The sequence below is a fragment of the Trachurus trachurus genome (assembly GCF_905171665.1).
Source record: "Trachurus trachurus genome assembly, chromosome: 11".
NCBI classification, from domain to species: Eukaryota; Metazoa; Chordata; class Actinopteri; order Carangiformes; family Carangidae; genus Trachurus; species Trachurus trachurus.
The window spans coordinates 24,597,277-24,885,634 of record NC_139904.1 but is presented as its reverse complement, the minus strand read 5'-3'; the positions used below and the strand labels follow the sequence as shown (position 1 = coordinate 24,885,634).

Genomic DNA, 288,358 nt, shown 5'->3' with positions numbered 1-288,358 from the left:
TGTGTGTGTGTGTGTGTGTGTGTGTGTGTAGACTGGCAACAAGGCCAAAGGACACTGAGCAATGCTGACACGCCAACCCCAGGCCCCCATGTTTTCCCACAATCCCTCTCTTCCGTTAGCAGCTACCCATGATGGCTGCTGGGTGGGCAAAGAGTCAGAGGGAGAAACCTTAGCCTTCATCAAACATGCGCTAATCAGCCACACAGACACAAACAAATTCACTGTTAATATGGATCAGCACAAAGAGCGAGGGCCTAATGGTTGTCTGGAAAAACCAAAAATCAGCCAAAGTCTGAGCTTCAGACTACTGGGATTTATAATGAAAGTGTTGCCACTGCTCTCGTGTGGTAACAAGAGGCCGTCCCGTCTTTCCAAAAAGGTCCCCCAATCCCAACAGAGTAGTCACGTTCACTTTTCTAAACTTAACCAAACTTTGACCACGGTGTTGTGAGATCATAAGACTTATTTATGTTTTCATCAGTGAACTGGAATGGTTTAACCTTAATCTAGTTTTAGCTTTCTGCTACTATCTTTTGTGTTCGGGTCAGTTTTGACCCTTTTAAATCAGCTGCAAAATACACTAAAAACATTTTTTTTTCACCCAGTTTGACTTTCTTCTCTTGGTTACATTGTTAGGCTTCCTTATCCATAAAAATATTGGTTCTAATATTTTTGGGTGTGGAACTCTGGGCCTTTTTTTGTCAGTTTACCCCTTGGCTTCAATTTAACCTTCCTCTTGTCAGCTTTCTGCTACCATCTCTTGTGTTAGGGTTGAATTTGACCTGAGTCTTAAATCAGCTGTAAAACACACTAAAAACAATTATTTTTCATTCCATTTGTTTCTCATTTCTTCATTACGTTGTTAGGCTTCCTCATCCATGAAAAGGTTGGTTTTGCACTTATGATTTCAGTTTCTTATCGTTATAACGGGGTTAAAACCAACCCTAACACCACAAATGCACAAAAGCATTTTAGAATTTTGTGAAAAAAAAGTTTTGTTTTATTTTATTTGAATAGAGGTTCCTGACAAAGCCAAAAAGTCTTGACGCATGAATTTATGTGGTACTTTTATGCATTTAAAACCTGAAAATGGGTCACTGGTGACCCGAACACAACAGGAAGGTTAAGAAAGAACTGAAAAATGAAGCTCAGTGTGAGCTTTCTTTCCTCCAGTTCCACTTGCAGTTCTCTTTCTTTCTTTTTCCCCCAAACTTCTTGTTGACTTCAGGTGTTCAACATGTAAATCAGATTTTACCACAATCTCAACCGGCCAATCACGTTGTCCCCGTCATACTTCAAAATCTCTTCTCCTCTCTCCTGCTGTCAGCTGTCATTTCAGTGTATTTTGCTCTGACCCTCTTCCACCTCTTTCACCTCCGGTCTTCATGTCCAGTGCAAATCGCTGCAACCCCCTCCACTCCATCATCCTCCAGCCTTCATATCCTGTCAGGCCAAACTCACCATCACTCCTCATCATGTCCAGATCTCCAGCTTCTCCTCCTCTTATCTCCAGGACCACCACCAGTGTCTCGACCCCACGGGTTTCCAGTACTTCACCCTGGCCTCACCCCCTTTTTTTCACACATGATGGAGACTAATCGCCAAAGAGTCCCACATCTCTTTTCCTCCATTATATTACAAGTTTATTCATTAACACGAATGAAGTCCTGATTGAAATCCTGTTGTCCTGCTGGTGTGAGGTGAGGAAACGCTTACATGTGTCATTCAGGAGATGATGGAAAAGCAACGTCTTTTGTCATTTAAAGTGGAGGATAAAAGGCACTAAAAACTGGATAAGGCCTCAAGTCTGCTTTGATTCAGGGACACCCCACAGGACAGACAGGAGGGAATGTGGCTCAGGAGACGAAAAGGAAGACCCGTGTGATGATGGATCACATTTCCCTCTCTCCTCCACCTCTCATCTTCTGCCTTCTGCTGTCCCCTTTCCTTTCATCTTTAAAGTGCAGAGCCCAGGTGCAGAAAAAATGCGTTTAACTATGTGTCTATGCGTATGTGTGTGTATGTGTGTGTGTGTGAGAGCGAGAGAGGGAGAGACACCCACAGAGAGGCAGAGAGGTGAATGAAAACATTCCTCACCTGTCGGCAGAGGAGCACGGTTCAGCTGACAGCTTATAAAGTGTGACCGCGGATCAGTTTGTTGCTCTTTGGGGTAATGGTTCCGAACCGTGAGCCATAAAACTGAGAAAGGGAGGCTCTCTGGGAACGAGGGAGATTGACGGAGAACAGACGAGGGAGAGGATGGTTACAGAGATAGAAGAACAGATAAAGGAAGATTGTTTATCTTCCAGTTCCAATTATTGAAAAACCACAGTTGCATCACCCAGTTTTATGTGTTACACTTCATTATCTTTAGCACCTCGGCACCTCAGAATCCATTTGTTTCAAAATCCATCTGCAATATCCTTGAGAAACCTCACATGATTCAACAGCAACACTCATTGTTTATTAGTCTGAACATGACAGCAAAGCAAATATTTAACCCCTGACTCAGTAAGAGCTGCTTTTACCGTATAACAATGACGTTTTGTTGACTGGAAGCAGCATGCGTCATGGCAGCGGATTCTCAAATCAATGTGTGTTTATACACTTGAACCACAATAATAAGAGTCGGTTGTATTTGCTGCTGCCACAGCGACATTTCACATGATGCGTGCCTTTGTAGTGGCGCAGAAAATCAACTTAAAGGTTATATATTGTCACAAATTGAAAATAATAAAACTCCCCTTCCCTCCTCTCTCTCCAGGGGTTCAGCGGGCAGACAGGGTCCCTGGCTGCCATGGGACTCGAAGGCCAATTAGTGCAGAATCTGAGCGTAGTAACGAGCCTGGGGGGAATAAAGGGAGTTTGATTACAACACCTAAACCTTCCTGTCGCCCCCAGCCAGTACCCCAAATGTCTCACTGACAGCCAAGTCACAGCTGGGGACACCGGCGTAAAATACAACAGCCCACACAGCCGTCTCTGTTCAGTACAATTTGTGAATTAGGAGTTAGTGATGTAAAAACAAAGGAGTGTAGTAGCTTTTTCAAGCATTGTTTGCATTTATTACAGTAGTATGAGCAAAAAAACAAAAAGTTGAATTTATCTTTCAGAACAAGAGGCTTATTGAGGGAGCTACAGACAGAAAGTGGAAGAGAGGGAAATATACAAAGCATAAGTGCATAGTTTTTCCTACATGCCTGTTCGTGCTCGGGCCTTCATTTGGAATGCATGGCGTAAAAACCATAATAAACGGTGGGATTGAATCATTCAACAGCGCTGATTTGCTTGGCCAAACGCAAGCTTGGGGTTTATTTGTCTGTGTTGTAGTGAATCAGAGCCGGAGAGGGCTGGATTCAGTCATCCCTGTTACAGAGACAGAATTCAAACAAACGCAGGGCTTCCATTATTTGGAGATCTTTGTAAACAACACTGTAAAAATTGAGTGGATTGGCACCCTATCTGTGTGGGCTACATGGTTTCTTTTTTACCAACATGACATGTTTTATGAGGTCTGGGTTTGATTGAGTAAAACTCCCTGATCAGACCATATAGAGATATAAACTAGCACTTCTTGTCAAGTGTAGTTTTGGACATCAAGGCTATAAAAGTAGGGCGTCCCATGCAGCTTCTCAAAGTTTATCCACTTATAGATCACACACACACCATGTGGATTTGTTCCCTGGACTTGGCCCAAACTCCTGCAAAATCCAGGAAAAGATCAATCGTATCACCGGAGAATGCCGTGCCCTCCAAACGACTCGACCTGACCACCTCAGATGTCATCATGTTCCACTGTAACCCCGATGCGATAACCGGCACCAAAGGATTCTGTTGATGCCAATATTATCCTCAATGTCAGCTCGGATCTGCCGTCAGCCCGCTCCTAATGCACAGTGACAGGAGCCCCACTGTGAGGACCCCACTCTGTCTTCTGATCGGGCAGCCAGATGGACAGCTCAGCAGCAGGAGAGGACCTGATATCGGTGTCAGCAATCAGATCTCACCCTCTGAGAGCTTGTTTGTGTGTTTGTCCATGTGTGTGTGTGTGTGTGTGTGTCTGTGTGGGAGAGAGAGAGAGAGAGTGCACAGTGCCAAGTGATTGTTTGGAGCATATGTGCTGACGGCGGCCAGAGTGTGTGTTGAAATGAAGATTAATGAATGAGAGACCTGAATGCGTGTGTGTGAGTGTGTGTGTGTGTGAGAACAAGACTGAAGGGTCAGCAGACGTGTGTCACAGAGTGCACAAACTTGAGCTTGTGTATGCCCACAGTGTGCATGTGTGTGCAAGATTGTAAATGTGTGCGTGTATGTGTGTGTGAGATTATACTTTATCTTTAAGGTTTTCACCACCTCTTGTCTCACAGCTGTGAGGTGCAGAGTGACATGAGAGAAACTCACAAAGCTTCACTATAACCACACAATTCAACAAGTCCAAAGTGTCTACTTTTCTTCTGGGTGTGGTTTGTGTGTGTTTGTCTGTTTTGTCTGTGACACAGAGAGAAGAAAAAGGGAGATGATTGTTTGCATGTGTGCGTTTGTAACAATTTTGACATCAGATTCACTGACTGACAAATGGCAAGTCCTGCCTGCTCCGCATCTATCAATGAGCAAAGTGAAAAAATATATGGTACCCCACTGCTCTCATGCTTAAAAATATGGCTGGATCTGCAACTGTGATTTACACATTGCAAAGAATGAATCAACTCCCGCATCAAAAGAAAATTGCATCTAAACTGGTTTCATACAATATCGTTGGCAGATGTCGCTCTAAACAAACAGTAAATCAGAATAATGCTGAATAACCCCCGAGGGAAGCAAGCTGCTTGCAAAGCCAAAGCCCATAAACTGTAAGTGGGTAGTAAAACTTTATCTCTCCCTCAAATGTGTTGTGGGTATGGACGAGTTTGTAGTTTCTATCACTTTATAAGGAATAATAACAAATAAAACCCATGACGTTTTTGGATGTGATATCTCAAGGCTTCGAGCATTTTCATGACTTTTGACCTTTGAACAACAACTAACGCTGCTGTTTGCCTTTCTTGTAGAGATATGGACTACTGACACTGTTATTTACTGCAGCTACTGTATTGTGCTTGCACATTCACCACAGCCCGTGACTCGCTGGGGCTGTATTCAACATGCATGCACAACAACTAACAATCACCGCCCCAAAGGTTTTCATGCATTCCTATTTAAGTGTCAAGGGAGGGAACTACAAAAGGACCTCTCAGTGGCTTAGCTGGATTTTAGAAGGATTTTCACTTGTATGGATAAAACAGCTGGAACACTGAAGCTAATTTGATTAGTAAAGGCAATTCATCTCAGTGAATGAGGCACTGATTATAACATTTTGCACATAAAAAATTGAGACTATATCTGGTGATATTTTGAATGAGGTTCCAGTCACTGGAGCCATGACCTATCTTGTTTTCACTTTCTTAAAAAAACAACTAAAAAAACAACAACTGCTGCATCAATTTCAGTTTCCTGCACACAAAAAAAGTTCAACCAGTAGTTATTTTGCTTTGTCTAGATGTTTTGTAGAATACTCAGACATCACATTACTAAAGTTGATGCAGCAGAACTACGATTATTGGACCTCGTGAAATAACTAGTCACACAAACAGATTCAGCTTTTAGCCTACCAGTGAGAGAATTTAATCGATGGGGGGGCATCTCAGTTGTTTGGCTTTAAAGGGATAGGTCAACATTTTGACAAATTGACCCATTGCCATAATCCCTATAGTTTTAGGAGTAGGTTCGTTACCTTTAATTGTCGGTGCAAGCTATTTTTAGAACCACAGAGCCAAGAGGTGAGCTGCTCAGAGCTACACTACGGAGGCTAATGGGATTTCTTTTCCCTCATCAAACTCATCAATTACACAATCCAACAACTCCAAAATGCTCTTGTGGACAACTTGTGACCTGCACATTCACCACGCTATGAGATAATAATGGGACATTACGAGACAGAGTTGTTTTCGAGGCAAATGCGGAGACTGCTTGCCGACACATTGCCCCTGACGGGAACGTGCATCAGCGGTTTTGCATGAATTTACCTCGAAAAGCGCAGGAATGTCGCCAACGTCACCAAATACAAAAAGAACAAATGCTGAAAAATACTGTGAGGTGTTAGAGGAGCCGAACGGCTTAATCAGCATTGTATCATCTCCTCTTGTAGTGGCTTGGGTGAAACGGATATATACAGACACGTAGAAGTTACGCACCTTAGCTTTAAAGTCCTCACCATACCTCACTGACAAAAGTAAGACAATTATGTTATGCTAATTAGGGCCTGAGCGGTGACTGCAAGTCAGATGTTGTGCTCTGCATGTCTGTAGGTCAAAGGGCGTAGCCGCTACACGCCGCCATATTGGAACCATCGCCATGCATATTCAAGCAGCTCTCTCTCCCACATACTTCATCCAAACTTCTAATTTTATGTACATGATCAGAGCCACACCCTCAACGCCTTCATATGCTTAAAGGCAATCTTGGACATGCTGCCCCCACAGGAAGTGCCATCATCGACATTTCCTCGTAACTTCACATTTGTGATGACGGTCCACCGCTGAATGAACTAGCCCACGTTTGATTACGCTCCTACCGCCCCCTGGTGGATGAACCATCAACTTCTCATAACTCCTTCATGCATTGTCCGATTTGCTATAAACTTTGTATGTGATGATCTCGCCTGCCCACATCTGGTTAATTCCCCCTGGTGGATGAACGAAATATTGCATTTTTTGGTTCCTACAAGGTTGTTTCTCCTTCTCGCTTCGCTCCACAGCACCCGCGTGTCTCTGGCCCCCGCAGTGGCATGGGGGAGCGAGGGCCCGATCATTGCTGCTTGCAGCTTTAATATTGACTAATGTAGCTTTGAGTCGTTAAACTTCTAGCAGAGATGAAAGTGAGATAGGAGGACTCCCTTCAATTTTATTTTTTTATTTTTACATTGTCATACTGCTGGATTTTAAGCCCTAACTTACACTGACTCAAATCACATCATCCACAAAAATTACTTAAGGAAAGTTCACCGGGACACGCTGTAATACAAAATTTGTAGTCATGCTACAGCTGTCCTTTGATTACATTCATGAGTACTGTACATTTCTGGTGAATATGAAATTTAAATGGTTGTGTTGACAGTTACATGCCATAAATGAAATACTGCTGGGTGTCTTTTTGGTGATGTGCCTGTTGTGTGCTTAATATGCACTTCAACAGATTAATATCACAGCCTGTACAAGACAGTTTGTCTCAAAATGACAAAAGACAGCAAACCAAGACAACAGTTAAAACAAATGGGCAACACCAGAGACATAAATAGTAAGACTTCAACACTCACAGCAAGACACTGTCGAAAGACTTTAGAGGGTTGGAGCCATACAACATAATTATGAAGTACAGATGTATTAGTCAAATTTCGACACCTCCCTCCCCTCCCTGGCTGTGAGAGCTCTGTGTTTGCTCTCTCGTCAGCCGCTGCATTGATAGATGTGACGGGTTGAAGCAGGGAGAGAGGGAATCTACTCTTTTCAGAGTCAGATGGCTCTATTGAGAAGCAGCAAGGGAATGCCAAACCCCCACCACCACCACTCCCACTACCACCCAGCCCCTTATCCTATCCTGCCTTTCTGCCAGTCCAGTCAAGCGGAAGAAATCGGAAGTCCACTCAGAGACAGAGGAGCCTAGTTTAGATGCTGCTCCTCTTTTTACTTTGGAAGCTGTCAACACTTCAGGCCTCAGGTTGAGCCACAAAACGTGTAAAAATAAATCACTTTCAACACGATCGGGCGGATCTGGCGGTCAGTGTTTTTCGTCACTCACGTGGTTTAACGTGATATCTTCTTTCTTCTGTCGCCTGAGAGATAATCTATTTGTTGCTTTCATTTTTCCTTCTCTCCTTTTTTCGTCACTTTGCATCTTTATTCATCTGTCTGCCCTCCCTTCTGTCTGTCAATCCATCCATTTGTCCAGCAGCATCTGTCATTTCTCCTGTCACTTAAATCATCCATCCATGATTAGATCATCCATCTTTCAAGCTACACACTCATCTACTTTTCTGCACATCCCTTATTCATTCATCTGTCCATCCTGTCTTTTGTGCACGGGTGACGTTGTTGTGGCTGCCGCTGTGATCTCGACTTCTCCTCCGCTGAGTTATGGTGACAGATTTTGAAGTAGAAAATAGCTCGGCCGACAAGACGCTCGCTCGCGCGCTTCGGTGTAAGGCCAAACACACCTGTGGGCCTCACAACACACAAACACACAAAGAAACATGCTGTTTCCCATGACCTCCTGTTCCTGTTTTCACCTCACATGCCAGGTGAGCTACTGCAGTCACACACATATGCACAGTGGAGAGTTTCAGTAAACAGGTTGTGTAATTTCTGTGAAATGAATGGCAGGCCGGGTGAGCTAAATGAATAGAGAGGATGAATTTGCTATGTGTGTGTGAGAGAGTTTGTGTGCGCGAGTGTATACATTGGTTTGACAGGGGGTTAGAAGCCATGGGGCCTCTCTCGGTCTCTCTCTTTAGCAAGTGAGTGAAATACAGGCCTGGTTGTCAAGGTGACAGGCCCTGACAGCATACTCCAACTAAACCGTCAACGGCCTTTCATCGAGGAAATAGAACACACACACAAAACTCTCACACACACACACACACACAAAACACACAGATCCTTCTTTTTCCTGCCCACTCCCTCCACACTGCGTTGCCCTTCCCTGAATCCTCATTCTGTGATTTCCTGCAGATTTCTTTTGCCCAAACTCTCTTGCTTCTCGACTCCGACTCTCGTGTCTGCATATCTTCCAACTGCATGTTGATACTTGGAAGCAGCTCTTTGCCGCTCACAGATCAACTTCCCTCATGCTCAGGCAAGTTTACAACACTAACAGCACTTGAGGTGTATTTGGATTTGCCTGTGCAACGCAACCGGGTGGTGCAGTTTTTTACCATCCGTCCAGGTGACGGCCAGGTGTTGACAGATGAGAAAGCTAAGCGAGAGATCATACAGGAAAAGGGAGGCAAAGAGATGAGAGGTGGGATGGAGGGAAGAGGAATATGAGGAGTGTCAGAGGATCATTTATTATTCTCATGTTTTGTCGTTCATTCATTCATTTCTATGTTTCCATCCCAGTCCTCTCTCGGCTCATTGGTCCGTCACTCTCCTTGTCTCGGCGCTCTTTATCTTTGCTTTCTTTATCTCTGGTTTCTTTGGTTTGTGTGTTTGTTTGACAGCTAAGAGGTCTGCCACCATGCTGTACCTGTCAAAGCCTGTCACAAACCTCTTTCTGCCCTTTGGGTATACACACACACTCTCACTCTCTCTCTCTCTCTCTGTCTCTCTGTCTCACACACACACACACACACACACACAGATCGGAGATAGAGAGAAAGACATAGAGATAGAAGAAGATATTATTTTTCTAAATTAATGCACATATTTACAAGGTAAACAGCTGCCAAATCATTTAATCAGATCGTTTTTTTCCTCATGAGAGTGAGTATTGTTGAGACAGTAGGCAGTTGTTGATCGTCCACAGAGCAGCCTTGTTGCTTTCAGTACATACAAACATACAAAAAAAAAATCCTGCAGATTTAGTCTGGTTAACCTGCGGATTGGATACGATCCCACAACTGTCACCACAGTGACCAAACACAGCTGCTTGTTGCATCCAGTTCTCCTTCCATGCTTCCCCCACTGACCACCAATGAGGAGTTTATTGTAGGTGGATTTGTTCTGGTTACGCTGGAAAAGTTCTCTGGATGTTTCTACGTTGACTCATCTTCACTTTCACAGGCAGAAATGAAATTCCAGACACTCTGGCAGGAAAGACGCGCACAGTGACTGATAGGAATCACCTGCACACAATCTGAAACACAGAGGTGTGTTCATGGAAAGGACACGATTAGTCAGTTCATTACAACATTACAAGAGTAAATGATTGGAGCAAATTGAATTATAGGGAGTGGGTTCTCTGCGTTTGCCAGCTGACATCAACCCTTTGACCCTGCTGCAGCATAGTTCTGGCTCGTTTTAAAAGTTAGTGCTGGGAGTTATTAAGAGTTTGTTGTTTTTCCACGGCTTCCGTCATCAAATGTCCCCCTGGTGATGTTTTTCATTGAAAAAGAAGTGAAGTGAAATGAAACACTCAACCCTTCTTTCCTCTGTTCCCTTCATCATCACAACATCCTTCACCGAGAGTGATGTGATGCAGATGCTTGATCAGATCTGATGCAGGCACATTAAAATACCAGGAACAGACCTCTGTCTTGCAGAATAATACATCACCATACCATAGGCATAAACAACAGCTGATCTGCTATAACTCAGTTTCATTTCAAAACACAAAAAAATATATTTCCAAGTGCTTGTATTTGTTAGTTCACAGCTTCTGTGTCAACGTATAACCTCAAAGTACTTAAAAGGCCACCTTCAACCCGGGGGTGAGCTGCGTCGGCCTTTGGGAATCGGCTGACTGAAAGACTCCTTCATTAATCTGAGGCCTTTGACAACTGTCTGTCAGCAGCTGAGGGGGATTTCCACACTTTCAGTCACTGGTTGTCTTTGAGAACAAAACCATTCATTAGCACAAAGCATAAATTTTGACGTGGGATCTCTCATCAGTGGCTGCCTTGACGTCCAGTGTCTCCGAGTCAGTTCAGGTGTTTCCCTGTCTACTTTTGAGCTCATAAATTACAGACAGACACTCACACCTCCAGGTAGACAATCATTGCTAACTCACTTTAAACTCAGGCCAAAGAACATCGCTAAGCTGTCTGTGCAAACACAGAATGTAAACAGTCAGTGACAGAAAATTGTGGATACACAAAAGCTTTGAGCCCGACAGCGCTGACACTTCAATAAAAGAATCCGTGGAGAGCAAACGCTGACATGTGGTCATTATATCAGGTACAGTTTAACGACAGCTGCTGACGACAGTGGAGTCTAACCTTTGAGTTTACCTTTGGCTACATTGTTGTGTTTTTCACATGGTTGTGTTGTTGCCGCTAGCTAGGCACTAACCTTGTCTGTGCAGGGCAAATAGCTTACAGATGGTTTAACAGAGCCATTAGCCAGCTGCTAGGTTTGTCTCTATAAAAACCATTAAACATAGTCATTTTGTCCATTTGTGAATCTAATTTTTGATTAGAGCTTTGGAGCAATAATGTGATTAACATGAACCAGATGAGCCGACGACAGTAATCAGCTGGATGATGACATGAGAAACATGAATAACTCTTACTCCTCAGAATGCAGCCAACCCACAGAGTAACTTCTAACTCAGTTCAGTTCACAAACAGTGACTTACTGTGTGAACAAACTGTGTTGTGATGTTAAACTACAGGGTTAAAGCTCAGCATCCATGTCAGGACTATAAAACTTGCACAGTGGTTTTCTTTGAAAGAGATTTGATGAGTGATAAATAGGCTGCAAAATGTTGGAGTTGGAAATCCCCTGGGTTTGATGCTAAAGGATGAACATTATGTGTGATCATGGATTGCGTGATTGCATGTTTGTAATGTCTATGTGTGGCATGTAGACCTACTGTGGTTGCGTGCTCATGTGACTTAGTGGGGGATTGCTGCAACGCTCCAGTTGCACATCCCAAACTTAGATGCTTGAGATGCTCTCGCTCTCTGGATGCCTTACTGTCATGCTATGACATGACGAGGCTTTACCGTGAGAATTTTCGCCAAGCTTCTCAAGTATAGTCTCGTCATCAGTGGATAAATCTACTACTCTATACGTCTGAGTTCAAATGATGCCACATAATGTTTTCGCTAAGCGTTATACACAAAATGGAACAAAAGTCAAAGGCTTCTGCTCTCAGCGTCTCTTTATTTTTCTCTCACGCCTCTTTGTTTCATTTTCCATTGCATGATGAATGGCCGCTGTTATGTTGCAGCGAGCGTGCATCTGTGCTTGTGTGCTGTATGTATGGATGTTTGCATGCGTCCACAATCCCTTTCTGCCATCCTGTCCCCCGCTGTCGTAACAGTTGCTCTCCTTTCACCATTGTTGCTCAGAAAAACACCACACGTGTTCTCATTCCCAATATAGGAGGCTCACGCAGCCTGATTCAATCACCACCTCCATTGTGCTGGCGCATGTTGTGAAGTTGCTCATCTTCATTCATAATTTCATACCCCTGATTCAAATATTATGCTGATTTCAGACTACCTCATTGCTGTATTTTTTTTTCTCTCTAGGGGCTCTGGAGATGCAGGGGGTCCTCTCTCCCACTCACTCTCACCAGGAGCAGATGGCCCTGGCTGGGCTGGACTGCGTGAATGAGCCCCTATTGTCTCTGGATGTAGCGTAGCCTAGCCCAGATGGCTTTTGTACCTTTTGTGTCTATGCTGACTTTCTGTAGAGTGAGACAGTGTGTGCTGTCTGCTTCAGTGGGTGGTAGCCCTCTGCTCGCTTTCATTAGCCTCTCTCTCTCCGTCTCTTTGTCTCTGGCTCTCTTGTTTCTCAACACGTCAATTCAGTTCACTTCAAATAAGCTTTATCGACACAACAGTGAAGAGGCACTGGCCAAGCAAAATAAACATTTCCATGTTACAAGTAGAGCCCAACTTGAGAAACTGAAGAGGACACCCGAGCGTTACACCCACATATAACAACTGAACATCTTATTCCAAAACCAAGAGCATTCAGATGCTGGTACAACAGTCGGCACTGGATTTTGGCAGCAGAGATGACCTTCCATTCATCCATGAGTATTACACAAAAACCTGGGCAATACGACCTGTGCTGAGCTCCAGTTCATTTTAGAAGTTGTGTATGTGGTATTATTGTATATTTTTTCTTTATTATTTACTATTTTAGCACTCTGTGCAGACCATTGAAGTATATAACATAATCATTGCATATTGTGCTGGAGCATTGTTATTTCTCTTACTGGGACTAAATACCACATTCAAACAGGAAAAGTGCCCCTAAGTTTGTTGACACAGGTCTCCACACCTTTGACTATATGTACATGTACATGTATTTTTCTAATTCTTATTAGAGATTTTCATGTATTTTCTGTCACATTTGAATCATTTGTTTGGTAAAATGCAGATGCTGTTTTTTAATTGTAAAAATGTTCAGTCAATACCTTGGTCATGGCTCTTTATTAACCATGAAGGAATTATTCTATTAATTTGTTAAAATACAAAAAAATAATGTTGCAAGCAAGTAAGTGCCTTAAGTTAGGGTTAATTTACCGTATCTTATACATTTAAAGCAGAGAAACAAAGCCATGTAGTCATCATTAAGTTAAATAAAAATGTTATTACTGTTGATGAAGTGAATGTGTTGGGTCATCTGCATGATTCAATTTGCCTTCACATTGTTCAACCTGGATGTGAAACGTACTGTACGTGTCCAGACCCATGTGATGTCTGGTCCCATAACTTAACAAGCATTAGCAAATGCTGAAAGCATCCTACTTGTGTGTGTGTGTGTGTTCATGCACAAACATGTTGTTTTGTTTAAGCCGTTTTGTGGTGTTTTGTATTTGTGGTGGTGATTGCTGAGTTTGCCGTTTAAAGCTACGCTATTTCCCCATGTTCTGGCTCAGTGTCAAAAACCACACGCACACACACACACAGACAAAGACCGACACATGGAAGGAGACCCCACTGTATCTCTTGCTAGCTGGTATGTGCGTGTGCATGAGTGCGTGCATGTGTGTGTGCGTGTGTGTGCGTGCTCTCTCTTGTGTCATCTTCACCAAACCGCAAAAACTCACATCAGTGCACCACCTCGCTGCTCCTCTCATTTCCATGCAACAGCTAATTTACTGCTCAAATCAAGTCAGATGTCTAATGAATCTACATGTCAGTGCTAACAGAGACCGTGATGACCCCTCACTCTGTAATACACAAACATACTCTCTCATCATCTCGTCATAGGCAGGCATCATGTGTTTCCTCATGCCCTCGGGGCCCACACCACAACACAATGCCAGGCTTCAGAGCGTTGGCTAAATCCCCGGCAGAGACAGTCAGGCTGTCTGCCTGCCTGGCAGACTGGCACTTCTGCCGACTGTATTTACAGCAACCTCTGGAAGAAAAGGATCTGATTACCACAAGGAATATATACAAGACATCAATCAGCAGGCAGACAGGGAGGGAGAGAGACAACAAGAAGCAAACACACAGAGACAGACAGACAGAGAGAGAGAGAGAGGGAGGAAAGGAGTATAGTTCACTGTTGTGTTTTTATTGGTGCTTTTAAACCTTCACACAACACATACAAACACACACACACACACATCTGGGCACAGACACACACACTCACAGTCACTCAGACACAGAGTTTTTCTGGCAGAGGATGTGGGTCCAGAGAGCTGTGTGGTGTTTCACTTTCAATCTGCACTCAGATCAGATCAAATACACAACTCTGCAACTAAAGATGATGTCACTATCCCACAGCTGTCCCTACCACTCAGTGCTACATTACGCTGTGTATGTGTACGTGTGTGTGTGTATGTGAAAACCTCCACTGAGGTCAAATTGGGCTCTCTCTCTCTCTCTCTCTCTCTCTCTCTCTCTCTCTCTCTCTCTCTCTCTCTCTCTCTCTCTCTCTCTCCCTCTCTTCTTTCAAAACTCTGGGGATCCACCAGTCCGTGCTGAAAGCTATGGTCCAGATCAAGTTCCCCCTGTGTGTACGTGACACACACACACACACACACACACACACACACACACACACACACACACACACACACACACACACATACACACATACTGTATACTCCAATTCTTGCTGCCGGGAATGGCATGAGAAGAGAGTGGGAAAGGGAGGGGAAATGGGGGAGAAGTGGGGGATGCTTTTACAGCAGAACCATCACAAACCATCAGAGGATAAGAGTATTTTATTCACACATAACTGTACACTGAGCATGTGCGTATGTGGAAATAGAAACCCAATATAGACAGTGTCGTAGCTGAGTGCTGTTTTCAAGTGCTTGAGTCATTCATTCAGTTTTGTCAAACTTAATACTTCCTCTCTACTGTTTCAAAGCCATTTACTTGTTCCCCCCTTTAAAAGAGGATGAACAAGATGGATTACATGATGATAAATGAATCGCTATTAAAATTAAGGCGAGACACCCCAGGTGAATAGGGTAAAAAATTTAACTAACAGCTATTGCCATGAAACTTTCTATGTTTATTACTTAGATTGAGACAATTATTTTTTGTATTACATGTTTTCTTAAATATTATGCTTACATATGGAAATTAGACATTATATAATTAAATATGCGTGAATTTGTGTACATTTCCAGACCCGAAATCTGAAGATTGGATAAAGCTACTTTCAAAATTCTTGTTTTATTTTGTTGACATATTAAAGTCAAAAGTTTTTACAGAGGGGATTTTGGATATCTCTTTTTATCACTTTGTAAATGAGAAAATACTGTCACCAGCCCTAAAAAAATCAAATTTCGCCCTGTTTTTAGGTATAAATTGTTGTATAAATGAGGCTGTGAATGATATATCAACAATCCCCTCTGTAAAAACCTTCAGAATATAGGCAGGAATACAACTGGAAGGTTTGGTGTCTATAAGTGCTGCTGAACTGGAGATTTCGGGTCCAGAGTATAAGAAAAAGCTCATTTTGAGAAAACGGCCTTTAAAGATTCTATTGCAAAAATTCCACAAATTGGCTCTATGCACAGCTCTACTTCCTGAACTTAAGGCAGCTCCTTTGTTTCCTGTATTACATTATTGGACAAACTGATGAATCCAGGTGTGTCTGACCAATGTGACTACTCAGACACACCTGGATTAATCAGTTTGTCAAAAGAGCTGCCTTGAATTTAGAAAGCAGTGGAGCTGTGCATAGAGCCCATTGTTACTGGAAACAAGAGTGTTTGGCCACTGTGAATTTTAAGGTGTGTGGGCCAGTAGGTCAGAGAAAGAAAAAAAAAAAAAACACTTTAGGTGTAGCCTAGTTGGGCTCATCTGTAATATGACAATCAATGTTTTCAGTTTCTCTCTGTCTGGCTAAAAATCATCTCTGGCCCATGTCAGTGTCACATCCGTTTCACCTCTGTCACTGAGAAGTAAACTACTGCACAACACGTGATTCTGAGGATCGATGTTCATTTTAAGCCCTGTACCAACGCAATTGGGACATATTAAATCTCCGATTAGTTCATTCAGACGTCTGATGTGTAAAAAAAAAAAAAAAAAAAAAAAAGGCCACCGCTGTGTAGCCTATCGCGCTGTCTCCGACGGCAAACACTCGTTTTTTTACGGGTGACAGCTTCCGCGATGACGCACTTTGTAAAGGGATCTTATGGCTCGGTGAGTTTCTGTGCTGTGTCTTTTGTTGTCTAACAAGTGAGAGTTGCTGTTGTATTTTATGTGAGGATTTAAATCGATTTCCTTTCCCCGTTTTTAAAAGTCCCTCCGCTGTTCAGAGCGCGTCACGTGATGCTTCTAAACAAATCACGCTGTCGGAAAACGACACCAGCCAATGAGACCCTCCCTCGTACTTTTACGATTCGTCGCTGGTATAAAGGAAATGACCATTTTTGGAACCGACACATTAGTGCATGAGAGAGAGAGGGAGAGATAGAGAGAGATAGAGAGAGAGCTTCACAGCGATACCTGATATGACAGGAGTCTGAACAGACGCGGCTCGCTCCGCGATAGAACGCTCAGTTCTGGTGAATTTAGGAGAAATCTACAGGCGACACCAGTCAAAGTGAAGTAAAATAAACACCCATAATGTGTATTTTAGACTATTTTTTTTGTATTAGTCTGAAAGAAGACATGTTATGGAAGCAAAATAGCCCAAAATCTCAAAATTGATAAGTGCATGAAAAAACGATGTTTTTGCCTGCCGTGTCTCGCCTTAAAACACATTTTACTTTTCAAACTTATATAGACCTAGGCTACAGTATGAAAACAGTTATGAAAATTAAGTTGATAAAAAATAGATCAGAAACAGATTTAGTCCTCAGGTTTCTGTGGATATGCCTCATCTTTTGTTTATTATAGAGAATGTAAATCCAAATTTCATTGGTTATGAAATCCATTTCTCTCTCATATCCTTTACTTACAACCATTGTGATGATTAATAGAGTAAACGCCCTCGATAATCATTCCCATTGTTGGAAAGGTTATTGGGCAGGACGTTTACCTTTAAAACTCTGTTACCAGTAAAAAAGAATTGAGCCTGTGTGTTGTAGTGTGGGGATGCTCCATACAATAGAGGTAATCTGGCACCATCATTGATTTGATGTATCCTATAATATTATGTCCTTTTAAAAGCTCGCTGGTCATCTGTAAATGTTGGATAAACCAAGATGTTACTTTAGATATCACAGAATGTGAAATTCACTTTTCTTTGTAACTTTTAAGAAGAGTTTATGAAATGATTTCCCTGCAGGACTCAGCCCTCATTATTGTTATTTTATACAAAAACATTTTCAAAGCGAGTGTAATTTTAGAAAAACTTTTCTAACAGGGTAGGAAGGAGATCACATTCACCCGCACAACAGCACAACAGCGCATTTAATATAACGTAACGACTTTACGCTCTTAATTTATGGAGGTTAACGCATCAGAGGTTGAAAGCTTCCTGGAAGTGAAACATGAGTGTTCGTGCTGTAACTGTGCACAGCTGAGTGCATGCACTCCAATATTTTTATTTAAGCCATTTTTTTCCCAGCTGAGGACTTTTAGATGTTGTTATATCCACTTTGATTTAATTAAGGCTTTTGTGCGTTTCTCCCATCACTGTGGACAAATAGCAGACATGTGCTGACACACACTCAAGCAGCATTACAACAAATACTGTTTTGAATTTGGCTTTACGTAACATTTCAATAGTTTCATTTTTCCGCAGATAATATTTTTTTATAGATTTGTTTCCACAGTATTTCTGTAATAAAAAGATTCTTTACAGTGACAAAGCACAGACACACTGAGAGGTGATCAAAATAAACAATTAATCATCAAGAGGGGAAATATTCCTTTGAATCAAATTGTGGTATTGCTTCATTTTTCTCTTGTTGCTGTTTTTCTAAGCATGCTGCTTCCTAAAGCAATAAATAAATCAGAGCAACACATACTTCCTCTCATGTCTCATGTAGTCAATTAGTGATAATATTGAACAGTTGTATTTGCAGCATTATGGTTAGAATCAGGATAACAATTCCTGAATAAAAACTTGAATCAGACTTTTTTTTCCACATTACCAGTTACAAGTGGTTTGGGCAAAAGTTGAAACATGTGCTTTGGAGTAAAACAAATCAGATTTTTTTTGTGTGTGTTCAAAAATGCAGCAGGGCCCATGCAGTCCCTCTTCCCTCTCACTTTGCTTTAGGCGCTGTGCAGGGTTCAGCTGCCTGGCAGGGAGGGGTGGGAGGTCACGGTGCAGCTCCCCGTGTGGGTGTCTCGGTTGACTTTTGACCTCCTCTGACCTGCTGAACAGCAGCCAAAATGGTCACCTAACTGGGAGCAGAGAGAAACCCCAAAGGTCAGGAGAAATGGGGAGAAAGGACGTCTTCTACTGCCTCTTTCACTATACTTCTTTTCCTTTTTCTCTATCTGGCTTTATCCTCCCATAACTGTAACTCAAGAAAAAATATTGACAAACTCCAAACCTTTCATTTAGCAAAAAGAGTGAAGTAAATGGTGCTTATTTTCTTTCTGACTCAAGTGTCTTTGGGATTTATGCACCAGGCTTTTTAAGAGGTTTCCAAGGCCCAGGGATCATGAAACTCACTCAACAGATAAATGACCATGTAAACATTCAAATCAAGTGGAAAGGAAAACAACAAATCTGACAGGGACTTGGTTTGTTTTTACCCAAACAGCAGGGATTTCTAAATCTTGCACATTCATGTTTTACTATCAGATAAATGTGTCATAGTTTCTTGAATATTTTGTTACTTTCTGTTTTCCAGAAACTCAGCCCTCTATTTCTTCATCAGGATATTTTTACTTCTTGCTGTCTTTTATTGCTGAACCTCAATCTCTCATCTTCTCCATCTTCCATGCGCTGTTTATCTCTTTACACTTGAATGGACCCTTAGTGCTTATGTTTGGGAAAAGGAATATATCTTTTAACAAAAGATAAAACATATGTTATGGCATATTTCTCAACCTACCCACCACTTCTTCTCCTAGGGCCCCTCTTCATCCCTCCATCCTTCCCATCCTCCACCCCCTCTCTCTCATCAAGGGTCATTTGCTCAGTTTCCTGACTGCCTCTCCTGGCTTTTCCTCTGCACCTCTGATTGGAGAATTTCTACTAGAATTTGATTGGTCAGGACGTTGGCGCCTCCCCTTGCTAACAGCCATGAAAACACCTCCCCTTTTTTTTGGAGCCACTCCTTCTTTCTTGGAGGGAGGCCTCCTCCTCTGACTCTCCTCCTCCTTTTAGTTGCTCCTCCTCCTCTACAAACAGAGGAGAAGTGTGTTAGGGTGCCACCTGGTGGAATACACCTCTGCTACTCTGTAATGCTGTTAAACCTTCACTTCTCCACCTAATACAGTACAAAATAAATCACCTCCACCATATGGATCCTCAACAAAAGTGTTAGATAGATAGATAAATGAAGTGTACAAAGAAGGATTGCTAAACTGAGAGAAGGGAGCTGATAAAGAAATGAACAACCAGCTCCTGCAAACAAATCTGTAAACTCTGGATTTCATAATTCAAGCCTAGAGTGTCCTCTAGTGGTTTCACAATGAAACTACTGAATAGTCACTGAGAATCATAAGAAAAATATGAAACAAAAATCACAAAGGAAAAAATACATTTCATTATTTTAAGGATTTACTATATCTGGCAGGATATATCTGGTATCAATTTAAAGCTGGAAATGGAAAAGCTGTTGGAGAGATAATACTGTTAATACTACTGAGTATGACTAAAGGTGATAAAGATGATTGAATTCTCATTTTATTCCTTATTATATCCCGTATGGCAAATGTAGGCAAAATATGCACTTTTAATAATGCAGTAAGATGCAAAACATAAAGAATCAAAATCAGAAATCATATTGTTAAGTTAGTTGGACACAAGCAGACTAAACGTATGTGAGTATAATATTATTCCAGCTATTTGAAGACATAAAAATGCCCTAGATTGACAATGGATCCTGTTCATTCTTATTTTTTTGTATGTTCATTATCAGATTCAATGTGAAGACCAAAAGCAATAATGTATTTATCTCACCAGCCTGTGCTTCCAGCGCATTACAGTATATAACTTATCCCCCTGAGCCATAGAGCTCCATGTTTGCCCAAAAACCACTGCGCATGTATAGGTGAATATGAGCATTACAGTTTATTTTTGAAGCAATATCACATGTGTATCAATCCACTTCTGAAATAGTGCAAGCAAATGTAACATCAGTAACATTATCATGTATTTAATGACAGTGTCCAGCTGCTACAGGGAAAGACACACCCAGTGATAAAGGCAAAAATATATCAATATACTGGGTTTTTCCAACACATTTTCAAAGATTTATGTCGTCAGTGGTAACATATAATTGGGATTGAATGAGAAACAGACTTACAGCTCATCGGTGTTGGTCTTTTCTCAAGACTTGTTGGCAATGACCAGACCAGGCTGAAAATATAGAATATAAAATATATAGAATATATATCCTTTAAGTAATACCATGTCCCATCTTGTATTTCTGCAGGTTTACTGCCTGTCATGAGATGGAAACTAAACAAGATAATTTATTGTCTTTTGCAGTGTGAGAGGGGCTGTCAGATTCTCCTTACAGCTCCAAAAATGGTCAGGCCTCTGAATGTTTAAGGTTAAATACTTCAGCATAAAACTCCTGCTGTCTCTCTGTGGAAAGACATAAAAGTAGCACTCTCCCCCTGGGCGCCTGTGTCCGTCTCCCGGACTTTCCATTCTGAGACTTTGTATTGGACGTGGTCATATGAGAGACGCAGATCCATCATCATTCGCTGCAGTCACAACACAACGCAGAGTTACAGCAGCCACACATACAGTGCTGTAGTATGAGCCTGTGTGTCTGTCTGCCCGGCGTGAGAGCGTCTTCCCATATATCATAATGCAGTGATCCCACAGAAATGGATTTGATCATTGATAAAACTATAACCCGTCACAGGGGCTTGATGAATGTGTCTCCTCGCTGAGTGTACGGGCATGTAAAGTGTTGTGATGATGACCCGGCTGATGTCTAAGTGAGGGGGAAGATAAAACTGGACATAAATCAGCTCAACAGGGGGATAACAGCACATTCCCACAAATCATCCTGGGAATCTGAGGGTGTCCCGGTCCTGGAGTGGAATTCTGGGAAAGCTGCCAGATCCCATGCAGACACAGAGAGACAGGCGAGGATCAGCGGTGTCATTGTGGACTGCTTCCCTCTGCTTCCTGTTGCTGTCCCTTTTGTTTCTCTCGTTTGGATCTGTCTGTATTTAGTTTTGCCTCCGTCAGTTTTCCTTCTTGATTAGTCTGGAGTCCACAAAAACTAATTTATTAGACAAACAGATGAATATATGAGGAAATTCAACATGTCCACATGCCTCATACAGAATATACAAGTGTATGTATGACACATGGTGCAAGGTTAGCTAAGTAAAAAAGAAACATTATTTATCGACAGTTGAGGTGTATTAAATCAAAAACTGTGCAGGACTGTATTTCAGTCGAGAGGACACCGTTTGTTTTAAAGTAAGTGGACTACATGGAGAGGCAGAGAGGAGGGGAGGGGGAAGAGGAGGCCAAAAGCAGCAAAATGGAAAGATGAAAGGCCGCCGGGGTGGCGAGGGATGCACATTAAAAACATTAAAAAAAGAGAATTACATCTGTGGAGAACAAGGTCTTTGAGGGAGCGCTCCGAGGGGCTCGGTGAAAGAACAAAGGAAGAGCTTGAAGTATAGGGAAGCCCTGAGCGGATAAGACTCTGGATAAGTGTCGGAGACAGGATCGTAAATCCTGAACCCCATAGTCTGCAAGCTGGGGCCAGGGTCAGAGAGGAAGAGCACAAAGAGAACGGCTTAAGAGAGGTGGGAGGTGATAATATAGAAAGATAGACTGAAACTATAGCCATAAAAAAACATCTTAAGGTTGATACTCGATGACTAAAACCAGATGCAATTCAGATACTTCACCGCTGGGATGCTTTCAGCCACTCTGTTAAATGCTCCCTGTGCGCCGATGTGGTGCTGAATATGGCAACATGGCAAATGGCAACAATGTCAGGGTCATGACGCATGGATCAAATTAAGGGCTGTCATTATCACCCTGTGTCTCACTCCAGACATTCCTCACATGCTGTCCTCCTTGTCATGCAAATGCAGCTCCAGTGAGTCATGTGTGCATCTAAAGACACTACCCACACCTTTAAAACAGGAATAATGGGTGACGTCGCCCACTCCTGAGAATACTTGCCAAAGCTGAATTGTCCAGTGGTTGCTAGATGCCTAAGTCAATTAATAAATACTAATACTAATAATACACTAAAACAACACCAAAAAACACACAACTGCTGGACAGATTATGAATAAAGATGAGAAGTGCCTGATGCTCCACAACATAAGAGACAAGATAACCACATACTTCAGGAGCTTTGCCAGGCCTGAGAAAATAATCCTAATGATCACATCAGTTATGTCGGTCTGGGCTTGGAGAAAAATACTAACAATAAATCCTGCACAACAAACTACAGACTGAAATTGATTGATGGACGAGGGCATTTAGACATGGAGGGCCTAATGAGAAGATGCTGTAAAGCTGCATTATTGGAAGTGCAGTGATTTTGGAGATTGATGATAATTACAGACGGTGTCAGGATACCTTGACCTCTGCTGTACCAATCTGTCCACCTTTTTCAGTAAAAGTTAAATACATACATAGACAGCTAAAAAATAGTCCTCAACAAATTCACCATTTAATCCCGTGTAAATGGTATAATGCCCAGCTGCTTTTCTAAAAATAAGAAAAAGGGAAAAAAAAGGTTACAATATTATCTATCTTCTTTTGCTTCGCTTTCTTTTCTCACCTCTTTACATTTATTTGTTTAGTGTTGTTATCATTACTAGCTACTACTATTATTGTTACTGTCATCATCTCCCCCCTATATCTTTATTTTATTTTCCTTTTTTTTATTTTCATTTTAATTCTAATTTTGTTATTTCTCTACCTTGCACAAGGTATGTGATTATTATTTCTTCACTGTGTTTCAATTATTTGTTAGGTCAAGGTGAGGTCATGTTATAAGCCTTTCGGATTTCAGACCTCACCTGCACATTTTTTCTTGTATCTTTCTCATTAGTAAGAGATATAAGAAAATGTTATGTTCTATTTTATATGTGCAAATAAATAAAGTCTAAAAAAAAAAAAAAAAAAGTCTGGTCCTTACTCATCCTGATTCTTGTCTGGTCAAAGCAGGCGGCAGGTTTCACCCACAGAAATGATCTTCATTAATGGTTTACATGAAAAGACAAGAAATTTCACAGTGTGTAATCAGGGTCAGTGTACAAAAACATCCTACATTTCCCATAATGCACAGGTCAAACATTTTGATTTTTTCTTTAGTACAGGTCGATGATGAAATGATCCCTCACTTAAGATGTGAATTGTGTTGCTCTTGTAACTATATTATTATAATTGATTAAGGCTGCAGTAAGCAGAGAAAAATATTCTTTGCATTCAGGTTTTCTATGACCTGCTCTCATGTGTCTGCTCTAATTAGCCTAATGCAGCCCAATTACGACACACATACCTTTTCAAGTCTATTCTTCAGAGCTGATTACTGAATCAGGAATTTATAAATTTGAGGCTTATGTGTATGTATGTATGTTTGTGTGTATGTGTGTGTGTGTGGGGGGGGGGGGGGCTGTATTACATGACACAGGTGACGTATGTTTCCGGGGGTCTTTAATAGCAGGAGATAGTGTGGTTAGGTAAGTCAGTGATGTGTCCTGGTGCTGTCTGGGGAGATGTCGCCTGCTGTGAACATGTCCACCACGATGTTCCTGTCAGTGCTCCTGATGCTGGGAGGTCTCGGCGGGGCAGCGGCGTCTGACCTTCCAGTCCATGGGAAATTAATCCACAGTGATAAGACGATGCTGAGCAGCGAAGATGGAAGACACACTTTGAGGAAGCAGCCACATCATCATGTAAGACGCATTCATTCATGATTCATGTATTAGTTGACTCTTCTCAAAAGAAGGTATCTGGAGTTTTTCTTGGTCTCGTATGTTGATGAGTTGAATATTGTAAGTTTGAGGTTATTGTTCAGTACTTGAAGATCTTTTCACCTTTTTTAATTCTATGGAATAAAACAATTGGTAATTAATGTTTCATCTATCTATCCTACTTTTCTCATGTTTTGGACTGTAGAGACAGTATCGACAGAATTGACTTAAGTGGGTAAAAACTGTATTATGGAAATTAAAAAATTGTGTTCAAATACAGAAATCCCTATTTGTTTTAAATACTGTTATTACAAACATAACAATGGAACTCATCTGGTAGAAAATAACACATTCATCCAGGTTTATCTTATATGATTGTAGAGGAACAGTGAATAGAACATTACTTTTTATTTTATTTTATATTCTTCTTTTTACAATAGTTATTATCATACCTACAATATTTTTTGTTTGATTTGAGAACATAATTATTGCTATATTTTTTAAGAAATGTTATTAATAGACTGGTCTGTTGCCTTTTTCAGTTTAACAGTGACATCCGCAGGAGTTTGGATCATGAGAGCCTCAATGTCCACGTGAAACCGACCACCAGCAGAATCAGCCTCCCTACCATCATCAAGCTCTACCCGCCCACGGTCAAACCTGTGAACATGCACGCCAACATGCCTATGCGCTTCGGAAGAGAGATGGATCCCGGTGATGACAGGGCACCAAGCTCAAACCCCAACATGCCTCAGAGGTTTGGACGGTCTTGGGAGCTGATAAAAACGTGTGCCAAATGTCCTGATACAAGAGGAGGACCAGACCCAGCACTGCGTGACAGATCAGGGAGACACAGTCCTTTGTGGACCCTCCTTAGGACTTTGGCCAATGGGCAGTTATTGCACTGGTAGGCAGATCCTGTTTTAATTAAAGTTCAAGTCTAGTTAGAATCTTCATTTTCCATCCGTACAGTCTCATAAAAATCCCATAATACATACATAATACAGGAAAAAGATCTTGACATGCATTATGTAATCCAAATGTTTAACTTATTATATATACTTGGTCTACTCTATACTTGTTATTTCTAGATCAGTTTAACATCCATAAAGTTTTCTCATGTAGAACATGTGTTCTCTTCCCACAGGTTTGAAATTTCCAGACTTATAACCAGCTCAGAAGAAGTGAAGATGGAAGAAAAAACCTTTAAAGGATGAAAGGGGCTGTACAGGCCTACAATAAACATATAGTGTTTTTACAGTAAAGACAAAACATGCAATTGTATTCAAGTGTTGGAAAATACATCTTGAAAATAAAAGTTTCAGTTACTGGGTTGTCTTTGTTTTGCACTTTCATGTTTGTTCTGCTAAATTATATTATTGTATTATGAAATCATGTTTCTTCTCAAACCTGGACCTCAGCTCCTTATATACTAATGGAGAGTCTCCATGACTTCAAATAAAGGGAAACTGTTATTGTTTTTCTGCAAAGTCTTTTTATTTCTATAAATCTACTTGTTGGAGTTTTTACTGATGGGGTTAATTTTGGCCACTTCCTTAACCATCTATCAAAGTGTTAGCCTAGAAATCTAGACGCACCCTAGCGGCAGCAAATATATCTGCTCCGCAGGTCATTTTATTGATATAGTCTGGCTTGTCAGGCTATCAAAGTGTAGGTGTGCATGTTGAAATCAAGTGAAACACTATAAACAGCAGCTGCTTATGCTGCTGTGACCAGTGATCTGCAAGTATTTTTTACACTATTCCTATTAAAGGAAAGTATCCTAACAAGACCGTACCACGATAATAAAAAATATTAATTAATATAAAGGAAATATGCTCAATACGCCCTCGAAAGTAACTAAATATCACTACAGAAAAAGGCATACCACACCTACAGTATCATAAGTGGATACAGATAGAGGATTGAAGAGGGCTCATTCAGTACAATAACATGCCACTAGAGGGTGGTAACACATCAAGTAAAAAATATTTACTGACCCCTGCCTCTTTTCTCTCTGTCAGAGACACAGGCACTGTACTTTTCTCTTTGTGATGTTTCTGTCCAGTGAGTTCAATGATCTGTCACAAGGTGCTGGACAACATGTAGGAAGAAGAACAGAGGTGCTTGTTATTTAACACATAGATTATCCACAAAGAGGCATCAGTCATCAGCCATTTATTTCGATGTAGGCCTACTACTCCCCATATTTCATTAGCTAATGCATTTTGTTTTAGAGGTATATTTGCTTTTTGGGGTTAATTAATGTACTTTGTACTTCTTCATATATCTGCTTTAGGTGTTAAACGTGTCATAGTGGCATTTACACACCTAAGTGTCTCAGGTAAGGTACAGTAGAGAGCAGCATTAGGGATGAGTCTCAGATGTCTTCAACCCTGAGGATAAACTTGTTCTGCAGCTACAATAATAAACACCTACACGCAGGTATAAGCACCTTGTTAGAATTAAGCCTTAAAACCTACAATGACTCATGGTGCTTTTATCTCAGAGGTACGGCTGGTTATTCACATGCATTTTGGAAATGGGTGTGACCCACACGCAGTTGCTGTGTCGTCCTCATTGAGTTTCGCAGTAGCTACGAGGTTATCACGCCTTACTTTACCCGATCCTACAGCTCTGCCCCGGAATTTAGCGTTTCTTGTTTTGAGGTTCAAATCCGGTGTCATCCCAGGAACAAGTTTACAACCAGAGACGCAGAAGAGGAGCGATAACGAAACTCAAAGGCTTGATCTGAAAAGGTGAAACAGCTCAAGACGACTCCAGGTACGGTGACTTATAACTTTGGTTACATTGCGGGTGTTGTGTTGTGTTTTCACCGTCTTTATCAGACGAAAACACTCCGTCTCGATCCTGATGTAACCTCTGTCTATGTAGAATCGTATTACTGATGTGATTTCTACCAGATGTTTTCTCTGGTAATAATAATGAGGTCACTTTTAACAGCGATTTATACTTCATACAGATTTTTTTGGGGGAAACAAGCAAACAAAAACAGCAGTAACTTTGTGCTCCGTGTTTCAGTGACACCACAAAAACTTTCTAATCTTTTGAAAGCTGTTGTGATTTCCTTGTTCTCACCCCAGCTGGATAACAAATGTCCCATAACTTATGAAACAGCAATCCGGAAGTTTGAGGGCAAAGTTGTGAATTGCCCATAATGCCCCAAGCTACATTGTGTCTAACATGTTTCATTGGTATTTTTCCACTCATTGGTATTTTTCCACTCACTTGCAACTTGTTACAGTATTGTTGTTGTGCACTGCTATATGACTGAGAGTATCTCATCCTGTTTCACCACCAGCTGCTGGTCATGGGCGACCTCAAGAAAGGGAAGAAGTCGTTTGTACAGAAATGTTCCCAGTGTCACACAGTGGACGAGGGGGGCCGCCACAAGGTGGGACCCAACCTGTGGGGTCTCTTTGGGAGGAAGACGGGACAGGCGAGCGGCTACAGCTACACACAGGCCAACATCGATAAAGGTATGAATCACTGTTGTGATCATCTCAGAGAAGTTGTCTGACTGCCTCCTTGGTTGATACATGGTAAAAGGAACCAAAGAGAACACCGGTGCAGCAAGAATGTGGTTTCTCTCTTGTCCCTTGGTAGACAGATATGAGAACAAGTCGGTTTGCTTCTCCTCACAACTGACAGGAGTCAGAGCTGTCCAGCTGTTACCTGAAACTGTAGATCACCATCTGCTCATTCAGACAGTACCTGTATCATTGCACCAAATGGTGTTGGAGTTGTCATGTATACAAACACAGCCTGCAGTGCAAAAGTTTTAACAACTGTCTTCATATGACATTGATCTGCAAGTCTCAACACGTACATGCAATAATATGGTTCAGTGTTTGGTATGCATGGTGTGCTCTGTAAAGTCCAAAGAATTGCAAAACTCAAGTTAAGATTCTGACTGACTCATTGACTGGCCCAGCTGCTCTGAATAAGTTGCAGTGGGTATTGGCACTTCATGAGAAGCCATTTTATGTCTTGGCAGTTTTGCTGCACACAATGTTCTTTAGTTTGGAAGCAGGAATATTATACCATTATGGGATATCCCAATTCATTTTTAGTGTTTCCATTGGTTTTAAGGTAGTGTTTCTTCTTCAAGTATGTGTAATAAATGAGCAGTGCTGCAAAACAGCTCGGTTATTGTATTCACTATAGGCCTACACTGACAGGACTACTTTGGCTGACTTAATTAAAATACATTTGCTGAAGATTTTGAAATTATGCTGATGAAAAAACATAAATAAAATGCTGCAAGTGACAAAATATTTCTGGAGGAAGCCAAACAACGCTGCAGAAAATGACCGCATACACAACACGATGCTAGTTCTCCCAGCCTTACAGCAGGCCTCATTTCCTGTTCAAAACATAGCAACAAACAGAGCTCTGACTACTAGAGAGACAGAAACCGCTCAGACAGTTGTAGACCTTAGACCAGACCTGGATACATAAATGTAGAAACTGCGTTTGGTTATTAGATTGTACATCAACATTGACACCATACTGGGTCAAGCAAGACAGACCTGCAAACAAACAGTAATGCAGGAGCAGCAGTTTTTGGATACAAAGCACTATGACATAAAAATGTTTTATATTCAAGTCTTTTTGATCTAAAAATGGGAAAGTAAAACTTTTTTGTCTCCAGTTACTTATAAATGTGGTGGTTGAGGTGATCAGTAATCATTACAATCCATAAGGAGGAATGTGCATCAGGTCCACATGAACTGAGTTACATAGCCAGCCTACAGAAGAGCAGGTCTGAACAGGTTCAGTTCAGTTCAGTTCATCTGACTCTCAGTTTTGCTCTAACATGAGGCAATAAAACCTAATTACAGTCAGAAGTGTGAGAATGCAGGTATGACAAATACATACACAATGTTAATGGGAACACTAGAAGACTTAACAAGTTTTAATGTGTTATTCTTTTTTCTTTTTCTTTTTTTTTTTAGGTATCATATGGGATGAGGAGACTCTGAATGTTTACCTGCAAAACCCAAAGAAATACATTCCTGGTACCAAGATGATCTTCAGTGGTATCAGAAAGAAAAAGGAAAGACTGGACATTATAGCTTATTTAAAAGATGCCACCTCCTAATACAATTACTAGACAGAAGCCACATACAGCAGTGGACAGAGGCAATATGGTGCTTTTTACATAAAATGACAAAGTGTTATCTTTGTTTTAATTTCAAGTTCATAATTTACAATATTTATATGACTCCATTTTGATACATTACAACAGTGCTGCCACACTATGTGTAGGAGACTGTTTTTAGTTATTACCCCTGCAGCTTAACGATTCTTCAGGCGCTTTTCATTCAGAGCCTTTTGTTTTCTATTTAAAGTTCTTCACTGCAACTGGTTTTTAAGTTTAGTCTTCTATTTCTTTATCTTTTCTTTTTAAATATCTATCCTGTTTACATGTAGTTTTCTACTGTGGTAAAACTGACTTAAATAAAAGTGTTTGTATTAAACTTACTTCATTGTCCCTTCTTTTTAAGTCACTGTTGGAAAGTTGCAATGAATGTTTTCTGTACCCACACACACATTTAGTTTTGACATTAAAATGAAAATCAGTTTTAGTTGTATTTATTTAGTTTTTAGTCAAATAACCATGCTTGAATTGGGTCTGTTGTTGGGTTAGTTGTTTCAGGTACTTTAAAAACACTTGGCTACTTATGTAGGGTGGGTCAAAAGTATTTTGAGTTTTGCAACAGGCGAGCTGGCCTACTCACTTACTCACTTTTCCTGCTTAGCCACTGACAAATCATGCATTACGAGATCTGCACCACACAAGGTGAGCAATATTTAAAGACAAATGAAAGTTATAAATTAATTAATGTTGATTTGAAAGAAATAATGCTTACATTGTGCTAATTTCCAAAATGAAAACACACACATATAAAACATTTTGATGTTAGATGAAAAGAAAACTGTTAACATCATTCTTAACACAGTATGAAAATTAAGTATGGAAAAACAAGAGTAGCCTTACATGTAGCTGCTCAATTGACCATCTTAAATCTAAAAGTATGTCTAGTAAATGAACATGTCACTACCAATGGCTGTTACGTAAGTTTGGTGATTAAACGGACATTTCCTGTTCAAAAAAAAATCTGTTGTGAAAAATTACCTGCTAAATTTGGCAAATACAAATCTTATGTCTGTAAAGGGCTTCTTCACAGCTTCTTCTTCTTTGTAGGGTTACTAACGGTTGGCAAGCAACGTTTAGGTGCATTCTTCCCCCTTCTGGACAGGAGTGTGCATCAGAAACACATAACATTGAGTTGTTTCTCATCTGCAAGTTTATTTATGTCATATTTATGTCATAAAAAAACACTTCTTGTTATGCTATCTAAAAACCTAAAAATGGCTCTAAACCCGACATCCCCAGAGCTTTTCTGTAGTATGTCTTTTACATTTAAGGTAATTCTAGTATTATACTGTACTTTCTAGTGCCCTAATGAGTTCTTGTCTTTCTTGACAGTAGTTTGGACATTTTTAAATTACCCTACATGCTTCACTGTTTCCTGAGCTGCTATAATTACATGTCCCTGTGGCATGTTTGTTTATTATTTTCAATGTGCAATTTAGGCCTCTATGGCCAAACCTGATCCTGGACATGATGTCCTCCTCTACTCGGGTTTTCCTTTCTCATTTCTCCCACTTGTCTCTGAATACTGTAATAATATCTGTCTTTGTTTCCTCTATCCCACATTTCCCGCCATTTCTTTTGACACTTAATGATCCTCTTTATTTCACCTTATTTTATATTCATACAGTTCATTCCCCTCCACCCCAATATGTGCAGGCACCCACAATAATTTGATATCCACCTCAGCTTCTGTGTATTGTGTTAGCAATGTCTAATTCTATATCCTGCCATGTTTCTGACTTCATGTTATGAATACTTGTTGCCCTGCTGGAATCAGAGCATATTACAACCCTCTTTGGTTACCGTGTTAATCCAGTTCAGAGCAGAACGGCTAATAATTCACCTGTATTGATGCAGTATTATCTGGAATGACAAAAGCTATTCCAGCTCTGCCACTCTCTGACTCATGCATCTGTGTCTCCATGTGGTCTGAATCATTTATATGTATTTACCAACATAATTCTCTTCCCCTTCCCTTACTCAATAGATTAAAATCACCTGAACAGGTGTCTATTTCTCCCCTGGAGTTAATGGTGAGTGCAGCGGATTAAATAGCCCAGTTTAAAGCAATTTGACATACACATGATCTGTTTTACCATAAAACAATGAATTTTAAATGCATCAAAACATAATCCTAGTCACAATACATGTGTGAAAATTTAACTGCTAAATTTCGGCTATCACCATTACAAAGGAACTTGTGGAATAGGCCTACATGTTAGCGTTAGCTTAGCTCAGCAGTGCCACCAATATGAATCATGATGTTATTGCTACCATTAGTTTGGCCATAAGGCTAGAAATGGCTAACCTTTGGACATAAGGTTAGCGTGAGCATAATTTATGAATATTGTAAGGCTAGATTTAGCTACTAGGCCTACTAGATAAATATTAAATGTTAGTAGGCTACCACTAATGATAAATGTTAGTAGTAGTCCTATAACTTTTGGACTACATGCCAATAGCTTTAAGTAGCTTTAATCAATCAGCAATGTTGCAGCTTTTGATTGGATTACATCTATCAGTAGTTTGTTCAGTAACAGTTTTCCTTGTTTTAAGACATGATCAGGAATTGCATGACCTTTAGTGCCATGCAACTGAAAACTGGGAGGCTAACAGTATTTTATGGCATAGCAAGGTGAGCTCTTCTCATGGTAATATAGGCTATGTGTTATCTATTTTAAAGATTAAAAGACGTACCCCCCCTCCCCCCATAATGTCCAATTTTTTAACCCAGTATTTAATGTAAATGTTAACCTGTACAATGTTCGTATAAAGTTGCTGGCTTACTGTTATAGCTTTAGAGGTCACACCTTGACCTTGGCTTGAGTTTGACTTGACTTTTAATGTTCACTTAATAATGTGTCTTAATGAGCTTTCTTGATGTAGATATCTTTTAACATTTATTGTCTTTGACTTAACTATACAGTATTACGACAAGACACTAATGAGAATCAGCATCGAGATCATGATTATTTAATATAGTTGTAAAGAATAAGGGTATAAAAATGGAGTGTAATTAATAAATCAGAGTTTTATTGGAACACTTATTCAGCGAAACAGAAAGTGACCCTGTCAGGGATGTAGCGAATCCATCAATTATTACATTAATATAATTATTACCAAACAAAAATATATAATGTTTTCATAGAAAGCTCTTACTGTAAGTGGCAGGGAAGTTATGTAAGACTATGGAATACTTATCTAAATTGTGAACTACGCTATCCAGCAGGGGGCGCCGTTTCACTGGTTTAGAGATCATCGGCATCACACAGAAAACGTGCCAAGCGAGTGAAAGCATGCAGACCTGTGCCACAAGCTTCCCAGTCATTCAACCTGCTGGTCTGAAGCCGACACATGAGGTAGTGTGTCCCTGATCCTGAGCTGCTGCTGCTGCTGCTGCTGCCACCGCTGTCTTTGCTCCAGTCGGAATTCATTTGGCGCCCGAGGAAGAAGGTCCTCCCTCCACCCAACTGTTGTGTTATTGACAGAGGGAAAGGAGCGGATCGATAAGTGGATCAGATTTATTAGTGGTCCGGATTGGCTACAGCCTTTACAGTATATGGCCACAATACGCCTAATGTCAGAGGAGACACGGTCCGTGCGACGGCACACCGCGCGCTGCATTTAGGTGAGAGAAGCGCCAGACCCAGACTGCGCGTCTGCAAGTGCAGCACAATTTCAAGTAAAAGGTAAGGGGGGTCTTGTGCGTTATGCCATGGGTGTGCATGACATTGCTTTAATAAATTAGGATATTGAGACAACACGTAGATTAATCCGAACCAGAGTAAATTAAAAGGGGTGTGAGCCATACATCGATGCAGCATCCTCTCTGCAAAACATGTGCCTCAGCACGGGACTGTCATTTCTAAGGGTTTTCAATATCTACCTACATTCATCAGATTACCTGTAAGAAATGCTCTAAAAAATGTTTGTGTGACTATGTGATTGATGATTGTTATCGGTGCTTGTTATTCTGGCACAGGGCTGAGGGAGGCTGCTGCACAGCTGGAATTACAGCGGTGGCTGCATCTGCTGCAGTGTGGAGCTGCAACAAGTTTATTATGCCGCGAGGAGAGGGAGGGAAGAGAGGAAGAGAGAGAGAGAGAGAGAGAGAGAGAGAGAGGCTTAAGAGGACTAAAGTGAACGAGTGATGAAATAGTGACACCCTCAAGACAGATTAAGGAAAAGAAAGTGGCAGCTGCCAGTAACTGCATTAAGCTCAGACAGTATAAATAGTGTGTGTGACAGCTTGTGTTGTGTGTTTTAGGGGGAGAACAGCAGCAGAATGGAGTTGGTCAAAATTGCAGTGTCCTTCCAGATTCTCCTTTGTCCTGCATGGACCGCATCCCATCACACCTACAGGGACAGCATCCTCTCATCCCAGGCAGGTAAGGTATCCACCTGTGTGACTGACAGATGCAACCATCACTGCTGTGATTCACTGTAACAAGCTGCCGGTGGTTCACACTGCTCTGTTTTTATCCTCTCAGCCCTCAGGTTGTTGGATGAGCCGTTGAGATTTGACCCCTGTTGCCTCATGTCTCCGCCTCCGCCGCCGCTCTTCCCTCCACCTCCTCAGCTGTGGAAGCGAGGCATCCCTGTAAGGTCTTCACAAAACGCACTTGCATAAACCCTCATTCACATACATTCATATAGCTGCTGACTGAAAACCCCACTTTTCTTGGGTTTTGTTTGAAGGATGGTATCAGCTTGTTAGAGGCGAGTGTAACTGGAGGGGAGGAGCAGCAAAGAGAAAAAAAACCTACAACGCCAGCGGGGTGTTCACCTGGACCACCAGGACCTCCAGGACCCCAGGGCCCTGAGGTAAAGCCATGCTGCAAAACAAAATACATCACACTTTTGTAACCCTGCATTAGTAGCTGCACGGCTTTAAAAGCTTGAAAGCATCTGTCACACAGCGTAATCAGCCTGTTGCAGCCATTTTAAGGCAGCGGGGGGGAATATTGTTCAACAAGCAATGACCTTTTTAGTATTGATTTTTTTTCTCCCACATGTACTGCTCTCTATATGGGATATGTGAGCTGTGTATAAATTTGATGTCATTTTTCAGGGTCATGGTGGATTACCTGGCATAAGAGGACCAAAAGGGGAGAAGGTGCGTGTCTAATGTATTTTGCTGTAGAGGTATTTGTGCGTGTGCCCTTGTTCCTCTCTAATGAGAATCTACCCTAATGAGCGCTCCATCTTGTCTCCCCTCATTTGTCCTCTTCCAGGGAGAAATTGGACGACCAGGGTCAAAGGTGAGCCACTCCTCCTCCTCCTCCTCCTCTCCTGCATATCTTGTTCTCTCCCGCTCATCTCTCTCTCTCTGGTCCATCTCACGTGTCCTTGGAATAATGCAATCTGGATTTCTCCCTCTATCTGTCTCTCCGTCGTCCACTCAATGCGTCCCCAATCTCTGTGATGTGATTTGTCTATTGATGTGCTCAGAACGTCCTCTGCAGCTGCTAAATGGGTTGTGCTACATTAGTCTCAGTGGCCACCGTAACCGTGGAGCAAAGCTCGGTCGCATATCCCTCTGGATGTCTTCCTGTCCATTCTCCTGCTCCTCACCTCTCCGTCATTCCTCCTCCTTTTTTTTCTTCTACTCTGCTCCTTCTTCTTCTCCTTCCTCCTCTCTCTCCTCCTCTCCTTGGCCTGGCTCCATTTAGCCCTCGTACTGGACTCCAGTCCTGCTGATCCAGCCTCTCCAGCACTGCACTTCTGCACTTTAATCTCCCTAAGTGCTTTTGCTCTCCATGATAAATCACTCCACACAGCAGCAGGTCTCACAGTGTCTCTACAGGCTGCTGTTTTAATGACAGTCAGCTAAATGAGAGCGCGCTGCTAGCATGGCAGCTGCTCTGGGATACTGGCCCAGGTGTCACAGAGATGTGAGACTGTTGTGTAATATATTTGGCTCTCCCGCATGCAGCGAATCTAATAGAGCGTGCTCAATTAAGGTTTTATTCCTGTCCACTTACTAGCAAATCTCAGTGGCACTGTTAAAGCTTCAAGGCTAACTTTTGTCCTCAGTCATTAGAAAATCACAGGGATTTTGTTTTTCTTTGATTTGTTTCTGACACTTTCGAAATCTGGTTTGTCCTCATTAAAACCAACCATCAAGAGGAGCATACATTTACATACGAGAGAAGGCACCTGGCTACCTACAGACTCTCCATTAAATCAACCTGTTAATGCCACTAGAGCAGCAGCTTCTGTGCACTAATACTGTCACTGGTGCCGGTTTATTTCTGTAGGGTCGCACAGGAGCTCCAGGCCTGCCAGGGAAACAAGGGCTGCCAGGATGGCCTGGTCCAGAGGGAGAGAAGGTACGTCTCCTCTCAGCAATACTGTAATACGTTTTTGTGCGAAGAGACTTGTTACTAGCGCTAAATGTATTGAGGTGTATGACCTGTCATAAATCAAGTAAAAGGCATCGACAGCAATTGTTTTCAATTAGGGTGCAAAAGGGGATCCAGGACTCATGGGATTACCGGGACTGAGGGGACCACCAGGGACGAAGGTTAGTCACATCTTGGCACACAATCATGCTGGACCCATGTTGATTTCCTTCTGTCGAAACTAATGTTACATTCCTCATCCATCTATCCAGGGTTTACCTGGTTACAAAGGAGAAAAGGTAAGTTCTGAACATGTAATATATTGTTGTACTATCTAATGTACTTGTTACTGTTAACCTATCACACATTGCTATTGCCTTTTCTTTTCTGAAAGGGGACTCATGGAGACCCAGGGTCAGCAGGACCAAAAGGCGATAAGGTTTGAGAGAAATGTTTCTTTTCTGCTCCTCATCATTTGATTAGGCTGTGGAATCCTCTACAATAGCCTCTTGAAGTATTGATTGGACTCCAGAGTGGTTCATGAGACACTGTCTTTTTGGTCTTTACATTTCAAGCTGATTTAATAAACTGCCTGTCTCAGAGCCAGATTAAATGGACATTAACCACTCTGTGAATGCCTGCTCTGCGAAGGGAAAGATTTCTATCATGTCAACCTCCCATTTTGTCTCTATGTAGGGCTCCATTGGTTTGCCCGGGATGCTTGGCCAGAAGGTAAAAATAATTCAGCAATGACTAATTGATTGATTGATCAATTCGATCTGTTATTTCCATATGTTGCATTATGTACAGCACTTTGTTTCAGCTGTGGTTGTTTTAAAGGGCTTTATAAATAAAGTTGAGTTGAGTTGAGTTGAGTTGATCATCCTTAATTTCACTCCTCTCCCCAGGGTGAGCAAGGACCAAAGGGAGAGCCGGGAGTCTCAGGGAAGAGAGGACCAACTGGGCGGCCTGGGAAAAGAGGCAAACAGGTGAGGGAAAGTGAGGTAATACAGAAGTGTGCAAGCTGCCAGGCTAACTCTAACTTACAGGACATGAATGTGTGTTGGCATCAGATTTTTCACACATTTCAAACAGACCTTGATAGCACTGGCACATGCTTCTCCTCATTTTATAAATTTAGAACTAAAGCAGAAGAGCAATAACTGGAGCTGAGCGCTACGACCTCTCTCAGGCTAATTCTGTCACCGATGCAAGGCAACTTCACTTCTAGCTCTAAGTTTAGATTTCTGCAGGGGTTGTGGGGTCTTTGATGTCTCAGATCCTCTCAGTCTACACATTTATATATGAACACACACACACACACACACATACTGTATGTGCATGCACATACACACAATTTTCCCAAATTACCACAGCTATGCACAAGTGGCAGTAGCATGTAGGTCACCTTCAGTGACAGTGTGTGTGTGTGTGTGTGTGTGTGTGTGTGTGTGTGTGTGTGTGTGTGTGTGTGTGTGTGTGTGTGTGTGTGTGTGTGTGTGTGTGTGAGACAGTGTGTGCTTGTGTGTATTCTCTAATACAGTAATGTGTCCTGGTTTCCACAGGGCATGAAGGGCCAGACTGGAAGCTCAGGAGTCACGGGCCCCCCAGGTCCCGCAGGTCCAAATGGTCAGCCTGGCCCACCTGGTCCACCTGCTTCAGGTAACTCATGCACATCAAACAGACTCTAATGCACAATTAGCCTCAATTTACTATTTAAAGGGACATTGTGTAACTTCTCCTGTTATCTATCCACGAAAATCGTTTATTTCGTTCAAAAGTATGTTTTTCATTAATCAGTAATCCCCCCCATCAACAAACTGAAGTGTTCCTTTCAGCTCTGAATGAGCCGTTCATATCATTCATATCTACATGGAGCGGGTAAGCTCGGTGCTGGCTGCCATGTCGTGTCGCCATGTTTTTACGTTCTGTGGCAGCGTGACGGTAGGAAACCACGGAAACTCAGCGGAGACACCGGAGCTGTCGGCTCAGGTCGAGGTGGCGTCTGTGAAAAGTCACCGCGGTAACGCAGTGAGGAGGAATGGAGCGTTACACTGATGCTGCATTCACCTGCAGTCGGGCAGACGGCCGTCGGTAACAAACCAGATGTCATTTAGTCACAGAAGTCGAGAGAAAGCCGGTAAAACGTGGGTCAGGTAAACAATACGGCATCGCTATGACAACATATTGTCACGTGTATTGTTTTGCCTCGTGCTGACGGACCACTTGTTTACATAGAGGCTTGTTTATGCCGTTATGTGCAGCGGCTGTCGTCCGTCTGCCGTCTGCCAAATTTCACGTGAATGCAGCATTAAAAATATGATTGAGTTGCTTGTGATATACAACCGCAACGCTAGATGGGAGTAATTCCTACACAATGTACCTTTAATATTACATGTGTTTGTTACCCATCCTTCTTATCATACACGTTTTTTCTTGCAGGTCTCTATTTAGTGGGGGAAAAGGGAGAGAAGGGTCTCCCAGGTCCACCAGGTCAGTGTGACTGTGACACCACGGTTGGAACTAATAATGCTCCTTTTGGAAGCTACACACAACGAGGCAGTCCCAATAAAGTCCCAGCAGTAAGACGATACAATCCTCCTCCATTCAAGCTCAGTGTGTGTCATCATTCAATTCTTCACAAACTCATCAACCACCACTGTTTGCTTGTAGATATTTGTGGTCAACAGTGAGGAGGAGATGGGCCGTCTTCATATGGACAACGCACTAGCATTCAGGAAGGATCAGAGGATGCTGTACTTTAAAGATAAAGATGGATGGAAGCCCATACAGGTAACCCCATGTAGAGTGCTATGCAATTGCAAAATTGTGCTGTAACATATTCAATCCACTGGTGATGGAAGCTTGTACCATGTCATATGTATGCATGAAGGCTAAAACTACTACATTTGATCATGAAAGTTTATTTTTGACCTTAAAACATTTTAAAATAGTCATATGCGGTCATGACATGACAACAGAGTAAGTTCATCATTAGGTGAAAGCTCAAGCAAACGAAATGTAAAGTCAGTGCCTGTTTTCTCCTCTCTAGCCCTTCCAGCCTTTCCAGTCAACAGAGAAAGTACCTGACAGAGCTGGTGTGTGTGGCGACGGGAAGGTGCAGCCCCAACACGGAGAGGAGTGTGACGACGGGAACCAGATTGTCACAGATGCCTGCCTCAGTGAGCTACACATAAACACATGTCCCTCGTTGTAAAGATAAAGACAGATTGTTAGAGAATGGTCTATGGACAGAGATTGTATTGATGTGTCAGCTTAAAAAATCTAACTACAACATGGGCTGGGATTTTTTTGCTGAAAACAACACAGCTGCTCATGAGATACTCTGCGGAGTCTACAGACTCTGAAACCGCATGGTAGAGGATAAAAGCCGTAAGCACGGTGAAACCTTTGCTTGATCTTTCATTAATCTCACCCTCTCTCCTGACATCCTCTCACTACTGTCTTCTTGGCTGTTCAATTTAATTAGCAGGAAAAATGCTGTATTGGCATCACTGAAACACACGGGACTGCCAAAGCAATTAGAAATGTCTTCCCTCTCCCTTGCTCTCCCTTACGTCTGCCACGGCGCTCTCCTCATCTCTTTCCCCTCCGTCATTTCAGACTGTAAGTGGGCCTACTGTGGAGATGGCTACCGACATGAAGGCATGGAGGAGTGCGATGGAAAGGACTTCGGTTATCAGACCTGCAAATCCTACCTTCCTGGGTATGCTCAGTCACAGCTGCCAGAGTGGACACATGAACATACACTAAGTGTCCATTTACTTTGGTACACCACAAATATAAAGAGTCAAGCACCGTTGAGTGTATCTAAAAACATACATACATAGTGTTTGTATATCCTGTAAAAAAAAAATGGCATCTCACTACTTTACAGCTATATTGTCTCTTGGCAAACATCTGTAACTTCCTGTAACTTGAATTAAACAGCCTAGATATAAAGTTTATGGGCTTTAGAGGAGCTGCGAGGAAGCATTAGATGCTGCTGCACAGAGCTGAGCTAGCTTTTTTTTAACAAAACGCTGTTAACTCCAGCTATGCATTTATTGTACAGCCATGAAATTCACACCAAATCTTTTTATCTAACTAAGACCTTCTTCCTTCAGGGTCCTTGGCAAATGTATTTCTTAAATGTTGAGCTAATAACTTATTGTAGAAACTGTGAGGTGTACTACAAATTCTCGGTCCATCAAAGTTTGAATATGCATTACACTGCACGCGATCATTACACATGTTAAAAACATTTCTCCATGTCTTCTGCAGATCCTTTGGGCAGCTGCGATGCACTGACTCTTGCCTCATTGATTCGACTGGCTGCAAGTACTTCACTTGAACTGAGAAGTTCCAAAATGGCAACTTTGCAATTTCTCTTTCTGAATACGGGGATTACACTTCAGATTTCTATCTAAGTCTCACCCCCAAAAAATAACTGAGACTGAGAGAGGACTTATGGGAAGCTCTTGTGCTTGCTCTGAGCCATGAACAGTTTTGGGAGCCAGCTTTGAAGCGACGGCCCCCTCCCCCCTGGAGGTTTAACTTTTGTTGGCCCCAGAGAGCAGCTCCTTGCTACTGTCACACCATTGGCTGCAGCACTGTTATGAACACTGATGGTGGGAAACAATTAATAAATCATTTAATGATTGTAACAAATGATATAGTTACGATGTGTATGACTTGCTGACTGTTAATGCAGAAATAAGCTGTGTTCTGAACTTCTTTTGTAGTGAGAGAAAAAAGAGAGCCAAAGGAGGCAATAATAATATTGATACAATATGTACTGTAGTATGCAAATCAGGGGTGTGTAAATGTATTTATTTTTGTGCACTGTATTAGAAAACATATATTTATGTAGTGCAGTGCTGTGATATTGCATGTAAATGTGTTTTCGGTGCACAGAAGACTGCTTTAACCGGTGCTGTAGATCTACTAACTGAAGTGTGGACCTCTAGGAAATGATGGTCCAAATAATCCGACAGGAAGAAAATGAATGTCATACCGCAACAACAGCAAAAAAAGAAAAAGAAAATAGTTAAGTAGGCTAGTACTTTTTGATTATTCCAGCAGCATGAAGAAACTGCTCTGTTACATCAATGACTCTAAGATGAATTCAGGATAATGTAATTACTTGATAATCTGCCTGCATGACTGTAATTTTCCTAAATCACTGTACACTAATAAAGATCAGGCCTACACTTCCATAGCTCTCATTCAGCTCTATGCTGGTAACACAACAGGGGACTGCGAGTGGGAGTGGCTGGGGGCGGGGTTTACGAGGAAGAGCAGCCAATCAGAGGAAAACGTCCTGCAGCAACTTGCATGATGAAACGTCACTGCCACGTAGAGGACCAGCTGCCTACATCGTCTCTAGTTTTGCACTTTAGGAAACAAACTTTTAAGTATACCGTGTGTTTGTGTAGTGTGGCGGCATGCTGCTGCTGACCGTGCTGAGCTGGCTCTGCTCCGGCCTGCAGCTGGCCTCTGTCAGCGGGGGGAAGCTGCCGGACCCTGAGGTGACAATAGAAATTATGTACAGACCTTTTATCTGCCACCGCAAGTCAAAGTATGGAGACATCCTGCTGGTGCATCATGACGGCTACTTTGAGAACGGCACCATGTTTCACTCGAGGTATGTTTCACATGAGGACTAATATTTTTCTTTTTAATGGTAGGCTACTACTTCCCTACGCCTGTAACTGTTGCTACGTAAGCAAATAAAGCACGTAGGCTACATCGATTTCATATCAATGCGCGTGTAATTAATCTCCTTGGCAACGCTGCTATGACCATGTGATACAAATAACAAATTAATTGGGCTTTATGCACAGCTCCACTACTTCCTGAACTTAAACAAGCTCCTTTATTTTCTGTCTTAAATTATTGGACAAACTGATTAGTGACTCTGACCTCAGTAGTCACAACAATGGTCAGTCACACCTGGATTAATCAGTTTGTCCAATAATTTAAGACAGGAAATGTGCATAAAGCCTATTTCAATAGTAGCTAAGTGTCCTCCCCGTTTTATTTGCTGATATTCTGGGATGCATCATGTCTCAAACTTCCTGTACCATCCCACCAGTCGAAACCAGGGTGACAAGCAGGCCATGTGGTTCACACTGGGCATCAGAGAGGCAATCAAAGGCTGGGATAAAGGCATGCAGGACATGTGTGCTGGAGAGAAGAGGAAACTGGTCGTACCACCAGCCCTGGCCTACGGAAAGGAAGGGAAAGGTACTAGCGTTGTGTTCATGAATGCATGCAGGCTGGACTGCATGCTGTTATACTGTCTACTCTTAGAAATGTTCATGGTTGTGATGTGAAGATAATGTGCATGTGGTACCTATGTAAAACTGTCTTGTTCTGGATGGCTTTTTAGGACACCCACACTGAATGAAGGTTTCATTCAGTAATGTTAGTGCACATGTCACAAATGGAGCATGTGTACTGTAGTAGCTATGCCTTGTCCTGGTAAGCACACACAACACTAACCAATAACACCCATCTCTTCTGCAATCTCTGATTAAATGAATTATAACATAACTATAACTAACTAATTATAACATGACTAACAACACAGCTCAAGCTTGCTTCATATGATAAAGATCATACCAGCTAGTTCTGCAGTATTTAATGCTGTATCTAGTCTCAGCTTTGGTTTGACAACTTGTCCTGTGGTCTTATCCTCAAACAGGGAAGATCCCACCCGAAAGCACATTGACCTTTATAGTTGAGGTGCTGGAGATCAGAAATGGACCAAGATCACACGAGTCCTTCCAGGAGATGGACCTCAATGATGACTGGAGACTCTCCAAACAGGAGGTACAGACAAGAATTGCATTGCTGTGGCTGTGACTTGAAGTAAATGAATTAGCCATCAGCTCCAAGAAGCTGCAACTCCCCTAACTCCTACAGACACAGTCACATCATGACCCTTCAGATTTATCCAGAGCTAGAAATAAATCAGTCACTGTCCACCAACTAGAAAATCTAGACAACTGCCTGGATCCAGATTATTCTCTGGATCTACAACAAATCAGTCATAAATCTCAATGTTGATATTGTTGTTGTTTTACCTCAATATGTGTATATTATTTCCTGATAAATTTGACAAGTACATCCAACAATGTCCCATGTCACATTGTTAAAGAGGGAAATAAAACATAGATCCACACCAAACGGTAATGACCTCTTCCCTTCCTCTTGCTGCCAGGTCAAAATATACCTCAGGAAGGAGTTTGAGCGCCATGGCTACCCTCCCAACGACACGCTACATGAGAACATGGTGGAGGACATCTTTGCCAAAGAGGATGAGAACAAAGATGGCTTCATATCCTCCAGAGAGTTCACTTACAGGCATGATGAACTTTAAAGTCTCTCCCAGTCTCAAGGCTCACTGACTCATGGTCCATGATAGAAACATGTGCAGAGTTTAGTGCAAAGATTCTCTCAGGTTACCTTTGTGTACAGCTGTGGGTGATGGTTTTTGAGCCAGTGAGTTTGTTAATTTGTTACTTTCAGTGATATTTCTCCTTAGCAAATCTGTGCTATCCTGTGTGTTGACTTGCCTAAGTGGCAAACAATCAAATTAGCTCTTTTGCAACCACTGTCATCTTGATTTCTCTAACTTAAAAGCCTCTAGAACCAAAAAGAAAATGGTTCTTTTAGATTATTTCCAGATTTATGCAGTTAAATGTTTACAGGTTCACTTTGAAAGTAAGAGTATTTTATGGCTGTTTTATCACATTGAGTGTGTTTGTGTTTTGTTTTTTTCCTTTTGATGTACAAGTGGATTTTCTCATGACAGATATTATGACACAGCAGGACAAGCAGGTGCAGGTAATAATGTCGAGGCTCCATTCTGTTCAGTTGCTCCCAGTCATTCATGATGCACAATACTAAGGCTGTGGCACTGGTACACCTAATTAGAAGTCCAGCCATTATTAATGTCATATGAGGCACCTGTGAAGCCTAACTAACCGTGAGAAAGGTTTGTTGCCACATGCATATACACTATAGTCAATACTGAAAGGATTTAGTTCTGTTCCACTACATCAAGGTGTATGTACAATTTTTTTTTCCTGATTTTCAAAGTTGCAAAATGTATACATTTATACATTTACATTTGTTTTATTCATAATTATTCATTCATGATTAAAAAAAAAGGTCATGTGACTGTACACTTTTCCACTGTGCTAGATGTCTTGTAATTTTGTGTGCAAACGTCCTCACAGAGCTGATACTATCTAAAGACCCACTGAACTCATACATGTGCATATACTGCCACACGTGTTTACCATCAGTCTAAATATGAAAGGTAAATGAAATGTCTAGCACAGAAAATTTGAAATGAATACAAACATGGGCTGACTGAAGCCCAACTGAGCTCAACAGGTGCCATAACTTTAGAGACAAGCAGCGCGTGATGGAGTCAGCCCACCAACTCAAAAAAAAAAAAAAAAAATGGCAGATTTGTTTATCAGTTTCTGTTGTTAAATAAATGTGACTGTCAATGTTCTTTCATTATTAAAATGCAGTGGTTTATTTGTCAGTCACATCTTGCAATACATTACACATTGAACCAGCAGGTGGCACAGTCTTCACAGGTGTTAGCATCAGTTACTACAGAGGCAGACAGGAAACAGTACACCTCACTCATTATCTATTCATGATGGGTGTAACTTAAAACAGATGCATTTCCATTCTCCTCTCATTCTAAGTGGTTTTCACATCACATATCATTTTACAATCTTATAGATTCATTTGGTATTTAGAAAATAATCCCATAAACATAAGAGAGAACCACTATACTGTATGCACAATTTATGACCATAAGTTTGCATACGCTGCTGTGCAAGTGAATGGTGAAAAGTGTTCACTTGTGGTCCTGTACTCACAGAGTTCAACATTGAAATGATGCTGACTTGTTGGCTCTACAGGAGGAGAACAGTTACTGCTGCAGAGAGTATCATCTTGATAGGACATGTAGTGCCCGTATACAAGTGCTTGAGGAACATCTCTTCTTTGAGGTTTTTGGTAGACGACCATTCATATTCATGAGCTGTACTATCTTAAAACTATATGTTTAATAAGGTTTGTGGGTTCAATTCCAACTTTAAAAAGTGCCATTGTATATACCATGATGACATAAAAACTCTCAACACATAAAATATGAAATTTCTGTCCTGAATGTAGACAATGAAATGTTTAAGTTGTTAAAATCTGTGTCACGAGCTATGTCAAATATAGCTATGGGAAGACACTGTCCTTTGTGTGTGTGTGTGTCTGTAGCTTATGAGTATGAGTAGGGGGAGCCATCCTCCTCCTCACACACATTCAAAACATTCCACACTGGAAAAGGTCAGAGGTCACATTGTCAGTGTAAGGCGGGAGCCTGTTTGACACTCACATATACACATGCTAATACAGTGGACACAAACAAAACACACAAATGAGTTCATGGCAGTAATGTGATTGTCATGAGCTGCCACAGGAAAGAGGTGGAACAGAGTCTTTTTGCTGTTTGTCCGGGATGAAGAGTGGGTGAGGCCTTGACTCATCTGAGGTGTGTCCTCATCCCAGGTGGTTTGGGGTTCACTGGGAGAAGAGGAAAGATGATGTTAATAAAAGACACTTTTCAATATGTGAAACAGATGTTATTGGCACTGTTGAGAAAAAACAAATACTGCTGCTACCTCTGTTTTCTTTACTGGGGTATATCCGAGGAAAAGGTTTGAATTCGTCAGGAGGAGGTAAATCTTCCACAGGGTGAAACTGGAACTTGGATTCAAAATCATCTGTGTGAGAACACAGGGAGATAGTTAGATAATAAGTTTATGCAAGATACATTTATCTCGCAAACTTCTTTTAAAATGTTGAGTCTCACCCAGGCTGTGCAGGTGTCCATTCCTGAGACTGGATGGGGGCAGAGGAGGGGGAGGAGGAGGAGGAGGAATGCGGGTGGACAACTCGGTGGTGGGAGAGCGTGCCGGAGGAGCTGGGGGAGGAGCCAGCCGACCCACAGCTGTCACCAGCAGTGAGGAGAGGAGACATTAACAAAGGGAGTGACAACATAAAGAGTAGGACCAAATCTGATGCGCCCGTCTCTAATGTCAACTAAGACAGCAAGGACACTGTGGTTTTACTCAGAGAAACGGCCTTGAATTTTTTAAATACTGCTAAAAAAACCAAGTTAGTTTCACAACACATTCTGTGTTTGATTTAATGACTACCTGCAGCAGCTGCTTCAGCTTCAAACCTGTACTTGTGACAGTTTCAGACCAAGACCAAACAACCAGAAAGCAACAATTACTCAAACTATTTTTACTCTGTCCCATAAACATTTGTTGTAAAGTCACATCTGTGAGTGTGTTTCACATCATCATCATTATGCTTGTTTCTTTCACATCTTGTTGCAAAAGAAGTTTCTTTCCATGTTTGTATGTAAAGGACCGGTTAGCATTAGATGTTATGTACCAGTCTTTCCATCAATAATGTAAAGTACAAGAGGTTATAATATGCCCTCTGAGCAGCACTACTGGATGCTACAGTGACTCAGTATTGGAAAGTGATGTAGTGGAGTTACAGTCGGTGGTTGGCATGCCAACTTCAGTTGAAAAAAAAGAAAAGAGGCCCCCCCAAAACAAGGGATTTTTTTGTCACTGCATAAGACACCTCAAGTAAAGTATCATGTGAACTTGCAGCATTTGATCATGACTTATAAGTAATCTATTAATGTCTCAGCATGAGTCAAAACTATAAATTAGACAAAATCACATTTAACCAATGGATGTCATTTTTGTCTTTTTGCAAAAAAGGTTAATGGAAAGAAAAAGAGAAGTGGTCATGTACCTGCACTTCTCGGCACAGCCGGTGGCCGTCGGGTGGGGGCATTGCAGGGGTAAGACGGTGGCAGAGAGCGCATGGCTGGGGAGGGCACTGGGGCCATCTTGGGCGGAGGTGGAGGGAGGGTGGATGGGCAGGTGGGTGTGAAGGAAGCCGGGAGAGGAGGGGGAGGAGGTGGGGGAGGAGGTCCCAGGGGGCTGTCCCGCAAGATGGGGAACCTAGATGGCTCGGAGTGGAGCGGAGAGGGAGGCGGGGGGTAGAAGCAACCTGAGGAGCGGTCCCCTGGGACAGCAGAGGGAGCTTGGAAAGGTGGGGGAGGAGGCGGAGGAGCCGTCGGAGTCGTGGGCTGGGACACGGCGGGGTGGTGGTGGGAGTGCTGGATGGGCAGCCAGGTGGGCTTGGTGACCTGGGAAGGAGGTGGAGGTGGAGGGCAGGAGGGGAGAGGCGGAGGCCTGTTGGCCGGACGGTCTTGAAAGGCTTGAGGTGGGGGAGGCGGTGGAGGAGCAGAGGGATGGGCGGGAGGAGGTGGGGGAGGCGGAGGAGGAGCAGAGGGATGGGCGGGAGGAGGTGGGGGAGGCGGAGGAGGAGCAGAGGGATGGGCGGGAGGAGTTGGGGGAGGAGAGGCAGCGGGGAAAGAAGGTGGGTGCCTGCTGCCGTGAGAAGGAGAGGGAGGAGCAGAGGACGAAGGAGCAAGTGTCCGATGGATGGAGTTTCGGAGCTCCACCGTCCTGTGAGGCTCGGGGACGCCGGCCGTGTCTGGCGACGAGGGTGCGTTCCACAGCGGCTTCAGGGACACAGATGAGCTCGAACGAGACACTGTAACACACAAATGGTCAAAATGATCAGAGAGAGTTACTGAAAATTAGGGATGGGTACCGAATTCTGTACTTTTATTGGTGCCGACCAAATTCCCACTAAAGTAGCTACCGGTACTGTACCAGTTCAAATGTGAAAGTTACCCATCCCTACTGAAAATACATCTAGATCTTGTGAGAAGAAGTCACTTTACACCAACCTGGGGTCTTGCCTGCCATGTCTCTTTGTCCTATGGGCCTTAGAGTTGGAAACCCTCCAGCAAATAGCCCCCCCAAAGAGGGTCCCATGGGGGCAGTGCCTGCTGATGAACCCTGAGAAGCACCAACACTGCTGGATACATCTCCAGCACTGGTCTTTGGTTCTGGGAAACAGAAACAAACATACAAATCCATTACAGGTGAGTATTAATAATAAGGACAATATGACAAAACTCAACAAAAATAATGGAAAGTATTAATGGAATATTTTTGTGTGTGTGCTCTAGCGTGAGAAATTTGTTAATTGTGTTTCTCATTCAGGAAAGTAAACAACATTAAGATGATCACAGTAATGGGCGAGGCAGGAACATGAGTAAAATTTGGACCACCCATATCGCCTGATCTCCCAGAGGGCCGACAGAGTCTGTTTCTATTGGCATGGCTCCATACGCTTAATGTAACTCACACTGTTACTGTACCTGCTGCTGTTTTCTGAACCAACAGGTGCCACTGATCCACCATCCATGCCTTCAGCTGCTGAAGTTCAAATAATCCACCGCTAAACTAAATGGACATATCCATAAAAGTGTCCTAAACAATGCTGCTTGAGGAATGTGCAATCATTTTTATATGATCGTATCGTATCGTATTGCATCGTATCGTATTGTATCGTATCGTATCGTATCGTATCGTATTGTATCGTATTGTATCGTATTGTATCGTATCGTATCGTATCGTATCGTATCGTATCGTATCGTATCGTATCGTATCGTATCGTATCGTATCGCCCATTAGGCCTACATCAGCTATCCGTTGCACTATGGAATAGAGTTGAGGAGTTGTGGCCATTTACCATAGTAAATGTATATAATGTAAATGCTTCTGACTAACTGTTCAATCTTAAACCGTACCATGTTAAGCTTATGATATACTGAACACAATGCATGTCTTGTCTATTGTGTTTGCCACTGTATATAGTCGTTTCCTACTTGTCTGCATCCTTATCTGCTCTAGTGCATTCTTTCCTGAAGTGAGCACTGGACTGTGTGTGTGTTCCCTTACAGTCCTGAGAGACACATGTTCCCACTGAACCGAAAACTATCCCCTCACTGTCATTATTAAACCTCATGTGTTTCCACTGTGAGAGTGGATGAGTCAGTGATACTGGCAGCATGTGAGCACCATTAAGTGTCTGAAAACACAGATTGACTGTGTCTGTGTTTGTGCTGGTAGGACAGTCCGGTTGTTTTTCTTACTATCGACAGCGGGGGCACTGCGGTCGTTGACCTGTGTGACTTTCCTGAGCCTGGCTCCTTTCTGGATGTCGGCCAACAGGGCATTCCTTCCACCTCCTCCTCCACCAGACTGGAGCTTAGGAGGCTCAGCCGGACACTGTCACACAAGGGGGGGGGGGGGGGGGAACCAACACTTTTATATAACTCTGTGGAGTGTTTTTACAATAGAATATAAGGTATTTATTATAACTTAACAGTCCAGCAGAGCACAGTCACCCCCCAAAAAAGTATTATTTGGTCAATAGGGAATTCTGATAATAATCGTTTCATTGTTTTTTAAAGACAAAATGAAACAGATTTGCTGACTCTTCTCAATAGATGGTCACTGTAACTTGAATGTCTTATGTTTTTTTAATTGTTTATGTATTTAAAAAAATACATAAACAAAGAAAAAAGATTATCTTTTTTTACATAATGAAGCAATGCAGTGTATCATCAGCTCCACAGCTTCACCTAAAGAGTTCGAACAAATAGAAAAAAGCAACAAGGTGCGTTGAAAACATGAAGCAACACAGGTGGAGGACGACATTGAAAGTGAAGAAAGGAGCAGAGAAACAGGAGGGAAGAGGAGGTAATCTTGAGTTATTGTCTCTCTTGTACACTCCACTGGAGCTTCAGACTATTGTTTCATTTAGAAGCTGCTGGACTGTGTGTGTGCACTGTGGGCCTGTTAGCAGGCAGCAGGAGCTCATTTAACCTGAACCTACTGGGGAAACATAACACTCTTCTGCTACTGAGAGTCTGCTGTCTGTCCTGCTCTGTGTGTGTGTGTGTGTGTGTGTGTGTGTGTGTGTGTGTGTATGCGCGCACACTACCTCAATCAATAATGCAAATAGCCCCCTGCAGGTGTTTGGTTGATGCTTAGTGAGAAGGACTCGAGTGACTGTTTACAACTGCATGGGAGAGAGTTAGAGGAAGACAAACATTCGGTCTTACCTGCGGCAGGGGAGCACAGGGAGGCGGTGGAGGTGGGGGGGCCGCTGGGGGAGGTGGAGGTGGAGGAGGGGGGGGCGGCATGCCTGGGCCTCAGATACCTGCAGAAGACAAATCAGACGATATAACTGGCAACAATGGTCGCCATCCTATTAACGCGCAGCAGCGACTGGAGCGGCCTCTGGGATGTTTTGTTTCTTCATGTCAGAGGCTGCTACTGTGCAGAGAGGGGCACACTCGCTGACCTCCTACCCTCTTCTCTGAACAGGAAGAGCTTTCACCACTATACAGCACAAAACAGGAAGCAGCAAAGGGCTCCATCCTTTCCAGAGAAATCTGACACATCCCCCTGTCCCTGTCCTCCTCCTCTTCCCACAATGCTCTGTGGCAAGACTTTGGAGAAGAACAATGGTTCTTGTTGTGCGAAAAGTAGTAGACCCCTCTAGATGACCAAAGACCTTCACTGCCGCATGTGAGTGGAAAACACATAAAGGAAAGGCCACAGGAATATACAACATTGTTCTTTACTGTTACACCGAAGGTGTAACTATGAACAGGATGCGCTCTGGTTTAGTAATCAAAGTGGGAAGCACCAGTGTCCGACTTTCCAGGATTATGTCAACACATTTCAATCTCCACACGTTGTTGGCAACTGGGCTAGTAAATGATCCTCAGTGACAGTCAGTGAGACCTCCACCCAGCCTCTAGACTTCATAAATTCCCAACTATCCTTGGCTGAAAGACAGAAAACAGCTCGAGGTCTGTGCACATTCAGCTCTGAGGAATTTGCACATGATCTTCATTAGAAATTGAATAAAACACAGAGCAGAACCTGTTTTTGTTGAATCTCTAAGTGTCCACTCCCTTGCCTTAATATGTTTGTGTAAAGCTCATGCATTATGCTTCCCGCTATGCAACTGCAACTGCTAGCCTATTTCTGTCTTCATATCTGTGTCAAGCAGCCTCTGTGAGTGTGATACTGCCAGTGTGGATGGTTAAAGGGGGAAAAGCTGGACACTGGTTATAAGCTCCTGTACAACAGGTGGAAACAGTGGAAACGCACCTCTCTCTCACCAGTTGTTGTTTTTATTGACCTGTTAAACGTCTTGTTCATCCTGTGGCAGTGAAGCTTCTAAGTGACATAGACAGGCAGCTGGACCTGCAGCTGTTGCAGCCATAACAAGGGATTCGGACACTTTTTGTGCTTTCATGAGGACACAGACCTCCACGGTTTCCACAGTGTGAATCAGCAGAAAGGTTGTAACAGTGTAGAAAGGTTGGACCCTGGTCAGAACCTTTCTACACTGTTACAACCATGTTTCAGAGGTCTTCAACAGAAATGAAAACATTCCTTGTATTTGGGGACTAACAGACTCCTGAAGATCATTTATATTTTCATATATAAATCAGAAGAAAAACATACATTATCAATTAAAAATCCATTTGAGTTCATTATTAATATATTTGTTTGATCTTATAACATTTCTTAATTTCTTGCCTTCATTACAATCTCAATTTGTAGCAGTGCAGAAAAAAGTCACACACAAAAAACAGGTAGCCTACAAAGTGTGGATTTACTATTATTAGTGTGTAATTTGTTTTTTGTTTGTTTACAATACAGCAGTGGGATCTGAAGTTTCTTTTCTTTGCCAAACTTGTGGTCCTATTGTAGGCTATCACTAATGTAAACAAAGAGCTTCATCTGCTAATAGCGGTTCCCTTAAAAAAAAACTGTATCTGTTATTGAACCTTCTGTATTTTATAAGAAGAAAGAAGAAAAGCGACCTGTCAGGTATATAATCATTGTCCAGTGTGTCTTACCTTCAGAAAACAAAGTATGGAGTGATCCACCTGTTTGCAGGGAAGCCTCAGTGAGATCCTGCCCTCATGGTGCGCTCCTTATAGCGGGTCAGTGCGAAAGTTTCCAGGATATTTTTAGTCAGTAAATGAGGACACCGCTTCTCCAGCGTTTGAGCTGCCAGTGACAAAACCTTGCGGAGCTCCTGTCAACATATCAAAAAGCTGCTGTTAAGTGTCCACATAAGCAGACGCCTGAAAACATGCAGCTGTGGTTCGGCACAATGGTCCCTTTATGGGTCTGGCTGTTTACGGTTTATTCCTCCTGTGAGCGCACTGCAGGAGGCGCACGCAGCGCGAGGCCACACCTAACCGCTCCACAGGCCGCTCAGCGCGGGCCAATGGAGAGAGGGAGGAGGGCGAGACGCTTTGGCTTGGCTCAGTGTCATCAACCCCAGCTCGTACTGAAGCTGCCAAGAAACTTACCCTCACCTTGAATTACACCTGTAGATGAAAGTGAACATGCCGCATGACTGAGTGAGAGCTGGTGCTGACCTAGAGAGGAAATGTGCAGCAACATTTTACTGGATGTCCTTTCTCTTCTCAACTCGGTGTGTGGTTTTAGTTCAATTCAACTTTTTTTTTTTTTTTTTTAGGTGTGTGTGTGGGGAGGGGGGGTTCTGGCACATTTCTGCCCCCATCTGTTGAGAACATGGCATTACAGGTCGCCCTTTCAATTTCAAGAAAACCAGTATATGTTTCACCCAGGAGCTGCTTTGATGCGTTCAATCTTACAACAACAATGTGGTTTCATAGTTATTGGGTGTACATCAGTCACAAGCCTCTTGTGTTAACACACATGGTGCACACACACACACACACACACACACACCTCAAAAGGCAACAATGATAAAGGAATGCAGTGACACAGGCATGCTCCTCCCTTCTTAGTGACAGTACAAAATAATTTATGACATGTACAGTACTGCTAATGCTGAATGTAAATTACACTAATTTCTTGTAATTGTCTAATGTAATATTTGACCCAACATATTTGACCCACTTACTCTCCTCATCTCTTCCAGATGAGTGATCACAGCTGAAGTGATACGACTCCTGAGAATATTGTGTCGTGCACTTTTGGATATAAATGTTGTTTTTATGTGACTTCTTGTAATCCTCTAACAAGGGAAATCAGGTCAATGAAAACGCACGTATGCACATTGATAGAATGGATTGTAGCAGTTTTCATTTTTATTTCAGAGGTGATCCAAAATACAGTCGCCCTGTAAAGCAAACTACATCAGAGGTTGGATCATACTTTCTTAGCTACATGGCTATGTCTCCTTCAAATTTATTTCTTCTTGTTAGAAAACATGCTGGATTTCTTCCTTCATTTGACCTTTTATGCATTTTGCTGGCAAGTGTCATGTGTCTGACTAAAAGCTGCTCACAAGCATTTCTTAATTTCTTTCAGTAGCTGATTTTTTCACACTTAATAAAACCATTTACACCTTAATAAAAAAAAACATCCTTCTAACCCTTTAGAATCAATGTATTTGTAAAATAAGCTTTATACTTATCCTTCATTCTTAAACATATATTATTCTTATTATAGAAACAATGTAAACATCTCATAAACAGTATTTTCTCAAAGCATTTCAAACTTTGAGTATTGCTAGAAAATGACATTTGCTGGTTGTGTTTTCATACAGGCTGTAGGTTGTTCTATGAGTTGCCCAACAATGACGGCAGTGGACATGACTAAAACAGGGACACTGTGGGACTGGAGCTATGTCGGGCTTTTAAGTGCTCGCTGTATTGCTGCTGTATCCCCTCACTTAGGCTCTGATTATGTGATATTGTTCATGAAATGGTTCAAAAACCATAACAAACAAATACAATCCCTCACGTCACTTCGTGTTGTTTCTGTGGCTCTGACATAAGTCCATCATCTCATTTTCAACATTTCTTCTACCACATAATCTGCAGTATTGGGCTAAAAGTTGACTGCTCCTTGTCATTTCTATCATCCCCATCACAACCGATACACAGTAAACCTTATGGAAGGCCTCAGGAGCTTCAAGCATCTTCATGTACTTAAATCCCTCTCCTCCTTGTCAAGCATCTTTGCGAAGCAGTCTTTTTGGAGCTCTCGCGTTTTTTCCTTCTGGTCACCGTCTGTCCTCTCTCCCTGACGCAACGTTCTCTGTCTCTTTCGCCTCTATAGGAAGCGTTGAACGAACCCTCCTTTTCTCCTTAAACCGACCGGAGCGGGACACCTTCATATTCCTGCGACACGTCTGCTCGTTGAAGACCGACTCCAGATGGGAGTCATCGAAGGTCTCGTCGCTGAAGAGGCTGGTGTTCTTGCTGGGCTCCTGAGGCTGGTCGCTGGTGGTCTTGGAGGCAGCTGCAGCGGGCTCTTTCTGCTTCTCTGTACGTGGTGCAAAGGGGTCAAAGTCTGGGCCAATGTTGTGTGGCGAACCTGGATCTTTAGGCCCAGTCTTCTTCTTTGGCAGGAATGCCTTCCACCATGGCGTCCTCTCTGTCATCTTTGACTGGAGGAAGGAAACTGGGACAGGGAACAGAAAACGTAAGTATCCAGGTGTCCTCCTGTAACTTGACTAATGACATTTCTTTTATGCCATTGTTTTGCTTGGTGGAGTGGATATTCCTGATTTACCTCTTCTCTCATTTCCCTCTTGTTTTACATAAAAAAAATAATCCCTTTTAAATTAACAGTGTGGTTATAGCATTGCATAAATGAGCGTAAGGCCTATTTATATTTTCTTTTCTTTTTTAAATGTCATAGCATTCATAGCACTAGCCTAAATCCTCATAAATCTACCTGACAGATGCTCAGATGCTCTGTCAGGCACTGAACATGTTTTGGTAATAAAATATCCTGCTGTAATTGCACCTCACCTCTGGTAATTTAGCACTGGTGAGCCAACTAAACCTATGAATAACCAGTGTAACCATGTTCACCTTTTCTGTAAAACTGGTTTGGTTTAATGAGTCGTGAGAACACATGAGCAAAGCCAGGCCGTGATTCACAGATGAACAATGAGAAAAAAGGAAAAGGAAGAGAGGAAAAGAAGCACTCAAGAACTCTTACCTGAGCTGCAGCAGCTACAATGTGGGCACTGGGGTCACTCAAGACGCAAAACGTCACTCTGTTGTTTTTGTCACACGCACACAATGTACAGAAACATAAACCCACAGGACAGTTCCGTGTCGTCTTCTCCTTCTACAGTGGTGGAGCTCTCACAGCAGCCGTGACAGTCCCTCAAAGGGTCGCACTAGTATCCATTTCACGCATGACCCAGGTGTCCTGACTCTCCCGTCACACGACTCTGACAAACGCTTCCTTTTCCTAATTTAAAAAACTCAAATATCCCTCGACTTCTTCAGCAATTCTCCACGAAAGCACAGATGGATTTGACACATTTATAAGGAGCAGGCTTTCGACTACTGCTCGAGCAGGTTTCCGCCTCCGAAACTCTCACCTAGAAGCACCTGTACTCACTCCTGATTGGATGGAACACTCAGAGTCGGTCACGTGAGCGACGCTCAGGTGAATTCACTGCAGGGGTGGGCGGGGCTTGCGGTTGCCGTGACAACAAACCCCATGGGAGCCTGCTCCTCTCCTGTAGCCTGACAGATTAAGACAAAAACAGAGGCCTTTGTATCAGACGAACCCAACCCAGACTCAGGAGCCAGGTGATGTGCTCGAGACGGGAAACAATGGCGCGTCACACAAAGAGAGGAATGGGGTAGAGAGAAGTTTATTCAGCCACGTTGATGGTATTAATAGCCAGAAAGACCCAAAACAGGTTGTAGTATTGAGCAGCATGCAGTCGGACGACATGGTTTTGTTTAAAATTACCTATCAGGTGTTGAGGGCACGCGACAGGATAGTCAGCGCTCTCCTAAAATGACGTCACTGCACTAAAACGTGCAATTGTTACTGTTTTTATAAGTGAGGGGGAAGCAGCTTGGCCTGGCGCCTTTGTCCTGGGGTACTTACAGGTGAACCTCCGGATGTTTTGCCCCAGTGCTCTAATTTCATGTCTGGCTCTAGAGTCCGTTTTTGAAGGTTTCACATAATTCTCATGCCCAGTCTGTGAATTTCTGAATGTAAATGATTACACATGAGCAGGACACATTATCCATGTCCCATCTCACCTGAGGTGACACATCATCATGAGCAACACAGTATAGTGACATACTATATGCATTCAGACAGATGCCACCGGTGAATTTTTTTTTTATAAAAATGCAACAGGTTGAATGTCATCCTTTGATCCTTATCAGATAAAAAATGATATCTAAACATTGACTGGGGTTGTAGCCTAGACAGTATCATGCTACACGTGCATGGTTAAAATCCATTCTAAGATCCATCACACCTTGAATTACACTTTATCGTTCAACTTCCTTCTGTGTGAAAGGCCAAGTTTCAGTGTGCCATTCGCTGCCTGCAGCAGAGGGAATCACATCTTCTAGATGTGACGTTATACTATGAAGAAACTCAGTTTCTGTCGGTGTGACTCTGGAATCCCTGGCATAATAGTTTCTGTGTGGGTTGGTGCCAAGAGGGAAGACCCGGTCTGGGCTGTGCAGCAGATACAGTCACAGATAGAGATTGAAACAGAGAGAGGAGGGAGGAATCAGGGAATGCCTTTAGTTTCCCTCCACTGAGGTTTAGTGAAAGTTGTTGTGGCAACATGAATGTTTGCTATTTCTCTCTCTCTCTCTCTCCTTCAGTCGGGTGGCCTGAATACCTGGGGGACTCCGGCCATCTTTTCTCCCAGTCGAAACTCAGTCACTCACTGCACTATGCAAACTCAAAGGAGCACACATCAGCAGATTAAAATAAATTAAAAAATAAATTAATTAAAGAATGAATTCACTACAACAGCTACAGTACAACAAATGGACAGCACAAGGATATTCTGGTTAGTAGCCTACTGTTACCCGGGCCTGTGGCCTTTCTGGGTGGAGTCTGCATGTTCTCCCTGTGCCGGTGTGGGTTTTCTCCGGGTTCTCCGGCTTCCTCCCACAGTCCAAACACATGCACAGTAGGGTGACTGGTGACTCTAAATTGAATGACTCATCTCTATATGTCATCCCAGTAATAGACTTGTGACCTGTCCAGGGTGTACCCCACCCTAGCCCCATGTCAGGTGGGAGTGGCCCCACTGCCCTACAACCATGCATTGATAAGCGGTATAGACGATGGATGGAACTACACAACAAAGAATAAAGGTTAAAAAAAACAAAAACAAATTTTAAATACAGACGTCAGATACAGCTATGACAGCGTGTGCTGAAATGACTGTACAATGATGGTAATATAATACACTGTACATTAGTGCAAGTGGGTGGAGCTGGACATGTTTCAGATGATTGTATACACAATTACTCAGATGAACATCCTGGGGTCACAACTAACCCATGTTTTCATTATTCATTAATCTGTTGCTTATTTCTCAGATTGGTAAACCATTACAATGTTAGAAAACTGCACATGCACAAGCTGCTTATATTCTGCCATGTGTCTAATACCTAACCGCAACCCTCATGGTTACAGCCATTTGTGGTCTAAACAACATCATAATCACATGATGTCATCTTGCAATATCACCTCTCATGTTCACTTTGCCTCTCTAATTCTCTTTCCAGTATCTCAACATCTACTTCCCGCTCAATAAAAGCACAGGTAGTCTCACTGAAAGTTGATCCTTAACTTCCTTAACCACATCAGATAATGAAAAACATTCAAAAGAATCTGAGCGTTTGCCCATTGAGACAGGGAAGTATGAGGGGAATGTGTGTAAGAAACTTCACAACACAGCCAAGAGATACTGAAACAGTGACATGGATTACATAAAGTAATTCCTCCACCTGAATCTGTTTCAGTCTGGGAAATGGTTGACTTTCTACCATTTCTTCTCCATGACAACCACATGCAGGGTCGAGGAAGCAGCATGATCAAGGATGGAGAACTTTATTCAAATTAATTCAAATCACATAAACAGTGAATGCATTCAGTAAAAATGCCCCTTTAACGTGAAGTTGATGATCCGTATCAACTATCAAATCTCTAAAAATTGTGATTTAGCAAGGTCAAAGGTGACACACTCAACACTCAGAAGTGACTCATTCAACCATGTATAAATGTTTGTATGTACTCAGATGCACATGGTTGAAAACATGCACATCCGTGTACGCATCTCTCCCTTTGTGATGAGGGAAATGTGTTTGCTTTGTGCATGTGCCGCGTGCGTACGAGTCCACCAGAGTCATTGTTTTTTTGTCATTGTACAGTATTGAACAACAGGTTAAACCAAGGTGTGTGAGCCCTGGGAAAGAGCGCAGAAAGGCAGCCAGTTGGACTGGTGGAGTCAGCTGAAGAAAGAATGAAAAAAAGCAAGCAAGTGGCTAATGTATCCAAAACTGGTAATGACACAAACGCATAGCTGGTTAACTAGACCTCTCAGACAACACAAACCATTAGCTGCTCTCTGCACTGGATACTTCACAGCTCAACAAATGTGTAGGTTGCTGCTCATGACATACAGTACAGGTTGTAAATAGTAGTGGGCTACAAACTTGATAGATACATAATTGCTTTGTCCAAAGCGTTGGGTGGAGCAGGCTGACTTGATCACATTGTTGAGCAGGTTGCTATTACTATGAGTAAAGCAGCTACAGACGCTACAGATGAAACACTCAGGAATGTAGAAAGGAATCTAACACTTACTGGTTATTTTCTTTGTATTTATTGTTTTTACTTGGCTGCTATTCTTATGGCAGACAGGCAAACACAACAACTCATAGCTATTAAAAAAAAATTTCAGCAATGCACGAACAGGTTTAGATACTGTACTTCTGAGGATTTCCATTGATAATAACCCCTAATCAAAAACTTGCCCCCTATAGAGAAGATTTAAAGGCCTTATAGCTACCTAACTTTGCCTTTACTATTTCCCACGGAGTTGCAGGAGTGAAGAAAAGAAAATACCACAATGTGTATATCTTACTCAGCCCTGAGCCCTTTCTGGGGACTTTTTGATAGATGACCCTAAACCTATGGACAGTAACTCTACACTACAACATTTTGCACAATAACTTATTTAGTAGTATTTGTATATATCTTTATTCTATTCTTTTATATAGTATATGTGTATTTATCGTATACAGTATGCATATTTCCTTTTTGTTATAGTATGCGTATCTTTTGCACTAGAATATTTTAATTAATTCTATTTTATTTTATTTTATTCAAATTTTTAATTCTCTAAATTCTTATTCTATTCTATTTTTTGGTACTTTTATGTTTGCACCTGACACCAAGACAAGTTCCTCGTGCTGTGCAATAAAACAGTTCTGTTTCTGATTCTGATTCTGAGTGATCACATTACGACTCAATATTGTGTTGTGCACTTTTGGATATAAATTTTGTTTTTATGTGACTTCTTGTAACAAAGGAAATCATCAATGAAAACGCACATATGCACACTGATAGAATTGATTGTAGCAGTTTTCAGATTTATTTCACAATACAGTCGCCTTGTCAAGCAAACTACATCAGAGGTTGGATACTTTCTTAGCTACATGGCTATTACTTGGCTGCTATTCTTATGGCAGACAGGCAAACACAACAACTCACAGCTATTAAAAACATTTCAGCAATGCAAGAACAGGTTTAGATACTGTACTTATGAGGATTTCCATTGATAATAACCCCTAGATAGATAGAGAAAGTTTAAAGGCCTTATAGCTAACTAACGTTGCCTTTACTACTATTTCCCACTGAGTTGCAGGAGTAAAGAAAAGAAAATGCCACAATGACGTGTATATTTTACTCAGCCCTGAGCTTTTTCTGGGGACTTCTATTTTTTTTTTTTTATAATTTTGACCCCTGAAAACCACAACTTCTGCCAAAAGTCCCCATAACTACCGGTAGTCCCTACACCTTACCAACTGTGATCAGCAACATGACATGCTGAACAACTCCAAGATGTAAGTGAAGCTATAAAGTTGTAAGAGAATATAGTAGCCTATATAATATAGTTGATCATGTGGAGGGAAGACGCTTCAAATCATTCAAAAATATTCCCAGATCTTGATATTTAATCAGAGGCTTTTATTGGTGGCGATAATAAGTTAAATCATCAATCTGTGAAAAAAAATCAGTGTCTATCTATGTTTTCTTCCACTTGGTCAAATTACGAAGCCAAAAGAACAACTTGTTCTCCTTACTCATCTTTTTTTCATGTTCTGTTGCTCCAGTCTCTGAGTAATTATCTCTGTATCTATCTGATCACTGCAGTGGTGACCTCCTTCTTGGCATTAACTCGCTCCTCCAGCAGAAGCAGTGTCTTTTTTTGGCTCTGTTTCTTCAGTTTCAGTTTTGAAGTTATACAGAGTCTCTTGTCCAGGCTTAGCTTGGCCCAAAGAGCTCACAGTAGGCTTGAGAGCGTTTATGACCTCTGTGGCTTTGAGGCTGCAGACCAGAGATACATTTCTGACATCCTCCATCAGCCCCCCTCTAGACAGCCAGGTGTTGGGCAAAACCTCACACAGCATCTCAGCTCTGAGTGGCTGGCTCAGCTCCCAGCTCAGTTGGATTTCTCCCTTCTGGTCATCAAGACGTTTAGTGTTTTGGACGTAGACTCCATTTTTCTTTGGCTGCCTTTTCAGCAACAAGTACACAAGCTCTGCCATCTCCTTTGAATGAACAGAAGGTATTATCTCAGCCTTTAAATTGCTCCTATAGGACACAGTTAATGGTGGATTTTTCTACCACATCTCTTCCTGTCTTCTTACATTCAGAGTCACCAATTTCACCCTAGCGGTGAATACAAACCGAGACTTCAGTCCATCTACGGCATATTTAAATATTTCCTTCTTGACTGGGTCAGGGGAAACTGAGAAAACCACAGGTTCTCCTCATAACTGGGTGTCTGGGTGGCAGTGGATTATGCTGCAGACTCATTTGCTGTGAAACCTGCACCATCAGCAAAATCCAAAACCCTATATTTGAATCTGTTGTTACTCCTTGATTAATAGCGCCTGACCACATTCACTTAATATTAATTAAGAGGCAAAATTCAGCTTGGCTGGAAAATAAAACATTATTTATGGAAATTGATTTAGGAATCATTTAAAGTATAAAGACTGCAGATAGATTCATCACTGTTATGTTGTTTTTGGAACTAATATAAATATTAATTTGAATAAATCAAACAAAATGGGCTACAGACTCAAATTGTAGATGATTGCCAATGTGAATAAGAGTTGATTCAGACATAGAGAGCATGTATTGAGTCATCACACATAAGAATGTCGAAGACTCTCCCTTAAAGGAAGAAATGTTGACGGCTCTGTAGTGTTACTGTGTGTGGAATCAGCTCTCTCCCTCTCTTGGCCACTTTGCTGCCTGGCATCCTGTGACTTTGTACTTAAAAGTCAAGGATCCAGAAACAAAAGATCTGAAGCACGATATGCAGCTAGAAAAAAAAGAAAAAAGTGTGTCCAAGTTAGTAGCCCAACGCTTATGAACTGAAAAGTCACTGTCTGTAGATGTCATTCAACTAATTTAGGCATTATTTTTTACATTATTTTCAACACAAATTATGAAATAATTTTCAATTTTTGTATTTTTGTGTGTTAAACCTGAAACAACATCTTCCACTGATTTTTTTCTTGTGGCATCTTTTCAAAGAGGAGTAATGCATGTCTATACTGTTTCCTTGTCTTCTAATCCTGATGTAATTTTATTTATTTTTTTGTTTATTTATTTACTTAGCCTATTTTTATTTGTAGGCCTATAATATATTGAGTGTTATTTTTCCCTGTTAAGATTTATGTGACATCATATGGAGCACCTGCGATGTTCTCTACATTTGATTGTTCAAAAAGTTCATTGAGAAAAAAAGGGAAAAGAACAGAAATGTGTTGTTTGACTGTGGTCAAATCCTCCAGAGGAGACATGGATCTAATAGGCTACATCTAGTCCAGTAATTTTACAGTAATACATACAGAGGAGGAGGCATAGATCTAATAGGCTATAATAGCCTACTGTACATCCATGAGAGGAGGCATGGATCATACATCCAGAGTGGAGGGGGCGCTGCTGCAACACACTGGTGTAAACCGTCCGAAGATGACGTCAGGCTGCCAACACCAAAGAAGAAGCAACGTAAGCCGTGTCATGTAACCACAACATCACCAAGGTGAACCCGAAGATACCGGAGGAAACACTATGAGCGACATCTGACAGAAACAACTTCTTTCCCTCTTCTATCGGTAAGAACAGGAGCTCTTTGTTTCCGGTCGTTAAACGTGTCTGTTGAATAGAAACCATCGACACTGAGCAGCTAACAGCCGAGCTAACAGGCAGCCACATGACGGAAGAGCGACGACAAACTAACTCTGTTGGAAATAAATAAGAAAATAATACACACAACCGGTTTTAACCATAGTGTCACATTTAAGGACCATTGTTGTTCTGTGAATCTGTGTCTAACCAAACACAGCAGAGAGGATGGCGGTGAGCAGTCTATTAGATATTTGTTGCAATGGGTATAGCCTACAGCTTCTCAGGTGGATACACTGTTCATACCTGTATCAGTTTTATTGTAGCGAGTACTGAAATATTAATGGATTTTCAGTGTATACTAAGTTTACCCGAGTATCACATAGACCAGTGGTTCTCAAAGTGGGGTCCGGGGACCCCCAGGGGTCCTTGAGAGGGTTCAAGGGGGTCCCCAACTTTTTCTCAAAATTTCTGGAAAACAATTCAATTTTTCCCCAAATTTCTCTAAATTTTCCCTAAAATTCAAGTCATTGGCCCTAATTTGAACGTATATTGACTAAAAAAGTAACATTATTCTGTCTGAGAACAAATATTTGTGTATTTCTGGTGTTTGTTTCCAAAGATTTTCCACTGACATAGACTACACCACTGGCAGTGAGTGTCACCACCTCCTCTGAGGTGTAGTTAGGGTCATGGACATGGATGTAAAGCTGGACTAGATTATTCTGTGGCAGCACTTTGTTGTGCTCCCTCCCTCACAAAGGCTAAAGCACATTGTTTAAGCCCCAGCTGTTGAATACGAGGGGTTCATCGACGGAGAGAGGTTTCAGGAGATGACTTGTGTATTAATCCGCAGTGTTTTCGCTTTGTGTTGATGGTGACACCTAATTCCAGATGTTCTCTGCTCCTCTCTCTCTGATATCTACGCAGGTCGTCATGAGCGCCCCCTGTTTCTTGTCATCGGCTGTCCGAGGCCTCAGTCTGTCCGGTCCCGCTGCCGGTCTGTGGTGCTGCCGGCTCCTGGGCCCCAGCGCCGCCACAAGGTGAGTTTCACCTCGACTGTACTGTAGTATGTGTGAGTGTTGTGTGGCCTCCTGTCCTGGCTACTCTCCAGAGAGACGGACAACAAGGGGACTGTTATATTTACCCAGGGAAATGACTGGTGGTTGTACAGCTGGGTCTGTTTTTAAAGTTGGTTTTCCCTAAAGGGATAGTTCACCTAAATCACCAAACAAATATTTTTAGTCCTTAGCGTTTACACAGTCACACAGATAGTTTCCAGTTTCTAGACTCCATCCATTTAAACTTTTGGTAAATGAACACTATGGTGTTCTTTAAAAGCACAAAGAAAACTTGTGTCAGAGACCAACATGCCACAATTAAGGTTTAGAAAGACTAAACTATCCACAGAGGGGTGAGTTACATAATATGTTGTGTGGTTATTTTGTCACTGGCCCTTTAAGTTGTTCAAGCCTGCTGACAATGAGGGCAATGTCCATTTGCTGTTTTCAAAACTTCCAGTCATATGAGAGTGAGTGCTGTCACTTTGAGCTGACTCTGTGAGGGGATGTTTGACATTCAAGGCAGGTGAACAAAAAAACTGTCATTTCTATTAGAAGAAACATGTCCTCCAAAAGACAAATGGACCATCTGGAGAGGACAGCGAACAACTCCAGACAAAACGTAAGTTGATATTTATATATTATATTCTTGACTAAATCTGTCAATTGTGACACTTTGTGACTGCATCAGATTCCGAGGACCTGTCCTTTGATAATAAACTGTTCATTCCTGACAGGCTCTGTATCCAGCTGAGGTGTGTGGAATTATTAATGAGTCGGAGACAGTGAAGCGTCTGAGGATAGCCGTCCATCCAGACTTCAGCTTCAAAGCGGGACAATGGTGAGGAGACGCTTTCATAAAGTTGATACTCACTTGTTAAACATTTTCTCTCAGGTTAAGGAACATATTGTGTTGTGACACCTGAGGTATTGCACCACTGAGGCTTAGAGAAATAAAAAAGTTATTCTGTCGTAGAGGTGTTTTTATACTAATGTGTTACTTGTCTTCTTGGGACAAATGAATAGGATAGAAGAATTAAATATGCATTTCGGCTATTCATCTCCTGTTGTTCCTATTCTGCCAATATTGCATTGATGCAACAATGGTTAGTTAGGTTTAAAACAGGTGATGCTATGTTAATAATTTCTTCATTAGGCCTAAAAAGAGATAAGCAGAAATTACCAAAATATAGGACACCAGCTCACTTTTATGTTATCCGTACGTCTGATTATAACACCTGCAGTGCTGATGGAGGCCACAAGGTGGCAGTGTTGCGCTGGATTTGTACCACCACTGGCATGGTGGTTTTCTTGTCTTATACAGAACTTTTTATAGTAAACAGTTTACAGTCTTACACCACAGCACAAGGCCTTTGTTGATAAGATGAAGACAAGGAATGCGCTGCATCAGTTAAGGGAAGCATTAAAGAGTTTTTGTCGAACAAGGACAAACCAAGTTTTTGTGACTTCATGTGAAGTCATAGGTCCAGTTGTGACTTCCTTGAAAAGCTGGCTTGTTTTTAAGCTGCTGTCTATAACAGAGGAATGTTTTACCTTTTAGAAATCCCCCTTGTATTTGTGGCAATAGCCGGACAGTCACATTTACAACAAAACACGTAACAATAGAGAATAAGACAGACCTTGAACAGTAAAAATGAAAGGGGCATAACTATCATATTACAGTGATTTGTTAAACTGAGCTTTCTGTGAGGATGTGGTATAGGTGATGTGCTTTCAAACAGAAACTTTCAGCGCTTCTCTTTTTATCATCATAATAAGTTAAGTTCTTTCCTGATGAAGCTTTTCCCCCCCAAGTCTGTGTCTGTCAGTCTGCGCTGCCAGTGTTAATTAGTGTACCGTGCACATGCACAACATGTACATGAGCCCATACTGTAGGTGGGCGGTGTTGAGATATAAAACCAACAGCCAGTTGCCCTGCGGCGACAGATAATGAATTTAAATAGATGGAAATCTTTGAGATTCACTGTTTCTGAGGAAGGAGGACTATTAGTCTTTGGTCTCCAGGTGGGCGAGGAGGAGGAGGAGGAGGTGGTGGTGGAGATGGAGATGGAGATGGAGGAGGTGGGAGGAACATATGTGTGCATCCTCGCAGCAGATCCATATTTATGATGCCTCTGAGGGTTGTGGAGTCGTCGTCTGTGCAGTCTAACAGTGGGTCATTGTGTTGGTGGAACATTAGCCCGACTGTTCAGCGTTGCTGTTTCCCTTTTTACTTGTTGATGAACAGATGCGACCACATTGAGTGTAAGACGGGGTCAGTACACTTTAGAAAAAACAAACCAAGCAGGCAGCTTTCCATCTGGTTTGGTTTTGTTCCCATTTTCTTTCTGGAAGCACTGACCACTGAGGTCTGAGGTCACCACTCTGCCTTAGTTCACACTTTGACCCCTTAGTTCAGCACATTTTAGTCAGCTAGATTTCCTGGTTATGCTTTAAATAAGATGGACTTAAGTAAAATTAACAACAATGGGCATGCCATTGTGATTTATAATACACTTAAATGCAGTAATCTTCATCTGACTCGCATCATGGTTTGTGTTTGTGTGTGCAGGGTGGATTTCTTCATCCCCGGCGTGGAGAAGGTTGGAGGTTTCTCCATGTGCTCCGGCCCAGGTCTGCTGCAGCGGGAGGGGGTCATCGAACTGGCTGTAAAATACACCACACACCCACCAGCGCACTGGGTCCACACAGAGGTGAGCGCAGCAGTACACACACACTCTCTCCGTGATATATAGTTATCATTTTAAAGGTAGATTGTGTAGGAATTACTCGCATCTAGCGTTGCGGTTGTATATCACAAGCAACTCAATCGTATTTTTCATGCTGCATTCATGTGAAATTGGGCAGACGGCAGACGGACGACAGCCGTTGCACGTAACGGCATAAACAAGCCTCTATGTAAACAAGTGGTCCGTCAGTACGAGGCAAAACAATACACGTGACAATATCGAGGGGTGAGAACCAAAAGGGCGTAAGTGACATTTTTGGCGAAATGGAGATATATATATCAAATTAAAGCTCTTGATCAGCTCTTTCTGCTGCAAAAAATAACACGCATGAATTCCTAATCAATTTAGAGTTATTGATCAAAAACCAAAAGACTTAACTGTCATATAACTAAACCAGTTAGTGCCAAAAGGGCGTAAGTGCACTTACGCCCTTTTGGCCCTGAAAAATACATGTAAATACATGTAGGACCCACATGTTGGTTCAGAGCCAGAAGGGCGTAAGTGTAGTTGTTGCCCTTAAACAGCATTGAAAATGGCTGAGAAAACTGCAGACATGGAACTGGCTGAGGCAGAAAAGATTTTGATGAATATTATGAAACAAACTGATGAATCCTATATTAAAGAAGTTAAAGATGAGTCAGAGTTGTTTTTGAATGTATGCCCTCACAAGGGTGATTACAGTAAGACAGAATCATGCCTTGAGAGCCTTACTGGGGTCATCCCTATGTTCCCCGGCTCCTATGTACCTGTTATGTGTGTGACTGGGCAACATAGAACCCTTTCATAGAAAAAGGGTCCTATGTTCCCCGCTTTTCCCCAAAAAGACCAGGGCAACATGCCATTTTTTGTCCCATACCTGCAGTGGAGTTGTGACTTTGCAGATTTTTGCCTATTTTTGAGTGAGAAGTTGAGTTGTGACTTTGAGTGAGAAGTGTAATTGTACAATTGGTTGGGTTTAGGCAATGAACAAAGGAGTTGGTTAAGTTTAGTACAGTAAAAAGACCAGGTAGAGGCTAGACAGGCCAGATAGATGGATAGAGTCCAGATAAGTAGAGAGAGTCCATCGACCAGCAACAGCGGGGAACATAGGACCCTTTTAAAATAATGAATGAATGAGTTACATGACAATTAATTACTTATTCAAGTGTTAATTATTCAATCAGTTCAATGCATTGTTCAGCAGATACGCCCAATATGTCCTAGAAGACTTGGAAATGTTTGGTGCCAAAAGGGCGTATGTGACGTTTTTGACATATTTTTTTGATTTTAAAATGTTTAAGAATATGTTCATTGTGTTAATATGTCATAAGTTTATTACATAAATACTCATTCATATAAGCATGTCTGTAGTTGCAATGTTGTGGTTTAAGGTTAATGAATACAGTTGATTGAAGTCTGGTCAAAATTTTGTTTTGCCTCTCCTGTAAAGTTTGTCAAATGTCACTTACGCCCTTTTGGTTCTAAGCCCTGTCATGGCGATGTGGTATTGTTTACCTGACCCACGTTTTACCGGCTTTCTCTGGACTTCTGTGACTAAAATGACATCTGGTTTGTTACCGACGGCCGTCTGCCCGACTGCAGGTGAATGCAGCATCAGTGTAACGCTCCATTTCTCCTCACTGCGTTACCGCGGTGACTTTTCACAGACGCCACCTCGTCTTGAGCCAACAGCTCCGGTGTCTCCGCTGAGTTTCCGTGGTTTCCTACCGTCACGCTGCCACTGAACGTAAAAACATGGCGACACAACATGGCAGCCGGAACACTTCAGTTTGTTGATGGGGTGATTACTGATTAATGAAAAACATACTTTTGAACGAAATAATCGATTTTCGTGAATAAATAACAGGAGAAGCTACACAATGTCCTTTTAATATAGTATTTATAATATTGAAAGCTTCCAATGCTACAGTGTGTGGTCATTTCCCCAGATAAATAATTTACAGTAATTTGTAAAGATCATTGCCTCAGAGTGGGAACAGTCTCTAAAAAGCAGATTTGATCGTCCACAAGGCTGTCTAATGGTTTGGAAGACTCCAGTTGCAAGCATGTCTGTCTGTGTGTGTGTGTGTGAGAGAGATGATGAAACGGTGTGAAGGTGTGAGCACAAGAAAAGGGATGTGGAAAGCAAATGAGTGGAGTTAAAGGATGAGGGTGGTGAGAAGGGGAGCTGTTATATGGTTAGAAAAATGAAACACCGCTGCATAATCACGGCACATCACTAAAAGTGAGGTGCTGAAAGAAAAATGGGAAGTCAGATGATGTTTCACGAAGTGGTTTCATATCTTTTCTTTGCGGCCGACCATGCAGAAGGACGAGCTGTACTAAAAGGCAGCATGAAAAAGTGGTGATTCACTAATTGTACATGTGGTTCATTCAACCAGTGAAATGATTAACTTCCTTTTCATAATTTTCTCTCCTTTTTTTTTTTTTAAACCTCACCACGTTGAGTTAATTCAAGAGAGTTGTTAATGTGTGTGACAGGTGTGGTGTAGAACTAGTGCTGAACAAGACGCACAAAACATCATATTACAACTGTGATTGTCACCGGAAAAGAAATATCATGATAATGATGATGATGTGATTTTTTTTGTTGTGGATTCTTTATATCTTGACAACATGGTCTTCGTCTCTGGTGTGGCACATTTGACCTTAATCAAAAAACAAAAGCATCGCTTGTGGTTTGAATGTTGCTCTTGGCTTGTTAGGATATTGATAATACTTGAGTTAATTGTTCAGCCTGTAGGAGAAGCAGGTGTTTATCTATGTAAGAACATTCATACAAACGCAGCTGTGCTCGGAAGATCTACACAGTAGATATATCAAAGTGAAAAAAAGTCATTAAAATATAGAATGATTGTTCAAACAAAATACGCAGTAGCTGTGTAACTCTATTGTATCTATAAAGAACACGCAGCTCAATTGATGTATCCATTTTTTTTCTAAATCCACCGCATGTGTTGTTGTGTGAACATGAACAATGTTTCCTGCGAGCTCGCCTCTCCCTATGTACCGTGAGTGTTGGTTTGCAGCCTGAGTGTTTGATGAAGGCTCCTAATAAAGAGCTTTGAGCTACGGCGCCGTGTGTAAATAAGTAACAGAGAGCGGCGTGATGTGTTTGAGTATTCAGAGACTTGCAGCTCTCAGCTCCGGGATCTTTTGATGATCCTTTTGTTTGATATGGCGCTGAGGCTGCTCTCCGTGAGGCGGTGGAAGTGCTGCGACCATGATAGCGGATTAAGAGTGCGGGTGTTGTTACACTAACAAGTGTACAAAAGCAGACGACGGCATGTTTACTGCTCCTTTTGACTTCTGAAGACATTTACTGTGCAATTTGTGAAATCACTTTCACCTTGGCAGAGGCTTGTTGTGTTTTCTCACTGATCTGAAAGTCTCTTTTTTCCTCAGGCTTGTCTTGAATGTAGTTAATGTAAAAAACTTAATGTAGACTTCCTATGTCTGAGCTACTGAGCTCTTAGAGAAGTTGGGAGTCCAATGTCCAGCTCCACACAGTCTATTGCCACTGTTTTCTCTGACTCTAAATTGAACGCTCTCTCTCTCCTCCTTCCTCTCAGTGTACAGTGGGCTCCCAGGTGGCCATGCGTGTTGGCGGGGATTTCTTCTTCGACCCGTCGCCCTCTGACCCCTCTGTGGACTTGCTGCTGGTGGCCGGTGGTGTAGGGATCAACCCTCTGTACTCCATTCTGCTGCACGCTGTAGATCTGCAGCATCTCAACCGCAGCTCTGGCGGTCGGGACTACAACATCGGCACCGCTCACTTATGCTACAGCGCCAAGAACAGCCAGGAGCTGCTCTTCAAGGTGTCTTCTTGAATTACATTTCTGGAAATCTTATTCTTCTTGTTTAATTTTTCTTTAAAGGGATAGTTCAACATTTTGGCAAATGTGCCTATTGCCATAATTCCTACAGTCGTAGGGGTAGATTCATTACCTTTAATTATCAGTGCATGTTGTTTTGAGATCTGCAGGGCAGAGACGGGAGCTGCTCAGTGAACACAATGGAGGTGAATGGTATAAGGTCCTCTGTCCCTCAAAGCTCATCAAATACACAATCCAACAACTTTAAAACGCTCTTGTGGACAAGTTGTTACCTGCACATTCACCACACTATGAAATAATCACGTTTAATTGTGTAACATTACGACACATGAAGCAAATACTCGGAACTACTTATGCTTTTGAAATCACAATTTTTTTGAAATCACGTGTCTGGAATGTAGTCCTGGCTGCATTGGCCTCGAAAACAATTCTGTTTCGTAATGTTACATTATTATCTCATACCATGGTGAATGTGCAGGTCACAACTTATCCACAAGAGTGTTTTGGAGTTGTTGGATTGTGTATTTGATGAGTTTGATGAAGGACAGGGAACCTGTACTGTTCACCTCCATTGTGTTCGCTGAGCAGCTCACGTCTCTGCCCTGCTGATCTCAAAACAACATGCACTGATAATGTACTGCTATGACTATAGGGATTATGGCAATAGGCGAATTTGCCAAGATGTTGAACTATCCCTTTAAGCTCTGAATGAAGGGTCTTCAACAGATTCTAAATGTATGTGTGCACTCTAAGGAAGCTGTGCTTCAGCGTGTAAGGATGAGAATAATGTCTGACTATCTGCCCTCTGTGCTCCTAGAGCTCCATCATCGAGGCGTGTCGGGAGTTCCCTGACAAGTTCTCCTGTGACTTCCACGTCACGCAACAATGCACAGATGTCGACCCACAGTTCCAGCCATTCATCAACTGTAAGTAAAGCCCATACACACACATGTATGTACACTCCTACACGTTAGACTGTTAGACTTCTAAGCTGGGATGATTGAGTGACTGTCACTTTGTGGCTCAGTCTGTCTTTGTTGATTTATCTGTGTCATCATGTAGAACAGACACTATCAAAGCTCCACGTGGGAGACTCAGAGGGAATAGGTGCCGCCGCACCGAGTCTTGATTAATTGATTGACTTCCCTTGTGTCTCTCCAGGCGGGAGAATCACAGAGGAGGAGTTGCGAGCTCATGTGGACCCACAGAGGACTTTGTGTTACCTGTGCGGGCCCCCGCCCATGCTCGAAGCAATATCAAAAACCCTCATGGACCTCGGCCTCTCTAAAGACAGGATCCTCTTTGAGAAGTGGTGGTAAAGCCTCCGACGCCGGCTCCCAGAAATCAACAGGGTTGTCCTCTCCAGGCTCTTGATTCCCTTTGTAGCCTTCAGGCGGAGGATGAATGGGGTGTGGTGAGAACGGGGAGCAACTGAAATATTCCAGTGATGTGGATATTAATGAGTGCCAGTGCAGCTGAGGAAATTCACCCTGTGATGCCTGCTGCTGAGTCCTGCGCCTGATGCGCGATAGACCGCTGGGACCGCCCACTGCTCAGTTTGCAGCTGACTCATAAAGACAATAGAGATGGGTTTTATTTCTTAACATCTTAAGAGGAAGACTGAGCAGACTGTAAAAACATGGACCACCCCACCTTCCTTGCTGAATAACGCACCAACTTTATGTGATCGATATACATTTCACCTCTTTATTCTCATTGCCAAACCTTTACTTGCTTGACTGAGGTTCTGCCTAAACAGATTTATAGGTGACCTTTAGTGTTTCCCAGAATTTTCATCTAAATGTTTACGCACCATTTAACCGATGCAAGCATGTCTCAAAGAAATAGTTTGACATTTCGGGAAATGTGCTTATTTGATTTTCTGCTAAGCTAAATGAGAAGATTGATACCACAGCTCCTGACGGCTTTACCGAAGATGATAAACAGGGAGAAACTCGTACATCTCTACAGCTCCACTCATTGGCTGTTGGCTGCACCTTAATATTCATCTTCTCATCTAACTCACAACCAGATTAGACGGTTTACCAGAATGTCAAACTATTGCTTTAAAATCTCTAGAATATAGAGAATCAGTGCAAAACAATAGCAACATGTACTGTGATTTTTACACAAGCGAGTGGCTCATTTTCTTTTACAAAAATACCTCTACTGCTCACTTGGTGTAAAGTGTACTTAGAAGTGTCGTTAGACCATGTGTGTATATATACTGAAATAACTGAGCTATTTATTTGCAGAACTGAGGATTTTAGAGTTGTTTGGCAGAGTTACAATGGAGTGATTGTTTCTACTTTTTACTCGCACAAACTTCACACCACTCTGTATTTTTAGAGTCAAAATCTTAACAGTCTCCCACATATTGAGCAGTGTCCCTGCTCGTTTTACTCGCTCACACCGTTACATACATACATGCACAGTGCCTGTCTCCCACACATCCACACATGCCCATGAACAGTCAGTTTCTCATCCCGGAGTGGAGTGAGTATCCCACCGTGCACGGTAATGGAACCTCTAGGTGGTCTCTGATTGGCTTGGATCACTGAACATCCCTCGGAGATGGTTGCGAGCTCCTTGTCGTGGTTTCTCAGTGGGGGTTACGCCGTTGAGACTCATTTTCGAGTTGTTTTTTTGTTTCTGCCTCTCAGGAGGAAAACTGTTTATGCTGGTTATGTGAGAGATGAAAGAAATTAAAAAATGAATCTCCTTTAACACTTTATTGACCTCTTCTTTTATATAAAGACTTACATGTCACATTACTTACACACAACACAGGTGGTCCAGGAAATAAGTAATAAATAGCTTATTTCTAATGTACATACATGACCTTAAAGGGTCAGTTCACTCAAATTACAAATAAGCATTTTCTCACTTGTCTCATGTATCTTTGTGACCAACCACACCCCTACAGTGGAGGTGAATGGAAATAATTGGCGATGAAGATTTAGTCACTATGTAAATTATGTTCAGTGGATAATCCGGAGTCACAGGTGTTTAGATTCAGATTTTTCTTCTCAAATAAAAATGACTGAGGTGGAGGCAGCATTTCTCAAAAGCGGACCAAAAAGAACCAAAACTATCTGCATAGCTAGTTTCTACTGTAGCTAATGGTAAACATTCCTGGCACCGTAAGTTAAAGGAACTCACCCTTTAATATTTAGAGACCCAATAAAATGTTTCACATCTTACCCAACTACAGGGTAGCGTCTTGCTGATACTGAATTATTTTATTAGAAAACTTTCATTGTTCAAAAGACTGAATTTGTTAACATTATTTTTACCAATTGATTTTTATATTTTATTCCTTTTGGAAAAGATTGTTCCAAGTGAAACTTTTTAAAATAAACTCACTCTGATGGACGAATTATGTTATGTTAACTGTTGATAAATAGTTTCAAACATCTTTGGCATACCTGAACCATATGTTTATTGGCCAACATGTAAATGACACCGACATCTAATGAGCCAAAATTGATCAATGCAGATGTATCTGTTACAGTAAGTTTCAATTCAGTTTCCTACACACTTTGTGTTACCCCTTTTTCCTATCGTTTTCTTCTTCATTTATATACATTACATAGAAAAATACAATAAGCCCAGTGAAATCAACACTCCCTTTTTTAACAGTCCTATGACGAGAAAGTAGTAAAATACAACGATGGGCAAGAAAATAATACTTAAGGCTTAGACTGGAGTCTTGTTCTGGGTCCTACTGTGTCGTCCTGTACAGTCAAACACATCAAACAGCAACACTGACCCAAAGCAGAGGAACTGCACAACACTCGCCCATTTGATGGGAGCTACAACCTCAAAGCTTCGTGTCCTAAACAGAGCAGACTGAAGCGTTAGCAACAGTACGTGATATAAATACACTATATATGACTACATCTGGAAGGTCCGCAGAGGAACTAAGAATCCAGATCAACAAGACACTCCTTTTCAAAGACTTTTTTTTTGTTTTTTTTGATAAACTACCACAGTTTCAGCTTCCCTCTCGCTGCCTTGTGCCCAACGTGTCAACAGACGCCAGAAAACAGCTGGTGTTTGATCCTCTCTTCCGTCTTCACCTCCTCCTTGACCGCTCCGTCGTCTCTGTGACACACATCTGTCCATCTCACCGACTTCTCCTGCGCGGACAGAAGGATCTTGTCAATGTCAGTTTCCTCCTCCTGGTCTTCAAGAGAAACACTGCTCCCCGACAGGAACGAGGAAGCCTTTTGATGTGGCCCATCCTCTTCCCTCTCCTCTCCACCTTCCTGAAGGCTCGCCCTCTCGCTCCTTCCATTGCCGCCGCTCTTCCTCTCTGCCTCCGCCGCTTCCTCCTCTTCCCCCTCTTTCGTGTTTCTTCCCAACCTGTCCATCTTGGCCTCCGTCGCGGGGGACCTGTTCTCTCTCTCCTCTTCTCCTGGAGAGTTTTTCTTTGCCTTGCTGCGACCCCTGAGGCTCAGCATCTGAAATCAAATAGATGTGTCTGAGACAGTTTGGCGCTTTGTGCTGTGTCTTTTTTCTTTCTGTCTCTCTAGACACCTGACAAACCACAACAAAGCCTCTGTCTTTGACGCCTCTTTCCTGTACGGTTCCAGGCCGACTGTTCTGCCTATTATTAGACTTTTTTTTTCCTGAGCGCGTTTATATTTGCTGTACATCCCATATTTAGCAACATGACTTGTTAATGGCACCTTCTGTGACATAAAGTCGCGTATCCCGGAGGCGCAACAAAGACGAGTGACAGATTAGCTGCGAAGAAGCAAAAGGGGAACAAACCTTGAAGTCTTTTCTCTTGCGCTGCAAAACGGGCCTCTGAAGGAAGAGGATCTGCTTGGTCGACAAACTCCCGTCACTGCGGAAACAAAAAGAGCAGCACTTTTAACCACCGCTTTTACCTGTAATGTTATAATGTGACGAGCCCGCATTTCACTACGTGTATCGAAACCCGCTTCTCCGTTCCGCTGCGGGTTTGTGAAGTGGCAGGCTACAAGGCGGGAGCATTCCGGCGACAGCGCTTTTGTTCGCAGCTCCGACAGATTTCAAAAGCGGTTTCATGTTGAGATGAGCATATGATAGTGATTTGTCAGATCTCAAACCATCTGTCCTGTGTATCTAAGCTACACTGTCAGTCCTAATCCCAAAACAGAATGAGACGGCTAGGGACAAAAAGAATAAAGACTCTGAAACCAACAAAGCATTAATTAGTCTTTGTTGGTTTTAGGTGATGCTGTTGTGATGTTGCTCAGTGATCAAACACAAAGGCAAAGACAAGTTAAGCAGAGATTTGAGTTTTGCGGTTGTCATGGTGATATCTTTAGGTGTAGATCTGTACAGTACCTGTTGGTCTTGACGATCGGCGTGGGTAACACACACATTAGCCTCCATCCATATGGAGCTAAAGACTGCAGCAGTGGGATGTAGTCTGTTTTCACCACCACGCCCTGAGCCGGAGAAAACACACACACACACAAAACACTCACCAACTGTACTCGATAAACTTAGAGCAGGTGTGCAAAAAAGTTAAGCTCAACCAGAAATTCTGGCACACACACACTGCTTTCCCTTCATCTCCGCTCTTACGCAATGTTTGACAGAAAACAGCTTAAGCCTTCAGTCACAAAGGATTTCTCCTCTCCAGAGTATTAAAAACTCAAAGACCCACATCCACTACGGTCCACTGCTCAACCACGATGGCATCATAGGACGTGTTTGTGGTCTCCTCTGCAGAGCTCTGGAAGATGAACACACTGTCCACCGATGAGACGCCACTGTCTGAAAGAGAAAGACCTGGACAAATTAAGAGACACAGAGGCAGATAACCCCGACAGTCGCCAATCTCTCCACTATTGATCCCCCCTTCCCCGTTGCTTAAGCCTGTACTTATTCCACGGGTGACTGAGCAGTGACTTCTGGTGTAAGCCGCGGACTTACGGCACATAACTCCATGCATATCATCCATTACCCAGCAGCCGAGCAGAGATCTACAGCCTGAGCAGCTTTTTTCCTCCTGTCAAGCATGGATACAACTACACCAAGGGAAATTCCTCTTAGAGACTGAGCCATTCATTTAAGAAGTCATCAAGAAAAAGAAGACTTAGAGCTGTTTTTAGCTCTAACTTTCCCCCTCCCCATGTCCGATTAGAAGATACAAGCAACAAATTAGAATGGTTTACAACCCAGCGTCAAAGTAAAGGCCAGATCTCTACACTTTACAATATATTCTCAACTCATTCTAAAGAATCATCTGGCTCAAAGAGGAGGTTATGGAGTGAGGACTTACAGGAATGTGTCCTGGACATTGAGTGGAGAGAAAATATGCTCAAAGGCCCAGAGCCTCTCCATTAACTCTAGATTTAAATTAATACAATATAATAGGATAATGAGGACCTACATTACCCCAGCAAAACTGAATACATTTAATCCAGATATTTCAGACACATGTGTGGAATGTCAAACTCATAAAGGCACCCTTCCATTGCATCTGGGAATGTGAGAAGATGCAAAATTTTTTGGAAGGAAGTAATACATATAATTTCCCAAATAATTTCCAAACCCATTCCTACTGTATCTCCCCTAAATTCTGTATGTTAGGCCTCTATCCTGAAAATCTCTCCTTAAAATCGCATGAAATTAAATTGATTAATCTCTGTCTTGTCCATTCAAAACGTCTCATTGCCTTGTAAATGTATCATGTCCCCCTATTAATCATTGGCTGAAGGAATTATCATCATGTCTGTCTGGCTTTAGAGAAGCTGACTTATTAGTATTAAACACAGACTTTGTGAATTCTATAAAATCTGGGGCCTTTTCTTACATTTTCTTGAAAGCGTGGATCTGCATTGTGCCCTTGACCCTTGAATCTCATTGCTCTACACTGACTCTGTAATCGTCTGTGCTGTTGCTCTGATGTCTGTGCATCTGTTTTTTTTGTTGTTGTAATGGCGTTGTACTGTATGTTTGATTTTATGGCTCTATGTCTCCTTATTTTTTCTTATTTTCCACTTGCTTATTTAGTTTCCCTGTTTTTTTTTTGTTGTTGTCGTTTTTTTTGGACCTTGATGGATGAGATCCTTGGTGTGCGGGGTATTTGAAGTTCGTGTTGTATGTTTATGTCTGAATAACTTAATCAAAATGTCAATAAACATATGTTTAAAAAAAAAAGAAAAGAAGAAGATACAAGCAACTTACCGTTGTCCTCCCCGAGGTGGAAGAACCCGTCGATGAGGTGCGCGCCGCTGGTGAAATGCTGAGTCATGTGGTCAAGCCAGTGCGCGTCGACTTCCGTGATTAGCCCTGCGTCCTTTTGTACCCGAAGTGGCACCCTCAGCGAGTAGAACCTCAGAGACGTGTTCAGCTCCCCGGTGTGGTTGTACAGGGCGAAGAGCTGCATCCCTGCAGACACAAAGAAGCAGGGAAATCAGCCACTGGAGAGAGAAGAGAGAGAAATTTGCTTCCTGATGACGTGTCCAACCAGGCAACGAGCAGGAGACGGGTTACTCACTGGCCTGCGGCGGCGGCGGCGGTGAAGTCGTATTCTTGTCTCTCTCTGAACTCTTGAGCCGAATGTGGTTGTTGTTGTTGTGTGTCGTTACTCTGCTTTGTCCGTCTGTGTAGACGGAGCTGGACCTTTTTTCGGGGTTGCGTTCCAGGTCTGGAGAGCTGTGCCAGCTGTCTGAGCTCGAATCCTGTCTCTCTCTCTGGTTCAACAGTTTCTCTGTAGATTCTTTTGATAGACTGCGCTCGTGCCGTCTCTCCGTACCTGTGCTTTCCACCGGGCCGAATCGCAGCTGGCTCCCTTGGTGATCCGCTGTGTTTTGACTCGGACACCACTGGAGTGTGTCTGCACCGGGTTCGCTGTGATTCTGAGGTTGGTGGGTTGATTCCAGTGACTCTTTGAAACTGATCTGTGAGGTCGGTTCATTGGACTCCTCTGTGTGGAGCTCTGAACTCCTGGAGGGTTTCAGATGGGCCGAGCCTGTGCTACATTCTACATTTTCATGATCTGACTCCTGAGGTTCAAAGGGGCGATGCAGAGGCTCTACGCCGTTTTGATGTCCCTCCGTCGGATCAGTTGGGCTGGTGTTGGCGCTGAAGGGGTTTCGGTGTATAGGCGAAGGGCTCGAGTGTAAAGACGACAGCTCCTCTGGGTCCCAGTTCCCCAAGTAGCAGGGTCCGCCACCCGGCTGCTGGAGGAAGCCCACAAACATCACTCCTTGTTCCGCTACATCCTGGATCTGTGAAGGCAAACATACACACACACAATGTTACCACCTACACACACAAACTCACACACACAAACACTGGTTATTGCCCCTGATGACTCCATTCCAGGGATTAACCAGTACATGGATGACTTGGGCCAGTCTGTTAAACCTAGCCTACTGTAAGAAACCTGGGTGTTATGTTGGACAAAGACATGTCATTAGTGCAACACTGCAAACAGCTGACCAGAAATAGCTTTTTTTCAGCTGAGGAAAATCTCTAATCTCAGGAAAATGTTGTCACAAAATGATTTGGAGCTGATCATTCATGCATTTGTGTCTTCACGTTTGGACTATTGTAATAGTTTGTTTTCATGTCTTAACAGGAAGGAGCTGTCTCGCCTGCAGTTAGTGCAAAACTCTGCAGTGAGAATTCTGACCCGCACTAATAGGAGGACACACATATCCCCTATTCTTAAAGCTCTTCATTGGCTGCCAGTTCCCTCTAGGATCAATATATAAATAAATATTCTGGTTCTAACCATAGACTGTATAAAGAATGGACGTAGCACCTGTGACGTCACCCATTGGTTTGGGGGAGTCCGTTTTGTGCTCCTACTACGGGCATTTGAACTGCGCCATCTTGGATTTTAGTGGGAGTCTACTTTCCATATTTGGAGAGAACCCGCCCACTGAACTCGAAGCAACCAGCTAACGACTGTCTGCGAACCTGTCACTCAACGTAACCACGCCCCCATTTATGAATTTGAAGCCTAAACAACACCAAAACGGTTGTTCACGGAGGTGGAAACTATCGGTAGAGACCAAAAAAATAAAATGTACCAGGCTGTAAATACATTTTTTTAAGCTGTAAAGTCGGCTATTTTAACATGGGGGTCAATGGAGAGTTGCTCACTTTCGGTCCCAGCCCCCAGAGGCCGGAGGGGAACTGCAGTTTTTTGAACGCAGAAGTGGTCTTCACTTGTAGAACCCACAACTCCCCCCTTGGTTCTAACTTTTAGAGCTTTGCATGGTAAGGCTCCATCTTACATCAGTGATCTGATCCAGCTCGGGCTCTGAGGTCTGTGGATCAGAATCTGCTGATGGTTCTGCGCGCGTTTCCGGACCGGAGGAGACGGATCCTTCCAGGCTGTTGCTCCCAGGCTTTGGAACGATGTTCCGCTCTCTCTGCGTTGGATGGAGTCTGTTGACTCCTTCAAAAGCCAACTTAAGACCTATCTATTTGTTCAGGCTTTTGCTTAATTGTCTTGGGGCTGCTATGATTGTCACTGAGCTGTCTTGGCCTTTTAAATGTGTATGTACATTTTAACTGTGTATTGTTTTGTTGTAATTGTAAAGTGCTTTGTGACCCTGGTCTGTGAAAGGCGCTGTATAAATAAAGCTTACTCACTTACACCCATAAAACTCTATTAGAATCCAACTTGAGTGACAGATGAATATAAAAGCTATCATTCACAGCACCAGAAATAAATCTCTACTACTACAGGCACACAAACAATGCCTCATTTACACACAAACAAAAGGCTGACGTATGCCGAGTGGATATCCTGCAGAATAACAACCTACCTAATCATCTGCAAAGATCAAATATTCAAATGACAAAAGGACCTCATTATCTCAACGCATCCGTGTGTGTGCGTGTGTGTCTGCCCTCGTGCGAATGTGTGTGTGTCACTCCCTCCCATGGAGCTCTGGTGGTTAATTGTCAGTTGATATTTGGGCTGACAGTTTTAGACAGGCTCGACGGGAGAGAAATCAGATTGCAAACTACCACCGAACAATAATGAGACACATCGTTCCCTATTACCCACTACTTTTGACACTTCACTCACACGTAAACACACACACATCAGGTCCGTAAATAGTATGTCTATTACACTCAACACACTCACGGACAGTTTTTATCTGATGAGTATGTCCGGAGACAAATTGAGGGCGGGCGTGGGGGTGGGGGTGGGGGGGGGGGGCTGGTGAGCGCTGGAAAAAATAGAAGTATAGAATATCAAAAATTGAATAGACGGACACACAGACAGACCCCACACACACACATGCACTCCTGTCACCCTGTCTGCCCAGTCCCGCTCCTGGGTTCTTATCTCGAACTCTATGGCAGCTTGTGATCTGATTGGTTATTCATGTCACGCTGCTGGAGCCGATCACATTATACTCAGTGATGTGCATTTCCATCCAATCAGGTTTCCCTTTGTGCTCTTTGGGTGTTCAGATGCAAATCAATTCAATAGAGCACATTTTCATTTCCCATTGTAGGACTGCTGGCGAATTCACGAGCGGAGACTAAAAAAAGTGAGTTTTACAGCCGATAAATGCCAGAGATGGTGCTGTGGTTGGCCGGGGATCTTAAGGTTAACTCTCACTATAGTTTACCACAACTCAACCCCCCCATGCATTGTATAGCTCCTCTCTTTGTTTCTCAGCTACAGGAACATGGACAACGTTGCACGAGATGCATGTTGAGTATGTTTTGCTGGTTTCCTTTCCTCTTCCATCTTGGGCCTATCATATCACAGCTCGGTTCTTGAGCAGCTTTCCCTGGATATGAATTGTTAAAATCATTCCAATCAGATAAATTTGCAATATTTGAAAATTGAAAACCAAATGTGCTCCGTTTGAATTGGAGAAGCTCGGCATGTCAGGACCAGAGGCTTGTTACCATATGGCACAAGCAGGCAATTATAGACAGTTGCCTGTAGCCCTTTGAGCCCCTGAATGTTTACTCCACTGGCACAGCGACGCTGCGCCAACATGAAAGGAACATATGAAAACAAGCAGCGCAACAAGTACAGAGACGTTAGGAGGGGAGGATCCTACATGGATGGAGTGCTCTGACAGAACGACACCATACCACAGGAGGAGGACACAGTGAAGATGTCAAAATGAATCTGTGAACTCCTCTTCCTCTCACATGACTATCGACTCTCCATGGATACACTCACTCATCCGATGCACCTGATCAGTATCAGTGCAAGTACTGGCCTCATTTAGCAGATCAGTCATGAGGTAACCAGTCCAGCTTCTCAGTCACTGTCACAATAAAATTCATCAGTTTCATTCATTAAGTCGCAACCTTCCACTTTCCTTTGCAGAGCTGCTCTTACCATCGTTCTGGCTGTCTTATCTTTCTTCAGTGGAAAAACTCTTCATCCCCGTTCCTGTGTTAATGGACTGAAATAAATTCTTTTTCGTGTTGTTAAAAAAGATAAGAGTTTCCATTAGAGAGTCTGCTGTATCTTTCTGCTAGTTGCGTCTTCTGGGCCGTCTCATTGGAGCCTTTCTTCAACTCAATGATGAAGACGTGGTTACTTTTTTTAAAATTCTAATCTCTTTTTTAATTTCATTTATTAATACTGTGCCCATTGTCCCTGATTCGCTGCCATTATGTTCAGCCTTGCAGGTGGGCGGCTGCAGGTCTATGGGTTGACCTGCGATAGGACTCTGGCAGGTGGAGGAGATAAGGGCCGGATGGAGAACAGGCTCCTCTCAGTCTGGATTTTGCGCCGGGAAATTCTGCTTTTCTGGGAACTGCTCTTTCTTTTATTTGATTTGAAATATATTGCACAGGTAGATTCTCTTATGTAATTTTGAACCTAACTGGGTACGTCTGTGCAGAACTAATAAAACATGTTTAAAGAGGGGCCGGCTGCCAACTCAGGGTTACATGTTGCAGAAATCCTTGACGTCATGTTAACTTATATAAAATTACGGCCAATCACAGTGAGTTTACAGTGTGGGCTCATTTACCGTTTGGGGAAACTGGTCTCAGACTTTTGCTCCAGGACAGAAAAAGATCAAACAGTTCATCACTAAAATTCTTACACTAGATAAAACAAATAAGAAGTATCAGGGCGGCAATGAGATGCTCTGCATCCCAAATACATGCCTCATCACTAGACTTGTAGTTCTCAAGATGATTTTTTTGTGGTCTTGGTCTTGTCACGGCCTGAACAGTCTTTGGTTTCGGTCTTGTCTCAGTCTCGGGTCTCTCGGTCTCGCAATGTCTCGGACTGGCAGAGCGGTCTCGAAGGGATTTGTAGCCTACGATATCCAGGCAGGATATTTTGGATATCATTATTCATACACCCCCTTCAACTGCTACCAATCACATGCATTTTGTGACACAGATGCGTTGGCGCTCGTCCTCTCACGCCTTTAATATGATGTCACGTTTCATCTACAAATTAAGTACATTTTAAATCAGCAACATATTTCCCATTCATTAGAGTTTTTTTGAGGTGCAGGGTGGTGTTGGAGGCTTGTTATTTTGTCTAATAGTCAGGTCAGTCCTTAACAGCACTCAAGAGTCAATCCTCTAATAGTGTAGAAATAGCGGTCATGCCATTGTCACACATTTGATCTCAGCCAATTGATGAAAACATTTATAGTGAGTTCACACACAAGACATGCACTGTCTCTGTATTGTTGTGCCTGTTGTTGAAATAATACAATCTCATATTTACACTAAGCAGCTGAACCCAGTATGGTGCTGTTATACCACTCATGCGAAATAGAAAAATATGGTTTAACAATTTTTTTTTTTTTTGGTCTCAGTCTCGGTCTCGAGCTGAACTAGTCTTGGTCTTGACTTGGTCTGTCTTGATCTTGGTCTTGATACTCTCTGTCTTGGTCTCGGTTTAGGCGGTCTTGACTACAAGTCTACTCATCACTAAGATCCTATTTGAAATACCCTGAAAACAACAGCCTTACAAAGCGTGAATACAAGTCCCAGATACCACACACACAACACAACAAACCTTCAAGAATCACTATGTAAAGAAAAATCCAAGAAAAATGAATAATATGAATCCAAACTCCCTCTGTTGGCATCACTCAGCTGCCCACTGAACTCACCCTCTTGACGTAGCTCTGGATCACCTCTGGGTCAGCGGCCTGGTGACCCGCCACACAGACATCTGTCTCCAGGCGATGACCTGCGCACCTCAGTTGGCTTTTCTCTGAACTACAGGGTGAGAAATGAAACAAAACACATTCAGCCTCCAACATCATTCACATGTGATTTGCTCCAGTTCCATTCTGCTCCCATGAACCAGAGAACGTTAAATGTACTTCTATAACATCGACCCATGCCGTGTACCGCAGGTTCGTTTTCCCGTTTATTGCCAGAGCAGTTGAAGCACCCGCTGACATTAGAGTCTAAATGAGCCTTGACTCCACCGATTCTGGTAGCCTCGCTCATGTTCATCAGCACTCGTTGACCCAGAACGATCACAGCAGAAACATAATGTCATCTCTGGAACAGGGTTGAATTTCCCATTTAAAGAGCGCTCACATTCACCACAATCACAATAGACTTATTAGACAGAAAAAAGGGGCTGAATTTCCTTCTGCTCCCGCTGCAAGACACCATCATAAAAGGCGTATTCAGATACGCCACTTCAGATTTGGATTGAGGTCAGTGGGAAGGCCGTGGTAATATCTTGTGCTCTGAGGCATGAGTGACATTCCCAGCTAGATTTGAAACAGTAGATCTGTCAGATTTCTCTTCTTTCACTTTTAGGCTTTCTGATGAAAGGGGATGGCGGCGATGGGGAGATAAAAGGCGGAGTAAAGGGGACGAAGGGGGGTGAGGAGGACAAAAGAAAAGTGGGGGACGGCCATCACTGAAGAAAGCCAGATGAAAGGATGGAGAGATGGTTCCTCTCTTTCAGCGCGCCGTTCCCCTCTGGCGAGCGCTGATGATGCAATCAGCCGTCTCCACGGTGACAGGTGCCAGGAAGCAGCGGGACCACTTGGCAGGAGGGGCATCAAAGGAGCAGCCCGGCACCTGCCTGTGCTCTACAGTGTGTGCGTGTGCGTTGTGTGTGTAAACGCTACTACGCTATTCCTTGAATTCACATTAAAAGAGCAGATTGAACTCAGGGGGACGCCTAAAACTGTAGACTCAGCAAAGTAATTCTTGTAATTGCAAAGAATAAGTCACAACAAATAGGAGGTTACATATGTAACTGAGTCAAAAGACTGGTCCACAGGGGTCCCTCCGTCTCCATACGAGACATTTTTCCTCCATCATAATGATCATGAAGTTCCACTGAGAGAGAGAGTGAATCATTTGATGTCCTGAAGATCAGTCACATATGTTATGGAAATGATATGCAGACCTATGGCGATGTTATGTTAATTAAGTAAGTATGTATACAGTTTCTCTTTGGATCAGATCTGTCATTCATTTCCATGGGGACAGAAGTGAGAGTGGAAAACTAAAGTCAAACATTGAAGTTTTTTAGTGTCAGAAGAAGGTTAAAAAAAAAGAACTGGGTTACAGAGGAGACAGCTCCTCAGTATACAGAGTAGTCACACGCTATATTATCATGAATAGTCAAAAGTGAAGGAATTGGGGCACTGAGCTAAAGTTAGCCATTTTTGTGGCTGACTCATGTGTAATTAATTTTCCATCAAGAGAAGGAGGTGAGGTGCAGAATTTTGCTTATGATAATGGGATTCAATTGGCTCCCAAACAATGAAGCCGCACAAGCTGAAACCTAATAACTGTTATCTTCATCACTCTGCAGCGTCACAGTCGTCTTCGGTGGAGTGCTGCCGGGGACGAGGGTGGGTTAAGTTTGTGTACTGTACCTTGGCGTCTCTCGGACCAGCACGGCCCGGTGGAGCTGGCGCTGGATGTGTGCGTGGCGAGGGCCGCAGGGGTGGACGAATGGGTGGACGGCGACCAGGACGAAACCCTGCGCGTAGAGTTCCCTCACCTGGACAGGTAGCTCTCTGACCGAGGACAGACACAGTACAGAGGACACCGGCACCTCTGCGTGGGAGGAGAACGGGTGAGAGCGGGGAGGAGGGGGGTGAGAGAAAAAAAGCAATTTTGTCAAGAAGGGGTAATCGAGGCGAGGAAAAGCAGTGGAGATGTTTGTGTGACCGATGTTGTTCTGGCCTGCCCTGCGCGGGTTTCGAACCCAGTGCTAACCGTCTCGCCAAGAGGTCAATGACCAATTGGTAAGTGGCTTAGCAGATCTTTGGGTGAGTGAGTTTAACTTCAGTACCGCTAACCGCCACACGATGCTAACCGTTTCGCCAAGAGGTCAATGACCACTTGGTAAGTGGCTTGGCACATCTTTTATGGGCGAGTGAGTTTAACTTCAGTACCGCTAACCGCCGCACAATGCTAACCGTTTCGCCAAGAGGTCAATGACCACTTGGTAAGTAGCTTGGCACGTCTTTTATGGGTGAGTGAGTTTAACTTCAGTACCGCTAACCGCCACACGCTGTCACTTCTCCTTACTGGTACCTCGTGACTGTGACTATACCCGCGGACCTCCGTTACATTTGGAAGTGGACAAAAGCTGGAACAAAGAGGAGGAAGAGGACGAGGAGGAGGGGAAGGGGGCAAAAGGGACAGAGGGTGTGAAGAACAGAGCATGTTTCATTATGATAATTCCCACTGAACAACAACACATGGCATCTTCACGCTAAATCTGAAACTAATTACACCAGAACTATTAGCGACTGTCTTCACTGTCACCAGCACAGTCTGGTTTTTAGAAAACACACACACACACACACACACACACACACGGAAGTGCCTATTTGATTTGAACACACACTCATCTGTACTGACACAAAACACACTAACAGACTCTTTAATATAACACACTTACATACATCAAAAGGTTTTGAAAGACAATGCTATCACATTGCCTGTTGTTGGGGCGTGTGGCATTAGCAGCAATCACCGACACAGAGCTGTTTGCCTTATTACCAAACACAATGGAAAGAAAACAGCTTCACTTGAGCGGGGATGGTTAGCGGAGCTTATCTTACAGAGGCAAACTGTCACAGCAAATCCACCGGAGGGGGGGGAAGCGCAATGTTTGCGAGAACCACCCTCCCGGGGTCAGTGCATTGTGGCGAGGCTCTCTCTCGTCGTGTTCACCGGCTTTTAAGGGAACACGTGCATTTATCGCCAAGCGAAGCCAGGTGTGTGAGAGAGAGAGAGGGGAGGATGGAAAAAGAGGTGAAGAAAGGGGAGACAGAGAGAGAGAGAGAAAGAGGCAGTTAGGCAGAGCAATGTTGGAGAGAGAGATGAGGCTGTCTGTGCCTGAATGCTTGTCATCCTTTCCCATTCAATCTCATTTGCATGGGTCTGGAGAAGAGAAAATAACCTGAATAAATTAACTCCACACACACACACACACACACACACACACAGAGAGACACACACACAGAGAGAAGGGAAAAAAAGATGTGCAAACCATCTCATTTTCAATTGGTTCTCCATCATCTGGCGTGTTCACACATACACACACATATGAGGGGCTGGCTGGCATGTGAGGAAGCAAGCACATGAACACACACTCTCCTGAAGCCCATCTCAGTGAAACAATAGGAGAGAGAGAAAGAGAGAAAAAGAGGGGGGGGAAAAAACCACCCTGAGAAAATCCAACCATCACATCATCTTGGCATAGCTGTTTGGAAGCAGGAGGGCCTTTCATCAAGCAAACACTTAAACGGGTGTCTGTGGGGACTTATCAAAAGCAGTACAGTGATAATAATAATAACAGCTGGAGACTGGGTTGGCGGGCGGGTGGGGTGGGGATAACAACGATCCTGTCACTGTAAACAGTCATTAGCCGTCATTAGCTGTGCACGGCTGGCACTCGCCCACCGACGAGATGCGCGGGCAAGGAAGGCATCGCAGCTAATTCAGGCAAAAAAAAAAAAAGAAGACATACAGAAGTTATTAGGGTGTTATGCAGCGCTTTAGGCTGGGAAGCGACTTCATTTATACTGTCTGCCACTGTGGGATTTAAAGGTAGGGGGTGGGGGGTGGGGGGGTTGCAATTCCGCTTCAGAATGGGAACAGCTCAGGGCAGAAAGAGCCGGGTGGAGTTTTATGGTGCCAGCGAGTGAGGGCGCAGGGCAGGGGGTGTGGTGAGGAAAGGAGTGTGTAAAGCACAAGGATCCTTCCTTCTTTCCTTCCTTTCACAATCCTTTTTCCCTTGCTTCCTTCCTTCCTTCCCTTCGTCCTTACTTCTTCTTCCTTCCTCTTTTGATCCAGTTGACCTGGTCTGTTCCCTCCCTCCATCTTTCTTTCCTTCTTTCCACAATCCTTTTTGCCTCCCTCCCTTCATCCTTCTTTTTTGACTCAATCTGTTCCCTCCCTCCCTCCATCCATCTATCTTTCCTCCCATCATTCCTTTCATCCTTCCTGCCTTCCTTCCTTCTTTCCCTTTGTCCTTCCTTCCTTCCTTCCTTGACCCAGGAGGACAGCAGGAGGGTTAAGAGACTTGGGGGTGGGGGGGGGGGGTGGAAAAAGTTGGTTGTGTAACTACTGTAACATTTGTGTTTTTGTGATTCTACAGGGTGAGAGCGGGTGTTTGTCAGAGATACAGACACGTACATCCAAGGTTGCATTGTTTAACAGATACACACACACACACAGCTCAGCTGTTGATTCCCGCTCCTCTGTTCCCGTCTTAACCCGCTGCTTTGACCACATGACAGCAAGCGGGGCGTTGTGAGCGACGACTCACTTTTTGACCCGGGATTTCACAGGCAGAGTGTGAGCCATTTGAAAGGGGCCTATTAATTCCTTGTACAAATCCCTGCATCTGTGTGTGACTGTAAAGCACATTTGTGGGTTGAATGCGCTCCACGGTATCTCAGAGAGTGTGTATGGACCATCTTTTTTTTTTGCCCGTGTTTGTCTGAGTGTGTGCTCATGAGAAAGAGTTTGCACTAAGCCTGCTAGGTGATGCATGGGGATTACTACTCACAGCCCCCCTCAAGGCTTATCCCTCTGCCTGGTGGAGGTTCACGTTTATTTAAATGGCCTTCTAATGACTTGCAGAGCTTTTAGGCAAGGATATGTGCCAAAACAGTGACTATAAAATAATCAACTTCCTGGAGCCCAGGAGCTCCCCACTGTTCGGGGAATGTAGCCACGGGCCATGACAGTTGTTGGTCAGCATCTGAGCTTTTTCAAATGGGGTCTGATCTCCTCGGAGAGCCTGCTTTACAAGAAATGTCTCAGACAGAGTGCCGGGGTTCACAAAAATGGCTGACAAGTACAAGCTGGAGGAAAAAAAGGGTTGTTTTTTTTTTGGTGAGAACACAGTGTAGCGCTCATGGCGCATACAGTACCATGTACTTGTGATGGTGTGAAGTCTAGTCTGGCTCACTTTTGACACGTAGCAGCAGCTCTCTGCCATCTTTCTTGGCATTCTCTCCGCAGGATCTTTTGCCAATAAGAGACTGCGTACAGGTCCGGAGAAAAATGGTTTGAACTACAGTATGTCAGATCAGCGTTTTCAACGATCTCTGTGGAAAAAAATGTTTACCTGAAAGAGTGCGTCAGACGCCAGAGATGTCACAAACTGATGGATTTGTGCTCTGCCTGCTCTCTGAACCAAATACATCACACTCACATTCTGATAGCAAAGATATATCATGTAAGGCGGAAAGAATTTATCTCCCCTCGCCAACAGAGGGAATATCTATCATAACATTCGGGTGTAGATCTTTCTCACACACACACGGTGTATCCACATGATCAAAATCAACTTGCCCACAGGTATTCAGTCACACAAACACACACACATCCGAGCATTAGACACATGTTGTAAGTTTTAATGAGCAGAGAGGGTCTCTGTCTCCGCAGGGTGGCAGAAAGTCATCAGCAGAGTTCAGCTCCTCGCTGTCTGCTCCAGAGACCGGCGTTAGTCACACAGCATCACACATAGCTTCCTTCCTCACACATCCACACACTCCTCCTGACTCCCACTCTCTCCTTCTCACACCTCTAACTCTCCCAAGACTTCCTCCTCCTCCTCCTCCTCCTCCTCCTCTTCCCCGTTCCAGGCCTGACTAACGCTCGCTGCATCTTTTGTTTCCATGTGTTGTTCATTCCCTCACCTTACACCTCCTTGACTTTCTTCTTGCATTCCACTTGGCCCCCTCCTCCTCCACCTCCACCACCACCACCACCTTCCTCAGCTCCACTCTACCTCTTTTCTGCTCGTGCTCTCTGCTCTCTCCGTTTCCCTCTGCTCATTATCTGCGTGCAGCTTCGACACAAAGGAGGCTGGGTTAAAATGTCACACCTGGCTGTTACATTTCCTACGCTACATCCATGCCGACTTGTCAAGGTAACCAATCAATGTCACAATGGGGATAATGGAGATCACGGCACTTTTTGGAAAGGCGGGAGATGTGTCAAGGTGCAGCAGATCGGTGATTAAAGGAGTAATAAGTGGAATAAGACATCGGCTGCAGGTTCCTAGGACGAGACGAGATGGAGCTGCGGGTCAACCGGCTGGAACATTGAACATATTTTTTCTCCTCGTCCTCCCTGAATGCACCGCAGGGTCGCCGTGACACAGCGTGGAGTGAGCCGGAAATATTTTTCGGCTTAAACATTGCTGGAACTCATAAAACAAAGGCTGACACAATATTAACGGCCGCGTCGTTTCTGGGGAGTTTCATCATCCACTGGGTCAAAGGTCAACCTAGAAACCAAACCTGCGCTCCTCTTCAGTCTGATCATTAAGCTCCTCTTCCTGGAGACACAACTTAGTTCAATAAACAGCCATGCAGTCACACACATAACTCAAGGAGGGGCACCGGCAGAGATATTTGTTTTTCATTACTATGTCGGAGTCGTCATGTCACGCTGGCAGGGAAATAATATTATTAATGGGAGCCAAATTGAATTAAAGCATGGATTTGACCGTGGGTTTCCTCAATGTCATGGACTGACATACAGATTCCTCTATCTGCCTCCTACATACACACACACAGACACACACACACACAAATACAAATAAATCCCTTTGCTGGGAATGAGGTCTCTCAATCTCCACAAACAATCAGATAATCCTTCAGGAATCCTTCACTTCTCTTGGTCTCTCTATCACAAATGGAGAGAGGAAGAGCGAAGGAGCGGAGCGAGGCAGGCATACACCCACTCACAACCACACAGAAACACACACAATCAATTCATAGTAGCTAGCTGTGTCTATCCTAAAATAGAGTATACTCATCTTAAGCAGCTCAGGTGGCGTCACTGAGTTTACCATATAAATGACCTGCCTGTATGTTGAGAGATAACACCAACTCTGTTGACTAAGTGCTATAAAGTGTTTTTCGTGAGTGCGAATAAGACACTATGGCTGCTGCTTGTATGAACAGTATATATGTATGTGTGTGGTCTTTCTATATCTATACATGTGCTGCTGCTGCTGCCGCCCATGCGATTAGGCAATTTATCTGCCGTTTCCTCCAGCAACGAGAACGACGAGCAATCCTCAGGTCCATTGTCTGTTTTGGTCACCACCACCATTCGGGGTTGCCAGATCTCTCCCAGCCAACGCTACAGACTAACCCGTTTGCCAAACATAAGAGAGCTGGCTGAAAATGAAGCCGACTGGCAACCGGACCATTGCCACTTGGCTGTGGTGCTGTGCCTGCTGCCTGTTACAGTGTTGCATTGGAAATGCTTCTAAAAAAAGGGTTCTTCATGTGAGCCCACTTGCACCTGTTTCAGCTTGTTTGGTGACACAGTACACAGCACTGGCTTGTAGAAACATTTTTTTTTCTTTTTTTATATATATCTGCTTCAACACTATCTGTTTCTCCTCCTTGCCTCTATCTTCCCTCACTCGGTCCCTCCCTTCTATCTCTTCACAGTCCACACCAACACAATGCCAGAATTAGTATTTTTAGAAGCCAGATGCCTCTGGAGGATTCTCATCAAACATACTCAAGATGCTGCAAGCACACACACAGTAACAATTTTTCATATTCCCGAACAGATACACACAAATCACACACACACAGTTGTGGAGACAGCATGCAACAGACATCAGCTTTAGTGTATTGTCATTGTGCGAGGCAGAGGCAGGGGGAAGTTGCAGGGCATGGCTACGGTGTGCACAATATAGCTGAATCGGAGAATTAGAGAACTCTTTGAACTCCCTGCAACAGGAGCCGCAAACAGACACAACTTCAGCTTATAAGCCACTTTCTGCCCCGCAGATACTTACAGTATGAAAAAGAAAACAGCTCTGCAGAGTTGCTGACCTAAACATTCCATTTAACTGGTTGAATCAGAACAGCAACTGTGGCTATTTTATGAGGGGAACACACACACAAACAGACGTATTCCAGAGTTCAAGCGAGACAAAAAAAAAAAGCAGTTTAACAGAAAACTTAAGTAAACAACCACATTTTACTTAAAAACAGAAGAAGGTGCTCAGTGGAAAAGAATCCTTTTGAACTGTGTTGGATTTCAACCAAAATGTGAAGAAACATTCCTCGGAGCCCGTTCCCTCCTCCAGACTGGAACTGAGACAAATGTGAATCAGATCTGAATGAAGCTCGACTGCTGCATCTAATGGCCAAGATTTGTTCTTTTCAGCTGAGCTGTGTTTCACCTCTCCTGTCACTCATTCATTCACTGTTTCCCTACAGCGCATAACAAACACAAATAAGGCAGTGATTTCAGACTCTCTGGATTCTCATCACATTGACATGTGAGGAGCACAGGTGCTGATGAGCACTGAGAGCAAAAAATTAGTAAACAAACCATGAAAACTACCTCATCTGTTGGGTTTGTTTTTTTTCAGTTTTTTTTTTAGATTTGTATGGATGATGTTAATCAATTCCAGAGATGAAGGGAACATGATGCAACTTTTCCATCCTAACATATCTACTTCTGTACTTACATTATCCCAAAGCATTTTAAAATCCTAGAGAAATAAGTTATTTTATAGCGTACAGTAGGTGACTCATCTACGTACACTTGTCAATGGCATCATATCGACTAAAAATTGACTATTTAAGCCCCATTTTAACACCTTGGTTGTTTCAACTATGTATTTTCACTGGATTGAGGATTTAAGAGTTTTTAATGGTTACAATCACTGCGTCTGTTTGATTAACCTTCATTATTGTTCCCTTCTACATCCCCAATCTGCTCAAAATGCAACTCAGCGAAGGGGACTCTGGGCCACCTATTTTGGTTTTGTCCCAAATTAAATCAATTTTTGTCTGATATTTTCAAATGTTTTTCTGAGGTATATAACTGTAACATTTCTCCAGATCCACTCACCACAATTCTAGGTGGCTCTCGACAGCTTTTTATGCTCACCAATTTGCACCGTAAAACTATACAATATGGAATGGTCATTGCAAAAAGGAACATCTTAACTCGTTGGAAAATTGATGAGGCACCTTCCTTTAAGGCCTGGCTTTCAGAAATCACCAGTCTGCTACATATGGAAAGGATCCGACACAATGGCTCTCTCAGCTCTGCAACCTTTGATAGGATGTGGCAACCATTTCTTCTATACTGTATCTGTCAAAAAGTAATACTAGTAACCCCATGTCTTTCATTTTTATGTAATACCTGGTACGTTCTGTACAGTATGTCAATGTTTCTGAGCAGGGCCCTTTTTTTCTGTCCACTTTTCAATGTGTATTTGTTCTTGAGCTAGTGATGAATTTTTTTTTTTTGTCATAGTTTGTCTGTTGTCTCGTTTATTATATTGAAAATTCATAAATAAAATATATATTAAAAAATCATTATTGTTTGTGACCATCATCTTTGACAGAGCTGATACTTGGAGAAAAACCTCAAGTATGCAAGAGTGGGAGAAGTCAAGTCATAAGAAGTAGCCTACACATCCCAGTGGGTTTCAAAGGCCGAGCCCAACCTCTCAGAAAAAAAAAAGAGACGAGGAAAAACCTTTAACACACAGTGAGGAACAGTAACAAAGAGACTGTTGAGAGTCTCAAGTACGCCCATACTGTAGCCATACCTTCTTTTCCCAAGAGGAAATCCAGGAAGTGGTAGGTGTACGCCACACCCACTTTAGTCTCCACCTGAGGCCGTCGGAGAGTGGAGTAGATGTTGCCCGGGCTTCTCCTCTCCTCTGCCTTCCGCAGCTTAGGGAGCCTACACCCCATGTCTCTGTGCTAGAGGAGAGGAGGAGAGCAGAGGATACAATAATGGGATATAATACAGAGGTTCTGTTAGCAGAGACCCGACTGGGAGAGTTTCTAAATATACAGCACTTCCAGTGGAACATGCGTGATAGTCACACACAAACCTACAGTACACGCTGCTGCTCACATGCGAGCTCTGGAAACGACGTGCGCATCTAACTCACACGCGCACTCACACACATGTGAACACATACACATACACTGCTATAATGCTGAAATCTGAGTGTCAGGCATTACCTGCTTGGTGGGCTGTGATACGGGCATCTTCTAATCAAATAGGGCTGATTGGGAGCGACATGTTTGATCAGAACGAATTACAGCAGAAATGAGAATGATTTCCTGCCCTGTCAAGCAGAGCGACATGAGACTCGATGAGGAGGGGAGAGGAGAGGAGAGGAAGGAAAGGAGGAGAGGAGGGGAGAAGAGAGGAGAGGAGAGGAGAGGAGAGGAGAGGAGAGGAGAGGAGAGGAGAGGAGAGGAGAGGAGAGGAGAGGAGAGGAGAGGAGAGGAGCATGATACATATTGGTCTGAGTGCATACAGAAATCAGTGTTATTTTAAGACTTTCAGATTGTGTAAGTAACTAACCAGCAGATATACTCAAGTCCTGGTGATCGAAAACACAATTTGGAGGGAGGCTCTTTTCAAATTCCTCCTCTCTTGAATTTCAACAGGCAATTTAGACTTAAAAAGATCTGATTTGCGAGAAAAGAGAAATAATTAAAGAGAGGTGGCTTTGGAGACAAACGACTGGAGATGGAAAGAAGAGGAATGACAAATTGGTAGATGGTCGCGACAGGACGTGGGTGTGGCCAAATACCGTCAAGCTAATCTAATGTGACAGCGTCGGTACCCTCAAACCATCACCACAGTTACGATTAATATCCTCGTCTGCCACGGCTTGTAAGAGCCGAGCGGTGAGGTGTGCATCTGCATGCGAGTGTGTGAGAGAACGTGTGCGCGTGTGTGTGCGTGTCTTCCCCAAAGGCAGGTCTATATCTGTATCTCTGCATCTGTTTTGGGGAGCGTGGAGAATGACACAGTAACTCCCATTGGGCCAAGTGCATGGACGTTAACTCGGCTAACGATCCTAACAGACTACATTAGGCCGAGTGTGTGGCGGGTGGGAATTTGTATGTCTGTGTGTGTAACAGTGTGTGTGTGTGTTTGGTGACTGAATAAGAAGGTCAGAAAGTTGCATAAAGCAACATCTCTGATACAGTCAGGTCATCTGTCTTGAGACAGTGCACTCTGTCTTTCTGAGTTTCACAAAGAACACGCAATTAAGAGTAATTATTCTTTCAATACAACATGCTCTTTCATAACAAGGACGAACGAGGAGAGATGGAGGGATGATGACGCTAGATGTGGGAGGAGAGGAGAGCAAGACATATATCTTATCTGCTTTATCCGTCTCCTCTCTCTTCCCCCTCCCACCATCCTTTCCTCTCCTCTTGACCCGTCTGCCCCCTCATTTACTCTCCCACCATTTGTTCTCCATCTTGTCTTCCTGATGATTTGCAAAACTCTCTCCCCTTCTCTGACCGATGCCTTCATCATACTTTTTTTTCTCCCCCTCTTTGACCTCTGCTCTGCTTCTGTCAGCCATTCTTGATTAGGGGAACTCCCTTCTTTCTGTTGGTACAATGGCCTTGATTAATCTTACAGCTATTCCTCTTTGTCAATCTTTCTTTTTGTGTCCATCTGATTAAAAGAATTCCCAACCTCCCCTCTCTTGTTGTCACTTCTTCCTGACTTTTCTTTCCACTTTCATGTTGCTTTTTCAATCCCCTCCCTCAACTTGTCTCTCCCCCTCCTCCCCTTCTCTGTCTCTCCATCCTTTGATCCTTCCTGTCATTACATTATGTTACATTATGCCCTTCTACACTTTTCCTCTCCAACTCCCTGCCTACTGTACACTTGCTTTAAGCGAGACCTCCATCCCTCTCCACCCTCCATCCATTCAGTCCCTCTGTCTGGTGACTCAATGAGTATTCGCTGCAGAGGCGGCCCCCTGCTGAGCCTGTTAAGTCTCATAAAACTATTACAATGTCTCCAGACAGACAGCCAGCCATGTGGGCTCCGGGTTATGTCTAAGTTAGAGCATGTAGATCCACTACCGAACATATTTTCCTCCAGGCCTGTGATTTCATAGGCTCCGTCTGCTGCAGGGACAAAGCCAGGTTAATGCGAAGATGTTTACCAGGCTTCATCTCTGGCTGGTTGGGGGCATGGGAAGGTGAAGCACAAGACAGAGGAGGCTGATGTGGTCAAAATATGACAATGATGATGACTGTCTGACAATGAACATAAAGGGAATCCCCAAAGGGAAGCAGTATGGTTTGCATCCTACCACTTCTCACACAGTCATTTTGCTCTATAGTGTTTTAACACAATTACAAACCAATCCGGATGCAAATAATCTCAATTTACGTAAAGGAAAAATAACAAAAACACATTCATTCAGTTGTCTTATTCTTCTTTATGCATAATGAATTATGCAGTGGTAAAAAGTCATAACAATTTGGAGTGGTTTGCTTATTATTTTGCTCATGGCAACTGGATATATTGCTCTCAAGAAAAAAACCTGATTGGTTCTAGTCCTTGTCTCAACTAGCCTGCAGCTCTACCATTTGATCCAACGTCTCATCATCCTTTTCATTGTACGCTGACTGTTTTGTTTCAAAAAAAAAAGGCCTTGCGTTATCAGATGAACTCTTGTCTGTGAGCTTTAGAAACAGATCTCTGTAATTGGACACAACGTCAAATGAAAAAAAAAATACAAGGTAGAAGCTCCAGCGAGCTCCAGACTCAAGGCCTTTTTACTCCATATGAGGCCTTTTTCTCTACATGTTGACATCAAACAGAATCTCTCACTTGCTCTCACAAACACACAGGCAGAAAAGGGCCATGACAGGAAAAAAAAAAGAAAAACTTCCATTAAACAGAGAGAGACAGCAGGGAGAGACAGATAAAAGTAGTGAAAGAGAGAGAATGGAGTGAAGAGTGAAAGAGACAGGGTGTAGCAGAGGGCTTCTCATTAGAGAATCTCTTGTAACGGGAGAGTTTTGAAATGACAGCGGATTTACGCGGGAGCATAATCCGTCTGTGCTGTGCCACTGCTCCGCTACCTCCCGCACCAGTCGGAGTGGTGGTGGCGGTGGTGGCAGTGGGGGGGGGACGGGGGCGCCTGCTTTCCAAGAAGCAGCAGAGGGAGCGCCACAGACACGCACAGGCTTGGGAACATTGACAGTAAATATAGATAGAACCACTGAGGAGGATCTTCAACAGTGCCAAAGTTAAAGTCTTCATGTTCCTCCTAAGCACTTTATATTCCCCTAGCCACTGTTTTTAATAACTACACTGTATATAATAAATCTGTGATTAAACCCACAAATCATAACGCACAACTGAGCTGACGAGCTACAGGTAGTAAAAGCTGCTTTAATGCTTTAATGCTACTGGCAGTATAGATTAAAGTCCTGTAAGTTCTGCTGCTATTGTTGCATTCACTCCTTTGAATATCAAGGGAATCTTATACCTGCAATTAGTCCATCAATCAATATGGTAATGAATTATTCTGCAAAAATACCAATCTCCGGTGATGTCTCTTTGATGTCATGCAAATTTAATATCCTTGGTTTCTGGACATTTCGTTCAGATTTATTCTCTGATTTTACAGAAGAGACTATGAAACACAGTTTGACCTTTGACCTTTAACCGCCCAAATCCAAACTGTTTCAGAATTTGAAGTTCCTGAACCGTCATATTTAGGACAATGGGATGGACGGACACAGACAACAAAAAAAGTGTGTGAATCCAAAGATAAGCACTTGCTTGTCTGCGATTCTCAAACTAAAAGCGCTGACGTTTTCATGATTCAAACAACAACACATCAATTCCTGTACCAAAAACAGGCAGTTACAGTGATCTGTACTTGACCAAACCTAAACCAGTTAAGTTGCCACACAAATGACAATTTCATTTTGTTTTTATCATTACTGAGGGGTTAGGATTTACAGATATGTGGTCCTGAGCGAACCGTTGTCATAGTGCCCAGAATCTCTGGTATCATCTCTGCACCACAAATACTGCTCACCACCTGAGGAGAAGTGTTTGTTGTTGCTGTATATAATATAGTTTCTTGCTGTGTTCATTTTTGCACCTGATGCACTAAACTGACTTACAGCAAGTATCAGCAAATAAAACTGTCACTGCTGGCCTCCAGTCTCCTTTATTATACGACTTTATGGGCCTGCTTTGGAGGCCGCGATTCCCACTGCTTGTAAGTTGGATTGTATTACAACTACTGTATATGCGAGGAATGTTTGGCCTGTTTAAAAGCCTGTCATAGAAAACAGCTGCATTATTATTAAGATCCTGTATTGGATTGTGTATCACTGAATTTTTAAATTAGAGGTGACAGACTGAATCCTGGGGAGCAGGCTTCTCTCCCACTGGGTTGAGGCAACACTCTCTCTATCTGGGGATGATGGGGATAGAGAAGGGGTGCAAAAAGAGAATGAGGAGAAAGGGAGGAGGAGGAGGAGGAGGAGGAGGAGGGGCAGAGAAGAGAGACAGACAGAGAAGGCAAGAAAGACAGACAGAGAGCAGACTGGGAGCATGTCAAGTTGCCTTGAGGGAGATGTGATTCCCCCGGAGCAACACAATAGTCACCTCAAACGGTGTTTTAATGAGGCTGCATGTGGAGGATAAAAACAAATTGTGACATTGATGTATTGGTGTGTCGGGCAGCTCCTTGCGCAGCCTTTTTTGCTCTAGAGGGAAGAGTTTATGAACAAAGGAGGAGTGTTTGGACCGGGGCATCATTTTTACTAAAACCTTGAGGTGTGCTCTTTAGGTACTTGAATCCATCAATTTAACATTGTAAACTCAATTTCTGAGGAGTGAGACAGAGCGATGAATACTCGTCTACTGTCTGCATGGACATTATGATAAACTGGGTGTCACTCACTGCTAATGAATGCGTTTTCAAATGCTTTCAAATAGATTTCCAAAAGTCATATGGAGAGCGCCCACACATAGTCATGTAACTAATTGATGCCCTATGCATTTTGTGGGTGCAGCCTAGCTTGAAATTACATGTTTCTGGTTTTCCTTTTTTTTCCCCACTTTAGTGCTTCCAACCTCAACCTCTACACACACACACACACACAACACGTGGCTAGCTGTTGCTGCCCGTTAACGGCGGTAGTTTAGTGAACGGGAAATGATGCATGACAGGTCGCTTACGCACCAGATCCCTCTCCTCATGACACACACATAGCCTACACACGCACGCGCACACACGCCGCGCGCACCATCCCGCCTCTCTTCCATCTGCGCTCGGCACATTTACTCCGTCACGCATATCTTGAGTTCACTTCAACCTGTGACAGCGAGCAGAGGGGCTTATTCATTTCGTTCCGCCACGAATAAAAATGGTACACAACATCCCACAAATCAAATGACGGGAGGCTTGCTGTCTAAACCGAGAGGGCTTCTGCTTGTCACAGGTGTTTTATTGTGAAAAGGCTCCAGTCCGGAGACTTCTTCAAGTGAGCTATGCTTTTATTTTTGAAGTTTTTTTTTTTTTTTAAACCTCTGAAAATTCACCCGTAAAAAGTGCAATTTGGACATATGCAAACGAGTTTGGTTACTGTTGAAATGACTAAGATTTATGAATATCTTAATGTATTCTGCAAAAGACGCCAAAGTATTAAAAAAAATATATATATTCGATTTCTTACCTGAATAAATGAACCAAAAGAGACAAACTCACCAGTCAAGTCGTTCCCAGTCAGTACGAAGTGTTTGCTGGACCGACAGTCCTCGTGTGTCCCTCCTCTCTCTCCGTCTGTCTGTGCACCTCTCTCTCTCTGTGTGTTTCTCTCTAGTGTCTTGAGCGTCTGTCCCCGTCACGGCTGCAGGAACGAGACACACAGCAGTCGCTCCTACTCTGCGATCCAATGGGAAGAAAACATGAATCCTCCATTTATAAACTACAGCTGACTGCAGCTTAATCTCACCGGCAGCTCAGCCCGTCTACCTCCCTCCTCAGTCCCTCAGTCTGTCTGTCTGCAGCTTGTGTGGAGAGGAGAGAAGGAGGGAGGTTTAATCATCTCCTCTCCTCCCTGCTCGTCAGGCTGGATCATCTGTCTGAAACACTCCAGGAAAACAATATGTATCGCATTAGAGACTTTGCATTGATACAATTAACCACGGGAGGGGAGGGGCGCCCACAGAGGATTTGTGCTACTTGCACTGCTCCTACAGTAGATGTTTGACATGCTTGTCTAAGTGTAAAGTTTGTGTCTCAGCGTTAGTCACACGCTGAATGTGAGTCTTCTAACAGGGTTATTGGGGGTTTAGAGATGTTTGTGTTTTTCAATAGTCTGCTTTGGAAGATTTATATTTCATAAGAAGCCATCCAGACTTATCCATAATTCACAAACGTCTGACAGGGGAGTGGGTGGGTGGAGCTGGTGGGTGGTCACGGGCTGGACGGGGGCACCCTGGGGAGACCAGTCGCACCACCAGACTGTGACAAAAACAAAATGCTCTGTGACCAAGAGATGATGGGCTTGTTGCCAGGGAAGACAGGCAATCCAACCCTGACTGAAACCCAGCAGCCGGCTGACAGGCTGATGGAGGCTGGGAGGGGGGCAGCAGCAGCAGCAGCAGCAGTGGTGGTGGGCCACACTGCAGACTGAACATTATGTGCTCCAACACCAGCACCTGCAAACTCAAAAGTAGAAAATAAAAGAGCAAGTTTTAAAATGAACACTCCTAAAAATACACAACTAGAGTTCAAAATGACACGATGAAAACAAAAGTTTAAATGATCACAGTTTTAATTTTTATTTTTTCAAACAGAAAGATCCAAACCCTGAAAAACAAACAGGAACACTAACAAAAACCCAAACCCAACAACTATGGTGTCCAGGCTCTCTGAACTAAACAATCCTAACAATACAATCAGATGTCGGCATACAGAGACCCTGAGGTCAATGCCTTTATAAAACGATGCGTCAATGGAAAACAAAATCTGTGACGTGTACCATACACCAAATGTGCATCTACAATCATACAAAGCTACTCTTAAAATTAAAGTTGAAAGATACCAAGTGCACTTCTTGAAAAAGAAAATGTAAGGAAAAAAAGTATTAGTCACACATGTAATATTGGTAAAATGCTTCCTGCAAGATCACCTGCGATTAAAACCCAAAATGTTGCCAAAAACCAGTAGAAAAGTGAACCATGTACAGTGAAGATTTTCCCCTGACAGATGTTGATAGAGCACCTTACTTTAAATCATGTTCTTCATTTTCAAAGTGGATTAAAACCGTTTTCCACCTGTTTTTTTTCTCCCCCCCAAATTAAAGTTGATTGATGAATAACCAAAATTGATGCCGTGATTGTTCTTGAACGTGAACCCGTGGAACCATTTGAGAGGGCGGTCACCGGATGAGACAGCGTAGAAGTGCAACACACACAGATGATCAATGCGCCACAACCAACCTTGAAAAGTCTGGCGTTGGACGAGAAATCACCGATAGCGACGAAGCGCCATAATGTGAGAAAACTGTCATTTACCACCTCAAATGACACCCAATAAAGAAAAAAAGAGCACAAAATAAATGCTTGAAATTAATTAAATGACCGAGTACCCTTATACTGCAGTTAGTTAATGACAATTCAAATCAGATAAGCATTAGACCTGAAGTGGAGTTTAAGATGCTGAATCAACCAGACTGCTGTCAAGACATTGTTATAACGTATACAAACATAGCTTTTTAAGTAAAGAGAGCCCTTACAGAGACTTAAAAAAAAGCCCAAACCAAACATTTAAAATAATAACACAAAGATAAATAATAAAACATAAAATATAAATAGGCACAAAGGGTGAGCTTAAAAGTCTTTTCCATCTTCTGTTTGGGGTAATTGACAAAGAAAAACAAAAAAGACTGAAGACTGTGAGCCCATAAATCAGCTGGTACTGTGAGGGTGATTTGCTCTTCCTGTGTGATTGATACAGTGATCCGTGTGGGTTAAAAGTAGCTGACACAGCACAGGTCAACTCTACCACTTGTGGTCAAAGTGACTGTGATCAAACTAGTACAGTTAATGTCAAGAGCTCCTGTGGTCTGATGTTAAAATGGGTCTCAGAAACTGAGGGGAGGGAGGACAGAGGAGGGCAGAGTGAGGAGGTGGGTCGTTTCCAGCCGTCCGGAACATCAAGATGTCATCCTGTCTGCATTGTGACTCAATGCTGCCACTGCAGTCTGTAACTGACAGAACAAAAGACATGGCAAGCAAATTATGGTCCCTCAATTACACATACAATTAAGATTAGTCTTTTTCATAAGTGTTGGTCATACAAAAACTAAATCAATGTGTTGATGTGGCTGTTGTAATGAATGAGAAGAAGGCCGGGAAGCTGAGGACAGAATATTGATGGACTAATGTTGGGCAAAACTGCAAAATGTCATAAAAGAGCATCAAAAGCGACTGTGAAACAGCTGAACAGGGACAACCATGTAAGGACCATGTATGATGAACCAACAATATGCAGTTTTTCCCCAAAGTGTGATTGCACAGAATAGCCTCCTCTTTCCTAACAAAAGGGCTGCAGACTCTTCCCGTCTCTTGACTCACAGAATCCCTGGCGTGATAGCATTGTGTTTGTTAGAGTAGTGTTTACCTGGCAGGAGGCTCAGTAGCTCTGGACTACAGCACAGTCAACATGGTTTGGACTCCGCAGTCCACGAAGCTCTGGAAAGGAGGTGAAATGTTACAAAACAAGTTCACTTAAGCTCCCCAAAAACATTTGTTCATGTACACAATAAGAGGAAACTGATTTAATTGTTGAATCCCACAGTTCACGCTTCAAGATGTCAACTTTGGACAGACAACACCATCTAGTGGCAACATCTGACACTACAGTTTGTGAATACAAGTGGAAAACAGTGCAAATATTAGGTGTAAACAATGACAACCCAAAAAGTGAACACCTTCAAAGGACAAATAGAAAAATGATTAATCTAACAATAATTTTCCATAAATAGGTGGATTGTGCAATTTTCCAAGGTGCATGCCATGTTTTCAGCCCACTGGCTGTGGTCATGTGAGATTCTCACATGACAAGTGATTTGAGCTGCTTTGAAACGTAATCACACTGACATCTACTCTAACTCCCAGTGAATACAAAGTCACCTGATTGACAGCCCGTGTCCTCTGGTCCGCTGTCCATTGAGGTGGAGTGTACTGCATGTGGGGGAAGAGGGGTCAGCGGTCAAGCAGAGGGCAACAGGCACATCCAGGCTCACTTCTAACGGAGGGATGGGGGTGGCGGTGGCGGTGCAGAGTGTGGGGGGGGGGTGACCAGGCACAGACTGGCCTGAACCAGGCCAAGCCCCTTCATTTCATATGCAGGAGCATCTGTGCGGAGCCTTGGAGACCCAGCACAGGATGTTTTTGACTAATTGGTGTGTAGGTGTGTGGCTGTGTGTGCATGTACCTGGTAGGCATAGACGTTCTGCGCGTAGTTCATCGGCATCTGTGGGATCATAACCCCTCCAAAGTTGGAATAGGAGTACGGCTGCAAAGAGCCATTGGAGCACATTACATCACAGTACAGAGGTTTGTATAGTGGACAGAGCAGACTGAGATCTTGAATATGGAACATCTTCAAACAGTCTGAAAGACTCTGGCAATTGTCTTCCTTTGTTACAGTGCCCTTGCAAGCATCTTTTTTAACTGCTGATGTTTTTAACAGTTGGTATTGTCTGAATAATTCAACATCTTGGCTATTATTAGCAATAACATTTATCATCCATAGCCAACTTTTTTATGTGGTTTCTAATAAATTGAAAACTAAATTGATGGATTGTTCTCCACATTTGCACCTCTATTCTTGGCTGTGATAATGAGCCCACTTCCCCTTAGAGAAAATAAGGTTCATTTCATTTTACATACTATAATGGAGAATAGGAAAGTGTGTGTGGCTGCATTACTAATAACAACACACCCCACGGTGTGTTTACTTGGTTGACATCTTAGTTGATTCTAAATTGGTCTGCCTGCCTGCTGAAATGAGATTCCTGTCTGTGTATGTGTCTTACCTGACTGTATGGGCTGCTGTTACTGAGTATGGGCGAAGGTTGTGCCATGCCCCCTCCCATTGGTGAACAGCAAGCACAGTAGATGTACTGGGTGGGGCTCATCCAAGGAGCTGGGCCAACCAGGCGGGACGGCATGGACCCTGGATGAAGAAAATAAAAAATAAAATATGAAATGTAAATTTTGTAACAACATCTTTTATATTTTACAGAGAATCAATCATTCCAATAACGTTCCTCTAATGTGCATCACAATACATACGGGGGCTCCTTTCTTTCATGATAGCAGGGCCCAGCTTCAGCTTTCGGCCCTTAAAACTGATCTGTTGCTATGACAAAAGAAAATACAAACAGACAAAATATTAGTCTCAGTTTGAAATTAAAAATAAGTGAAAGGGAGCTGCAGACCTACTCACCTCCACGATTGACTGAATGTTGACATCTTCATTGAAGTAAACAAAGCCATACCTAGGGACAGATAAAATGACAGAAAAAAAACACTGACTCAAGACAAATATTCAACATTAAGAAAAAAGTAAGAGTTAATTTAAGTTTATAAAATAGGCTATAAATACTCTAAACTGATTACTTATAATGAAAATCCCCCAGTTTACACATACATGCATACAATGCAACTTCATGTCTGTCTTAAGTGCCAGCTTGTGATTGGATGTGGATTTATACAGGCACATACAGGTATGCATTATTATACAGTATATACCCAATCTGATCTATCCCTTTATGTATGCATGTGAGAGAGGGGAGAGAGACAGAAAGGGGCAAAGATGGGTTGAATCAAACATTGCACTACACCCAGACTAACAATGAAATAAGGGCAGACAGCAAAACTCACCCTTTGCAGATCCCTCCTCGGTAAGTGATAATTTTTACTTCCTTGACAGCACCATATCTCGCAAAGAAGTCCCGCATTTCATTCTCATCCACCTGAATGTTACAATTAAGTAAGTAGTAGTAGTAAGACATTTTTATTAATATAAATATGTGGACAGTCCAGGTTTATCTATTTTTAGTTAGCTACAAAACCCAAACCCTAAATCTAAAATCTAAAGCAGCAATTCTACCAAGAAAGCATTTCATTAGCTGACAGGTTTTTTCGCAGAGTGGGAAGGTCAGGGTGAGCACAGCCATGGCCTGAATATTAGGATATATGGCTGTGTAGACAATCAGACATGCCTATGCATTTTTTTTCCCACACAGCTGTACATTCATTAGTATGAAGTGATAATCTTCCCCTTTTAACTCCATCACAATTTTCATCTTTACTACAGCGCAAATAGGTTATAGGTCTGATCTTACCTTCATGTCTATCCCACCAACAAAGAGGGCGTTGGGGGTGAGTTTTCCCTCTGGGAGAATGTACCCATTGGACAACTTGAGGGAAGGGGGGATCTGGTTGCTGTTCCGGGGCTTGTGGATATCCTGAGAGTTTTTTTCAGATAATGATTGAACTAATGAGGCGCAAATACCAAAATGTATACACACATTGAACACACTCGTGGTCACGAACAATTAGATACAAGCACGTGAGACTGAGATGACAAACTTGGCGCTGTTTTTTTTTTTCGTTCCATGCAATAATTGCTTTTCAAACTACTTAACCGTAGACCGCGGCTTAGATAAATCAAGTGTATGCTTCAAAGTGTTTCGGCTTTTTTTATTTATTTATTTTTTTTTTTTACTTTTTTCCTTTTCTTTTTCTTTTTTTTTTACTTTTCCGCGACTGACGATAATGACAATCACCTCCGCAAAAAAATATTTTACTTTTTGTTTACATTCCAGAGCAAATGTTAACTCCTGTAACAGCGTTAATTAGCAAGAAAGCATGAACCCGTTAAACAAAAGTGTCGTTGCAATCTTTGCAAAAGTAACGTAACACCGACTCGAATAGTTTCAACATTGGTAGCAACTAGCTAACAGTTCACCGCTGACTTATATCGCCGGTTTAACGTTAGCTAGCAGCGGCTAGTGCGCCTTTTTCCGTTGTTCATGTGCAGGGGGCTAAACACGACGTTAGCTAACACTGTTGCTCGCACAGCAATTAAGTAGCTAGCGTCGTGATGGACAAGTCAGTAAATGCGTCAAACCCCGCAAATCGACAGCATGGCTGGAACTATAACAATACGTTACATTGTCGTGCACGTAGGAATGTGACTTCAACTTACCATATCTAAAATAGTTAAAACTAATAAATTAGCCAGACACGCTTGGATGAAGCCGCCAGTCCTGGTTCTGCCCGACAACAGACGAAGCCACGCCCCCCGTTAACGTGACTGACGTCTCGCCCTGTCATAGGCCAACCCTAGACTGTAAGGGAGGGCTGCCACCTGAGGCCACACAAGAATGACTGTGAACTTCTACTTGATCTTTCCTCCTCCACAAGTGATTTGCAACAAATGCTGGAACAAAAAGGTAAGACTTAATCACTGCTGAATTAATTTTCTTAAACATTTTAATCAAACCAGTCTTGCTCATTTTAACTGTAATTTACCATTGTTGACTTATAATCATCATCTGTAAAAAAAAAAAAAAAAAAAAAAAAAAAATTGATTAAAATACCAAAATTGATATGTGACTATTAGTTCATTATATCGTGGAAAATCCCAATTAATTGACTGTGGGGCAGCTTTAGCCAACATTGGCTATTATCCTACTGTAGTGCCCAGCGGCCAATGACAAAGCACCCTAAAATAAAATAAAAGCAATACATTACAGCACATTAATTAGAAAGAGCATTAAGACAGAGAAGAAACAAGATAGATCAATAAAGATAAAAGAGAACAGTAAAACATCAGAACAATCATGCAGAGACAACACATCATCAAAACATAGCCTACAAAAGCAGCACATAATGGCTTGGGGTAAGGGTTTTAATAACAAACATTAAAATGATTAGATCAATGAATCAGAATAGAGACGAGTAGTCACTAATAGCGTTTTTTGTTTTCTTTTTCAGAATGTCCCTACAGCAGATATATAAAAAAAGAGAAGGTCTCAAAAACCCAGTTCCAGCTACTCACTGGCCAGACGGTCATCATAAAAAATTACACCTGCAGCAGGTATGGGGGGCAGGGATTGCTTTCTCACCTTAATAAAATCACCTTTAGAGCGGTGAAACAACTGAAAATCAGCAGAGAGTTGGAATACCAGCCCCCTTCCTTGGTGGACCTGGTCTCCCCAGAATTTAATTTGGGAGATGTGACCAGTGACCACAGACACTGAAGGCCTGTTCACGGTGGAAGGCCGTGTTTCATCTGTATGTGTCTATCACCACTATACCACAAGAGTTATGAATGTGTTCAAGTTCACACAATGGTTTTATTTAATTTATTTAGGTATTTTAAATTTAATTTTATTGTTTATCTGTCTGTATTTCATTTATTTACTTTTTTTTTTTTGTCAACGCCATCCACCCTGTTATTGCCTCCTCGTGTACTTGTATAATTTCTATTTTTACCTTCACTACATGGATAAGAGCAGGCCAGGCATAGATTTCAGTATAGGGTGACTGATGCAACAGTTGGGGGTGGCGGTTTCCTTTCTGATGTCTTTTTTACTTTTTGGGTGAGGACAGCCATGAGCTATATCATTTGGGTTTGGATGATGGTTTGTTTTTATTTCTGTTTCGATGTGACTAGAGAGCATTTGTATGTTATGTTTTGTTCGATAAAAATCATAGACTGTAAAGATAAAAATCAGTAAAATCTTCTTCTTTTTTTTAAGTTCACACATAGCCTACAAGAAAAGTAGTATTCAAAAACCTATTTTTGTTCTTTTTGTTTTCTTTTTTACTATTTGTTAAGTTGAAGAATCTTGGCAAGTTCTTTTTTTTCCTCATCAATCTCCACTCAGTACCTCACAAGGACAGCCCAAGCTCAGAATTTTAGAAATGTTTGATTTTCATGGATTTCATGGATCAATTTTTCTGTTCTGATACTATGGTTGGCCTCATATGTCCCCTGCCCTGTGTGAGGCACATCCGAGGTGAGGCAGACAGTCTGTCGCTAGAGGGCACAATACAACCACTGACTGATGATGCTCTCAGGTAAACGATGAGGGCAGCCCACCAACTCAACCCAGGGCCCAGTCCTCACAATGTAATCTAACGGAACACCTCTGATGTCAACCATATGTCTATGATTTCAACACAAATGCTACCAGTTGGTTGTGAGTGACTAATGATTATTTCTCACAGGAATGATCGACAGTTTATCATCGGGAGTCAGGCACGCGGGGCACCGCCCACCACAGCCTCTCACATAGTAACAAGGTAGTTGGTGTTACCATGGAGACGTTCCTGGATAACAACAGTGTTAGCAACGTGGTGGTTTTCCCTCAGTCACAGATCTGACAATGCGAAACTAAAACTCTCAGCAGATTAAAACAACTCTGTTACTTCAGCAGCAGGTAAGTGGTAGGTTAATACTAACACAATTAAACAGAGTTTGTTGCTGTCACGTAATGTTGACTGAGTTTTTTGCGCAAAACATTTAAGCTAACATGTGAAAGAGTGAAGCTTTAACGTTACAGCGGCCGTGTGAAGGCAAAAGGTAACTGATATGGAAGCCCATCTCTGCCACTTGATGGGGAAAAAACAAGATCTAAATAATGAGATACTTTCTCAAAATAATGAGATATTAAGTCAAAAATAATGAGATACTAACTCAAAATTATTACTTACTGACTCAAAACTCATATTATCTCGAATAACGTTAACGTTATGCAAATAATAACGTTAACGTTAGAAGTTTGCTGTGTCTCAAAGCCACACTAAGTTATATTCGATATGATGTGAGTTATTGCCTCACTGTTTTGACTTAGTATCTCATTATTTTTGTATATCATCTCATTATTTTGACAAGTATTTCATTATTTTGAGTTATTAGATCTTGTTTTATTTTTTTCCATCAAGTTGCGGGATGAGCTTCTGTAGATATGAACCCCACAGCTGTGTTGTCCCTGCTATCATTACGCCTTGCGGATGGTAATGAATGGTCTATAGTTTTTAATTCATTCTTTAAAGTAATATTTGTGTTTTCCCTTCTTTCACTAACAGTAAAACTGAGAAATATGGAACGACTGAAACAGGTACTGTTATCCGTAGACTGCTGTTATCCCACTTTATGTTTGAGACTGTTAGGTTTGCAGTGGAAAAGTTGCATTTTCCCTAAACAGTGTTGATCTGTGAATGGACTCTATCCCTCATGGAGGATTTAAGGATTTATTATAGATGAAGTATACAAAAAAACATGTAAATATGTTTTGATAGTAACTGAATACAGCTTTGTAACCAATTAGGTTTAATTAAGAGAGCATGAGATGTAGCCTATTTCATGCAATTGTCAAATAAGTGTCCCTGTGCCACCCTCTGTACTGCAGATGGAGGATGACTCTATCTATAATATGAGTCAGAGGAGAGGCTATTCTGTTCCTCCACCTTTGCCCATGACTTGTAATGCTGAACCCTCAGAGCTGTATCAAGTAAGAATCTTATCACTGCCAGACATGAACATTTTGCTCAAATATTTGGTAAGTTGGTAACTCTTATGTCACCATTTTAACATTGAGTCTGTTATTGTACCTCAGATGGTCTTGAAGCACAGCCATTACCCACCCATCCTCCAGACCAATTCATGGACAATGGCAATTCCTTTTAAAGAGCAGCGCCACCATCATACTCCCAGTGAATCTATTGCAAACAACTACAGCCCATGTGCTCAGGAACTGAAAATTAGGAAACTCCTGCAGAGACGACACACTCTCTCTCAGCCCTTGGCAAAGTCAGGAAAGCCTTGTATCCTTTCACATTATTTGTATTGGAAGCCATGCCGTCTTTGGGAAGTTTTGGAGGTTGCTATCTGATGATAATATGAATGTGAACCTTGATACTTTGATGCCTGTGTAAACTTCTCAGATTGGTTTTTTGATCTTAATGAACATGTTAGCAGCCATCACACCTGGGAGGAAACAAGCGATTACACCAAGGAGAAGGTAGTCACTCCCTTACAACAGCTTTTTATCATGCTCTTTTTCTTTAGGCACTTGATCTGAATTGTTCCTGCTTTCGTAGGGATGGGTCCTCTCCTCGACTCACACCTCGACCAAAGTCTAGATCAAGAAATCTTTGCCCTCCCAGCAGTCAGCCTATGAGTCCTGAAGAGCAGCTGGATATCATACACACACAAGAGGAGAAGATGAGGGCCTTGCAACCAGAACCCAATGAGAGAGACCTTGAAGTGAATATCAGTGAATTCAGTATTGAAGTACAGTAGTCGGTTTCAAGTTGAGTGTCCTTTTTCTGACACATTGATGGTCTTGGTTTTACTCACACAGAGATACATGTACTACATCGTGACTGGTGTCCCCAGCTCTGTGCTGGCCCCGCAGCCATGCCAGCAGATGATGAACATCTTGAGCCTGCTGCCTCCTGATACCGAGGATAGTAGCAGAAAGATCCACATTATGAGGGCTAACATGGAAGAGGAGGTCAAAAGAGATTATTACCTCAGCCTCAAGAAGAGCATAGGTATGAAACAATTATCTCTGTAATTCTGCTATTTAGACACCCAAAGCATACACCAGTTTTACATTCAACATTGATTTTAGATAGATAGATATTGCTTATATTGTCCCGTGGGCAATTTTTTTTTACACACATATAACACAGAATGTACGTCACCAAAACATTCAGCCGCATCGGCCCACCAGACACTGGCCCTCATTTATTAAACTTTATTGCACCAAAAAAATGGGTGTACACCAAATTCACCGCAAGGATCGGCATTTATCAATCTGAGCGTGAGCGTACGGTACGCAAAAAAACTCACGCCAGCTCTGACCAAGTGTACGCACATTTGGAACCAGCGTAGAACATGCAGGAACGAGTGCTGCTGTGTCAAAATGATTATTAAACCATAGTCTAATAACGCAGCGATGTGGACCACATGTTGTTGTTGTTTATATTGATAAAAAGATAAAAAGTAGCCAAAAAAAAAAAAGAAACGATAAAACCAAGTCCGTGTTGAAAATATAACTCGAGTTTTATTTTGGGCAACTGAGATGAATTAAAAACCACGATGTGACAGATGCTCGTTAATCAGCTGTGTAAACAGAAACAGTCAATGACAGACAGACCTGTTACTGTAGATCACACACACAAACTTCCAACATCTGCAGCACCAGAGCATGACCGGACGGCTCCTCAGTCTCTCTCTCTGCCGGACACCGGAGCCCCCGGTTGCGGGGGGGCTCCGCTACCTGTCCATGTCCAGGTGCAGCTGATCTCCGCGGCGGAGTGTTTTTCTTTTCTTTTTTTCCTCGTCACCGGGACCTGTCAGCGGGAGATCGGGCCGGTGTTTCACATCCCTCCATCAGCCGAACCATGCCAGTGGTGCTGATGGTCATAAAGTCGCGTTCGCAGCAGTAATATGCCTATGATTTCTCCTCAATCACTTGTGTTTAGTAAACTGCAGGAGCATTTCATGAGATCGCTGGGTTTCCTGACGTGGTCGGTGACACGTGCGTCTGCAGCCTCCATCCACCGGGATGACACTTATCAATCACAAAATCTATCAATCTATCAATGTCCAGATATTTAATGTTGCCGCCCTCTCCCTGTTCAACGCGGTAATGTCGATAAGGTCCCTCTTCTTGGCCGTCTTCCGTGTCTCCATGTCGTAAAAGGGGCAGGGCGACGCCTCTAAAGCAGGACCCCCTGGAAGACGAGATGATGCATCTCAAGGGGTTATCCTTAATAAATTTGAAATATATCGGGGCGTGACATTTAAATTACCCTCGTTTTCAGCCGCCGGATTTATCACCACCACGCCGGTTCTACGCCGAAATCAGCAGCGTACACACTTTTAGTAAATCACACGTGACACTTGCCGTACACTGATATTTACACCAGAATCTACACCAGATCCTGCGCAAGTTTGATAAATGAGGGCCATTGAGAGAAAAGGAAAAAAAAGAAAAACATACGTAGGAAAGGGGGGATGGATCCGTACAACATTTTATAGATCACTGTCAATCCATTGCACCTCTTTCTGTTTCCATTTTGTCTTCTAGTGGACTATATTTTGATAGACCCATCTGAGCGCCAGCGACTTTCCATATCCAATATTGTTAAGCCTTTCCCGAGAAGGGTGATTCGTGCACCAGTGCCCTGGGCAGCTGGTTACAAGGAGGCCCATAAATGGCAAAACCAGCATCTATTTACTGTCAGTGATATAATGACCCTACTGCAAGATGTCTGGCTAAACAGGTAAGTACTGTCCAGGAATGGTATGGATTTTATTGTATTTTATCTGAATGAGTAAATGGTGTTGCCACGGTCATGGTTCCTCCAGCTAATCTTGCACATACTCCTTGACAGCGAGATCACTAGAGCTTATGATGACACTTTGACACAGGAGACGTGGTGTCAGATACAACCACTAAATTGTATCTAGGCTCTGCATGGTGGTGTTAAGTTAAATTTTTGGTTGTCAGATTTGACAGACAAAAATACCAGGCTGATTTTAAAACATAACTGGAAGTAAAACCAAAAATGTGCCATTATACCTCATTAAATTTTTCTTTTCAGCTTCTCATCCTTGAGATTTGTCAGACTCGAGGACCTTTTCTCCAGCAGCCTCCCTCTCCTGCCATCTGAGTTTGAAGAGTTTGTCCAGAGACAGTGCCAAACCACCAGAGAGGAGCTGATCCAAAAGTGAGTAATGCTGGTTTACTTGATAGTCACGAAACAGAAAGTCTGTCAGTGACACAATGAGCTGATTTCCAGGCTTAATCATTGCAGTGTGTTCTCATTGTATAGGCCTGCAGTATGTACACGGCCAATACAGCTAATCCTGTTGTAGGCTTAGGCTCATGTTTCCAACTTGTCCACTTTGTCAGGGCCATGTCAGGCTGCCTTTCAGGGGATTGCTTTACACAGCACCTCACTTGAGGATTGCATTGCGTCTTTTGTTGCATGGCTGTTGTATAGCCTGTTAGTCCTTGTAGCAGCCCTGTAGAATAGCTGACTACATAATTGAAAAATGAGCCATCGTAATTTGTACAAATTGACCTCTGTTTGTTTATTTTCATGTTTGTAATTTGTACCCGCTCGGATGCCATTATTCTACCATGGCTTAGTTTCCTGTGCCAGCCATAAACAATTCAGGGGGCATCATGGATCTCCGTGAGGCTGTCAGTACACGCCAGGGAATAGATTTAACATATACTGTAACAAGTACATTTAGTGGGACTTCTATTGAGAGATTTTCAGAATATTACCACACATACTCTTCAACGGGAAAAAAAGATACAGTCTTACTGTATGTGACAGAAGAAATTTGGCTGAGGTACACATTTGATTTAGATTTATGAATGTGGGGTTTCAATTCCTGAATTTCTTTAAAGCAGAAGTAAGTGATATATTTGTGTTAATATAAGTCTTAAATAGTTATATCTTCCGACAGCAATCACTTACATAGAGTGTTTGGACCGAAACACAGGTCTGTCATTCACTCTGCTCTGCTCTGAGCCGAGGAGAAAACTTTTCTCGTATCCTACAGTTTTTATCCAATGAGGAGAGAGAACGGCATGCAGGGCTGTGTGTGCAGGCAAGGGACGCCGTGAATGTGGTGACGTAGGGACGAGGACTGTTATGGTGCGTTCAAGGCAGCCCGTAACTTGTGTTTTTCCGACCTGTGAAGTTGTACCAGTTCGATCTGGTACGAGTTCACGGGTCGGAAGTTACGAGTGGCCGTTATAGTGCACTTTCACCGGTAAAACAGGTCGGAAAAACACGAGTGGGTTGCCTGGAACGCTACAAAGTCGTAAGTTGTGACTTGAAGCTGTAATTTACGGTTTCAAAAGCCTGCCTGGAACGCAGCATTAGCCAAAACGACCGGATCGCTTACTTCTGCTTTAACCGGTGTTAAAGAAACACATTTTTCACGCTGATCTTATCTTACCGTTCGCCCATATCTAATTACAATAAATAACTATTTTGCAACAGCTCTAAATCAGAATATTATCTACTAATATAGAATAAAATAGTTGACATTAACTTCTAGTGCTTTTATATGAAACCAAAAACATCGCTACAGCAGAACTTTTTGCATTCATCTTCCAGGTGGCTGCCTCACTGTGCAACACTGTTTGACACCTACGAGGATCTGTGGTTGCCCCTCATGCCCACGCGTGAGCAGGAGGCTCCAGTCGCTGTCCAGGAGTTCTTCAACTGTGTGGCTGCTCTCATGTCATTACAGCTCCGAAGCCTTGTCATAGATTCATTGGAAGACCTGCTATATTTCTTCACTATACATGAGGTTTGTTGAAATGATATGAGGTGGGCACCCAAACCTGCTGTTTGTTCCTCAGAAGAATTCAGACTGAACTGACCTTCCTGATCCTTTATCACCACCTATCCTCTGTTCTGTGTTCCTCAGAGGGGCAATGACTTTGGTGGGGTGTTTGATGAGACTAAGTATGTTCAGTCTCAGGTGCTGCTGGTTAAGCTAAAAGTGAATGAGCCTGACATTGACTTTAGTCCGAGCTTCCAGGAGTGTTGGGAGGTCATTGAGAGAGCCTTCCTGGAAATCATCAAGGGTGCAGAGAAGCTACCAAGGGTAGAGTATTTCCTCAGTGGCCTCTGTCCATAAGCAATGTTTTCTATAATTTTAGATAATACACATGCATAAAACATGTGACTGACATGCTTGTGTTTGCAGGTGGAATGTAACCTCTTTGCTGATGTCCAGAACTTGTATCTACGCACCATCAGACCCGAGGAATCATTGGTCACAGACCTAATCAACAAGGCTAAAGATGTTTTCAACAGGAACACAGTTGGGCCGATAAGGTGATGACATTTATCTGTCATTTGATTAATTTGATGATGTGTAAAGGAGCTGCTAACACTACATTTGATTCTTTAGGTATTTGAATGTGTATGAAAAGTACCACAATCTACTGGACAACTCAGCGAAGCAGGAGATATCAGCATTCCTCAAAGAGAAGCAGTCGTTAGAGGACTTCACCATGGTAAACCTTTCCATCTAAAATATAAACATTTTAAATTTTTAGTGGCTATTACTGTCTACTTGCTTCACTCAAATCTTCTCCTTTGCTCAATCTTCAGAAACTCGAGAGCCTTAATGACGTGCGAAAGGAGATTGCCTCACTTCGCATTATGGTGCCCCTGTCCCTGTTGTGTCTGGATGCTGGCGAGCTGAATGAAGACCTGTGTGACCGTGCTCAAAGACTGAAAGACAAGATCATCATGTTTGAAGTGGAGGATAACCGACAGCTGAACAAGGGGTGAGAGAAAACTGTGGTTTAGCATACAGTACGCATTATTATATTTATGTCGGTTGCAAGTGACACAATGTTAACGACTATTGTCCCTACCCAGGATCTGTCAAAAGTATGAGGAGATCACTGAGACCGCCAGAAGCACCCCAGAAACCACAGAGGAGTTGGTGGCTCTCAACCAGTACCTTAAAAAGACCAAGGAGGTGACCGTTCACAAGCTGATAAATGAGATTGATGAAGCCACATACCGCCTCAGCTTCCTCCTGGACTATGCCACTCTACCATGTATGTGAAACATCTTGCGGTATTTGTAATTAGTGCAAACAAATTAAAAGTAATGGTCACAAATACAGCTATAGATTATTATTTGTTTTTGGCCATTCACGTCCCATCCCCATGACAGTGGCTCAGTAATGCCATGAGGCAGATTCTTTAAACTTGGCACTTGGCAGTTTATTATTCATAAGATTTCAAAATATTCATAAGAAATTGCTGATGTATCTGTCTCTTTTCTTGTGCTCCAGCTGATGACTTGAGGCTGAACTCCCGAGTTTTTCTGTGGCCCAATGAGATTCTTAATGAGCTTGATGACAGCAAGATTCGTCTAGCCACCTTAAGAGAACAGGCCGAGGACTATCTCCAAAAGAGGTTAGAGAATAAACACACTCACTCAAAGGAGAGCACAATACCTGAATGTGGTGTTTAACACTTGTTTCTCCCTCTACATCCAGGCTCCTCACATTGACTGTCGTGTTTTTAAAAAAAAAAATCAATTTCATTGCTTCACTCTTATAGTCTGCTCAGTGCTCACAGTGCTCTCTGACAAACTGAACTAACTGTAAAAGCTGACAACTGAAATAACGACTGCTGTCTCCATTTGTCTCTCTCAGGATTTTCACCTTTGAGCAGAGGCTGCAGGATGTGGACAAAGAGATACAGACCTTTAAGAGGAAAGAAATAAGTAACATTGAGGATATGAAGAACAATGTGGGCAATCTCTCTCAAATCACTGCCAACCTTGAGGGTGCTGTCACTGAACTAGAAGTAAGAGATACTGCTCTCTTTAAGGGGCAGACTAAAGTTCACATTCCAGACACCACAAATACACTAAAACGCATATGACCGAAATTTTAAAGGTCCGTCTTGATCCTGAAAACCACATTTCAGATGGTAACTGGAAACTGCTAATACCAGTGTAATTTCTACAGGACATCAACAAGGAGCAGACTTTGCTGGAGAGGGAACAGACCCAGTTCCCCATGCTGCAAATTCTGATAGCTGACAAACAGCCATATGAACAGCTCTGGGGCACGGCACTAAACTTTCAGACCAAGTCAGAAGTGTGGATGAATGGTAGATAACAGACCCATTTCTATTTAATCAAAGCTACAGCATTTTGAATGCTCTAAATGGCTCTGGTGGCGTACAGTAGGTGCTAGCTATTGACGTACTTCCTTAACCATTTGATTCCTAGGTCCTTTTCTACAACTGGATGCTGAGAAAGTCTCTGATGAGCTGGACGGCATGTGGAGGACCATGTATAAACTGACAAAGTCTCTGTCTAATCTTCCTGGCCCTTGTCGTGTGGCCAAAAATTTCAAGAGCAAGATAGATAGGTTCAAGCAGCACCTTCCCATCCTGACAACCATCTGTAACCCCGGCATTAAAGAGCGCCACTGGGAGAAGGTCAGCTGAATCAATACTTTTTGCTTCATTAGATCATTGCACACTGATAGGAATCCAGTGTCAGATTCACTTTGTAAGGGCCAAGTGTCCTGCATCTCCTGTGATCCATGAAACGCGTGTGAATAATTCATGACACTTGGCCTGCCTACAGATTAGCGGCATTGTGGGTTTTGAAGTCAAACCAGATGTGAACAGCTCACTGATGACCATGTTGGACCTGGGGTTGTCCAACTTCTCTGAGAAGTAAGACACTTTAATTATAGCACACTGAAATTCATGTCAAGCTCAACATGATCGCATGATTAGAAAACCTTGGGTTGAAAAAAAAAGCGCATTGATTTTCATGATTTTTCCTATTCGACCCTAGAATGGAAGAAATTGGAGCAGCAGCCAGTAAGGAGTATTCTCTGGAAAAGTCCATGGAGAAGATGCAAAATGAATGGACAGATCTTCATTTCTCTTTCACTCCATACAGAGACACCGTAAGAGACTGCAGTCAAAAAAGCTGCCCCTGACTTTTTATACAGCATCAATCAGTTGTACTAAATGCATTTAATATTTAATCGCAGGGAACCAACATTCTATCAGCTGTGGATGAGATCCAATTGCTTCTGGATGATCACGTTATTAAAACACAGACCATGCGAGGTTCACCTTTTATTGGGCCAATAGAGGCAGAATGTAAGGTAAGATATGGCAACACAAAACATGTTTGGTCCACTTAAGACATTGACACAAGTAATGGGATAAAGCTTTAGCTCTGTAGGTCAGTGGAGGAGATATCATTAAATATCCCCTATGTCTTTGAATGAAAATGAAAGCACTTTCATGTTGCAACACAAGTAACAAAATCACCTGATCTGAATAAACACAACCTCAGCTGTGCCACTCTAAAGCTGCTTTGTTTGAAGTAAAAAAGATATGCGGTTTTGAGATGATTGTAGGCTCACTACACCGTAATCATCCTTTAACTACAATTTATGAGCATTCTCAGCATTGTATTGTATAATTTTTACTCTTTTGCTTAACTGAATATTTTTGTGTGTTCTTGTTTTAAGTTGATTGTGTATTTCTGCTTTTGTTTGATTTGTGTGGCTTTTTGTAAACTAAGCTTTAGAAAGAATGACACTATAACTTGATAGTTATTGTAATATTGTGATTTTCCCTAGAAATGGGAGGACAAGCTAGTGAGTATGCAGGACATTCTGGACTCCATGTTGAAGTGTCAGTCTACCTGGCTTTACCTTGAACCCATCTTCAGCTCTGAGGACATCATTGCCCAGATGCCTGAGGAAGGACGCAAGTTCGCCATTGTGGACGGCTACTGGAAGGATATTATAGCGGAGAGCGTAAGATCCTCTTCAGACACACTTCCCTGTTGGCTGAGTTGGTATAAATGGATCTAATGCACTGTGCTTTTATTTCTTTGTCATTATACTAATCCAGGTTAAAGATACTCATGTGCTGGTGGCTACGGGCCAGCCCAACATGCTGGAACGCCTGCAGGAGTCCAATGTGTTCCTTGATGACATCCAAAAAGGCCTCAACACCTACCTGGAAAAGAAGAGACTCTATTTCCCAAGGTTTTATTTCTTTTTTTTTTCTTTTCTTTTTTTAGTGTATTTTTGGGCTTTTTATTGCCTTTAATCGGTAGCACAGTGGAGAGAGAGACAGGAAATGGGGAGGCAGAGAGGGGGAATGACATGCAGGAAAGGACTGCCCAATGCAGGATTCAAACCGGGGGTAGTTATACCACTAATGTTAGTTAGTTAGTTAGTTAGTTAGTTAGTTAGTTAGTTAGTTAGTTAGTTAGTTACAGTAGTTAGACTAGACTAGACTACTCTCTATTGTATTGTCTATCTATACTACTGCTATTAATGAACAACTCAAACTTCTTAAATTACATGGTGTGTCAGTCAGTTGCAAAACTGTTTATAACATTAGGAGTTCAGTACATCTGAATGTAAAAACAGAATGCTATGAAATTTAGCCCCAGATGGCAGTTCTGTCAAGTGTTTGTTTCTTCATTTCTCCCCCAGGTTCTTCTTTCTGTCAAACGATGAGCTGCTTGAGATCCTGTCACAAACCAAAGACCCGCTGTGTGTACAGCCTCACCTGAAAAAGTGCTTTGAGGGCATTGCCAAGCTGGAGTTCACCGAGGACATGGCAATCATTGGCATGATCAGCTCTGAGAAGGAGACCATCCCCTTCACAGACAAGATTTATCCAGCCCAAGCCAAGGTACCAGACCGACAGTATTCATCTCAACTGTCAGCAGCTGTTTAATTCATTTTTAGATTAAACAGTCATATGTGTCATGCCTATTTATTTTATATTCTTCTTATATTTCTAACTTGCTAAAAACTATTTGCTGGACATAACAGACTGTATGTGGACTGCTGCCATTTTATTTTTAGGGTATGGTAGAGAAGTGGCTGCTGCAGGTGGAGAACCTAATGCTGAAAAGTGTTCGACATGTCATCCATCAAGGAGTTCTTCAGTATGCTGAGGTATTTAGAGACATCGCTTTATTACAAGTATGATATTGAGGTTTAGTTATGACTATTATAGTATCATATCAGGGGAATGTTTTTTTGTTTTTTTTGTTATGAAACTAGTCATCAGTTCTTTGGAGTAGTATTCAAATGTGGGCTAAGTGTGATGATTCTCTTCACATTCATTCTGTAGATGCCCAGGAAGAAGTGGGTGTTGCAGTGGCAAGGCCAAGTTGTCATTTGTGCATCGTCCATCTTTTGGACGAGTGAAGTGTCAGAAGCCATCCAAACCAACACCCTGCCTGTCAGTCTTTAGAGCCACTCATACATTTGCTGCTAATCAGCACGTTCTGTAGTCTAATACATGTTCTGAATCTCACTTCCAAAGGCCTACGTACAGCAATGTAATGCCCAGATTGCTGACATTGTGGAGCTAGTGCGTGGGAAGCTCCCAGGAGGGGCAAGGATGACCCTTGGTGCCCTTACTGTGATTGATGTTCATGGTAATATCTATATGTCACATTATTTTCTCAGTTCAATATCACATTTCAAAATGATGCAGTCTATTCTCATGATTATGATCAAATCTGTTTCCTTTCCCCTCCTAGCTCGAGATGTCGTCGTGAAACTAGCAGAGGATCAGATCTCCTCACTCAATGATTTTGCATGGATTTCTCAGCTGCGCTACTTCTGGGAGGACGGAGATGTGATGCTGCGCATGATCACTACTTATTTGAAATACGGCTATGAATATCTGGGAAACTCCCCTCGTCTGGTCATCACACCACTTACAGACCGCTGCTACAGGTAAATTACAGTAAATAGTCCTTTTATGTATGGATGGAAGGCTGCAAAAACAGAATATCATGGCAAGAATTAAGCTGATTAAAACAAACTGTAAACTCTAAAGTTAATTCAAACGTCCAAGATGTAAAGTCCTTTCATATTATACGTATACAGTATATCATTTGGTCACATGCTACAGAACTCTGATGGGGGCTCTGAAGTTGAACTTAGGAGGAGCTCCTGAGGGTCCTGCTGGAACTGGCAAAACTGAGACCACAAAAGATCTTGCAAAAGCTTTGGCTAAACAGGTATACTAAAACTGCACCTAGTAAAACACTGAGCCACATTTTATTTTTGTTTTTCTAATTTCTTAATGGCGACATTAAAGCTATAATTTGTTTGTAGTGTGTGGTTTTTAACTGTTCCGACGGTCTGGACTACAAAGCCATGAGCAAGTTCTTCAAAGGATTGGCTCAGTCTGGAGCTTGGGCCTGCTTTGATGAGTTCAATCGTATTGAAGTGAGTATTATCATTGTTTTTGTGATCAAATATGTGTAACAAATTGGATCATTTGAAGCTCAGCAGGCTGTAGAGATTTTCCTTTCATATTAAACTGTTTCATCAGAGAAACTGACAGATTGCAACTCATGCAAAAATACTGCTGCTACAGAAAACAAGGTTTTATATAACTATTTTTGAATGAGCTCTATGCGCGGCTCCACTACTTCCTGCATTTAAGGCAGGTCTTTTATTTCCTGTCTTACATTATTGGACAAACTGATTAATCCAGGTGTGTCTGACCATTGTGACTACTCAGACACACCTGGATTAATCAGTTTGTCCAATAATGTAAGACAGGAAATAAAAGACCTGCCTTAAATTCAGGAAGTAGTGGAGCTGTGCATAGAGCCCATTACAGGGAGTAAACTTTTCTTAGATTATATTTTTCTCAGGGATTTTAAAGCTCTGTGTGGATTTTCACCTTTTTGATAGTATATCTGTTTGTTAAAGATCACGTTGTAGGTATTGATCTTAATGTTGTCTTTGTGTTGTCTCTGAGTAAAATACATTTAAGTTCAATGTCATGAAATTGGTTTAAATGATGTTGATATAAATAATTGATGATGATAATAATGAATACCATTGTGGCTATTTCTCATTCACACTGCATTGATTGTCTGAACTCAAAGCACTGATTTTCGAAAGCATTTGGATTATTTATTAGGTCTATTGCAATACATATTCAATGCATGTTTTCAAGGTGACGGAGTGTTTGTGTGTGTGTTACAGGTGGAGGTGCTTTCTGTGGTGGCCCAGCAGATCCTCTGCATACAACAGGCTATTGCCAAGGATCTGAAGACCTTCCTGTTTGAGGGGACAGAGCTGTCCCTCAACCCAACCTGCTCTGTCTTCATCACCATGAACCCTGGTTATGCTGGCAGGGCCGAACTCCCCGACAACTTGAAGGTACATCACTGCAGCACTGCACTGTGGTGTTAAACATCACTAAATGGAATGACCTCTAACAAGGATGACTATATGAGTAAAGGACAATACATTTTTGAACTGGATATATACAAGTCCATCTTGCCTTGCAGGCTCTTTTCCGCACAGTGGCTATGATGGTTCCAGACTATGGTCTCATTGGAGAGATCTCACTATACTCCATGGGCTTCATTGAATCTCGCAGGTATGAGTGAAAAATTACTGCCTCACAGTATTTTTTAAATGAGTATATTGTTCTCTGAGCAAAAATCATATACCAAAGCAAACCTCTTATCTTACTGTCAGTCTGGCCCAGAAGATTGTGGCCACCTACCGATTGTGCTCGGAGCAGCTGTCCTCCCAGCACCACTATGATTACGGTATGCGAGCGGTGAAGTCTGTGCTGACTGCAGCCGGGAATTTAAAGCTGAAGTACCCAGAAGAGAACGAGAGTGTGCTTTTGCTCAGGGCACTGATGGACGTCAACATGGCCAAGTTTCTGTCACAGGATGTGCCCTTGTTCCAGGTGACAGGTCTTAATCATAAATCCAGTTGCAGCCACTGTGTGTTTTTCTTTTCTGTGTGTGCTCTCACTTGGTTCATTAATTATTCTTTTCCTTTATCCTGCTGTCACCCACAGGGTATCATCTCTGATTTATTCCCCGGGATTGTCCTTCCAAAACCAGACTACGATCTCCTCCTCAAGGCTCTCAATGACAACATTGCTAAGCTCAACCTTCAGTCTGTCCCGTGGTTTATTGGCAAAATTATCCAGGTACCAAGGAGAACTGTTGCCTTTCATTGCTTAAAACGTGCATATAAAAGTTGTTTGGCCAGTTGTTATACTTTATCCACATAAATCCACTGTGCTTGTGATTGTGTACTGTATAGGTGTATGAGATGATGTTGGTGCGGCATGGCTTTATGATAGTAGGAGATCCTCTTGGAGGAAAAACCTGTGCTTATAAAGTCCTGGCTGCTGCCCTTGGAGACCTTTACAAAGGTTTGTTTACCATTCAACAAGCCAGTAACACATACTGCCTGAAAAAAAACTTTTATTTGATTGATATGATTTCATTTCTTTGTAATTTGTTATTTAGCCAAATTGATGGAGGAGTTTGCAGTGAGTTATTGTATCATCAACCCCAAGGCCATCACTATGGGCCAGCTGTATGGCTGCTTCGATCCGGTCAGCCACGAGTGGTCTGATGGTGTCCTGGCCGTCTCCTACAGGGATCAGGCAATCTCCACCTCTGACAATCGTCAGTGGATTATTTTTGATGGGCCCATTGATGCTGTCTGGATTGAAAATATGAATACTGTGCTGGATGACAACAAGAAGGTACTGTACATGTTTATGTTTGGTGTGGATGTTCACGGTTTGTAAAGGATTTGTCATTTGCTTTACCACACTCAGACAAAAAGCTTCAGTCTTATACACTCTGTTCTCCACTAGCTCTGTCTGATGAGCGGTGAGATCATCCAGATGAGTTCAAAGATGAGTCTGATCTTTGAAACTGCTGATCTGGAGCAAGCATCCCCAGCTACTGTCAGCAGGTGAGCAACACAGACAGCGGCTGCACTTGCAACAGTAGTACAGTAGGAGTAAATCCTAATCATGCATATTAAAGACTTTCAGATGAAGTTAATGTTTTCTTGTTTTTTGAATGTAATACTATATTTAAAGGTGTGGAATGATCTACATGGAACCTCAACAGCTGGGCTGGACTCCTCTCAGAGACTCTTACATGAACACACTACCTGAAAGCCTCGACACAGAACATAGAGAGCTGGTGAAATTACAAGCTGATTGATTGATTGATTTGCTCAATGGTGGTCATTTATGGTTTTGATGATTTCAGGTCCTTTAAAATCTCCTATGATGCACGTTTTTCTTCTTTTTTGGTCTCAACATCCACAGATCATGGATCTTTTTGATTGGTTAGTTCAGCCCTGTCTGGACTTCATTGACAACGAGTGTCGTTTTGTGGTTCAAACGTCTCCCATGCACTTGGCCAGTAGTCTCATGAAGTTGTACAGTTGCCTGATGGGTTAGCAAACACATTTTATTCAAAATTGATCAAATGTGATTCATTTCTATTTATCAGTGTGTTTGTTCACACCCCGGTCCCATCCATTCTATATTCAGATGAGATATCTGCATCAGGAACCGATGGCAGAGAGAGTATGTCCAGCCAGCAGATAACCCTGTGGCTGCAGGGCCTGTTTCTGTTTGCTGTTGTATGGACTCTGGGTGGAACCATCACCGGAGACAGTCGTAAGAGGTTTGATATCTTCTACCGCAATCTGATCATGGGCATGGACGAAGAGCACCCTCGACCTAAGAGTATTAAACTCAAAAAGAACAACCTCTTCCCTGAAAGAGGTGACAACATTTAAACTAAATTTATGTATATTGTTTTTAGATAAATCAAAATTGACTATTATATTATATTAGAAATGATTGATGCTTATATTTATGCAGGGAGTGTGTATGACTACTACTTCCATAAGGATAGACAAGGGCAGTGGAATGTATGGACTGATTCAATCACAAATGAAGAGAACGCCATCGCTGATGGAGCCAATGTGAGTAAATCTCAGTCACAGAAGTTATGGCTCTCAGCCATTTTCCCTGAAACTCAAATTTTCTTCACCAGGTCTCAGACCTCATCATTCCAACCATGGAGACGGCACGTCAGCTTTTTTTCTTGCGTACCTACCTGGCACATGAAATACCCATGCTGTTTGTTGGGCCCACTGGTACTGGCAAATCTGTCATCAACAATGGCTTCTTGGTCAAGCTGCCTAAGGAGCATTACACACCAAACTGTATCAACTTCTCAGCCCGCACCTCAGCAAATCAGACCCAAGATATCATCATGGCAAAGCTGGACAGAAGAAGGAAGGGCGTGTTTGGACCTCCTGTGGGGAAGAAGTGTGTCGTCTATGTTGGTAAATGGATGCTTTCTTATCAGATTTTACAAAATTGTTATGACACAGTGTTTAAAGGATATTTATTTTTGAGTGTTCATATTGTTATTTCTTCTCCACAGATGACTTGAACATGCCAGCTAAAGAAATCTATGGTGCCCAGCCCCCAATTGAACTGCTAAGGCAGTGGATTGACCACCGCCACTGGTATGACAAGAAGGACACCTCAGTACTGAACATTGTGGATGTGCTGTTTATGTCAGCGATGGGTCCTCCTGGTGGTGGGAAGAATGACATTACAGGTACGTTGAACTTCTGCAATATCAGCAACGATAAGTAACACCGATAAAAGGTTTATTTTGAATAACAAGACCTTTGAAATGCTAGGTCGCTTCACTCGGCATTTGAATGTCGTCTCAATTGATTGCTTCGATGATGAAACACTGACCAAGATATTCAGCTCCATCACTGACTGGCACTTCAGTAAAGGATATGACTCCTCTTTCAGCAGGTAACTATTTTAACATCATTTTGATTTTTTCATAGAGGAGAAATGAATTATCTTTGTAACAAAAGATTTTGACCTATCTCCTAGGTTAGGCAAGATCATGGTGCAGGCCACCATGGCAGTCTATAAGGATACCATAGACAGTTTCCTCCCCACTCCATCTAAATCCCACTACATCTTCAACTTGAGAGACTTTGCTCGAGTGATACGAGGCGTACTCTTGGCTCCACACACGCACTTGCAGGTAAGAATAAAAACAGTTGTGAAATGCCTAAATTAGTTGTTGTGAATTGCTCTAAGAACTATTCTTTATGTGTTTTGGCCATTTTTGTCAGGATGGAGACAAACTCATCCGTCTGTGGATCCACGAGATCTACCGCGTTTTCTATGACCGACTCATTGACAGTGAAGACAGAGAGATATTTTTTGACATCGTCAAAGAGAGAACGTCAAACTTCTTCAAGCAGGGTGTGGAAAAGGTGTGTTCACACACACACACACACACACACACACACACACACACACACACACACACACACACAGTGATAGAAAATTGAAATTAGGTAGTATTAAGACTAAATCTGATACAATACATGTCTTGCATGGATGACATTAGTGTTTTTTGTCTTTAACAACTAAATAATAACAATAATAATAAACTAAGCCATATTTTTCAGGGTCAGACCAAAAGCATGAACAAACTGTGTTGTGGACTACAGATATAAACTTAAGCTCTTACTGTATGTTTAATTCTAAATCTCTTCTATTTTTGTCTAGCTCCTGAGCCATCTCAGTCTAGATGGCAAGGTAGTAGATGAGAACATCCGTAGCTTGTTCTTCGGTGATTATGGCAATCCTGATGCTGATGTTAAGGCCTATGATGAAATCACAGACTTGAGTGCCTTGCAAGAAGTAATGGAGTTCTACCTGGATGAGTACAACAACTGCAGCAAAGCCCCCATGTCTCTTGTAATGTTCAAGTTTGCCATCGAGCACATTTCCCGCATCTGCCGTGTACTGAAACAAGACAATGGACACCTTCTGCTCGTTGGCATCGGTGGCTCAGGACGTCAAAGTGCCACGAAGCTTGGCACTTTCATCAACGATTACGTTTTGTTTCAGATTGAGCTGACCAAAAATTACAGCATGACAGACTGGCGAGATGACATTAAGCGGATGATGATTAAAGCAGGCATTGAGGGCAAGAGCTTAGTTTTCCTGTTTAACGACAGCCAAATTAAGGATGAGGCCATGTTGGAAGACATCAACATGCTGCTTAACACTGGTGATGTCCCTAACATCTTTGCTGCTGATGAACGAGCTGACATCATTGATAAAGTGCAAGGAATCGCTCGGATGGAAGGCAAAAAGATTGATGCTACTCCACTTTCAATGTATAACTTCTTTATTGACCGTGTGAAGGTGAACCTTCATATTGTGCTAGGTAGGCATCTTACCATGTCACTTAATTTAACTTAAAAAAAAAAATTTTTTTAGTTTTAACAAGTACTTGTAACTGCCATTCTATTCAACAGCTATGAGTCCCATTGGTGATGCATTTAGGAACCGTCTTAGGATGTTCCCCTCCCTTATTAACTGCTGCACCATCGACTGGTTTCATGCATGGCCAAAAGATGCTCTTGAGATGGTGGCGCACAAGTTCCTTGAGGATGTGGAAATGGAGAATGAAATAAGACTAGAGTAAGGACATGAATATGGATGCAGAAAAATCATATTTGTCCCAGTTGCCTGACACCACGCAGTTTGCTTACAACTTTGTCTTTCTTTTCTGTGTCTCAGGGTGGTGGAGATGTGCAAGACCTTCCAGACAGGTGTTGGCGAGTTGTCTGAAAGGTACTTCTCCAGATTAAGAAGGCACAACTATGTCACGCCAACCTCCTACCTTGAACTCATCCTGACCTTCAAGACTCTGCTCAATATTAAGAGGAATGAAGTTAACAATGCAAAGAAACGCTACATTGTTGGTCTCCAGAAATTGGACTTTGCCGCTTCTCAGGTGATTCCCCCTTTAAAGTCACAGTATCACAAATGTGAACTTATTTCTCTGAACAAATTAATGATTAATACCACTTGTGATAACTCCATACTGTGTTTACAGGTATCAGTGATGCAGCAGGAGCTGACAGACTTGAAGCCGGAGCTCATCCTGACCTCAGCAGAAACAGATAAGATGATGATTAAGATAGAGGGTGAAACAGTGGAGGTGGACGCTAAGAAAGAGTTAGTGTCTGCCGATGAGAAAGTGGCTAATGACGCCGCAGCTGCAGCAAAAGCCATTAAAGTATGCATGTATTTCAGGAGCAATGGTACATTTTGTAAACAAATTATTGTCAGTGTATTGGTTTGGCATTTACCTACTGATAATGGTATTTGTCTTTCAGGATGAGTGTGAAGGAGACCTGGCAGAGGCAATGCCTGCCTTGGAAGCTGCTCTGTCAGCCCTGGACACCTTAAAACCTTCAGACATTACAGTAGTTAAATCTATGCAGAACCCACCTGGTCTAGTCAAACTAGTCATGGAGTCCATCTGTATCATGAAGGGCATCAAACCTGAGAGAAAACCTGATCCAAGTGGCTCAGGTAAGATCTACACACTTTAAGAGAATGATGTTCCTAGTATGGATGGTAAGACTAATTGTTATGTCTTTGTGTTACAGGCAAGATGGTTGAAGACTTCTGGGGTCCCTCTAAGAAGCTCCTAGGTGACCTGAAGTTTTTGGATGGTCTCAAAGCTTACGATAGGGATAACATTCCTGCCGCTAACATCAAGAAAATCAGAGACAAATATATTGACAACCCCGAATTCCAGCCCTCTGTTATTAAAAATGTCTCTTCGGCTTGTGAGGGTCTCTGTAAATGGGTGCGAGCAATGGAAGTATATGAACGTGTAGCCAAAGTCGTAGCCCCCAAGAAGGAGAGATTGAATTTGGCTGAGGAGGAGCTGGGTGTACAGATGGAAATGTTGTCTGTGAAGAGAGCTGAGCTTAAAGAAGTAGAGGATAGACTACAGAGCCTGAATGATGACTTTGCTGCCATGATTGCCAAGAAGAACGAGCTGGAAGCCAACATTGAATTGTGCGGTCAGAAGCTGATCAGAGCAGAGAAACTGATAGGAGGACTGGGAGGAGAGAAAGACAGGTGGACGGAAGCTGCCAGGCAGCTAGGGATTAGGTATATCAAGATTTATATACTCTGTATTATATTGTTTGTCATTACTCATGATTGTGGAGTGGCGTGTCTCAAGTTTAATATTAATCAGATGTATGTTATATTTCCCCTCTACAGATACACCAATCTGACAGGTGACATACTCCTCTCCTCGGGAACTGTGTCTTACCTCGGGGCGTTTACAGTAGACTACCGTATAGAGTGCCAGGAGCAGTGGCACCGCCTGTGCCAAGAGAAGGAAATCCCCTGCTCAGAAGACTTCACCCTCAGCAACACCCTGGGTAACCAGGTGTCCATCAGGGCTTGGCAGATTGCTGGGTTGCCAGTGGACTCATTTTCAACAGACAATGGTATCATTGTGTTTAACTCCCGCCGCTGGCCCCTAATGATTGACCCTCAGGGTCAAGCAAACAAGTGGGTCAAAAACATGGAGAAAGCTAATAAGCTTTCTGTCATCAAACTGTCAGATGGAAACTATGTGAGAATCTTGGAGAACTGCATCCAGTTTGGTACCCCTGTTCTTTTAGAGAATGTCGGAGAGGAACTGGATCCTGTACTTGAACCTGTGTTGCTGAAGCAGACCTTCAAACAGCAGGGTGTGGAGTACATGAAAATAGGAGAAAATATTGTGGAATACTCTAAAGACTTTTTGTTCTACATGACCACGGGGCTGAGGAACCCCCACTACCTTCCTGAGGTGGCCGTCAAAGTCTGTCTGCTGAACTTTATGATCACTCCACAAGGTTTACAGGACCAGCTTTTAGGGATTGTAGCAGCCAAAGAAAAACCTGAGCTGGAAGAGAAGAAGAATCAGCTCATTCTGGAGAGCGCTGCCAACAACAAGCAGCTGAAGGAAATTGAAGATAAGATCCTACAAGTACTCTCCTCTTCTGAAGGGAACATCCTAGAGGACGAGACTGCAATTAAGATCTTGTCTTCATCCAAGATCCTCTCTGAGGAGATTTCTGAGAAGCAAAAAATTGCCAGTGTCACTGAGAAAGAGATTGATGACACTCGCATGGGCTACCGTCCTGTGGCTGAGCACTCCTCCATTTTGTTTTTCTGCATCTCCGAGTTGGCCAACATCGAGCCTATGTACCAATACTCCCTGACCTGGTTCATCAACCTCTACCTGTATTCCATTGCAGACAGTGTGAAGAGTGATGATGTGGATGAAAGAATCGACAACATTGTGGAGCACTTCACCCTCTGCATCTATAATAATGTGTGCCGGTCACTTTTTGAGAAGGATAAGCTGCTCTTCTCCCTGCTGCTCACTGTTGGCATCATGCAGGGGAAGGGCCAGGTTGATGACCAAGTCTGGCGCTTCCTCCTAACAGGTGGTATTGCTTTGGATAATCCATATCCCAACCCTGCACCAGAGTGGCTGTCTGACAAAGCTTGGTCTGAGATCGTCAGGGCCTCCAAATTTCCAAATTTGGATGGTTTTTTTGAACATGTCCAAGACAACATCTCAAAATGGAAGGAGCTTTATGATTCAGGAACTCCCCATAAGGACCAGTTTCCTGACCAGTGGAGTGAAGTGGTCGGGATGGACCGAATGATTTTGATCCGATGCTTCAGGCCAGATAAACTGGTTCCAGCAGTGCAGGATTTTATTGTAGATAACATGGGACAGGCTTACATTGAACCACCTACCTTTGACCTGGGAGAGAGCTACAAGGATTCAAACTCCTGCTCTCCTCTTATCTTTATTTTGTCACCAGGATCTGATCCAACTGCCGGTAATTATCCAAAGACAAGTGCCCTTCTATCCTAATATTGTTTTTGAACAGCACGTCTTTAATACAGCATTGTGATGTTCCTTTAGGTCTGCTGAAGTTTGCTGATGACTTAGAAATGGGGGGAAGTAAGACCCAAACCATTTCCCTTGGGCAGGGACAGGGACCCATAGCAGCTCAGATGATTGACAAGGGAATCAAACAGGGCACCTGGGTGGTACTGCAGAACTGCCACCTGGCCACCAGCTGGATGCCCGCTTTGGAGAGGATCTGTGAGGAAACCATCACCCCAGAGAACACACACACTAACTTTAGGTAACAGACTCTACACAGTGAGCTTCACTGGAACATGTCCTTGCCTAATGAAGACAATGAAGGTAAGACTCTCTTCTCTTCTTCCTAGGTTGTGGTTAACCAGTTATCCATCCGACAAGTTTCCAGTCAGTATCCTTCAGAATGGACTGAAGATGACCAATGAGCCGCCCAAAGGAATAAGAGCCAACCTGTTGCGCTCCTACCTGAGTCACCCCATCTCTGACCCCGCCTTCTTTGTCAGCTCCAAGAAACAAGCCATCTGGCAGAAGTTCCTGTTTGGTCTCACCTTCTTCCATGCTTTAGTACAGGAGAGGAGGAACTTTGGACCTCTCGGTGAGGCCTATAGTAAACTATATTTTCATCAGCTATTTATTTTTACTCTTTTTTTTATTTTGAAGGATTCTTTTTTTCTATACATAATTCTGGATTCCAATTTTTCTGTCTTTAGGTATAGTCTATTAAGCTATGTCTAATGTGCTTTGCTATTTTTCTCCATTCTGTCTTAAGGTTGGAATATTCCCTATGAGTTTAATGAGTCTGACCTGAGGATCAGTATGAGGCAGATCCAGATGTTCCTGGATGAGTATGTTGAAGTTCCACTTGAAGCCCTCGCATACCTTACAGGTTAGAGTTTCATTGCTGTTAACATCATTTTACACCTGTGACACAGGCAGCATACTGACGTGCAGATCAACCTTAAATCACAGATGATCATATAGGATGATTTAAGGGTTAGGGCTGTATGCTAGTGTTATATTGTATCCTTTTAGAGTTGAAGAATTTGTATTTAGGACTACAGATGGAAATTAGCGGCTCCGCTAAATCTGGTGCAGCCATCTTTTTATTGTTTCAATAACTAATGTCACTGCACACTGTCCTTTTTAAATAAATAAATAAAAAAATTATCTTATTATATTTATTGTCTGGTCCCTCGGAGCTCAAGGGCAGACATAAATTTAGTGATCCCTCTACATTAAGCTGTGTCTAAGATGATTCAAGTGTCACACATATTCCCTTTCATCTTTGATTTTGATAGTTGCTTTCATGTTTTTTCGCAGGTGAATGCAACTATGGAGGCAGGGTGACAGATGACAAAGACCGACGCCTGCTGATCTCACTCCTGTCCATCTTCTACAGTTGGGAGCTGATAGAGCAGGAATGTTACCGAGTGTGTGAAGGGGATCTGTATTACATCCCAGCTCATGGCCCCTATCAGGTACACCCAGAGCTCTGGTCAATTCCTAAATAATGCTGCAGTGTACATTGTCAGTAATGATTTGACATAAATATAAGCTTAGATTTCAGAAAAACCATTTAGATGTTGATAATATTTGTCTAGAATAAAATCTAGACAATTTCCGGCCTTGAGGGCACACTGTTGAAGATCAGTGTTATAAGACAAGTAATAATATAATCATTCTGTCTGATATAGACATTTTATTTTTTTAATGATATTCTTTATTCCAGACGTATGTTAACTACGTTCGCAGTCTACCGATTTGTGCCGATCCTTGTGTGTTCGGGCTTCACAGCAACGCTGACATCACAAAGGATAATCAGGAGACCAATCAGCTCCTGGATGGAGTACTCCTAACTCTGCCCCGGCAGATGGGAGGCGGGGCTAAGTCTCCTCAGGTTTGCACTCGATGCAGTCTGAAGCATTCAGACTTTTATTTTACACTCATGGTTTATTTCCCTGAGGAAACATTGTGTGTAAACCTTCTGTCTTCTGTTTGTGTTGTAGGAAGTGGTGGATGAGCTTGCAGATGACATCCTGTCCAAGCTGCCAGCCGACTTTGACATACAAATGGTGATGGATAAATACCCGGTCATGTATGAGGAGTCGATGAATACTGTTTTGAGGCAGGAATTAATCCGCTTCAACAGGTACTGGTTGCTACCTAATTTACTATTCAGCTTGCAAGATACCAGCTTTAATTATGAATAACTTAAATGTTCATCTGCATGTCTGTGAAGGACACACTCATGAAATCCATTAATAATTGATCTCTCATTCCCCGTGTCAGACTAACACATGTGGTGCGGGTCAGCTTGGTAAACATCCGAAAAGCTTTGAAGGGCCAGATTGTTATGTCTTCTGAACTGGAGAACGTCTTTACCAGCATGCTGTTGGGCAAGGTGCCGGTGATGTGGGCAGCCAAGTCATACCCGTCCCTCAAGCCAATGGGAAGCTACGTGACTGATCTGTTGGCCAGGCTGCAGTTCCTACAAGTAAGAATTATGGTTGTACGAGGTCACACAGACCTTGAGTGAAGGGAACACATTTGAAATATGACTCCTGAGATGAATGAAGCACATACTAATTAGCAATCTAACTGTATATGTAGGAAACGAACAAAGGTGACCTCACCACCAGACTAATTCATTGGATATTTTAAAAGTACTGTACTACTGGTGCTTGTGCTTTCTATAAATGTCTTTAATGTGTGTTTTGACAGGATTGGATAGATAATGGTCCACCTACAGTCTTCTGGCTTTCTGGTTTTTACTTCACCCAGTCTTTCCTCACTGGAGTGTCACAGAATTATGCCAGGAAGTACACCATCCCCATAGACTACATCGGCTTTGAATATGAGGCATGACATTTAAATTCTTCTAAGTTGTTTTTTTCTCATATTAAATTATTTTTGGGGTCAATATTCATGCTGTGAGTTGTGTTTCAGGTAACCAAAGAGGAGAACAACATGGATGAGAAGCCAGAGGATGGAGCCTATATTAAGGGCCTTTTCATGGAGGGTGCACGCTGGGACAGGGAGAACATGGTCATCGGAGAGTCCCTCCCCAAGATCCTGTTTGACTCCTTGCCCATCATCAAGCTTAGACCTGGAGAAATGGCCAAGTTTAAGCATGACAACATTTACGTTTGTCCCATTTACAAAACCAGCGCTCGCAGAGGGACCCTGTCCACCACAGGTCACTCCACCAACTACGTCCTGTCCATCGAGCTACCCTCTGACAAGCCACAAAAACACTGGATAAACCGTGGCGTGGCATGCCTCTGCCAGCTGGACACCTAAGAATAGAAACAACAGACTTTTTACATAAACTGTTAAACTATTGTGTATGCCAAAGAAATGCCTTTGTGTTTACATCCAAACATAGAATGGACAAGTCTTGAAGAAGTAACTGTTGTTGTTTATACTGAATCCAGAGCTCTAATGGGAGAGAATCGCTTTCAGTTTTCAAATACTGTATATTACCTCTGTGGCCATGATATTTTTGAATGAAATGACAGAAAAAATATTATATTTTAGATATTATATATTATAAATGTGACTTAGTATGTCTATAATAACCTGTATTATATGTTCATTCTTTTGAGTTAATAAATTCACTCATTAGCTTCATGGAGTAAAGTGTTGAGTACCAGGGTCAGTTATAACAATGGCTAACACACTTGTGACTTACAATGTCTCAGTACAATCATCGCCCCTCTCCTACGCAGTAACAACATATGTTGTGTGAATGTATACAATTCATTTTAAAACTAGGAAACAGTAAGATGAAGTGTTTGTACACATTCTAGTTAAAGTGACAAGTAACTGATGGCATTGTTGGATAAGAAAAAACAGTTGGTGCTGATTTATGTTTACACTATGATGCACTTTATTCTACAAGTTTATTTTATTTATGGTTGTATTTTTTCACAATAGGTGGTTGGTTACTCTAAAGATGTATAACTTGTTACTTAATAAAAAACATGATGTCAAAAATATTGGATAAATGTCAGTATCTAACAACAGCTGTACCCTAGTTCAGTTATATGTTTGATATGCAAGTGCATGTTAATGTTCCAGATAGAATCTGTAACATGAGGTCTGTACATTATTTATTTTGATGGTTAGAATAATAATGATAAGAATCAAATTTCATAATGCACAAGTGCAGACTTGACACAGCAGAAAATACCTCACAGGTCCACTAGCTGTGTGGTCTGAAAGCAAACAGTAGATGGCAGCAAAGGCAAACCAGGAGTTTACTGGGGTCTCTGAAAAGTAAAAAAAAAAAAAAAAAAAAAAAGTGGCTGATGATGATACCAACAAAACCATCAAGTCTAAGATTTTTTATTTAACTGATTTATAGTCTGAATTGTGGGTGCCAAAAATCTACCTAAATATAATTTGGAATCAGTATGCAGTTGGAAATGTTTTGAGAGCATGGCTTATGGGAAATAAAGTTCTTCATTTTGATGACTGATCTGGCAATAAACACTGATGTTGCCAATAATGTCGCAGAAATTTCTGCACAGAAATTGCTGCACCTACCTCACCACCCTTGATTGAAGTTTGTTGAAGAGCATCAGTAATATAATGTAATGGATAATAGCAATTTTCTGTCCTGACAAGCAGATTCATCACAGAGTTGCTGAGACGCTGAGGTTTAGAACAGGATTAATGCTGCTCTCTTCATTATAGGCCATACATTGTGACACTGGATGCCTCAAATCACCACTGAGTCCAATTCGACAAACCTTTTGTGGAAAAGAAGGTGTTTACATTAAAACCCTGCTGGTACAGTTTCTCATCCTCGGGCCTATAACTTTAGATCAGATGGCTGGTGAATGGTGCTGCTGGGCTGATGCTGTATTTATGTCCACGCTGCTTCATGTTCTGTGTAGTCAGCATTTGTGGGTTCAAACATAATTCACCAGAATTCAGCTGCTGCATCAATACACACCCTAGATTATAGTCCATAAAATATTGCAGCATTAAATCTATATATTATAAAAATGCACCTGATGGAAGTTCCTGCAGTGTGTGCTCTTAACTCCAGAGTGTGTTTAGAGGTGTGTGGGAGCCAGAGCTATAACCCTATCTCAAGGTTAGGCACCTTCTATGACAAAGAGCTCAATGCTCGAAACCTTGTCTCGTTTTTATGTAGTGTAATAAATTTTTGTAAACTTTGAGAGCATACAGTGTGGCGAGTCCCCTTCTTCTTTTAGGGACTTTCTATGGCCATAACTTTGGGGTTAAGTTTGACTTTAGCTCCTTACTTAGACAAGCCTAGTTCAAAGACCTTGCAGCCTGTGGTCCTATCCTGCTTTTACAACTGCAATGTCATCTGACATAATCACTACACACACAAATGAAAGGCAAAAACTGAGCTGTGATTTCAGCTTTAAAAAATCTCTAAGAGAGAAAGGTAAGTGAGTCATATTTTTGACAATTGAGTTTATTACACTCAATATCGAGGGGAAGAGGATAACAAGCAGCAAAGATCTGAGGCCACTGGATTAAAGCCCGTATGAGTCATGTTTTACCAGATTTACCACCTTATACAGCTCACAGCCTCTGCAGTAATACATCTGTTTGATATTTGGTCATAGCAGTTGAAGCAAAGCTTTGTTAGTGAGAACCTTTCTCTCTTTCCTCCCCCTCTCCTGCCCTCTCTGCTAGAGGTTTCATATCTTAAGTCATTCCATTTCCTTTAGTAATAATGATACTAGTAGTTTCTTTTTTTGTAATGGAGGTGATGCTCAGTATAAGTGGTCCTTTTCCTCCCTGCAGTTCCTGAGCGGCCAGGAAACTAGAGCAGCTTGGTAGATTGTGCCTCGGCGCTCCTCTGACCAGTGGCGTCAGTCAGTCAGTCAGTCAGTCAGTCAGTCAGTCAGTGACATTCATGATTATAGCTCTGGCCCCGCTGTTGTGATCCAGCCAAGTAGGAAGATAAAAGTGAGAGCTGTAAACATCAGAGGAGCCTCCCAGGCGTGTGTTTTCCTCTGCCAGACTCCTTCAGGCCTCCTTAGGCTAATGTGTAAATGTCCTCCAGAAACACCCCTCTGGTGAACAAGATGATCATTGCCCTCTAATGAAAATGATCAAACCGCGCTGTACGTGCCAAGAGGAGCAAAACACAGACATCTCGTCCAAACACTTTATGAGAGTGTGACACCTCTGTGTGCTCAGTTTTACATTACAAAAAATTCCACTTCAGTTTTCTTAGCAAGGACACCTTTTATAGCGGTCATTACACTATATTAATGCTGAGCTGATAATGAAATGGAAGAACCTCCTGTCTCCTCAGATAAGCTTCCCCCTCAATGATTAACTCTTTATGCTACACAGTGTGTTTTAGTATGGGGGAATTACACTGAAAATGGACTGAAATGTCATTAGGCAGTATGAATGTTTGAGTGAATGTCGCACCAACCTTGATACTGTATGTGTGAGTAATTAAATACCAAGAAAAACAATTTAATTTTATGTATTTAGACTGTGCTGTTTGTCTTGTGCAGAGACTTTGCAGCTACAGGAATGTGGACATTAGTCTATAGGCTATGGATGCACCTTCACTGTGTGTAGGCCACTTTCTTTCTGAGAATTTTCCAGTAATTGCATTTAGGGCAAAAAGAGAGACAGATAAATAAAAAAAAAGAAAGAAGAAGAACTAATTCATTTTATTTGGCATTTACCCTTGAAGGAGAGATCTTGGCATTTATCCCTGAGCAATGCATTACAATAATTTGCCCCTGAATCCTGGAGCAAAATCCATGACCTTGACTTCTGTTGCATTTTAGAAAGGTCATTGATGCTTCATTCTCCTGTGTGCAAATCTGACCTGCAATAAAATATCACATCCTGAAAACAACTCATCTTGTCAAAACAAAGACAGAGCATAATAATCCAGATCTGTATCATGTGAGATGTAACAATCTCAAATGAAAGTATTGTCACTTTGTTTACACAGGTGCTTTTAAATCAGGCTGCACAGGAGACACCTTTTACAATCACGTTTCCTCTCTTCTTGATAAGGGATAGATTGATGAGTCATTAGTTGATTTAATCATCAAATCTGCGGTTTAAAGAAGTTTAAAAAGTCTGTGGCCCTTAACCATGCAAGGGAAGTTTCACAACAGCAACTTCCACTAGGCCTAATAGAGGCTTATAATATAGAGGATTCATTAATGATTGATAAACTCATTAGAATTTGTAACTCCTGCTTAAAGGGTCACAGGTGATTAAAAAAACACACACACATTAATGGGTGTGCACTTCGTTTTTGGCGGGGCTCAAAATCAAAAGCACCCATCCGTCTGTGCAGCAGACTGGTGACAGATGAAGACTTTTTTATTAACCTGCTGCTGCGTCCAGAGAGCTGCTGGTGCTGGGTGGAGGCGCAAATCAACGTGCTTTACATAATTGTGTGTGGTATAGCGTGTCGGGGATTTTGGATTTGGACCACGTTGGCCACGCGGCGGCAGGGCTGACAGCCTTCATACTGATACTATACTATACCATCTAGATCTACTACGTTTCCTGAACGCAAGCGCACAGCCAGCTGATGATGTGACGAGCTTCTGGCGGCGGAGAGCTGGAAGGTGTGTCGGTCACCGCTGTCGCTCAGCTGTCATCTCCTCCCTCGCTGTGTGTGTGCGAGAGAGAGAGAGAGAGAGAGAGAGAGAGAGAGAAGTTTCCACTGCTCTTGGCGCACGGTCGCCGATCGCTCACTTCACGCGATGGCACGTCTGTATCCGTGTGCAGCTCTGTTGCGTCCTTGCTGCTGCTGCTGCTGCCGCCGTCGCTGCCGCCGCTAAAAACCCATCAAGTGTCACCACCATGGCTGAATTCGGAGAGAAGACCAACGCCGTCGGTCCACCACCGGTTGCCGGCTGGAAAGCTGCGTCAGGAGAAGCCGGGACGAGCCTGGAGATGCACCGAGGAGAGCCGGTGTCCAACGGAAACTGCAGCGCGTCGGATCCCGCGAAGAGGCTCCAGGACGAGTCCAGCTGCGAGTCCCCGACGTGGGAGAGCACCGGTCCAGATTCAGCATCCAAAGCAATCCCTCGACGCAGCAGTCTGATCAAGGTAGGCCATCATTTCCATCAAGAAAAACATTAATTTCACATGAATCTCGCTTTAAAACAGAAGGAGGGTGATTTCAAAATGTGATAATGTCTGCAAACTGTTGCACGACCAGAGAGGACCTCAATAAAAATCCTACTTATCAGACAAAATAGAACATAAACTAGGACATGGGTACTTAAAGGAAACACGTGAATTACACAGCAACACTTCAAGCCTCTACAGGAATGTGATGGTGATGCCATAGAAAGAAAGAAAAACAAACAAAAAACAGTTAAGGCATTATAATATCACTACTGAATCATGCATAAACAGATGTGTCTCTCTCTCTCTCTCTCTCTCTCTCTCTCTCTCTCTCTCTCTCTCTCTCTCTCTCTCTCTCACACACACACACACACACACACACACACACACACACACACACACCTCATCTCAGCATGCTGAGGGGAAATGTAGAGGATGAGCCTGGTATTGTCACATCAAAGGTAACAGTGAGAACAGAGGACTACAAATCAGCCCTAAATGCTTAAACGCTCCTTCTCGGGGCCTTTCAGCGATGTGTGTTACATCAGGCAAAGGTTTTTGTTCCAGCCAGACCGCAGCAGGCACTGTCACTTATTAGCACTCCATCAACCAGAGAGGAGGCGGTGGAACTAATAAGTGAAACCACCTGCTGTAGACTTTGATTATAATGAGAAAATGCATTCACTCTGCCCTCCACGGCTCACAGTTGAATGCCCCTCTCCAATTAACCCCACTGTCTTCTCTGGTCAGAGCTCCATCTCAGCAAAATGTCAGGTGCATTTGTGTATAGATAGAAAATAAATCACACCTTCTTTTCTGTTGGTTCGGGAACCAAAGGACGTTTAAATAAGTGTGATGCCACTAACAGCTAATCAATAACTCATCGTCTTACTTTGCCCTTTTATGGTTTCTGCCTTTAGGCATAAGGGAGGTCTTATATTGATCTCTAGTTGCTGCTTGTCTCCACAGCTACGGCCTGCAAAGACATGACTATTTAAACATGGCTTCATTTTGTGTGTGTGTGTGTGTGTGTGTGTGTGTGTGTGTGTGTGTGTGTGTGTGTGTGTGTGTGTGTGTGTGTGTGTGTGTGTGTGTGTGTGTGTGTGTGTGTGTGTGTGTGTGTGTGTGTGTGTGTGTGAATGAGCGTGTGATTGGCTTCAACACGGTGAGACAGGAAGCAGAGCAGTTGGCCAATTTCCTAGCACAGTTCATGTTGCAATACTGCTATTAAGTCATGAGCAGTTGGTGATGACACGTCACTTTCTCCGTGGCTCTCCTTCTCTCTCTCTCTCTCTCTTACTGCAACACTCACACACTCATCCCATCTCCTTGCCCACACACAGGCCTGCTCTTGCCTTTCTTCTGTTGGTTTCAACAGTGCAGTGAGCCTGACGGCCGGGATTTAAAAACACTCTGCTTGCTTCAGTGAAGATCTGGCGTCTGGGTCAGAGTTGGTGATAAATAACTCCTGGCGAAGGAGGGAGAGACCTGATATGCGGTGCCATGTTTGATGTGTGATACGTAATGGCTCCAGAACATCAACCCCTCTCCCTCGGTGCTGCCTTTACTTCAAAGAGTGGTAATGCAGGGCAGTGTTGCACATGTATCCAATGTAGTGGAGCAGAAACTGTCATGCATTGGTGACACGATGATGTCTTTGACTGTTTGTATGTTCAGTGGGCACGTTTAACGCTGAGTATGATCAACGAACCGAGGAGTGCAGCAGCAGCGCACATACATTTGTGCTTTCACCATAACCCCGCCAGTGTTTTGAAGCATAAAGTCCCGAGGCTTCAGATAGATAGAGCTCAGTCAGTGAGCCAAGCAGTTGTAAATCCACCTGTCGACACAACAGTTTGTTTCACTGTTTAGCTAAACTGCCCCCTCGATTAAACTCAGGATTCCTCGCAACAGGAGTCTGGGCGGTGTGCTGCCCTACAAGGCAAAGTGCAGTATCTGCATTTTTTCAAAAAAGAAATTTTAACCAATCAAAATTGTGGCATATTCTCTTCAATCTGGTAGAATTTGATATTGGCACTGTTAAAATTTCCAGAGTTATTGGGCTTTTTATTTTGCTGTCCATCCAAAAAAGCACTGTGAAACCAATGCAAAGTGCAGTATCTGCACCAAAACCAAGACAAAAGTGCTGTATCTGCCATAAACAAAATACAAAATACATTTAATTCAGTCCACCTTTATCTTTTTTTAAATATATTTTTTGGGGGGGCTTTTTTGCCTTTAATGTATAGGAGAGTCGAGAGAGAGACAGGTAATGGGAGGCAGAGGGGGGGGGGGGGGGTAACACACAGGATAAGACCGCTCGCTGCAGGATTCGAACCGGGGTCGCCTGCAGTGAGGACTGTAGCCTCAACACATGGGGCGGGTGCTCTATACTGAGCTAAACACCGCCCTAGTCCCCAGTCCATGCTTAAACCTGACAATGAAAAACACATTGTCAGTTTTTGTCAGTTTGGCATTTTTACAGATACTGCACTTTGCCTTTGTAGGGCTATGTGTGTACATTATAGGCAGATAAACAGGAAACATGACATTCCAGACCGACTTTAACAGGAGTCAGGGGATTTATATCCAATCTCTGTGTCTGTGTTTGTTTGTGTGTTTTTGTTTGTGTGTGTGTGTTTGTGTGTGTGTGTGTGTGTGTGTGTGTGTGTGTGTGTGTGCAGGCTCTGCTCCCTTTGGCTGAGGTAATGAGAGTACCCTTAATTGTATTTCATCAGTATGTACTTCATGCTGTTCGTCCTCCGCTCATTTATTCTGTCTTGCTCCTGTGTGCGTGAAGGAGTTGCAGAATCAGGTGCCCACTCAGTTTATGTCTGTTGCAAATTGATGACGATAACCGTCGCTGTCTTTGTCTGTTTTCTTGTTTTAAAGTACGCACACACATGTGCACACACACAAATCCAGTGTCGCACACAAACACTGACACACACTTGCACAGACTTGCCTGTTAGAAAAGTACAGCGAAGCAGAATGAACATCTGCCTTCCAGTTCTCTCATGGCTGGCATGTGTGCACACTGTTTGCATGGCCTCTATTTCTTTTGCTCATTCACTGAAGTTGGCCTGCTCGCCGGCCAACACTGGTCCAGTGGAGTGTCTTGGCACTGAAGAGGTAGCTTTGTGTAGAGGACGTATTATAACCTCTTGAATTGTAAAGGCAAGGCAATGCCTGGTGGCTCTTGGCAATCAAACATCATCACCACCTGCTCCCAGCAAGAGAGGAAACTCAAAGATAGCACTGTTAATTCACAGGGAGAGCCAGGCTAGCTGTTTCCCCACGATAACCCACACCTTAGTTCCGGAATTCTATTAATCAGACTGATAAGAGAGCGGTGTTGATAAAAAAAAAACTTGTACAGTCATCATGTTTTTAACTGGACAGCAAATTTGAATAGAATATCTTTACACAAGTGTGTAAAGTGTGTATTTGTGTGGTACTGTAAATGCATTTATTTATTTTATTTATTTAAGGACAATGTGTGCTTGCATTGATAATTCTCAAGAAATGAAAAGTTGGGTGCACCAGATTGAGCATAAGCTAGTTTCCATCTGTTGTCCCAACGTAAAACATAAAGCACACCATACAATAAAACAAAACATCCAATACACACCCAACTCTAAACCACATTCACTACAAGCAAAGAAGAAAAGGAGTGCTTAGTAGAAGCAAATGTAATGTGCAAAAGTTGCTTGTTTGAGAATATAAAAAAGTCCTCCATGACTCTTGTGTTTGTGTCTGTATTACCACCATCAGTATGCATGGCTAGTGTGTGTGTGTGTGTGTGTGTGTGTGTGTGAGCATTTTGGATGCGTATGAGTGTTTTTCAGACTGAGGGAGCAGCATTAGCCAGGGGCGTTAGCACTCAGCTGGGGATGGTAGATGTTTGAGTCACAGCAGCCCCGAGCACCTCCTGCAGTTCAAATCAACATCTTGAGCTCACTTGAAACCACATTTGACTATAGAAACAGAGCCCTGCACAGCAGAGAGACTGGATCTCACTGACACAGGAAATACTACTACTCCGCCGACTGAGTCACATAACACTTAAGCTCACATTCATAATATACATCCTGCCACGCGTGCAAGGTTGTACAGGTTGTGTGTGTGCGCGTGTGAATTTTTAAGTCTTCCTGAAGTCATTTCTGATGTGTTTGGAAACTCCGCACACCTCGCAAATCGCTATGCCTTCATGCTAACAGTCGCTGGCCGACTCGAGGCTGGTTTCAGTGGCTCTCCTGTCTTCAGGAAATGCACCTGTGACGTTTGTCAGCTGAAATCGCGGTTAGCTCGCTGACAAGATGACCTTTTCAAGTCAACCTTTTACTTGTTTCATTTTGTGTGGCGTGTGCGTGTGTTTGATTGTGTGTACGTTTCTACGTGTGAGTGCTTATGTGTGCACATGAGACTTCAAAGGTTTCAGGCGTAAAAGAGCATCTGCTGCTCTTCTTGCCACAAGGGCAGAGGTTTACAGTCAGACCCGCCACATTTTCTGTTGAACACTACTCCCATACGTTCAGCTGACGATACAACGTCTCGCCTGACCACGTAGTGTTTCCTGTGTCCTATTTAACCCCAGTGTCCCAGCTTCTGTCATGCTCCTGTGCAGCCTGATCATGTACATTTTGTAATTAGCAAGTAATTATGCATGAAGATGTCCTGATTAGGACTGCAAATAACAAGTAGTAAAACAATCAATTAATATACACTGGTGAATTGTTTAGTCTAGAGAATAGAATCTCACCGTGTGGCTCTGCCAACCAGTCAAGTTACAGGACACATGGTCACACACCTTCGTCCTGTTCCTGAGTTTGTGTTGAATAATGGCCAAGTGATTTTACAGAATATTTTGATGTCACAGTGAAAATGACCTTTGACCTTCTGGATATGAAAAGTCATCACTTCATCAATGTTTGTGTTATAATCAGCAAATGAATTCCTCAGTTCAATAGTAATTCTTAAGTGTTTTTATTATGGTGTTTTTTAGTATGAATGAATGTGTTATATGTGTAATGTTAGGGGATATGTGCAATACTGTTATATAGTTGTTGTTGTTGTTGTGATCTATGGTTGTGATGGTATGGCTGGTGATCATTGTGGCCATCAAGGTATTTATGGCCAGTTGCTGAGTCAAAGACAAATTTCCCTATAAGTGGGACAATAAAGTATCGTACCTTTGACCTTCTGCCACCAAATTCTACACAGTTCATCCTAGAGTCCAAATAAACATTTGTATTAAATTTGAAGAAATTCCCTCAAGGCGTTCCATCCTGAGATGGCCTGTTCATGAGATGGATGGATGGACAGTGGAACAACCTGGAAACATAACACCTCAGGCCACAGCTGTCAGCCCACCTGACATGAAGTCTAGAAATATTTTATCTGACTAACTGTGAAAAGCCCAAAGGTGTAACATTTTATATCAAAAAACAGAGACAGAAAAAAAAGAAAAAGCAGCAAAGTATCACATTTGAGAGAGTAGCATTAGCAAACATGTGGTGTTGAGCTCCAGGGTGAAGAGCTATAAACCACACCATGAATCGTCCATCATCAGCTGTCAAACACGCAAGGCCACGGGCCAGACAGCTCAGCCTTCCTATCAGCTTCCACTCCTCTATTCATTATTCTCCCTCAGCGAACAGCAAACAACTTCCTCTCTTTCTCTGATTTTATATCTGTCTTTATTAGTACATCGATGACCACGCCCATGGATGCCCTACAGTATATCTTCTTTCTGCTGACTTTGAGATGCATTAATTAGCGATAGGGGCTTGTTGCATCCATACAGTATAAACATAGGCTCTATGCATACAGTACATCCTTCCATGCATGCATGTAAGTTTGCTAATGAAGGCACAAAGCTACACTGGTGCCTACAGTCAAATACCAAGTGCACAAGTAAATGACTATCCGCAGTAATCTGCCACAGAGCTTCTTTATTTATTTCTCTCCATCCTTCCTCTAGCTCCTTCTTTCCCCATTTTGTTTATCTATTTCCACTTCTCAAGTTTCAACATTCTGTAATGTCTCTCTGTCATCTTGCATTTCCTTCTCTGATAACTGCATCTAATCTCCTCCGCCACCCAGTCTCCCCTATTTCTCTCACCACCCTCCCCACCATCCATCCCCACATCTGTTCATCTGTTCCATCAGCGTGAACCGTCCTATCAGGAACATCAGTGATCTCAAAGTCGCAAAATCATCATCTTTAGTATATTTCCAAAAAGATAAAAACGGAGAGATAGTAAATTCACTTATTAAAAAAAAGAGGTTTGAGTGGTTTTCATGATGTCGATGTTAATCAATTATTAGGCTCTAAAGTTTCCTCACAGCAGTGAAACCCTCATGTAGTGTATCGTTGTATCTTTGTGTGTGTCTTCTATGTGTTGTCACTTCACTCTGCTCTCGGTGGTGACACAGGAAGCTGTCTGTGACGGGCTGACATGGCTGCTTCCTGTTTTCAAGTGCAGTGGTGGTTTTGGAGAGTCATCTTTCTCTGTGAGAAAAAGTAAACGGGGCCTTTTCGACAGAGACAAACGGTACATCCTGACGGAGATTAAGTATAATGGAATTTGAATTTGTATTATTGGATGGAGGCTGGGCTTGTTTCGTTCCGCTGTGTGCCTAGCTGGTCTAATCTGCCTGGACACTGTGTGCCTGTTTTGCATGAAAAAAAAATCAATACCTTTAGCATTTTTTTATTTGATTCAAATGTTCACATACTTGCATTTTAGTTTGTGCCTTCCTGCTTTATCGCGTCAGGATAATTTATTCTGAGTCTACGGTGTTGTTTGGTTGTGCCTTGGAGCCCTGTCTCCCTCTCTATCTGTTATTTATATGTTAGGCTAACAGAGGTGAAAGTGCACCACAGCCTCCACACACATGAGGTAATTGAATCATATCTGCTCAGAGAATCCTGACGTTTCCCCGGCTTCAAACACAGCTTGTGACAGGCACACACCCTGTGAGCTTTATTGGTTTTTTAAAGGAAGGTATCCATTACCTCAGTGTGATTTCTGTTCACTGCTTGTCTATTAATCAGAGTTGACAGCGATGTGTGTTACTGACCATGTTATTTTATGTAGACTTGCCTAACTGGGTGAAGTGTGCACAGCGAACGGTGCTGAGGCAGTCACGGAGAAACCATTACCGCTAATGTCACACACAGAGGGAGAGAGAGAGTTATAGATTAAGGCCAACATTAATATCCGGTGCCTGTTGCTGTACTGTGCGAAAGGAAAAGGAAAGTGTGAATGATAAGGTGGTGCTGCACGTCGCTGTGTCTGCGAGTTGAGTCAATGAGCTTTGGCGCGCCACCTCATTCAGGGGGAATGAGCTTTTAAAAACAAATTGAGTGCTGCTGCCTTCAAAATAAATTGTTTTAAAGACAGACAGAGAGAAAATTCTGATTTGATTTTCATAGATTCCCCCCAGTGGGACAGAGAGTTACATTTATCTGAGGGTTAAATTTAGAGGTGTTGCTGTAGCTTTTTTAATGAGAACACAAAATCAATTAGCCCATTTACAAGTCAGGGTTTTCTTTTAATGCTTTCCGATATCCACTTTTTCAAATGGAATTGACAGTCAGAGCTGCACCCGTGGCTTCCTCCGTCTGGAGTGGGGGTCTTAACTTAGAGGAAAGACTTACTATTGCCTCCTCATCCCATGTCCACACCCCTGCCCCCCCCCCCTCACTCTCCCAATCATGCCCCAAAGCACCAGGGGTATTTTTAGAGCACCGCCTCCCTGCCTCCCTCACCACACCAGCTTAGAAAAAAAAAAAACTTGTTGCCATTGGAAACACTTCCCCATCCTAATGAAGTGATTCTCTGAGGATTTGTGATGGTTAGATGCCGCCCCTTTCCCTCTGAAGGAAACCTTTTCATCCTCTGTGAATTATGCCTTCTCTCTCTTTCACATGTTCATTCATATTCTTTAGATGAAACACAGGTTTTTTGTCTCTCTTTCTTTCTGCCCCTCCGCCCTTTCATATGCCACAGACTGCTTTCATATGAAGGCTTCCCCCCCCGTCTCTTCTCTCTCATAATAGATCCAAGTGCTCTGGAGGATCATATGGACTCTCACTTGATTGAAATCAGAGTTACGCTGACGAGCAGAGATTCATCAACTGTGCAGCAGTGTTGGCAGATGTTTGGTTTAAATGTGAAAATGTTGATCTGCCTATAGGTGATCAATTAGCCTGCTTAGATACACCTTTTTAAAAATGTAACGGATATAAATATGAGCTGTGCGGATTTGTCCACCTACGAGCAACAGGTGACTTGGTTTGATCATATCCTGATGTACTGATCATTTCAAAGTAAATTAATATCGTTGTAACCTTGCGTCAAAAGCTGTTTATTATTGTTAGAATATAAAACACACACACACACATATAAATTGTTGTAATATTTCATTAATTTAAAAAAATACGGCACATGAATCAATAAGCTGATAAAATAATCACTTTATATAACATTTTGCTTCCCTCCTTTTAATATATTCAGGATGTAAGTAAGACAGGGGTATGTTGAGTATGTGGGTGTCTGCGTCTTCAATCACGCCGCTTGGGATTGAATCAGATACAATTAAATTATCCCCCTTTATCCTTCTTTAGATTAGCTCCAATGAAGTCTTTGATTAGATTTGATCAGGACTCTAATATATCCATAATTGAATAACATCTCCCACATATATGCACTTATCTATTAGCATAAGGTACTCTGTGGGGGTGACGTCTGATTGGTCAATAAATCAGGCGGATGAGCTATGATGGTGAGCTCCGATAAACTGATTGGGTCTGCCAATGCCGTTGTGGAAGGGCAGAATCTGAATGCTGCAGCCTGCTGCCTCTGTCTAGGCAGGTATGATTAATGGTGTAATGGTGAAGGACAAGGGCAAGCAAAGGCTTTTAGCAGGGTATCAGGAAAACAATAACAGATTGGTAGGAGGAGGCTCTATGTGGTAGACCCAATAATCTCTCGTCATGTATGGTTATATAAGCTGATATGCCTTTTAATCCTTTGAGATCCATTCTGGACGGGAAAAATGTTTGTCATGCTTAAGCAAAGAATACGTTTCAGAGGGATCACTGTCTGCCCGTCTCTCTCTCTCTCTCTCTCTCTCTCTCTCTCTCTCTCTCTCTCTCTCTCTCTCTCTTTAAACTCATTTTTATTACAATCCCCTCCTCTGTCTGCTCTTTATCTGTCCCGCCCTCTCATCCCATCCTTCCTTCTCTCCCTCCTCATCAGGATGGGTCACGTGCAGGTCGGGACAGGAAGAAGACGGTGTCCTTCAGCAGCAGCCTGTCAGAGAAGAAGATCAGCAGTGCCGCAGACTGCATCCACTCCATGGTGGGTCAGCCACGGTGACCCTTTACATAAGATATAGGCTTTACATACCTGTGCATGAAATATTTAACGTGACATACATACTGTACACATCAAGGGGTTTCTGGTGGATCGTTGGCTTTTGAGTGGACTGAGCTCCTCCATGTCTTGTTTCCAGGTTGAAGGGAGTGAGTTGAAGAAAATCAGGCCCAACTCGCGTGTTTACCAGCGGTACTACCTGCTGGACGCCGGCCTCCAGGCTCTGTGCTGGGAACCATCCAAGAAAGAGTCCGACAAAGCCCGGATCTCTCTCGCCTCCATACGAGAGGTCAGTGTCCAGAGGAAAAGCTTTTGTAAATCAACCCGCAGTGGCTCTTGCTTTTATGGCTGGCCACACTGATCCTTTTAGAATAAGGTCATGGAAATATTTACAACCTTGAACCATCTGGATGACAACAGCTGATTTGCTTTTATTGTATCTGACATGGATTTTTTTTTTGTATCTCTTCTGGTCTCAAATTCTAGGTACGTACAGGTCGTAACACGGAAACTTTCCGCACCAGTGGAGTTTATGAGCAGATTTCAGAGGACTGTGCATTCTCCATCGTCTATGGAGACATGTATGAAAACTTGGACCTGGTGGCCAACTCCGCTGAAGTGGCTAACATTTGGGTGACCGGACTAAGGTGTGACACAGCAATGAAATCCTGTGCATATGTCATTTTTAAATCTAATAAAAACACATGAAACAAAAGAAAAAGCCAGAAATCCTTTTCCTCAGTGCTCATGTAGACTGTAGACAACCCAACCACATAACACCAACAGTCTTGTTTTGTGGGTGTACAATCAGATGTTCAGACTGCCATCAAAGGGAAATTATAATGACAAAGATTTAATTTGTGTCTGAGCGAAGGTGTGGTGAAGCTAATCTACCCAATGTGGTTTGCCCTTTTATGTCAGTCCAACATAACATCTCAAGTCTTAGTCTTGGCTGATTTTTTTCCCCCCGGTATTGATTGTGTTATGATGAACAGTGAGATCTTGGTGGAATGATTTCTTTTTATAGCCCTTTGAGACCTCTTTGTGATGAAAGGCTACAAGCAAATGTGATTTGTCTTTAAACTGATTCCACTGGCGCAGTTATTGTGGTTTTTTATGAGTGTCAGCGAAATGCCTGAGATGAAAATAGAAATGGGTGTTAGGCGGCATTGTAAGAAAAACCTTCTGCTTTATTGCATCAACCTTGTCCATTGTTTTCTCACCGGACTCCAGGTATCTGATGCAGTATGGGAAACATGCCCTGGACATGCTGGCCAGCAGTCAAGACAGTCTTCGTCTTGGCTGGCTCGTGCAGCTGTTTTCCTCTGCCGCTGATTCGGACAGACAGGAGGATGTTGAGGAAGGGATTCGCCTGCAGTCGGCCATTAAGTTGATACAGAGCGTGAACCCTGGGGTGAGCAGCGGCAAAGTGGAGCACAGGTTTAAAGAGCTTCAAAGAGTCAGGGAGCGGATGTGTGGGCTCACCCTCGATAATGGATCTGGAGTTAAAGATCACACTGAAGCCAAAAGACTAATGGGGAGACATGAGCGAGTCACCAAGCAGGAGTTCATCGAGGTCTTTCACGACTTTTGCACACGTCCGGAGATCTACTTTCTGTTGGTGCAGTTCTCCAGCAACAAGGAGTTTCTGGACACCAAAGACCTGATGCGGTTCCTCGAGGCTGAGCAGGGCATGGCTCATGTGGGTAACACAAATCAATTTAACCCTCAGATCCTGTTGGCACATTTTATGGACCATCTGATTTTTAATTTGTGATCATGCTATAATGTCCATAGGTTGCAGAGAGGTGGCTTTTGCAAGGTACACCATGCTCCTAAAAGATCTCCTGTCTGCACCTTATAATTCTCTGTTTATCGCGTTGGGACCTCATCTCCTGATAGGGACAAAAAATGTCCCCATAGAGATCCATTGAAAAACGCAAAAACCACACGTTTTCACCTGGGGGTTATTTTGTCCCAGAAAAATATTTTTTATATTTTCATGGTTTAATTCACATCAGGGGAAGTCAAAATATAGGTTTCACTTCATATTACCGCGATGATGTCGCTCCGAGGTCCGGGGCAGGCCCTGTTCAAAAGGCAGACATATGACTGTTCTCATAATAGTTGGAGGAAATAAAGTTTTCCAACATTTTTTATGACGGATATTAGTGGTCCCTCACTAAAACAGGCCATGAAAGGGTTAAATTATAAAAAATATTGATGAAAAAATGACACATCATTCATTAGAAGACACCTAACCCTAAGCAACAAAAAAAAATTGTAATACCTATTTTTACTTTATCATGGTGTGTGTTTGAAAACAGGGTACAAAAAGTTTTTTAACAGGATCTGAGGGTTAATTTAGGCACAGATGGACAAATGCTCTAAGAGTTTAATTTCTCCTTAACGCCTCTTCTTAATCTTCTGCTCTATCGCTGTGTCTTCTAGGTGAGTGAAGAAACGAGCCTGAAGCTCATCCACACCCACGAGCCGTCGGCGGAGGGCCGGCAGCAGGGATACCTGTCTTTGGATGGTTTCACCAGCTACCTCACTTCGGCCGAGTGCCAGCTCTTCGACCGGGAGCACAACACCGTGTGCCAGGACATGTCCCAGCCTTTGTCCCACTACTACATCAACTCCTCTCACAACACCTACCTCATCGAGGACCAGTTCCGAGGTCCCTCCGACATCTCCGGCTACATCCGCGCCCTCAAGATGGGCTGTCGATGTGTGGAGGTGGACGTTTGGGACGGCCCAGATGAGGATCCTGTCGTGTGCACAGGTCACGCCCTTTCCCCACCACTGGCCCTGCGCTGTGTGATTGAAGCAGTTGGAAAGTTTGCATTTGTGGCATCAGAGTTTCCCTTAATTATATGTATTGAAAACCACTGTTCACTTCGCCAGCAGAAAGTGATGTGGAAACATCTCACAGGTATACTAGGGGAGAAGTTATACACAAATCCGCCACATGAAGGGGACCTGTACCTACCGTCGCCGCATGCCCTAAAGCACAGGATCCTATTAAGGGGTAAGAAGCTGGGGCCAGATTGTAACGGAGAGGACGGGGAGGTAAGTGAGGAGGATGAAGGGGCAGAGATGTGTCAAAGGATGAAAGCAGCCAACAGCGCAGGGGCACTGCAAGGAGGGAGCGAGAAGGACACGTTGCAGAAAAGCCTCACCTTCACGGGCGTCACTCCTCCTCATCTCGCTCGCAAACAGTTCCAACTCTTGAAGGAGATGTCCAGCCTAGTGACTCTTTGCTGCTCGGTGGGCTTCACTGACTTTCAAACGTCATCCAAAAGCCAAAAACCTTGGGAACTGTGTTCCTTTCATGAAACCCTGGCTGTGCGTCTCGCTGGCGAGAGCCCCGGCGACTTCGTCAATCACAACAAACATTTTCTGTCACGCGTTTACCCCAGCCCCATGCGCATCGACTCCAGCAACATGAACCCTCAGGACCTGTGGAAGTGCGGATGCCAAATCGTGTCTATGAATTTTCAGACGGCAGGACTGATGATGGACCTGAACACAGCCTGGTTCCGGCAGAACGGGAACTGTGGTTACGTCCTGCGTCCGGCCATCATGCGGCAGGAGGTGTCGTATTTCAGCGCCAACACCAGAGACACGGTGCCTGGTGTGTCGCCACAGCTGCTTCACGTGAAGGTGGGAGGAGAGAATGATCTTTCCGCTAGGGACAATTTCAACTTAAAGGACAATTGCGGGCAAATTCAACTCGGGGCTGTATTTTCCTAACATCTTAGGTCTAAAAGAAGGAATCTGAAGATTTTCAGTTTAATTGCTCCTGTTTTGCGGTAGTTGTGTCTGTCCCTGCATCGCCACGGCAGCAATGAATGGGAGCGGATGGAAGGTCCGCTGCTTAGGCTGTTTACATCCCTCAAAGCTGCAATTTTTTTTTAAGTAAACAAACTTCTTGGTGCATGTTTGAGTAGCCATCTGACACTGTCTGTGGAAAAAAAAAGCGGCTTTGAGGGATGTAAACAGTCTAAGCAGCAGAACTTCCATCTGCTCCCATTCATCGCTGCCGTGGCGATGCGGAGACAGACAAAACTACCACAAAAAAGGAGCGATTAAACTGAAAATCTTCAGATTCCTTCATTTAGACCTAAAATGTTAGGAAAATTACAGCCCCAAGTTGAATTTGCCCGGAATTGTCCATTAAAGAGAATTTTACTTTAATTTGTAGCTTTGTCCTTTGTTCTCTTGGGTAAAAATAACATCAGATAATGTGGCTAAAAAGTCTAACCACCAGGTCAGTCACTCAGAAACAGAGGGAATTAGATTTTGGTCGTGCCCACTTGCAGTTCTAGCTCCAAATTAAGTTCTCTGGATCTTGTGGCTTCTTTACAACCAGTCTGATGGTCTCACAGGTCTTACCCACTGCACTTCACTGCAGCAGTTAGTACATCTCTTTTCTTATTGAGTCCAAAGCTACAAAAAAAGAACAGAATTGTTAAAAAATGTAATAATCTTCTATAAACTACTTATTATGCTGTAAAAGCCAACAATGCATGGATAACAAGCTGATCCTTCTTGCAGGTGATCAGTGGTCAGAACCTGCCCAAGCCGAGGGGCTCTGAGGCCAAAGGGGACGTGGTGGACCCGTACGTGTACGTAGAGATCCATGGCATCCCAGCCGACTGCACTGAGCACCGAACCAGGACAGTGACCCAGAACGGGGACAACCCTGTCTTCGACGAGAGCTTCGAGTTCCAGATCAACTTGCCTGAGCTTGCCATGGTTCGCTTTGTGGTGCTGGACGATGACTTCATAGGCGACGAGTTCATAGGTCAGAGTCACAACTATTCCAAACGCAATGAGTTCACTGTTTAATAGAGAGCCTAAGCGGAAGCAGGAAGTAACGTCGCCATGGGACCTCAACTCTGAAAAACTCGCCATTCAAATGAATGAGACTGAAAATTTTATTTCGTGATCCGATTGAATTGTGCCATGAGAAAAAAATATGTCCTCTACCTGTTTAAAACATCACGTTTCATGCCGAGAAATCAGCCGTTTATCATAAAACGGCAACAGAAGAATGTATTTTGTGTAAAGACCGCTCTACGGACTACAGATCTGTGTCGCACAGAAAATACGTCACCAACTGACACGGGAAAGGGCGGCATTTGGTGTGTGACGTCACCTACGCGACTTGTAGTCTTTCTGCTTACAGATTCTTCTGAATTTTATTCTACAATAGCTTTACAACAAACTGCTGATTTCTCGGGATGAAACGTGATGTTTTAAACAGGTAGAGGACATATTTTTTTCTCATGGCACAATTCAAACGGATCACAAAATAAAATTTTCAGTCTCATTCATTTGAATGGCGAGTTTTTCAGAGTTGAGGTCCCATGGTGACCGTTACTTCCTGCTTCCGCTTAGGCTCTCTATTGAAATCGCTGTGAAAGTGAAAATATTTTGTTTTTTTCCCCTCCCGCCACCACAGGTCAGTACACCATCTCTCTAGAGTGTCTCCAACCGGGCTACCGACACGTACCGCTGCAGTCTCTGACGGGGGAGGAGCTTCCACACGCCAAGCTGTTCGTCCACGTGGCCCTCACCAATCGCAGAGGAGGAGGGAAGCCTCACAAGCGAGGCCTGTCTGTGCGGAAGGCACGAAAGGGGCGGGACTACACGGCTCTGAGGGACCTGGGCATCCGGGCGGTGGATGAGGTTTTCAAGATGGCCGCCCCACTGCTGAGAGAAGCCACCGACCTGAGGGAGAACATGCAGGTGAGGAAGAGCGATGAGGGAGGGAGGGAGATTATTCTTTTACAGTGGACACTTTTTTCTAGTACAAAACAGGAGCCATGTTTAAAACCCTCCTGTTGTCCTCCTGGGTCAAGAAAGAAAGGAAGGAAGGTCGAAGGGAAAGATGGGAGGAAAGAAGGAAGGGGGAAAGGAGGGAAAGGAGGGAAAGAAAGATGGAGAGAGGGAACAGATTTGTTTAAGGAAGGAAGAAGGGAAAAGGGAAGGAAAGGAAAGAAAGATGGAGGGATAGGGAACAGATCAGGTCAATCGGAGTTAGGACGAAGGGAAGGAAGGAAGGGAGGAAGAAAAGAAAGAAGGAAGGGAAAAAGGATTGTGGAAAGAAGGAAGGGAACAGATCAGGTCAATCGGAGTTAGGACGAAGGGAAGGAAGGAAGGGAGGAAGAAAAGAAAGAAGGAAGGGAAAAAGGATTGTGGAAAGAAGGAAGGGAACAGATTGGATCAATTTGACCCAGAAGGACAACAGGAGGGGTAATTATTTATGTGATGTTGATAATAAACACAATTATTTTTTTAATACTCACAACAAAGGGAATTTATTAGAGCACAAAACATTTTGTTTTCTGACATAAACACGCAATTTTATGTTCAACAATCAGTAGATTCATATTTTACTGTGAAGATTGTATTTGCCAATAAAGTGGAGGAAGAATCACATGCACCGACACTTATCTCCACTTCACACTTATCTTAACCTTCCTGGGCCAGACAGCGGTGTCATGTCACCCTGCGGAAATGAAACAGTAATTACAGTATATGTTCAGTCAGTGTGATGTGAGACTGTTGGCATCCACAGCCTTTAGGTTTTCTGCCATCTGAGTCCAAACTACTGCAACAAGCCCAACTGCTGGGGAGCAGGTCAGTAGCTGAAAGAAAAGACAAATAGCTCTGCTGCAGGAGAAGCTGTTTGATTAGCTGTGTGTGCATGTGTGAGAGAGAGAGCGAGAGCAAGAGCGAGAAAGCAAATCAAGCTGGCGACAAAGTGGGAAAGAGATTTCACAGATTGTTTTTGATGACTTGGTTTCACTATCATCAGGGTTAGAAAATAAGAAGGAGGCAGAGAAGCAGAGCTGAGTCACATGTTTACACATTTCTTTTTTTATTCTCATTTCACGTTAACAGAACTCGGTGGCGGTGTTCAGGGAGCTGTGCGGGGTGTCGGCCGTGGCTAACCTCATGCAGTGCGTCCTGGCTCTGAGCTCCAGAGTGTCGGGACCAGACGGGACGCCTTTGCTACTGTTTGACCTCCGGGACCACTACCCGACTCTGGAGCCCCAGGGGCCCCTGCCTGATGTCCTTCGTCGGGTGGTCTCCACCTATGACATGGTGAGGAGGGCAGAGAGAATAAACAGTTAATATTCTTCGAGGTTTATATAACTCTGACTTTCATCAAAAGGAAGGAAAGTCCAAACAAAAGCCAAAGAGATCACGACTCAGTCGGCCACCTCCCATCTCCTGTGTACTTGACCTAACAATGAAACCCCCCCTCCCAGACTAAAGCTTCCTTTTTAGCCCATACGTTCTGAAACACAAAGTGAGCTCTCATTGTTATGTAGCAGACAACATCCCCCACCGCCCCCGGCCGTAATAAGGCTCGCAAACACATCAGCGACATCCTCACCTTGGCCTGAATCCCCCCCCCCCCCCCCAAAAAAAAAACAAAAAAAACAAACCATGCACTTTCACTGACCGAGGAGAACGTATTATTTAACAGACTTAATTTATGTAATGATGTCTAAAAAGGAATCGAGCCCTGGAGAAAAACTCCCCTGTGGAAGTACACACAACAAGAGAACCAGGGCGAGAGAGAGAGAGAGAGAGGGTCAATTGGGCCGTTCGTTAACTCATCAGTCGGTCAATAAAGCTCAACCACCAATCAGAGGGTTTGAGTGTGTTCGAGTCTGCTGCATGGATGTTTCCTACTGTCCTCTTTTTCATATCTCACTTTCAACACATTTCCCTCCAGTCTCTTCAGCCTCCTCCTCCTCGTTCCTTATTTCACTCGCTCATCTCTTTCTGCGCCCGCCTCTTCCTCTGTTCTCCCTCTGGGCCTTGTCAGATTGGAGCTGCCCGACATACGTGGTTTCCATACAGCTGTGGTGCTGTTGCTGCTGCTGCTGCTGCTGCTGCACTTGTCCGTTGCTGCTGTACGTTGCTGTGCTAAACAACATTACACCCCATTCTGGTATCTGTCTGGCTGCTGCAATACTTTTTAAATTGGTATTTGCTCAGAGTCTTGGTCTTTCATATTAGATAATCCCCCAGGAGTCTCTTGGGTAGTGATAGACAGTAAGTATGAATTGCCAATTTAGTGACCAGAGCATGTGTGTGTGTGAGAGAGAGAGAGTTTGTTGCATTGCGAGTAGGGTTGCAAAAGGGTGGAAAATTTCCAGTGGGAAGTTAAGCTGGGGAATTTTGGTAATATTCCAAATTGGAAACTTTCCATGGGAATTATGAGAATTTATGGGAATTATTGGGAATTTATAGGAATTAACTGGAAATTGGGGGTAATTTAAACAAACTTATGTCATATCCAAACATAAATGTAAATATTTTGTCTTCTGTGCATGTGATAGAGGAATGCACAGTGCATGTCGGGGGCGTGGCCTCAATAGCCCTGCAGTAAACAGTGTGCTGTGTGCATGTGATTGAGGAATAGCATAGATACAGTATTCAAGTGTACTTGTATTAAATCTGGTTGTTTTAGCCAAGATTATGCTACAGTATATTTTTCCCAACTATATTTAAGTTCCCTGTTAAGGGACAACCTTCAATTTTGTAAATTTGGGATTTATTCCTGTTTATTCCCACATATAGTCCTGTTAATTCCCATGGAAAGTTTCCAACTTTAAAAATTCCTGGGATTTTGCAACCCCTAATTGCAAGTAAGAGACAGAGATGCTCAGGTTTGCAGCTAGAAAGTGTCTGTAGTGGAGATAAATGGATCTGTTTCTGCTCTTTATTAAACTATGATCAAGGTTTTGGTGTATAAACCGTGACACTTTAACTAGGGTTGTTTATCACTGCTGTGCAACTAGCAACAGACCTCTAGCCGTGTGTTTCAGCATCAGTGTGTGAGTAAGAGCGTGTGTGTGGCTGAACAGCTTTTTCCTTCCCCAGCGGCAGGGTCACGTCCCAGCAGGGTTTGTGCATGTGTGTGTGTGTGTGTGTGTGTGTGTGTGGTCACTATTTAAAAGAGCTGTCACATCAGTCTCTGTGGTTGCCTTCACATATGCATGCGCATGTTTTGTATATGCTGATGCCTTTTATGGTGATTCTGCCTACAGTGCAAACTCCAACAACGACACACATGTGGAAAAATCTTAATTATAAAACTATAATCCTGTGTTATTTATTCCACTGGTCTCACTCTGCCTTTGTATTATTCAGTGTTCTTTCACAGCAGACAATGAAACAGACTGTTTGTGCTTAACTGTGAGATTTGTGCACAAAAACAAAACAAAAAAAACAACATGTTGAAATGAGTCAGGCTGACGGTGCTAACGGAGGTTTCCCTCTCTTCAGATGGTGCAGGCGAGCAGAGCGGTGATGGAGCTCTCCGATGGGATCTACGACAGGATCCTACACATACAGACCACGGGTGCGTAGGTTTGTCTGTGAGTGTGTGTACTCGTGTCAGTGTGTATAAGAGATTCTGCTATGTAGAGCAGTTGTTGTGATGTGTGTGCGTGTGTGTGTGAAGAGTAGAAACCAGGCTGTGCCTATATTCCTAGTCCACTCGTGACAACTCCCACACAGCCCCTTCAGCAGTGCCGTTATCCACACTGCAGTCGCTGCTTTTGTCATTAACTTAAATCCCTCCTCTCCTCTCCTACGTCCTTTCCTTTCCTTTCCTTTCCTTTCCTTTCCTTTCCTTTCCTTTCCTTTCCTTTCCTTTCTTCTTCCCCTACACGTTCCCACAGCATTTCTTCCTGCCTCATCTTCTGCAAACATCAGCCTAATTGACAGTGTTGCACAAGGTTAGATGAGTCTTTTTTCCTGGCCAGTTTTATCTGCATGTTTTGGATGGAGGCGGTTTAAATTGGCTCAGCTCCTGCTGTTGATCACCCTTCAGTCGCTTAAGCAAAGGGCAGCGTATCTGATATCATTTCCCTGATCTTTGGCAGAGGTTTGTTTACTTCAGCCCGGTCCCTCGGGTGCTCAGACATTAGTCAGCCAGACTTTCGTCATCATGACAATAAACAAACCCACAAACACACCAGTGCACACACACACACACACATTACCCACATTGCACTTGGTCTTCAGCTGTCACCCAGGAGACTGACATTTGGAGGTATTAAACGGCAGTTTGGTGCAAAAAATAAACACATTTACGTCATTGATGTGGTTCTCTAGGTGCTGGATTTTAAAAAGCTGGCATTAGAGATATCAGATGTTTTCAGCAAAATGACACTTGGTACCCATATTCAAGCATCTGCATGTTTCACAAGAGTTTATGTGGTGTAATGCGCACTAACCCGTCCGTTTTTCAATAACATCCGTGACAGCAGTGTGAATAGAAAAGAGGAAACTAAGACAAACCTGAGGTGAATAGATACTGTGAGACAAAGATGATGGTTCAGTTGTGGGCTTTTGTGGGGAAAGAGAGCGTTTGACGGAGATGAATGTTGTTTACAAATTCGCAGACTGTTCCACTCTGCTCCCAGATACAGTAAGTCATCCTGTCCTCCACTGAACTTTATTTTAGGTTTTTAAAGGCCACAGCTTTACTCGCCGATCAAATAATTTGTGACATTAGCATCCGTTGTGTGGCTGAGGCTGCAGCGTGGGCCAGCTGATGCTGATGCTGCTGCTGCTGCTGCTGCTGAGACACTGTGTTAGCGTCCTAGTGTGACTCAAAGGTGTTTTTTAGTTATCTATTGATTTTACGTGTGATCACAAGTAGTATTATTAGTTCACAGAGTGAGATCTGAAAGTGCTCGTGCTGGTGGCCTGGTGGCAGTACTTTCTTCTGATAAAATGCCGCTGCAGAGCCGGAGGCCGACTCCACGGCAACAAAGCTCCCGCTGTGTGTGTAAAGATGGTGATCAGGTGATCCCAGCGTGGAGGTCCTCCTCTCGGTCCGGGAGTAAGGGGGGTGGGTGGGCAGCGATGAGCGAAGCTTAAACGGGTCACCGGGGAGCGAGCCGTGGCATGGGAGGGCTGGTGGCAGAGATGGATGTCTGGAAGAAACATCAGAGCAGAGAGATGAAACGGAGAGGGAGAAGAAAGCCGTGGGAAGATGAATGGCAGAGATGGATTGCTAGAGGCGACGCTGAGAGGAGGACAAGAACACCAAGGGAGAAGACAGCGTGAATCTACTTACGTGTCGTAATGTGCTTCTGTGTTACAGGACTGATTCTCCTAAGTTACAAAAACACTTATTTTCTCCCTTGTAGTGGTACATAACCTTACTGTCACACCCTGGGCTGCACGTCTAGATAGATAGATAGATAGATAGATAGATAGATAGATAGATAGATAGATAGATAGATAGATAGATAGATAGATAGATAGATAGATAGATAGATAGATAGATAGATAGATGGATAGATATAACTTTATTCATCCCGAAGGAAATTCTTCTGCCAGGATGCTCCAAAGGGAAATGTGCAAGGGAGATAAATAGGATACAAAGAGGAAGTATGATAAAATGTATCCTCCTCGTCTAAAACAATAGAATATACGCTACAAGTGCAAAGGGAGCAACCTAGACATAGGTTAAATACTGTGCTACATCATTTGAGTGCAATACATAATTTAAAATTAAATAATACTAAAGCTAAATGCAGTCTACATCACTGCAGTGAGGTGAGAAGTCAGAAAAAGCAGCATTTCAAGAGATGTGATCTCCACATATGAAATTCACCTAAGTTTAGAGACAGAGGTGAAGAAGCAGACCCGACTGATGCTGGATATTTGAGAGATAGTGACGTTGACTGAAAAGAAATCTGATTGAAATATGTGACAGATGACGATCAAACATTTTGGAGAAGTTCTCTGTTTAAAGGGACAGTAACTCCTCCTGTTATCTATTCACGAAAATCGATTATTTGATGCTGCATTCACCTGCAGTCGGGCAGACGGCCGTCGGTAACAAACCAGATGTCATTTTAGTCTCAGAAGTCGAGAGAAAGCCGGTAAAACGTGGGTCAGGTAAACAATACCACATCGCCATGACAACATATTGTCACGTGTATTGTTTTGCCTGGTGCTGACGGACCACTTGTTTACATAGAGGCTTGTTTATGCCGTTACGTGCAGCGGCTGTCGTCCGTCTGCCGTCTGCCCGATTTCACGTGAATGCAGCATGAAAAATACGATTGAGTTGCTTGCGATATACAACCGCAACGCTAGATGGGAGTAATTCCCACACAATGTACCTTTAAAATGATAACTATATATCACGGAGAGAGTGTGTGTGTACTGCTGCGCTCACCTCAGTGTGGACCCAGTGCGCTGGTGGGTGTGTGGCGTATTTTACAGCCAGTTCGATGACCCCCTCCCGCTGCAGCAGACCCGGGCCGGAGCACATGGAGAAACCTCCAACCTTCTCCACGCCGGGGATGAAGAAATCCACCCTGCACACACAAACACAAATCATGATGCGAGTCAGATGAAGATTAGAATCAAAAATCAACATATCACATGGATGTAGATACATTTATAGATGCAGGCACAGTGTCTCAGTGAATGATTTGATGGGTAATAAAGTGATGTTATTCATATGTTTGGCCTTCACATGAGTCTTTACCAATATCGTCAAAATGGTGATATCTTCTTGAAGAGTGCAATTTATGCTTCAAGTATATATTTCTTTTTTCTTTAGGCCTATTCTTTTTGTGACTGCTGTCAGGCAGCTGCTTCTCCTCCAGGGCCCTGACCTTTACATTTATAGAGGTGTTGGTTCTACAGCAGGTACACCAGGAGCTCGTAGTGAAGCTGGTTGTTTCTTACAGAGCAGACTGTAACTACTGTAACATCAGACTGAAAGCCCAATCTGTCAGTTTTCTGTTTCCTGTCACAGCTGCTCACAGTTCAGACAGCGGACAGGAAGTGGGGGTGCTGCACTTCCTGCTACATCCTGATTTCCGGGCCCTGGAGGTTATTTTGGCCTCTGGGTCCGGGTCCTGTTTCTGTCTGTGTTTGTCTGTGGGTGAACGCTGTCCCCGTATTGGCTTGGAAATAATGTTCCCTCCCATTGGCTTCGCTTGGTTTCACAGGGAAATAGACTCTCACTCACACTCACACACACACACACAGGCACGTAGGCTTCAAGTTGCCTAGCAACCACGCGGTAAAGGTTATTATTCAAGCAACTTCTGTAGGTGTGTGTGTGTGATGTTGAGCAGTGACAACATATGTGTGTTCGGAGACATTTAGTGACAGACAGGTAACTGCTGAGTCATGCTCACACCTGACATCCAGCCTGTTCACGCTCTCCTCTCCACGCGCAAGTGTGTGTGTGTGTGTGTGTGTGTGTGTGCGTTACTTACCCACAACTTGGCATGTTTAACGTCTGGGCTCTCGTTGATGTGTGCCCCATGTTAACCCACGTCCGGGTTTCCATGGTAACAGTGGGACAGTGGCCCGGGGCGGCCAGAGGGAGCCAGACACACAGCAACACAACTCATTGCACAGTGCACACACAGTAACTACTGTAGCCGGCGGCCTGACTTGGATGACGCTGTCTCTCTTGCTCCATCATTTTGTCTCTCAGATTTTCTGTCCACTTTACATCATCCGCCTTGAATTTTTCATTTCTTTATTTCATCTCTGTCTGCTGCCTACTCTGCGCTTGTAACGGAATTTATGGCCAGATGATAAACTCATCTGTCGAAGGGCGTGTTCCTCCGCAGTTGTCTTGAGTGTGATGTTTATAAAGATCCATGGTTTTGCTTATGGTTTCTATATTTACAATATTTACTAGGATAAAGGTGAGATCCTGGGAGTTGGATCACCATCATATTAGTCAGCTTCTCCTGCTCTGGACTCTTACAGTGTTAATCATTCAGGAGGTTTTGGTGCTGTTGCAATTATCCAGAGAGCTCTTTTCTACTCCTATTCAAATTAAAACCAGTAAGAAAAAAAATCACACACACAAAAAGCACTGAATAATTAAAGTAGTTTTACCTTAAAATTCTGCCCCGAGGTGCTGCGAGCCAAACCGCCGCTCAGTTTCTTTCTCTGATAACGTCTGATCCAGACGTTCAGGGTGGATTTTACCAGGAGATGAATCCTCCAGAGTCTCCTGCACTCCAAAACAAACAGACCTGGTGATTAAATCCCATAAAAAAAAGAATAAAGCACTTTTATCCAATGCTGCCAACGCAGACATGGCAGAGGCCGTGAGCTGAGCTGCCACTGATGTTTACTCAGCTTGTTTCTCTGACAGCTTCAGATCCAGATGTGAGATGACTACAATCCTTAACAGAACATGTAGCTAAAAACAACCCAGCTTTAAAAGGTATTTCATAAAAAAGGGCCTAAACTGGATAAAAAAGTCAATTATGACTCTGACAGACAACCAACACACTGCTGGGGATTTAATGCTATCAACACAACAGGTGGCTGAATGAAATGGACTGCTATCATGATTTCTCTTGGTTTGAACATCAAATACAACATAATTCACATTTTCAGACATTTTAATGTGGAAAAGTTACATATTTTACATATTTTTAAGTGTCGACCCATGAGGGTAGGGGAGAGGAGGGGATCCTCTGCTGGTGGAAACTCTCAGATTGATCGGCTGGGGCAGCGCAGGCAGACAGATCATTAATCAGACATTAGTGATGTCAGAAAATGTACTGAATGTGAATGTGAGGACTCTGACAATGTGCTGGAGCAACGGAGTGAAGAGTACAACTGAGAACTCGGCCCCTTCCCAGCGGCTCGATTCTAGCCGGTGTACCCAACCGTTGTTAACTGACTTTTAAGTCAAGTTAGAGGAATTACACCAAGGGCAGGTGAGCAACAGAGATGAAGTACAAGGTGCTGACCTCTAACCTGTTGTGTCGGTGTGTTTTGAACTGTAGCGATGGAGTTTCATGAGAAGCTGCAGAGCCTGGCGGCGAAGGAGGGGCTCAAAGGTCGCAAGGTCAGTCGAGCGCTGGAGAGCTTCAGCTGGAACATCACCATCCTTAAGGTCAGCAACAGAACACACTCACACTCTCACAAAAAACCCAAAACAGCCCCAGGGGGAGACCATTAAAATATGTTTTGGCCTTAAGGTGGTTGCTCATCGTTTTTGTTCTCTTTCATCCCCCTCTCCCTGCTCTGCCCTGCGTCCTCCATCCTTCATCCCTCCATCCTTTTCCACATCCACATCCAGGGCCAGGCTGACCTCCTGCAGAACGCTAAGGCCGAAGTCCAGGAGAACATGAAGCAGGTCCACGACGCCGCTTTGACCGGAAACCTCACCAAGGAGGGTGTCGGAGTGACGAGAGTCCGCTCCCAAACACGACGAGGCCAGGAGGACAAACCCACCGCGCCGGGTGCTAGAGGACCCTCGGCGTAGCAAAGCAAAAAGAAACGAGAGAGAAGAGAGGACATGACCAGATAGCTGTTGTAGCTGCTGTGGCAAACCTTCCTCATGTCATTTGTTCCAACTTATTAATCTGCCACAGTGATGGACTTTAATAAAACCGTGGGAGAAAGACGAACAGAAGAGTTGATGAATGTAAAAAGTCTTCAAAACGCAGCCACTGTCCGCCCACCTGCCGCCGAGCACCCGCTGCTGCAGCCAGGGAGCGGAGGGAAGAGAAAAGATGATGGGGAGTTGAATGTAGCTTGATTCGAAGCCAAGGTTCAGCTGTTAGTACTGTATTTATACTGTAAATACACCAAATGTTTATCATCCTCCTCCTATGTGCAATGTTTTTCAGCTGTGTCACGAAGAGTGAGGAACAAAAAAGATCACTTTTCTAGCTCAGCCTGACTCAATCTTTAGCCAAGTCACGTTTAAAAAAAAAAAAAAACCTTTGAAAAACATCTGTAAATCTGTACTTGTACTTCACTAAGCTGCTACAGTTCCCAGCAATATCAAGTAAGCAAGGTCTGGTAACATCCTATCTGTTGGACCAGTGCAGCCCCTATATGTCTCTCTCCTGTTTTTACATTAAGGTAATAGGTCATAACATAATAGGTCTTGGGTCGCTGCTCTCCATCCAGTCAACTTGAGGTCCTTCACATTGCCATAAAGTCTTTAACTCCACCTTATAAATGTTGTCTCACATACAGTGTTCTATATTTTTGTATTTCCCCCAAAGCCCTCGTGGTGAATAAACCACTGTTAATGATCAACTCTGTGACTGTAAACGTCTGCCTCTAGGGAACAAATACTGTTTTGTTGGAAGTGCTTCATTTGTGTGAAAAACACTGTACAGTATTTTATTATGTGATTCTATCCTTTTGCTGTAAAGAATATTTTACATAAGTTATTGATCCTTTAACGAAAAAAAAAAACATTCCAGAAACACGTTGTCGGTGCAGTAGATGAGGCTCCATTATGTTCAGCTGTGTAAAAGGTTGCCGTTCTCCATCATCCTCCTTCAGTCAGGATGGAAATAAACTAGTTTTTAAATGAAGGGATGCTCATGTGTGTGTGTATGCGTGTGTGTTACTGTTTGGCTGCAAGAGTTTTAGTTAATAGACAGTCATTCATACTGACATGTGACACAAGCTCTGCCTCCAGTGAGCTTCCATTAAAACAGCTTCACTGCTCACTGGGACTCACTGATGATTAAAGACACAAGCTCAACTAACAGACCTCGCAATTATTCAGATGTTTTATGGCCCCAAAATTAATGAAATCAGCCTAGAGAAAACAATCTCACCACATCACAGCGGTCCAGTTAGCAGCTGGTTGTGAACCTTTGGTTAGATCACATCTTCTATGGTTGTTGTGTTATTGAAAATATTCACATTTCCAATTTTAGCCATAGTTGTAGCATATTTACAAGTTTGATGGTCGGTTCCACCACCTTTAGTTCAGACTGAAATATCTCAACAACTTTCCAATGACAAAGATGTTGAGACATTCATGTTCCCCTGAAGATGAATGCTGCCAATCGCATGCTGAAGCTCATACTGTATCACTTATCAGACGTTTTGTCATAATTGCTTGACAACTGGGCCGAGACTAGCTGGAGGATGAAGACTGTGATATTCTTGAAAGCTCCAGAGCAGCTACTAAATGTATCTTGTGTTGATTTTTTTTCCAGCTGTTTCACAGATTTAGGTTTAACACGCTTCAAACCTGAATTTCATCAATACTTTCTTTGATAACGGTACTGTTAAAGAGGAACTATGCAAGTCTGGTCGCTTTTCTGCTGTTTTGCTAACCCTCAGCCATGTGCATTTGTTTACAACAAAGCCAGCGAAAAACCAATATATGGAGTGGTGGATAACGTTATATAACATATACGATGTTACGTGTATTTGTGTAGTCTTAACCATCATAAACAAAAGATTGCCGGTTACGAAGCGTTTTTGTGTCGCGGTGCCACAGAGACGAGAGCTGGGACACCGGGGCGGCGGCCAGGTAACTACACTGATGTTGCAAGGTTGGTTTTCAGCCGTGAGACGCCAGGTGAAGGCAGAGAGCCTCCGTTCTCACTGTAACAAGTCACAAGTCATGTAGTAACTATCACAATTAGTCCAGAGCTTTTTGATTAAGGTAAAAATGTAGCATAGCCACAGGAACAATCCTGCTTAGTTCCTCTTTAAGTGAAATATTATAATTATTCATGTGACTGTAAACCAGCTGTACAGCCCTGATACTTAGACATCATTTTACATCATTGTCTTCAAAAGTCAGCAAAGCACTCCCAAAATAAACGGGTGAACTTCAGTGAGTAGCAAGAGCTATGTAGTTTTATTGGTCTAGAGTTAATTAAGCTGAATGGGCAGCTAGAGGGACATTCTTTGTGTGTGCTGCTTTACATGGTTTCACAGGACACGAGCTGAGAAATGTATCAATAACCACATTAAAATGTCCACATTGGAATCATTCTTAAAAACAAAACAAAAAAAAGGAAAAAACAGACATATTCCATAATTTAATCACCTTTATCCAGGAAACTATAGGTCTAAGGGTTAAAAATATTGTCTTAAAAATTAAAAAAAAGAAAAAAAGAAGAAGAAGCTAACAAAAACATGAATAAGATCACAGAGTCAGGTTTTGTTTGGTTGAGATAAGATTAATGGTCAGAGGCACTGGTTCAGGAGGGGGGAGAGAGCTGCCCTCGACACCTGACAGGAAGACATCGTCCTTGTTTCCTTTCGCGTAGCAGAGAGGAGGAGCTCGCTCTGTGAGGACAGACAGACAGACGTAACGCAGGCAGGGTTTATGGCCACATCTCCACATTCAGAAGAAACGGAGCGTCGCGCTCTCCATCAGTACAGCAGGCTCAGGGTGAGGGGCCAGGGCGGGGCGGGGCGGGGGGGGAGAGGGTCCTTCCCTGAAGTTTGAGGTCCAGTCTGACACAGTAATCATGTAGTGACAGGGTAAGCAGTTCAATGACGCCCTCTCTCTGTGGAGCCGAGCGCTGCAGTCGGATGAGTGACGGGACGTTGACATAATGAGGGGACAAGCATTAGGCAGATGAGATAGCATACAGCATCAGCTCAGACAGGACTCGAGTGGCACAGATGACAGTTAAAGAGACAGAGTATAAGGTATGCGTGACTCAAAGTGTCACAGTCCAACATGTGCAATTTCCTAGCCGACGGCAGCTCCAGCGGCGCACCGCCAAAAACCGCAGGTTGCCCCCGCTGATCCTAAGTCAGTTTTCTTTTTATCACTCCCCTCAGAGTGGGACATGATACAGATATATGAGGAGGAGGAGGAGGAGGGGCGGGGGGGTGGAGGTGGGGGAGAGATTCGCTCGTTCACAGGTCGTTGGGGTTGACGATGGTGAAGTCAGAGTCCTTGCTGTGGGTGGAGCCCTCGTCGGGGCTGGAGGAGCCCGAGGCGGCTCCGGCCGTCAGCGGGTCGTGGAAGGTCCCGGTCGCCCCCTCGGGTTCCATCCGCACCAGGCCGCGCCCTCGCCTGATGGGAGGGGTGTGCTCGGCTGCAGCCCCTCCTTCTCCTCCTTCTCCTCCTCCTCCTCCTCCTCCTCCATCTCCTCCATCTCCTTCATCTCCTCCATCCCCTCCATCTCCATCTCCTCCCCCTCCTCCTCCTCCTCCTCCCTCGGCGGCCTGCAGGTCTCCATCCTGGGACACGAGGATGTAGTCGTCCCAGTTTTTACTTCCCTCTGAGCCGAGGGAGGACGCCACCTGCACACATATTTTAACATAAGTAAAAAGGGCTGTATAATCACAACCTGCTGCTTGTTTGGCCTTAAAGTTCAACGTATTCAAATGCAACAGAAGCCCAACTCCGAGGAACTTAACATTTTCATTAAGCAGCTACTGTATTATCAACCATGCCTCTGGGTTTGATCCATCTCTAACGGGACAGATTTAGTGTCACATGTTCTAATCCTACAAAGAATAACATTCTGATACACAGAATACACTAGAAACACTGGATCAGTTTTTTGCACACAGGGTACAATTTATTGGAATGAAGAGGATCGGATTTAAAGGTGTTGAGTACTGGAGCACAGGGTCAAACAATATCAGAAAACAACCTAAAAATAATCTTGTCTGAGCCGAGTGTTGAACTGTACTTAATACCAATACAGTTAGAATGAGTGCAGGGCTTTTAATTTGGTAGCATCATAGAGGGCCGACTATTAACCTGTTGCTCAGGCGGGGTCGTCGCCTGCTCCTCTTCTTCTTTCTCGTCCGTGCTCGCGCTCCCGTCCAGATCCGAGTCCCGGCTCGGAACGCTGTTTCCTTCCTGCTGGTGGTCGCTGTGGTGATTGTTGGCGCTCAGGGCGGTTTCAGCGGCCGCTGCCATGGAGGTGTAGTGATCGTCGGCGATGGTGATCTCCTCGTTCTCCTCGGCCTCCAGCTGGCTTTGGTTGAAGCGCAGAGCTCCCTTCAGGATGTCTTTGATCTGACAGGAGCAACAGCGACAGGCGACCAGAAAAAAGATGAAGGATGGAGCACGACGACGACAAAAACCATCAGCAGCCATGCTCAGTGTGTGAACTGGTGCATAGACGACGCTCACCTGTTTGAGTCCAGCCAGTGACACCAGGACCTCGTCCTCTTTCTCCAGGTGTTCTTGGAGAATCACTTCCTGGATTTTACCTGGAGGGATAATAAATAAACCATAAAATCAACCGCACACACTATTTGCAACATAGTGACCCGTTATCCATTTTATGACTGCCTGCAATCTGTGGGTAAAATTCAATAAACCCAGCAATGGAGCAAAATCTATTATGGGTGGGAATCTTTTACTATCTCACAATTAGATTAGATTCTGATTTTTGGGGGCTACGATTCGATTCAAAATCGATTTTCGATTCAAAATGATTTGATTCATAATGATTTCTGCTTCAGTCTATCGGTGTGCAAAGGATCCTCATGATCTACTCCAGTCTGCTTTGCAAGACAGAATGACTAAAGTGTCTTTTTCACATTTATTGAGTTTTAAACATTTATCCATGCTTAGAGGGAATTGTTGAAACTGTTGCATAAAAGCAATATCACATTATGCTTAAGTAACAAAATTAAAAGTGCCTCTTCATTAAAAAAAATAGTGCAGTTAAACATGCTGCCTTTTAAATTCTAAGGAAACGGAGGCCGACAGCCAGCAGATTTGTTTCATTATTGATCGATTTTGGGACATTTTATATCGATTCTGAATCGTATTAAATGAGAATTGCGATTCTTATGTGAATTGATTTTTTGGCACACCTCTAAAATCTATGTGGGTTATTTTCAATTAACATGACAATACAATAATGAATTTACAGTTTCAATACCTTCGGAATATTTCATTACAAAGACGGACTTGGCAAGAAGGCGTGAACTTGGCAAGAAGGCGTTCTCCTACGCTGCGCCTGCCACCTGGAAGGGAATAAAGCTGGAGAGCTGTCCAGCTTTATTCCCTTCGGGGATTTCAAATTGCTTATAGGAAGGCTGATGAGACAGTCTGTGGGGGTCTGCACATGTACTTAACCAGTCCTATTCTTCTTTGCACTTTGTAGTTTGCACTGTACTACTTTAATGTTTGTGTTCTGTGTTGTGTCTCCTGTATGTTCAGTTAGTCTGTAACTTTGTGTTTTGCTGCTGCCTACCCGGAACAGGTCTCTCTTGTAAATGAGACCCTGGGTCTCAATGAGATTTTACCTGTATAAATAAATGTTAATAAAAAAAAAAAAATAGAAAAAAAAAATTGTTTAATAAACTAACTGAAGCCTCCGTCCTATCAGTCCAACCAAGAAACGGTAGACTGACCTTTTTCAGATATTGACACACTAATGGCTTTACGTTTTCACTCAAAGATTCAGGGGATTCATTTACAGATGTTTAACTGGCTGCTGTTTTAGACGCTGATAATGACCACAGAGATTTGACCATCTGCAGCTGAACTCACAGATGTGTGCGTTCATCATCTTTGCACAGTATTTGCTCATGGCCTCCAGGTCGTTGATCTGACCCTGCAGGAAAGACACCTGGGCTTCCAGGTCCTCGTCCTGTTGATAACACACACACACACACACACACAGAGGTTAGAGCTGAGACTTTGAGACGAAATGAGAAGGTTTGACGGACGGAGCGAGAGAGACGCAAAGACATGCGGACAGTCTGACAGTGGGGATAAATAACAGAAAGGTTAATGGAGCACGCAGCAGGTTGAACAGCTCACCGGCTCCTTCTTGCCCATGGTCTTGCTGTGGGAGCGAGAGCGAGTGATGGCGAAGAACGACTCTTTCTTGGTGGCGGAGAGGGGAGGAGAAGAAGTGCTGACTTCACTGCCTCTGGAGGGGGGAAGGGGCGGGGAGGCGGAGGGTTGACCTCGCCCACCGGACAGACTCTCTATGCTGGGGGAGGAGCTGACCGTCCTGGAGCTTTGCCCTGAGAGAGACAGAGAGAGAGACAGAGAGGGATAAAAGGACGTAGATCAGATGTTAATGCAACGAGTCTTAGGATGCGGTTGAAAACCTGGAAAAGCGTGTGAGTGGATCATGACTGTTGTCATAAAACACTACTGAAGAGGCTCTCTGATTCTGCAAAGTTGATAAATGAGAAAGTAAAAACATAATGAGCCAAGACATGATGAGATGTTATGGTAATTTTTTGGACATCTGATATCAAAATGAAAGAGTAGAATGAAACAACAAGAACATGAAGCCTGGAGAGAGTCACTGGAATAATGCATAGATTTCAGTTTTTAATTCAAATCGAGGATTTGTTAAATATGAAAAAAGCAAGTTAAGACTAATTGATAAAATTTGCATTTAGATGATGCATTAATGGACAAAGTAAAAAATAAATGGGTAAGATCATTGTTTTTTTGTTTAATACAGTGCTTGAATGTACAATGTAAACTCCTTTTTGTTTATTTCTGAAATGTTTTAGAGTTTCCATTGAACTAATTGAATAACATGTCATCAGTCTGCCTCCTAACGATTAGTGTCCACCCCTCTGAGCTGCAGCAGGAGCTCTCATTGGTCCAGTGTTGCGTGTTGGCTGGACTCACGTGTAGACTCGGACCAATCAGAGCTCCCGCCGCTGCTTTGTGAACGCTGTTCCGTAATCCATCATTTAAATGCAAATTTAATCAATCATTTCTTAATAATTCGTTTCCATTTATTTAATGTAATAAAAGATTATAATTAAAAACTGAATGCCTATAATTATTCTGGACTCCACAGAAGAGACACAAAAGGAAACCAACCATCGTCTTTTGTGTTTCTGTGTGAATGAAAGGACACATGACAGATGACAGAACATTTAGAGCCACTTGTGTTACCTAAACAAAAGCAACATACAGTACAGTACAGTACAAGCTTCTGGAGCACACGCTGAAGGCAACGCTGTCAGCAGACAATCACAACACGCTCATGATATCCATGATATCGGTTTAATTTCCCACAGATGAGGCGGGCTGTGATCTCCCTCTGCTGGTCACTGTTCACCATCACACGCTGCGTCCATGTGCTGCAGCATGGGCCTCGCTATCGTCTAATCCAGCAGCAGAGCGGCTGTGCAGACATGCAGCGGCAGGGAAACAACAAGAATAGACGAATTTGAAAAGGGGAAGGGGGGAGGGCAATCACACAAGTGGTTGCCATGGCAGCAGTTACCTTGTGTGTCAGTGTGAGTCGGGGCTGGGAGAGAGACCTGAGACGCTCCACCTGAAACTACATCTAACACATAGGAGAGTCAAAGCTGGTGCTGCTGCAGTCACACAAACCCATGTTTTTAGATTTAGAGATAATCTGTGCTGGGGTTCATGCAGCTAATGCCCCCTCCCCTCCCCAAAAAACTGAAACAAACTGCAACTACTTCCTGTCGCTCACCTTTGCTGAGGTGGACCGGCATGCTCTCAGACTTGAGCAGGCGATAGTGCTGATTCTGGGCGACGCTCTGGGTTTGTGGCGGCGGCGCGTGACCCGACGTGGGCTCGGCCAGCGGGTGGGGCAGAGGGGGCGCGGGGCCCGAGGCGGGGGAGGTCGACGGGGAGGAGGAGGAGGAGTGTACTTCGCTGTTGATTGGTGAGATGCCGCTGGACCCGCCAGACATGGCTGGAGCGATGAGCTTCCTGCCAAAGCTCAGCAGGCTGCTGGAGACTTTGTTGATGTTGAGGGAGGCTGATTTATTACCGGCGCTGGAACCAGAAAAAGAACAAAGTGGATTTGAGACGGGATCAGCAAACAAAGACCTGCAGATAAAACTACACTGGTGGTTTTAGACCTTTATTTAAAAGAAAAACAGTGGGTATTTACACTCCTCCACGCCTCCATTCCCTTTTGTTACTGTGAAACTTAACCCAAATAATAAACAGCGTGCCAGAACTCACTGATAAATAGCCTTCTTGTTTAATGTGGGGCAAAGAGTGAACTGCTTGCAACGCATTTCAGCTATAAGCCACCATCAGTGTCACGGTGACGATCGTTTAGAGCTGAAACACATTGAGTCTTTATCTCACAGTAAACAAGAGGATCTATGTGTGAGTGCCGGCTTTCTGTTTGTGTTGCTCAGAAAGCAGCGACCACGCACCCGATGCACAGCTCCAGCACTCTGGAGCTGTGAACGCTGCTACTGTCTGCTGTAACAAAATTATAACCATGACCATAAACAGACTCAAACACAACTGATTATATTTTTCTCTCCAAATGTGCTGACCTGTTTTTCAGCAGTTTTCAACCCTGACATGTTAAAATAACTTTAAAATACTGTTGTTTTTTTCTTCTCTCTGCCACTAAAGGCAAAGTTTCAAGTCTCTGCGCATTAATTTTCACAAAGCAACGACTAAAAAGAAGGAGCTGTCAGAAGTATGGTAATGTAAAGACTAATTATCTGTCTGAATGATATGCCTCCAAGGCTTTCACAAAAACTACCACAACAGGAGCTCAAACTTAACAAACAAGCTGCAGGCGAGTCAACACAGTATGAGAACACGAGGAGTAGAAGCAGTGCATTCTGGGACATATTTATCCCACTCTGGAACATATGGATGGATATTGGAGATGCTGATTCTGCTGCACGCGTGGTTTTATGGACAATCTGGTAGTTTTCTTTTTTCCCACCAAGTGTGAAAACAGATGAATACCGAAACCTCTAGTGAGATAATGGAACTGGAAAAGATCAGTGTGTTTTTTTTTACCGTGACTTGTTCATCAGGTCGGCTCCCCTGGTTTTGTAGTAATCCAGGTTCTGCTGAAACTGGTAGTTGACGGGTCGTGGATTGTTCTATGACACGAGGAACAGGACAAACACAGCACAATCAGATGTCGGGAAAAAAAAAAAAAAAGAAAAGTTTCCTGTGTGCGTGATAAACAAGTCAACCTAAAATCTGTAGCTATGCATGACTGGGTAAACAAGCAAACATGTGCCTCTGTGTGTCTGAGTCAGTGCTCATGAGCAACACGTCTGCTCCCCGCCTCACCCCCCCCCCCCCCCCCCCCCCCCCCAATCTTCTGTTATTGGGGTAGCTGACCCCCCTCCCCTCCCCTTCCCTCCAGGTGTAACGGTGATGCGGACGTGGTGTGACATGGTCGTTCACCTGGAGGACACGCTGTCACGTTGGATCAGCACCTTTCTGCAGTTGCATCCTGGGAAAGCGGAGGTGAGTCGTTGTGTTTTGGGGTTTACGGGTCAGCGACTTTTGAGGAGACGGCTCGTAACGGGACAGCGAGGTGGCAGCTGAAGTCAAAGAGCTGGTGATGCCAAATTTTTGACGTACACAAACACCAGCGACTGCTTTTCATATGAAGGGGTGAGTGTTAATCTAAGTGCGTGCGAGGAGTGGCAGAGCAAGGAGAGTGAGCTGAGAGTGTGACAGGAAAAATATGCTGAGAGCTTCAAGGTAAATTTCGGCTGCTACGTCCTGATTTCGTTTTTCTTTTTCAGAGAGGAACCTAGTTTTTCTTTCTGCACTTTGTCGTGTCAATCTAACAATTGCAAATCGCATCGTATGCAAATTACATCACTGCGACAGGAAGCAGGCACCATAATTAGGCAATGACATTTTTAGGAACTAAAAAGCTTTCATGTTCACAGACAGGACAGATTTGCACTTATCGTGTTCATATTTGTACCAAGACGGTTTCTAATGGTCAAATGAATTTGAGCATCTAAAATAAATCGGTAAAAGACGAGAGGGTTCTGCGAGTGAAGCCGTGAAATCGTAGCTATGTGTAATCTGTGGGAGCGGATTACCATTAAAGATCTTGTTGTAAACATGTATATTGTGTCTGTTACACCAACAAACTGTTGTCAGCATCTCACAGCAGCTGCCAGCTCAGAGGTCACATTGAGAAATATGGGAACATTTCTACACCACTGAAGTCTGCTGTAGAAATAAATCTTTAAAAGTTTTAATGCAGCTGAGGTGATCTATCACAGCACTGATAAGAGCAGTGCTTTACAGTGTCTTGGGAGAAATGGATTTAGTTTTTGTGAACTGACTGAGCAGCCACTGGCCCCAAATAAACATCTTCAGGCACAATATTGTTATCTAAATTCTAACTTCATGAAAAACAGCCCATTGCATTTATAATACATTGTATACTTCAGCCTTTCATAGCCTGCATTCACTCTGTATGTAATAAGGAATGAAAATCAAACAGATCAGATTGCTCCTCTTGTCCTAACATTTGGAAATATATACAAAATGGAGTGACTTAATTAGAATGACAGTATAACAGGTTGTTTATAAGAGGAGAGACGGAAAATAAATCAATAGAGAAGCTGTGTTGCTCATAAAAATGAGTCCCTCGCTTGATCATCTGTTAAATCTAAATCCTCAGCAGAACTGATAAAGGGCCTCTATATATTCTCGACTACATTAGCGCTTAATTTGACGGATATCATTTCTAATAGATGCCTTAAGTTGATAACACCCATCTTATCTAAACAAACATCTGAACTTCTCTTATTTCCTCTTCATATACACAACAACACTTCCTGCTTTTTCTCTGCAGAGGTTTTCATATTTGCAAAGTAACACTGGTAAAACAGGAATAAGATCTGTGACTGTCGCAACCATCATCTCTAATTTTATTTAAACACCTCAGCTCGTAACTACCATTATTCATGTACTGTACAGGCCTCATTGTGAAACACTAAACACCAATATATTTGTAAACTCTCCTCTTATCTACTATGCTTCCTCTCAATAATGACTATGACTGGTTCATTGACTGCACCTGCGCTTTAGTATCAATGCCTTGAAATCATTAGCGTTAAACCACTTCAGTATGAGGAACTGAAACATTTGCTGCCAATTTTAACTTAACTTCTTTTTTTTCTCTCACACCTAAGCCCTTTTTCACAGATCAATAGAGCTGCAAACTACGTGACTGCTTTTCGAGCAGTTCAGCCCAGAGATTTGTGTCTGAGTGTTTCAGTCCTGGCAATCCTCGCTTTCCACTGCAGCAAACAAATGAAATCAGACACAGTCCCCTCTGCTAGAAATATTCTGAATAAAAAGCAGCACAAGTAGTCCATAGTGAAGCTCCGGGAAAATGTATACACTTCATTTTCTGTGTAAAGTTTTGCTCTTTCTCTTCTCCATTTTAACTTGTGACCACTGCGGTGCAGTGAAAGTGTTGACGGTACCACACCAAGACACCAAGAGGGAAACTGAAGAGCCACACAAAAAATATCACTTCACCATGTGACTGTTTCTGATGGGAACAAAATCAACACCTTTCTAAGTGAGTCGTGTTACACTTGCAGTTGCTTACTTTGGGATCACGGAGGAACAGAGCCTTTTGGAGCAGGGCATTGATGTCTCCGATCGGAGGGTAGTGCATTAGCAGGCCCAGGCAGGTCTGGAAATTACTAGCAATGACTGAAACAGGAAAACAAACAAATGCAGAATCAGTGATGCTGACAAATGATTAAAAAAAAATCTCACCACCACAGAACTTTAAATAAAGCATGTTATATTTACACAAATGTCAGATCTGAACTTCCCTATGCGACTCACTGTATGAGTCGCATAGCGGACACAGTATTAGACAGAACACTCCGACTCTCGAAGACATGATTTCAACGTTTGCTTCATCTCTATTAATTCAGGAGAAATTCAAGTGTACCAAAATGAAAGTGGTTGATGAGATCAGATAAGCACCTCTCTAATGAACAGCGTTGTTTTGAGGACACTTGGTTATAACAGCACTACAATTCTTCACATCAACAATATGAGTCTTGTGTTCAATCTCAGCAACTTGGACTGTGTATTTAAGTTATCCTCCTAACTGTATGAGTAAACACGAAGCTGAAAGTACAGTCTATCTTCTGGTTTTCTTATTGTTTGTTCTGAAGATGTGAGGATTCAGTGTCTCCTGCCTGTATGTACGGCAGAGAAGATCTATACTATTCTATTTAAAGAAATATGACTCCATCTGATTCAATGAGGTGGAGGAAATCACATTCTTCCAGTTAAGTGTGTCTTATGAAATGACATGCTACAAAGACAACACATGTCATTATTGGATTGTTTCAGTAATAAATGGAGCATACGGGCGTCTCGGATGTAAAGCAGCATGGCCACGAAGACGTAGTCCACCAGGTCCAGAGTGATGCAGTCAGCAAACAGCGCGTCCCACACCACCAGCAGGTCCTGGAGCGGAAACTCACGACCAAACAGCAGACGTACCCACCGACTGGAGGACACACAGACACACAGACAGACAGGGGAAGTGTATTTGTGTGCGGCCGAGGGGTGAAGAGCAGGATTGGTCACACTTGCGACTGGAGGTGTAAATACTGACATGCCGTAGATCTGCGGTGCGATCTCCAGCCGGTTGAGGTGCATGTGCAGTTCCACGTCGTGCTTCTTCACCAGCTGGTCCTGGATGCGGTTGACTTTGGTCACTATGGCAACAGATGGACCCGCGTCCTGGGGCCGAGCGAACGGTATGCTTGTCAGCATCTCTTCCTTACCCTAAAGGGGGCAGATCATTATGTAATTAGTAAGTCATTATACAAAAATGATTTTACTGCATCTGTGGGGCGTTGGTGGAAATTTACCACATGAAAAGGAAAAATAGTGACAATTTGCTTATTTTACAGAGGTTGCACAGTTGTTTGGGTTTGAACAAAAGTTGATTTTATGCAGGATTTTGCTGTTTAGATGCTAAAAATCTCTTAGAAGTCACAATCCTGAAGATCTTTGATACTGTCTGACTATGATTAGCATTTTATCTGTAATATTCTGTAACTCTGTAATGTTTTTGTCAGAGGTGAGGCCTGCCATTCCCATGCTGTCGTCAAACTTTATACCTATGCACAAGAGAGAGTCACAGGAAACAAAGCATGCACCTAATCCTGTTTGCTGTTTGTTGATATCGCAGGGGAAACACTGACTACTGCTGTTTGCTCAAATAAGAAGCATGAGAAACAGAAGGAGACTTTTATTGTGAAAGTAAACACTACGATATAATAGAATGTCTTTATTGTCTTTCTTTTTGCTTGTTGCAAAGACAATGAAGACATTCTATTCCATTCTATTCTATTCTAGTGTTTGCTGCAAGAGTTTGGTCTGACAACACTCATTCACCAATGACGCTTCTGCTAAATGAGACAGATTTAAATATAGCGATCAGGAAGACGAAGTCTCTGTAGGTGTTTGCTGTGGTAATAAACCACACTGTCTGTTTCCACGGTAACCACAGGTGTTTTCAAATTAACCAGGGCTAATATCTGAAGAATTATGACATGCCGTGTCTTCGTGATGGCCCATACTGTGTCGCCATGCGCAGACAATTGCTGCAATTACGACGTTAAAAGCTGTTCTTCAGATCAAACTGACCTTCCTCACTTCCCTCTCGAAGCTGGAGAACCACGGCTCAGCCGTCTCCATCAGCTGTGAGAACATGGCACTGCAGACAGAGGCATGAGAGCGTGTGTGGATGGGTGATAGAAAATAATGAGAAAACAAAGAAGGGACATACAGTATTGTGAGGTGGAAAACGAAATGTAAACAAATTCCAATTATCAGGAAGGTAATTAAATATCTGGCCAATGTTATTCTTTACAGCTATTTGTCCATTATGGAGACAATACTCACTAGGCATCGTGCTCCAGGTACTCTGGGTTCAACAGACACTTCATCTCCTCACTGTGGAAAGACAAAAAATAAACAGAGATCTCTGAAATTGATCATTTCCCGAATAAATCCAGTTAGCTATTTTGGTTTAGAGCACGAACTGCTGGAGCTCAGGAAGGCTCGAGGGCGTCTACGGTAACGAAAGGTTGAGAGCTGAAGGCGAGGAGTTTCGGTTTCACAGCTGTGAGGAACTGACCTGGGGCTGGCCGTCTCGCTGGCGTGCTGGAAGGCTTGATGGTCACAGTGCAGCACGAACACTATGGGAGCCAGCAGCTCGTGCATCCCCTGCAGACGGACAGGAAGAGGCAGAGGTGGAGGGAGCGATAGATGCAGGACGGCAGGGGGAGAGAGGAAACATGGTTCATTTATGGTCAAGTTGTTCTTTAATAGTGATGCACGAGGTTTCTAATCTGCGATGACAGCTTTAATTTAGATATTGTTAGCCACTGCCCGGCCATATGTCACTTCCAGTTTGCAAAAAAGATGCTGTACTAGCCGGCTATTCATTTGCTGGCACCTGTTACAGACTGATAATGATTAGCGTTCGTCCGAGCTCACTGGCCACTGCACACGCGCAGACACACAAACACAGGCCTGAACAGCCAGAGGTGTTAAGAAGGATTGATTTTCAAATCGCATTAATGTTTTTACCTTTAATTTTCATGAATAAGTCGTTGGGATGATTTGTCATCACCTGTGCGTACCTGTTTATACAGTAACTGTTCATTTTCTCTGGCATAACAGAAGAGAATATCCGTCAGCTTGGTCCGCACATCCTCATCCTGAAAGTAACGGATCTCGGGAAACCTTATGGAAATGGAAAAACAGAAAGAGAGCAGAGGTTTACTTCATGCCGACGGCAGAGAACAATCGAATAAAGAGAGCGCCGACGATACTGACGTTCTCAACACGTCCTGTTTGACCATCCCCTTCAGCTCTTTATCCTGGAAGAACTTGTTCCACAGGCTCTGAACAAGAGAGACAAAAAACATAAGACCAACAGAATCAGACACCGAGGCAAAAGAAAAACTTTCAACTCAAGGAAATACTGAACTGTTGTAAAATATAATCCTGATCTGTGTGAGAAACCAAAATAGAAAACAAAAAAAAAAGAAACTTGAGCATTTTTTCTTTAGTTGTTACCATAATTACAAAGTTCTGTCCAGGAAATACCCTGTCACCATCTAGATTATATCCTGTTACTGTTACTTGTTATTAGTGCAAGTGTGCTGTCACTTAAGCACTGACTGTATAGTAAAATATAAAATAACTGACCATCAGTTTTTTGTCATTTTTCAACATTTCATTAATTGCCTAATCGTACATCAATTCAATGGCTTTATAATTACTTTAAGATCAGTTAATGAATCACTGAAAGAGTCTAATTACTGTAATGACTATGTCTGGAGGGAATGTATCCATGAGTTACATTTTACATGCAAATATAAAATATGATAGATAGAAAGTCAGATACAGGACGGACACACACACACACACACTTACCCCCTCATCCTGGGACAGTGGGTTGTTGACCACCAGGTCCTGCTGGCCCGCAGCCTTGCGAGGGTTAGTGATGTGCTGAGACAGAAAACAGAATTTGTTACAGCACAGATCAGTGATGTTCTGCTCCGCCTAAAAATGCATGACCATATTGTGAGCCTGAGTTTTTCTGAACTGTAGCAGCACACAGGGAGTCAGAGCTTCTACCATGTTTACAGTAGCTGGAACTGTGCAAACTGAGACTTTAGTAATTCATAAAATTCATGAATAAAAATATATTATTAGTATATTAGTAGTATTTAGAGGTTTGCACCCTGCTGCAGAAAGACAAAAAGCTGCAGAAACGTTTGTCACGGTGCTGAGGGGAAACAACCACAGAGTGGCGCTCTCACCGTCTCTTTGATCTTCTCATACCGATCTCGGAACTCCTTGGTCTTATTGATCCACTGCCCCTTGTCTTCAGGAAGAGCCTCCAGGTACAACTGTGCACACACACACAGTACACAAGCTTATTAACGACACCTCAACAGCAATCTCCCTCAGGCTGATGTCACAAACATCAGCACTTTGGAAACCTTAGGCCTCTGTTTACACCATAAAAAGGTGTGCAGGCTGCCAGAGCTGCTGACTTTAGTGAGGCAGGGAAAGTGGCAACGCTCCTTTAATCAAACTGGATAGGACGGCTTGATCCATTTGGCAGTTACCTTCCAGCATACGCTCCGAAAGCGGCTGCTCCTCAGTCGACCGTTGATGCCTGCCTGCCGGATCCTGGCCAGGTAATTACTGTTGAGGAACAAGTCGTCCCATTCTTTCCTGCGCGGCAGAGGGGAGGCAGAGGACGAGGAGATTTATGAGCTTCTCACTCCAAATTGGGCACAGTAGTCCATCTAATGTGTCATCCAGCAGTAAACTGGGGAGTCTGGAGCAGTGAATCGGGCCAAGAGTTTATGGTGGGGCTCACATGAGAAAATACTGGAAACACTCACCTGTATGAGAGGAAGGTTGACTGGGACTGTGAGTAACTGCTGCTGTCAAGAGACCCTCCTGTTCAAACAGGCACAGACACAACCACAAGGGGGTGATGTAAACAAGGAGTCAAACTAGACAGCAATTATATTTTTTTAAGCTTGCGAACACAGGACCTTAAACAAAAACATAACCTTTGACTACCGTAACAACAACTAGGCTGTTTACTGCTTCTTAACGACCCAATGGTTATTTTGGGGGCTTTTTTCTCCTTTTCATGTGGTGCAGCAGACGCGAATGAGCCAGAAGCAAACAAAGTGACGGCACATAGTACCTCGCTCTGTGTCTTTATTGGTGGTAATAAGTCTAATTTGGCCTGCAGGTGAACACACATTCAAGTCAGAGAGCTGTCTATCAACATTAGTTACAGGAGTAGATCATTCCACAGGGACACTCAGCATGAATATTCATCAGTTCCACAACATGCCAGCCCCCAACATTGTCTCTCTCTCTGTCTCTCTCACGCGTAAACATAAAAACACCTCAGCCCGGGGGCGTTGCCAGCCACGTCTGTGACTCATACTTCACAGTCAGTTCCAAAATTTCTTTTTTTTTTTTAAATTATCTCTTCATATCTGGTGCCTCAACTCATGGCGACTTTCACGTACACTCTAGCCTCAACTAGTAGCAGGAGCGGTAAGAACGGTCCCAATACGGAGGAAGCACTACGACATGACGGGTTCTACGAAAAGGTTCAATGTCAGTGAGAGTCGACTTACTGCTGCGGTTCTTGTTGAAATTGTTTAGTGGGTCGAACCCCGTCTCCTGCTGCTCGTCTGTCTGGAGCGGGTGGCGAGTCTCGAAATTGGGATGCTGCATGGCCGCGACCCAGCCGGACCTGGAGAGCGAGATAGAAATAATAGAAATCTGAATTAAATTAGATCAAAGCTTCAAAACAAACGTTGGTTATTTGGTTTTATATCATACGTGACTTTTGAACTCCCAAAAGGCTCATCCCAAAAGAGCTGGTGATAAAACGCGATACGTTTCCTCTAAACTAACTCTGCTGATAAAGAAGCCGACCTTCGACCTGACACTCTGCTGACGGACGTCTCCTCTGACCTCTCCAAGGAGAGCTGCAGTGATCAATACAGTACAGTGTCCCTTCCGCTAACTTACAAATTAATCACGCTTGAACTGTTTATCTCAGCACTTACTGTCACAGCCTTGTGATTCTCCACAGCCAAGACTCAGAAGAAAAGGATGATTCTGCAAGAAGGAGGAACAATTGAGAAAATAAATATATTTAGCAAAGAATAAAACAACAACAATGATTTCATGACATCAAGGTAGTAGGGAAAAACGTGATGTACTGACATGAAGTGGTTATAGTGACTTTCAGACAGCTCTACAATCAAGGTCCTGTGTTTTATTTCCATTGTGACTATCAAACAGAAGCCTGCTCACCTTTTACATTTAGGACAAGCTCACAGCATAAAAACAAAGCAGACACTAAGTGATGACAGTCAAAGAGAAACGGCTCCAATGAACAGGAGGCAATAGAGCTGCCTGATGCACTCTGTGATATATTAGACATAAGCAGTAATGCTAATGAGGTCATTAGGTAGGCTAATTAATGCATTAATTAAATAGTCTAATATTCACATAACACACAAACAGTACTGCGTACAGGAAATGATTAAGGAACTTAATCATTATCAGGAAATCAGTCATTCCTTCTAAAATGCAAATACACAGCTCAGTCACACAACATTGAAAACAAGTAACTGGTTTTAATGTTGTGACCAATCGGTGTGTGTTATTAACACAGTTATGAATGTACTAGTCATTTCTCAACAGATATTCTGGAAACTTGACAAAGATATTAAGTGGAGCTCCCACGAGAAACTATGTGCTTGTTGTGCGCCAATAGTGGGCTAATAGTTAGTGGTTATGAAACGGCCAATTGACAAACAGATATTTCAAATGTGAAAATATCTGATATCCATTCATTGTTATTGTTCTTCTTTTTCAACGTTATAAAATGAGAAAATAAATGAGAAAATAACCAAAACAGGGAATCTCCAGATGCCATTATAGGCCATAGGATATCCCAATGGGCTTTTTTCAACTATTATCTGGGACTTCAGACTAAACCATTAATTGAGTATTGAGCTGGAAGTCAGTCAGTTCATCTGTTTTATCAGGACATTCATCTGCTACTTTTCTGATAATAATTTTATCCATTTTTCAAATACTCTCTCTGCTCCACTTTTGGTGATTATACTGTTCACTGTTTTCCATCACTGTGAGCCGAATGTTTTGTTGTTCAGTTTATGTGGCTTTGTGTGGTGAGTTTAGGTGAAAACGTCCGGTTTAGCAGCAGACAAAGCAGGCTTCATGTAAGAATAAATATCATACTAATCTGACAGTCTTTACAAGTCAAATATAATGAAAATCCTCCTCAGGTAAATCCTGCGCCAACTCCTTCCTGTCAACAAGCCCAGTTCTGAGAAAAGTTTTAACTTTCTCTGTGAGACATTACAATCTAGGTTAACCAATTCTGCCTCCATTCTTTATCCGGCTTGGGATTATTCCCACGTTTCTGAATATGGTTAGCCTAATACACAGGCCTGCAGAATAGCACGCTTCCACAGAGCATTATGGTTTTTTTTTTCACTTATTAATTGTGGAAATAACACAACAAAGGCATCTCTTAAACCTATTAACCATGTGAATGGAACACCGCTCGATAAATCAGCTACACACGCCATCAAAATAGAAATTATTTTATATGCATAATGTATGTGCCTGTTTTCTTAGGAAACATCTGTTCTCCTCAAAGACTAATGCTCTCCTTAACTCAGTGCGGTTTTCCTCCCTTCCCTCATAAAAATGACATTATACCATTAAATAATCGTAACTAATCCACAACTATAGGGAAAAACGGAGAAGAGGACTGTTGTGAATAGGTACCTCCAATAATAGCCTGTTTTCTTAGTTTTACTTTGAAAGGCTGGCATGAAAGATTTGAAGTCTCCTGAGCAGCTGCAAATATAAAAGTCATCTTTTCGCACACGATATTAATTCGTATTATCGCTTTCTGTCTGAAATCTGACTGAAAAAGATATTTTAAGGCACATTTTTTTCCCTGCAGGCCTGCAAACACAACCGGTGCTTTGTCCTTTATTTCCAAAAATAAAAAGTCAGTCTAAACTTTCCAAAGAGGCCGTGGCAGATCACTCGCTTTCTTTTAAGGAGGTATGTTGTGTGTGTGTGAGCCTTGAGTGAGTGAGTGAGTGAGTGAGGGAAAGATGATGCGGGTGGAGGACTGGAGGCCTTGCCGTGTTAGCACGATCTTGCCTGGAGCGAGTCTCCTCTTAGCCTTCTGCTGCCTTCATTACTTCTTTCCCCAAGTCGTACGTGAAATGACATCCTAACTTTACTACATAATAATCAAGGCAAATTAGCTTCTGCATAATTTACTCCACAGCACCTGGAGACACCTCAATAATTCAAAACACGAATCTTTCATGAAATAATCAAATCAATACATAATGAAATGCATAAATAAATCAACAGACAAATAACATTGCGTCCATCTGTTCTGAGGTAGAGGATCTGTTGCTGGGATTTACAACCAGCAGCACATGAAGCCAAATCCAAAGTGTAGCCATTACAGGCAATAACACTTGTCAACCATTTTCTTTTCAAAGTTACAATCTCCAAACATGATTTCACAGGAGCAATGCCAATGTTTTGGATTGCGTAACACGTTCAAATATCAAGTGAGACAACCTCTTCCTTCAGTAACGCTCATTACTGTGGGGGCTGTTACACTTCACCTTCTCTTTACTCTGCCACATTCAAGTTGTGAGGGGCCACGGGCATCACTGAATCTGATCCTCAATCCTTCCTCCGCATCATATTCTTTAAAGTCATGTGAATATTTCAGAACCACACTTCCTCTGAAAGGTAACAGGGGTGAGAGGTCGCCATCAGACTGGCAGCCAAAGTTGACAAAATAAAATTCATCTCAGCTTCTCAAAACATAGACATCACTCGGGAACTATTCGATCCCATTTTCATGCTGAGGTGTCATGAAAAAATCTGAAGGAAAAACACAAGGAGCTCGCTCCAGGCTCGCTGGCCTGAAGGCACCAAGGCTAAACTATTTTGAAACTAAACCCTGATTAGTCAATTGTATTAAATGTTTTGCTGAAGTGCCTGCAGAGTTTCCATTTACAGACTTTGGACTGAATTTCAACTGCAGTTGCATTGACAGGCTGCAGCCATGTTTTCAACTCAGAACAACTCTTCCCATCATTTTTCCAACAAGTCCAGACTTTTAAGAATCTAGCAATGACATTATTCAGTAGCCAAACTCGTCAACTGGTCTTTATTTCAGCTTACCCACTGCCAGAGCAGTCTAATGTAAAACAGCTTCAGAGAAGAAACGGGACACAGGCTCTTTAGAGGATGAATATTCAAAACGGATTCAGGAGACGGTGATGAGGGAAGCTGTCACTGGCAGCTACAGTCAGAGCGGCAGATTGCAGTTTAGTCAAAGTGAAACAGCCCAGTTAAACAAACTCACATGCCTCTACTTCAGCATACAGCAGGAGCCTGAGCCTTCACAGTCACATGATCTGCAAGAGGCTGAGAACATGTTTGAAACCTTAACCTTAGCAAAATACCATGAACTTACTGAGTCTTGACTGATTCAATTACCAAATACATGAGAGGAGATGAAATCTGACAGACGTCCGTCTGTACACAAGGACGAAGAGCAGCGGTTCCCAACCTGAGGGTCAGGACACCAACAACGAGTCACAAGATGAATCTGAAGAGTGGCATGTTTTATCCCTGTTGTTGCCTTTTCTTTTCTTTTTTTTTCTTGTGTTGCTGAATAAATGTGACCTCCCAGGGGCGCTCAAAACTATTCCAATAAAACAAATGGAAAATCATTTTGGTGCAACTGCTCACAAACTGACTTATGCAACCACCAGTGCCAGGGGGTGGGAAGCAGCTTTGTTTTAACAGGTCACAAGCCAAAACGGTTGAGAAGCACTGCACTGACAGACTGAGCAGAGACCTGCCATGCAACGAGAACAAGAACAAGGAAGAAACATTTTCACATTCAGGAAAACGCTGTAATTCGCAGAAACAGGCTGAAGCTCGACCACCACTGACCTACAGCCCATTTCCCTCTGCCTGTCACTGCTGGAGTAAGCAGTAAAAACACCACAGCCCCTGCACTTCTCTGCAGACAGTCAGGCTGTAGTCTCCCTGCACACACTCACTCTGTTCAACTAGTTACTGACAAGGTGAAAAACGCATTAAACCGTGTTGGCTGCTCCAGCACCAGCTGCACTGCCCGGGAACCATCACCTAATCTAGCAGGCAGGCTGGCCTGTACGAGCACGAACCGACCACCGAGAAGGAAGCTCTATTTATTTTCCCCCTTTAGTTTAGTCTTAAATTCGAAGCCATTTACTCATAATTTAAGTACAATTTCACATAAAATGTAAGCTGTCGGTCTGTGATGCGCCGCGGATGGTGACAGGCAGGATTATATCGATGCAGCCAGGGCAGGACGCCAGACAGCTGCTAAAGCTAAAGCTCATGTCGGGCTAAAGATGCTAAATGAAGGCGAGTTAACTAGTTGAATAGTTAACCAGTTATGAATCAACTCACGGTGACATGTCGCAGGTGTCTATGGCACGAGATGACAGGAAGCAGGTAAGCTAATGTGACGTTAGCCTGGCTGCTAGCAGAGCGGAGCAGCGACCGAGCCGACGCAAAGGGCCCGTCGCTACTTCCGACACATACACATACACATACACACACATAGGCTACACACACAGCTGCTGGAAAACCACGAGACTAAAAAACAAGTGTGAGACACGAGCGCGCGCTGTAACAACAACACGTAACGTTACACACGTGGACAGAGACGGTAACCCGTCCTCGGTCTGGTTCAGATACCTGCTCGGTTCACGCAGGACTCCTCATCCTGCTGTGTCGGACTCTGCTGATTTGTAAACAGTAGCGGGTCAGGCGGATGTGCTGAAGACCAGCTGACTGATCATGTGACCGGGGAGCTGAGGCCGGTGGGGCCGCTGTGGCTGCAGGTACCGACTTCTTTGGTAAAGCTGCCTGGTACAGTCACTGTCTAGCATCATAACAGTGCAGACAACCTGTGTTAGTGGCGGTACATGTGCAAAAGTACAAATGTGAATAATGTAGCCTACTATGCTGCAACGTCAAATTCCACATGTAAATAATGCAAGTTTGCATTTATTTTGTAGCTACTTATTATAGTTACATTATCACAACTAAGGTAAGTTTTTAAATTACCCTAATGTTTGCTACATCTCAAACACCTTCAGTGTTGCTTACATGACAATGCATAATGATATGATCAATTAATATAATAGAGCGTATGCAATTTATGTAAAATAAGGTAAAAATATAACTATAGCACTTCTCTGTGTGTGTTTAATACAGGTAATATTTCAAATCGTTGATACTTATTGTTCCACTCTTGGCAGGTAAAGGGAACATACATTGATCAGTGGTAACAGGTAACTGGCTTTGATGTTGTGGCTTAGCAATTTGATTTGTAACCAAAATTGGAGATTCAATTATTTTCCATGGCTTTGTAGTTTGACTGAATAAGAATGCACAAAGGAAAACTAAAATCAGTGCCTCACATGAAATATGTTCACAGTCTCCCCCATTATTTAACATTGAATAATGGCCAGAGGTGTTTTTTGGGGGGAAATTATGATGCTACAGTGAAGATGACCTAGTTTAACCTTTTGGGTATAGGCCTACAATCAAAACTGTGTCATAATTAGGGTCTGGGCAGCTAAGCTGCCAGGACACTGTATATTCCTAGGAATTCTTCTTCTTCTTCTTCTTCTTCTTCTTCTTCTTCTTCTTCTTCTTCTTCTTCTTCTTCTTCCAAGGAAATCATAATTCCCATGGGCGAAACTCACCAAACCTTACAGAAATGTCTGACCCCATGCCAGATTTACTCAACTCCAAGGAATTTTACCTGAAAAACGGATTTTTATTTTTTTTATTATTATTATTATTATTATTATTATTATTATTTATTTTATTTTTTTTTTTACAGTGGTTTCAAATCTGTCTGCATGGCAGTGAATGGCTCACTCAATTTGTGAAGCAACTGTTGAACTGCCACTTGCCAATTAGCTCAGTGCGATAGACAATGGTCTTTGGTTCCAGAAATTGCGAGTTCAAGCCTCAACTGGTGCAAAATGAACATTAGTCTATAAGGTCAACTGTCCTGTCTTCCTATTCTCCTCTTTGTTGCTCAGAATTGCCCAAAAAATAGCCTAGACCTGAGCCATTGCTGCACAGCAGCTATAATTAGCATATGATTTTGTGAGGTATAGCTAAGACACACATTTGTTAACCTTTGACCACCACCTTCTTATCAGCCCATGCTTGAGTCCAAATAGGCATTTGTACCAAATTTGACTGGATTCCCATAGGAAATCCCAAGACATGGTGTTCACAAGGCCAGAGGTGTGACTGTGACCTCACTGTCAACATCTATTCATCCATCCATCCATCAGTTCATCCTTGAATCCAAGTGAATTTTATACCAAATTTGAAGAAATTCCCTAAAGATGTTCCTGAGAATTGGGTGAAAGGACACGGGGATGGACAACCTGAAAACATAATGCCTCTGTCCCTGTCAGCGACAGAAAGAGAGAGAATGAAGGAAGGGCAGTAAAAACAACTCTTACTACTCAGTCAGAGCACAAGGTTGTGGTGGATCATACCACCAAGGAAAAATAAAACACATCATGAATAAGCAGGAACGGTGAAGGAGCTCTTCAACTTGAGGGTTAATTAAGACAGTTTTTATAGAGACTTAATTGCAGCAATTTCTGAGGTCAGACAAGTCAAGTTTCTCGGTGGAGTGCTTTTAACCAGCACCTTCAGCACACTACACTTCCCACAGACAAAAGGCAGAAAAACAAATAAAACCCAGCAGCATGATGGGCATGATGGGGAAAAGCAGTCCACATGAAAATACTACATACAGGTGCTGACATTAAACTGCATTAATGAGTCCAGTGTGTGCATTGGTAGTGTTGTGTGTTGTGTGTTTGTGTTTGTGTGGTGCTGAGGGTTAACACAAAGCAGTCATAATGATCATCATCGCCATTACCATCACCATCATCATCACAGGCATGGCATTTCAAGAGCGCCATTATCATCATTATTATAGCTAATATTACTGATGATGAGGCATTCATGGCCTCTCATTGGCCCTAACTAAGGTATCGTCATGGAAACAGATGACTGAAAAGAGCATAGCTTCATTGAATTACACTATAAAGCTATTCTGACCAAATGGGGCTTGAATGTTGGCACTGTCTGAGTGGAGTATGTGAGCAGCAATGTGAAAAGTCCTGAGGAGAGACAGATGAGAGTCGGAGGCACAGAGCGAGAGACGGGAACGCAGATAGAAATAGCAGTGGAGAGACGGATTAAATAAAGGAGCAAAGAAAAGAGACGGAAGATAGAAAACACAGTGGCAGCGCTGAGGGGCATGTGATCGCGGAGAGACACGGATCCTCTGGTACAACGAGGCCTGGTGATCAGCACAGAGCAATACTGTCTGATGCCTGGAAACAATGGCAGCGATTCACCAACACTGATACATTCATATAAGAGGAAAACAGTTAGACATCAGGGCCATAGATTGGATCTTTATTTAATGAGTCTTTTACCTCTGTCTGTCTTAAAATAGCAGTCTTATCTCTTCTGTGCTTGAGTCTGAAGAACACGACAGATCTCATAGACTGTCCCGGAGTCCACTTCTGTACATTATTAACTAATCCCAACTAAATGTCTGCTGTAGATGTGACCTGCTGATATTATGTTACTTAGGAAGAAAACAGAATTCTTTTTATCTGTCGGAAAGCAGAAATAGCACGATGCCCTCCCAGCTATCTCAGCCTCTGTGAGCTCCCACAGATTCTATCACATGAGGTTTTAAACCTGAGTTTCCTTATGAGAAACATCATGCGTCATGCTCTGCACTGACGGGGAAAGTTTCCACCTTCTGTTTAACTTCGAATGATGATGCGTACTGTGAAATGACAGTACGGGCAAAAAGTGAAGTTGAAAGTTATCTGTCCAGGCTTACTCTCAAAGCACGTAAATCTTTATTATCAGATTGTTTGTGGAAAAAATGATTTTCTACTGGAAGATCAGATAGAAGTAACACAAACATACAATTATGACAGAGTTAAAGTCTTAATCTTTGCAAATAAAAGTGTTGACATCTTGTCCAAAATCTTCAATTTACAGCACAGTGTGTCAACCATAGAATGAGAACAATAAATATAAAAGCTTAAACTTAATCTTCTGTCTTTCTCTCGTCTGCCTCTGTATTATGATCAGCAAAACACAAAAACCACAAAATGTGTAACTGGAACACCTATAGCTATATTTCGAGAGATTTACAAATTCATGCATCAATAGAAAGTCTGTATGTAAACTATGAAGCAAATTTGTTCTTTGACGATGAGGACAAAACTTAATAATGCAAATAAACTTGAGAAGCAGGGACAGGAATTTTCATTATCACTTTAGTTGTCATTATGTTGATCAGTTTGGTAACTAATCCAATGTTTAATTTACTGATTTGTTAAGCACTGGAGTTAAAATTGCACAAAATGCCCTATATTATGTTATAACTTTTTTCTTCTAATAATAAACATTTAATCTAAATCAGAAAACCAGAAACCTGATTTTTAATGAGAATTACAAACATGGACAACGAGGAACAATAACAACGTGGGGACAAAAAAAAAAACATTAAAAAGACTAACAACTTCTGATTTAAAACAAAAACTAAAGAACACTCTTAAAAAGTAAGTAAAAACAAACAGCAAATTAAGATATTGATCATAGAAAAGCAAACTGGCAGTGCCACTTTCCACAAGGCATTTCTGGCATGAACATACTATAAATTTACATGAGTCATCAACCACCTACAATTATTGTTTTTAAACAGTGATATGTAATCTGAGGCTCATTGTATTGGTTCCTATTAATCCAGACATAAGCATCTACACACAGAACCCGTGTACTAACATTATCTGTACATATATGATCACAGTGCAGTAGGGATCCTCAAATCACATGTGGGTCTCTGGTTGTGAAAGCTGTGGTATAAACAGATACAGTCTTCCATCAGCTCTCCTGCTCTTCTTTCATAGGGGGCAACGTTTGAGTGCCAGCATCCGATTCTTTCAAAGCAATGTCCTCGCTTGCGTCATCTCTTTCTGCTTGCTTATCCTCTTCCGTTTGCTCCATGTCAGTCTGTCCATCGGTTCCCCCCTGCTGTTCCTCTGTAGGTAGGTCAGCCTGGATGAGGCTGCGTTTTGGGCTCTGGCTCTGGTGTCGACACTGATCGAGTTCTCGACTCTGTCCTTGGTCCTGGCTGCTGAAGAAGCTGCGGATGATGTGTTTGGGGAGGCCCAGCTGAGCCGACAGGGTGTGGACCGCCTCCTCGTCCGGGTTGAGGCCTACGTCCTGGATGAAGCTCTGCAGGATTCCCAGGGCTTCGTGGGACAATCTTAACCCCTCACCCTGCGCCTCATCTCCACCTTCCACCTCATGACTATCTGCCTCTGAGCAAATCCCAGCTCTATCTCGGCTCTCGTCCTTCACACCGGGCCACTTCGCAGACAGCTCCTCCTTCACCGTGCCCTTTTTGCTGTCTCCAGTCATCTCATTTATGCCTTCATCACACACATTCCCATCCCTCGCCTGCTCTTTGCTTTCTGTGCCCTTATCCCTCACCCTCCCAGTGCATCCCCAGTCCCCCCCCGCACTACCCCTCTCTCCTTGCCCTCCCTCGACCCAGTCCTTACACTCCCCTCTCTCACCGTTGCTACTGCCCCTGCTCAGTAAACGTACTCTCAAGTGCCCCCAGTTGACCCCAACCTCGCACTCGGCTGGCGATGCTGCACAGGGTTGCCGTGGAGACAGGTGAGCTCCTGCCTCGGGCTGCAGGGGTTGGTGTGGTTGAAGATGCGGTTGCTGTGGCAGAGGGGAGTTGCGTTGGTACTGATGAGACAAAAGTGAAATTATAAAGTAAAAAGCCACACTTTGTCGTCTTGATTTTAGATTTTCAAGACAGACTTAATTTGCATCTTGTTAATGTGGATATTATCTTGTTCCACTTTAAAGGTAGATGATGTCAAGTGGAGTCAGCCTTGGCACAAATGTATTTGAAATTATAAGAAACAATTTTAGCTTTTTTATTTGCATATTATTGTTTTTATAGACCATTACCTAATTCTATGTAAAATTGCACAAATAGTAGCTTTCAAGATGCAGCTACTGGTTACAGAAATGTGCTGCTTTCATTTAAAGCAGAAGTAAGCGGAATGTTTGTGTTAATATAAGTCTTAAATAGTTATATCTTCCGACAGCAATCACTCTGAAACACGGGTCTGTCAGTCACTCTGCTCTGCTGTAAGCCGAGGAGAAAACTTTCCTTGTATCCTACAACCTTTATCCAATGAGGAGAGAGAACGGCATAAAGGGGCGGTCCTCTCTGTGTGTGCAGCCAAGGGATGCGTGTGAATGTGGTGACGTTAAGGACGAGGGCGGGGACTGCTAACTCCATCTGCTGACAAGAAGTTAGCCAAAACGACCGGATGGCTTACTTCTGCTTTAAGCACGGGAATAATGGGCCAAAGCAAACTGGCAGTAGTTGGCTGGTTAGGGCTTGACCTCAAATGTTTGTGGTCATGTTTCTCATGAGAACAATAATATGAACATATACTGTAAATGCTGTCCTTCAGTTTAAATGATGACTTATAGTGCAGAATGATCCTAGTCACGTTACCCTTTCCTTGATAGGTTTGACGTTTTTGAAACGTAACACCTGTGTTTTTAACCACAGCCTCTGTTAGCCAGCGAACAATGCTAACCCTAACCCTAATGCTGATAACTAAATATGCAGTGTGTAGATAGCTCCAGGGTGAAACTGCCTTCAGCCGTCGACTTCCAGGCTGCGCAGCCTGGGAGGCTGCACAAGCGCCACCCTCAACCGCAAGCGGCAAAGCGGTGATTCACCGGAGCGGCAACGTAAACAAACTGCTTAGCAACACTGCAACCTGCTTTTTGTAAATCAGTTAGATATTTAAAGCAGAAGTGAGTGGTCCGGTCGTTTTCGCTAATGCTGCGTTCCAGGCAGGCTTTTGAAATCGTAAATTACAGCTTCAAGTCACAACTTACGACTTTTTAGCGTTTCAGGCAACCCACTCGTGTTTTTCCGACCTGTTTTACCGGTGAAAGTCACTATAACGGCCACTCGTAACTTCCGACCGGTGAACTCGTACCAGATCGAACTGGTACCACTTCACGGTCGGAAAAATACGAGTTTCCTTGAACGCACCATAACAGTCCTCGTCGCTACGTCACCACATTCACGGCGTTCCTTGGCTGCACACACAGCCCTGCATGCCGTTCTCTCTCCTCATTGGATAAAAACTGTAGGATACGATAAATGTTTTCTCTTCGGCTCAGAGCAGAGCAGAGTGACTGAGAGACCCGTGTTTCAGTCCAAACACTCTATGTAAGTGATTGCTGTCGGAAGATATAACTATTTAAGACTTATATTAACACAAATATATCACTTACATCTGCTTTAAGCTGTTTGATTGCTAGATTTTCACGACAAATTATAGCAAACCGAGCCTATATACAGAGTATTTTTGTAAATAAACTGGTTAGTTGAGCTGCTCGAAAATTTTAATTGCAAGTGCTAACGTGAGCTTATCATTATTCAGTCATCTGCCTTCAAGGCTGATTGTAGAAGCTAGTGCCTTGCAGGCTGATTATTAGGCTAATGCAGATTTCACATTTCATTATTGCCTTAGCTGCCTTCAAGGCTGATTGTAGAAACTAGTGCCTTGCAGGCTGGTTATTAGGATAAATAATTTCATATTATATAATTGTCATTATTCAGTCAGCAGCAATGCACTAGTTTCTACAATCAGGCTTGAAGGCAGATGACTAAATATTGAAAATTATACAATATAGCCTAATAATCAGCCTGCCAGGCACTATAGTTTCTACAATCAGCCTTGAAGGCAGCTAAGGCAATAATGAAATGTGAAATCTGCATTAGCCTAATAATCAGCCTGCAAGGCACTAGCTTCTACAATCAGCCTTGAAGGCAGATGACTGAATAATGATAATTATACAATATGAAATTATCAATAGCATTATAGCCAGCCTGCAAGGAATCTCTGCAATCAGCCTTTCATGCTGATGCCTTTTGTATCAACAAACAAACAAAGTTTAGCTAAGCTCACGTTAGCACTTGCAATTAAAAATTTCGAGCAGCTCAACTAACCAGTTTATTTACAAAAATACTCTGTATATAGGCTCGGTTTGCTATAATTTGTCGTCAAAATCTAGCTTAAATGTCTAACTTATTTACAAATAGCAGTTTGCAGTGTTGCTAAGCAGTTTGTTTTCGTTGCCGCTGCGGTGAATCACTCCGCTTTGCCGCTTGCGGTTGAGGGTGGCGCTTGTGCAGCCTGGAAGTCGACGGCTGAAGGCAGTTTCACCCTAGAGCGTGTAGATATTGGCTGGGTAGCAAGACAAAAAGAGGCAAGCTGTTCTGGTTTGGAGAGAAACCAAAGTTAGTGTAGATTCTATGTGATCTGGATCTGCTGCTACATACAGAATGAGGTGGATGGCAGTGAACCATCCATCCACCATCCAGGGCTCACATCCACAGACCTGACTGGACCTGAACCAGTAGTCTTCTGGTCGTGTTTTTCATGCACTGCTACTCCATACATACTCTACTTTCTCAAACAGAGCGATACACAACCGTTTTCGTCATGTGTTATAATCAACCCATTCAATAGCTATCAAAGTGCATGAAAAATAACTAATCATCCTCATGGATCATTGCCTCATGTCATAATCATCTCTTTTTCTGACATCATTAGCATTAAAGGATAATTACCATTTTTTACAATCTGGACCTTATTTCTAGCATGAAATACGATCATTATTCACCCAGATAACTTTGGTGTCACTACAAGTCGTTCCGACAAAATTAGATCCAGTCGAGAGCCGCGTATATCCATATAACGCAAAACTCGTTCATTTCACCAATATTTTGTTATGATACGCTAGTGCTATTCCCCTCTGAGTCCTGGTTAGCTGTTATCAACATCCGGGGTCTGTAGGTTGACCTACTGACCTCTAAGCTTGATTATGTCATCTCCGACCGCTGCCCGGCTCATTCTGATAATGATCATTCCACTTCGGCGTTCGGGTCCATTTTTATCTCAACTAGCCAGAGATTTAGTGAGTCCAGGTTGCGGAGAGGAAGCCTGTGGAAGCTGAACTTCGTCCAGCTGGTCATTTTGTTCTGACAAGTCAGAAACACGCAGAAACGAACCATAGCATTAGCGGTAGCAACAAGCCGCGCCACTCGGTGGTCGGAGATGACATCATCCAGGTCAGAGGTTAGTAGGCCAACCTATAGACCACGGATGTTGATAACAGCTAACCCCGGACTCAGAGGGGAATAGCAGCGTATCATAACAAAATATTGATGAAATGAACGAGTTTCGTGGCGGATAATGTGTTATTTAGAGGCTGCATTCCGCTGCCTTGTAGACTCGCATATACGCGGCTCTCGGCTGGATCTAATTTCGTCAGAACGACTTGTAATGACAACAAAGTTATCTGGGTGAGTAAATGATCGTATTTTATGCTAGAAATAAGGTTCAGAATGTAAGAAAACGGTAGGCCGCTAATTATCCTTTAAGCTGTCATAATTGGGTTTCTTTTCCATCAAACACTCTAGATCTTTCTAGTGTTTTACAAAAAGAAATTCACGTCATTTTGTAACTTTGTGATAAGGACAGCCATCCCTCTAAAGACATGCTGATTAGGTAGGCTACTTATTTGCTCACCTTTGCCGCTTATTTGTTATGGTTTTTTCCGAGTTCATCACAAATCTGTATAGCTGGTAAAACAAGATTGTAGAGCAGAAGTGTGTAGTGTGTAATGATCAATTTGTCTCTGTAATCTCACCAGTGTGTTGTCGTTGCTGAGCAGTGCGAGCCTGTCGGCGCAGTGCTGCTGAGCCGCCGAGCTGCTGCTCTCCTGTTCATAGATGGCGTCTCGTTCGGTCTGGGACAGGCTGAGGAAGCGGCGAATCATGCACAGGTTCTCCCACAGGGTCCTGTTCTCTGGATTGGGATCCTCCTTCCAGCGCAGAAGCTCACACAGCCAGCCCTAAAGGAGAGGGACACACACACATACATGAACTGATCAGCTTACCCACTGTGGAAGACAGGCACGATGATGATATGTACATTCATATTTTTGAAGAGACACTATCTGACCTGATAAAAAACTCTGAAAGGAGAAAACAACTATTTACTGCAGTAATCGGTAACAACAAAGCTGTTCAGCTCCCATGATATGATAAACACCGCCACTCTAATCAAGTCTGTTAATTAGTCCAGTAATTAGTGAATGTTTCAACGTCAAGCTCATATTATATAATAGCTTGGATATCAATATCTTAATGCCTTGATCTTGGTATCTGTCATTTGATTCCAACTAAATAAAATGTGTCCTAAAAATGATTTCATCTCTCTGTTGGGTGAAGCTCTAAAATATAGTGTTGAGACATTAAATTGCCATGGCAACATAATGGAAATGTATATGATGAATTTTGAATAACGTCACCCCAGTACACCCACGGTCTTATTAATTGTGAGTAATTAAAATATAATTTAAACAGATGCAACATTGTCAACAAATGAGTGTTCAGCTTGCTTTTCGTTGATAAACCAACATAATTTACTTTTCACATTTATTCAGAACGGGCGGCTGCTGTAAAATCTCTTGTCTGTATCTCGTTTGCTATGGTCCAAGAGGCTCTGACGGCAAAGCTGGAACATCAGGGTGAAAATTTCTTATTCGCTAGAGTTCTTTCTGCATCATGAGGGAAGAAATTTGCGAATGGCAGATTGAGAAACGTGAAGCCAAGCAACTCTCCGATTCAACTAGAAGAACTAGAGCATGATTACGTTTGCAAACAGGCTGATACGCACACATACTGTAGATTCACACACACACAGACACACAGGCACACACACAAGCACACACGCGCACACCTGGCTGTAGCCCAACTCTAGCACACAATGCCATCCAGATGCACAGTGCAGATAGAACAGAGAGATCCAGCATGGTTCTGCCTGCCAAACAACCGGGTAATACAGACAGAGAGAGAGGGATAGAGAGGGAGGTAAAGAGGACATAGAGGAAAGTAAGGTAAAATGAAGGCCAGTGAAGAGATAGAAAAAAAACCTCAGAGGTTTTGGACCAACTGTCCATACTGGCATGACCGCTGAATGACCTTTAAAACATCTTGATGATGAATAGAGGGGGAGGGAAATGACAGGGAAAATTAAGGAAAGAGAGAGAGAGAGAAAGAAAGAAAGAATGAAAAAAAGAAAGAAAGAAAGAAAGAAAACTGAGAATTGGAGACATGCACGAGAGGAAGAGAAAATGAGACAGCTAAAATCCCCCCATTCCATGAAGGGAAATTATCCTCAAAACAAAAGGCAATAACAAGCTTATGGGGCCGCCATAAAAATGAGAACAATAAACACTCAAATCGTGCTTGTGTGTATGTGCATTAGTGAATTTGTGTGCCTGTGTGAGTTTGTGTGATTCCATGCACCCGTACAGTATGTCTGTGTGCACAAATGAGTGGTGTGTATGTGTGCCCGTGTATGGTGACTATTAAAGCGATAATTTAGGGCACAATAGCAGTCTGATGCACTGATGATAGTCCTCTGCAGAGTACAGCTGCTGGTTGATTATCTGGGCTTTCCTCCACACACACTAGTCAACGCTGCTTTAACTGAGTAGATGGATTCATCATCATCATCATCATAGACGCTTAAATTTGAAAAATCAAGCAATAGAAATGATTGGGTGCAATATGTGTGTGTTAAAAATTGGACATCTCCATCAGATTCACGCCAGCTACTGTAGCGAGCAGGTACCTGACTCTTGGAAGCAGCCACCTTTGCGAACAAGGCCTGAGACACCTTGGCTCTCTTCATCTCATGCTGGATCTCCTCGTAGATGGAAGAGCTGACGTTGAGAACACAACTGTCCGTCCTCAAACCTCTGTCTGCTGTGACTGGGGAGAGTCTCGCCTTAGAAGAGACAGACGGGAAGACAAAGAGATGGGGTTAAGACGTCAGCTCCAGTAAACTTAAAGGGACAATGTGTAACTTCTCCTGTTATCGATCCACGAAAATTGATTATTTGGTTCAAAAGTATGTTTTTCATTAATCAGTAATCCCCCCCATCAACAAACTGAAGTGTTCCTTTCAGCTCTGAATTTGCCGTTCATATCATTCATATCTACATGGAGCGGGTAAGCTCGGTGCTGGCTGCCATGTCGTGTCGCCATGTTTTTACGTTCAGTGGCAGCGTGGCGGTAGGAAACCACGGAAACTCAGCGGAGACACCGGAGCTGTCGGCTCAGGTGGAGGTGGCGTCTGTGAAAAGTCACCGTGGTAACGCAGTGAGGAGGAATGGAGCGTTACACTGATGCTGCATTCACCTGCAGTCGGGCAGACGGCCGTCGGTAACAAACCAGATGTCATTTTAGTCACAGAAGTCGAGAGAAAGACGGTAAAACGTGGGTCAGGTAAACAATACCACATCGCCATGACAACATATTGTCACATGTATTGTTTTGCATCGTGATGATGGACCACTTGTTTACATAGAGGCTTGTTTATGCCGTTATGTGCAGCGGCTGTCGTCCGTCTGCCGTCTGCCTAATTTCACGTGAATGCAGCATGACAAATACGATTAAGTTGCTTGCGATATACAACCGCAATGCTAGATGGGAGTAATTCCTACACAATGTACCTTTAAGAGTTAAGTGAGCATTTGCAGCATTCCTTGATCACGATTAATCTGAAACAGATTACGGACCCAGTCTGACTTGGCCCAGCACTCTGTCAAACACACTGTCAAATTTTCAGGGAAGGGAAACCAGGGAGGGAGCATGGCCTTAATGCAGCACTATAGATGTTTTTATTTCACCAAACTGAAGTAAGAGCAGAGTGAATAAAATGTTTAATTCATGCAATCGCGCTTACATTTGCTAAATAGCGCTAAACACCAAGGAAAGCTGTGGGTGATGGGAATGTAATTAGTTTTGCTGATATTTGGTCACAGTTTATCCTAAGGATGGCTCAGGGGTTCACCAACAACAGTAATCTCCACAACCCCCCCCCCCCCAACATTGATTATTCAACAAAGCACAAAGCCGTCTCTGTGCTTTCTCACCATTCATACAATATACATGACAGATTGTTCTTTATAGCAGAGAATATTTCAAATCTGTGACATTTTACTGTCATTTCCTCCCACTTCAATATTTCACCAAACACATTTCGGTAACACTTTACTTGAAGGTGTCATAAACATTATATCAATGTCATAACGTTGTTATTAAGTGTCATTCAGTTAACCCTGACCCTAACCCTACAAACCCAGGTGTTATGACATTGACGTAATGTTTATGAAATGTTCATGTCACTCTTATGATCAGACCTTCAAGTAAAGTGTTTCAGAGCAAGTTGTGTGATGCTGATTTTCGACTTGTTATGTCTCCTGGCTGACCTGTGTGGATCTTGGTGGCGTGTTGCTGCAGCTGGGTGTGAACCCCGTCAGGCTTCTTTCTTTTTCCTCCTGATAGATGCGCTCCCTCTCTGCCTCCGGGAGCTGCAGGAATCCGTACATTGCCCGCAGGTTGACCAGCAGCGACTGGGAGGCGTGTTTTGGGTCCTCCTCCTTCCGCAGGATCTCTGACAGCAGGCCCTGGTTGAAGGCACACACAAACCGACACTCACACATGTGTATGGATAGGTAATGATTGATAATAACAAATTCATTCAGTTGGCTTAAGGCGTTCAACACGCTGAAAGTTTCTCATTCACCCGCAGGAATTTTCCAAAAGCTCCTTATATCTCTGGATCTCTTTCAAACAGGCCCCTGTGCTAAGCTTTGCGACTCGCCTGTAGAGCTAGCATTATTCTGCATGTATCTGTCTATGCAGGAAAGCCTTCAAACGTCACACGCAGATTGTCGGGCTTCCTTCCTGAGAAGAAATCAGATTTCATGCTGGCAGTGAAATGACATGAGAGGAAACAGCCTTCTTATTCAAATCCTGGATCATCTTTAAATCTACCCACCAAACTCCGCCTTCCAAATGGATGGAGGCTTTTACGTGAGGCGCCAAGTGACAAATGTGTCCCTCACTTCTAGATGGCATGTTGGCATAATGCCCAACTTGTACGGCTGGCACCAGAGCACCTTGGATTTGGCAACGGGGAAACATGGGGGTGGATAATAACCAGCTCGGCTTATTGTGATGAAAATGATAATGACAGTAATAATAATAATAAAAATGGGTCTAGGCTGTCCTTTGAGCTCCATTTACGAGGGTGTGGTGGTGAATGTATGATGATGGTCATAGATAACATAGCAGCATTTCAGTGGTAAAGGCAATGGTGGAGGGTGATGTGCGTAAGAAATGAGGGGCCCAATAGGCAGAGAAAGGGAAGGATTAAAAAAAAAGAAAGATTAACAATAGGAGGTAGACTTTAAATGAGTAGAGGGGCTGCCAGAGTGAAAAGGTGGAGAGATGGAGAGACAGTGAGATAGAGGAAGAGGTAGAGAGGGAGACAGAATTTCTCCAAGGGGTTGTGATTAGTTGGCCCAGCAGCTGCTTCACTGCTGGCACCAGCTTTTGTGCTGCAGAGAGCTGGCATGAACACACACACACACACACACACACACACACACACACACACACACACACACACACACACACACACACACACATACACACAGACACACACATGCACAGGAGGGTGGAAGTGGGGGGCACTGCGGCAAAGGCCATGCCAACGTACTAACCACCAAACACACAGATTCACAGAACACGCTTACCTATCACCGCAACACCAGAAAACACTTCCAACAGATAATCACCACCAGACCTTTCAACACCTTCCCTCCATACCTGGGTCCTGTTAAAAGCCACCCGGGCAAAGATCTATCCGTCCAGGCTTACTCTCAAAGCACGTAAATCTTTATTATCAGATTGTTTGTGTGGAAAAAATGATTTTCGACTGGAAGATCAGATAGAAGTAACACAAACATACAATTATGACAGAGTTAAAGTCTTAATCTTTGCAAAGAAAAGTGTTGACATCTTGTCCAAAATCCTCAATTTACAGCACAGTGTGTCAACCATAGAATGAGAACAATAAATATAAACGCTTAAACTTAATCTTCTGTCTTTCTCTCGTCTGCCTCTGTATTATGATCAGCAAAACACAAAAACCACAAAATGTGTAACTGGAACACCTATAGCTATATTTTGAGAGATTTACAAATTCATGCATCAATAGAAAGTCTGTATGTAAACTATGAAGCAAATTTGTTCTTTGACGATGAGGACAAAACTTAATAATGCAAATAAACTTGAGAAGCAGGGACAGGAATTTTCATTATCACTTTAGTTGTCATTATGTTGATCAGTTTGGTAGCTAATCTAATGTTTAATTTACTGATTTGTTAAGCACTGGAGTTAAAATTGCACAAAATGCCCTATATTATGTTATAACTTTTTTCTTCTGATAAACATTTAATCTAAATCAGAAAACCAGAAACGTGATTTTCAATGAGAATTTCAAACATGGACAACGAGGAACAATAACAACGTGGGGACAAAAAAAAAACATTAAAAAGACTGACAACTTCTGATTCTCCCCCTTCCCTCCATACCTGGGTCCTGTTAAACGCCACCCGGGCAAAGATGGCTTGAGAGATGCCTGCTCTCTTCAGTTCCTCCCTCACACACTGGTAGATTTCAATTGGCACATCACACGAGCCCACAGACGACCCAGCTGATGTCTGGGTCGGCGGTCCGGCTGCAGGGCCTCCTCCCCCCCCGGGGCCACACTGGGCCTGCTGTGGGGCTTGGGGATCAGAGGCTATGGAGAAGACCTTGGCGCTTGGAGCTCTTGCTACAGCTACGGGGGGGTGGTTGAGATACTGCTGCGGGGACGGAGACAGACCCTGGCCGGCCAGCATGCGGCTCACGGCGTACTGCTGGTTGAGAAACTGGGCCATGACCAGCTGCTGGTTCACCATTTGGGAAGTGAGGGGCTGGGTGACGAGCCCAGGAGGCCGCAGGCCGAGGGGTGAGCGGCCGCATATGTTGGCTACTCCTCCGTGAGGGAAAAGAAGGGTCGGGGTCGGGCTCTGCTCGGCAGGGCTTCCTGTGATTGGCTGCGGGGTGAGGGTTATGTGTGCTGACTGCTCAGAAAAGCCGTCAATCTCTGGTGGAGGCGAAGAAAAGCAAAGACAGATGTAGAATTATCAACACATTAAACATTAGCAGCGCGCCCTAAATCCATACTGCTCACTAATCCTGTGCAAAACATTTAAACCAGGACGAGCGCATATGAACTGCAGCTGATTATGATGTCCTGTAAATTAGAACATTACTGCTGAGAAACCTGAAGAAGAATTTGGAAAACAAAACAAACATACTGTAATAGATTTGTATGGGGGAAACTTAGCTTTTTCCTTATTTTAACTCCGAACTGCATTCTGCTGTGTTATTTATTATCATTATAACATGGTTGCCCTCGAAAACCACTTACATTATTTATAGTATGTAACATACACAGTGTTGGGAGGGTTACTTTTAAAATGTATTCCCCTACAGATTACTGATTACATGTCCTAAAATGTAATCTGTAATGTATTTGGATTACTCAGGTAAAGTAATGTATTCTGAATACTTTCTGGATTAATTTTAGATTACTTCAAAATCGCCTGCCTGAGCGCCTTTAACTGGGACACTGAATTTGCTTTGAATGATCTTACACATGATCTTAGAGGCTACCGTGGCTCCTTTAAACTAAAGCATTAATAAATGTGTTTGAATTTGTCAAACCACAATTAAATTTGTTATTGATCACGCCATATAGGCTTTATGCACAGCTCCACTACTTCCTGAATTTAAACAAGCTCCTTTATTTCTTTATGTCTTACATTATTGGACAAATTGATTAATCCAGGTGTGTCTGACCATTGTTGTGACTACTGAGGTCAGAGTCAGACACACCTGGATTAACCAGTTTGTCCAATAATGTAAGACAGGAAATAAAGGAGCTTGTTTACGTTCAGGAAGTAGTGGAGCTGTGCATAAAGCCTATTTAAATGATTTTTTCATCGCAAATCACATTAAATTAGTAGGCTTAGGCTATATTAAACCTGAGCAGCTTCTTCTGCTCTACAGTCCAGACTACAGCCTCTGAACCTTTAATACTTATGCAGAATACCCTCGAAAAAATACACGGTTTAAAATAGGTTTTGTTTGTGAGTGTAGGATAAGCAGCATGATGATTTTGAAAATAAAGTAATGACAGGAGCCATTGTTAAATCTGTAGGCTAACACTAAAACAATTTAAACTGTAACTATAACGGAATAAAGTTACTCATATTTTGTATTTTAAATACGCAACGCCATTATTCACCAACCCTGAACATAATACAGTCCTGTGTAGAATTAGTATGGAGTATGGACTTGGGATGTGCTATAAGACTTATGCACACTTAATGTTTACAAGCTTGATTGAAATCCCTCACCCTTGAAGCATTTGGTCTTCTTGAAGTGCTTGTACCATCGACCAAACTCGTGACACTTGGCAGCTGAGACATTTGCATAGTAAGTGCTATTTACAATAGATGATATCATACTCTGAAACAGAGGGGAATAGACAATAGAAATTCATTACATTTTCCAGGCTCCTGCTATGGGCGGCCTGGGTGTCTCAGCTGTTCACACATTTGATATTAATGAACTCAGATCTGTGTTATTAAAAAGACCCCCAGGTAAATAGGATAATAAAGACAGATGAGTGTGTCAGTGTGTGAGCTGTTTTGCGTGTGTAAATGTACAGCATGTGTATGCTTGAATACGTGTGTGTGTGTGTGTGTGTGTGTGTGTGTGTGTGTGTGTGTGTGTGCGTGTGTGTATTTAAACGAAACACTAGAGGTCATCAGAGACTATGCCTCTGTGTCTCTTACTCACACACACACATACGCACACATACACCCACACAGTTTTTCCCCGAAGACCGTCCTGTGCAATCTTTACATCTGATTACACCTTTCATCTTCTCATATTTATTTTAATCTGCTTCTCGCAAACAAGAGAGAGGGTAAAGGGAAGGGAGTGATCGGAGATGGAGAGAGAGCGAGAATGGGGGAGGAAAGATGGGGGAGGGAGGATTGGCTGATATCAGATCATAACGCTGCAAAGAAGGAAAGAATCCGAAGAAGAGAGAGATTGTGAGCAATTCCTCTTTATCAAACTGTGGATGTCCTCGGCACCCTCAGGCAAAATAACAGATAGACTAAGTTGATAGTTATGAATATTCATAAAGAGGCCTTTCCCCAAATACTTCAAGATTAATGTAAAATTATTTCTGCAGTTGTGTCTGTTTTTACTCAAATTAAACACAAGAATTGAAGGAGATCTTAAAGCCAGATTTGGATTGCTGCTGCTGCTGAATCAGTAAAGGGTGCAGCAGCAAAAAAAAAACAAAAAAAAAAAAAGAAATACCAAAGAGTGAGAGTGATGGACAGATAGACGAAGCGAGAGTAAGACGGTGGGTGAGGCTGACGGACAGATAGGGTGACAGGCAGACAGGTTGGCAGTCGGCAAAATCAAGATAGGCAGCAGCCAAGGCCGCGTGGCTTTTTAAGAGATAGCCATCTCTCCTTATCTGTTCCTCTCCCCCGCGCTCTGCCCCCACAACTTATCTACCTCTGCATCTGGACTTCCTCTCTAACGATTGGACCACACGCTTGCTCTGTGTCATGCATCAAAGTAGGCACAAACACACACACACTTGCACAGGACGTGGAAGGGCAAAGACATTACATGCACACTTTGAATTTCCGTCCTATTTCCTGCCTGCACTCTTCTTGTAATTGTATGTGTATGTGTGTGTGTGTGTGTGTGTGTGTGTGTGTGTGTGTGTGTGTGTGTGTGTGTGTGTGTGTGTGTGTGTGTGTGTGTGTGTGTGTGTGTGTGTGTGTGTGTGTGTGTGTGTGTATGTGTGTGTTGTACCTGGGACAGAGGACACTCCTTGGCCAGGGAGCTCTGGTTCATGTCCTTGAGGAGCTCCTTCAGAGCGTTTCTCACTGTGGAGTGACTCCACTGCTCAGCTGGCAAGTCCTCCAGTTTGGGGCAGCTTGAAAAAGAGCAAAGTAAAACAACTTGATCAGCAGCGTTTCTGTATATTACAGTTTAAAGGGGTATTGCAGCAATTTTAGTTCTAGACTCCCATGAAATCAGGGGAAACTCACAGATACAGCCTGACTTCTCCTGAACAGCAGACATTATACAACAGGTTGTAATGCCGCTTTAAAAGGAAGATGAAACTTCTTCTAGCATGTAACCACTAACCAGTACAAGATGAAACTAAGACTTTCGTTCACTCACCCATAGTGTGGATTTCCTGTCTAAATACAAGACCAAACACTTGCACTTGTGCCACACATTTAAGGAACACACACACTGTGGGTGGCAGACATAAAGAAACTGATGTGAATACAAGGATAACACGTACAGAATGACCCCTGGTTCTTCTTTTCCTCGAGAGAACCGGCCCTTTTACAGAGTCAGTTTCACACTGCACAGGAAGTGCATGTGTAAATAATAAAATGACTGATGGCTGATTTTTTAATTTAGCTGCTTCATGTTTAGCGTCCTGGTTCATGACGGCTCACAGTCACACTGTCATGACTTCCTGGTCTAAATGTCTTCTGAGAAAAAGGTGGAACAGTGTTCTACACTGTCCCAACTCCACTGGTGGGCTGCGGGCAGGGAGACCCTATAGGTGGCTCTGCTGTTGGGCCACTGTCAAAAACACAGAAGAGATGCTGAACAAGTACAAACTAACTTTTAATGTCTTCAACTATTAAAATGCTCATCAATATTCATTCCAACAAGCAATAAAAGTAGGTACTCATTAAATTTAATTTAATGAAGTGAAGAAAATGATGATGATGATGATGATGATGATGATGATGATGATGATGATGATGACGAAGAAGAATTTTATTACTCTCTGCTGGAGTCTGTCTATGAAATATGATTTTCAGTGGGTCTGATTTGGTCCGTGCCCTTTGGTTGTTTTATTTTCCTTAGTCAAATCAGAGATGGTGGGTGGCCAGAGCTTTCACCAGAAGCTTCGTGTGAACAACTAGTGTGGTGTCAAACCCAGCTGACACCTGTGGATGAGCTAAATTCACACGTATAGATGTAACAGATGTGTGCTTTGTACCTGTGCAGCTGTATTTTAAGCGTGATGACATGGTGAACGTCCTGCAGCATGTCGGCCACCGTGGCATCGGGAGCGTCCGTTACACAGGACAGAGGCACCGGGTTCCACCTGCCGACCTGGATCAGACCTGAACACACACGGGTTGAAAAGTGTGAGAATAAGTAAAGACAGATTTACCAGTAACCGTGACTCTCTGTGCATGTGTGTGTGTGTGTGTTGTGTACCTTTGGCCTGAGCTGCGGAGCTGTGAGAGTAGCCCAGTGTCAGCAGGGCCATTTCTATCAGCTGGTTAAACAGCAGGTCTCTCTTGACCAACACAAATTCAGCATGTTCTTCTCTCCTCTCCCCCTCCAGTGGGTTTTCCCTGTGCTCCACCACACAGAACACCGGCAGCAGGCTCCCTGGGGTATAATGTACGCAAATGATTTCATACAGCATGACGTCTGGGAATGTAGTCATAGGAAACACGAAAAATTATAAAGCAATAATTTAACTCATTATTGAGTCACGTAATGTTGGTTTTTAAATGAAAACCAAGTTTTCAGTCTCAGAACGGGTAATTTACGGTGATGACAAGGAAACCGGAGACAGTTATTTTACACTTAGGAGTCATAAACACAGTGTAAAAGATGCAATCTGTGTGGAAGTTTACCAATAATGCGTCTTCTTGACGCAGAAAAGTAAACCCATGGGTTCTTCCTTCACATCAAGCTGCTCAACCCCTTCCCCACATTAGCCGTGTACCTCTGCTGTGCCAGTTTTTGCCCTGCGGCTTCACTGCAGTCGGCTTCGGGGCCAGGGATGGGTTTTTGGCCACGGGACTGCCCTGCCTGCTCCTCTCCTGGGCCGAGGGTCCCGCTCCGTTTTGTTCCAGTCGAGCCAGCTTGGCAGGAGGGGGCCTGGGGTCTAGCATGGGATCACAGCCCTCGGGTTTCATGGCTCCATTACACAAGGCATCCATCTGTGGTCTCACACTGATACAGACATAGACAGTTAAAAATCAAGGACTGTGTAAGCTACCCCAATAAAAACACATTCTATGATCTTGATAGTATCTGTGGGATGGTAAACTGTGAGTTAAAGATGCCGCTTTGCATTTCCCTTAAGTTCAAACTGAATATTGCATACATTTTAAAGAAACTTTATATTTTCATGTGGACACAATAATATATTATATTCTTCTATAATTTCCGTACAGCACGGAATTAGAATTTAAAAAAGTGCACCATGAACTAATTGTGGATACCTGATGAGTGTTAAGTGTGTTTTAGTTATGATCAGGTATATGCGTTTAACTGGCAAATTAAGAAAACACAGTTTTAACATGCACGTACACAAACACACACTGGAGGATATCCGGATCAGTATTAGGGGGTGACCTTCACACCGATGCAGCGATTAGAATAACTCCGTAAATCCAGTAAAAAAGTCCAGTGAATGCTACAGCGCCGTTTTTCATAATAAACCCGCTGTCATCTCCAGGCGCGCCGCTGCAAGTGACAGTGATTCAGTTCATCCTCGGCGCCTTAAAAGCGCGCTAATGGTCCCACGTCCAATGCTGCTGAAGTTTGATCGAGGCGAGACCAACCTGTTCCAGCCGACACAACGTGCATCCCCGACCTGCCATCATCATCATACATCAGCAGCAGCAGCCCGTCTCCGTGCACATCGGCTGGATCCATACGTTATCCTCGCTTCCATTCAGACCGCGATAGGAGAAGAACAAGACCCGCTTCTCTCGACTGTCGGTATGTGTCCAACTGTATACGCTCCGGCGTCCCTTTTATTTACACCTACCGTCTGTTTAACAACGACATTATCGCGTGTTTGCTGTCCAAGTTATTTCTCTCCTCCCCCTATTCTTCCTTGTTGCACCGCTCACCGGCTGCGCTTTGCCGTCGCTGTACCGATAAATTGGCCTTAGTGCAAGTTGAGAGCGACCTCCCATCCATCCGTCCAGACCGCCGGGACATAGGCTACTGCTGCTGCTGCTGTGGATCAGGCTCTCGGGAGAACAATGCACGGCTGGGACCTCCTGGAGTAGATCTATCCCCTGTCATATATTAGGCTCCTGCACTGACGCCGGGACAGCAGTTGTTGGTAACACTTCAAAGCCCCTGTGCGCACGCGGAGAGACAGAGACACAGAGAGGTAGAGCGCGAGAGAGAGCGAGACCCCCCCACCCCCCGCCCCATACACACACACACACACACACACACACGCACACACACTCACTCACTCACAGACTCATAAATACACGGACCCAGCTGCATTAGCATATGGTGTAATAATGAATTCACTAGCGCGCTCCGTAAATGTATTAAATGTGACAATTGCGCATAAATCTATTTATTATTTTCTGCCGCATGCTGTGCACGCACTTATTATTGTCTTTAGGGTATTGGAGCTCTCCATGGTAACAAAGTGGAGCAGGACAAGGTAGAACTGGCTGACTGATATTAACTTTTGAACGTTGATGTTTTAGTGTCACAAGCTCATGGCTTATGTTTAATATGTAGATAATAACAGTTTTTACTCCGGGCAACCGAGAATGTGCTCCAGTGTTTTTCATACCCTCATACTATACTATACACTTACTGTATGTGTTTACAGTATTATGAGCTCCATAATACTGATCATTCCCTGCTACACAAAGCAGCAAATATTATAGTATAGTATAGTATAGTGTATCGAGCTATAGTTCTGTAAAAAACAGTGCACCACAGAATAGTACTATAGCTCCCGTAGCATAGGCAAGTATAGTATAGCACCGTATTATACAGCTGACTATGTTGTTCTATTACAATATTCAACTGTTGGCAGCATATACTATAGCTATACTAGTATGGACCACTATACCATACTATACTAGGCTATGCATAATATTATGGGGCCTAAAGTGTAGCGTAGTATGGTATGTTGTTTTATGAGTTTATTAATTAATAATATTATTAATATTGTAATAATTTAATTCTCACAGTTCTCACTAAATTATATTATGTAAAACCTTAAAGTAAGTTCAACAAAAGCACAGAAAAGACAGAAAAGAAAAACATCACTGTACCTCAACATTTTTCACAGCTGAATCAGCTCACAGAGACAACAGCGGGTCCTCTGTCCTGTTCAAAGACGAGATGCACTTCACCTCTGGAGCTGTGATGCCCAAATGGTGCATGAAATCTCCGTGAAGGTATCACAAAGCCAAGGGTTACAGGTCTGTGTGCCTTGTGTGTCTGCAAGAGAAAGAGAGAAAGGAAGAGTCAGAGATCCTTCATTCTGGCAGATAAGATTCAAAGACTTGCCTTATGAAATGTTACACCGGTGTGCTTACAGGTCTGTCTTTTCTACAGCCTACAGTTGGGTGGATGTTGTGCAATGGGAGTGTATGTTTGGGGAGAGAGAGCATGCTCTACTACTTTTGACTAATTAAACAAAGTGAATTAGCTATCTCCCCAGCCAGAGCGAGTCATGGCTGGTTACACATCATTCATCGTGACTAATTCAGAGAGAGAGATGTCACTCAGCTGGGTGGAAATGTGTGCATGTGTGTGTGTTTGCATCATCCCCCATAAGTTCAAGCTTTGTGTGAGCCTGTGTGTATTTCAGCGATAACTACTACGACTCAGTGCGTGTGCCTTTAAGTGTTTATACGCTCATATTTCTCTCTCTCTGTCACCCTCTGCTCCACTATTTTATCACTGGCTTGATACGTCGTCAATGAGGCTGGCATGCTAAATGATAATTAAGACCATTACACGCTCACAGAGCATGCTACCAGTGCAGCACACGGCTCTCTCAATCGGAGCCTCATCTCAGGGGACACCCTACTACTCACACAGTCGTGTATCTCTCCAAATTAGGTTAGATTTTCATTCCACCTCATTCGCCATGGATGTGATGTGGTTATTATAAACTCATGATATGGTTAGTGAGCCTGCTGCCGTTAGATGGGTGGAGGCATCATGTTGGCGTGTTAAAGGGGAAATGGATTGCCAACACTCAGTATTGCACATCTCTGTTTCTCTTTGTCGTGCACTCCCTGATCTGAAGTAAGTTTGCAGACACCCACTGACGCTCGACGCTCACAATCTGATGCACAATATGTACGGCAAAACACACACACACACACACAAGCAGGCTGACAGGCAAACCTAAGCACCTTACACCTCACCTACACTTGAATACAGTAGTTGCATCTCTTTGTCAAGTGGTTGAGAATCACTAAGTAGCCTGCATTTACTGAATCTCTATCTGGCAGCTATAGTTTCTATCTTTCTATCTATCTATCTATCTTTCTATCTTTCTATCTATCTATCTATCTATCTATCTATCTATCTATCTATCTATCTATCTATCTATCTTTCTATCTTTCTTTCTATCTATCTATCTATCTATCTATCTATCTATTTTGGATATTTCATGCATATCTCACTGATAAGGTTGAATTTTAATTTAACTTTAATCTTTAACAGAGTATACATTGACATACTTTTTTTTACTCATACTTTTTCCACCACTGTCCTGGTCATACTTCTAATCTGACACGTACTAATCCAGAAACCTCTCTCTCTCTGCAAGTATTACATATTCATACAATAATCTTATCGCCGACAATGTGTGCTAGAACCAAGCTTGAGGGCAGCTGTCCCTCCTCAAGTTTCTCCTAAGGCTCACTGGGCTGTCGATGTAAAAGTGCAGGTATCAAATACTGGTTGAAAACACACCCTCAGGTCAAGGTGGTTTTGATGTATGGAAAAAAAATAAGAAAGTCTTTGACAATAGAGGTTCAAGTCTGAATGCATACAGCATCAGAGATTTTAGATAAGCCTGTGAGGTCAGGTCGTGGGGCCACTAGATTTAAAAACTGATCAGGTTTGTTATATAGGGCGATAGAAAAGACAAGATGGAATAAAGGACAAAAGACAAATGGTGGAACGACTTGGTTACATGAGATGATATGAGCCTCATATGTCATGTGGCACATATCCTCTGATCTTATAAGTGCTTCTGCAGTGTGGTTTGTGAGTCCTTGTGACTGTGGCTGTGTTCACACTGCACAGACTATTAGATTTGTCAAAATATGTATATAAAATGAATTTATAACATACAGCCGTGCCCATTTCCTCTATAGCTCCAGAGGGCATCATAAACACCATTTAGTAGTAAATGTTGGCACAGTCTAGCCTTTGCAAGGAAGCGAGGGAGTTTTAAAGCATAAATACATGAGTGCATGTAACACAGACACAAGGCCAGATCTGATCCGAGGTTAACCAGGACTGTTTTTCATGAAACCAAAGAACACAGAGAGATAGAACCCTCCTCCAAAATAAAATGCACATAACTTGTAGGTAAAAAAAAACCCCAAAACAAAACAAAAAACACACATACACACAATACAATAACAATGGACACTATTCTATAAACTTATAAGAGGAAATTTAAAACAGGTGTGTAATGTGCTCAGGGATTTCTTTCATATTTAGACACAAATCCTTGTTTGTTTGTTTGTTTGTGCAGGATTCAATCATTTTAAACTCTGGCGACCTCTACTGGTGGAATCAAAAAGGACATCAGATCCAGAGAGTAAGTGGCTGAGGGCAACAATCAGACTGCACCTAACTGCTCTGTGCCAGACTTTAGTAACTCACTTAAAGTAGAGAAGATGACAACACATTACACTCTAATACCTACAGTACTTAACCTGCTTACACGTGAGTCTAATAATAAATAACATTAATAGGTTTTAAAGATGTGCAATTATGAGTTTGTTTTTGGATTGTTTGTCCAATACCCTCTCTATATATAGATCTTCATTCTCTGTTTTTAATCATTTGATTATTTTGATTCATTTATTTTATTACATTCTTTAGCTATTTGTTGTTTGTTAGTTTACTGCATTTAATTTGTTTTGAAAAGTATATAAGATAAGAAATCTGCTATAAAGATGCAGTGATAAGGATGATGATACTGTTGTCCTGGCTAGTTTTGTACACTTTACTTTGTACACTTCCTTCAAAAGTGTACAATTTTTTTGTGCTGTTTATCCTATAAGGATTTAGGACTAACTTCTAAACTAGTGGTGCTTTCACTGGTTTTAAAACGTTGCCTATATTGTTTTCACACCAAGGCAAGCCTTTTATCTTTCTTTTATTACAATAAGATCTAAATGACATGAAGGCTTTTCCTTTTTGCCTCTTAGTCAGTGCAATAATAACTGATTGATGATTGCATTACTCCTTCCTGAACGTTAAATGGAGTGATTTGAGTAAAAAAGACTAATTTGTGGAGGTTTAATAGAGCCTCTGGTGAGACAACACCCTGAGCAACAGTGACTCACTTTGACTCAACAGTCACTTCACTATGAACTTCACTATGACACGCAAACACATCCATACACACAGATTGTGTGTGTGCAGCGGTGATCAGGCTTAAATGATGCATTAAGCACTTCATTACTCAGGTGAAGCATCACTGTGCGCTGGCTGTCTGTTTTAATTTTATTAGCTGACATGTTTATGGAAGTATCTCTCTGTGCTTAACTACTTTGCACTGCCTCACCTCAGGGATTCATGTGTTTTCCTCACGTGCACCCTGTGTATGTGTCTATGAGTATTTGTTCGCACATAGAGTTTCTTGTTTGTTTCAGGCCATCGTCAGGTGATATATGATTCACAGCAGTCAGCCTTAGAGCACCTGATGACATCACTCCATCCAGAGGACACAACAGCTGGAATAACTGCTTGACTTTTGTGCAGGATCAGAGTGGGAGGCATAGTGCTTGACTTTTGGTGTTTGGTCTAATGCTGTAACACTCTTAGTAATAGGATTGACCTAGATTGGAGTTTAGTTGCATCTGTTACATTTTGCCTGCATGTTTGTGTGTGTGTGTGTGCATGTGTGCATGTACTCCAGGTTTGTTGTTGTTTGCTAGAGGTGTTCTGTAAGTGTATGATGAGGCTTGTAATGGAAAAAAAAAAAACCTTGGATGCAATCCCATTTATGGATTTACAGAAGAGAGCCTTGGTTTGAAAATTAGGATTATACGATTAGTGATGATTTCATGGGGAAGAATTTTGAAGTATTCATTTGCAATATATCCATCATTTTCATAACCTTAATAGAGTCAACATTGATATTAAGAAAACACAATAGCTACTGTTACTGTAATGCATAGAGTACATGCAGGTCTCTTGTGCCACCCTGAAGTCAATGTTGATTTATTTAATAGTTGTCACTTTTGAACTGCGTTTGTTTCACCGTAACATCCACATGAGGGCGCTGTTGTTTCGCTGTTCCTCCTCTTGAACATATTCCACCGCAGCCATGGTTTACATGCAGGTTGTGCCTCACTTTTGCCATCAGGTGGCGCTGAACTCTCGCGTATTGCCACTGTTGACAGTCGGCAGCGTCGTGCCTGCTGACTGGTTAGCTCTGTGTGTGAGGGAGAGAGCGAGAGAGAGAGAATGAGAGAGAGAAAGAGAGAGAGAGAGCAGCGTGGACAGGTTGCAGACAATCAACACGACAATGTAAATGAACCATGCATCTCCGGGAGCAATTACTCTAACTCTGTCGTGCAATGATTGCATTTTGTTTTACTGTTATTTATTTATTTATTTATCAAGAAATGCTGTTTATTAACCTCCACTCTCGCCCCCCTCTGTCAGTCTCTTTTGCATAATGTCTGGCTCACCTATAGCTATCTTTTACCATCTTATTTTATGAAGCCATACGTTAGTCTGCCGTTCATCTTAATTCTGCATTCATATGGTATAAGGCTATAACAAAGACAGAAACGGGGTCAGTGATAATAGTGATATCAATCTATTTGTCATTTTTACTGCTTTTAATGGGAATTCTATCGATTGAGTTATTAGTCGGGTCCGACTGTTCTTTTGAATAATTAAACCCACATGAATACTAAGCAGCCGCACAAACATAAACTAACGACAAAGACAAAGAAAGTGGGTTTCCCTGACAAGCCATGAAAAAAACGTGTATGTAAAAGTTGTTGTAATGCCATCGTGTCCCCGCACTGAGAAACCTCCCCTATTTGATTACGGCTGTTGTTGAGAGTGATTGATGCCTTCCACCAATGGGCGCCGAGGAGAGATGATCATTGAATCCAAAGGCATAATAATGGCATCGCTGACAGGGAGTCTGTTACCTGAACTGCACCTGTAGGCTTCATCTCCTCTTGTCATTTACACACGCAACACAAGCTCCAGACACGCGGGGGCGCGCATCACCGTGCACTCTCCCATCGCCTGGGGATCGCATTGTGCTGAGTTGACCGGATAGCTGCTTGTTCATATAGGTTCAGCGTCTTCAGTGGGAGCGCCTCACACATTTGGACCACTTGCACCTTCTCTTCAGTAACTTTGATGGGGACTTCGACATCAAGCAGGGAAAATGCCTGTGATGAAGGGATTATTAGCGCCGCAGAACACGTTTCTGGACACTATAGCCACACGGTTTGATGGCACTCGTAAGTTTGCTTTTAATAATGACAGCTATTATAGTTGGTGTAAATTTCCAGGTGATGTGGATTCTGTTTTGTAGGATTACATAAAGCATACTGTAGCCTGGAGTAAACTAACAGCTTCACACCTGGAAAAAAAAAATCAATTAAGGCTTGTAAATGCCATAGATGCAATTTTGCATTTTTAGGTGTGTTGCCCCCGATGCGAGTGGCCTTGTTATTACAGATGTTATTACATCCCAAATATATGGGATATATATGTGTATATACACACAGAGGAGAGAGACAGAGCTGAGACAGACTTGCAACTTAAAGGTAACTCAGTATCGTTTCATGTGTCTGGATCAGACAGTTGTGGAAAAGCCTGAGCGCTGCCACACCAATTAGCGCGCTGAGACTGTCGCTGTCCGCGGTGCTGAAACCTGCTGAAACCTCAGCACCGCGGACAGCGACCAGGGGTTGACGTGGGCGCGCGCACACACACACAGGCAGCTCCAAACTTGTACACAAGTTAAAGCCCGTCTGACAAAAATCATGTTTGTGAACACACCTGAACAAATGTAACTTTTCTGAGTTGTCCACAAGTCATCTTCCTCTTCCTCCTCTTCTTCATCCTCCTCCTCCTCCTCCTCCTCCTCCGTGGAGTTCACCTTTATTATCTCTGCTCTTTGGCCGACACGTCCTGCGGCTGCTGCGATCTTCCCCTCTCCTCGGTCTGAAACCAGCAGTCGCATTTATCAAAATTAATTGGTCGGCGGCGGCATTACAGCAGTTCTTTCCCGGAGCTGAGGCACACACAAAGGCATTTCTAAAGAGACAACTTTTTGGTCTGAACTCTCATGGTCTTCTTTTTTTAATGAACATCCTCTGCCTCTCTTTTGTCCGAAGCAGACATGTTTTACTCTACATGTGTTTAGTCCATGTGAGCTGCCCTATTACCACTTTCTATCCCTTGATTTTGTTTAGTTTTAGTTCATCTTTGGGCTTTTGCCACCCATTTTGCAGTGATTTGCTTTGTTTTAGGGCTGTGTCAAGGACCGTCTTTGTTCTTGAATTCAGATATAAATATACTTTTTGTGTTGGTGTCTTAAAACCTGCAGGTATTTTGCCACTACATGCTTTAACTTGGTGTTATTTCTTTCATCTGAGCCAATACTCAACATTAACTGTAAAGAAATCCTTATTTATAGGGGGCTATGTAAAAATGGCAACATTACATCATGCCCTTAGCAGCTGTATCTAACCAAGCTCATCAGCTGGCGCCACTTATACCCCACTTGTTGGGACATTGTATGGTTATAGCACTCACAAAACACTACAATACCCATAGACATCTGTCCTTATTTCAGTTCCCTGAGCACCACTGCATAAGAGCAGGCTATATGTTGAGTATAGTGACAAGCATTTACCTGCCTGAACAGGATCTCTGTTCTAACAACAAGGGAATTGCAGTGGTAGTGCACCTAGCACAAAGGGGTTTGTAAAGCCCAGAGAATGAACTGCTGTCCTTGAGCTGGTTGAGGTGGAGGAAATTAACGTTGGCTTTGGACCACAAGATGGGGCAAACTGGGGGCAGTGGAGCTTGACAGGACAAATTGGGTCTGATGGTCTGGCCAAGAACAAATATAAGGGAAACGCCAGGTTCACTGCTATGTGATTCCCTTTGACGTCATCCAAATCCCGGGCAGGCAGTTTGGCCCTGGGAAGAGCATATGATAAATGAACAGTGAGAGTAGGCAAGTCCTTAACCAGATCTGCATCGTGGTCAGAATAACACCTTTACTGGTGGCCTTCAAAATAGATTAAAATTTTGAGTGTTCACAAAAAGAGATAGGCCAATTTATCAATGTTAAGATCCAGGCTTATTTAAATAAATGGAATAGTCCAAGAAATAACCTACAGTCAATTTCATTAACAGCTGGGAGAAGCTGCTTGCTCATTTAGATTATGGGCTAGATGTAAAATGTTTAAGGCTTAAAATGATTTCTGCTGGTCTGTAGAAACTGGCAGCTTTTCAAATACTCAAAATTTTTTAGAGGATGTGAGATAAGGGAGAAAATATAGATATTGGTGCTGCATCCCAGAGCTGACTTAGGATCACAAATTGCTGTTCATTTTGAACGAGGTCATCGCTCAGCTTAGTTTACACTTCTAGTCACTGTGCTGGGTTTGGTGTATATCCGTACTGTAACTGAAATAACAGAATCTATCTCTAGCTCTGCCTTATGGTGACTGCATTAGAGTGCTGTGACACATTGTTTCACCACAACAATGCAAAATCTAGGTGACCATTCTCACCACCTGTCCATCACTGAAGCTGTATTTAGTTTTGTGCTGCTCGTTAGACCCTACTGCCACTTCTTTTCTATTATTCTATAGTCTGATTTCAGTCTTGGAGAAGGCACCACCCATATTTTGCCAATAGGCCTATATAAGGGTTCACAAGATGATTATAAGGGAGAGAGAGTAAATAATGTTTCAGTAATGATGTGTTTTCCCTCTCTACAATATTGCCTATCTTCATGTCCTCTGGCTCCTAACAAAACCACTGTAGCCTAACTCCTAATCATGTCCACAATATGCCCACGGCCTGTCAATGGGGATCACAAGTATACTGTCTCAAAAGCCAAAAAGGTTGACATAAGCAGGCTACATGAGAAAGCAGATGGCACAGTGTCGTAGCTAGCTTGTTATTATAATGTAATTATAAGGAACCTTTTGTATGTTTTCCTATTGATACATGATTGACTGTTAAAGCAGAAGTAAGCCATCCGGTCGTTTTGGCTAACTTTTTGTCAGCCGATGGAGTTAGCAGCCCCCGCCCTCGTCATGGATCTATTGGTCTTCGTCCCTACGTCACCACATTCACGCGCATCCCTTGGCTGCACACACAGAGAGGACCGCCCCTTCATGCCGTTCTCTCTCCTCATTGGATAAAGCTTGTAGGATACAAGAAGTTTTCTCCTCCTGGGCTTACAGCAGAGCAGAGTGACTGACAGACCCGTGTTTCAGACCCGTGTTTCAGAACACTCTAGTGATTGCTGTCGGAAGATATAAATTTAAGACTTATATTAACACAAATATTCCGCTTACTTATGCTTTAACTTAGTTTTTTGCCAAGACCTTCAACCATTGTTGTGTTTACAGTACAAGAGGTTATAAAATAGGCTACATCCTCTGGGCAGAGCTGCTTCTTCGGGGTAGCCTGGAGGCTACAATGAATTAGAAAGTGATGAGCTATTTGGCTGGAGTTGTTTAGCTGCTTTCACTTTTAGGGACAGCTCATCAAGGGATTTTAGTCAGGTGTTAAACTCAACACGTTTCGTCTACACTGCTTCTTACCTTATCTTATGAGTTTTGAAACCCGAGTCAAGTCAAGGAATTAAGGAAAAAAAAGGCTTCAAAGAAAAATACACCACAGTCACGTGATTTCTAGCCTACGTCATCAACCATCCAACTTGCAGAGTGCTGCTTACCTGTTCAAGAAAGACCGTTCCTCTTCAAAGGTTAGTTGCCAATATGCAGAGCATACACCGTAGCACACAAACATATTTGGAGGTTGTCAAAAGGCAGACTGGGCCCTACATCGGGTTTTCTGTAACGTTAGCAACCACCACTGAGACCCACTTCTTCTCTGGAGGAGGGTCTGGCGAGCGAGACTAGCCTATTGCCACAGGTTAGCAAGTTAGCAACCGGCCTTTAGCCTACTGTAGACACGTAAAAGCTTGTAAATAATGACAAGTGGTGTATTTACTGACTTAGTTTACGTCGTGAGATAGGCTGCAGTCAAAGATACTTTTTGTCTTTGCTACAGTCTCTATGGATAAAACACAAAGTGCTAACCGCTAACTTCACCTCAAGCTTCTTCTTCGTAGGATTACTGGCAGTTGGCAAACAACTTGTAGATGCATCCCGCTCCCGCCACCTTCTGGACGAGAGTGGATCAGAAACACATGTCTAAAATGGCACAAAACCCAGTACATCCCCAGAGCTTTTCTGGTCATTCTATAACTTTCTAGTGTCCTATAATGAGATATTGTCTTTCTTGACGGACATTTGCTAGAATTACATGTTCCTGTGGCATGTTTGTTTATTATTTCCAATTCCAATGTGCAATTTAGGCCTCTATGGCCAAACCTGATCCTGGACATGATGTCCTTCTCTACTTGGGTTTTCCTTTCTCATTTCCCCACTTGCCTCTGAATAGCCTACTACAATATCTGACTTTGTTTCCTCTATCCCACATTTCCTGCCATTTCTTTTTCAACTCTGATTTGATGATGTTCTTAAGATTAACTTAGCTATACTATATTCATACAAACTTGACCACTCTTTATTTTCCCTTTAGCACACTTTTCAGCAAGTTCATCCCCCTCCACCCCAATATGTGTGCAGGCACCGATAATAATTTAATATCCACCTCAGCTTCTCTGTATTGTCTTAGTGATGTCTAATTCTATATCCTGCCATGTTTCACCGTGTCAATCCAGTTCAGAGCAGAACGGCTAATAATTAATTAACCTATTGATACAGTAGGTTGTCAATGATTCTTTAACATGAGACAAACTTTTTATCTGGAATGACAAAAGCTATTCCCACTCTGCCACTCTATGTCTTAGATGCATTCGTGTCCCCATGTGGTCTGAATAATTTCTTTTTTTGTAATCACCAACAACACCTTTCCCGTACTCAATAGATTAAAATCAACTCTTGCCTCCTCTTTAATCCATGGTGGTGTGACAGAGAGTGGACTCAGCACCTTATCAGCTTTGCCTGTAATCTTTTCCTGAATAGTCCGGCTGTAACTCCTGATTCGCTGATTTTCTGTTTCTTGACAGCTTTTGATTTTGGTGATTTTCATCATGTCGTTTTAGAGTTGTCCAGTATGTTAGAGCCATCTGGAGATGTCTGGGGCATTTCCCCCACCTCCACCTGCAATGCTGGTGTTAAAGTGGCACTCCAAGCATCAAACCAAAAACCTAATAAAAAAAGGGAGGGAACCGGAAAACCAAAGTCCTTCTAGGACTAGAACGTCTCTGATAAAACGCTTAAACCTATGCAGGTTTAAGGTCTCGCCCCTGCAGCTCTTTATTTAAGCAGCAGTCACTTGGGTGGTACAGTTGTTAGGCGGCTATGTAAAGTCTCTAAGTGTCCCCCATCCTGCACCGTTGTTTTGGATCGGTATTTTCTAGTTCTCAGCAGCACACAGGAGCTCCACCTCCACTAGGCAGGTAATTACTGTCACAGTCACTGACACAATGACTTGGAACAGCTGTGTGAGTGTGAGTCAGTACAGGGCGGTGGTGGTAATGCTTAAGTGTGTGTGAGTAAAGGAGAGAGAGAGAGAGAGAGTCTGTTTGGGTGTTAAGAGATGAAGACAGAAGGAAGTGAGCAAGAAGAAAAAAGGAGTTTGTGTCAGATAACTTTAGGTGTGAAGTGTGTGCGTGTGTTCAATTGCCTCTGTCTTTGAGCATCAGGGTAAGAGCTGAAGTTTCCTCTCCGCTGATTAACTTTCTTTAACTGCGGCACATCTAATTAAGCTGTTAAAAGCAACAGTGGGATTCCACATCATGATTACCACTTGCTGTCAGGTGAATGTTTAAAAACTGTCTGTCACTCTGAGATTTTGCTGTCCAGAGAAGACAGAGTGCTGTCCCTATGGCTCAATCTGACCCACAATAAGAGCTATAGGGAGCTACAGCACACTTGCTCACATCTGTTACAATAAGCTTTATTGTTGGGAAGACATCGGCGACGGCAACTGTTAAATTTCCCTCAATAAATGCTGAGTAAATTGTTATCTTATGATATGAGTATGCTAACTTGTGGAAAGGCAGGTCTTATGTTGTCCTCAGCCATGAAAGAAGTAATGAGTGCAGTTATGAGAGTGTAAAGGAGTAATCAATCATCATTGACTGTAGTGCTGCGGGGTGCAGAGAGGCTCTTACAGGCAGTGGATCGGCACTGCTGTTCCTATTTTCTCCAAAGCCCACTTAATAATATCAAGGCGGTTATATTTTAGGGTAAAAATAAACACAAGGGATGTGCTGTCTCCTGGTGAACAATGTAGAATATAGATGGGGTTTCCTTCCATGAAATCCTATCAACACACTGCCATGACACCAGTGACCAGCAGAACAGTGAAGTTTAAATGTGTCAATTTGATGCTAAAGATTTGATCATATTAGGGACTACTTTCTGCGCTGCAAGCTATGGATTGTAAAATTGTAAGATAAATTTGCCTTTACTGGCAGAAATACGGTTCATTCAGAAGACAAAGTCAGCAATTAGGCTATTTGTCCTGCTTATTCTAATTATATTATGCAATCCAAAATAATGTGTCAAACTAAACATAGTATCAGCTTTTAAGTTGTTCATATCAACATCTTAGCAAACAATCTAGCATTCATTTGAAGTTGTATTTCAACTGACCTGACAAATCTAAGTATCAAGATTCACTATTCTTCTAGCTCTGTTGGTTTCAACCAACTCATACAAAAAGTATGTGCCACTCTGGCTGAATGATTCACGAACTAACCACTATTTTTTTTCCCGTGTGCCATCTGCCTCTGGGCAGGTAGAATAGAGGAGGCTCATCAGTTGTTGTTTTTTTGCTGAAACAACTGCTTGCTACTTCACTGTATAGCCTACATGTAAGAACAATTATGTGCCTCGAGACAACATGTTTTAACTTGTATTAATCAGACATAAGCTGTTTCCTGCAACATCATCATTTGCATGTCCTGTTAAAAGCAACAAGATCCTGAGCATCTGCCTAACTCACGGATTGTAAACAATGATAGCTGAAGGCATCGACTGAGTGTGGAAAATGTTAGTGTTTTGAATTAATAGCAACCGAGCAGCATCCACTAGCTTTAAAGGTACATTGTGTAGGAATTACTCCCATCTAGCGTTGCGGTTGTATATCGCAAGCAACTCAATCGTATATTTCATGCTGCATTCACGTGAAATTGGGCAGACGGACGACGGACGACAGCCTCTGCATGTAACGGCATAAACAAGCTTCTATGTAAACAAGTGGTCCGTCAGCACGAGGCAAAACAATACACGTGACAATATGTTGTCATGGCGATGTCGTATTGTTTACCTGACTAGAGTTGTCACGATACCAAAATGAGTAACCACGGTACTATACCAGACAAAGTATCACGGTTCCGGGTAATATCACGATACTGCAACCTTTTTTTATTATTATTATTTTTATGAACTGCAATGTATTTGTACAAGTTATAAATACTTATTAATTACTTCTAATGTTGTTTGGTGCATGATAAACATAATACTGGTGAAGTAGGAATTAGACTGAAACAAATATTTTTAAATAAACAATAAAAAACAAATAAATGAAGTTAGAATTTATATGGTTGAAAATAAATAACCATTCAGTCTCTTGCACATTAATTTATGTTTAACAAATATAAATAATCAACTTAGGATAAAAAGAAATCCACTGTCTTTAAAAAAAATCTATTTGACAATAATGCTTCTTCTCCAACATAATAAACCATAGAGGACAGAATACAATGAACAGGAACTGATTCCCTGTGAAAACTAGGCTGTATTTGTATGCATTTTCTAGATGCTTTATACTTGGACATCCCTCAGCCTGTACACGGAGCATATAGCCTGATATTAGCCAATGAGAAAATAAACAGAGCTAAATTAATTAAGTGCCACTGACGACGACACCGCGGCAAACCCGCCGCTCGCGCCGAGACTGTCTTGCTCGCGCCCGGTGCTTCTGCCGTGGTGAGTGTGTTGTCTCGTGTTTGTGAAGCCGTGTGCGCGTCTGGGCGAGACAGAACTTTAGCTCGTTGTTTGTTTTGAAGCGAATTTGGGGCTGTCTCAGCTGTCTTCATGGAGTCAGTTCTTGACGTCATGAACACACGAACAGCCAATCAGATAACAGACGGGCGGACCCAGCATGCGGAAACAGCCTATCATATCCTCAGACATCACCAGTAACAGGCAAACAGCCAATCATTGAGCAGCTGTGTAGTTAGGTTGCAGTGGGTGCATGTGGGTTTTGTTTACAAGGGAGTACGTGCAGTGAGAAGCCGGGAGGAGAGGAGGGGCGGCCGCTATAGCGGAAACTGGCACCGTAGTAGTAATCCACGGTAGTACCGTCGTGTTGAATTTCTAGTATAGTAGGAACCGTTACGTTTTGGCACCGTGGGGTACCGTGGCTACCGTGGGTATCGTGCAACTCTATACCTGACCCACGTTTTTCCGGCTTTCTCTGGTTTGTTACCGACGGCCGTCTGCCCGACTGCACATGAATGCAGCATCAGTGTAACGCTCCATTCCTCCTCACTGCGTTACCACGGTGACTTTTCACAGACACCACCTCGACCTGAGCCGACAGCTCCGGTGTCTCTGCTGAGTTTCCGTGGTTTCCTACCGTCACGCTGCCACTGAACGTAAAAACATGGCGACACGACATGGCAGCCAGCACCGAGCTTACCCGCTCCATGTAGATATGAATGATATGAACGGCAAATTCAGAGCTGAAAGGAACACTTCAGTTTGTTGATGGGGGGGATTACTGATTAATGAAAAACATACTTTTGAATGAAATAATCGATTTTCGTGAATAGATAACAGGAGAAGTTACACAATGTCCCTTTAACAAGGCTTTGACAAAGTATCCAGTGTAGAGGGCACAGCCACCAGACTCAGCAGGCAAACACTGTCCTCACGCTAAGGTCACTAGACTTGATTATTACTGCCTCCTTAAAGGGGGCAAGCACTTCTTCTGTTCCAACCAACTTTCCTGGGCGTCTGCATCAGAGCTTTCCTCGCCACCGCGGACGGACGCTCTGCCTTGTTAACTCACCTAATGAGCGAGATTCCTCTCCTAATCACCGGCTCTAATGGACTGTCCAAAACGATCGACAAACGGGGGTTTCACCAACGGAAGTCTGGGCCAAGTCGGCCATTTTTAGACTCAATTAATTTTTCAAATTAGAGGATTGGGCTTTGTTAGAAAGCAAAAGGGTATGACAGACATTTTGAGGGGGCAGAGTTGGAGGCAAACAATAGAGAGTGAAAGAGATATTGACCATGGGAGATAGAGAAAGAAAAGCAGAGAGGTGGGCTGGGAAATTACCGGGATGTAATGACTGGTGTAATGTTTCAGTTGGTGAGAGCCTGGGGGGCTGTATGATAAAGAGGCACTGAAGTGATTAAGGCTGTGGATTTCCTAATGATTTTCTGTCTTCAGTGATACGGTGTGAGAGGATTACCACTGTTGGCTTGGCTGTGTCGGTGTGTGCAATTGCATGTAACTGTAACTGTATGTGTGTGTGGGACTGTGCGTGCTTACTGATGTGTGTGAGTTTGACAGAAAACACACGTAATTGACGATAACATCCTGCACTTTGCACATGTGAAATCTCATAATCCCGTTGTGTGTTGATGAGATTCAGCATCTTTTTCTGAGACAAACTGTACAATTGTAACCTTGGTTGCCATGGTGTGTGTCATTGGTAACTATGGCAACTCTGGGGGGACTTTATTGTGGCTACTTCATTGTGACGGCTCTTGCAGCAGGTTCTTTAGAGGCCTGTGTGAATTTTTTGGGCAGAAAACAAGGTGAGGAGGTCTTTCAATCAATCTCTCCACTCTCCCACCAATTTTTTCTTTTTCTTTTTTTACAACACTACATCTCCATCTTTCATCATTCCACCTCTCACAGCTCCATCTCACTTACTTTCAACTTTTCACATCACCTTTTTGCCCTCTGTTCCCTCACCACCCTCATCTCTCTGCCTCAGTGTATTTCTCAGCCTACCCTTCTCTTCCCCTTACCTGTCCACATCCCCTCATCTCTCACTTCCTCACCTGCTCCATCATCCATCTTTTTCTCTGCCTGCTGTGTCTCTCTTGGCTTCTGCTTCTCTCTCTTTCTCTGTCTGTATCTCCACTGCTTCCTCATGCTTGCTCACCCATCATAAGGGTTGTGCCTGAAATAGCTCTGGGGTTGCTCTGAGTGGTCGCGCAGGGCTGTCGAGGAGCTGGTGAATGTGTGTAGTTTGCTTAAAATGGCAAATCTGGGACAAGGCAGTGTGTAGACAACATTAACACACACGCACGCACGCACGCACGCACGCACACACCAACACCGTCGTCTTTTCCACCACCACTTGTTTAGGAAAGTGCCCTGAAGGGATGCACCATCAGAAATGTTGACATGATGGCCGAGGAGGAAAACCTAGAGTGTAAGGATCCACTCGTGTTCTTGCACTTCATCCCATGTGGAGGAATATAATTTAATGGCAGTCCATCCAGTAATACATACACCGATATATATTTCACTGCGCCAGAGGAAAAGTTTGGGAATCATTAGGCTATACTGCCAGTATCATCCTCTTGGGGCCACAAAGAGATTTCATGACGATCCATCAGTAGGCCAACAGTCATCTTGGTTAGAAATGATTAGTTTAAAGGTACATTGTGTAGGAATTACTCCCATCTAGCGTTGCGGTTGTATATCGCAAGCAACTCAATCGTATTATTCATGCTGCATTCACGTGAAATTGGGCAGACGGACGACAGCCGCTGCACGTAACGGCATAAACAAGCCTCTATGTAAACAAGTGGTCCGTCAGCACGAGGCAAAACAATACACGTGACAATATGTTGTCATGGCGATGTCGTATTGTTTACCTGACCCACATTTTACCGTCTTTCTCTCCACTTCTGTCACTAAAATGACATCTGGTTTGTTACCGACGGCCGTCTGCCCGACTGCAGGTGAATGCAGCATCAGTGTAACGCTCCATTCCTCCTCACTGCGTTACCACGGTGACTTTTCACAGACGCCACCTCGACCTGAGCCGACAGCTCCGGTGTCTCCGCTGAGTTTCCGTGGTTTCCTACCGTCACGCTGCCACTGAACGTAAAAACATGGTGACACGACATGGCAGCAGCACCGAGCTTACCCGCTCCATGTAGATATGAATGATATGAACGGCAAATTCAGAGCTGAAAGGAACACTTCAGTTTGTTGATGGGGGAGATTACTGATTAATGAAAAACATACTTTTGAACAAAATAATCGATTTTTGTGAATAGATAACAGGAGAAGTTACACAAGGTCCCTTTAAGGTGAAGAAAACCTGGTCCCAGGTTCTAGTCTGGTTAGAAGACAGCATGTCAAGTATGATGCTGTAGCCTATCAACTTTTTTTTTACTTCTGGCAGGAGATAGAGGGTTCATCCACAAGTCAGAAGGTTGGAGGTTTCCCAGACTGTCAGTCTGCGTCTTGAGCGAGAGAGAAAATCCCAAATAGCCCCTGACCTGACGTACCACCAGCGTATGAGTGAACGTGTGATAGAGATACACTGTACTGTATATTACAGTAGCTCAGTGTGAACGCTTTAAATGGCTGACATTGCTACATAAATAAGCATTTATTTAAAAAAAAACTGTAAATGCATGTCATGTCATAACAATGCTTTGCCTCTCACAGAAAATATAGTTTGCATGGTTGGTCACACGGTGTAATTCTCCAGGAAAGTCCTCTTTTGATCAGAGGAAATAGCTGTCTTCCTCTGGTGTTTTGATGTATCTTTTATTAATAGTTCACACATGGTTTACAAATTTGTCATTCAGCAACAATTACAACACTCTCCAGTTGACTTCTGGCACTGTTACCATGTCTCTCTTCCTTTTTCTTGCTCTCTTTCTTCTCTCCCTGCCCTCTTTTCTCTTTTTGCCCTCCCCCTCTCTTTCTTTTCTCTTGTCTTTCCACCTCTCTCTCTCTTCTCCACGTCCCTGTGGGGTTTCTCCAGCAGCTGTCATGCAGTAGCGTGAGCATGAGGGGAGATGATCTATGGGCTTCTACATCGAAGCAATTAGCCAGAAGAAATTCAGAATGGAGAGTGGAATACAGTAGAGGAATGGGAGGTGATGAAGAGGTTGAGACTAGAGGAATTGGAGGGGAAAAAAAGGAACAAAAGGAGGAGACAAAGAAGTGGGGGAGTTGGGGAGGAGGGGAAACAGTGAGATGAAATCTAAAAAGCAGATGAGGATATGATTCAAACTTTTCTTTCAGGGTGCAAAGATGACGATGCTCCTGGGATAAATGTGTACAAAGAGTGAAGGACAGAAATGGATTTTAGGAAAAGAGGGATAAACTGGCAGAATTTCAAGAGCAGAGAGAAAGATGAAGAGTAATTAGGCGGAAATCCAAAACGGTAGGAGGGACATAAAGAACAGCTGTGAGGAAATGAAGGAGAGAGCGAAGGTCGATAAGGGAGGCAGGGAAGGGAAAGAGGGATGGGGCAAAGGGCAGTGGGAGTGATTGGGAGAAAATGGGGAATATAAAAAGAGGGAGGGGGAACAAAGGTACAGGGAACAGGGGTGTGATTCTGGGGCATTAGCAAAGGAGGGAGGGAAGGAGCCGGGAAAAGTAGGGCAGTAGGAGGGAGATGTAGATGGAAGGAGAGGGGAAAATGAGGGAATTTGGTGGAAAGGACTAAATATAATGTAAATGATGTTTTATGTCAGCCTAAAGCAAGTGTCAGCTTGTCTAATGGAAGTAGTTAGTTATTTTAAGGACCATTGGGGATTATGTTGGTGTGTTTTTGGTGCGAACCCGGCTCTACAGGTAATACAGAAACATATCTTTAGAGCATGTTGACTGTAAAACAACAAGCTTTCAGTTGAGGACAGTGTCTTCTATCACCACATGATAGAAACTTAGTGTCGGCCCCAACATGCAGCGTACAGTTCTACTGGCAAAGTAATCCACTGTGAAACACAATGCAGTGAGTGTTTCATGGTGAAGCATTCGTTCCCTGTCAGCAGCACCGTCCTCTCGTGCTCAGGGAGCTGCCACCACACAGCCTACAGGCCTCTGCTTCGGGTCCCTGAGAAGCCAGCAGTCGTGTCGCTCCACGGAGCCGGAGGGGTCTCACATCTGACAGCCGGTCCCAACGCTGAGACCTGCTCTGACCATCTGTTTGGGCCACCCAGTCAGAGCACTGCCGCTGACAAGAGATGTTCTCTGGGCATTTTTTTCTCCTTCCTGAGTGGCTATCACTGCTATGTTCTTATTATTCATACGTGACCACAAGTGCATCGTCTTGTCCATCATTACAATTGGTAATAATAAAATCACACTAACTAGATTCACTTCTGAGACAGGCTTATGTAAAATTCAGATTAATTTGGATTTTATCTCTTTTATCTTTAGATGTTGTCTCCAGATAAAGACATGATTAATGTGTCGCTGTCATCTGTTGGTTTATTTTACTTACTTACTTACGTAACCTCAAGAATTAATAGCCAAAAAGTGAAAAATAATAGGCTAATGTTTTGACAATAAACTGAAACATTTTTTAAAGGGACATTGTGTAACTTCTCCTGTTATCTATTCACGAAAATCGATTATTTTGCTCAAAAGTTTATGTTTTTCATTAATCAGTAATCCCCCCCATCAACAAACTGAAGTGTTCCGGTAAGCTCTGAATTTGCCGTTCATATCATTCATACTGTATTTACATCGAGCGGGTAGCAGAATTTTTTTCCCACTATGGCCACGCCAAACCCGCCCCACTAGGCCTCCGATTGGCTTATCACTATGCCCTCTACTCTGCCGGTTGGGTTTAGGTATGAAGAAGGGCGTGGTTAAAGGGATAGTTCACCCAAAATTCAAATTTCACTCATTATCTACTCACCCTCATGTCAACTAAGAGCTGTGAGAATTTTCAGAGTCCTCCGTTCCTTCTCTGAGTTACGGGGGGGTCCGCGCAGCAGTATTTGTCCATATAATGGTTGTGAATGGACACCACGTTTCTTCGTCCAAAAGGACACACCAAAAAACATCCAAATACCTCCATACTGCTCGTCTGTAATGTCCCTCTTGTATTGAAGCCCCGACATGAGAAATTGTTCCGAAAAAAAATAAATAAGTCTATATTTTAAGCTTGTTTGTAGCGGAAGCTCCCAGTGTCTCAGTTCACTGCTCTGCCTGTGTAAGTGCAAATCTCACGTGATTTGCACTGACCGGCGGAACAATTTCTCTTGTCGGGGCTTCAATACAAGAGGGACATTACATACGAGCAGCATGGAGGTATTTGGATGTTTTTTGGTGTGTCTTTTTGGACAAAGAAACGTGGTGTCCATTCACAACCATTATATGGACAAATACTGCTGCGCAGACCCCCCCGTAACTCAGAGAAGGAACGGAAGACTCTGAAAATTCTCACAGCTATTAGTTGACATGAGGGTGAGTAGATAATGAGTGAAATTTGAATTTTGGGTGAACTATCCCTTTAAGGTTAGGGTAAGATGCAGTTACAGGCTTAGCCTTGCAGAGGCAGCCAATCAGAGGCGGAGCAAGGCGGGTCTTGGCGTGGCCATATACTGGGAAAAAAAGTATTGCGAGCGGGTAGGCTCGGTGCTGGCTGCCATGTCATGTCGCCATGTTTTTACGTTGAGTGGCAGCGTGACGGTAGGAAACCACGGAAACTCACCGGAGACACCAGAGCTGTCGGCTCAGGTCGAGGTGGCGTCTGTGAAAAGTCACCGCGGTAACGCAGTGAGGAGGAATGGAGCGTTACACTGATGCTGCATTCACGTGCAGTCGGGCAGACGGCCGTCGGTAACAAACCAGATGTCATTTTAGTCACAGAAGTCGAGAGAAAGCCGGTAAAACGTGGGTCAGGTAAACAATACGACATCGCCATGACAACATATTGTCACGTGTATTGTTTTGCCTCATGCAGACGGACCACTTGTTTACATAGAGGCTTGTTTATGCCGTTACGTGCAGCGGCTGTCGTCCGTCTGCTGTCTGCCCAATTTCACGTGAATGCAGCATGAAAAATACGATTGAGTTGCTTGCGATATACAACCGCAACGCTAGATGGGAGTAATTCCTACACAATGTACCTTTAAGTCTAGAGTGAAGTTTGTTGATGTTCAAAATTTTTCTGTGCCCACATCTAAGCACATAAAATACCCTTTATTCGTTTCTGTTCTATTGCATAATCCTAAATTCCCTTCCACATTCATGAATGTGACAAGAATCGCAATTTTTAGCGAGTGCGCAGAAACAGTGCTTCTTTGCTGAATGGGATTAAAAAGAGGAACATGTTACTCATTCCTCTTGAGGGACACATACAAGGGTTTTGTTCCATGCTGTTGTATTCCCAATTCAAATCCAAGGTGGTTTCCCTCAACAAAGCTTGACGTACAACATAAAACAATTAAAAATTTGGGTTGGAGGAGGAAGGACTTATCGATGCAGAAAATTGATTTTTGTAATGAAATGTAATTGAAACAAGTCACTTTGCTGGATGTTTCCAACAAGCTCTATATCCACCTGTGTGTTTGTGTATATGGCCGGCTTGTATGTGTGTGTGTTATTTCCTCTTATTATGAAAATGTCCCCAAATGTATTGGGCAGAGTTTGAACAGGTTTGACTGCTTATCGAGTCACAGAGGCACGCACACACGCACGCTCCACTGTCTTGTGTAATAGGCATTGCACTGTAAACATTAGCTGTCTATCAGCACAGCTCAGCATCATTCTGCACTACATTGGCACTGTGGGTGTTTGTTTGTGTGGATGGGTGTTGTGTTTGTGTGCCATGATAGATGGATTCAGGTATAAACAGCTGGTCCACTTCAACTGGGTATTTAAAGCTCGGCAAAAATAGACTAATTAATTGTGATAGACTTCAGCACTAATGCGGTTCTGTACTCGCTGTCATCGCTGGAGCACAATCCTCACGGATCCCCATACTCTCACTGTTTCCTTTACTAAAAAAAAATCCCCTCAACACATAACCTCTCTTTACTACAACTCTCACTAAAAGTATTATGAATTCAGGGTCACTTTCTTGACACTAGGGAATGAGTTTCAAGAGTAGCTCTTCACCGTGTTGATAAATCAGTCATTTATTGAAGTAAATGACCTTCCTCCCACACAGGCCTTCATCTGCCGGAGATTAGGATCGGCCATCAGCCTTTGTGTCTGTGTGTTAAAAGTTACAATTCAGTCCCGGTGGCTAATGCGTGGCGATTCAGTTTAACACCCAGAGAGGCACTCCTTGACCAGCTGAATTTGTTTCCATATTTAATATCTGAAGTTTCAAACGTGGGAGGTTAAAGTGGTGGTCTGACAATCGGAGCTTTACAACATCCTAGACTGTGATTCCTCTGTTGCTTTAAAGCTGCTCTTGGTTTTTACAGCCGACAATTCTACAACTTTTCTTTTTGTGTGTCCTCACCTCTTTCATTAGATTTAATCATAGCAGACAGATGGTTTCAGCAAAAAGCTCTGATAAACCCTCTGTATGCTGTGAATCAGGCTCAGCAGTGACAAAGGCAGTCAAATTCAGCACAAGCTGCTTAATATAGTGGAGTATAAGGCAGCAAAAGAGATGGTAGAGACCAAAAATAGAGCTAAAAGAGAGTGAAATTTTGATTTATAGTTGTGTGACCACAAACAAGAGCAAATGAATGTTAATGTTGCCTCTGCAGGCAATAAGCTATAAGGTGGTTTATAGCTACATATATAGCTCTAAATATTATATATTGCATTGAAGCGCTACTTACTACATATATAGAAGATATGCTTCTTTAAATGTAGAGGCATATCCCTGTGTTTGAAGAGAAACTAAGCAGGATTGTTACCATGGCTGTTACATTTTTACTCAAATTAAAAATCTCCGGAGTAACTGTGATAGTTAACTACATGACTTGTGACTTGTTGAGTGAGAATGGAGGCTGAAAACCAACCTTGCAACATCAGTGTAGTACTTGGCCGACTACACAAACACGTCTTAACATCGTATGTTATATAACATCATCCACAGACATCCACCACTCCACCATGTATTGATTTTTCGCAGGCTTCGTTGTAAACAAATGCACATGGCCAGGCGGAGGGTTAGCAAAACAGCGGAAAAGCGACTGGACTTGCATAGTTCCTCTTTAAGTGGACAAAAAACACCAATATTAGTTCTAGCTGGTTTCAGTTTTACTTGTCTTAAGTTAACAAACACTAGCTCTCTTGGCAATGTCCATCAATATTACAGTACCTGTGCTATTCAGGAATATAGGCTATTGCTTCACTATATATTGCAGTGCTGTGGATCTGTGGTTGCAAAGAGATTTGTTTTTTGGATCTCCAGGGATTCATGAAGGAGAAAAAATAATGAATAGTTAAAAACTATTCGTCTGGTCCGTAGGGAGTTTTATTATGTTTCCTTGGAAGCCTAGAGTCAGAAAAACAGACTGGATGTTATTTTTCATGTCACTATTCAGTGTGGAGATATGTTAAACAGCCTTTGGGAAAGTTTAACTGTGTATTTCCTGTCTTGTTAGAGGAGCTGGGAATTGAACTAAACGAGGCTAAACTCACTGCTCATTATTTCTTCAAATTACACAGAGGAACATCAAAAATACATCAGATAGCCTGTCTGAGTCTGAATAAGCAGGAAAAAAGAGTAGGCCTACAGTTCCACCACAACTCCTGCTCACCTTTCCTCTCCCTCCTCCTTCTCTTCCAGACAGCAACTTCATCCTGGCCAATGCTCAGGTGTCGAAGGGCTTTCCCATCGTCTACTGCTCCGATGGCTTCTGCGAGCTCACAGGATTTTCCCGGGCGGAAGTCATGCAGAAGAGCTGTGCCTGTAAATTCCTTTTTGGACCTGAGACCAGTGAAAGCATCATCCTCAGTATCGACGACGCCTTGGAGGAGCGCAAGGAGTTTAAGGATGAGATCATGTTCTACAAAAAGACAGGTGAGACTTGCAAACGTGATCTCTTTTGTGCTCATTCCCATTTATGTTACCATAAAACAAGGGCTCTGCACCGTCCTCCACCATTTACCAATTAAGTGCTGGAACTGAGGCAAGTAGACAAGCACAGAAAGCCATTAGCGAGTGCACAGACAGCGATTACCATGTGGGACTTTTTCTGTATATTTCCATAAATGGATGGCAATTCTCTGTAGCTATTTCTGAAGAAGCTTCATTTTAAATTGGCATAGATGGAGCCATAGGCAGCTGAAGTGATGACCAAAGTAAGGAATGGGTAACTTTGTCTTTTTTTTTATTAGTCTATTCTCATTAAAAGGTAATTAAACAAAGAAAAGTGTCACAAAAGTCTCAGTTGTTACTTAACACTGAGACACATTGAACTTTCCTAGCTGTCAGCTGGGGACTTTAACCCTGTCTCCTTCAAATACTCTGAGCCAGATAGCTGGCTGTGGTGTGGTGCGGTTTGGTGTGTGCCTCACTGATTAGCCAGCTAGACAGCCAACAAAATGGAGTCAAAAATAATGAGCATCAGTGGATAGATGCTGACTGTGATGTGGGATGGTGCCATGTGCCCTGCCATGTGTTTATTGCTGTTTTTCCAATTTTTATGCTTCTTCCTTTTGTTTTCTCTTGTATTAAAGCTAGCTGTGGGAATAAATTAAAAAAAAGAAAAAGAAATCTTTGCAAATTTTCTCTACACAAAGCAGGAGCAAACAGGAGAGGAAATACGTTACTTGTATCATCATATCGAATCTAATTTGTAAATGTTAATTCTTGAGCATGAAAACAAGTTGTCAAAACAGTCTGAACTTTTAAATTTCCCATTTTTAGTTTTCCCAGTTTTCATGAAGATGGAAACATTCAAATTCCCAATTCTCTGATTATTTTAAAGCTTCCAGTGCTGGCTAGAAAATGATGTTGATAGCTCATTATGGAAAGAGGGTATGTTATGTTGTGTTTTTTTTTTTTTTTTTTTTTCTCCCTATGTACGCTGATGTATCTGACATCATTTTCAGCTGCCACTAAGAGCGGTTCTAGGCGCAGTTAACATTTTTCCCGTTGATCAAAGGAATGTGTTGATGTAAGAGTTGTCGCAGCACAGTTCAGCAGCTGTGTCTAGCTCATTCACTCTTGTCATCGTTTGTTTTTGTCGCTTCCTCGCTCCATGACCAAGCTAGGCAGAAAAAGCTCTCATTCTTTTCTTTTTTTTATAATTCAAAAATAAGATATAAAATAAAAAGATAAAAGAAATAAAAAGAAATAAAATAAAATTAATAAATAAAATAAAATGAAAAATCTGAAAATAAACCAACTTAAAATAAGACAGGCAGGTAAGTAAGTAGGCAAGGCAGGCAAATTAACACATTTTCCTTTTATCATATCATTTTCACAATTTAATCTCCCCAACATCTTCTCGCACGCCACAGTCCCCATCATCTGTGTTTTCCACATACTCAGTGTGGGAGCTTGGGGTTCCTTCCAACACCTCAGAATAGTCTGTGCACATGTTATTAGGCCAGTTTTTAATATTCTAAAACTGTATTTGTTCAACAGGGGTACCACAGTTCTGTCTCCAAGGAGACATAGTCTTGGTGACCTGGGAAGTTCACAATTTAATGATTTGCTCATATAATCTATAACTTTTTCCCACAAGGGGAAGATCTTAGAACATTCCCATAATGCATGGATAAATGTGCCACTTTCTGCCCCACACTTCCAACATAGATCATTATTAATTAAACCCATTCTGTTAAAGCAGATATCAGCTTCACGGCCGTTTCGGCTAATGCTGCGTTCAAGGCAGGCTTTTGAAACCGTAAGTTACAGCTTCAAGTCACAACTACGACTTGGTAGCGTTCCAGGTAACCCGTAGCTCGTGTTTTTACCATCCTGTTGTCTGTGAAAGTTCCCTATAACGGCCACTCGTAACTTCCGACCCGTGAACTCGTACCAGATCGAACTGGTATGACTTCACAGGAAGGAAAAACACAAAGTACGAGTTTCTTTGAACGCACCATGAGTTAGCAGCCCCCGCCCTTGTCAGGCATCAATTGGTCCTCGTGCTACGTCACCACATTCACGCGCATCCCTTGGCTGCACACACAGCCCTTCATGCCGTTCTCTCTCCTCATTGGATAACACTTGTATCCCACAAGGAAAATTTTCTCCTCGGGTTACAGCAGAGCAGAGTGACGGAGAGACTCGTGTTTAGGCTGAAATACTTCATGTAAGTGATTGCTGACGGAAAATAGGACTATTTAGGACTTATATTAACAAAAACATTCCACTGATATCTGCTTTAAGTCTTGATGGTGAAAGGCTCTCATTCTTAATCCTTCACACTGAGCTCTGGTTGTTTCAATTGCTTCTCTAAAAGCTGTCAGTGCACACAACAACACCACCACACCTGACATGACTAAAATCACACAGCAGCAAATCGGAGATGTGGGCAGAGAGGTGTGCAAGGAAACCCCATGGTGCATTAGGAATAAAAGCTCCACAGCAGCAGCTATTAAATGCACCTTTTTGACAGCAACTTGTGAGGATTGTTTATGGTATGGTGTTGTGATGCTGCGTTGTACCACATATTCTGTGCTTTTCTCCTCCACTGATTTACAAAGCAGATTTAGCAGGCAGCTCAGTGAAGTTTGCACAGACACAGCTCTGCTAATACCATCACAGATGTGACTGTCTACTACGCTACTCAGGCTTTCGCTCGGTTGTCTTTTCCATCACAAAGCCCCCCCCCCCCCCCATCTCCTTCTCCCTTCTGTTCTCCCCCACTGTCCCTTTGTTGCCTATCCACCTCCCTCCATCTTTCTCACTTTCTCAAGGCAACACCGTTTTCTTTCTTTGTCCTCCCTCCTTTACCGTTTCCACGTTTGTCTGCCTCACATGCTGCTTATCTCACTCCTTCTTCCCCTTGCCTCAGCCATTTTTTTTTGTGTTGTCTCATTCCCCTCTTTCCGTCTGTCACAGCAGAGTCCTGAAAGTTAAGCGTAGCTGATTGACTCAGTTTGCCCTCCGCCTGTCTGCCTGAGAAGAAGAGGGAAAAAAAACTGCATGTTCGCAATCAGGAACGCTCTTTCTCTCACTGTGTGTGCTTGATAGTGCCGCCGTGTCTCGCAGACACGCACGTATCCGCACGCACGCGCACACACACACACACACACACATATGCACACAGACAAAAACACTGTAATTGAGTCATCACCAGGCAAGGAAGATGTAGTGCGTGGGAGTGATGGGAGGGAACTCCATGGGAAATCCCTCTTAATCAGCAATTCATTTATACTCACAGAAAAGACACAAATGAAAGGAAGAGGAAAGATAAAGATGAGGTTCACCAATGCGCTCAAAATATATATGACATTTTCTGTAGCCAAAATATGTTCTGCACCCTAGTCCTCTCACATCTTTTTGATAAACCAAACTTGAACACATGAGCACGCTAGCAGAAGCACACATGCTCACAGATGCTGACCCGCAGTTCCTTTGAAAAGCAATCTATTTAGCAGGAGATGGGACCTCAGAGATGGGTTCATCTCTCACTGTGCTTGGGGAAAAGAAACTTGGTCTGTTTAAAGGCTCTGCTTCTCCCCAGGGACTTCTAGCTGTAGATAGGCTTACTAATAAGTCTGGGAATCTGTCAGTCTGTTGCTCTATGCACACATATCGTATACACACACACACACACACACACACACACACACACACACACACACACACATTGCCAGTATAATCAAAGACTGTGTTTAATAGTGTTAATAAGAGTGTCTTTCTCTTTCAGCGGTGCTGTTCTGGTGCCTGTTGGATATTGTGCCAATTAAGAACGAGAAGGGGGACGTGGTGCTCTTCCTGGCTTCTTTTAAGGACATCACCGACACTAAGGCTAAAGCCATCCAAGAGGACAAGAAGGAAGGTCAGTGTGTGTGTATGTGAGGCTGTTGGAAAACCCACAATTCAATAGACACACACAGACACAAACACATTTATATACTCTGTGTGCAATCAGCAGTTTAATTTGACAAATGTGTTGACAGTAAAAAGTGATATTGTGACAGTAATGAGAGCTGCCTGCTAACATTATTAGCACCCAGATCATGTTATGAGCCGTCGCTGTGTTAGCCTAAACAAGATCATGATGCCATTTGAGAACAATGCCCGTGGAGCACTGGATGCCAGCTGCCAAAAAAAACCCACAAACAATAACTGGGGCATTTTGAAGACATATTGTTAACAATGACATGTACTGTACCCAAAACAGAATTTTGGCATCAAATTGGTACTTAAGCACTACTCGGCTCGCTGTGCCCCTCGTAGGTGTGTTATCATCCATTTCGCCTGTGGATTTTGGTTTCTTTAAGGTTGTGGTTAAAGGACAATTCTGGGCAAATTCAACTCGGGACTGTATTTTCCTAACATTTTAGGTCTAAAAGAGGGAATCTGACGATTTTCAGTTTAATTGCTCCTGTTTTGCGGTAGTTGTGTCTGTCTTCGCATCGCCACGGCAGCGATGAATGGGAGCGGATGCAAGTTCCGCTGCTTAGGCTGTTTACATCCCTCAAAGCTGCATTTGTTTTCCACAGACAGCGTCAGATGGCTACTCAAACATGCACCCAGAAGTTTATTTACTTCAAGCAAGCCGAGTCAAAGTCTCATGGAGTCTCGCGCGAGACCCAAGTTGACGCGGAACTTCCATCCGCTCCCATTCATCGCTGCCGTGGCGATGCGAAGACAGACACAACTACCGCAAAACAGGAGCAATTAAACTGAAAATCTTCAGATTCCTTCTTTTAGACCTAAAATGTTAGGAAAATACAGCCCTGAGTTGAATTTGCCCGGAATTGTCCTTTAAGAGAACAGAAGTGACTCTATTTGTTATTTATCCATCACACTAAACAATGCAATCTTTTGTAGTTTAAACAGATCCTAAACTTACACTTTAAGATTTTTATGATTGTTTTGAAGGTGAGCACAAGTTTGTTTCCTCCATCAAAAAGTGGCGATATCACTTCATTTGCCCTTTAAGGTATTTTGACAGCTCAGTTCTGTATGAAGCTGATATCTGTACGCAGCAGTATAATGTTGTTTGTAGTTCTCGTAGCTGCAGTCCTTTCAAGAGAAACATCTTTCCTGCCTGCTTGCTGTAGGTGTTCGGTGTTGACGGTGGACCGCAAAGTACTGCACATGTAGATTGAGCGTTGGGGTTTAGACAACATAAAACACTTTGATGACTCCGGCGCAGTAATGACTCCGATATCTTTGTCAGAACTTCACCTCATGTTTGCCCTCCCGGTATTTAAATGATATTCATCATTGTAAATACAAATAACGACCATCAACAACAAAGTTGCAAATTTTGCTCTCAAAATCAATTTCCTCAAAGGGCTACCTTAAGGGCAACATCTAAGGTAAAGCCAAAAGCAACCTACAAAGCAAGAGAGAAGGTCACAGTACGTGTGTCTGTGAAGACAGCAAACTGACTTCTCTCATCTCAGGCCTCCTGCCTCGCCTGGATTTGCCTAATTACTCTCATTACTGTAAATAAGAGAGAACGGGAAGCAGAAAGCAAAGTTATTTTTGCTCACATAATGAAATGCTTTTCATAGAAAAGGAAAGAGGCTGATGCAGCATGCTGTCAGACAGAGATGTGCGCCTCACTATAATGGGCTCGGGGTCTGACAAGCAGGTTTAAATGAGAATATGCTTGGTGAGCCTCAGAGAACATTTGCATTTTGCCGTCCTCAGTGCACACGTACGTAGGTAGCAGGGGGTGGGTGTGTGTGCGCGTTTAGGCCAGTGCAGGGGTGAGTTAAAGTGAGTAAGCATGAGTGCAGGTTAACTTCAGTTTGTTTAACACCAGAGTTACAAAGAGAAGAAATCACTGGTGACCTGGAGTGGGGAAACACTACAGGTGAATAGGGTAAAAAAAATTAAATAACAGATATCACCATGAAACTTCTCAAGTTTATCACTTACATTAAGACAAATATTTTTTTGTATTACAAGTTTTGTCAAATTTTATGTTTAAATATGTAAATGAGGCAATATCTGATGAAATATGCGCTAATCTGCATACATTTCCACCGAAATCTGAACAAAGGATAAAGCCCCTTTCAAAATTCTTGTTTTATTTTGTTGACATATTAGAGTCAGAAGTTTTTGGATATCTCTTTTTATCACTTAAAAATACTGTCACCAGCCCTAAAAAAAATACAATTTTGCCATGCTTTTAGGGATAAAATGTTGCATAAATCAGGCTTTGAATGATATATCAACAATCCCCTCTGTAAAAACCTTCAGAATATAGACATTCCTGTCACTGGAAAGTTTGGTGTATGTAAATGCTGCTGATGTTGATATTTCAGGTTCAGAGGAAAAACTCATTTTTTTGAATATGTTTATTCAAATTTTCAAGAAATAAGACAGAACATACATAACAAAAACAAACAAACAAGCATAACATACATTTGGCTCACATACCAACTCAGATTCAAATTTGTACAGGCGAGAGATTCTGTAGTCATCCCATAAAATAAGTTAAGGACGAAAGATAAGGTATACACTGCCGTGCGTGCATAATACATTCACATGTTCAGAGAGTTACACAGAAATAAACAAAGAAACAAAAAAAACAAATTAAATGGTATGTCCTCTCTCTGCCACGCAGAGCATTTTCAGTTACGATACGAACCCTCTTGCAAAAATGGTAGAGATATTCAAACCAAGGTATGACAAAAAGGGTTCCCATGTTTTACGAAAAACATCATCTTTGCTGTGCAGTTTATATGTCAGATAGTCTAAAGCAACATATTCGAGTACAACCCTTTGCCATTGAACCTTAGATGGAGCTTTATCAATTATCCAGTTTAAAAGAATACATTTTCTAGCACAAAAAGCAAGTGTCTGATAAAGTTTTCTTTTAAATTTGTCAGCGATGGACAGGTCAGATATACCAAGTAGTAGATGTAAGGGGTTGATATTTCTGTTAATGAGTAAAATCTTATTAATTTCCTGCCCAATGACCCACCAAAACTGCTGTACTTTTCTACAGTGCCACAAACAGTGTGTAAGACTGCCAATCTCAATTTTACACTTAGGGCACAGTGGAGATGAATTAGGATTGAATTTATGACGTTGAGAGGGAGATATATGGGCCCTATGCAGGAGCTTTAGTTGCATGGCTCTCACTCGGTTGCACACACTCAACTTTTTTGTATTCTTCCACGCATCATTCCAGTCATCATCTGTTATCTTTACATTGAGCTCCTTTTCCCATAGACCTTTCAGAAAATAAGTGTTTGTGGTATTATACCCCTTAAGGATATTATAGAATAAGCTAATGGACCTGCCAGATTTCTGTAAAAAGAGTTGTCTCTCTACATGTGAAATATCTTGACACTCCAATATAGTGGTATCCTTTGTGACAAAGTTTCTTACTTGTAAAAATCGAAAGAAATCTTGTTGTTGAATGTCGTATTTCCTTTTCAACTGGTTAAAAGACAGAATGGTAGAACCTTCAAGTAGATTATGTAAGGTGGATATTCCTTTATTTGTCCAGATCCTGAAGTTATTGTCCATCGTTCCAGGAGGGAAGTCAGGATTATCGCATATTGGAGTAAAAACAGAAGTGAATTGAGATCTGCCCTCCAACTTTCTAATAGCATGCCATGCCTTAACTGTGGAAATTGTAATCGGATTAGTACAAGCAGACTTCAAAGATGCACTTTTTCTAATAAACAAAAGATTACTCAAAGGGTATTTGGACATTGAACTTTCTACAGGAAAAACTCATTTTGAGAAAACAGCCTTTAAAGACTTGTACTGTAAAATTCCATAGATTGTTCATTGTAAATCATAATTTTTTACGATTGGTTGCGAACACAGAGGAGATGACTATTTTTGGAGCCTACATCGTTGTTCAGGAGAGAGAGAGCTTTACAATGATACATGACATGACATGGATCAGATAACAAGCACAGCACAGTATGTCACAGTAGCATGTTAACTTTTGGTGAATTTAGGAGAAATCTACAGACGAAACGACAAAATGAAGTAAAATAAAAACCTTAATGTGGATTTTCTACCATTTCTTTTGACTTTTCTGAGAGAATACATGTTAAGGAAGAAAAATAGCCCAAAATCTCAAAATTGATCAGTGCATGAAAAAACAGTGTTTTTGCCTGTAGTGTCTCGCCTTAACGCAGACTCTATGACATCAGAGGGGTGTTTCCATCTGTGCTGAGGGAGCCTTTCAAGGACGGGCAGACACTCTGGATGTGACCCAGTTAGCTCTCTGTCCTGCACACTGACTGGACACTGTGTGCAAAAGAGGGAAACCCAGACTGTGGCGTCAACAGTCTCCTCTGTCTGTCTCCTCCTCACCTTCTCTATTTTTTGCCTCTCTTTCTATCATGAATTTTCACCCTCTGCAAACTCACACTTGTTTGGAGCTTCCTGCTGTTGTCCTCTCCTCTCCCCCCTTTCCACACCACCTCTATTTCTCATCTATTCCATGTATTACAGAATTCCCACCTCCCCTATCTGCCCTACATCCCCCCCACCCATACACAACACCCAGCCCCCCTCCCACATATACTCCCCCTCTCCCCTCACATGAATGGCTATAAAAGCGCTGGGAAATTCATTAGATCTAAAAATAAGCATGTCTCTGTCTCTCTGCTCCTGCCGTGTCGCGTCCCCCAAGGCTGCACCGCGTTATGGATGGGCCCTGTCTGTTCGCTTCGTCTGGGGCCCATGCATGCACTCACAACACACACACACCACACAATGTACACACTTTGGAAAGGACACTCAGAGGCAGCTATCACTTCTATTCTCCAGCTTTGTTATTGCCGTTATCTGCCCTCAGGCCAATCTGGCTTTAGTCCTTTCCTGTGGGTCCGTTGCAATGAGAATGGGGCTCAGAACCCATGAGCAATAAAGTGCCTTTTCCCATTACCTGACTCCTTAATCTGAGAACCTCACTTCTCCTGCACTACTCATCTAGCTTCTTCTTCAACTACTACCACGATCAACTCGGAAGAGGCACACACACATAAGAGCACCTGCAAGCGCACAAACCCGGCAACAGCAATCCACCATAACAAATCTACAACAGTGGATTTAACTGCCTCTCTGCCCTAGTACTTACTTGTCAAAGATGAAAATTGCAGTGTTTTTTTTCTGCTCAGCTTGTACACAATAAGACATCATCAACCATTATTTATGGATGAATAATGTGAATCAACGCAGGTAACAAATGTCTGACATTTACAAACACAAAATAACAGTAAACACCAGTCTATTTTTTTTTTTTCACTTCACTTGGAAATTGTGCACTTTGCTCTAAAATGACACATGTTGCATATTCATTTCCTGAATAGGCCAGAATATTATGTATTTCATCAAGCGTAATAACTGATTCAGTCATCAGGAGGTAACCTTGGGGGGTAAAGTATTGTAGGGGTGTGTGTGTGTGTGTGTGTTTGTGTGTTAACTTTTTGTGTGTATATTTGCAGAGCGGCGGCGCGGCAGGGTGAAAACAGGCTCTCATTTCAGCTCGGCTCGTCTTCGGAGCAGCACGGTGCTCTACCACATCTCCGGTCACCTCCACAGCAGAGAGAAGAGCAAGATTAAACTCAACAAGGTATCATCGGACACTTCAAACACAATGGGCAACATTGTTACATGATGTAAGGCCTTTCAAAAGTGTCTGGGGGTGGACTGTAAAACACTGGGGGTGACTGCTGTTGCTAAAGCACAGAAGAAATGATGTTACCGGGTGGAGGGTGGTTCACCTTAAACAAAACCCTTCAGTAAACACTGGGCCGTTAGCTGATGCTGTATCACAGATTACTTCCGGATGAACAACGATATGATTTAGTTGTAGTATCAGTTTAGTCCCTGCTAAATCTAATCAAGCATAAGAAACACAGAGATTACAGTAGGGTGCATTGTTTTAAAGACATGATGTGTCCAGCTACAGAACTAGCTGCTGTCGCTGTTTCTGCTCTCACTACTAACTTTCAATTGCACGACCACCACAGACCAACAGTAAATCTGCCTCAACTGATAAGCAGCAAGCAGGCAGAGTGTTTTTACTCATACACGTTAATCTTATCCAGAATGTGTTTGGGGACCCGCCCGCTCTGCCAGAGTACAAAGTAGCAGATGCCAAGAAGTCCAAATTCATCTTACTGCACTACAGCACCTTCAAGGCCGGTTGGGACTGGTTGATTCTGCTCGCCACCTTCTACGTTGCCGTGACGGTGCCGTACAATGTGTGCTTCATCGGCGACGATGACGATCTGACCCGCAGCACGACTGTCAGCGACATCGCAGTGGAGATACTGTTCATCATAGGTAATAAAGGTTTTAATGTCACAAAATCTCGACATTATGACCTAAATTAAATAAAAAATCTTATGTACATTTTAGTCTTAGCATCAGAATTTTCAACAACCAAACCTCCAGCTCTGTTTTTTGTGTTTTTCTTCTATTTTCCTTTCAGATATTGTTTTTAATTTTCGTACCACTTATGTCAGCAAGTCAGGCCAGGTGATCTTTGACGCTCGACAGATCTGCATTCACTACCTGACCACGTGGTTCATCATTGACCTGGTGGCTGCATTGCCCTTTGACCTCCTCTATGCCTTTAAAGTCAGCGTGGTGAGTATCTGGTGGCCTGTTTCTTAACCCACCCCCCTCCAGGGTTTAATGGGGAACATAATCAATGACCTACTACTGTACATCTAGATTAGTAAATTCTTAGTTTTTGTTTAGGTATTCTCCCAAGTAATCACATAGATATATTGATACTGAATGTATCTGTTAATGATCAAGTCCAAATGTTAGGGTTAGGTTCTAATATAGTGATTACATGAAAAAATAAAAGGAAATATAGGCTTAAACTTATCTGGACCAGTCCCAGCCTGGTCAGATGCGTACATGAACTGATGAAGCCTCTTGGATGAGAGGTGAAACGTCTTCCTAGACAAATAACCAAATCCAGTTGCTTTTGATTTAAAATTGACTTCAGATGGTAATCTAATTTTAATGATTGGTGTCCTGTGTGTAACCCTGTCACCGCCGTGGTGCATTGTGAGAGTATAACACCTCCTGCGCATTTGGCATTTCATAAGAATAGATCACATGGATTGTTTCCTGCTCTGGTGCCTCTTTGATTCTGTGTATTGATTCCACACACGGTACAAGTGCTGGGAAAACAATCAAACCTGTACCATTAAAACCTTTTTCTGTTCTGCTTGAGTCAAATACATGGCCCCCTTAAGAATAGTTGAGTGGAGGAGGAAACACAGAGATACAGAGCAATTAGGTAGACTGTCTTGTCTTGTCTCTGGCTGAATGATATTACCCATAGGAAGAGCTACACTATAGGGAGACTTTGATTGGTTTCTTATGGAAGTTTTTGCTTTCCGGCGTCTAATTTGGCGAGCTTCACGCTGCTGTTTATTCTCACTCATCCACTTGTACCTGATTGGAACAGTCCAGTAGGATGGGATAGTGGGGCTCGTTGTAAGTGGACTGTGAAGGGAAAGCAAAGAAAGATGCAGGTAAAGTAATATGGGCCAACAAAGTAAAAAGAAAAAAAAAAAGTGCTGTCTTTTACACTGTTAAGGGGAGGGGAGGTGGATGGGTGGGCACAGCTGCAGGCGAAGCTGCTTGGTTCCAGAGTCTATTAATGGAAATACCACACACTCCCAGTGGGTTGGGACTTGGATGTAGGGCTACTGGGCCACAAGTTCCCCTGCTGCCGTCAGGGAGGAGTCGTCGGTAATTGCTGAGCGTTCTGCGTGATGTCCCCTCCAAGGACGGAGCATTCAGACTCATGTCCCTTTTGACCGCCGAGGCCATCTTTCACCAAAATGAGCCAGGGGGCCTCAGCAGCGTCCCTCCCCGGCGGTCTCCTTTCTTTTTCTTCCTGTCAAACATCTCTTTCTTCTTGGGCTTGATTGTCTGTCAAGTGTACTACATGACACTGACTTTTCCTTTTTCTTTTTCTTGTTACCATTCTTCTTTTTCTCGGAGCATGTGTATTTATTTATTGTTTTCTGATTTGCCACGATCACCTACTCTTTTTTTTTTTTAACCCCACAACCACCAACCCTAGTGGGGACCTTTTTTTTCTTTCTTTCTTTCTCATTAATTTTTTTTTTCTTTTTTCTTTTCAGTCTTTTTTTTCATTTTAAAGGGATAGTTCACCCAAAATTCAAATGTATTATCTACTCACCCTCATGTCGACTAAGGGCTGGGAGAAGTTTCAGAAGAAAAAATATACAACAACAAATAATCAGGTGGCAGTAACATACAACCAATACCCATACAACCTACTCTTTAGTTGAGTCCTACAAGTCATACATGAAAAGGCTGTTCTGTAATAATTCATCCCACTGACAAATTCTTATTCATCTGAAGGAAACAAAAACACACTTTGATTTTCTCTCACGTTCATGATAGCGAAGAAGCAAAAAAAAGGTGCTGAAAAACTCACAACAAGACAAAAGATAAGACAAACCACGAGGTGATAGTGTCTTAGCATGATAGATAGAGCAGTTTGTTATCAATACTCAGCTGCTACACTGAGGCTGCTGCGTCTCCTGGGCCTGCAGGTCGAGATAGTTTTAGAGAACTGTCTTATTCATCACGCCTCTTGGCACGATACTGCTGCATAAATAAAATAAGTGAAACTAAACCTGTCCAGTCACACTGTTGTGATTGGTGTGTGTATGGGCCTGAAGGTATGGCTACAGGGAGAAGCAGTGACAATAAAGATACAGTCTTATGTGCACAAACGCTGCCTTAAAAAATAAGCAATCAGGCGGCTGAATGTAGATTTCACGCCTGATGAGCCAGAGGAAATGAAATCGTGAATGGCAGGGCTGAGATGGAAGCGGAAGAGGAAAAAAAGTTAAAGGGGGAAAGTGGCAGGAGGTTTGTGTGTGTGTGTGTACTGTGCATTGTAGGGTACATTACAACGCTTTACTGTTCATGCTGCTGGAGGAGGATGGGATGGGGCACAGCCTGCTCGCTCCATAGGTGGGATGTGCGGTGGTGATAGATGATGGAGAAGAGATGGAGCTTCTCCCCAGGGCTCAGTAGGAGGCTTCATTACCACTCGTGCTGCACCAGTTCTCTATTCCTCACAGCAAGGGTGTGGAACAACCACCGTAAGACACAGTGGTGAGACATGCAGGAGCAGCTCTGATAGGGACCGTCCACACACACACACACACACACACACACACACACACACACACACACACACACACACACACACACACACACACACACACACACACACACACCTCCTCGTACTGTATCCTGTAAAAACTCCTGATCCTCTCACCTTTTTCATCATTCCTTTGTTGCTCATACTCCACATCCTCCATCTTTCTCCCTTCATTTACTGTAGTTATCACAATATACTGTATATATCTACCTGTATCTCCCCCTCTGTCCCACTTTTTCAAACTCCACCCATCCCCAGACACCCCCACCCCCCACCCCCCCATCCCCACTCCCCTACACATACTATACACATATACAGCATACATCCTCACAGAAAGGTTACAAATGTCCACCTTGTCCTATATCCTTCTGAGTAATAGTGTGTGTGAGTGTGAGTGTGTGTCTCCAATGGGCAGCGATGCCCAAATGACAGACTGTTGGCGGAGATTGCCCGAGGAGCAGGTGCACAATGGATGACATTCACATCACATCCACAGCACACAAGTGTGGGAAAGGTGTGAGGGGAACTTAACATCGTGTGTGTGAGTCAGTGGCGGGAGGCTGGCTGACGGCTCGTGGCAAAAGTAGTTTGGTTTCTCAAGGATTGACGGAGTGACGGAGCAAAAAAGACCAAAAAATAAAAAATAAATAGGAAAAGCCAGAGTTGAGAAGTGTTGGTATGGTGATGGTGAGGAGGACTGGAGAGAAAATGAACTAAGCACACCTGCGAGGAAGCGTCTGATTTCTCTAGTTGTTAGTTTTCTATTCAAGGATTCTTCATCAGGAAATATTCACATGGATCGTGTTGATGTGTTTACAAGCATTTGTCATGTTCTAATTATAGAATATGAGAGCATTTGAGCAGCCTCTAATGTTTGAGAGACGTGAAGCATGGGTAAGAGCTTTTTGTCACTTCAAGCATTGTTGCATGTGTGTGTGAGTGAGTGAATCTGGTTTATCATCAGTCTTCCTATGAGATTCACTGTCTGTAAAAGAGAAACGATTGCTGTTCTCCTCACTTTCATGGTGTCTGTCTCAGGCTGTCTGTCCATCCGTCTGACTTTGCCCCCCCAACAGGACACCAGAAAAATCACAAGAAAAGAAAGGAGGCATTGTGGGAGGTGGGAAGGGGCGGGGGGTTGTGTAGCTATTGTACTTGATCACTGCTTAGCAAGGGAGCTGTAGCTGTGGAGCCAGAGGTGATAATGGTGTCGTGCTGATTTACAGCGAGGACAATGGTGTGTGTGTGTTTTGCAGTACATGATGAAGATTTAACACCTGACGAACTGTGACACTGGTCGTGTTCAGGAAAAACCTGAAAGTAAACTCACCTCAGCTTTTCTTCTTGTTCTCTTCATCCCCAGGTGTCGGTGGTCCACCTGTTAAAAACGGTGCGTCTGCTCCGTTTGCTGCGGCTGCTGCAGAAGATGGACCGCTACTCGCAGCACAGCACGGTGGTCCTCACCCTGCTGATGTCCATGTTCGCCCTGCTGGCCCACTGGATGGCCTGTATCTGGTACATCATCGGCAAGAGGGAGATGGAGGCCAACACCTACAACTGGGATATTGGTGAGTACTGGGGGAATGATGGCAAGCAGCAAGTTTCCTTCAGTCCCCAAAAACCTCCCAACTCTCTTGTTGATGTTTTTGAAACTCAAGTGGAGAAATGTGCTCTAGTGCAGTGCTTCTCTACCTTTTTTACACTAAGGACCCCTAAATTGACACAAATTAGACCACGGACACCCATTGGACAAAATTTTCAAGCAAATACCAGAGATACACAAATATTTGTTCTGAGACTGAATAACGTTACTTTTTTTATACATTCAGATTGGGGCTAATGGCTAATTTTTGGAAATATTATAGAGATTTCTGGAAAAAAGGAAAAAAGTGGTACAATTTCTCCAAAAACATTTAAACATTTGTAGGAAGAAGTGGTTAAAAAATTCTCAAAAAAAGGAAAACATTTTCTAGAAAAAAACAAAACAAAAAAACAATAATAATAACAATAATAATAATACATTCTTTTTAAAAAAGTGGTAACATTTCAAGAAAAAGTTGGGGACCCCCTTGAAACCTCTCAAGGACCCCTGGGGGTCCCCGGACCCCACGTTGAGAACCACTGCTCTAGTGAGTCTGGAAGCATCATTCCTCTCAACTCACTGGGGGTGTTACTAGGCGCCACAGCAAAGAGGAGGTGTATCATCAGGCGTAGTTGGAACTCGGATAAGTGTTACCAGGGACTGTAATATGATGCAAAGTGCAAACGTGTAATGTTACAGACCTTCAGTATTCTAGCTTTGATATAAAACATATTACGTCTTTGTTAGCATGATTCATCAATCTGCTGAATCATCACAGAACACGACGCACAAAGAAACCCTTTGATGTTATTATTTTACCACTACAAGGCCTCGCTCTGTAAAAATAACCAAGTGTGAAAATGGGTGTAGCTTCTGTGAATAAAAAATGAGAAGGAAATGGATAAATTAACTAGAATCTGGATCAAAACAAATTGTGTGAAAAATAAAAAATGCGAGTAAATGAATGAGAGAGTGGGACATTAAAACCTTAAAAACTCTCCTGTGTTGAGAGCTGTGTGGTATGTGAAGTGTGCCTGTAGCAGGTCATCGTCCACTTTGTTTGGAGATGCTAATGGAACTTGAACAATGGTGGCATCAAACAGGCGCTGATTGGGTGTTTGAATAAGTAGGAATAAGAGAATTCATTAATGGGACAGAAGCTGTTTTGTGGCATTTTGGGAACATGCAACATGTACACACAGTACATGTGTTTTTTTATTTGTATGAGTCAAGTAGTGAGGTCAGATGAGGTGTTATTCTAGCAGAGGGAGCCATTATCCAGCTGCACTAAATCAATATAAAGGAAATGCTGGACTGTCCTGGACAAAACTCTGTAGAATAAATGGCTCAGAATAAAGGGCACGCAGCTAAGATGATAAATTCTTTGTTGATCATTTGGTATTAAAAAAGAAATACATTTTCACTCTTTCCTATATATTTCATATAGGCGACTTCTATTTCCCTCCTTTTATTTCAGCGTTTTGTGTCGAGATTTAATTTCCGACCAGTCTCAACTGTAAACATGTCAATACTCTGCTAAACTGCACTTTCATCACTCATTATTTTCAAATCAGCAGAGGTTGTGAAAAGTTTGATGGAGGACAGGTGTGATATTCCCCTGTAGACACGTTTTTTTCCATCAACGTGGTTTACTCACAACCAGGATTAAAAACCTAGTCTTGCATAATGAAGCACTTTACACCGGTATCGATGGATTGTTTGGACGTGTAGGTGGGTTTACAGATATACTATTGAACGGAGAGGTCTGTTGCCAATAGCTGAGCATGGTGCTGTCATATTATGGAGTGTGTCCTCATGCAGGACAGAGACAGAGACAGTCTGGATCGCTTAACATTTTGGTAAGCGGTGTATTTTAGCAGCTAAATTAAGTTTATGATTTCCTAATCAATTTATTGATTCCTGAGTCTGTTGTGAAATATGCATTGAATGGAAAGTGTGAGAGCAATGTCCGTATCAGTTGGGTGTGTGTGTGCTTGTAATTAGTGATGGAGCCCCCCAGCCCCCCACTCCCCCCAGCCTCCAGGTCCCTCACATAATGAGGCCCCCTGGGCTGATCTCTGGTCAGTATCGATGAGCTGCACTGCTTGCATTTACCTCGCTTTGGCGTCTTCATAACTGGTTCCGGGTCATGACTGGGTCATGAGAACGATGCAGATTTCTCTTCACCAATTACCACATTTCAGTGTCATAAAATAACAAGTCGCTCTACACGAGGCAGGATTAATGCCTTGTATCCTAATTATGTGTTTCTGATGCTGAACTGAGTGTTGGGAGTCAGGCAGCTATGAGGGGCTTCCATCCAATTACCATTCATCAGTGTCTGCAGGAAGCTCTCCTGGGAAACAGCCGCACGTCTCCACACTGTACTGACCAGAGATCAGTTCAGGTTCCCAAGCATCCGATCTGTCTCTGTTGCTATTGTTCTGGCTGTAGCATGGAGGGGACCGCTGCTCACTGCACTTTCTACAACCTGGTGCTGTTGGCTTCATCTGCATCGACGTGCTTTACTGCACAGGTCCATATATCCACCGCAGCCTCTCTGAGTCTTAAGATACTACAGACAATTACACAATGTCAACATCAAGCTCCCTCAATATAAGAAGAATATTCAACAGGTTTCATCTGATCCTTTTAATAATTACTTACACCCTGCTCAGAACAGATGGGCTTTCTTAACAATTGTTTTCCTAGATTTGCCTCTTCGTGACAATGCTGTTGTAACACACAGAGTGTCAATGTTGTTAGCTTAAAAAGCAAAATGAAAGGGCACTTGTTTTATTAGCTCTAACCACCCATTTGTTCTCTCATACATCAATATCTAAATAATTCAAATCCAGGATGGCTTCACGAGCTGGGGAAACGGCTGGAGTCACCGTACTACACCATGGGAGGTGTGAACGGGACCAACAGCGGGCCCTCCATCCGGAGCATCTACGTGGCTTCACTCTACTTCACCCTCAGCAGTCTGACCAGCGTGGGCTTCGGCAACGTGTCGGCCAACACTGACGCCGAAAAGATCTTCTCCATTTGCGTGATGCTCATAGGAGGTACACAAACAAACATGACTGATCACATCAGAAAAGTAAAACAACACGTGCCCATTTTGATCCGCATGCATGCATTCATCAGGATCAGTATAATGCAATGTCCTTTGCAGGATGGAGGGATCCAGTTGAAACTGGATTGTACCACTGGGTTTGTTTTTTGGGGATGAGGAGCGGTCACTGTGGTGGGGTTTTCCCTGTGGACACTCCTCTCTCTGGTTCGGCTAAACGTTAAATGTCCCTGACTGCCTGGGGGGCGGTAGCTGTCACAGACACACACCATGGACATGCATGCTTGCACACTCACACACACACATCCATACTTCCCCTTGTGTGTTAATGCAAAATGGAAACTAACGCAACGCACCTGTTCATATTAGCAGGCTATAGGTCAAATGCAGCGAGGAAATGAGATTATTGCCTTATTAGAATGAATTGAATAGAAAACCACCTCTGAGACGGCCACACAGAGCACAGAAGAAAAGCTCTCATGAAATAAACGTCTTTAAAGGGACATTGTGTAACTTCTCCTGTTATCTATTCACGAAAATCGATTATTTCGTTCAAAAGTATGTTTTTCATTAATCAGTAATCGCCCCCATCAACAAACTGAAGTGTTCCTTTCAGCTCTGAATTTGCCGTTCATATCATTCATATCTACATGGAGCGGGTAAGCTCGGTGCTGGCTGCCATGTGGTGTCGCCATGTTTTTACGTTCAGTGGCAGCGTGACGGTAGGAAACCACGGAAACTCAGCAGAGACACCGGAGCTGTCAGCTCAGGTGGAGGTGGCGTCTGTGAAAAGTCACCACGGTAACGCAGTGAGGAGGAATGGAGCGTTACACTGATGCTGCATTCATGTGCAGTCGGGCAGACGGCCGTCGGTAACAAACCAGATGTCATTTTAGTCACAGAAGTCGAGAGAAAGCCGGTAAAACGTGGGTCAGGTAAACAATACGACATCGCCATGACAACATATTGTCACGTGTATTGTTTTGCCTCGTGCTGACGGACCACTTGTTTACATAGAGGCTTGTTTATGCCGTTACGTGCAGCGGCTGTCGTCCGTCTGCCGTCTGCCCAATTTCACGTGAATGCAGCATGAAAAATACGATTGAGTTGTTTGCGATATACAACCGCAACACTAGATGGGAGTAATTCCTACACAATGTCCCTTTAAATCGTTTTTAACACTCGCTCACATCAGTGGCATAGACAGTCAGTGCGCACACGTGTCACCTCAGACATGAAGTCTGCGTTCTGTGCTTTCATGTCCCAATGTGTGTGTGTGTGTGTGTGCGACACACACCTGCGGCAATGTTTAAATCTGAATGAGATCAGGAGGATATATTATCTGTGGGTGTATGAGGGGAAGGAAGGTGTCACTCCAATCAAACCAGCTCCTCTCGGTTGTGACACCGGTGTTCCTGTCTGCGAGGTGCACAGTCACAACACATGAATGTAAATATGTTATTTGCTGGTTGACTGGTTTTTCTGTTTGTCTGATCACATACATCGACAGCTTCTGATAAGAGCTGTCCACCATCGTATTTACAGGACAGAAATATTTGATATGATGATTCAAAGTCGTCACTACAGAACTTTTAGTCATTGTTGTAGGGATTTAATCAAAGTGGAGACCAATGTAAATTGTGTCATATTTTTTTATCTTAATAATTATACATAATTATTGTTATTATTATGGTGTTGCTTTGGAAAATGTTTTTGAATGTAATGGAATATGATCCCATTCACGTTCTGCAGCCTGTTTACATTTACAGTAAATTTACAGTTTACATTTGCATTTATAGTATTTTTTTTCAGTTTACTTCCTCTTTGGCTCATTCATTCATTCATTCATCATCTCTTCTTTTTCCTCTGTCCGTCCACCCCTCCGTCATCCCTTCCTCTCCTCTCTGCAGCACTCATGCATGCGTTGGTCTTTGGAAATGTGACAGCCATTATCCAGAGGATGTACTCACGCTGGTCCCAGTACCACACCAGAACCAAAGACCTCAAGGACTTCATACGCGTCCATCACCTGCCCCAGAGCCTCAAGCAGAGAATGCTGGAGTATTTTCAGACGACCTGGTCGGTCAACAACGGCATCGACTGTAACGAGGTACAAACGGCGGCTATAACCTGACCTCAGCTGGTGTAACTCTTCATCCTCCCTTGTCAGTTAACTTGCATTTTGACACCCGACAGCAGAGCATTTAGAGATCAATACTTCATTTGAAAGATCACGTTGCTTAGCCCTCACATATCAGACACATTTAAACGCATTGCGAGTGTGATGATGTGATCGATCATACGTAACGTGACCCCCCGCAGTGTAGGAACGTGTTATCTTCATCACCATAGACTGACGAGGAGAGGACAGAGGACAAGAAGGGCAGAGAGAGACATCTCTTCTCTGTCTGATACATGACAGGACACTTAATAAAGGGGTTTAAACCATCACAGGCTGTTCTGGGCTGTAGATGATGTCAAACTCATGTTACATGGCAAGTACAAGGACTGTAGACACTTGAGATGTGAGGAATCTAAGTCACATGATTCTACTGTAGGTCCATGAAACTGGAGCATGATGCATTCAAAGCATTGTACTTTTTAATTACTGAGAATTTACGCTTCTACGTTTTGAAATTTACAATGAAATAACTGCAATAAGTAAAATGAATTGCTCCAAAAAAGACGGTAGATGTCATATCATAAACACACCAGCATGTTGACAATCTTGGAATTTAAACGTCTGGTGACACTGTGCCAGACAGAAAAGTCGGCTAAATGTCTGGGAGCAAAAAAAAAAAAACAGATTAACATTAACATAAAGAGAAAAACGGAGACAGGTGGAGACGGAGCCGAGTTTGCCAACGCTGTGTGAGGACAGCTTAGAGAAAACACAAACAGAAAACTGAGGGTGAGCAGCAGCACCTTTTCCTGACAAGCCTGGGGAAGCGGGAGGCAGCCAGGCAGTAGTCAAACAGCAGCTCGTCCCTCCAGGCTGTGAAATGCCTGCGAGACAGCTGTCAGAGCCCAGACCAGCGCTTAGATGGAGTGATGATGATGATGATGATGAATTCCAGACAGATGAATTATAGATGGGCCTGTTGATTAAAGTCAGCCCGGCTCTGATGACTCATTGATCGACTGTATGTGTCGGTGAGCCCCAGATCTTTGTCCTGACAGGGACACAGACAGAGAAATGACAATGCTTTGCAATTTGAGTGTTTTTGTTGTGTGTTGCAACTTTTTATATTGCGTTGATTTATACAGTGATGTTTCACAGACTTTTTTGAGGTGGTTTTCCATCTGTTGTACAGATTGTAAACAGAAACTATTGATCATCGGCTCTATATACAGTATAAACTTGACGTTAATGTTTCCTTGTGCTACAACAGCTCAGGAATCAAATAAAGGGCTACCAAGGCTTGGGAATTTAATCACTGAGCTGCAGCATGGGATATTTTCACAGCTGTCATGCTCTCCTCACTCTTGCCTGCCTCCTCCGTCTCTCTCCCTCTGTCCGTCTCATGCTCTGCCTTCTCTCCCTCTCATCATCTCCGCAGCTGCTGAAGGACTTCCCGGACGAGCTGCGCTCCGACATCACCATGCACCTCAACAAGGAGATCCTTGAGCTGTCGTTGTTCGCCTCAGCCAGTCGCGGCTGCCTGCGCTCCCTGTCGCTGCACATCAAGACCTCCTTCTGCGCTCCCGGAGAGTACCTCCTCCGGCAGGGCGACGCGCTCCAGGCCATCTTCTTCGTCTGCTCGGGGTCAATGGAGGTGCTGAAAGATGGCATGGTGCTGGCCATCCTGGGTACGATTCACAGATGGGGAAAGAGGGCGGGGAGGGGGGTTATGGTGAGGAGAAGAGGAAGCAAAAATCCTTCTGTGTTATTATTATTATAGCTTTACAAAGAAACTTCCCAAAGAAAGCCTCATAATAAGGCTCTGTGTGGCTCATTGTGATAACGCTGGGTCCTGTAAATGAGCTCATTGTTTGGACACAGGAGCTTTACAGTGGCCTATAGGCAATAGCTCATCCTCCGAGCCTGCTGTTACTGAACCCACATAATCAACAGTATAGTCAGGTGTCATTTGTCCAATTTACTGTATGTTGTAGCACTAAGAACCAAATAAGGACTCTCCTTATCTATACAGTAGCTGTGCATACAAAATTTGCATGGTGGATTTTAAATTCTCAAATTAAATTTTCTCGGGCGACATGACTGATTTGTGGCCAGTCTTGCGAAGATGAGCAAAGCCGATGTTGAAACAGAGCGATTCAGCCACTGCGCTCTGTATTATATCTCGATGCACTTATCTATTCAGAGCAATTCATGATCGTCCAATGCCATACAAGTTAAACCTCTTCAATCCGGTGATGTCCAGCTGAGTCTGGTCAAGTGCGTTTTAGATAGCACTGTAATTCAGTCCTGTCCACTTCAATCTGTGTTGTCCAGTTCAACCCGGCCCATTTCATCAGTCCAATTCACCAGAGCTAGGTAATTTCAGTTCCATCAAGTCCAGCGCAGTTAGTCTCTGTCCAGCTCTTCCCCTTGTACAGCAGGTGAAACCATACTGTATATGGCGCCCACAGGCACATTAGTATGTTTTTTTAATTGCAGTGTTCAGTTAATGGTTGATTTTCCAAGGCAGCAGCTAATTATAATGTCAGCTGTCAGCATTGTGTTTCCTACAACAAAAAACAGAATGAAAAAAAAAAAAAAAAAAAAAAGAGCATTTCAGTGGTGGGAAAACAGTGAAAACCAGAAAAATAAAATGGGAGTGATACTAAAATTAAATAGACTCCTCGTTAATGAGGGGATGAAACTCCATAAAGCTGCAGATCAGCTCAGACTAAGAAAAGATTTTGGTTGTCTTTGTTCCTAATAAAAAATTGTTTTTATGGACGCTGTTGTGCTGTTAATGCAGAATAGGTCATTATATGAAAGAAAGAAAAAAAGATCATTAAAGGAATAACATCCAAACCATGGCAACTAGTAAGAGGCCACCTCTAGAGAGTAAACCTATATGAAGACACTGGTCCAGTCCACAGCAGCTGGAGTGTGTACAGTAGATGATATTTATGTGACTGTCGTCTACGACTCCTGAGCTGATTGGGAGCAAATGCATATTTGTAAAATCCATGATGAAATTAGCACAGCTCATGAGCAGCACAGTAAACACCAGCTCAGAGTCACTTTTTCTCCATTTTCCCATGAGCTACTACATTTGACATCACATACAATCTCATCTACTTGTATTTCAACAGTGAAACAGGTCTCTCTGTTGCTGCTCTCGTTTTTGTGAAAAAGAGAAAAAAGCCACTTGTAGAAATAGTTTTGGGCCTCATTCACTGCAGCTCAGGTGGAGCTGATGGCTCTGTCCTCTGCTCACCATCACAACTTCCTTTCAATAGATCTGCACAAATGTTTCAACTGTTTTTTTTATTATTGTTTTTTTATTATTATTATTTCCTCACACCCACTTTTACAATAGTAATTCAACAACCATTAGAACAATTCATTTTACAAGTGGTCTTAGGAGGTGAACAATCACCTTTTGTTTTGTTTTTTTAATATATATATACGTGTGTAAAAAAAATAAATCAGAAAACCAAAATTTTAGAATACTTAAGAAAGAAAGAAAAAGAAAAAAAAAAAAACCCAAAAACAACAGCAACTGGTTATTTTTGTGCTGGAAATCTTCCCACAAATCGTGTGACATTTTGGAGCTGTGGTGATGTCACTCATGCGCGTGTGTGTGCGTGCGTGTGTGTGTGAGCAGCAGCCAAATGTGAAACAAGATGCTAACAGGCCTCAGTGTAGAGCTGCTTCCCCAACCACGCACATCTGCTGTGTAACACCACCTCTTGTCCTGAGTGACCCCATGACTTCTTCTATCTGACCCCCATGACACAGAGTCATGGACAAATCTGTCGCAAGTGTGTCTGTGTGCCAGGAAAGTGTGTGTGTGTGGGTGTTTGTGAGTCAGTGAGAAAGAGCAAGATCTGAATCTGAAACTTCATCCATCACATTGTCTCTGTTGGTGCAGTATTTAAACTCTTTATCTCCGTTTTCATTCTTGTTTGTGTCTGTGTGTGTGCATGTGTGTGTGCAGATTGTTCCTACCTGTTGTTTGTCTCAGCGCCTGCATACAAATGTTCCTGCTGCAGAAAGTTTGTTTGGGCATGTTTGTCTCGAGTAGGTGGAATTGTTTACTTGTGCTTAGACTAGCGTGTGTGTGGGTGTGTGTGTGGGTGGGTCGATGTGTGTGTGTGTGTGTGTGTGTGTGTGTGTGTGTGTGTAGGCTTGACAGGCGGAGTGCATTGTCTCTGCTCGCCTGCTGACTGTGCAGAAGGTCAGGCTGACATTGAGCGTCTGACTGAAGGGGAAGAAAGCTTCTCTCGATCAGTGTCTCTTTCTCTCTTTTTCTCCCTCCCCATCTCTCTCTCTCTTTCTCTCTCTGTCACTCTCTCCCCTTCTTCCTCGTCCGTAGCGACAGCTCAGCATCACGTAATAGAGAGTGGGAGAGTGTGAGAGAGGCCATGGTGAGAGACATGAAACAGAGAGGATGAGGAGGAAGTGAGGTTGATGGAGAGAGGGGAAGAGAGACGCTTGTTTGTAGTGTAAAAGTCAACGGGACGGGATTGAGTGAGGGCAAGGTTGCAAGAGAGAGAGAGAAAGAGAGAGGAAAGAGAAGTAGGAAAAGGAAGCATGAGTTTAATGTGGAGAGTGTGAGGGAGCAAGGCTGTGAGATGAATGAGTGGAAAGATAAAAGAGAAAAATGGGATTGAGGAAGACAGGAAAGGAAAGAAGACAGGAAGCAAAACTTGAAGAAAAAAATGGAAAAGGGGAGAACAAGAAAAGAGAAACTGGACGGACAAAGAGAAGAAATGAACAGAAATGAAGGGAGGGAAGACAGAAAAGGGAAACAACGGGGATAGATAAGTGAGAGAAGGAAAGAAAATAGGGAAATAAGAAACATGGAAATACAAGAGAAAAAAAAATAGATAGGGAAGAAGAGAGGAAGAGAAGGAGAACATGGAGGAGGGGAAACAAAAAGATGTTGGAGTGAAGAAATAAAGGGAGAAATTATGGAAGAAGGAAGAAATAAAGGAGGAATGGCGAAAAAGAAAAGACAATGAAGTGGAGGCAAAGAGGGAGAGGCAGGGAAACACCAAAGAAGGGAAGGAAACGGGTCAGAAGAAGAAAGATTAAGAAAACTGGAATTGAAGTAAGAAAAGAAAAGAAATATGGTCAAACAAAAAGGAAGTTAAAAAACATCGAAGATGAAAGAAAGGAGGGAATAAATGAAAACAGGGAAGAGAAAACACACAGCAGGAGATGAAGCAAAGAGGATGAAAGAAGGAAGGAAAACGGAGGAAAAACAGATAGAGGTAAAATGAAAGGGAATGAAATTAACAGAGCAAGAAAAAAAGAGGAGAAACGAGACAGGGAGGTAGCAGAGAAAATAGAAGACAGACAGTGACAAAGGGTTTTGATATAGCAGAAGGGGTGAGAAATCTGGAAGCAGGGAGAGGGGGGAGAAAAGAGAGAGAAGTAATGAGTGAAATAAAGAGAAGGAGGAGTGGACTGAGAGACACTGGGAGAGACGGAGTCAGAGAGGAGGAGAGGAAGAAGGAACAGTCACGACTGCCGCTCCGTCAGCTGAGGTTTAATTGAGCTGCGTTCACAGTTCACAATGACCATAATGAATATTTTATCACTGCTTAAGGGGCATTAACACTGATGGGGTACTTAGCCTGGTCCTGTATGTATTAAGAGAACAGGAAACAGCAGCTGTCACAGCCTCCTCACTCCAAACCAGACGATGTACTAAGAGCAGTGAAAGTGATTATGTTTCATACATAATAATCACAGACTCTGTAAACAGCATTGTGCTGTTTATTCACCGTCTCCGCACTGTTTGGCATCACTTAGTCATCAGCCATTATCTTTAAAACCCATCTCAGGCTCTGTCGCCCCTCATGCAGTTGATGCCTTTTCTCAGATGACCAGTTGTGCTACTAGCATTTTCATTTTAACATCATCTGACAAGTAAGTGGCAACAGTTAATTAGCAGGAGACGTTGACGTTAATGTAAGAATGCACAGAGGAGCTTGTGGTCGTGTTGTGTTTACTTCCAGCCGCCTCGACGGTCTTTGTTGAGAAAGGAACAGTGAGAAGTCGATGAATCAGGAGCTGCCAAGAGCCTCAGTTTGGCAAAAGGCTGAATTACAGTGATGTTGAATAATGGTGTGAAGAAGACAGTTTGGATGACAGTGTTTTTTTATGCCACACATCAGCCTCAGTTGCAGCAGCATGGACCTACTGTATAGGTAAAAGATGGAGTCAAGTTAAAAATGGCAACAGTTCATTCAGTTATTTCTCAAGTATGATATATTTTAAAGCCGAAGAACAGCTTCTAGGAAAAAACCTGAGACTTAGTCATTTTGGTTGACCACCAACTATGTGGAGGAGAATTTCAGGTTTATGTTTGAATCAAAATCAATTTCTTATATAGTAACGTCTACAAATATGAGAGTGCGATCAGAGGTTGGTGGAGGAGGCAGCAGCAGCACAGATGTTTTCCGACACAAGGGCTTTAAATAAGTCTTTAATAGTCAGGTGGTCTTCCTAATGCTTCAGCATCATCCTGCTTCAAAACCTTTCACACACTCCAGGCTGAGTGCTGCCTCAGAAACCCTTCAGCAAATGGAGGATCTGATGTTGCAGCGTCTGCATTAGAGACTCAGCCCCCCTTTTACCAGCATGCCGACACGATGCTGTGACCCCCGTCTCTCACCTGCTGCCTCCATATCTCTGTCTGAGCAGGTAAAGGTGACCTGATCGGAGCGAACCTGTCCTTAGACGACCGGGTGATAAAAACCAACGCTGACGTGAAGGCCCTGACCTACTGTGACCTGCAGTGTGTCAACCTGAAGGGGCTGTACGAGGTGTTGGACCTGTACCCCGAGTACTCGGACCACTTCGTCCAGGACATCCAGCAGGACCTCACGTACAACCTGAGGGAGGGGCATGAGACGCACGTGAGTCCATCCAAGTTGTTTTAAAGCCTCTGTCGAAAAATGTGTTTTTCTTACAGTAATGGTCATTTTGATCCGTGTCTGTGTGTGTCATTAACCAGCTAAGGTGAAAAGTTCTGTGTTCATCTTGTATCTGGATTTTACACATACACAAATTAGGTTGTTTTTTTTACATCGTAGTTTGTAAACGCATTATGATCCAATCGACATCAGTGTGATGAAGGGGAACTTGAAACCTCCAGTGCCGGAGTAACAACCAGACGATGTGGAAAATCTGTGTCAGACACAAATCATTATTCAAAACAATCTGCTGGAGAGAGTCTGGAGGGGAATTCACCTACATACTGATTTTAATACACAGTGTCAAAAGCTCTTTTTTCAGTTTTTACTTATTTTTTACCAAGAAATGAGCGATTTTCCATTCATGAAACTGCCTGGTAATGTTGACAGTTGACAGTAACCGAAGGAGGAATGCAAAGTAGAGTGGGAAGAAAATGGAAATGATAATGAATTGGTTCAACTGAAGTGTGCTTTTGCTTCAAGCTGTACTTTAAAATCAAACACTTCCCTCACATGTTTATAGTATTGATTTTTTTTTCTAATGTCTGTAGCATAGACTGTAAAAAATATGGACGTAGCATCCGTGACGTCACCAGTTGGTTTTGGGGAGTCGTTTTTGTGACTCAAATATGGCGGCCTGAACAGCGCCATGTTGGATTGGCCAGCCGAGAACCCGCCCACTGGCCTTGAAGCAGCGGTCTCCGGACCGCTCCGGACCTGTCACTCAACGTTTCCGCGCCCTAATTGGCCAGAATTTTAACCTAATAACAGTAAAACGGTAGAGTTTAAAAAAAATTCACCCCCCTCAGAGTGTGTGCGGGGGTAGAAACTATCGATTGAGACCAAAAAACGTTCTGACACCAGGCTTTGATCATGTTTATTGAGGATGTAAAGTCGGCGATTTTAACATGGGGGTCTATGGGGAATGCTGCTTTCTGACACCAGCCCCCAGAGGAAGCCGGGGGGATTGCAGTTTTTTGAACGCGGAAGTGAGCTTCACTTCTCAGACTGACAACTGCCCCCTTGGTCTGTAGTGTCTTTTATTTGGATAATCATAATAAAATAAGTTTCTCCATAATGGTGATTGGAGGTGCTGTAACAGTAATGGGTTGAGTGAGAGGAAAGAAAAAGGGAGTGGAGTTGAGAGGGAAAGAGTGAGACTTTCAGGACGGATGGAGAAAGCTCTGAATTAAGAGACGTGTTTGTGTGTCTGTGTATGTGCGTGTGTGTGTGTGAGAGAGAGAGAGAGAGAGAGAGAAAGTGGGCAAAAATAGCTGTGGCACTTGGAGGAGCTCTGCTGCTGTAATTACAGTCAGGTGTTTCTGTCTCTCCTGCCCAAACACCGCTGGCCCACTTACACACACACACACACACACACACACACACACACACACACACACACACACACACACACACACACACACACACACACACACACACACACACACACACACACACACACACACACACAGCCTGCTGCAGGGCTTTTAGGTGAAGCTAATGTGGAGCCCAAACTGCAGGACTGAGTTTGAATGAAGACAGAGGGAAGGAGTCAGCGGTTGTTTGAGTCTGAGATGTTGGATTGTTTAGTACATTACTGTACTATATATATACGTATATATATCTATATATATATATAGAGAGAGAGAGAGAACAACACAACAGCATCAGTGTATTAAGATGAATTATTCTTCCATCAGTACATCACCTCAAACCATACACTTGTGTCATTTTCTTGCACACACTTCACTGCTGAGCCATTTTGAAGCCGAACTCCTCAGTAAATGAAAAAGAGATAATAAAAGGCCAAGTCTTGATTGCTCAGTCCTGCATCTCATTCACTGTGTGCTTCCTCTCTGTCTCTCTTCCAGGTTAAGGCCAGACTGTCCACAGCAGCTCTTGATGCTCAGGTACCAAACCACAAACACCCTCACACACACACACACACACACACACTGGTGATAGGCTTACAATCTAAAGGCAATATGCCCCACTTTTAGACAGGTCCCCATTCCCTGCATCATCCTGCACTAGAAAATGATGAAACTCAAATTAACGTTCAACAGCAGACACATTTTTCTATTCCATAAAAAGTCTGCAGAGTGAGACCAGCAGTAGACCTCCATAATGGACTCAATCACTCTTTTTAGACTTAATGTTTCTGATGAAGAGATTTTTTTTTTCCTTCGGTGGAGAGGTTCAGGGAGCAGAAAGATCAATTCTGCACAGAAAGTGTTAGCAGTCATTAAATCAAGAGTAACTATGAATGGAGGGTGATGCAACGCTCTACATGGTGTCAAGCTGCTACTTTCATTCTTGAGAATCTGCACAACTAACACAAATTTAAAAAAAAAATTTGTGGTCAGGTATTTTACAGTAGAATCGATGCAGCTGTCGGAGCCATTAACCCCACGCTGGCGTCGTTTTCCGCCGAGAGAGTCAGGTCATAGGCCGCTGATCAATAGGTTGCTGCTGACCTTCTTCCTGGTGTTACCTCATTGTATCCGCATTTTACAGCTGATCAGCGTCATAGCAATTTAGAACGGCAACAGACCTTTGACAAAAGAGGACATGGGCCTCCGTGTTTATTAGGACAGAAGTCAGAGTTCACTAATGTTACATCTATTATTCTGCAGGTCACATGTGCATCCTGAACTGTTGATCTGGGGCTTTTTGGTCAACATATCACTCCTAAATCCAGCCGAGTGTGGTGCCCCTTACACTTACTAGTCATTAGTACATACGTTTGTATTCACAGCCCCTCTGTGCGCCCAGGGTCATGACATTATCAGATGATCAGCATATTTCTGTTTTTATAGTTATGTAATCTGCAAAATTTCTTATAGTATCCACACTGTATGTGATTTTTGCTTTCAACTATTCCTTTTACATTTCCAGTCAGTAGTGAGAAGGAACGGGCGAGTGGTTCAGGGTTATCCGTCCATCAACGAGGCTCAGGAGGAACACGAAGACGATGAAGATGAGGAAGAAGAGGACGAGGCCATGTCCGTGTCACTGTCGTCGGAGCGTAACCGAGCGGTGAACCTCAGGGACGCAGGTGGGAAGTCTCTACTGAGCCGACCCAGCCAGAAAACCACGGGACAGAGCTCCGGGAGGTCTCGGAAAAAGATCCAGGAAATTACTCTCGCCACTTTAGACCCTTCCAACCTCAGCCCCAGGTGAGTTTGATCAGCATTGATCCGTCTGTCTGTGTGACTGCATGGGCCTGTCTCCGTGAATGTATGTGTTCAAACTCACTCTCCAAACTAGAGGTGATATAGAAGTGAGAGTACTTGTATGACCTTTGATGTTTACTAGACCTAGTAACAAGAAAGGAGAACTCAAACTTATTTAGCTGTAGTGTGACCTGTTCAGGCCACTACATAGTTACAATGGGGGATTTAAAGTGACTGAAAGGTAAAATATCCACCACCCTCACACTCCCTTCCCACGTTGTTTGATGAGGAGTGAGAGGATGAGAGAAAGATGAATGAACTGGACCATGCTCTTGGAGATGTAAAGTTTAGCCAATATCGAAAAATATAGTTTAGATGAATCCTGTTTTTATTATTATTTTAATGTTTTACAGGAGAAAAGAGAATATAGAGATATGCAAATATTCCTTTTTGATATTTGTCAAATATTGATATCAACTCAGCCAATATATGGGTGCAGTATTAGAACTCGAATGTAGCTGTTAGCTTAGCCAAGCATAAACAAAGAAACGACGGGATCATCCCTATGTTCCCCAGGTCCTATGTTCCCCACTTTGTATGGGACCGAGGAACATAGGACCCTTTTTTAGAAAAAGGTTCTATGTTCCCCGCTTTTTCCCAAAAGGACCTGGGGAACATGCAAGTTTTGGTCCCATACCTGGAAGTGGAGTTGTGACTTTTCAGATTTTTGCCTATTTCTGAATGAGAAGTTGAGTTGTGGCTTTGAGCGAGAAGTGTAATTGTCCCATTGGTTGGGGTTCAGGCAATGAAGAAAGGAGTTTGTTAAGTTTAGTAAAAAGACCAGATAGAGGCTAGACAGGCCAGATAGATGGAGAGTCCAGAATAAGTAGAGAGAGTCCATCGACCAGCAGCAGCGGGGAACATAAAGGTCCCATGTTCCCCGCTGTTACCGGGGAACATGGGACCCTTTTTCAGAAAAATGGTCAGTATTGCAACCGGGACCCAACATAGGACCCTTTTTCAAAAAGAGGGTCCTATGTGATTGTTGCCAGTCTTTATGCCAAGCTAAAGTAAGCTAACAGGCTTCTGGCTCTAGCTTCACAGTAAGCACACTGTAGCCTACGTAAACCTTTGAGAGCATGAAAACAAGTTTTTTTTAAGGAAGAGCAATGGGGGGTACAATGAAAATCAATTATACAAAACCAAGACAAGATATATTTTATTGTATTTAGAATATCCAACAATGATCACATGAGCTAATCTTTTCTCACTCCTGCAGGATTGTGGACGGCACTGAAGACAGTGAGGGGACAGAGAGCTCTCTGGCTTTCTCCTTCTCCACCACCCAAGCTTGTCCTGCCAGTGAACCAACCAGTGCCTCAGCCTCTGCCACAGGTCCTCCCACCCTACAGTGCACATCGGTTTACCTTTCAAATATCATCTAACACCATTTACAATCCCTTCAACCTTGAAAATTCTGGGTGATGAGAAATGTTCACATCCAAAACCCTGCAGATCTGTCGTATAATGAGGAGGATTAATGTGAATTTGCGCTCCATGCCAATGCCTAGAGTAGTTATCAGCTGCCTCAGTGCAAATGTGTAGCCTACTGCTTGTTCGGCGCGTGAAGTGATTTGTAACTTGGTAATTTGTGTCACAGATATGCTGCAGATCAGCACAGCAGAATTAGCAGCAAAAGCAGAAGAGACCAGGGGACAACTGCGACATCTCGACCAGCAGGTAGGACTGTTTGAGCATGTGGTTATGTGTGTGGTGAAGGAGAGAGAAACAGGCAGAGAGAGAGGTGGGCACAGGTAAGCACAAGCCATATGGCCATGTCAGCATGTCAGGCACAACCCAATCGGGAGAAGTGGTTAAAAAAATAAGAGGAGGAAATCCTGATCTACAATGTTGTGTTTGTGTTTTTTACTCAGAGATCTGCTGTGCCTTGTCACGGGCATTCTCAAGTATCACATTTGGATGTTTTATGTACTTTGGAGGTCCGTTACACACATACACACATGGTCTGTCGTGCTGTATCCCATGGTTTTGACTGGCAGGTCACTAAATTGACATTAGACTTTTGGCAGGTGAGGAGGAGTGTTTGCTTCCTCCTGCTGAGCCCCAGTCTGTAGAATGATCAGAAAAAGAAACAAGAAATAAGAGGTGGGAAAAGAATTTAAAGGAGAAAAAGGCAGGGAATAAAAAAGACAATAAAGGGAAGGGTGAAAGAGAGGTGTGAAACAACAGCGGCACAGCACCTACACAGTTATGCACATTGGCTCTGTTGTCCTTTCGCGGTCTCTGTGGGTTACCGGTGTTTGACAGGAAGTCTCTCAGCATGGTCTTGTTGGTTGTTAATCCTCACTTGCATCTATCCACACCGGTCACCATAGGAGATGAAAAGGGGAGGGGGTTGTTTAAACCCCACACGCTCTCCACAAACACAAACACGAATGGCAGTTTAGGGCATTGTGTGTTACTGTATGTAGCACACGCAGGGTTTGTTTGTGTTCACAAGAAACATATTTATTGTTAAAGAAAATATGAATAGTCTTTTTAATATGTAGTGTGATGTAGAGTAAGCTTATTTCCTTTTTTCCTTTTAAATTAAAATCCAAGAGCAAGAGCAACATGTTAATGAATTACAAATAGTGTGAATACAGCAGTGAGTCAGCTGTGCCTTGATCTGTGACCTCTTACCTTTGATCTCTGACTTTAAGCCATGTCTGTGCAGCTGAAGGGTTTATTCAGGTGGGAGATGAGTAATGCATTAATAGGATTGGAGAGAGGCCTAAACTGGTGACCTTTGTGCTGTGTCACGGAAATCATAATGCGCATCTATACAGGAGAGCTCAAGCATTGCCTGAATGCCCTGAGTAATTGCACTTCTAATGACGAGAAGAGGCTGGAAATACTCGACAACATGATACACACATACGTACACTGCAGACTCACTTCAGAGTAAGACTTGCACACACACACACACACAGCAGCGGTGACCTACTTGAGTAAATTAACAGTGAGCAAGAAAACCAAATAGGAAAAGCTGAGAATAAAAAAATATTTCATGAATTGTAAATATAATTTAAAGCAGCAATAATTAATCTTTTTTTTTTTTAGCCACTTAAGGCTGTGGAACCTTTTAACACAAGTTTTTGCCAATATTAACATAAACATTTGTCATCATGTTTCTACTTTTCACTCTCTTTTTTCTCTGTTTTGGTCTCCACCAACGCCTGACTGAAACTTGAGGCTGTTTAGCAGCTAAATGTCCCACTATGTTCACAAGCTGGTCACTAACCTCATCAGCCTGCCATCTGCCACGGGGCAGGTAGAGTACAGTACATGTATGTGACGTATGTGCGCCTTTTGTTTGTGTTTGAAAACAAGTTTGATGAGAGAGGTGAGGCTGAACAATAATATTAAAGCTGCAGGCCATAAAACCAAAACAATGAGCCGACATTACAGTATGTAGAGCAGAGAGAAACACTGTCAGGTGTCGTGTCGTCAGACTGTGTGGGAAAGGAGATGAAAAACGAGGAGTGCTAGCAGGCAGCGGCCATTTATTAGTGTGCAGGCAGGTGGACATGAACATAAAAGCACCCCTCACTGACCTGAGGAGGAAACCCCGTAACACTCTTTACTACATACTCCTCTAAGGGACATAGTGTGCAACGCTGTGAACAGCACTGTAACATTTGCTGTGCTTTTCTCTTAAACACCACATCAAGTGACAGTTTTCTGTAGATGGGTCATAAATATACATTAAATGTGGTCAGACTATTGATTGGTGCAACTTAAAGGGATATTGTGTAACTTCTCCTGTTATCTAGTCACGAAAATCGATTATTTCATTCAAAAGTATGTTTTTCATTAATCAGTAATCACCCCCATCAACAAACTGAAGTGTTCCTTTCAGCTCTGAATTAGCCGTTCATATCATTCATATCTCCATGGAGCGGGTAAGCTCGGTGCTGGCTGCCATGTGGTGTCGCCATGTTTTTACGTTCAGTGGCAGCGTGACGGTAGGAAACCACGGAATCTCAGTGGAGACACCGGAGCTGTCGGCTCAGGTCGAGGTGGCGTCTGTGAAAAGTCACCGCGGTAACGCAGTGAGGAGGAATGGAGCGTTACACTGATGCTGCATTCACGTGGAGTCGGGCAGACGGCCGTCGGTAACAAACCAGATGTCATTTTAGTCCCAGAAGTCGAGAGAAAGCCGGTAAAACGTGGGTCAGGTAAACAATACCACATCGCCATGACAACATATTGTCACGTGTATTGTTTTGCCTCGTGTTGACGGACCACTTGTTTACATAGAGGCTTGTTTATGCCGTTACGTGCAGCGGCTGTCGTCCGTCTGCCGTCTGCCCAATTTTACGTGAATGCAGCATGAAAAATACAATTGAGTTGCTTGCGATATACAACTGCAGCGCTAGATGGGAGTAATTCCTACACAATGTACCTTTAAAGGCAAAAAACTTAACTATAAGCTTAAATAAACCTCCAAGCAGTACAGTATGAGCAACAAAAGTCATATAGCACATTTATTTATTGTATCATATAGCAAATTACTTTCTCAGTATGGTTATAATAGTTACACAAATAACGTTAACATACGATTAAGCATTAGTGCCATTTTGACTTTGGCATGTACCTGTAGCTGCTGTGGATTGTGGTAATGTCTTGCAGCTGTTTTGTCTGATGGATGTCTCTGAGGGGGAGAACTGGAATCATGTTTACAGCGTGTCAGATTGGACTGTCCTGTCACTCTCAGCTTTTCTATTTTTATCAGAGCCTTTTATCGGCCACTCCAGAGATGGGAGAGACTGGGGAATTGTGACAGAGGAGATTGAATATTAAGTCCTCAAAAAACTATCACTAGGCACTAAGTATATGGTTTCAAAAGATACAATTAGATATGCATATGCAATATAAAGTTTTAAGTCTGCATAGTCTGCATTCACATGTGCTCCCAGAGTGATTTGCTCTGTCATAATCAAAGCATATTTATGCGCGCTGCCTGATCACCTCTTGACGTGCTCATGCAGCGACTGGAGCAGCTCCCACCTCGAGTTGTGTGTCCTGCTGAGGGCAGATGTGCATCCAGTGGCAGTGATGTGTGTGATGAATGGTCATGAGCGCTTTGACTGGCAGAAGCAGATGGCAGGTTGGCAGGGCTTCACGGTCGTGCCCACTGTGGACACGCCACGTGCGGAGAGCAACTAATCACCAACCCCGCCTCCCTCATCAGTGTAACGGCCAATTATAGCAACACGACGTTACATGCAGAAAAAACAGCAGGCAGGGAGATAGAAAATGTATTTGACCCAAAATGACTGACCTGAAAATACCCAATTCATAACAATGTACTGTATATACCCTGGGGGTTCTTTGTTCCTGTTTAATTAGCAGCCAGAGTTTGTCTTCATTACATAACCAGAAAAGTCAGCTCCACAGCAGAGACTCCACTTTGAGACTTGTGGGCAAAGAGGCTGTAGATTTAAATGTAAGAGGTGGTGACAGATTCAGTCGCCTCAAGCAACAAGAGGCATATTGGATCTTCAGTCTTAAAGCCGCAAGTCGCCCAGGCCACAATGAGGAACTTGACTTCTTCCCTTTTTCCAATAGTGGGTAATAGGTGGAAAGTGTGGCTCATTGATTCCTACAGCGCCGACAGGTTGGTGAGAGATTGAGGTGCATAATGCTAGGAGGGGCTAATGTAGCCTCAAGCTGCTACTCTCACTTCTTTCTAACTCCACGCACTTCATATTTTCTTAGTCTTCAGTCGGCCACTGTCTCAGATTTGATGTCTCATCTTCTGAAATCACAAAAAAGCTTTATATAACATAACCTGTAAAAACACATTGATGTGTAAACTGAGTGAAGCTCCCCTTTTCGACATCATTTTCCCTAAAATGATCCCAGCGCAAGTGATTAGTGGGAAACCACAGTCCTTGTTCCGAGGGGGAAAAAAACTCACTCCAAAGTTTATGTGGAGTTAATGAGCTTCGGCAGTGACTGGAGATGAATTAGAAAGAGAACTGTGGAGTTTGTTCCCATCGTTTAATGTCCACAGTGAAGCGGGGGAATGATTACAGCAAGCTTGTTCGCATGGGGATGTGACTATCGAACGTATCCTTTCATGCTGAGACACAATACGAGTTGATGTATCAATGAGTATTGTTCAGTTTTGCATTTGATGATGTGTGTGGAATCAGGTCCTTCTTTGTTTTATGTTTTAAAGGTATAATATGTAGGAATTGCCCCCATCTAGCGGTGCGGTTGCATATTGGAACGTATTCTTGATGTTGCATTCACGTGAAATCGGGCAGACGTCGGGCAGACGTCAGACAGACAACAGACTGCATGTAACAGGATAAACAAGCGTCTATGTAAACAAGTGGTCCGCCAGCACGAGGCAGAACAATACAGGCATGACAATATGTTGTCATGGTGATGTCGTATTGTTTACCTGACCCACGTTTTACCGTCTTTCTCTCGTCGAGTAAAATTACATCCGGTTGGTTTGCCGACTGCCGTCTGCCTGACTGCACCTGAATGCAACATCGGTGCCTCCGTCCTTCCTCACACTACACAGTGGTGACAGTTTTAACAGGTGCTACCTGGAAAACTTTCTCTTTTTACTGAACGTAAAAAATGGCGATGCAACATGTGCGTCGCCCACTTGTATTGTAACGACTTGTAACAACTCATTCTAAGGTACGAGAAAGCTTTTATTTGTATGCGGGTGTGATTCGACTTCAGTGAATTTATGAAAGCAATATTTGATTTTTGCTAATAAAAAGCCAAATAAGTTACACACTGGGGCTTTAATTATGTATTAGCCCACATTTATTAGAGGTTTATTATTTTTACCTTTGAATGAGAAGAGAGACTTTTTTTCCTCTTAAAATGAAACAGTCTGCTTTGTGTCTCTGCAGGTGAGCAGCCTGGGGAGGGAAGTGGCCGACCTCGGACGAGTTATGAGGAGGATGGCTCAGCTCATGGAGACGATGATGTCAACGCCGCCGCCGCCTTCCGTAGACTGCCCGACACACTACTCGCCGGCACATCACACGTTCCTGCCCCATCCCAACCCCCCTCCGTCCTACCCCTCACCAGCTCAGACTGCCTCCATCTGGACAGACACGCCCATGTCACTGCCCTCCTCTCCTCTCATTACCCCCCAGCAACACGGTGCAATATGCCACGCTGACCCCCTCGCACACAGACCCCAGGATCTCCAGCTGGGGTACCGCGCCATGCCCAGCTCGACCCCGCCTCCCACCCCCGGCTCCCTTCAATTACAGCCTCGCATGCCTTCCTCGCCCCACAGCTCACCGGAGATCTCCCACTACAAAGACGGGGCTGGTAGCTCCATCAGGTCAAGGGTACACAGTCCACCTCCGCAGGCCGGGGGAGGTGAGGGCCCTCATCACAGCTCTGGGTGTTCTCCTCAAACTGGATTAGGGGGGGCTTACCACAAGCCAGCCACGGGTTTGTAGCAGCCCTCCGCCTGGACTCTGCGGGATTTTTTCCAGGACTACTCTTTTTGGGCTGTGTTCCTGAACTGATCGACTGGAGGACGTTTGCAGGAACGCCACTCAGATTCCTTTTGTTTTTTTAAAGGCACGTGTTTAAAAATCCAGTTGCATGAACCGAGTACAGGAGGTTTAGGTGTGTTAGCTTTACCTTATAGAAATGTAGTGTTGTTAGACAGGATGTAGAGAGGTTGGGCTGCGTGATGGCAGCTCTCTTGGTTACGGCTAAACCTCCAACTTGCAACCCACCCACCCACCCACCTTGAGGCTCCTTCAGAGGGCAACAACGGGATTATGCCATAATGGAGGCAGAAGATGGATACGGTGGAGAGAGTTGTTTCTGCCCTGCTCTTTTCTCGCTCCTGGCTACAGATGGTTTAAGGTTGGCTGGGTTGGTCAGAGGAGGAGAATGGTGGTGTTTGGGCCCTTTGGAGACAAGGAGGAGGAGGAGGGGGGCAGTTAATATCATCCCCCAACCCTCCCTCTATCTCTGCCATTTCATCTCCTTTTAACCCTTCTTTCCTTGCTCACTCAACCTGCGCCCGATGCTCTGGATTCCTTGGACCAGTGCGCGGCTGCTTGTACTGGGAGAGATGGGATGTATTGTGCTCTTTACCACCGGCCCCTTCAGGGAAGAGGGCGGGAGGAGGGTGGAAGAAGTTGGTTATGGAAGTGGTGGCGGTGGTGTCGGGAGGGGGTTGATGTTACGCCGCGGGCAGAACAGCCCCTGATGTCGTCTGTCACACTGAGCACAGGGACTCTCTCTCTCTCCCTCTCTCTTTCTCTGCTCCACTCTTTCTCTCCATACACTCACCACTCTCTCTCTCTTTTTCTCTCTCTCTCCCTCTCCCTCTCCCTCCCTCTCTCGCTCTCTTTCTCTCTGCATGCCTTTCCGAGCCTTTTGAGTAGTGCCTGTAGACACACATTAACATGCTGCATGTCACCATGTGGAAATCCAGCTTGCCATTTATCTATCTATTTAAAGGAAACATGGTTCAAACTTTTAATAGCTGAACCTGGCATTTACTGATGCATATTTATTGGCTGTGGGTTCAGTTTGAAACAACCGGGTGATCCTAGGAACAACGTGGTCGCTGCTGTTGCGAAGCGGCCCGGAGCACGCCACCAATACTAAATTGGCCCATGGTCTACATCGAAGGCCGTTTCCCTGATCGTCACCCGGGGTTACCAACTCTCAAGATCCATTTTTCTCAGCTGTTCAGAGCAAAGGCAATATTCCCACATAAAAGCACAATAAGGCGATAAAGACGCTTTTATATTTCTATGAATGTATCAATACTAAAGATGTATTTTTTTACCTCAAAGAATGCAAGAGTGTGGGGTGGCAGTAAATGATGCTGCTCTATCTGAGGTTATGGCAGTGCTGTTTGCTGCTCGCTGGTGCCAGCCAATGCAATGCTTTCCAAACCAGGAAAAAAGGTCATAACTCTCGGCCCGACAGATCTACTGTTCTCTTTTGAACTCGTGTAGATCTGACTCTGCTTCTCTGCAAATGGAATGTACTGTAATCAAACTTGTTTTTTCCCTTAACATTTTGATATTTATTAGATACGAAAACAGACCTGTTATGCTAATAAACAACAAATATGACTGTTATGTCTGGTTTTTTGTTGTTGTTTGTTTTGTTCTGGGGTTGGTTTTTTTGCCAAAAAACACACACACATCACAATCTATATAATGAATATTATGATAGTTGAAAAGACCATCCTTCCTCCGTTTGATTTTGGGCATACTATCTACCGACAGGCGTGTAAAGGAACTCTCTAAATTGGACACAATCTATCACTCTGCTCTTAGACTTGTCACAAACGCTACATTCAGAACTCACCACTGTCTTCTTTATTCTCAGGTCAAATGTCCTAGTATAAACTCAGGATTAGGAAAAACTGCCTTCTCCTTCTATGCCCCACACCGATGGAACAAATTACAAAACTCACTGAAAATCGATAGACTTATTTCACTTGAGGCTTTCAAAAATCTACTTCTCACCACAGTACTGGGGGCTCAGACTCAGACTTGCACTTGCTTCATAGTCTTTTTACTACTCCTTGTTATTATTTATACCTGTACTTTTACTCTGTTGTATTGATGTTTTTGTGATTTCTGTGTACTGCTACAGGGCGTCCTTGAAAAAGAGAGCTCGCTCTCAATGGATCTACCCTGTCAAAATAAAGGTTAAAAAAATAAATAAAAAATAAATTAGTTCAGCTCACCTATAAAACTCTCCTGGGTCGTTCACCTCCATATTTGCTACCATAGTTACTGGAAAGAATTTTGTTCTTAATGTTTTGTCTGGTAAAATGAAGGTGAAATAAATAAATAAAACTTATCAAAAAGAAAAGAACAAGCAGGCATCTTAACACATCCTAGACAGGTGTCTAAATATCCAAAATACAGCCTGTTGTTTGTGCTTATACAATTAGAAATAAAAGCTTACTCAGGAAATGTTGTTCCGCTGGCATGCATATGTTGTGTAGCACTGTTCAAGATAATCCAACCTTATATTCAGGTCTTTGATGTGAAGCTGGCATGTCGGGCTGCTGCTGAGCTCTTCCTGCACCAGCACAACACACCAAGTCAATAACGCCGGATCTCTGTCATGCAAGACTATTGTTTGTCCACACTCTGTTTATAATAGTAGTGTGTATTTGTTTAGCGTACACGTGTATGTGTGTGTGTGTGTGTGTGTCTTTTGTTAGCTGCTGCTACGGTTCATCTGAGGTGAAAGCGCGGCAATCGTCGTGTCCCACTGGTGACGTGGCCGGGGGATGAAAACTGAGTAAGTATGCGTGCTGGGGATCACATTGACACACCTGTCACAGGTCCAGCTGCTCTCACCTGCTGATGTACTGCTCTACTCTGTGTGTGTGTGTGTGTGTGTGTGTGTGTGTGTGTGTGTGTGTGTGTGTGTGTGTGTGTGTGTGTGTGTGTGTGTGTGTGTGTGTGTGTGTGTGTGTGTGTGTGGTGAGAGGGGATATACTTGGGTTCAGCAGGGACGCAGGATTTCTCATATTTATGATGGAGATAACAATGCAATCATGTAAAGCTTTGAATGCGTGTGTGTGTGTGTGTGTGTGCATGCTGTCATATGTGAGCGTATATGTATGGTGAAAACACTCCCCACTCAGACTGTTTCTTGTGTGTTTTTTACTGAGAGGGTTCTTGCAGGTGGGTGGGGGTGTGTTTGAAAGTGATTATTTGTGTATTTAGCAGCGCCCTCAGCACATCTGTGGAAATGCTGTTATTTAGCCCTGGGTCTTGAAGGCCCATCCATATTTAATGGTGTACAGACAATCCCATCCTGGCTGTTTATGCATCATTTTATCCACCTGCTAGCTAACTCATCTTTTATTCACTGCTTTCCCACTTTATCTGTCATTAGCAAACTCAGTCCCATCTGCCTTCCCCCTTTGCTCCCGTGCTTTTTTCCCTTTCCCACCACTCATGATTTTCGATTAGTTGAGTCTGACTCAGGGGAGAAGAGAGAAAGGGAGGGAAGGCTCTATAGAAATGTTAAAAGGAGAAAGCTGATTGTGCAAAGAGGTGGGATGTGGGCAGGTTTGATATCAGGTTTTTACACCTAACATACACTTAACTCTGTATTTCATGTTCATTCTCGTGCTCTGGGTCTGTGTATGTGTCTAATCCACACGATTCACATTGTTTGATGATGGCCCTGACCCAAATACGGCAACTATTCATCCCTGTCCACTCTTTTCATCTGAACAACACACACAAAAATGCTGTATGAGCACACACACACACACACGCACACACACACACACACACACACACACACACACACACACACACACACACACACACATTCACTCTTCCATTCAAATGAGCACTTTATCCCTGTGAAAAGAGCCTCTTCACTTGTCCCTCGCCCCAGATTTCAGCACTAAAAACACCATCGCTGTGCAGGAGGTGAGAACTTCTCTCAGGTAATAAAAACCTGTCCATTTCTCTCCTTTCATCTCTTCCCACATAATGGAGATATGTTGAAATCTGCCAGCTGTTGGTGCATGCAGTCTTTCCATTCAGCCGGTGTCTGAGCTCTGATAGGCTGGCTCCCCAGGAACAGAGGCCGAGCTGTGAGCTGTGTTTGAATGTGTGTGGTCTGACTCGTGTGTTTGCACATGTGTACTTCCATGTATACAGAGCGTCTGCGCCTTTATGCGTGTATCAAAACGCACATCCACATGTAAAATATGGGAAAAACCTCTCCACACAAGGGCTTTACATTTATCTGTTCCACTCCGGAGGAGACAGCGGCGGCTGGTGCACATCGCAGTTATATTTGCATTGGTATAAAGCAGGAAGGGAGGGAGAGGGACGAGGGGGGGGCTTGCAGGACATCTTGTGTGTTTGATAAATGAGTCTGAACTGCTCCCCTGGGTGCTGTGGAACAAGTGGTGGTGGTGGGATGGGCAGCAGAACAATGTGCATGTCAGAAGTAGAGATTAATGGTGGCTTCTTCTTTTAGAGGTGTGGGTCTGCCTATGCTCATCAAGCCAGGATACTGAAGCAGCTGCTAAATTACTCTTTTGTTGCTCAACTGTCAGAGAGAAGTCTGGCATTTTTTAGTCAGCGGGATAGGAGGATCATCAGTAGCCTATGTAAAGCTTTGGGTAAATAGTTGTCTCCCATTGTGTTAATGTAACAGCGGCTTCAGTGTAACAGTAAGGGTCTCTGTTGGAAAGTCAGGAGGTATATCCCTCTGCCTGTGAACACCTGGCAGGATTTTACCCTTTAAAACACTGTTAGTAGGCAGCTGTACATAATGTATCTTTCTCTTCTGCTGTATGATGCTGTGTTTATCTCACATAACCAGCCCAAAATAAAGCTTTTCTTTTTAACCATTTAAGTGACTTATTTCATAACGTGAGATGGCAGCGATAACAGCAATACCTGGTACAATATACAGGGTCTAACACCACACCAACAGCTGAGAGAATGTGTCAGCAAGTCCCATTTAGTTTTCTGGAGATTTATTTTTTTATTTTTTTTATTTTTATACTAAATTAGATGTAAAGTGAAGTGAACATACCACTTATTGTCTAGTTTATGAAGAATTCTAGCGGCAGTACTGGTTTGTAGTCAGCTTACCGTACCATATAACAGAGTAGAGCAAGACTGCATGGAGCCACATGTATGTTGTTGAGAACGTGAGACATTAAACTAAGTTACTTGCTATCAACACAGCCTCATCCTTGGAACACGAACATGACAATCATTATTATTCATTTCTTTGTTGTATTTTTTTTTTTTTTTTTATCATTTAATGATTATGTTTATCTGACCTCAGTTAAAACCCTATATGCATGCACAGAAAACATTTTGTGCACCAGAACAAAAACAGGCTGCTTCTGTTTTCCCAAGATGACGATTCTTAATGTGTTTTTTGGCTGAATTGGCAGTTTAAAAAAAAACAACAACTGTGTAATAAGTCACAGAAATGAAGGTGTTATTGAAACATTGACTCAGAATTTAAAGGGTGCCCCCATAAAGCATTTGTGTCACCAGAAACTTTTCTAAATTAGATGTTCAAAAGCCGTTTTTGCCTCTGACCTTAATTGCTGCTCCAAGCCAAGTTTTTGTCACATTTTAATGCTCTTAATCTTTGCTCAGTGTCAGTGCTGGCTCCTGAGGCCTATCCACATAGACCTAATTGCACAACAAGCACATAACGAATCACTGGAAACAACAGTGTCTGTGTAAAGAAGACCCAAGGCTCTTTGAGGCGTGCACAGTAAGTACAGCCACCGCTGTCCTGGGTGAAATAGCACCATGGATCTTCATAAAGAGGCCACAGCTTCCTGCATCGCAGCAGCTGACATCCATCTGAGTCACCCCGGTTCTCTGGAAGATGTGTGTGTTTATGTGTGTATTGGGGGGTGGCAGGGAAGCAGAAAAAAAAACTGTAACAGTGGCTCACGCTCACCTCAGCATGGAGAAGAGATGGAGGATGCAAGTGATGGGAGACAGCGGGGAGGCGAGGGGAAGGAAAAAGGTCACACAGCAACAGAGGGGGAGGACAGGTTCAGAACAGGAAGAAATGTCTCATGAGGAGAACTTAGGCCGTTAAAAGTTATTTACTATGAGAGAATATCTGAACTCACACCTACACATAGTACTTAATAAAGTGAACAGGGATGGAGTAGGCCTAATAATGTCTTACATCATTAATTGAAAATTAAAACAAACTTAGATACAGGGATTTAAAATATCTCTCAAAAAGCCGGTTCAGGGTTGTGTGCCAGTCTCCTCCACAGTTGGAAAAACACAGTTGGATGGTATGTTGGTGATTTATTTGCCAACCTGCCACATAGAGCAATGAAAATTGTTTCCAAAAGAGAGAAAAAATCTGAATAACTTGAAAAAAAGCTCAAGTATTTTATATACTGTATAGGAATACAAACATTAGCCTACAAATGATAAATCTCTTATGTCAACTGTGAGCCCAGTTATTACACAAGCCCCTCCCACACGACTTCGTGCTTATTTGATTGATTGATTGATTGATTGATTGATTGATTGATTGATTGTTAATTTAATTAAAATATAATTACAAGTTTGTACCAGCTTCTTATATCCAAAAATAGATACATTTGATCATATTTTGATTTAAAAAAAAACACACACAAAAAAAACAGGAAACAGCATTTCACGTGACCCTGAAGCGCGCGCGAGGATGAACGAGAGGGAAACATAGGAGGGAAAGTGAAGTGTAATGTCATTGTTTTGTCAACAGAAGTGGTTGATGGGAGGAGGTCGTGGGGGTGATGAGGCGACTACACCGACACTTCAACAAACGGTGAGCAACACAACGTCTGTGTGAACGTGTCGGTAAACAACAGCAACAACAGGTGGTGCGTTCGCGTGACCATTATGAGACAACACGACTTTCCTCTGTAGCTCCGGGGTCGCTGCTGCTTTCCCTTCCCTTCGATAATGTTTCATAAGAAACAGCAAAATCCCCTTATTTATGAAAGCAGTGAGTCTTAAACACAGCGGCCTGTTCAACGTCTCCTCTTGGATAAGGGTTTTATTTGACAGCACCATATGTCACCATATGCTGTGTTGATGAACCATTCAGTGGCTGTTGGAGCTATTCTCTCGACGCTTCGTTTTCAGTGTGATTGACTTCACAGAGAGACCACAGTGACTGACTGCTACTGCTAATGTGGCAAATCATCACATCTCTTTTTGGGAAATATCGTCACAATAGCCTCGTTATACTCTAAAGGCCAAAGTCATTTAACATGATGTAAGGCTTTTAACAGGCAGGCTGCAGTTTCAGGACTACAGCTCCAGCTACACACTTTCAGGACCATGTTGGTTTTTATGATACTTCCTCATAGGACCACATTTTGTTGTGTAGTGATGTAGATAGACGACATAGTGTAAGTATGACAGTTAATATGAGTAATTACTTTATTGGCCCTGCCTTTTCATTTTTATTTATTTATTTTACCTTTATTTTACCAGGCAGATTGCTTGAGATAATAAAAAAGAAAAAGAAAAAACCCATCTCTTTTCCAAGCAAGGCCTGGCCAAGAAAGCAGCAAACAAGATATTACACAAAGAAGAAGGGACAGACAAAAAAAAAAAAAAAAAACACAACTCCATAAAATGCTTCTTTATAAAAGAAAAATAGATATTTATATAACTGTACACCGCATCTATACAGCATGAAGACAGGGAGCACGGTAAGAAGGGAAATGATCTCCAGAAATAAGACAGATCTGGCTCTAGCACCCTTATCCCACCTTTTACCATACTCATAATGAAATTATAAGCTATATAATTATTAAATACACAACTTTGGTCCTGGAGCCATATTAAGGTATCTATTGTATCAAATTAGTATTCATATTTTTTGGGTCACATTAATACTTTATATCTGAGGGAAATGGGCTGTTACTCATACAGAGTGCTTCTCACTCTGTTTTACCACAAATACTACATTTTCCTATCATGTTTTGTCAGTTTTGACAACTACATTAATACGAAGTATAGTATTGATACAAAGCTGAGAGACCCAGTGCACATCATCATCATTGTTGTTGTATAACCTACTTGAAGTATTTCATAGATAAAGATTAATTTCAATCTAGAATATACAAATCTAAATGTCTTTTGGTCCGGTACTAGGTTTATAGTGGGGCTGCTTAAGTCCATTTTTGAGCCGAATCGTTCACTTCATGGTACAAGCACCAAATTTGGTACAAATGATGTCCAGGACATACCTTCTAATAAAAGTACGTTGCCCAGCTGAAAATCCAAGAGGGCCGCCAGTTTTCAAGATGGCCGCCTCGTCAAACGCCAAAAAAAGGTTTTCGAGGTAGAACTTGAATTAACAGAAGAATGTTAATGATCCAAGCATCAAAATGAATGTATTATGACTGGAATAACTCGATGGTGTCAATTGAATTCCAATATGGCCACCAATTTTCAAGATAATGGCTATTAAATGACTAAAAAGTAGCGTTTTCGCGTTTTTTTATTTTTTATTTTATTTTTTTATTAGGGATAATTGATGTGTATGTGAAATGAGCTCAAAATGTTCAGTTTGAACAATTAGTCTGTTTTTTTATGTTGCATCTAACAAACTTGGAGTGGAGATGCTCATCAAAAATAAAGTGCTGCACCAGGTGCTGGAAGGACTTCCACTTTATTTACTGTGCCAATCAGCTCTGTTCCAGACATGAAGTTCTCTGCTTACACAATTTATTTTTATATTTCATACACCTGTGATTTTCCCCATGGCAATATTTTTTCGTAAAATATTTTATAATGTAGGCTATATAGGTTTGTATAGAACATTTTCAATAATAAAGAAAACTGCCACCTCTAATGTGCCTAACTGGCAAGTGGCACTGATGCAAGAAACTGGGGTCCTAGAAATGTGGTCCTGAACCTGTGGTCCTTAAATCGGCTCCTGATCTCTAGGTGGTGCTGTTCTGAATTACTATGGTCCTGAAACTGCAGCCTCCGGGTCTGCAGGAAATATACCGTTGGGTAGATAACAATCTGAGTCCCTCAGTCAAACCCATCTTATTGAGGAGTCCAGGGTCAGCAGCTGGGACTGGTGTTGTCCCATAATGCCACAGTAACATACAGTGTAGACTCAGTGTTACCACATGAATACTGGGTCCAGTTAAATAAACATTTATCTCTCTCCTGGGCTTTTGTTTGTTATAAATTGACTCATTCTGGGATTAACAGGAGGCTGCAGGGAGGCCACATGCATGTATAAATATGTGGAACATTATTCATGTAGCCTGGTGATCAGGGTCCGTGTACGAAGTATAATTCAATTGCGTTGTTCACTTCGAACCATGAGAAATGTCATTTTTAGGGGTATTTCCTATTTCATTGACGTAAGACGTACAACGCAATTCAGCGCACCGAAGTGCCCGCTTGTTCCTTTCTCCAACTTGTACAATGAAAATTGAAAAAGGAAGTCGAGAGCCGGAACCAGCCTTCAAAATAAAAGCTCCGCGTTTTGAAGCATGTTGGCTACAGCGCCGGACAATTTAAAAGAAAAAAAAAAACCCGAAACGAATTAAATACAAACTCACAACAAATCGCCTAAACGATTATCATTTCATAAATGTTATAAAGTGATATTTCGGCTACTTTCCCCACAACTGTCAGGATCCCTGGGGATTTTCACAATAAGGGCACTGGATCGCACTGAGATGCTGTCAACGACGTGAGGTGAGTGAGTCAAACTTTGTTGTGGTTGACGACTTCATCACTGCTTCACTCATGAAGTAGGTCACACGTTATGTTGTTTTTAATTTTTTCGACCTAACTTCTCCAACCAGTGTTTAAATTGTTGACCTGTAGCTGGTTAGCTCCAGAAGATAATCAATACTAGCAATGCTAATTGTTTACAGGTAAACTAGCTAGCGGTTGTAGCTAATAAACAGCTGTTGGATGCTAAAGTTACGTCTTTTGTTATTATCAGCTCTTTAACGCCACCTCATTTGAATATTTTCTTCTCTAAGTCTGTGAGAAATGTCCTCATTTATGGTAGAAGTGAATAAATACGCGTTTTTGATTTATTAAATGCTAGTTGTGTTCACAACTGTGTAACATAATTTATTACCAGCATCATGTTTGTCCACGCAGACTACAAAGCAGTCTAAACTACGTCTAAATGAAATATGAAATGTCATGTGTGTCTCTATTTGGCAGATGTGGGTCCACCGTGAGCTGATGCATGAACTCATCCTATGACAGCACCAGGATCAGCTTGAAAACAGCTGGTAAGTTGAGAGTAACCAGTGAGTAGAGTCCATCATTTAGACACATTTTTAGGGCATTTTGATCATCACATTTCCACGGACACGACTCCCTGTCATCATTTCATCAATTTATAATGTTTAAAGTTTGAATTCAGTGGGGAAGCTTTTAGTCTTCTTCTTTGATGTGGTGCATTTGTGTGGCAGCGTTATAGCGCCACGCCAGCTCCACACAGGCCTGGCACAATACTACAGTGTTTTGAGTCGTGTATACACAGTCTGAAAGACCTCATCATTCCTTACTGTCCTACCAGAGTACTCTGCTCCCAGAATGCAGGTCTGTTAGTGACTCCCAGTATCTCTAAAACAGACTGGGAGGTAGAGCCTTCAGTGACCAGGCTCCTTTACTGTGGAACCAGCTCTCTCCATGGGTCAAAGAGGCAGAGAGACACTCTAGCTACATTTAAGTCTAGGCTTAAGACCTTCCTTTATGACAGAGCTTGTAGTTAGAGCTGGTTCAGGTAGCTCTGAACCATTTTATAGCTACACAGTTACAGTATAGGCTTAGACTGCTGGGGGACACATCTGGTTACACAGAGCCCTCTCCTCTCCTCTCTTTTTGTGTTGTCATTATCTGTTGTACTTTGGCCTTGGTCTTACACCCTCTCTGTGTTTTCCACAGATTTCTCTAGAGCTCCACCTGCAGCGCCTGCTTTCCTCTGCCCCTACACCAACCAGCCTGCCCATCAGTACTCCTGCTCTCCTGTGGATGGAGTGTCACTCACCTCAGATGCTTTTGAAGGAGCTTCAACATGTCTGCTTTCTGAGTCCCAAACTTTTTTTTCTTCTTCTTCTTCTTGTTTTTGGAAATGAGTTACTTTCTATTGTTTTGATGCATTGTGTTCATGAATTAAATGTTGTAAGTTGGAACTCAGAACCTGACTCTGATGTGTTTGTTAACTGCACTGTACTGACATTTTATTTTTTACAACTACAGTATGAAGCATGAAACTTTGCTCAGTCCTAACCTCACTGACCTGCACTGGAGAGGCTGTATAACAGACTTATTATTCAAATTTCTTAGCATCTTGTCACTTATTGTAATACATTTATACATCAATTTACTGTAAATGTATTTCATTTAATTACCACCCATGATTCATAGCAGTATGTACCCATCCTACAACACACCATTTCTTTAGGTTAGTGGATATTTTATAGCACCCTCCAATTATTGGAGACATTTAGCATTATGATAGGCTTTTGAGTGTGGCAATTGCACAAGTAAAATGATCTCATCTTCAAGAACTGTTGCATTGCTTTACTTGACAGAATTAGGCCATGTTGTGTACACCATCACTGATGAATACAAACAATAAAAATACCACAATGATTTATGATGACTTTGATTTTTGTGACCCGTATGAGCTACTGTGCATGTTTCATCTGGGCACTGGACAAAGAATAACAGTCTCTTCTCTTCTCATCATCCAGTAAATTAAAAGGCAGTGTTTTTTACATATGAAAGTGAATCAATGTAGGTCTACCCTACTACAACTATAACTTCTATTGCTGTACACTCAAAGCTGAGCTGAAACTCATGCACACCGGCACAGACGGACAGGTGCGTCGGAGAAGACCTGTGTGGTTGAGAAACATGAACAAAGGCTCCCGCACACTGTCTTCACTTACATAGATTAATTAAACAACATTTGGTCCTGAGACCGTCCTTGTGAACCTGACGAAGGTCTCAGGACCAAAACGTTGTTTAATAAACCTATGCAAGTGAAGACAGTGTGCGGGAGCCTTTGTTCATATTGCTGTACACTCAAAATGCATTGGATTTCTTACTTCTTTTTTTTTTTTTTTTTTTTTTTACAATTGTTCACACATATGAGATATCTTGTCATGCTTTAAACTGTGTGGTGCCTGTCTTGAACTATTTTGCTACAGAAGAATTAAGTTATGATGTGTTATGGTTAAAGTGAAGGTTCTCTTTATTGTCATCAGACACTTTACATACTGTGACTTGAGTCTTACAGTACTGCGTCTCCAACTGCAATATCTCTGATCCGATGGAAGGAGTTGGGAGAGGCTGTTCAAAACGTCAGAGGAGTCTCTAATGATGCTTCTGCACTTGACAAACAGCATTGTTGTGCCAACTCTACCCAAGTAGATGGGTAGTGTGACCCTATGATTGTTTCTGCTGACCTCATGAGCCTCTTGTCTGAAGCACTGTGTCAATCACTGATTAATAAAAATAATAAAAACATTATATTTATTTATTTACTCAAAGTCACCTTTACATAGTAAAACAAACAAGATAAAAGAATACATGAAATAAATACAACAAAGAAGATGATCAACACATGAACAATGAAACACAGAAGCTTATTACACTTAAAAATAAAAAGCAAGTTTGAAAAGGTGGGTTTTGAGCAAATATTTGAGAGCATTTCAGCCCGTACAGTCACAGATGTGTTGGGGAGAGTTCAAAAGGGAGGGGGCAGCGATGGAGAAGGCTTAACCCCAGGTTTTGTGCTTGGTACTGGGAGGAGGAGCGGAGGCAGTGGGAGGGGTGTGATGGTCCAAAAAGGTCAGTGAGGTAGGATGGGGCCTGGTTCTGGAGGGCTTTGAAGGTGAGGAGAAGGACTTTGAACTGAATGTGATAAGGAATTGTGAGCCAATGGAAGTTCTGGAGGTAATATAAATTCCAAATTAATTTATTAATTGTTCAACATTTGTAAAATCCTAGCACCCAGCATGTCTGTGTCTTAGTACTATCCTTTGCACTAGAAAGCAGGCTGTGTTTTGCTGTGAAAGCCATTCTTAGTAGGTACAGTTTGGGACTCAGAAAGCAGACATGTTGAAGCTCCTTCAAAAGCATCTGAGGTGAGTGACACTCCATCCACAGGAGAGCAGGAGTACTGATGGGCAGGCTGGTTGGTGTAGGGGCAGAGGAAAGCAGGCGCTGCAGGTGGAGCTCTAGAGAAATCTGTGGAAAACACAGAGAGGGTGTAAGACCAAGGCCAAAGTACAACAGATAATGACAACACAAAAAGAGAGGAGAGGAGAGGGCTCTGTGTAACCAGATGTGTCCCCCAGCAGTCTAAGCCTATACTGTAACTGTGTAGCTATAAAATGGTTCAGAGCTACCTGAACCAGCTCTAACTACAAGCTCTGTCATAAAGGAAGGTCTTAAGCCTAGACTTAAATGTAGCTAGAGTGTCTCTCTGCCTCTTTGACCCATGGAGAGAGCTGGTTCCACAGTAAAGGAGCCTGGTCACTGAAGGCTCTACCTCCCAGTCTGTTTTAGAGATACTGGGAGTCACTAACAGACCTGCATTCTGGGAGCAGAGTACTCTGGTAGGACAGTAAGGAATGATGAGGTCTTTCAGACTGTGTATACACGACTCAAAACACTGTAGTATTGTGCCAGGCCTGTGTGGAGCTGGCGTGGCGCTATAACGCTGCCACACAAATGCACCACATCAAAGAAGAAGACTAAAAGCTTCCCCACTGAATTCAAACTTTAAACATTATAAATTGATGAAATGATGACAGGGAGTCGTGTCCGTGGAAATGTGATGATCAAAATGCCCTAAAAATGTGTCTAAATGATGGACTCTACTCACTGGTTACTCTCAACTTACCAGCTGTTTTCAAGCTGATCCTGGTGCTGTCATAGGATGAGTTCATGCATCAGCTCACGGTGGACCCACATCTGCCAAATAGAGACACACATGACATTTCATATTTCATTTAGACGTAGTTTAGACTGCTTTGTAGTCTGCGTGGACAAACATGATGCTGGTAATAAATTATGTTACACAGTTGTGAACACAACTAGCATTTAATAAATCAAAAACGCGTATTTATTCACTTCTACCATAAATGAGGACATTTCTCACAGACTTAGAGAAGAAAATATTCAAATGAGGTGGCGTTAAAGAGCTGATAATAACAAAAGACGTAACTTTAGCATCCAACAGCTGTTTATTAGCTACAACCGCTAGCTAGTTTACCTGTAAACAATTAGCATTGCTAGTATTGATTATCTTCTGGAGCTAACCAGCTACAGGTCAACAATTTAAACACTGGTTGGAGAAGTTAGGTCGAAAAAATTAAAAACAACATAACGTGTGACCTACTTCATGAGTGAAGCAGTGATGAAGTCGTCAACCACAACAAAGTTTGACTCACTCACCTCACGTCGTTGACAGCATCTCAGTGCGATCCAGTGCCCTTATTGTGAAAATCCCCAGGGATCCTGACAGTTGTGGGGAAAGTAGCCGAAATATCACTTTATAACATTTATGAAATGATAATCGTTTAGGCGATTTGTTGTGAGTTTGTATTTAATTCGTTTCGGGTTTTTTTTTTCTTTTAAATTGTCCGGCGCTGTAGCCAACATGCTTCAAAACGCGGAGCTTTTATTTTGAAGGCTGGTTCCGGCTCTCGACTTCCTTTTTCAATTTTCATTGTACAAGTTGGAGAAAGGAACAAGCGGGCACTTCGGTGCGCTGAATTGCGTTGTACGTCTTACGTCAATGAAATAGGAAATACCCCTAAAAATGACATTTCTCATGGTTCGAAGTGAACAACGCAATTGAATTATACTTCGTACACGGACCGATCAGTCAGTCAGTTTGTACTGACACAGATCACACTGCTCCTCAGTGCAACTCAGTCTGAAAGAATTTCATGTTCCAAATCATATTACAGTTAATTCAGTTTTATCAGGAGAAACTCTGCTCATAGTTGTCACACAGTCACTCACCTCTGTAGGAGAATGAAATGTAGCTTCAAAGACAGTTTGTACTTTTAGTGTTTTAATCCTACTTACTGCATGGTTGATATAGTTAAAATCTTAAATTATAAATCCTGTCCATTTATTTAACCAAAGCCCATGAAAAGTAAAGGCCATAAAACTGTAATGTCTTGGTATTTTACACAATTGCGTCCCGTGCTGTGTTCTTCACAGGTGATTCTTTTCAGCTGTTGGAGACGTTTTGTTGCTCTGCCTTCTGTTTTTAAAAAGCTTGTTTGCTATGAGTCGGCGTGTTTGACAGTCAGCACTGACCAGGGACCAGTCATGATCCTGGCCAGATCCACACCAAACATGCTGGACCCCATCTGATCCAAACAAATGTATTTTGTTTACACCTGACCAAACCACGAGCTGCCAATAGTCACCAGGGTCTCTATTCGTGCTCTCTGGCAAAGTTTAATCTCACAGTTTTGTGAGTAATGATTTTCCTCCTGGACGTCGTCCACAGCGGTCGACTTCACAGTCTGATCAGTCGCTGAAACACCGATTCCCTCCAGCTAATCCTTGTGCCAAGTCGGAAACACTGACTCGCCTGTTTTCAATACAATGCAGTGCCTCCGTTATTGGAAGTTTTCCTCTTCTCATGCCCCCGAACCACCACCACCACCACCGCTGCCACCGCTCCCCCTCAAATCTTTATACAATCTGGTCTCAGGCTGTTTCTTACCATGTGGAGCCATGTTGCATTGACACAACCGAGGCCAACACAGAGGAAGCTGTGCTTCTTATAACCTTGTTCATGCGATTAGTCTCAATTGGAAATCACAGGTGAAATCAAATTTGCAGCATGTGGCCACAGCTGCACTCACTCTTGTTGCACTGAGGTTGTATTTTGTATATTACATTGAATGTAGCCTGTTTGTTTCTAATTATGCATTTAAAAAAACAGCACACTTCAACTTAAAATAATATCATTGTTGAATAAAACGTTAAAAAAGTTATTTACCATTTTAGTGATATCACAGAAGTGTTGTTGTTAGTTTTGTTGAAAAGTGTATCGGTGACCCGGCATGGGCAGCACTGTGAGGAAGAATTAAACTAAATCCTATTTAATCATGTTGCAGCTCTATAAAAAGGAATGAAATATTTTTTTCATGACATGCCATCAGTTCAAAATCATATTATAATAGAGACAGGGCCGTTGCTAGGAATTCTGGGCCCCCTGAAAGAATACTAAAGTGGGCCCCTGTCCCCTGACTTTTCCACTTTTTTTCTGAGACTACGTACGTATATTAACATTTTTTATTTAGCCTACTTTGTTTTGATGCTAATGCAGCATTACTGTGAATATTAGTCAGGGTCTTATGCAGAATAATTCAGTCAGACAAAGATTAGACTACTGGGGTTTTTTGTGGGCCCTACTGGGCGCTGGGCCCCTAGAATTATCATCACCTTTCTCCCCTATACAACGGCCCTGAATAGAGAAGTGAAAGTCATTGAGTATCAAGTTGTTAAACAGTGTTATGTTTGGTTTTAAGCTGTTAAAAAGAGCCTGGGGTCTTAGTGTCAGGGTTAGAGTCGGCCATTATCTTTTCATTTCATTATAATTTCTGCTTTAAGTGTCGTGGCAAACATGTTGCACAGTGAAATCAACCATGAGTCTTTGACCTCCTGCCGTCCTCTGAAGACGCTCAGCAGAGACGCTGCCCTTCCTTTACAGTGGCCAGTAGTTATGTAACTGAGAGAAAACATGCTAATCAACAACATGTTGTTTGTCCAAGTCTTTGACCCCATGCCTCGGAGCTGCAGACAGACCATATGACTGGTTTTTATTGAAAAGGTGCTGTGTACTTGACTGGGCTAAGTGCAGCACGGGTTAAAGAGGAGCATTGCTCTGTGACAGAGTATAGCAGTTATTAGAGCTCGGTGCCTGGAGGCAAAGAAGGGAGTTATTGAGGACGAGCTCGGGGTCTTCGCTGAAACACGTCAGGCTGTGTTGTGGAAGGTGATCACTGGTTACAGACAAGATTAAGTAGCCTAGTTAAATACTACAGTAATCATCATAGTGTATTGGAAGGAAAGACCATTTAATCTGTATGTATCAAATATCGATTAATGAATTAATCGATAATTTGCATCCCTAGTCTGTTGGTCTTGGTTAAGTACCACCTTGAATGCTTAAGCTTATGTATTCAGTCATTCAATGGTATACTAAAATCCATGTGAAAAAAAAATGCTTCTCACTGTTCTCAGGTCAAATATTTATATGCGATTAAAAATGCGATTAATTGCGATTAATTAATTACAAAGCCTCTAATTAATTCGATTATTTTTTTTAATCGAGTCCCGGCCCTAGTAATTATGTTAAAGGAATAGTTCACCAAAAAATGAAATTCAGTCAATAGTGACTCACTCTCATGCTGATGAATATTCGACACAAAAAGGTCCATAAAACTACACAAAAACCATTTAATATTCCTCCACACTGCTCATCCACTGCAATCCAAGTGTCCTGAAGGGATATCGTCCAGAGTTTACTCGAAACAACGTCATTTAGGACATTTTTACAGCCTAAACAGTCCTGTATTGAATTTGCCTGGGGCACGCGCTCGCGTTCACGCAATGCACGCGTGCATTGAGCCTGACACAAACAGATCCTTGAAATATTCCTCCACACTGCTCATCCACGGCAATCCAAGTGTCTTGAAGGGACATAGTCCAGAGTTTACCTGAAACGACGTCATTGAGACAAGTCCGGTCACATCCACGTGCATCGACTGTTTAGGCTGTAAAAATGTCCTAAATGACGTTGTTTTGAGTAAACTCTGGACTATATCCCTTCAGGACACTTGGATTGCAGTTGAAGAGCAGTGTGGAGGAATATTAAATGGTTTTTGTGTAGTTTTATGGACGTTTTTGTGTCCCATTACTCTCTCTAAAGTTTTCGTTGGACTACAAACCAGCCTCCCGGGTCTCCAGATGCACTTTGAGGAATAAAAAAACTACTCCAGAGTATTCATCAGCATGAGGGTGAATTCCATTTTTTGGTGAACTATTCCTTTAAGAAAAAGGGTGAAGTCCGCACACTGTTGTGGCTCCTCAAATGTTTATTGTATGTATACATTAAACATTATAGGAGCTACAACAGTGTACGGACTTCACCCTTTTTTCTAAAAGTCTGTTTGTTTGTTAGTCGTGCACCTGCAATACTTTGGATGTGCGTGCTCTATCCTACTATTGTGTTCTCAGCACATAATGTTAAATCATAGAAAGCTCACATGGGAACCTCTTTATGGAAATCCACATAAGTAACTCATAATGGGAGGGTCTCCTTGTGTCACAGTAACAAGTGATGAGCCCAGGCTGTGGATTATTAAAGCAGAAGGCTCCCTCTGCTGTTCACAGTGGAGAAGGTAGTTGAAACAGTAGCTGCTAAACCTGTATCAGTGCTTTATTAACCCTGTAAGATGTGTTCTTCCATTACTTTACGTATTTTGCCTCATTTGACCTCTCAAGACTGTGTGGGTGTGTGCAGTGTGTTTGACTGATATCCCTCTTAATCTTCTTTAAACATGTGGGCACCTCTGCTGCTCTGTAGGAACATGTCTGACTCACTCAACAACATGAGTCACTAAAAGAACAAAAGATGTGCAGATTGTAATCTTTTACTTTTACAGGTGCAATCTCAAAAAATATTGTGAAAACCTGAAACTTTTATATATTCAATAATACATGTAGAATGACATATTACAAGCCATGTTGCTGTTTTGTTGTTAATTATGGCTTATCGCTCATGAAAAATACAATATCTAAAATATGAGAATATTTCCTAAGATCAATCAATCAGTTTTAATTACTATCCTCTTGACTTCACTTTTCATATTAGTTCTTGTTCACTGATGATTTAAGAAGGTATTTGATCCTTTATAACAATTAAGGAACCATTCAGAAAAATACTGCAGGTGATATTTGTTCTCATCTCTTCTCATCCTGAGTGTGTGACAGGTCCTTAATGATACTTTTAATTATTTTTTAGATACAGGAAGGTTGTTTTGTGTCGTTTAAGATACAAACTGTTTTGTATCAATTAAAATCTACATTTTGGGAGATTGTCTGACAATCTGACTGATCTTCAGCACTCTTCCAGTGGTATCTATTGTGGTGGATGACTCGGAGAGATGTGGTGTTTTTCAGTGTGATTCTGTAACTAGATAATTAAAACATTCACACATGCGTTAATGAAAGCATTTACTGATGTAAAATATAATTGATAATTTAAGACAGTTCTCTCTACAGCTTTTTCCACAATGAATATGATTAAATACACAACACAATCATAGATATTAAAACTGATATCTCTAATAGATCATCTGTTTCTTATTACTCGACACAATAAATGCTATTTGCAATCCTTAAAACAGGAACAAAGAAGCCGAGAGCAAAGTGGAGCAAAAAAATTATATTTTGTATATTTTTCTACACCATTTCACTAAAGGCATACTGTATGCCACTACGCATAGTTAATATAGCCTATGATAATATGTGCCTATGATTCACATCTTTCACATACACCACACCACATACTGGGCTTTGTGTGTGTATCAGGCACCTTTAGGAGCCACTAGTTGCTCAAAGTGCCACTGTTGTTTGGGGTGGTGTGTGCAGGAGCGTAGGAAGAGCCCCCCCGTGCTGGTGTGGGTGTCCACCTCTCTGGTGCTGCTCTGCGTGTGCACTCCCTCCGTCACGGCCTCCAGGCATAACTGAGAGTGCTGGTGAACGAGCTGACCGCTCAGCTGAAGCAGAATGCAGACGCAGCGTTAGACAGAAACACCTGCACCACTCGAGCAGCCTCTTCAGATTAAACTGAATAGGCTACTTTAGGGATGTCACGATCATAGATTTTCTTGGTATGATTATTGTCAGAGAAATAATCTCGATTATCACGATTAATACGATTGTTATATTAAATCATTTTACAACAGAAAGTGTAAAATCAAATAGTGAAAAGCTAAATTGACATTAAGGTAATTTAACCCATTACTGTGTATATACCTTTACTTTGGCTTACAGAGCTGGGTGGGTATCCCGCAGGTGATGATTCATATCAGAAATATTTCCTAGGACTTTGGCCGCTATTTCATTGCAGCAGTTTGACAGGCTGACAAGCCGTCATCGACTAAATACGTTTGTTTGGGGGGAATCC

At 42.8% G+C, this 288,358-nt stretch overlaps 15 protein-coding genes across 17 annotated transcripts in view; 8 read left to right on the top strand and 7 right to left on the bottom strand.

The window, feature by feature from the left end:
* Positions 1-23,986: 23,986 nt before the first annotated feature.
* Positions 23,987-25,077, top strand: npvf (neuropeptide VF precursor; the record flags this gene model as incomplete). Its single annotated transcript, XM_083981564.1, has 2 exons — positions 23,987-24,148; positions 24,709-25,077. 2 exons carry the CDS (start codon positions 23,987-23,989, stop codon positions 25,075-25,077), a joined length of 531 nt encoding a protein of 176 aa, XP_083837690.1.
* Positions 25,078-26,789: 1,712 nt separating this feature from the next.
* Positions 26,790-29,291, top strand: LOC310993494 (cytochrome c-a; the record flags this gene model as incomplete). Its single annotated transcript, XM_083981853.1, has 3 exons — positions 26,790-26,950; positions 27,489-27,666; positions 29,146-29,291. Exons 2-3 carry the CDS (start codon positions 27,498-27,500, stop codon positions 29,289-29,291), a joined length of 315 nt encoding a protein of 104 aa, XP_083837979.1. The 5' UTR covers positions 26,790-26,950; positions 27,489-27,497.
* A 4,345-nt stretch (positions 29,292-33,636) lies between these two features.
* Positions 33,637-40,049, top strand: LOC310993330 (uncharacterized protein; the record flags this gene model as incomplete). The annotated part of the gene is made up of 17 exons (XM_083981653.1): positions 33,637-33,739; positions 33,842-33,951; positions 34,050-34,175; positions 34,423-34,467; positions 34,586-34,612; positions 35,612-35,683; positions 35,815-35,877; positions 35,968-35,994; positions 36,090-36,134; positions 36,392-36,427; positions 36,604-36,684; positions 37,261-37,357; positions 38,138-38,277; positions 38,369-38,488; positions 38,748-38,877; positions 39,320-39,422; positions 39,980-40,049. 17 exons carry the CDS (start codon positions 33,637-33,639, stop codon positions 40,047-40,049), a joined length of 1,395 nt encoding a protein of 464 aa, XP_083837779.1.
* A 1,043-nt stretch (positions 40,050-41,092) lies between these two features.
* LOC310993468 (peptidyl-prolyl cis-trans isomerase FKBP14-like) lies at positions 41,093-43,780 on the top strand. The gene is made up of 4 exons (XM_083981820.1): positions 41,093-41,342; positions 41,793-41,944; positions 42,405-42,532; positions 42,924-43,780. The coding sequence occupies exons 1-4, from the start codon at positions 41,143-41,145 to the stop codon at positions 43,080-43,082; spliced, it is 639 nt and encodes a 212-aa protein (XP_083837946.1). The 5' UTR covers positions 41,093-41,142; the 3' UTR covers positions 43,083-43,780.
* Positions 43,781-44,255: 475 nt separating this feature from the next.
* On the bottom strand, positions 44,256-51,981 carry wipf3 (WAS/WASL interacting protein family member 3). Its single transcript, XM_083981791.1, has 8 exons — positions 51,618-51,981; positions 49,800-49,897; positions 48,825-48,960; positions 47,571-47,732; positions 46,562-47,371; positions 45,597-45,734; positions 45,406-45,507; positions 44,256-45,307 (listed from the first exon to the last, which is right to left on the bottom strand). Exons 2-8 carry the CDS (start codon positions 49,878-49,880, stop codon positions 45,267-45,269), a joined length of 1,470 nt encoding a protein of 489 aa, XP_083837917.1. The 5' UTR covers positions 49,881-49,897; positions 51,618-51,981; the 3' UTR covers positions 44,256-45,266.
* A 1,786-nt stretch (positions 51,982-53,767) lies between these two features.
* On the bottom strand, positions 53,768-54,148 carry LOC310994210 (uncharacterized protein; the record flags this gene model as incomplete). Its single annotated transcript, XM_083982816.1, has 1 exon — positions 53,768-54,148. One exon carries the CDS (start codon positions 54,146-54,148, stop codon positions 53,768-53,770), a length of 381 nt encoding a protein of 126 aa, XP_083838942.1.
* A 7,638-nt stretch (positions 54,149-61,786) lies between these two features.
* On the top strand, positions 61,787-72,290 carry oxnad1 (oxidoreductase NAD-binding domain containing 1). Its single transcript, XM_083981927.1, has 8 exons — positions 61,787-61,916; positions 62,857-62,969; positions 63,543-63,609; positions 63,725-63,828; positions 65,560-65,701; positions 69,310-69,555; positions 70,391-70,499; positions 70,735-72,290. The coding sequence occupies exons 2-8, from the start codon at positions 62,863-62,865 to the stop codon at positions 70,890-70,892; spliced, it is 933 nt and encodes a 310-aa protein (XP_083838053.1). The 5' UTR covers positions 61,787-61,916; positions 62,857-62,862; the 3' UTR covers positions 70,893-72,290.
* A 1,190-nt stretch (positions 72,291-73,480) lies between these two features.
* rftn1a (raftlin, lipid raft linker 1a) lies at positions 73,481-98,677 on the bottom strand. The gene is made up of 10 exons (XM_083981728.1): positions 98,573-98,677; positions 92,606-92,762; positions 84,408-84,591; positions 82,665-82,773; positions 77,078-77,810; positions 76,765-76,968; positions 75,239-75,348; positions 74,914-75,017; positions 74,353-74,428; positions 73,481-74,039 (listed from the first exon to the last, which is right to left on the bottom strand). Exons 2-10 carry the CDS (start codon positions 92,751-92,753, stop codon positions 73,605-73,607), a joined length of 2,103 nt encoding a protein of 700 aa, XP_083837854.1. The 5' UTR covers positions 92,754-92,762; positions 98,573-98,677; the 3' UTR covers positions 73,481-73,604.
* A 2,843-nt stretch (positions 98,678-101,520) lies between these two features.
* dazl (deleted in azoospermia-like) lies at positions 101,521-105,964 on the bottom strand (the record flags this gene model as incomplete). Its single annotated transcript, XM_083981563.1, has 9 exons — positions 101,521-101,565; positions 102,007-102,057; positions 102,311-102,391; positions 102,915-103,054; positions 103,174-103,240; positions 103,328-103,379; positions 103,765-103,856; positions 104,229-104,351; positions 105,950-105,964. The coding sequence occupies 9 exons, from the start codon at positions 105,962-105,964 to the stop codon at positions 101,521-101,523; spliced, it is 666 nt and encodes a 221-aa protein (XP_083837689.1).
* Positions 105,965-107,999: 2,035 nt separating this feature from the next.
* Positions 108,000-132,411, top strand: dnah3 (dynein axonemal heavy chain 3; the record flags this gene model as incomplete). The annotated part of the gene is made up of 60 exons (XM_083981562.1): positions 108,000-108,017; positions 108,309-108,410; positions 108,516-108,704; positions 109,263-109,455; positions 111,000-111,195; positions 111,517-111,642; positions 113,053-113,248; positions 113,369-113,548; positions 113,651-113,781; positions 113,858-113,963; positions 114,061-114,239; positions 114,334-114,518; positions 114,758-114,881; positions 115,124-115,277; positions 115,442-115,586; positions 115,708-115,919; positions 116,071-116,162; positions 116,287-116,401; positions 116,489-116,605; positions 117,089-117,268; positions 117,366-117,502; positions 117,959-118,160; positions 118,337-118,429; positions 118,608-118,718; positions 118,803-118,917; positions 119,023-119,221; positions 119,400-119,508; positions 119,606-119,719; positions 120,491-120,667; positions 120,799-120,890; positions 120,992-121,211; positions 121,326-121,460; positions 121,577-121,688; positions 121,786-122,027; positions 122,142-122,242; positions 122,373-122,478; positions 122,607-122,736; positions 122,835-123,071; positions 123,171-123,274; positions 123,346-123,640; positions 123,742-123,921; positions 124,007-124,130; positions 124,215-124,371; positions 124,463-124,606; positions 124,905-125,571; positions 125,663-125,828; positions 125,928-126,144; positions 126,247-126,429; positions 126,530-126,728; positions 126,806-127,319; positions 127,434-129,061; positions 129,148-129,373; positions 129,462-129,706; positions 129,881-129,997; positions 130,432-130,589; positions 130,841-131,008; positions 131,118-131,260; positions 131,401-131,605; positions 131,833-131,970; positions 132,058-132,411. 60 exons carry the CDS (start codon positions 108,000-108,002, stop codon positions 132,409-132,411), a joined length of 11,904 nt encoding a protein of 3,967 aa, XP_083837688.1.
* Positions 132,412-136,858: 4,447 nt separating this feature from the next.
* LOC310993532 (inactive phospholipase C-like protein 2) lies at positions 136,859-163,053 on the top strand. The gene is made up of 12 exons (XM_083981913.1): positions 136,859-137,199; positions 146,490-146,591; positions 146,746-146,895; positions 147,093-147,253; positions 147,840-148,308; positions 149,058-150,272; positions 151,167-151,416; positions 152,077-152,363; positions 153,522-153,725; positions 155,925-156,000; positions 161,441-161,550; positions 161,737-163,053. The coding sequence occupies exons 1-12, from the start codon at positions 136,951-136,953 to the stop codon at positions 161,920-161,922; spliced, it is 3,459 nt and encodes a 1,152-aa protein (XP_083838039.1). The 5' UTR covers positions 136,859-136,950; the 3' UTR covers positions 161,923-163,053.
* Positions 163,054-164,348: 1,295 nt separating this feature from the next.
* tbc1d5 (TBC1 domain family, member 5) lies at positions 164,349-184,626 on the bottom strand. Of its 3 annotated transcripts, none has more exons than XM_083981642.1 (23): positions 184,549-184,626; positions 179,778-179,829; positions 179,340-179,458; positions 178,581-178,638; positions 178,299-178,407; positions 177,987-178,076; positions 177,598-177,672; positions 176,995-177,062; positions 176,799-176,901; positions 176,291-176,379; positions 176,056-176,106; positions 175,798-175,867; positions 174,758-174,930; positions 174,507-174,649; positions 173,726-173,832; positions 171,142-171,227; positions 169,835-170,142; positions 169,619-169,681; positions 168,178-168,386; positions 167,905-168,004; positions 166,531-166,610; positions 166,153-166,413; positions 164,349-165,686 (listed from the first exon to the last, which is right to left on the bottom strand). In XM_083981642.1, exons 3-23 carry the CDS (start codon positions 179,437-179,439, stop codon positions 165,297-165,299), a joined length of 2,733 nt encoding a protein of 910 aa, XP_083837768.1. In that variant the 5' UTR covers positions 179,440-179,458; positions 179,778-179,829; positions 184,549-184,626; the 3' UTR covers positions 164,349-165,296. The 3 variants fall into 3 exon arrangements, with proteins under 3 accessions (XP_083837768.1, XP_083837769.1, XP_083837770.1); XM_083981643.1 differs by lacking the exon at positions 184,549-184,626 and adding an exon at positions 184,258-184,350; XM_083981644.1 differs by lacking the exon at positions 169,619-169,681.
* Positions 184,627-188,808: 4,182 nt separating this feature from the next.
* satb1a (SATB homeobox 1a) lies at positions 188,809-205,044 on the bottom strand (the record flags this gene model as incomplete). The annotated part of the gene is made up of 10 exons (XM_083982724.1): positions 188,809-189,687; positions 193,696-193,899; positions 195,687-195,842; positions 197,329-197,526; positions 199,501-200,057; positions 201,376-201,487; positions 202,865-202,988; positions 204,084-204,210; positions 204,308-204,484; positions 204,828-205,044. The coding sequence occupies 10 exons, from the start codon at positions 205,042-205,044 to the stop codon at positions 188,809-188,811; spliced, it is 2,751 nt and encodes a 916-aa protein (XP_083838850.1).
* A 7,448-nt stretch (positions 205,045-212,492) lies between these two features.
* kcnh8 (potassium voltage-gated channel, subfamily H (eag-related), member 8) lies at positions 212,493-268,068 on the top strand (the record flags this gene model as incomplete). Its single annotated transcript, XM_083982723.1, has 16 exons — positions 212,493-212,568; positions 230,112-230,345; positions 234,154-234,285; positions 239,888-240,015; positions 240,494-240,731; positions 240,880-241,037; positions 244,982-245,186; positions 248,059-248,268; positions 250,187-250,386; positions 251,837-252,086; positions 257,110-257,324; positions 259,253-259,291; positions 260,280-260,560; positions 261,837-261,952; positions 262,218-262,297; positions 267,505-268,068. 16 exons carry the CDS (start codon positions 212,493-212,495, stop codon positions 268,066-268,068), a joined length of 3,126 nt encoding a protein of 1,041 aa, XP_083838849.1.
* Positions 268,069-287,756: 19,688 nt separating this feature from the next.
* LOC310993366 (polypeptide N-acetylgalactosaminyltransferase 15-like) overlaps positions 287,757-288,358 on the bottom strand; it is a gene marked incomplete at both ends in the record, with an annotated part of 5,743 nt that continues 5,141 nt past the window's right edge. Inside the window, one exon of the mRNA XM_083981696.1 lies at positions 287,757-287,948. Within this exon, the coding sequence (XP_083837822.1) occupies positions 287,757-287,948 (192 nt within the window). The remainder of the gene's footprint in view (positions 287,949-288,358) is intronic.

Bases quoted from the DNA above. Each gene is read 5' to 3' on its own strand.
- LOC310993532 (XM_083981913.1), top strand. From the start codon at position 136,951: ATGGCTGAATTCGGAGAGAAGACCAACGCCGTCGGTCCACCACCGGTT. The intron at 137,200-146,489 runs GTAGGCCATCAT...CCTCCTCATCAG, and splicing joins GACGCAGCAGTCTGATCAAG to GATGGGTCACGTGCAGGTCG. The intron at 153,726-155,924 runs GTGAGGAGGGCA...CCCTCTCTTCAG, and splicing joins TGGTCTCCACCTATGACATG to ATGGTGCAGGCGAGCAGAGC.
- rftn1a (XM_083981728.1), bottom strand. From the start codon at position 92,753: ATGGGGTGTAGGCTCCCTAAGCTGCGGAAGGCAGAGGAGAGGAGAAGC. The intron at 84,592-92,605 runs GTATGGCTACAG...CCTCCCACGCAG, and splicing joins TTTCCTCTTGGGAAAAGAAG to AGGTGCCGGTGTCCTCTGTA. The intron at 77,811-82,664 runs GTGAGTTCAGTG...TTGCCTTCACAG, and splicing joins TCCAGAGCTACGTCAAGAGG to ATCCAGGATGTAGCGGAACA.
- tbc1d5 (XM_083981642.1), bottom strand. From the start codon at position 179,439: ATGCAGCATCCCAATTTCGAGACTCGCCACCCGCTCCAGACAGACGAG. The intron at 174,650-174,757 runs GTCAGTATTTAC...TGTGTCCTCCAG, and splicing joins GCACCGCAGATCTACGGCAT to TCGGTGGGTACGTCTGCTGT. The intron at 165,687-166,152 runs GTTAATAGTCGG...ATATGTGTGCAG, and splicing joins CGACCCCGCCTGAGCAACAG to GTGGCGTCCTCCCTCGGCTC.
- oxnad1 (XM_083981927.1), top strand. From the start codon at position 62,863: ATGAGCGCCCCCTGTTTCTTGTCATCGGCTGTCCGAGGCCTCAGTCTG. The intron at 62,970-63,542 runs GTGAGTTTCACC...CATTTCTATTAG, and splicing joins GGCCCCAGCGCCGCCACAAG to AAGAAACATGTCCTCCAAAA. The intron at 69,556-70,390 runs GTGTCTTCTTGA...CTGTGCTCCTAG, and splicing joins GCCAGGAGCTGCTCTTCAAG to AGCTCCATCATCGAGGCGTG.
- wipf3 (XM_083981791.1), bottom strand. From the start codon at position 49,880: ATGCCGCCCCCCCCTCCTCCACCTCCACCTCCCCCAGCGGCCCCCCCA. The intron at 48,961-49,799 runs GTAAGACCGAAT...CTTGTGTGACAG, and splicing joins CCTGTGCTCCCCTGCCGCAG to TGTCCGGCTGAGCCTCCTAA. The intron at 47,372-47,570 runs GTTGGTGTAAAG...TGTGTGTTACAG, and splicing joins CATGGCAGGCAAGACCCCAG to TGTCTCGTTCGAGCTCATCT.
- LOC310993468 (XM_083981820.1), top strand. From the start codon at position 41,143: ATGCTGCTGCTGACCGTGCTGAGCTGGCTCTGCTCCGGCCTGCAGCTG. The intron at 41,945-42,404 runs GTACTAGCGTTG...ATCCTCAAACAG, and splicing joins CTACGGAAAGGAAGGGAAAG to GGAAGATCCCACCCGAAAGC. The intron at 42,533-42,923 runs GTACAGACAAGA...TCTTGCTGCCAG, and splicing joins GGAGACTCTCCAAACAGGAG to GTCAAAATATACCTCAGGAA.